Genomic DNA, 269,805 nt, shown 5'->3' on the forward strand with positions numbered 1-269,805 from the left:
AATGCAGGAGGTCCAGATGGAATAAATCTTTTGGATTACGTTTTCCATTTCCTCTGCCTTCTTTCGACAAGTCTGGTGGAAACAGCATCCGGTGATAAGGATCTGCCCATTAATGACCTCACTTGTTTATGTATTTATGATGCTGCCTGTGGTGTGCTATGCACTGTACAAACACGCGGGAAAACAGTCTCTGCCCCAAAGAGCTTAGTTTAAAAAAGCAAGACAAAAGGTGGTGGGAAGAGTTGTAATATACAAACAGTGGGATAGGTGGTGATTGGTAAGCTTATTTAATACATTTGTACAAATGTATCTTATATTTTGATCCCCAGCTACCCCCTTCCCTATCCCTTTAGTTCATTCCACACCCCCTGCCTCTCTCATTTCCCTTTTACCCAGCCCTCTTCTGCAGTTACCCCATCTGTAAAATGGAGATCATTATACTGACTGTTGAAAAGCGCTTTGAGATCTACCAAATGGAAATCTCTCTGAGTGTTATATGGCTGAGTTGCAGAAAAACTCAGCCAATCAGAGCAGCTAAACAGAAAACACCCTTTAAAGTCCACCTCATCTTTAATCCATACATTTTACCTTTTGTAAATTACACTTTCTCATTCCTTAACCTTAACCTTAGTGGAATTATCTCTGAGTTGTAAAAGGTTAACCGATAAGCTTGGTGCTTATCAGTTTCTGTTAACAATTTAACTCCACCCATGGTCCCTGGCTGCCACCGGCAGTCGAACCCCACCTAAAACGTGGGAGTGCTGCAGCACCCCTTGCACCCAGTTAAATGTTTAACCGTGTAACCAATAGAATTTTAATCAGGTACCTGGTTGTTTTTACATGCCTAATTTATTACCCCTTTCACTCTCCCTGCCCTCAGATGCCCCACGGTTCTCTCTCTCCTCATTAGGCCAGAAGCAGTTCAGAAACACGCTGGCGACATCAGAGCACCGTAAAACGTTGTGTTACTGCTTCTCTGCCAACCCCTGCTGCAACCCCTGACTTCTTCCAAGAGAGGTGCTGGAGCTTGTCACTGCTGCTGATGGAGTAGGTGCTGCAGCCACGTGCCCTAAGCAGCTCTGTCCACTGGTCCCAGTGCTTAAATGGGGAGTTTGGCTTGCAGCGTTGAGCAGAGAGGTGCCAAGGTCATGGTAGTGTTTTCTTAGCTAGTGGAACCTAGTTAGGGATGTTCACCCAACAACTGAGCCATATTTTGGGTGGCTTTACCAGGTATTCATGGCTGTGGGTTGCTAATTACGGCATGACCTGAAAGGGGAGGGTTAATTGTTCTGGCAACTAGCGATGGTGCTTAGTCTCTCTAGACTCTCATTGGCTGTCAGTTATTTACTAGGGAGATTGTCCAAAAAAATGCTTGTGTATTGAATGTCTTCTCTGAGCCCTGCTTGGACCAGTTTTCTTCCATTCATCTGGCAGCACTGGTTTACAAGAGGTTTGCAAGGAGATAAGTGAACAGTCACAAGGAGTTGGGATTGGAAACTAAACTGAGTTGCTGGTCTCCAGTTGTAGGGCTCTTCTTGGAAAATTAGGAGCTAGGCATCCAGGATGCAGGCTGCTACCTTAAAAGGTTCTCTCCAGGCTGTTCGTTTGTGGCTGGGATGTTTAAAGAAACCAGAGGGAATCCGGTGTCCCATTCTTACGAAAATTGAATAGGATTTAGGTGTCTAACTCAAGTTCCTTTGCAAATCCTAGCTTGTTTTAGCAACAAAGAGTAAAACCAGCTTGAATGATTTCTTGGGGGTTGTATTTTCCAAAGGGGAGCTGGCCCAGGTCACAGGGGAACTACCTTTTTAGAAAAGCTGATTTGTCTGTGCTTGGAGCAACCACAAACCTAGACAGGACACTTGAAATTAATTTACTAGTCGTTGGGTGTCAATCTTGCCCCATGTAAATGGATGCTATAGTGATGAGTATAGATACCTTAAGATTTACCACCAAAGGTTTCTGGGAAAGCAACCGGTTGTGGCAGTAGAAGTAGAATCCTTGAAGGTTCCTACTTAATTACACAACAAATTAGACCTCAAAGTTTATATCGAACTACCTAGTGAATTGCTGGTCATGCTACTTGGGTAAAGGGTTAAATCTTTCCAGGAACTGGCATCTACTGAAGATTTGAAACTGATTAGCAGCCACTTTGCTGTTAAAACAGGAGTCAGGACAAAATGTACCCCCCAGCTGCTAACCCTGTCAAAGCCTCTAATTGATGGTGAAAGATTCATTTAAACAGAACCAGCTGCCCTTGCGAGCCAGGGCCTATCTATTGGGAGCTGAAGACTGTCTTTTTTTTTTTTTCCTTTTACAGGCAGATGCCCTTTGATGAGGAAATCTTTGAGAAGAGAGAGAAATTATGGGAAGTCTGTCATGGTTACATTTACCCCACTTGTGCCAGGTTTCATCACGATTACATAAGATGATAGGAAGAAATTTAACACTTCCAAGATCCCCTTGTTGAATCTGTTTAGCCACTAATCTTCGCTTTTGTATGCTGAGAATAAGGGCTCAGCCCTACTGCTGTGTGCTGAGTGGGTGTGGTCTTCATTCCTTTTACCAGCTCCTCTCTAGGGGTCAAGTCCCAAGTGAGAGGGCTGAGCCTGGGTGTGGAGAAGACGCATGGCTGAAGCTACGTGTGAGGATAGGATTCCACTGAAATGAGATTATGCCTTCCAGCAAAATCAGGTGTGCCCGGGGATAGCATAGGGGCATTTTGATCACATGACTGAACAGATGGGGGAAGCAATTATTTAGGTGAACTTTCGGGATGGCCTGTAAAACTTGCCATCGAGTGAAAAGCTAAAGAAGTTGAATCTATTTAGAAAGATCAAGATTTATCAAAGAGAAAGTTAAGAAGGCAATTATCACAATCTGTAAGTACCTACATGGAGAAAAATTTCTGGTTGTCAACGGTTCTCTAATCTAGCATAACAAGATCCAGTGTCTGGAAGCTGAAGCCAGACAAATTCAGACTAGAAACGAGGTGCAGATTTTTAAGGAACGGGATTAACCATTGGAACAATTTACCTAGGGATTTGGTGGATTCTCCATCACTCAACATCTCTAAATCCAGGGTGTGTGTCTGCTCAACCAGAAGTTATGGGCTTGATACAGGGATCCCTGGGTTAAATTCTATGGCCTTTACTATGTAGCAGGTCAGACTAGATGATTACAATGGTACCTTTTGGCCTTAATTTCTGAAAATACCTGATCCAAAACTCCTAGAGCTAGCACTGATGTGTGTTATTGTTGGCTCCTGGTCAAGGCATGTTGGACTGAGATGCAGTTGAGCCACTCTGCATCAAACCTTGAGAAATGATGCAGGGCTTGGGGCGGGGAGAAAGCAAAGGAGAAAAGGATCTTTTTCTTCTCCACCGAACCAGAAAGATCTATCACTCACCCAGATGATGGAGATGGTACCACAAGCGTCTCCCAGGACCTTGCAGAGTAGATGAATCCCTGTGGTCAATTTCAAGTGCTCCTGCTCTTAGTTCTTTCCATCTTCCATCGATTCCTTCAGTGTTACTTTAACTCTTAATATGTCTGCTTAGTAACTCCCTGTGCACCGGCTCTTTGCCTCCAGCCTCAGTGATCCCTAGGAGGGCACTTCAGATAGAGCGTGTTAACATGTGTCTGAAAAACAGAAGCAGCTCTGTAAGAGGCCAAACTACACAAGCTAGGCCCTGTGTCCCTGGAAATGAAGGTTTCTGAAACCTTCTAGTGCTTGGCCGCCATCCTATTTGGCTCTGCTCACCTCCTGAAAGGGGTTATTAGGTTGGCTTAATGATTGCTGTGCTTTTGGCAATCAAAAATTGTCAGCCCACAACAATCTGCTGCTCTTGGCAGAGACTGCCACTGGTTGGCCCCCACTGCATACGAGCAGAGGTATGTATGTATGGGGAGAAATTATTTTCTGAACTTTCTGCTGCTTACAGAATAGAACCTATGGAGTGGGTGGGAGGGGACATGAAGGGGTCCCAGGGTGTGCTCAGGAGCTCAGCGGGTTTTGGGGGGGAGGGGTGCTGTGCGGAGAACGTGGACCTGCGCCGAACTTCATCATATTGAAGTATTTTGGCCTCTGTTTTCTTTTGTTTTGCAGCAGCATGATCACTCAAGGGGCCTTTGGTGCAAATGTTGACAGCACGTTTTCTGCAGGTCGTCGAGATGGGAGCCCCAGTCGTTAGTGTCAGGTCCATGCGGCACAGCGCAGTTCCTCCAGGCCTGAGGATGCTCGGATCTGGTTGCCAGGTTGGGAGGTGTTTGGATCCAGAGTGCAGGCGCACGCCCACTCATTACAGGAAAAGAACATGACTGTAGCAGCTGTGAGGTCTGAATGGTTCTTGACGGGATTCAAGTCTGCCCGAGGAAGAAGCCAACAGTCTTTATTCAACTCCAGTTACTGATTTATTTCCCCCTCTCTTGAAGGGCTGCCAAGGATTCAGCAAATTCTACTGCAGCAGTGTCAACCCGCTGACCCCAGTGTGACAGGCTCCTCCTGAGGACTAATTTATGACTTAATTGGCCATGATGTGAAGAAATGCCGTTAAATAACCGCTTTCAAGGGGACGATCTTCCTAATCATTACGTGTTGTTGTTCATTGAGAGTGTCGGTTTGATGCGCATCCATGTGGATTTTGCTGGGCCCGGTGCCTTTACAGTTAGCTTGTCCACTGAACTCAAGGTATGCTTTATGTGCTTCATCTTGAGGAGACATCAGGGCCAGAAAGTTTAGCAGAACTGTGCGGGAGGGGGACAGGGAGGGCCAATGTAAATTAGAGGGGATGGAGGATAAGAGGGAAGGGCAATGAGAAAGCAAGGGGGAAATGTGTAGCCATCATATGTGAGGGACATTGTGAAGGAAGGAAAAGGAGGCAGGAGTGTGCAGAAGACAGACTGGGGAAGGCCTAGGGGCGGGGCACTAGAATGCCTAGGAGAGCTATGTTTTTATTGCATGTGGAAACCAAGCAGCTCCTTTCCTTTCTGTGCTTAATGCCCCCGAGACTGGCCTAAGGTGGTAGCCCCTTGCCAGAGCAGGCAGTGTCGATGATGGGGAAGATGCAGAAGCGAAGCCATCCTGACGTCCAAGGTCCCAGGGGAGGAAGGGTGAGAGTGACTCTGGGCATGAGGATTCAAGAGGGAAACGGCAAAAAGTCAGGAATGCAATAGTAGAAGCCTACCCAGTGTGCCTAGTTCATCCCGTCTGCAAATTATGGTATTGTGGGCTAGTGGTTAGGGCAGGAGGCTGAGACAGGGGCAAACTGGCTCTGCCAATAATTTGCTGTATGGCATTGGGCAAGTGGTTTCACTTTTCTGTGCCTCAGTTTCCCCATCTGCAACAAGAGGATAACAGCCACCCTTACAAATCACTCTGACACATTCCAGTGGCCGTGCTCATAGGGCTCCCTTTCAGCACCCTGGACAGCATTTCCTCCCCCACCCCTTTTCCTTCGTTTTGACACCAGGCTATTTCTTCACCACCCGGGGCTCAAAAACCCAGCAATGCTACTCCTTGACAAGTGGACTCGCTGGATCTTCATTAGCCAGAGCCCCCTCCTTGCTGAGCCTTGATTGACACATCGCTCCCATTTTCCCCCTTGACTTCTTGTGCCGGTCCTGAAAGGAGGTTGGTGCTTCCCCAGGGGCACTACTGGACCTTCACGTTGGGAAGCTGTAATTCAGTCTTGTGTGCTCTCAATCAGAGATCTTCTCAGCAGTGCCCGTGGGTCCCTGCCTGTGCCCTACACATCCTCCAGCTCTAGTATGAGGGTATGTAGGGAGGGGCAGACCCACCACTACTCTAGGTCCTTCTCAACCACCTGCGGCTGGACACGACCATTGCAGTGTGGTTTTGTGGTTATACCCAGAGGTAAAAGTAAGTTGGTCCGGTCCAGCATACTGGACCGGCTTCCCTGGTGGGGATTTAAAGGGACCAGGGCCGCGGCCTCTGCGGGGAGCCCTGGGCCCTTTAAAGCACCGCCGGAGCTCCGGCAGCTCCCCGCAGCGGCCAGAGCCCCTGGCCCTTTAAATCACCTCTGGAACCCTGCTGCCGCTACCCCGGGGCTCCAGCAGCCAGGCTCGGGTGGTGATTTAAAGGGCCCAGAGCTCCACGGCGGCTGGAGCCCTGGGCCCTTTAATTCGCCCCAAGCCCCGGGGCTCTCAGCTGCCTGTGCAGCTGGTAGCTCCAGGGTGATTTAAAGGCCCTGGGGCTCCCAGCCAGAGCCCTGAGGCCTTTAAATCTTGATTTAAAGGCCCTGCCTCTTCTGGTTGAGGCCATGCCCCCTCAGGAAAGTACCTGTAAGTCCCTTAGGTTACTTTCAGCCCTGGTTATACCTCTTGACAAGAATGTTTGTATCTCATGCTGATCGTCAAAGCCTTCAGGAGGGAACTTTTTGACCCCAAACACAGCATTACAACACTGACCAGACACGGCCCTTTCTTTGGGCATGTGCAGGAGCAGAGTTGCCTTTCTCGGGAGCAATAGCTATTGGGTCCCTGCCAAAAGCAGGGTATGCCTACAAAAACCTCAAGAGTGGTTCAGCCAGTGGTGTGCTGGGGGCCTTTGTCCTGCGCCCCAGTATCCTCTTGTTCTTACCTTGTGCTTCCTGTCTGTCTGAATCCACCCATTGTCTCACCTTATGCTTAGATTGCAAGCTCTTCGGGGTATGGATGCTGTCTTTTCATGATGTGCTTGTATAGACGTTAGCACTGATCAGTGATTGGGTTCCTAGGCATTACTGGAGAACGCATCATAACAGACTTGGGGCACCAAGCGGCTGCTCTGGCCTGTCACGTCTTGTGTTCTAAAGGCCTGGCCCAAAGGCCCACTCCACATAAACCTAGCAAAGACAGCAAGGGACAAGTGAAATGGAGAGCCGACGAACTCCAAGAGATATTGGTTAGGATCAGCCCATTTTGTTAGCAGTGTCCTTCAGTCATTTAGGGCTCTCGTCTGGTGCTCAGGCTTCTTTTCTATGCCAAGAACTCATCCTGGGATAACGTCTCCATTTAGAGATGCCATTACGAGATTCACCATGCTGGAAAGGATCATTCAGCCACGATCCCTTCATCTTCCCTGGGGTGAGTGGAACATGTCGTTCTGGTACCGCGTGTCCTGGAATTGTCATGGCTGCAACGCCCCTCCTGGGGGTTCCACCCTTTGCCCAGGCAACTTTACCTCTGTGTTAGGAAATGATTTAAGGCCTCAGTGGGAGGGGAAAGACAGTAACAGCCCATTGCCCCACCAATTCAGGGAAGCGATGGGCAAGCGGCCATGCCCAAGGTGAGGCTAGCAGGAATTGCAGCCTGGCTTCTTTTTGTAAGGCTGCAGGATCCTGACCTGATTTGAATCAAGCCCCATCATCGCTGTCCATTAATTAATTGTGTAGCTGGTGGAGACTTGGAGGATGCAGCTGGTGGGAGCTTACACACAAGTTGTTGCTGAGGTCTCTCCTGATGCACTGCTCGCTTCTCCCTAGCAATCCTGTCCCCTCCAGGAGGTGGACTTTCCCCCCAAACTTTATGGATATGATTTATTCTCCCTCCCCCTCACCACCCCTGGGTGTTAGATTAATTGGAGATGGCTTTCACTTCCTGTCCTAAACTACTGGGCTGTGTTGCTTTGCATGTGTTACTGACTGCTGGCAATGTCTGTACTGACACCACAGGGATTGGTGAACACTGGACCTGTACCCGTTAGCACCAAAAACACAAGCACCCACCACTAGAGCTAAAGGAGTCCTCTCCTCCCCTTCTCTTCTACACAGGTTCTCCACTCCACTCTTCACTGTGGTATCAGCGTGAATTCAAAAAGGGCATTTCTAAGCAGCAGGCTTTTAGCCTTGCTTGAGCTGGCCACTAAAGGGAGACATGATGCTGCCTTCCTCACCAGAAGTGGTAACATTTAGGTAGTGGGGGCAGTGGTTCGTGTAGGGGCAGCTTGTGAAGCTCTTTGAGATCCTTCAGACTGAAAAGATACTCTAGAAATGTTGGATGATGTCATATCAACAGCTTCCCAAATGCCTAGGGTTTCTTTTGCTAAAGGTCAGGACGTACTTTGATACTTAATGCATCTAGGTGAGTGAAAGTGTTCTGAGTTTCCAAGCTTGGTAGCAATCCTGTGAGAGATTTTGGGCGGGATGGGCCCACAGGGCCTCTGTACTTGTGCTTGCAGCTACAGCCCAGTGGAGAGCTGATTGTGCGCAGTGTGAGGGCAACTGGCTTTCTGCTCCCCGCACAGGAATCAAAGGCCTGCTCCACAGAGTGCGAGGCCGCTGCAGCCGAGCAGGGAGGTAATAGGTGGATGTAAAAATGGAGCGTGGACGAACAAAGGTAAGAGAGGGGGAGGAAAAGTCACTATGGAAACAGGTGCCTAAAGAGGCACCACCAGGGGTTTAGAGAGAAGAAATCCAGCCAGACAAGCCTGACTGGTCTTTTTGTTCTGAAGGGTTACAAAATGCCGGGCCAAAGGGCCCGCAGGTGGTGCAGCAGATTGGGATCTCAGTAAAGCCTCAGATACAGTCTCACAGAATCGTATTTAAAGATCCAATCAGGGCTTGCACAGAAAAGTTGGCCTGTGGCCTCGGATCCGAAGCGCTAGGGTAGCTGTGGCTCGCAGCGCATCGAGCGGGGCAATTGCCTCCTGAGCACCGCAGGGACCAGCGTGGGGTCCGTTCTGATTGTACGTCTTCGTTACTGATCTGGAAGGTACATCTACCCAGCCTGTGGCAGCGAGGCTCAGAGCCCGGCTCGACAGACCCAGGCTCGCGCCACGGCACTAAAACCAGCAGTGTAGACGCTGTGATTCAGACTGGAGCTCACCCCCCTCTCTAGCCTGCACAGCTCTTCTTAGTGCTAGAGCGTGAACCCGAGTCTGCGGAGCGGGATCTGAAACTCATTGCCGCTTGCTGTGTGATGGACCTGAAGAGGGAGTAAAGAGCACCTCAATGAAACGCCTAGATATGAAATTGGGACAGTCCTCTGCAGCGTGGACTAATACCAGTGAGGAGGCTGATTTTGTGGCTTCCAAGCGTCACAGCAAATCTATGCAACCAGAGAGACTTTAGTTAAATGGATGGGCTGCTTCCTGCCCTTCGGGCACCAAGCTTGCAGCTGACTGAGTGGTGCTATGGAGGGGAAGGGTTGTCTTGTAGCTGGGAGTAAGGAGTCCTGGGTCCGGTTCCTGGCTCTGCTAAAGTTTTCCCTGCAAGGGCACTTAATCAGCCTGTGCCCTCATCTGTAAAATGGGGACAGTACTTCCCTGCTGTCACGCATGGGTGTGACACCTCCCCAGCGCAAAGGGGCCACTCTTTGTAAAGTGCTATAGGATCCTGGCATGGAAGAAGCCATTAGTCATGCTGTGTATTTGCTAACCTCTCTGGGCCCAGCGGGTGAGCGACTGGCAGCCATTCACTGAGCTGTAGTTTTCTGCATGGTGTCCTTCAGATAGCAATAAAGTGGTAGCAACTTTAGATCCCTGCTGACCTGGATTAGATCTGGGCCACTGACCCACTGGTGAAAGACTCCAGATCCACTCACCAATCTCCAAATCCCCCCACCAGCCTGTCCCTGCAGGACGGTGATCGTGTTCCCCGTTTGTCTGTGACTCACGGCCCCCCGGCATGGCAGTGACTCTGGGAATGTGTTCTTGTGTGAGGGGAGTGGGTCAGAGCCTCTGTGTGTGTGGAGAGGTGATGGCACTGGCAGTTTTGCCTGAGTGAGGACTGCGGGCCTGGGCCCACTGTGTTTTGTATACAGAGCCCATTAAATACGGTGACGAATTCCCACTCCCAGTGGCCCTAAGAACTCATGTCTCCAGTAGAACAATGGCTGGAGTATGGCTTCCAACCTAGGACCTCTGGGCCTGACCAGCCCTTGGGAGGGAGGGACTGGCGGATGTATATCTTGACTCGTAGGTTAAATTTCCCCGTTTCTAAAGTGGGACCAGTGGCGGATTACCACACGGGCCAATGGGGCCTGTGCTCAGGGACCCCAGCCAATTTGCGACCCCCGGAAAAACCTTTCCCCACCGTGGCCCTGGGGCTAGAGGAGCTCTTGCTTCCCACCGCGGCCCCGGGGTCGCAGCAGGGCACAGCATCTCTGGTGTCGGGGCAGAAAGCGGCAGGGCTGTGGATGGAACAGGGGTAGGGTCACAGGGGAAGGGGTGGAATGGGGTGGGGCCACGGGCAGGGCCCACAGGCAGAAGGGGTGGAATGGAGGTGGGACTGCAGGCGGAAGGGCTGGGGTGGGGCCACAGTTCTGATGCCAGGGCACCAGGAGATCTTAGTCCACCTCTGAGTGGGACCCTCCCTTTCCCATTTCCTGGCAGTGCCCACACGGCTTGGCCCACTCCCCCCCCCCCCGCGTCCCCCTCTGGGCCAAGCCTCGTAAACTGCTCCCACCCACACCATTTAAAGGGACCTGCTCTCAGCTCTGGCCCAACCGAGAGCTTCCCCTCTGTGCAGAGAAAACTGTCTCCTTCTCTTTCCACGAATTTTTATTTTACTGATGAAACCTTTGCACGCAATAATAAAAATGCAACGTCTGGCGCGGGGGGGAGGGGGGCTAGCAATCAATGGGCTTGAGTGCCCGCCTCGTGGTGCCCTGTGCGTGGTGAGAGAGGAATGCAGCAGAGCTGGGCGGGCTGGGCCACAGCCATTCCTCACTCTGATGTCGCAGGGGAGTGGAGCCCAGGGAGCCTGGTTGCGTCCGCACTGCAGCCGGTCACCCACCCGCCTCCTGGGCTTGTCCGGTGTTTTAACTTTGGCCCTTCTGTTGGGAGAATTGTTCCCTGGGGTCCACCGACAGCATCTGTGCCGTGCACAGCCCTTCGTCCACCACGTATTCTCCCCACGCGCCCTGTCACAGTGGTTACAACCTCCAGCGCTCTCCTGCTGTGAGGTCCCAGGGCTTAACCTTCTCTGCTGAGCTTGGTCACCTGTAGGGTACAGTTCACGATGCGCCATTGTCAGCCAGCTTCTCCTTCCTGGGGTGTTACCATTGGGTGCTGTCAGCCAGCCAGCAGGGATAACCTACAGCAGAGTCAGTTTGTTGCCTGCCTAGGGAAAATGTTAATTGTGTTCATTTTAATTTCATGATGGTGCCCAAGTAGCAGGCTGAGGGGGACCTAATAACAGAAGAAGCTCAGTTAGATGGCAACCATCACTGTTGGGGCAGGAACCAGTAGAACAGGGGCAGGTGCATAGGTGCAAGTGACAGCAGGAGGTTTGGCACCGTTGTTCCTCCCCCGCCTCTGTCTCCCAAGGAGAGCCCAGCGACAGAAGACCTTCTTGGGGGGTGAGTTGATAGGGATACAGCTCTTCCCCACGGACCCTAGAGAGAGGGAAGGGGACACGAGCACAGTGATACTCAGACTGAGGTTTGGGAGCTGCAAGTGGCTTTTTAATGCGTCTCCTGTGGCTCTTTGCAGCGGATGATACTAACACAACTTTTGACTTAATTATTAATCAATCAGGATGCTTTTTCACTAGCTTATTAACCACCTGTAGTTGATAACATAATAATACTTGGCCAGTCATTTTGCTGTGAGAATACTATATATGTATATAAACTAAATCTCTCCCCGCCAGACTGTTTAAATCTGAATCTATAGCACTGCAGTAAATGAGATAATGAATTCACACCACTGTGGCTCATTTGGGTCGCTAATTTGGCTCCTGAACCCCTGAGGTCTGAGCATCCCTGCAACAGAACAAGTGGCGAGGATCTTATGGGGAAATAACTGTTCAACTTGGGCCCGATTGTCTTGGGTCAGACCAGAACGGGCCTGGAAGGTGACTGTGAGGGAGTGCACACGAGGCTGGAGGTGTGTGGAGGGCGGTAGGGTCGCAGGAAGAGAGCGACCGGGTGGGCCAAGCGAGTGGATGTGCCTGTGTGGGTGGGCGGAAGTGGATATAACTCTGAGAGTGGGTGGGGGTGAAAGCTGGAGTGGGCACCTGTTGGGGGGAGGTTAGGGGCTGGGAGAGGAGGTGGGGGGGGGGCGAGACGAGCGGGAAGAGTCAGTGGATGTGTGAGGAGAGGGATGGGGGAGAGCATCCATGGCTGTGAGAGCACGAGCCAGTAAAGTGATGCAGTGCGAAGCTCAGGCCAGCAGCCTGTCCCCCTCCACACCTTACCTGGATCAGGACCATCTCTGCAGGTTGCAGCTATTTTTCCAGAGCTGGTTTTTAATTATCTTTACTGGCCTACAAAGAATTGCGTGCAGGGCAAGGAGGCATTCAGTAAGACAGAAGCCTGGTGGCCTCAGACACGGGTCAGGCCAAAAGCAGTTGCCCCAAAGGGCTCAGACATGGCGGTCTGGGAGCCCCGCTGCCTCGTTGAGGGCAGCAGCAAGCACCATCTGGCCAGCGCAGAGGGACTCCTCCAGGCCTCCAGAGGGGGCTGCCTCCAGAGAAGGACAATTGGTGGAACATGTTAATGAACGCACACTGGAGCCAGGGGAGTGTCTACATTAGGGCTCCCAGTAGGTGTTAGCAAGAGAAGCCATTTGTCACTAAAATTCCCTAATCTAGGCCAGGCCTTTCAAGGCCCCTTGTGGCCTAGGGAAACTGTTTCTGCTTGTGCAAACACCATGCCTATGTTAGACTGACTTCCCCCGAATTTCCCACCACTGCTACCCGCAGCGAAGTCCCACCAGTCATAGCGCTTGGGAGAGTGTCCGTGTAGACAGACTCCCAGCCGCCACTGTTGTGGAGAATTGCTCGGAGCAGGCTTAGTCACTGTGGTGGTTAAAATGCTGTCAGCCTGCCTAGACTAGAGCCCTTCCACTGGCAGACCCATACAGCGGTGGTAGCAATGGTGGGAAACGGTAAGCTGATGTAACATAGGCCAGGCCTTAGAACCACATCCAGCCTGTCAGATCCGCCAGGGCACTAAAATGCACAGTAGAATTGACTCTGTCCTTGAAAGTTAACTTCTGTTGTGTGGGTGTGACGAGGGAAGGTCACAGCCTTCTGGGTCTGGATTTAGCAGTCGTTCGATAGCTGTCAAAAGCAACGTGTCCAAAACAATCCCGAAAGCACGATGGCACAGAACTGAAAGGATCAATTCAGTTCAGAGCCCTGCGTTTTGCCTGTAGATCATTTAACTAGTAAATCTAAAATAATTTTCAATGGAACTTCAACGGTCACAGTGAGACTGGGTTTTAATGATAATCTGAGATACTCCCCAAAAAAGAGAAGCTGGGAACCTCGTTCTTCCAATGGTCAGAGATTCTGCCTCTCTTAGCTGGGAGCTATTGTTTTACCTCTTTATTGTGGTGACATCGTCATTGTTTATTAACATCCTATCAGCTCTAACACACTGGGCTCTTCAAGGGAAAGATGTTGATTAAAATGCAAACACAAATTAAATTAACTGGTTCTACGGGGCGGGGGGGAGCAGCATCTGTGTTTTCCATTCAATTACATTAGATTTAAAGGCTCTCTCTTAATGTGGAGAAGCAGTGACTGCCAAGTATTAAGCGATCCTTAAAGCCTTTATCTGGTGCTGGATGCCAGAAAACTGAGGCATAGTGCTTGTGCCATGTAGCCTTCTTTTCCTTGCCACACCGACTCAAAATGAGTGTTACATAAACATAATGTAGACCAGAGCTGCTACTGTAATGATCGTCTACATGTGTAATGACCTACCAGCACCATGTGCGGGCAACATGGCTAGAACTCAGGACTTTCAGCTCCAAAGCCTGGGCTTCTACCATGTTCCCAATAAGTAACTTGGTTAGCTGGTAGCTGTAGTAGGCTCTTATCCTCTATGTGGATCGGCCACCAGAGGGGAATATGTTGCTCATACCTAGTGTGTTACATTTGAATGTAATTTCTGGTGCAGCTGTGCCACACAGGTGGTACCAAACGTAAATAAAACCCATGAGCATGAACCATTAAATAATTCCCTTCCCCTTCACACCGACTCACCTTTCACAGAGTGCAGACATCCTCATTAGTGAGCCCTGTGATCTGAGCGATGGCTATGGATTCTGTGTATGCGTGGCTTCCAGAGACCATGGACCTCCTCGAGGAGTGCCTCTTGGGCTTTATCTTGGAGAGGTTGATGCAGTTCTTCTGGCGACTCCTCAGGTACTCTTTGTAATTCTTGGAGAGCAGCGTGTAAAGGAAAGGGTTAATGCAACTGTTGCTGTGGGCCAGGCAGGTCATGATGAAATTGATGTAGACCATGGTGGTGTTGGTGCGATTCGCTGGCTTGTAGTAGTAGATGCTGAGCAGCTGCCAGAGCCAGAAGGGTATGAAACAAGCCCAGCAGGTGAGGACGATGCTCAATATCATGTACAGGGTGCACCAGTTCATTTCCCTGGTGGTGAAAACAGCAGTCTGAGATCTCTAGTGTGTCCTGGCCAATTTAATGTATAAGTAGCCGATGACAAGCCCAGGGGCCAGGATGCAGGTGTTAAAAAGGATGGTGAGGTTCACTTTGTAGGTCTCCATCTGCCAAGTGGGGTGGCACATGCGCTTGGTCACCCCGCCCTGGTCGCTCAGCCTGAGGTCTATGAAGATCATGGTTGGGAAGGTAAGAAGAAAGGACATCAGGCAGGTGACAGCCCTCCGGTAGTCTCTGGATCTCCCAATAGTGTCTAATGGCTTGACTACAGCTACACCTTGACTACACCTTTCGGTGCTCATGATGGTGAGGATGAAGATGCTGGTGTGCATGGTGAGGAGGTCCAGGCAGAACAAGACCCTGCAACCCACATCTCCAAAGTACCAGTCCTTCACGAAATATGTGCAGACCACGAAGGGGATGGTCGACAGGTACAGGAGATCTGCCAGCACCAGGTTGACAATATAAATGTACATCGAGCCAGTGAACGTCATGGAGAGATTCACGACCACCACCGTGTAGATGCTGCCAACTGTGCCCACCAGGCGCATCACGGCCAGGATGCACCCCAGGAAGGAGGTGACCAAGACATCACTGGTGTCAGCGAGGACTTCAAACGTGGCATTGGCATGATCCATGGCGTTCTTAGGGTGGCAGGGCACAGAAGTGCATTGACCCAGCTCCATCTCTCTGCGATTATGGATTTTTCCAGCCCCAGAGCATAATAATAGATGCACTTAACTGTGAAGATGTCGTGTTGAGACGCTGTCGTCAGACGTGCAGACAGATTCCATACAGCTGAGCAGACAGGGCTGCGTTAGATACAAAGGTCCCTGTCACTATGACAGCATCATTCTGATTTTTTGCCGGTGCCCACAAATTTACAGCCTCTAAAAAAACAATTGCCACTCTCCCTCAGCGTTATGTTTCACCCTGCAGAAGACAGCCTTCAAGGACCACAGATGGAAGTGAAGATAGGAGTCCGTTATCTGCAGACAGCCGTCTTCAAGTCCAAAGGCTAAAACCCCTAATGTATATTAAAGCTGTAGCTGGCAGATAGATGGGGAAGCGATCGCTCTCCTGGAAATAATCCTGAAGCAGCTGCCTGTCCAAGCTGTTTTCCTTCCCCTGAAAATTCAGGCATTTATTTACTCTGATTGCCTTCTAAGTGGTCCTTGTGACCCTGGGGGCTTTTAAGTTGTCAGCAATTGAACTGAAGCTGCGAGCAAGAGTTGCTCTTCTCCTGACCTGTCCAAAGTTCCCTGGCATGTAAAATGACAGATAAACAGTGGCCCGAGTGCTGTGCAATAGGAGCTGATAGCCTCCCAGAGACAGAGAGGGAGAGAGAGATGTGAGGGTGATCTGCTCTCCTTGCAGATGCTAGAATGTAAATTGGAAGCAGTGTTGGTTTAATTCCAAGGCAGATCTTAGCTGCTGTTAACAAAGATAAGGCTGGACCACTGAGGGGTCCCTGCCAGTCCTCAATGAGGTGGGTATTAGGCTCTGGGCTGAGAGCAGAGCTGGGATGATCTGTTCCAGCAGACGCCTCTCTCTCCCCATGCTGGTAAATCCATGCATTTTCCAAGAGCTGGAGCTGGAGAGACGTGGGATCTGCTGCTCTGACAGCCCCCCAAGAGGTGGGATTTGTCCCTTTTCGGAACAGAGGAGAGGAGGTAAAACCAGCATTGACACATTCTTCCCACGCGGATGCATGCACACACCTGGCACCTCCTGCTCCCTTAGCAGCGCTGGGTGTTGGGCTCTGCCTCTTGAAATGTATTTCTACAGGGAGATCTTTGCTCCTTTCTTTCTAGGCTCTTGCACTGTAATTTTAATTTTGCACAGCTCTTCCTTTGTGCTTCAGGGGGGCGCTGAGAGGCTAATTCCGCTGTGCAAGATGCACATACCCTCATTTGATTTGGGCATGGTGGGGGGCTATTTTTAAATCTGCTGCCTCTCAGGATGGAGAGGTATTGAACCTGCAGCTGGAACATGTATTCCAGGAAAAGTGAGCAGAGAAGCATGAAAAGACCAAAAGGAAATGCTGTCTAATGCCTCATTCCTGTAATAGGAGGGCCATAAAAATCAGAAGAAAAGGAATGGCATAACCCTAGCTAACAGTGGCATGAACAAAGTGTGATCACTTACATTTCCACAGTGCATTTTATAACAAAAGATTGCCAGAACAGATTAGATGAAGATCCCCTTCCTTTGTGATGGAGTCACCTCTGGGGTGGAATGCATCAGCTGCTTAGCAGCACACAGCAACAGCATGTAATTGTTTAGGAGAGGAAGCGCAAAATAATAATGCTGGATCTAATTGCCGCGGCTGTTTAAGCACATGGTGTGTCGTTATCCCAGTTTGTATTTTGGCAGGATACTGGGGCTCCCAACTCTGGCGAGACGGTCTGGGGCATCCTGGGGGAGTCCGCCCGAAGGAAGAGAACCCCCTCCCCCTGCAGCAAGTCCCTGACACTGAAATAGTGCTGCTGTTGCTCCACATTAGCACTGGTAAGAAGTGCATTTCTCCCACGTGTATTGATTACGGCATGAAACTTTCAGCCACATCCTACATACAGGCTGAGGCCATCCGATACAACCATGCTTTGGCCATTGTCTCAGTGAGTGCCTTGCACTTCCTATATTATATCAGGGATCCCTAAAAGGTACGTTGCCCTCACTGAGTGTGGCATCTATGTAAGGATGGAAGAGAACCCCAGAAATTCCTTAGTCACTGGTCCGCTACGTAATAAATATTACAATTGTTAAAGCCACAGTGGCAGGTTGGGTTTACAAGACATCCTGGGTACTGATTTAAAGTGCAGCTCTGCTCTGAGGAGTGACAGTAAAAATGGCACCATTGCATCTCCATCGGGTGTGGGTAATTCCAGACCAAACAGTCACTTTAAAGGTAAAAAGATTTGTTTTTCCTTCGCTGCCAGTCTGAGATCTGACAGCCAAGCAAGACTGATTTTCTTTCTCTCTCTCTCTCTCTCTCTCTCTCTTTCTCTCTCTCTCTCATATACTACACCCATCTCTGTAGTATCCGAGCACCTTCCACTTAAAATCAATAGCAATAGCAAAGCCCTTAGTCGACTTCCTGGAGTCCGTAGCACTTTTCCCTTTTTGGAGACAAAACTGCTGGGGGCAGGATTTTCTTTTAGCTGGCCTTCAGAGGTAGAAGCTGTGTCCATGTTGTAACCTTCTCATACACTGTTGCCAGGGAAAGGTGGTGCAGACTGTATCAGGTCCTTGGTGGAATCTGTGCCAACTCCATTACAAAGCTGTAACTCACCAGAACTTAGCAAGCAAGTCTGCTGATGTTGCATGAGAAGGCACAGAACCCAGCTCCTCTCCTCTGGCTGTAGTGGCTCTAAACGGGTGTAAGGCTGCTGCGGTCTCTGGAGTTGATAGTTGTGACTCTGGCTAGGAGCTGGGGGAGAACCAGACTTTTTGTTCTGCAGGAAAATCTGCAACACTCAAACGAGATTTCCAGTCAGAACGAGGGGGGGGGGGGATGGAAATTTCCCATAAAACAAAATTCTGGAAAATAAAGTTAATCTTGGGTCGATTGAAACATTTTGTTCCAATTTCCAACGTTCTTGTCAAAGTGTCAGGCCACATTTACAAGATAATTTTTAAAAAAAAATTCTAAATCAAAAGTTGTTTTGAAATGAAAAATCAAAAACGTTCTGAAAATCTCAGAATGGAGAGCTTAGACCGTATCGATCATTTTTAAAACATTTCCCCCCCGATGAAATTTTGTTGACACCGACACATTTCCACAAAACGTTTTGCTTTCAGCCAATTGGCATTTTCTGACAGGATATCGTTGTCGTGAGCCCAGCTCTGCCAGGATTTGCACAGAGCTGCTGTGTTAGGAGGTCCCAGTTTTCGTCACTTCTCAGTGTTGGAGCTGAACTTCAAGGGGCCTGGTTTGAATCTGCAGCAGATGGATCTCAGCTTTTCCCCCAGGCGCTCCAAGCCACCCAGGGTTTCTTGTAGTTTCCGAGGATTGTGAGCGTGGGGTCATGGTGCAAAATCCCAGACTTTGCTTAGGTACTGCTCAGGGTATGGCTGGTGCTGGGAGAGGGCACTGCGGGTGGGAAGGGTGCCCAGGGCAGGTGCTGGGCAAGGCTTGTGCTTTTGGACAGGGGGTTGCTGCTGGTTGTTTCTCATCTCCAGCCCCACAGCAGGAGCAGCCTCGGGGGATGTCTACACTGCAGCTGCAAGCCCACCTGACTCCCTAGGTGTGAGAAGCCAAGCTGTGATGTCCAGTCGGATGGCTATCTTTAGTGTGCTAGCTTGGACCCCACTAGCCCAGGTTGGTCTATCCAGACTGCAGCATTGACTTATCCTGGTGCAACACTTGGTCTGCACACCAGGGAGGGGCAGGAAGGAGGGCTGGGGAGCTGGCTACTCTGGGAGTGCAGGAGAAGAGACCAGCAGCTGTAGGAAGTGGGGGATGGGGAGGGAGCTATTACTCCCCTGCCCCAACTCCCACAAGGTTTTGCTTTTCCTTCTCACTGGGTGAGGTGTAATCCAGCAGGCAGCCTCTGGTGACCCACCTGCAGGTCCCCCCCTCCCCACTCAGAATTCCTGACCAAGCCCAGGGCTACTGGATAGGAAATTGTTACTGGTTTGAGCGTATCACCCAGGAGCTCCAATCCCAGCCCAGGCCCCATTGCGCTAGGTGCTGTGCAAACGCTGAACAAAGAGACAGACAGTCCTCTGCCCCAAAGAGCTCGCAATCGAAGTCAAAGGTGGAATCATCTGCCAGCAGCTGGATTTTCCATGCATAGACTTTTCTGAACACTGTCTCCTTGCGGGCTCATCCCGTGCTTGGAAGCCAGCAAGAAGCACGTTGACACGTTCTGGCCAGTGGGCTCCACCCCAAAGTAGCAGCCGGGCTCCGTATCCGCAGCTGTAACCGACGGCAGGCCCAGGAGGAGAAGCTTTACATTCTTTCTAACAGCAAATGCCCTGCCCGGTCTCCCAAGTGGGTGGCCGGTCTGTGCATGAAGCGTATTGCAAAGTAACTTTGCCATGCACTGAGTGGAGGCCCTGCTTCTTCCGTAGAAAGGTCTGCAGCTTCTGCTGCTGCCAGGCTCCCTGAAGCAGAGGCATCTCAATAGCCCTGAGGCTCTTCCCTTCTCCTGGGATTTCACCGCTTCAGCCTGCAGGATGCGCTTGGACAAGGGGCTGTGGCCGGAGGGAATTTCTCCTGCGGTGAGTTAATAGGCTCAAGTTTCAGTTATTGTGCAGCAGTCAGAACGTGCCGCTGTCTGCAGTGCGCCGTTGTCGTGTGCTCTAGGCCAGTGGTTCTCAACTGTGGCCCGCTGGGTGCTTGCAGCCCAATCAGCACACAGCTGCGGCCCATGTGACCTCCTCAGGGCCATCCAGGCAGTATATCTATCGCGTGGATGCGGCCCACGTAATGCAGAGAACCGCATATGCGGCCCACAATGGTAAATTGGTGGAGAACCACTCTCCTAGGCAATTAACCTTCCCCGGGCTCAGGCGCTCTGGTGTTTGTTCATTACTGGAGGAGAGCCAGCTTTGTCCACCAACTGGGGCTCTTTGGGTCTGTTCCATCTGTCTGCCACAGGGCTGAACTGAACCCCCTGGCATGAGCTTGGGCTTGTTGTTTGATTTATTCTTTTGCCAGGCCTATCCATGGCTCTAGGTGCGCTAACCGGTGCTGAGCTCTCTGCTCGCTCCAGGGCCGACACCACGGTCACCACTGGCCCCCTTCTCGATGGACTCCGCAAAGGGCCATAAATGGGCCATGAAGAAGGACCTATCCTGCCCCCCAGAGCTGGTCCTGCCTGCTCAGGATTGAGGCACACACATGGGGGGAAGCTAGCACTGCTCACCCTGTCCCCCGATCAGTGGGGAAAGAGGGGATTTAGCTGCCAGTGCTATGAACCTGTTGTTTTTTATGGCTCTGGATGCTTACTGCTCTCCAGTCAAAGTGCAGCTGTCCCATGCTCTAGTCACCCTTGACGACCTTTAAAAATATACGAATAAATAGACCCCTCAGATCAAATCAAACCACATGACAAAACTCTACCTCTCTTAGGTATCTACATGGCCCCCTTATCCGAGTATCTGAGCACCACATAATTGTCAGTATATTTATCCTCGCAATACCCCTGTGAGACAGGGCAGTGCTATTATCCCATTGTACACATGGGGAAACTGAGGCACAGAGCAACTAAGTGACTTGCCCCATGTCTCACTCATGTCCAGATTAACCAACGTGCGCTCGGTGCCCTGGCATGGGGTCCCCACCTCAGGAGGGCCCCCTATCACCAGAAAAAGAAACAACAGTAGTGGCAACAAAGCCCTGAGTGGCACCAGGTCACAATGCCACTCACTCCAATCTCGCCCACACACATCCCCCTGCCGGGACGGAGGGGTGGCTGGGCCAAACCTGAATGAGTGGTGCTGTCATCTGGCACTTGGCCTGCACGCTTCTACCATAACCACTAAACCATCAGGCTCGCACTGAGCCCCATAGCGAAGAACATCTGTGCTTGGCGGGGAGGTGGGACGCTGAATTTTTGCCTCAGGTGGTTATTGTCTTTTATCTCACGTTGGCTATCCAATTGAAGGAAGATGAGGGGGGCCAATTTCCATAGTACACAGCACCTCAAAATTCTTTCATCTGGGCCTGGTCACACAGAGGCTGTAGCAGAGCCGGCAATTGAACCTGGCTTGCCTGTGGTGGGGGGCTAGCACCCTAACCCCTTCCCCACACCATTCTTCTTGTGGGCTATGCACTATGCTCTGAAAGTTAACAGCCGGGGAAGTTACGGACTCTGGAGGGGAAGGAAGTTCCAAAGGAAAGAAGGAAAAAAATAACTAATCCTTGTATAATTTATGAATCTGAGCCTCTTGGGGCAGGGGAAATCATCTGGTTGGCTGGACAGATTTGTTTCTGCAAAGAGGACAAGCCCTTTCCAGGATGAACTTGCCCTGTGAATAGGGTGGGGGAAGGCACACGGGACATGTTGGGTTTGTCAGCATTTGTGGCTCGTACCAGCTCTCGGCTGTCCCTCTCTGCCCTGCCTCAGTGGAATTCTAGCTCCATGTGCCCGCTTGCAGCTCTCACGAACACGCTCAAGGCTTTCTCTTTGAATGAGCGCGACACATCCAACCCTGTGCGGAAATACCCAGCTATAATTCACAGCGTGGCTGGGTGGCGAGAGAGAGGTGGAGCCTTCAGCGAGCGCTGCCCACCCCATTCTGCAGGCGTCCAAGGTGCACTGCCCTCTGCGGGGTTGACCTTCCGGCTGAGGGGTTGGCATTGATTTTTTTCCCCCCCAGTGCCATGGAACTGCATTCTTTGAAATCTTTCCGGGGCTTGACTCCCTAACCTGTCTCGTTGGCAGTGGCTCTGGCCTCAGCAGAAGGGGCTGCCTCTGCTGAATGAGGGATGAATCCTGGCATGTGGCTAGTGCTGGTGTAGCTTAGTTGGGCCTGATGGGGACAACATGGGCTGCTGGTCCCTGCTGCTAGGGAGGGCTGATGTTCAAAGCCGCATTTGTGAAACCCTTTTCCTCGTTTCGGCCCACATCCCCGTCAGCCAAAGGCTGGAGTATGAATCACTGAGCCCTGGCAAAGCTCCTGTAATCCTTCTCTGCTGCAACCGGGCAGCTTAAATCACAGGCTAAACCCTCGCGTTCCCGCAGGCAGAGCCATTGTTCCCAGGCCCCTCTGTTCTGCTGCATTGTTCCTGTAACAGCAGCCACTGGACTTGAGTGTGGCCCAGTCAGTGAAGCCCTGGCCTGTGTCATGTGACTGGGGCCAGGCCATAAAGAGCAGCCTCTCGGCAGACACCTGTATGCCCGGGCCTTGGTCCCAGCTCGATGTATGGCTGGCTGCAGAGCAGAACGGCGCGTATTCATGGGAGACTGGCACGTACAGCAAAGGGGCAAACTCCTGTGGGTCTTTGGCCAGGCACACGCCTGTCAGGCCTTCCCCACCAGCCCCAGCATGGCTGTTTTCCTACCCATGCCCCCTCTGCCATGGCATAAAGCCACCTAGGGGGAAGTATTGTCACTGCATAGTAGCTCACTGCCCAGAGCGGGGAGCTAGCCACATAAAATGAAGTGTAATGCTCATGTATAGGGGTTTCCACCTGCTCAGGGGAAGAGCCAGGAATGACCATGGCTCTTCCCCTGAACTGCCCCCACCAGGCCTGACTGTTGGCTCTCCTCCAGGGGCAGGGATGGGGTCTATCTGAGCAACCCCACCACACCAGTCAGCTGAGCCAAGGCTTTTTAGCAACAGCCCCTCCTAATAGCACCCAAGCAAATAAATATCCCTTGGAGCAAGCAATGGGCATGCTGAAGATGCAAGCTATGTTAGACCCCTGCAGCCACAGCTACAATGTAAGAGCAACCACTCTGTGTCCTCGGTGTTTGATCCAGCATGAGCTGTGTTCCCCAGCAGCAAGAGATATACAGGAGCCTCGACTCTCGGGATGGATGTTTAACGGAGGCATGAAAACGAGATGCCACCGAAAGATGACACCCCCAAAGATCCCGGATCCCTATTGCAGAAAGGAGCGCTCTCAGCCTTATATGGTCAGGTCTGCTCGCATTTTGTTGAGCAGACGGTGGTACAAAGTATGGATGGGGCGGATCGGAGGGGAAAACAGGAGAACCATAAAGAGAAACCCTCCTGGAACAGTCCCATTGAATTGAACAGGAATGAAACCACTGGGGAGATATAGAAATCACTCAAAAAAAAAAAAAAAACCCGAGAGAATTTAATAGACAATAGGACCTCAAGTGCTTTTCTACAGGGTTTTTGATGCAGCCTATAGAATTATGTAGCAGTGATAACATTCTCTATTACTATGTATAGGTTGCTTCAAAAGCCTTATAGAAAGGTGATAATCCTCACTTGAATCCTCTAGGCGCCTTCGCAAGGAGGGGAACAGGAAGTAAGGGTGAAAAGAATGCCCACTGAAAGGCGCCGATGTGATTATAATCTTCTGTGGACAGGCTCATTGAAGCTGAACTGCTGTGAGATGCTTAGGTACCATTGTGACAGGAGTCTTTGAAGTACCATTGAGAGATTCTGCAGGATGCGTCCTTCCCGCAGAGACAGGTAGGGGGCAGTCCAGAGCGGTCCATGCCAGAGCACCGGGCCTGCCTGCCCTGATTTTTGGGGTACATTTAGGTTTTATTCCTGCTCCAACTGGAGCATCTCGGCAGCTCTGATTAGCAGTGAACAGGGTTGCTTTGCCCTTCAGTGCTCATTTAGGGGAATTCTTCAAAGTGCTTTGTAACAAAGGAAGCCTTGCAACAGCCTGGCAAGGTGGGTAAGCACTCGATCCCTGTTTGTAAAATGGGGAAACTAACGCTCACAACCCTATCATAACAAAGAGAGCATCCGTGATCAGCACTAGGATGCAGATCTTGAAGCCAATGCAATAACTCTTTAGTTGCTGGGAAATTATCCAGATGAAGGCTTAAAAAAAAAAAAAATCCACCCTTAAGTGGACATCTTTGGTCCCTGCCCCTGGAGGAGCTACCCTGGGTTTCTAGTGTTTTTGATTCAGCCTGAAGTTCACCATGTACACTCACCTCTGCCCTTTGCCTGTAGGGAGATTATTCACAATGGCAAATTAACCATCGCAAACTGAAACTCCTCAGCTGTTAAACTGTTCCCCTGCTCCTGATGTCAGTGTAACATGGCACAACAAACGTGGCTAAGGAGGATTTTTTTTCTCTCTTGAGTCTATCCAGGGTTTCCCAGTGAAAAAGCAGCCCTGCAGTTTAAATCACTGGTTATGAAATCATGAAGCAGAAACAGGAGAGAAGTGGCCTGGATAGCGTGTCCTGCAGAGATGGATGGATAGATGGACGGACATGAGCATTGCAGAAGAGGCCTTCATTGGTGGGAATTCATTGTGTGGAACTGACCATGTTCTGCCACAGAACAACAGCCAGCACAGAGAGGAGAAGCCAGCATCTATTCCTTCTTGTGCATCATCAACAGGATACTCAGTGAGCTCTAGCGAGTTACCCTTTTGGCAAGCCCTTAGAGGTTGCACAGACATCAAAAAGGACACAGTCAAATGGCAGTGGAGTTGCTGAATTGAGGGCCCGAATTGTCCTGTGGAACTCTTATTACATGTGATGCTGGATGAGATGGAAAGAACCCAGCTTGACCCTCAGATCCCAGGCTGCATTAGCAAGGTTGGCTGTTAAGAGGGAGCAAATCTCTTCCTCCTTGTAAACAAATCACAGCTTGAGCTGGAGTCAATGAAGAATAATAAACACGGAGCCCCAGAATACCGGTCCGAGTTACTTTTTGGAGTGAAACCACAACTCTATAGCTCTAAAAGAGCTGAAGCCCATCCAAGGCAATGTTGCCTGCAAGTGTCACATCTGCCAGTCAGAGTGTGATGACATAAACCATGTCTTTCTCTCTGGAAGATTAAATGCCACTGTTGGATTAAACAGCTTTTGTGGATTAGTCTCCTCTGCTCAGCTCAGCTGACAGAGACAGTAGCTGGCTTTGGATTTCTTTTAATGTAAACTCTGTCAGACCCTCTTGGTGAGTCTTCAAATCCCCTTGCCTCCACCAGCACACACAGCAGTGTGGTGTGTGCATGTAGATGACTCTGGGGGGGCACAATCTAAAGGGGAGGACATGTGACTGCCCCATGTGTTTCCTCTGCCTAGCGGGCCCCGTCCTGAGCCCATCCCGGGGCTGCCACGTTCTGCCTCCCCACCAGAGTTACCTGCAGGGGGGGCTCTGTCCTTCTCCTCCTGCGCCTCCCACCCCCCGCAATGTTCAGCCCCTCTCCCTGGCAGCTGGGGTGGGAGCAGGACAGAGCCGCTTCTCATGTGGCTGAAGCTGGCCACTCCAGCAGCGCAGCGGCTGCCTGAGAGAGCCTGGCTGGGGGGGTGGCGGGCTGCACTCTACCTGCGCTGGCTGCCAGGGACAGGGGCTGAATTGGCTGGAAATGTGCTGCGGGGGAGGGGAGACTGTGGCTCACTCGGCCCCTGTGCCTGGCAGCCGGGCCTGGCCACCTCCCCAGCCAGGCTCTCTCAGGCAGCCACCGCGCTGCACAGAGCAGCGACCCGGAGTGGCTGGCGTGAGAAGCAGCTGGTCCTGCCCCCTCCACTCCCCGCTGGGCCCAGTACAGGGGCAGGAGTGCCAGGGGGCAGGCGCAGCGGGAGAAGGACTGAGCCCCTCTCCCTCCCTGCACTGCCCCTGGCAGGCCAAGCATAAATCTATGTGGCACTTGACCCGCACGCCCCCCCAGCCCCCCGTGTCGTCTATGCTTGGGCATGATTTATTGAGAATAGACTATTGCTCTGTCAATTGCCTTGGGCAGCATCTTGTTTTCTGAGCATTCTCCTGTGAAAAGCTCTTCTCCTGCTCTTTGCTGTTCTCTCCTTCCTCCGCTGGATTTGCAAGGGGGTGTGGAGAGGAGTGAAAATGCACAACCAGTGGCCCACGGGCTGGAAGCTTTTATGTCTCCCTTGGCACCAGCTGAGCACTTCCCTCCACTCTGGTATCTAATGGGATGTTTCACTGACAATCTGGCCCCTACGCTCTTCTGGTCTTGGGGAGGCACAGACAGGCCCCAGAGGGAGAAGAAGAGGGGCACCAATGCTTCTTCTCCTAATCCCCTCAATGATCCAAAGGTTCTGTGGCAAGGGCTCTTTGTTGGGCTAATGACCAATCAAGGCCCAGAGTGCAGACTGCTGGCCGCAGCAGACCCAAGGGAGTGGGAGACTAAACACTGTCAACCAGCACAGACCCTGGGCCAGAGCCAAGGGGAAAGAGGAAACCAAATACTGCAGGAGGGACCCAAAGGTGATGGGTACACTCTGCCCTGCAGCAGGCCCAGACCCAAAGGCCCACAAGGAAAGTGAGACAAAACCCTGATAGCCCAAGCCTCAGGGGTGGGGCGGGTCTAACCATGGTTGGCCACGTGATGTAGTGCAAGCTTACATTACAAGCGATCACTTTAATTGCATCCCTTCCAATATTTCAAGTGACCAGATATGGCCTGTCTGCCCCCTGGAGACCAACGGTGGGGCGGCTGGGCCAGACCTGAGTTGCGCTGGGACCCTGTGCACCAGGCTGCAAGGCCACTTAATTTGGGGGCCCCTCGCACTCTCTTTTTGGTTCTTGTGTGTTAGGGTTCTGGATTCCAAGAAATAAAGTCGTGTTATGTTGTGACCTTCCAGCAAGAGTATTTTCTGTTTTTATCTGACTTCTCTGTGAGCAGGCCATGAGCATAACAGGCCAAAGCAAAATGGGTTAGGAGGGATGTAAACACGGCTGGGACATGCCTATCTGCGGGGCTACTAAATACCTCCATTTCCTGCCTCCAGTGGGCTCTAGCCATCACGAGTCCAGGCACAAGGAATGCTTAAGGCAGCATTTCCAGGGGGGTGTCACAAAAAGATACCAGGAGGTTGCAAGATATGGACAAAAAGTGGGGGGGGAAAGCAAAATGCAAGAATGCCAGAATATGTCCTAGTTGAAGTGGCTTCTGTCCCTGGGGCTGGCTGGCCTTGGCCCCCCCACTCTGGGCATTGTGGGCTGGCCTCTGGCATATGGGATCACACCACCACTCACTCAAATTTAGCACGGTCACCCTCCTCCGTCAGGTGCTGCAGTGTGATCCTGTGTGCCAGGGGCCAGAGCTGCTGCTGTGGGGTGAGTGCGGGGCAGGCTCTCTCTGCAACTCCACCCCCTCTCTGGTAACATAAGTGAGCCGAAAGAGGGTCTTGGCATGAAATAATTTGGGACCCATTGTTCTAGGGCATTCCAGTTTCAAGAGGTACCTGTATGTTGGCTAACATGAATTGGTATAACCTGGTCTCTGGGGAGTTTGCTTCTGATGATACCCTTGGGCAGGTTGGGGGTTTGTTTGAAGGCCAGAAGAGGGGGTTTAGGAAAGATTTATTTCAGGATGTGATCCCCATCAAGTATGGATTGTAATTGCTTGATGATACCCGTATGGGTTCCGGTATGGTTTAGTAGGTGACAACTAGGGGTGTGTGATCAGTGTGTTTTTTCCCCTGTATTGAAGCAGGTTCTCTCAGGGCATTTGGGTGGCCTGTTGACTGATGCAGTGTCCCTGTTTAGCAATGGTCATTTTAGTGCCTTAAAGTGTGTATCCTGAACTTTCTCTTTGCATATTCTGTGGTACCTGAGTGCCTGGCTGTAGATAACAGATATCTTGGTGCGTTTGGGGTGGTTACTGGATCTGTGAAGGTAGGTGTGGTGATCTGTGGGTTTCTTGTATACAGTTGTCTGTAGGTTTCCATTGTTGAAGCTGTTCATGGTGTCCAGGAAATTGGTGCTGGCGTGAGAATGTGCTAGAAAGAATTGGATGGGTGGGTGGTAGTGGTTGAAAATGTTGTGGAAACTTCTGAGTGAGTTTAGGTTGTCTGTCCAGAGGATGAAAATATCATTGATGTATCTCATGTACAGCGTCGGTTTCATCTTGCATTTTTTCCAGAAATTCTTCCTCAAGCTGGCCCCTGGAGAGGTTGGGATATTGGGAAGTCAGCCTAATACCCATGGCTGTTCCCAAGGTTTGGACGAAGGGTTTGCTGTTGGATGTAAAGTTGTTCTGGGTGAGGATGAAACGGATGAGGTTGGTGATGTGCTTGGGGTGGATATGAGTGGTGTTCATTGTCTTGCAGATATCTGAGGCGGGCAGCAATGCTGTCACGGTGAGGGATGTTGGTGTGAAAATATTACCACACCCACCTTGTGTCTCTCATATCCTGGGACCATCATGTCTACAGCACCACTGCAAACAAAGAATTAAGCGTATGATTTTGTCATGGAGGTCACGGATTCTGTGGTTTTAACAGATGTCCAAGACTGCGTTAGATTCAACTTCAGCCCCGCTCGGGTTTTGGTTTCAGCCCAGCATGGTGGGGCTTGGGCTTCAGCCTTGCCGTGAGCATGTCCTGATGTTATACATTTTTACCATGACGGCTCTGTGAACTTTGCCTAACTTTACTGTGACAAAAATCATATCCATACAAACAGTCAATAGATGAGATGCCAGTACATGGTGCTTGAGATTATGTAACACAGTTCCTGGATTTTGTAGGGCCAATAAAACTCACTGTCGTGTGCTACAAATGGTTTCTTCCGTTCAGCTTTGTATATGGAGTTCTTTGCACAGAAAGCTGCTCTGCCTGTGTTTTCAGACCAGTTTTGCAGACCCAAAAGTTACGGATGCAGAGCCAGGCTTGGGGTGCTTATCCAAGCTGAACTTCCAAAGCTTTGAGGCGGGTGTCCTCTGGTTCCACCCCACTTCATCTCAGTGGAATCAGGTGTGGCTGATGATGGGGAGATGAGCACACAGATTGGATCAGCACAGAAACATGAACCCTAAAGAGGACACTTCAAGCTTTTTGTTTCTTTGCCCCTGCCAAATATTAGTCCAATATTTCAGAAAAGAAACTCTGAATCCAGCTCCAAGAACTATCTCATTTGTCGCCAGTAATTTCAGTTCCTTTGCTCCTGATCTTTTCTAATCAGGCTCATTTTTCTCAATTTGGATTGTTTTTCATCCCGCTGTACCAGGTGCAGAGTAAAAAATAAAGTCTCCGGGAGCCAAATATTAGGAAACACTCTAACAGGCCCATAGTTAATCCCTCACCTGCTTATCTTAGTATTGGGTATAAACACTCCATTTACCTGTCTGTGTCTCCATTTCATTGCAACAGCTAGGCATTCCGGTTTCTACCAAGGAAAATACAAGCAAATACTAAGGCTGATTGTGTATGTGTGTGTATATCTTTCATCCCGAAGCATCTTTGCAAACACAAGAAGCCGTACAGCATCACCATTCCTTCCTGCCCCGGGCTTGTTCCTCCTTGAAGCCCAGCCTGGTTATGTCCCTGCGTATGATGGCCTGCCATCTAGTTGGTGGCTGGCTTCTAGGTCGGACTGACCTTGGTAGTGTCTGCATTATTTTCTGTGGCATCCTATTAGCTGCTTGTCTTCTCTGGTGTCCCTACTGTCGTAATCTTTTTGATCGCAGCCAATCCCATACTCTGACTTCCCATCCTACTCTCCCTCTAACTTCTTCATTTGTCTGAAAATCATTCCACTCTACACCTGCCATCATTTGAAGAATGCTCATCTCCTCTGCCTCCAGCCTTCTGAAGTCTGTTTCCTTTCATGCAGCTGCTTCCAGACCACAGAGTAACACTGTTAGTATCCTAGAGTGGTAAATGTTCACGTTGGCACCAAATGCAATGTTTCTCTGTCCATAATTTCATCAATTTCTGAGCAGCCCATGGAGCTGCACATACCACTCCCTGTGCTGTCAGGTCTGCACCCTGCCCTGGCACCAAGGGCCGAGCCTTGCCGAGCCTTGTCCCAGTGCTTCCTTCCCTGGTCTTAGCCTTGTGGTGCCAAGGCAGGATGCAGCCCTGAGAGCACAGGGAGAGGTACCATGCAGCTCCGCGAGCACCCCATGCCCTGGTCTCCATGGAATGCCCCAGCATCCGGGCTGCTGCAGTCCCCTGCCTGCAATCTCCCCTCCCAGCTTCAGCATTGGGACTCCACCAGAGGTTCCCCCTTTAGGCAGGGACGCATGCGCCCCAGCTTATTAACTCCTGTGTGGGCAGCAGGTCCCTGGCCGCAGGCAGATTTGCGGGATTGCAACCAGGGAAGGCATGTCCCAGTGCTTCTTTCCCTGGCTGCAGCCCTACAAATCTGCCTTCCCCTTATTCCAGATGAGGGCAACTTTTTGCTGGGCACAAGAGGTAGCTAATAGGTAGAATCTACTGTATTGTGATCACTGCTATTGATTGATTACACTGGACTGTGCACACAGGCACTCTGTGCTAATACATCCTATGGGGGGAGGGATAGCTCAGTGGTTTGAGCATTGGCCTGCCAGACCCAGGGTTGTGAGTTCAATCCTTGAGGGGGCCATTTAGGGATCGGGGGCAAAAATTAGGGATTGGTCCTGCTTTGAGCAAGGGGATTGGACTAGATGACTTTCTGAGGTCCCTTCCAACCCTGATAGTCTATGATTGTATGATTTTTGTCATCCCAACCCCCCTCTACCCACTCGTTTGTTTCATTCACCTGTTTCTTATGTCTGTTAACTGATGAGCTTTTGGGGGCTGGAACTTTCATTCAGTGTGTTTGTACAGCACCTAATGCAATGGAGCCCTGAGCTTCAGCTGGGGCCTCTGGCTGCTAGCGTCTTACCAATAATATTTAATAAACGTGCTTTGTGACTGACAATGGGTCTTAAGGATCAAAGCCACACAACACATAATTGGACTTGGCTCATTCAGTAACAGGCATGTGTCAGATTGTGGGGAGAGATGAAGAATATCCATTTCCCAGCAACATGATCACTGGACCTTGATTTAATTCCTTCAGTGTATTTCTTGTGTTCTGCCTGCCTACCTCCTCTAGACCTATATAGCTGCTATCAGTCAGATCAAATTAATTGACTGTACCATAGTATTGTGACAGCATATGGTGTTAATAGATAAGAGTTTGTACTTCATGCAGCTTTCTCTATGGACCTGATTATCCTGGCTGTCCTTGTGTAACACCGACAGATGCTGGTCTTCGGTGGGTGGGATCGAACCTGGGGCCTTTGGAGCTTAGTGCATGAGCTAAAAGCCATATGCCTGTTAGCTAAGGCTGTAGAGCAGACTCATTCATTTCTCTCTCTAAGTGGTCTCGGTGTCATTAGATGGGACAGAACACCACACCCAGGAGGTGTGTGGGTTACATTTGTTTCTCTGGCCATAATAACCGGATCCAAACACCCCTGAACTTCGGGAAAGTTTGGATCCCACAACACACAAGATACTTCTGTGTTCCTCACTCCTCTGTGCACCAACATAGGGTGGAGGGGGGCGGGAATCTTGAAAGTAACTGGCAGTTGGAATAGGTGGGCTGGGAGGAAGCACATGGCTTTTATATTACTAGAGCTGTAGAGTTCAGATTCAGAAATCTGGGTGTGTTTGAAGCGGGGGTTTTAGTTCAGTTCATAACAGAGATTGATCCCAGCCACCAGATCCAGTTTGGATTCTGAGCTCCCCCTCATACAACCCGAAAAGGAAAGAGTGAGGAGTGTATACTGAGCTCATCCCTCCCACCAAACATTCAGGGCTTTGCATTTGTGGTCTGATTTCCTGGTTTCTGTTTGTTAGTTATCTACATTGCACTGCTGTGGGTTACCCCCATCCCTGCTTCTTCATACCCTTATTTATCTACCCAACTCACACCCCATCTGCTCGTGCTTCCAGACCCAGACCCCACACTCACCCATGCATGCCCACATACACAGACCTGACCCTTGCAGGGAAGAAGTGTTAGCATGTGGCTAAAGCACAGGGCTGGGAGTTAGGGGATCTTGGTTCTATTCTCGTCTGTGCTATTGTCCCCCTATGTGATCTGTGGCAAGTCATGTAACTTCTCTGGGCCTCGATTTCTCCATCTTTAAAACGGGAATAACAACATGTACGTACCTGTTGTGAGTTTAAATTCATTAATGTTGGTTGACTTCTTTGATCTTCTCAGATGAAATGTACGATTCAAATATTATAATACACATACCTCTATTCAGACCTCTATATCCCATATCTAGACTCCCATAACCATACTCTTGTACCCAGAGCCCCATTGTCACAACGAACCCCGAGCCCGTTCCAACACCCAGACCAACTTGCAAATGTGGATTTAAAGTGAAAAGGATAAACCTTCAATGTGCATCCTTGAAGGGAGGTTTGTCCAGCCCTATATGTTTACACAAGCATGTTGCTTTACCCTTGCCACTCTATCTCCATTTAGGGGCTTATCTTTTTTTTTTTTTTTTTTTGCAGTGAGGGGATTTATTGGCTGGCTATAATTTAGACGGGCTGAGAAGAGGGCACGGGGAGTACGTCTCTGGCTTCTGCCCCTGTTCTCTTTCACTCTGTCTCTGGACCTCGATTCGAAGCTCTTCATGCAGCCGCTCCTTGGCTCTCACCACCTTAGACTGCAGGTAAAACGATCCCCCCACTGACTTATCATTCATCTTGAATGAGTGATCATAGTTCTTCTGAATTTCCTCGGGGCTGAGCTTGGAGATGTTGAGGATCTGCTGGGCCTCCTGAAGGCTGATCCCTGGGATGCTGGTGGCTGCAGCAGAAGGGGCTTGTCTTTGGAAGGAAGGCAGAGAACACCAGGTAACACAGACATCCGTTCAACTGGAGACCTTGCCAACTGATTGATTTTCTTGATCCCAGAGCCCCACCTAGTGGATATACAGTAGTTTAGTTAGCGAAGCTGCCCTGAAATAGCATGTTGGAAAGGCAGCAGAGTAGAAATGAGAGGTAAGTGCTATAAAACCCCAGTCTGATGCAGTGAGTAATTGTAGCTACACTGTAGCCCTCTGGTGTAATCAGCACGTACTGCAGCAAAGAGTGATGTTAACAGCTGGGCCTAATTTCTCCAGTTAGAGATGGGCATGGTGTGTGCAGATCTTGTGATTGCTTGACCTGCAATATCCCTGCTATCTCCTGACCATTCACATTGCCCTGCCAGCACATCTAAGCCCTGACCTTCCATTCCGTTGCCTGGGCCCTCACACAGCTTTGCCAGTGAACATCAGCCCTCACCTGCAACACCTGCTGCTTGAAGCTCTGGGAAGAGCAGAAATAGTGCCGTGATTCTGTGCACACGGCCAATGCCCACGAGTGGCGAGGTTTGAAAACGCACTAGGATCATTTCATTAGAATCTTAAATTGGCTTTGAATTGCCTTCAGTTATTTACTGAATGACTTGCACTGAAAAAAACCCAAAAACCACAATCACAGAACTTTTCCTATTGCGCTGGCTGCATTTTTAAGAGGAGCCATAAAACAGTGAATTGGTTTCAAACGAGCCTCTGATAATGGGATGAGCTTTTAAGTACGCACAGCTATTTCCCAGTCTATTGTTCAAGGTGCAGCCTTTGCTACAGAATTACCTAATGAAAAGGGTCTGGTCTATGCTTAAAAATGAGGTTGGCATAGCTACGGTGCTCAGGCGTGTGAAAATCCACACCCCTGACAGGTGTAGCTATGCTAGTGTAGATGCAACTAGGTTGATGGAAGAATGCCTCCTTTGATGTAGCTACCATCGCTCGGGGAGGTGGTGGTTCCTACAATGACAGAAAACCCCTTCTGTTGCTGTAGGCTGTGTCTACACTACGGAGTTATGCGGGCATAATTACCACACCCACAGTTGTGCTACAATAGTCCCTGCAGTATAGGCATGGCCCGAGTGGTAGAGGGATATATTTCGTTGCTGATAATGCAAAAGTCTCGATGTATTTAAGAAAGGTTGATAAATTAGATTTCGAGTAGATTAGAGAGAAGTCTGTTCAAGGCGACTTCTCTGCGCACTCTGTGGGCGCTGCCATTTTCGACTGCATGGCCACCCCTCAAAATAGTTTCCTACATCACTTGCCAAAGCTATTAAGTTAGCTGACAGACTCATTTCCTTAAAACACCTATGACTCAGTCATGTGATACTTTATGTTGCTTGGATATTTAGACACTGTCCACTTGAAAATGAAATATACTGTGTGCATTTATTCATGAAAGTTGATTTAAATAAGGAGCTAGCTATTCGAGCTCGCCATGAAGCATTTTCCCATCCTGCAAGAATTTTCAAGAGGCTGAATGCTTTTCCCATCCCAAACTTCGATAAAAAGTTGAAATCTCAAATGTTCATGACTAAAAAATTTTAAAAAACCATATCCGGTCAATCAAAACATTTTGTTTCAATAGCCTTGAAATGGTTCATTTCAATTTTGACCTTTAATTTATTTTTTTACTTCAAGTTTGAAACAAAAAGTTGCTTCGACCCAAAACCGTGCATGTTTTCATTTTGAAAATGTGGAAACCGGATGTTTTCTTCAAAAACATTTTTTCCAAACATTTTTTGAAACCGCAACACGGGTCAAAACTGACTCTTTCCTGCAAACCGTTTGTTTAGATGAGCTGACATTTTTGGACCGAAAAAGTTATCTGCGGTCCCGCTATCGACTAACCTATACATTTATAATGCTCCCATTACTCTGGTATCTAAATACTAATAATGACTGTGCACTTGTATAGTACCTCCTATCCCAATGCACCTTACAAAGACTAATTAACCCTCAATGCCCATGTGTTCTGGCAAAAGCCAAAATCACAAAGAAAGTCTGACTCATAGGCAACTGCCTTATCTTTCTTCAGCAAGGCAGTCTTCCATTCACATCATAAGATACATTTAAAAATAGTGTTAGGGATCAGCGTGGAAATATGAATTGACCAGCAAAACGCAGAGCTGAGAGGTGAGGAAAAAATCCTCAGAATTGTATGCTCTGGTTCTTACTGAGCTACTTGACGTGTGGGTGTGAGTGAGAGAGACTACAATTAACAAAAAAAGCAAGAAAATTCTAACAATCTACCATCAACCCTCTTCTGCAGTTCATTAATCCACACGCATGTGAAAAAGAGAGAGTGAATTGTGGCATCTGAAAAAACCCAAATGTCTGTACTGCAATTTTAGCCCTGCAGCCTGGCCTGACCTGCCCCTGCAAGCCAGAATCAGCTGACTTGGGCCATGCCGGGGAGTGGAGGGGGTGTGTGTGTCTCTCTCTTGTATTGCAGTGTAGGAATATGGACTCTTGTTTCTCTCTCTAAGTTCTTATCATGTGTCCTTACCACACTATCCAGTTCTGAGAGCCCTATTCTCCTGCGGCAGAATATGAGTGGAACACCCATTAGAAAAAGGAGTGAGTAGAAAAGCATTGTGTGGGAAATTCATCTTGGGGGGGCCAAATGGGCTGAGTGTGAGATTCCATTGGAATGACTCCGTTTTGGCCATTGATTTAAAGGATCACTCTGTTTTGTCGTGCTCTGGCTGACATTCCAGCCAAAGCAGTGAAGATAGGTTGCTGTTTTGTTCATTTCATTTTAGAGGTTTTGTGAGACAAAGGAACTTTTCCAAATGTTCTAGAGTTCTTTAGTGCCCTAATGTTCATCCATTCCTCCTTTACACAAGGACTGTCAGCAAGGGAAGGGTTTTGTACTTATGGAAATGTATGTTAAGAAAGCAATAGCCCTGTTGAGTGAGAGCCCCTGATCTTCACCACGTCAAGCAAAGCATCAGATTGTGGAAATGAGCTCAACATCTTGCCTAAAATGTAAAGCAGAGGAAAGTCAGTCTGTTACAGCTCAGTGGAATGATGTGATCAGTGTTGCATGCTGTGCATTGGATGGATGGTTAATTACTAACAGCTAGCCATGGGGAAGGGGAAAGCAAGGAGATAGGACACATGGGGGCATATTCTGCTGTCATTCTCCATGAGGAAATCCCATTAGCATTAGCCAGAATCCCATGTGTTGAATGAAGGAAGAATATACCCCCAAGAAGAAAAATTGGACACTCGGGTGTGGTGGCTTCTAGATGCAGTGGGACCTGTCCAGTTTCAGTGCAGTGGGTGTGGAGGCAGGATTTGTAGAGGTGGTCCAGGGAGGTGCCCAGCCAGTGCATTCTGGAACCCAGCTCTGTAGGGTTCCCTGTGCGCTGCTGTACTGGGTGCAGTGGAACAGTTGGTGAATCTATCACTATGTGGATCCTTCAGCCAATGCTCCCTGCAGAGGAGAGGATTCAGGACCTGCAGGACTGCTGAGCAGCTCTGCAACCTCCGTGGTGAGTATTCCTGAGAACCCCAGTCAGGTGAGCTGCAAGCTGGGGCCAAGGATTTGGGCCCAAGGAAAGAGGAGGGGCAATCTTTGTGAAAGAGAAAAGAGAGACTAGAATTAAAGCGTAGAGGGGTGGGGGAAGGCGGAGACACAAAACAGGAAGGGAAGAGGGGGGGTGCTGCAGCCGGTAGTGAAGCCAAGCAAAAGAGACTTTCCCCTACAAGAGAAGGAATGACCCAGTTAGGAAGGAATTTTCAATGCTGATAAATGCAAAGTAATGCAGATTGGAAAACGTAACCCTAACTATACATATAAAATGATGGGGTCTAAATTAGCTGTGACCACTCCAGAAAGAGATCTTGGAGTCATTGTGGATAGTTCTCTGAAAACATCCACGCAATGCGCAGCGGTTCAAAAAAGTGAACAGAGTGTTGGGAACCGTTAGGAAAGGGATAGATGATAAGACAGAAAATATCATATTGCCTCTATATAAACCCATGGTACGCCCACATCTTGAATACTGCGTGCAGATGTGGTCTCCTCATCTCAAAAAAGATATATTGGAATTGGAAAAGGTTCAGGGAAGGGCAACAAAAATGATTAGGGGTATGGAACGGCTGCCATATGAGGAGAGATTAATAAGACTGGGACTTTTCAGCTTGGAAAAGAGACAACTGGGGGGGATATGAGAGAGGTCTATAAAATCATGACTGGTGTGGAGAAAATAAATAAGGAAGTGTTATTTACTCCTCATAACACAAGAACTAGGGGCCACCAAATAAAATTAATAGGCAGCAGGTTTAAAATAAACAAAAGGAAGTATTTTTTCACACAATGCACAGTCGATCTGTGGAACTCCTTGCCAGAGGATGTTGTGAAGGCCAAGACTATAAGAGGGTTCAAAAAAGAACTAGATAAATTCATGAAGGATAGGTCCATCCATGACTATTAGCTGGGATGGGCAGGGACGGTGTCCCTAGCCTCTGTTTGCCAGAAGTTGGGAATGGGTACTGGGGGATGGATCACTTGATGATAACCTGTTCTGTTCATTCTCTCTGGGGCATCTGGCACTGACCAGTCAGAAGACAGGATACTGGGCCAAGTGGACCTTTAGTCTGATCCAGTATGGCTGTTCTTATGTTGTTATGAATTAGAAAGGAAATGGAGAGGGAGTAATGGAGGGAAGGAATTTTTTTTTTTTATAATTTCCATTGCAGTAGCCCCCAGTCAGGGGTCAGGGCAGCATTGTGCACATGTAATGAAAGATGGCCCCTGCCCCAATCTGAGTGGAATGAGGAGGAGGAGACAAAGAACTGGAAAAGGAGATGGGAGAAGAGAGGCCACATTCAGCTGCAGATCTGCACCTAGAATGATGTGTGCGCAAATCCCATTGACGGACAGGCTGTGAGTGAGAATGAAGCCAAAAGGGGATACCCTGTAGATCTGAGAAAGTAACTTGGCCCAGAGCCTCTAGGGGCAGGGAAATTTTTTTTTTCTAGTTGTTGCTGCTTTTATTTTCCAGTACCATAAAAACCTAAAGGGCCAGACTGTGCCCAGCCACCAGTAGGTGCACAGAAGGGGGGAGAGGGTACAAGAAGCCTCCCCCTGCCACTTGCACCCCTGTGCAGGGACTAAGTATGGTTCCATTGGGCAGCATAGACCCTGCTAGCATGGCCACCTTTACTAGCTACCCAAAAGGTTGCAGGGAGAGGCAGGGGCAAGGGAGAGCCATGGCTGAGTCCCCCTACCCTCTTTACAAAAGCCAGCAGAGTTATCCAGGTATGGAGTGAACACCTTCTACTCCAGTTCCTTTAGGAGCCCCAGAAGGAATTTTCGCTGAGTCAATGAGGCTTTTTCCTGGGGGCTTCTTCTGCAGCACGGCCCATCTGCCCCTCTCCGGTGCACCTTTAGCTGGAAAAGCCAGCATGTAGCCCTCCCTAATTAATTAACCCACCAGTGCTGCTCTTTAATACTTGATTGACTGAAAAGAGAGTTTTACAGGATACTCCAGTTCAACCTAGCCTCCTGCCAGTCCTGCTTCAAGTTTAATCTCGGTGAAAACACTCTATTGTGAAAATCTTCCGGGAAACCGCTACCTAGTAATATCTGGTGCTACATAGGGATGGAGTGGAGCTGCACTGACGCTTCCATGTGCAAATGCAATAAATTCAGCTAATAAAACAACTAGTTCCTCAGATTGCAATACCTATACGTACGCTGCCTGGCATTGTAATATGTTTTTTAATCATCTAACTAAATGGCGTAGCCTGGTGCTAGCTGGGACAGGGACCTTCTCTCTGTACTACTCAGTAATACAAATAAATAATAATAAATTTTTGGAGACAAGAGTGTAGGGAAAGGGGTGGTCTTTTCAGCTGCATGTCCTACAGCAAAATAGTTTCCTCCTTTAGGGTTTCTAAACAGGGTTACCAAGGCTTACTGATCAAGTAACAAGGCTCCGTGAATTTCCGTTCAAGTGTCAATGAAAGAGTTCTTCAACCCTCAGTACAGTCAGATGTTTCTTTCCATCTGAGAATGTGTTTTACATCTGACAGGGTTCCACAGGACAGGCTTGGATAAGTCAGTGATCCACTGGATCCATTGTTAGTGGCACTGGCTATATTCAAGCAGGTTTCCTGATGGTTTTTGCCATACTAAATATAGTTTTGTGGCTGATCTACTCTGTCACTTTTATTTTGAATAAGCTCAGTCTGGATAGTGGCTTACAATTTCCATACTCGAAAATCTTTGTTATTTTTATTTATGTATTTGTTTGACACTAGTTTATTATTATCCTCCAGCTGGGCATAGCGTGGCCATCTACCAGATTTACAGCTGCCCCTAAATCAATCAGAAAGTTCATACTTGTGCCTGTCACACTGTTAGTTTAGGCAGTAACTTGCTCATATTACTGCTATCTGGTTTCCCTCCCAATCTTATCCATTTGTTTGCTGCATCCACCTGCTGCCTTGTCATTAACGTAAACTCTTTAGAGCAGGCGCTGTCTTTCTACTATTTGTTTGTACTGCATCTTGTATGATGGGCCCCCAATCCCTGACTGCAGCCCATGGGCATTGTGGGAATACAAATAATAAATTCCAGCCTGACAGTTTGTATACATAAACGTTTCCTCCTCTTTTCATCTGTGAGTCAGTCTCTATGTGGTGACCCTTTTTGAAACTGCATTTTCTGTTGCAATGTACCTTGTATGAATGTCTGATTGGAAGGTTTGGGCTCTGTCACCTGGCTCCTTGCCTCAACATACTGATCTTCATGAACTTTCTTTCCAGAAGGGCCACAGTGCCTGACTGTATTTACAGCAAGTCTTTTCTGACTTCAGACTAGTGGGTTGTGGACTATGTTGCTTTAACCAACTGTGCTGATTTTTACCTGGTTACTGCACATTTGAGATCTGGAACAGTGTGATCCAGAGGTGAAAAGCTTGTCAGTTAGATGTTAGTTTCAACTGGAGTGGAGACTGAACAAGGACTCCTTACTTGATCCATTTGTGGGTATGTTACATTCCAGGAGCCTGATTCTTCACTGCCTTGCACCTTGTATGGTCATGCAGACCTGGGCAAACTGAGTGCAAAACATTAGGATTCTGATTTTTATCCAGTTGAAACCATTTTTGTCTACTGGAGGCATGACTAACTTATAGGAAATCAGGAACCATGACATGCATGACTTGTCTTTTTGCTGGTTAGGAGTGCTTTGTTGCACATTTAGCAGTTCAGAGACCCCTTCAAATGTCTTGGGCATGTAGATCAGACTTTTCCAGCCTCCAAGAGTTGTAGGAAAGGCAGTAGAAAAAGAAAAGTCCATGAGGGTGCTGGCAATTTTATCATAGTCCTTTTATTAGAGCCCAGTAGATAGCAGTTTTTTATTTGATGGGAGTTGCACAGTGGTTGCCTTATAACCAGCATTTTTTATTTATACGGAAATACAAAATGCTTCTCTATAGCAGGGTTATGGGCTTAGGTTTATTTCTTCTACAGATAAGTGGGGGAAAAACACCTTGTTCTTTTTGTCTTCTTAATTGAGTCAGTTATTTATATTGAGTTCAATATGAGTCATTCAGATACTGTGGTGATGTGAGCAGCATAAATAGCTAGAGAACTAGAAAGCTAATTCAGAATCACCATGAGCCCATAGAGTCAAAAGTTACCTACTAGTTAGTGTTGCTTTTTTACTTCATTGTAGCAATGCCATTTGCTATGAATTTCTGTGGTTTCATGTAATAATGACTAGCCCCTATGTAGCGCTTTTCATCAGTAGATCACAAAGCATTTTATAGGTCAGTATTAGTCCCCTTTTACAGATGAAGAAACTGAGGCACTTAGCACTGGAGTGACTTGCTCAAGCTCACCCTGGGAAGGGAATGGGATGGGGAGGAGACAGAAAAGAGCTAAGGGAAAGGGATGGGATGGGATGGAGTGAGTGGGTGAGGAAGAATAGAGCCCAGGGCATGGAATGGAACAGAATTGTACTATTTCACTAGTGTACTGACCTCATAGAAACTGATTGTGCCTCTTTTATTAATTTAAATTTTATTTTCTTTGATGTTTACCTGATATAAGATCATCTTCAGTTGTTTTAAGGACATTGTGATTTATCCCTGTATTGTACTGTTTCAGTAAGCACACACTACTATAAGACAGTAGTTATATTGAAGTTTGTATTATCACTTCTAGCCAGTCCAGTGTCCCAAGGGGAATAGCTTGTAAAGTGCTTATGACAGGTCTGGGTGGTTGAGACAAAGGACTGGCACCCAGCAATAACCTGTGTTCAACCAGGAACTGAACCTCTGCTCCCTGGGGCTGAAACTCACCCTTGCCAAAGGGCTGGCAGGGCATGAGGGCTAGGTACCACCTTGGGGCTGAAATGAGTCATGGGTCTTGGGCACACCCCTGACCTTTACTGCAGGTCAGACATTTGCTCTCCTTGTATCTCGGGGGTGGATCTGGATCTTGCAGTCACCCTGTTACTAGGGGGAAATTTGGTATATATGAAGATCATTCAGTGGCCCATGTCGGCCTCTTCACTTTTAGGGGTCTGCTGGCCATCTTGAAGCCAGCCTACCTCTGCACCCCCTGGCCCTGTGGGCTCCACTATCCAGGCCAATGTTCCCTCTAATTTTTGACCGGCTCTGTGTGTAAAATATTTCTTCTGTGCAAATTAAATGTGTGGGGTTTAGGATCTGTGTGCATGTGCATAGCTTAGAGGGAACCGAGCTCTAGCCTCATGCTCCCACCCCACCACATGATGGCCCGTCAGCTGGGCCTCTGCCATCCCACCCCATCGGCTGGGGCTCTGCGCGGCCAGGGAGGGGGCAAAGCCCAGCCCGGACGGGCTCTGTTCTCCACCCCCAGTCCCCTTCATGCTGGGCCCCCAGGGCTGTACTGGGGTGGGTCCATCTGCCCCCCACCCCAGCTAGTGCTCTGCCCCCCTCCCCACCATGGCCCCGCCCCCAGGCTCTGATTCCCTCGCTCCCCCCCAGCCATCCCGGGCCCTAGGGTCCCGCTCCCTCCCGCGCAGGTAGGGGGCCGCAGGAGGACCAGCCTGGGCCCTCTCTATGGTGCGCTCCCGGAGACGGGCCCCTTCCGACCGCCCTTCCCTTCCCCGCGTCCTCGCCTCTCTCTGGTCGGAGGGGGCGCGGTCACGTGGCGGCCAGGCGGCGCAGGCGCGGCGCGGGCCGGAAGGAGGCAGGGAGCCTGGCTGGCCGCGGCGGCTCAATGAAGCGGGGGTCGCGGGAGGTGAGGGTCGGACGGAGCGGCCCAGGGGGAGGCGGAGCGGCCAAGCCGGGTGAGTACCCCACGCCGCTGGGCAGGGCCTGGCCCCGGCGGCTTGGCCGCGGCTCCCCTCCCCCCTCCCCCTCCGGGCGTCCGGCGGCCCCCTCCCGTCACCTCCTCCCCCAGCTCCCCCCCCCCCCCCCCCGCAAGCCGCGGGGAAGGCGCCAGGGCTGGGCCCAGAGCAAGGAAGGGAGCGAGGCGGGGGCCGGGGGTTCCGTGCCGGGCACTGCCCCTGGCTCGCCCTGTGACCTTGGGCAAGTCACAGACCCCCCGCCCCCAGGCGCGGCCGGGGTCCCCTCCGGGCAGGGGGAAGGAGGCGGGGCCGCTGTCCCTGGGGTGCGGCAGGGCAAAGTTACTGCGCTGGTGTTTCCTTCGGGCCCTGAGCTGCCTCTCGAGCCCGGCTGGGGGGGGGTTACTGCCTCTCGAGCCCGGCTGGGGGGGGGCGGGGGGGTTACTGCCTCTCGAGCCCGGCTGGGGGGGGCGGGGGGGTTACTGCCTCTCGAGCCCGGCTGGCGGGGGGGGTTACTGCCTCTCGAGCCCGGCTGGGGGGGACGGGAGGGGGGTTACTGCCTCTCGAGCCCGGCTTTGGGAGGGGCTCCCTAGTTGTGTAGCGCGTCTGTAATTGACGTGATGCCCCTCAGCAGGGACAGGACCTGCTCGTTCGCCTCAAAGCCCGGACTTCCAGCTTGGAAGGAGCCCGCGAGAGACGCTGCTCCGGCTACAATAGCCCAGGCGAATTTGCTTCAGTGCCTCTGATCTGGTAGCAGCTGTCGAGCGTGTGCATGTTGGCCGCCCCTGACCCTGCTGGCGGAACGAAGCGGGCTAAGAGCCCCTCTGGCCGTGGGCCGTTTTGCCCAGCCTCGCCTCGGCTAGGCCGTGCTGCGTGTTTACCTTCTGAACAACTAGAGCAGCACGCCGGGGCCTGGCCGGGAACAGCTCACAGAAGTACACGAAGTTCGCCTCCCCTTCTCGCCTCGTTTCCTGTTGTGGAACGCTTCGGGCTGAGTAGGAAGCTTGAGGGTTAAAGGAACCTCTCTTTTGAAAAACAAAACCTGACCGGCTCCTTGAGGTTCTCATTTAAAGGGGGGCATGGGTTCAGATGCTAGTGCCATGAGTGAGAGAGCAGCTGTGGAAGTGAAGTGCCAAGTTGTATGAGACACAAGCAGCTCTGCCACATGATAATAGACGATACAATGGTGAAAATGATTGTGTTTGGCCTGTGCTAGCTTTTCTGCAGTTGCTACCATTGGAGCTACACCTCTAGCAGACAAATGACTGTGCAAGGTCAAGGTTTCAAAAGAGAGTCACGTTCCCAAGGTAACTTGACGCTTTGTATTTTGAAGTCAGACCCTTCCTTAGTTAGAACCTAATGCAGTGAAAATTGGAACTAGATTCGTAACTGGTTTCCGGCAGGAATGAGGGAGAAAATTTTTCAGACATGTATCTACAATATGGTATATTTAATCTGGTATATTATAACAATGCCATTTTTAGAGAGTAAGCTTTTCAGGTTCATACCTCTAGTGCTGGACACTGTTGGTGTTCCTGGAAAGTAGTAATATAGGTTTGCAAGCTTTACTACTGTGAGCCATCTTTCTTAGGAGTTCTGCAGCAGCTTTTGCAAAAATGCTAATGACAGTTGGGCACTTACCTGTCATTTGTGCCTTTTGAAAACCTCCACCTTAATGACTGCATCCAATGAAGTGAGCTGTAGCTCATTTATGCTCAAATAAATTGGTTAGTCTCTAAGGTGCCACTAGTACTCCTTCTCTTCACTTGTATCCAGTAAATGTCTGAAAAGTGGCCTGTGCTTCAGTCTTGTTTTTTAATCTTAAAATAGCTCTATCTACAGTACAAAAAAGTAAACAGTCCATTTTTCTCTTCAGCTTTTTGTCAAAACTGGTTGAAATTTCAACTTTTTAAACAAAGTTTTGTGTCTTACTCCTCAATCTGATACCTTTTGGTGTTCTTTACATAAAATAAGAAGTATGCTCCATCCACACTCACATTCTTTACTAGAGGTAAGAGTGAAATACTACAGGGCTATGACTTAATTTATTGGTGTCTTTCACCAGCACTCTTTTAAGTAGGTGGTGGTCATGTTTCTGAATGTTTCAGCTCTGATCTAAATAGCTGCAATAGCTTGATAGCTGAAAAAAGCTGCTGATCTTCATGCCAAAATGAAGCAATTTGCATCTGTTTTCATGTCTGTCTTCACTCTTTCCCCCATCCTAGAGTCTTGGTTCTTTTTTAAGTGTCCTCTGTTCTGTGTTTCCTACCCTTCCTCAGACACTGCAGTGTGTAGAAGCTTACAGTCATAGCTAAGGCCCTGCCAAATTCACGGCCATGAAAAACACATCATGGACCGTGAAAGCTGATCTCCCCCCATGAAATCTGGTCTTGTGTGCTTTACCCTATACAATACAGATTTCACAGGGGAAACCAGAGTTTCTCAAATTGGGGGTCCTGCCCCAAAAGGGAATTGTGGGGGGAGGGGTCACAAGGTTATTTTAAGGGGGTATTTACACCCTTACTTTTGTGCTGCCTTCAGAGCTGGCTGGCTGGAGAGTGGCGGCTGTTGACCAGGCACCCAGCTCTGCAGGCAGCAGCGCAGAAGTAAGGGTGGCAACACCATACCAGGCCATCCTTACTCCTGTGCTGCTGCTGGCGGTGGCTCTGCCTTCAGAGCTGGGCTCCCAGCCCAGCCACCGCTCTCCAGGTGCCCAGCTCTGAAGGCAGCGCTGCCGCCTGCAGCAATACGGAAGTAAGGGTAGCAATACCGCAGTCCCCCCACAACTCCTTTTTGGGTCAGAACCCCTACAATTACAACATGCTGAAATTTCAGATTTAAATAACTGAAATAATGAAATTTACTATTTTTAAAAATTCTGTGACTGTGAAAATGACTAAAATGGACTGTGAATTTGGTAGGGTCCTAATCATAGCTCTCTGGGAGAAGATGGGCCTCGATGGCTAGAGAGATCAACAAGATATATCTTATGCCTCTGCCGAGAAGGCTCTTGTGCCTGAATGTACTCTTCCGTTTGTCCCCTGGAATCTTCAGTAGCTGTGTGGGAACAGAATGGATATCCACTGCTCCACTGACTCAAATCTTTAGCTGCTGAAACAGTTGTATAGTGCCATGTTGGGAGGGGAGGGGTACTAGCTGCAGGGTAGGATCCTTATTCTGTGGCAGTAGCAAAACGGCAGGGCCAACTTTAAAGATGTTACCCCTGCAATACTAATCAATGTAAAAATTCCATCTGTAGTACTGTTGCCTTGCAAAATCCTACTTACTTCAGTGGGCTTTTCCATATTACATAATCATCTTAATGGGTTTTATTTGCTGGGTGTCTGCATAATGAGTAAGGATATGATTTGGTCATGGATTCTGTGACTTTAACAGATCTCCATGACTTCTTTGGCTCTGGCTTTAGCCCTGCACATGCCAGGGTTCAGGCTGTCAGCCCCACGCATGGCGGGGTTCAGGCTTCCGTGATTTATTGTTTATTGTCCGCGTCCTGTCTGTGACTTTTACTAAAAATACCTGTGACAAAATCTTAGCCTTGATAATGAAACTAGATATTGACAAGCAGTTCTTCTCTACAGGAGGTTACAAACACTTGGCAAAAGATTCAGACTCATTTTCAGTGGAAGAACTGTCATGGCTTGGTTCAGTCCATACTGTGTAGTGATGCTGCCCTCCACGGTTGATGCAAAGCATTATTTAAAGTCTTTTTTGTGAGTGGTATATGATTTTTGGCCAAGCTGATCACTGTTATACAGCTAAATAAATGAGTGCAAGTGGGTGCTTTAAAAGTTTGGGGGGCGGGGGGTGTGAGGAAAGGTGGGATGTATATCGCTTACAACAGGGCAGTATTACTCCTTATTTATTTATTGTAGCACCTTGGTGGTCATCCATGACTAGGGCTCCTTTGTGCTAGGTGCTTTACAAACACAGAACAAAGAGCCTGTGGCTTGCTTTTCATCTTAGACATACATTTCAGAAATGCTTTTGGTGCTATAAATTCCACAGCAGGCAGATGCTGTGTCTTGTTTGGAAATGGGGTGGGTGTTAGTATGGTTATCTGACAGACATGGCCGATTAGTTGCGTGTTTAGCACTGTCTTGTAACTGGACACATACAGTGCATTCTAATAGTCTCTAAGTGGCAAAAGTAGATGACTCGTATTAGGGTTAAAATAACTGATATTGAAGGATGAGTTGAAGAAACAACTGAAAGGTGACAGGAAGTGTTGCAAAGTGGCCAGTAGCTGATTAATAAGAATAAAAACAAACAGCAAAGCAGTGAGGAAATGAGGCCCTATTGCTGTTTTCAGAGTCTGGAAGAAACTCCCATTCATTAGTTTGAAATGTGCATCTAGAAAAATACTCTGACATTTTGAGTAGCTTTCAGTGTAATAGTGCAGGCTAACTCCTATACACTAATGGGTTTCAGTGTGCAGATAAATCTCCGTATTAAGTATTTTTGCATAACTTTCCTGAAACTTGGTATTGAGCCTTGGTATATCATAGAATCATAGAATATCAGGGTTGGAAGGGATCTCAGGGATCTAGTCCAACCCCCTGCTCAAAGCAGGACCAATCCCCAATTAAATCATCCCAGCCAGGGCTTTGTCAAGCCTGACCTTAAAAACTTCTAAGGAAGGAGATTCTACCACCTCCCTAGGTAACGCATTCCAGTGTTTCACCACCCTCCTAGTGAAAAAGTTTTTCCTAATATCCAACCTAAACCTGCCCCGTATGGGAACTTTGTATCAAATCCTTATATAGAAACTTTGTATTGAACCTTGGTATGATGTTATATAGCCCCTAAGAATAGAATAAGAAGAAAAATCTTTTTGCTAGGAGTAGAATAAGATCTCCCCCCTTCGTAATCAATTGCCCTGTTGAATGAACGAGGTGTGAATGAGCAAGGCATGGAAGGCAACCACCTCCAGACAGCTGCGACCCACCTCAAGAACAATAAAACTTGTCAAGTGGGCTCACTAAAGAAGAGCAGACATGTTGATGGCCTTGTGGGTTAGAAGCAAGCATCTTCTTTTGAAAACACCCTCTTTGAACAGCATTGGGACAAAACCCAGAAGGAAGCAGCACAAAGGACCAGTGGACACAGATACAGATTTTGAATCTGGTATATATTTGCATGAGAGGGAAGCTGCTGTAAATGTGAGGTGTCTTGCAGAGGACTCCGGGTCTCGTCTTTCCAATATGGGAGCATCAATTCAAATCGGCAGAAGCCCGGCTCCACCCCTTCCCCATCTAACTCACTTGGCTAGTGAAGTTAAGGGGAGCAACTAGTTGGTAACAACAACAAGACAGAGTGTGTGTATGTGAGAGCATGAATGTAATATCTGTCATACGTATATGATACAGTGTTAATGGATACATGTATTACCAATAAATGTAGTGCTTGCCTTATTGCCCCTGAAAAGATCCTGTGCAGTATTTTAAGTACAACAAGTGCTTGCAGTAGGCTTCATTCTTTTCAGGGGACTTAAAACTGTGCTAATGTTTCTCCAGTCAGAAACGTGTTGCATGTGGACTCCATCTGGAAACCTTTTAAGTTTTGGCTTAAATGATATAAGTCAGAAAAGTGGACTTGTGTTCTGAAATCATGTTAGATTTTCTTTTCCAGGCAACTAACAAAGATGGGCCTTCACTGAACTAATGACCTTTTGATTGTGGGGGTGGGTGGTATTCTGAAGTTGCTACACATAACTTAAATTACTGTAAATGGGAGTTATACAGACTGATAGATCCCTTGCTATTTACAGTAAGTACATGGCCAGTAGAAGCCATGGAATATGCAACTTATTTGGGAAGCTATCTATTAGCCCATGTGATCAAGCTTTAGGTATGTATGGACATGATGGTTCTTATAGGCTTCAGTGCAGACACAATTCATTGGGTAAACTGTCTCCTCATGACAAGCGTCTGTCTGTAACACTAATTTGAAAAACCAAATCAACTGAGAACCACAGTAAAATGTTAAGCAGCTGTCTGAAACTGATGAGCAAAGAAATGTACAGTTAATATGTTCAGATCATCCATAGCTTGCCATGTTTCCTGAAGTATTGCAGCATAGAGAATATGGAATGCTTTACGCTGATCTGAGTCACAGATGTGGAGCTGAAATTACCTTGTTTTCAGTTGTTGGAACTCTTGCATTGCTCTTATAGAATTCTGGCTTCCATGCTGATTCATCTTGCAATATCTTAAGTGTGGAATTTTCAGACTGATCACTGGTCCCAGTCCAATATCAGTTTTCAGAACCAGTGCGCCTCTCTAGGTAGTGATCAGCCCAAGTTTCTAACCCATTCCAATTATGAAAGATTCAGTGTTTTTGCTGCGCTGAATGTTAACTATTTTTAAAGGACAGTTAATATTTGTACCTGTCAGGGTTCCCTCTTCTAGGCAGTTTTCTATGCTGTTGACACTCTAACAAGTCTTGTTTCCGCACGCAAGAGGCGTTATAAATGCCCATTTAAATAGAGAAAGTATTGAATTTAGGAAATAAGTAACAAATTACACTGAGGCAAATTACTATGTCTGTTTCTGTCTCCTGCCAAGATAACTAGCTTCAGACAGCTGGCATACTGGGTCAGTCTTCTGCGAAGAGGCACTTGAAGGTGGTTGTGAGAATGAGAGGTGGTTAATGGGGAGTGGCAAAGCTGGTAGTGCAAGGGTTCAGCTCGGTGTTTATTCTCTTTGAGTTCTCCAATGGCACTGCTCAGCCAGGGGAAATGTAAATCGAGTGTGGGTTCTGGCCTCTGTCTTCATGGAAATCTGACATTTCATTGTCCGTGATGCTTGTCAGTCATGTTAAGGCTGTTTTTAAGGTTTGTCATTGTCATTATTTATAACTCAAAATGTAACAAAGTTGATGAACCAAAAATGTAGCCAGCTGCTTGGGCTCTGAAGATTATTGTGATGTATGATACTTCAAGTTGATTTCTGAAGACAGGCACTGTATTTCTCATTCACACCAACTTTTCACCTCTGTAGGTTGGCTTGAGCAACTGTCAAAACAAGTTTTTGGTGAATTAACATTTGTTTTGATAAGCTTTTAACTAAGGTCTGTAGAAGTCTGACTTGCTGTTTCCCTGCACTATAATTCAGAAACATATCCACCTACTATAGATGCCATTCATTTTTTGAATTACATGTGGTAAGAAACTTTACAGCAAAGTGACTGCCAGTAAACCTCGTCTGTTTTAGTAGCACCTGCTATTCGAGGACCTGAAAGTGCTTTATAAACACTAACAACTTCTCAGTACTGGGAGGTGGCCAGTATTGTTCCCATTTCTCAGTCAGAGGCAAGTGAGAGGCAGGTTGTGACTTCCCAAAGGCATCGAAAAGCCATTGCAGAGCTGGAAATGGAACTTACCCACTAGGTAACATTCCTAAGAAGAGCCGATTCACTTTTGGTTTTGATGTGAGAAAATAACAGCTCTCCAGTGCTTCTTGCAGGTCACTTTTGCTTAATAAGGTACATAAAGACTAACACCAAACCAGGATTTGAAAACATGCATTTATCCAGGCTCTAGTACAAAACTTTCCCTAATGGAGAAGTGGGTTAAGATGGCTACCTGAGTTAAACTGACAGACTCCAATGTTCACAACTACATGCAGCAGAACAGGGAAGCTGACCAGAGAGTTGTCAACCTCAGTCCGCTGTTGTTTCAGAGGACTCTTGTAATATTTTTGGGGAGAGGAGGCAGCTGCAGCAGTGCAACTGAAAGGGAGAAAAATAAATATTCCTTTCCCCTTTTTCCCCTACACAGAGAACTTGCAGCTGCATATGATTTTCTATTCTGCCGCTGCTTGTAGGGTTTTCAGCAGCAGATGAGGGAAACTGGCAAGATTCATAGGTTTTTAGCTCTGCTACAGAACATGGTTAAAGTCCCATCTACAGCAAACATTGGAATTGTATTGTAGTGGATCAGGCTAACCTGTGTAGTAACTGGTATCCCTTTGGAACAGTTGTAGTATAAGTAGGCTTGTAATTATTAGAATATAGTCTTAATTTTAATACCACATCAACAGAGCACTCAACAGGTTTTGTTTTTTATTTGTGGCTCTGCTCACTGGTCTATACAGTCTATACAATTAATAGGCTGCTTGATGAAGTACAATTTTATAAATTCCCTTGCAGGATTTTTGGACTTTTCTAGATGAAAACATACTGCATTTGGCATTTCAGATGTGTGAGAGACTGAGAGGTGTGGGGTTCAAAAACAAAGGCAAAAGGGAAATAATTTTTCCAAACCAAGTTTGCACAGGCTACAGCCAAACCTTCTTAGCTTCATCCGTAGTGACCCTTATGTTTGGAGAGCATTTATTTTTGACTAGATGAAACTGATGGATTCTAACTGGTGGTCTGATGTCACCTGTAGAACTGAAACATAGATGTGCAGTGCCTGCCTTCAAAGCATTTTAGCTGGTCAGCAGAGAATTTATTTTGTTTGTATGGACTTTTTAATTAGTGGTAGAGTACATAAAGTAGAGAGACCTCAGAAAAGCGTAATGTAAAATACAGAACGCTTCTGAGACTGGCCACTGGCTAGTTATCCTTGTTTCAGTTCTGAGTAAAGATGCTAAATCCTATGTCTTTCATATATGAATACTTGTGCTTTCAGGTGTCTTGACACATACTAATTAAAAAACAATCAGATAAAAAAAGTCAAACCCTAAACTGGCCATTCTCATGTGACAGGGCTGAAGCTGGTCCAGGGGCTGCCGGAATCCTGCCTGCCAGCCATGCTCTGCTTATGAGAACATGCAATCATGGCTTCTCCTGAGCAGAGATGAGTTGAAGGCAGAGAATAGAAGGACCATTTCACAATAAAACAAAACATACTTGCCAAAAAGAGGCCTCACAGTCTGTTCTTGTGAATATCTAATAATTGGGAATCGTTAGCCCTTGAATGAACACTAATACATTCAGATTTCTATTCCAACAAGATTACCTCTGACCAACTTTTTAGGTACAGCACATTGTTTGTGTGCACTTCTCCAAATTATGGAGAAGTAGTTCTGCATCCATGCTAGCAGAAGAGTTTATGAATGCACTGTGGTAGATACTAGGGTAGCAAACAACTCTTGCAACAATTAACTAACTACAACTTTGGTTTGCATGTTTTAGAAAAGAGTACTGTATGGGTAATTGACACGCTTCTGGGTAACCATAGTAGCAAGCAACTGATTTTTAAAGGGACACTGCCAACTTAAATCATATGTTGTTAATCACACAGTAGAGGTTAGTTTGCATTTCTTAAGTTATTAAATCATTTAAAATCCTGTTTACGTACCTGCGCTCCTTTTCTGTTGGCTGTAAGAAATGCAAGACATAAACAATAAAAATCAGTTGTTGTTTTCACTCAGAGGTCCTTAATACTGGAATGTTTGGGTCTCAAATGCTTCAGGGGAACATCTGCTTGTTCTAAAAACAGCTTTCACTGAACCCTCTTTTTTTTTAAAAAAAAAAAGGCCTCTGTACAAATTGACCCCTGAAACTCTCCTTTCTCCCCAAGATAAGCAGGCTAGCTGCTGCAATAAAAGATATTGTTACTGTTCCACCCAGTCGTACCTTCTACCTCATTTCAAACTGTCCCTGTTAGTGAAGAGTGGGTTATGCTCACCGACTCCAGCTCTTTTGAAAGTGAAACTGTGGTAACTCCAGTCAGAACACAACATGCACTCCCCTTTTCTGTTTGTCCTTAGTGACGCTCCCTGGTTAGTGCATTATGGATGGATCCACATCTAAATCAGATCTTCCTGAGTGCTGCTCAGTATTCTCTCTCCTGGATTCTTCAGTCCACTGGGTTCATTCTCTGCTCAGCTGCTCTACATTTGGAGTACCATGAGAAGCCCTTATGCTCACTGTGTTACAACTAGTTTCCCTGCCTCCCTTGTCTCCAATGCTGTCTGCTGCTGTCAACTTAAGGTGGCTCTGAGATTCTGGCCTGCATCTGTTGGTTTTGAGCTGATCTCTCCCTTGCAGCTTCCATGAGCTGCTTCTTTTAGCCCTGATTCTTGACAGCAGTTTGCCAGCTGCCTGCATCACTTCATGCTCTTGCTCCCAGCTGCAGCATGTTGGGGTTAGTCCAGCCAGCAGTCCTATCTCTCTCGCTCCCCGTTAAGAGCCTAGGCTGGAAGCTGGAGAAGCAGCCTTAAGGGCTCTTGAAGATGTGCATCCAAGGTGTTAAACAGCAGTTTAAAAATCACATTTATGGCTGGATTTTTGTATCTATTCTTGTTACAAGTAACACTGAAGATTCCTGAAACTGTCGAGACAAATAAGAGGAAAGACTCTGCACTATTTTTACTTTATGTATTTTAGTACTTTATATACTAGTAGTTTCATTGTGTCCCTTCTGCAGGCAGCCAGTCAGTTTCTCCTGCTCTGTGTGTGCCTTTTGCACAATGAGGAAAAGAGAAATGTATTAAAAGTAAGAAAGCAAAGTCAAATAGGTTGTCAGTGGCACTGACAGGCAGGTGCAGCACCCGAAGCCTCCTCAAGTTTCAAAGAATGGTTTTAAAGTAACTTCAAGTTAATTGTGTTCCTCTGAATCAGGAAGAGAGGCTGTCTGCCTATCTTCATTTCAGTAGAAGTCACAGCTAATCTACAAGAGTGAAAACTAGAAGAAAAACGGATGGCTGTTGTAATGGAGTGTGTTGAAAAGCAGATCACATGGTTTTACATGACATTCCTTTGGTCCCCACCCTCAGGACAAAATAGCTTCTTAAAACAACTGTTTGTTTGAAAGATGAGTTGTGAGCTGTTTCGGAAGCCATTTGTACCACCGTGTGTGTGTTACTTCAAAATTTCAGTACAGTTGTATTTCTAATAACTGAACCATCCCTCTAGTGAACTGCCAGCATGACTTTTGATTATCCCAGCATATTTGCTGTGGTCCAAAGGGTTTGAATGGTTGAGGTTCTGTTGCTCTATCTCAGGCAAGGAAGTTGCAAGTTAAAATTCTCTTTTGGAGTGTACAGGGCAGTGATTCTCAGTCTCTTTACCATTGTGAGCCGCATATGCAGTTCTCTGTGGTGGTTTGTTTTTTTGTTTGGGGTTGTTTTTTTTTTTGGTGGGCAGCATCCACACTATATATACATACACATACGCTACCTGTATGGCCCTGAGGATCTCACATGTGTTGCAGCTGTGTGCTGCTTGGGCCACGGCTTGAGAACTGCTGTTCAGATTAATGTTCTGAACAGTATCTTAGTGCTGAGTTATCCCTTCACTTGCAAAACTTCGGGGTTCTTCACTTCACTCTTGTTGCCGGCACCCAGTGCCAAGAGGCTAAACAACAGCTGAAGTTGGTTCGTTACCCGGTGTGCTACACCCAATAATCACAACGGGGTGGAGAAGCAGAAAAGTTTATTTGAAGCTTCAAAAAGGTACAGGAAGATTTGAATCTCAAATCCTCTACACAAAGCAGGAAGTTACACAGGCTTTTATACATCCTTTTTCCCAGCATACTTATCCAATAGCAAGCTGCCCCAAGTATCCATATAGCTAGCCAATCCAGTTCCCAGCTAGTTCCCTGGTTCTCTGTATCATTTGTTAAACTATACATAAAGCTGCTTTATTCAGCATTGTTCTTCCATATCTCCCCTGTTTGGCCTTGCTTAGTTTCAGGCAGTCTGACTCTGCAACATATTGTTGCAGATTCTCAGCATAAGTGCTGTGTGCGCCTCCAGGCGGTGGGGCCAAGGACACTTGGGCCTAGTACGCAGAGCTGCTGCGAGTGCCTCCAGGCGGGCGGGGGGGCCAAGGACACCTGGGCCTAGTGCGAGGGGGCTTCATCGACACTCGTGGTCTTCCATCCCCTCGAGTTACCTAGTGGCCATGCCCCAGTGTCCCCAACAACTCCCCCCTTTGAGAACACTCAACAACCTTGGCTCTGAGTTTTCTCACTTGGGCTACTTATTTCTTTACAATAGGACTTTGCATAAGCACTTTGTGATAGCCCTGAAGAGAATGACTTTTGCGAAAGGGCCCTAACACATGATACTGCACAGCATAATACCAGTAATACAAGCAATACAGGAAAGAGAATTTTCAATAGCAGGCTAAATAAACCACCAAGCCAAGACGACAAACCCCAGCCTGAAAACAAGGTTTGCAACCAATCGTTCTCTGGGGCAGTATAGGCAACCTGTGCTCCGGCTCGGGCATGGGCCTCAGCCTGTACCACCTTTTCATAGATCTCATAACTGCTATAATTTACATATACACAACATCGGGGCCCGACGAGGCACAAACCCCTCCTTGGGATGCCAAGAGATAGTCCAAAGCCAGCCTGTTTTGGAGGGAAAACGTCCTGAGCTGCTGCACCTCTTTATTTAATGTTTTTACTGCTGACCCTAAATCACTAACCGAGTCCTCTAACTCTAAGGCCACCTTCTCAAATACCATCTGCAGCCTTATAGTATAGCAGCCTATGCATGCCATGGCTGGCCCGGTAAACAGTGGCGCTATTCCCAGTACAGAGCACCCTACAAGCTTCTTGGTTGTGAGGGGATTCTTCATATTCCAATGCCATAGTCAGTTGCTGCAGGGTCTTTTCTCGTGACTCAACAGAGGTGTCTCGGGCATTTCTAATCTTTCCTTTGGGCAGTGTGGCAGTTATGGAAAGATGAGGAACTCCATGAGCTATATAACAGCTACCTGTCCAGTTGGCTGGCAGCACCTTGTAAGCCTTTCGGCCACATACAAAATAGTGACCCTGTAGGGCCCAGTAACGACTGTTTCTTAAGGGGATTCCTGGGATATTTAAGGCTGCTTTGGCTGCTTTTTTAAACAATTTATATGCCCCTAAGGGGGCATCTTATTTTTTTGATTGGGTACAAGTGGGGGCGTTTCTAATTGTGCCGTTCAAATTACACTCGCCATAGGGACCACTACAAACCCACCATTGGCTTGCTACATTGGAGATATTAACTGAACGGCAAGTTATATTTCCAAACCTTTCTTTTGTGGTAAGAGTATTTGTAAGAGTTTCCCTAAAAGGGGAGGAACGATTACACCCACACTGTTGGCCTCCCCTTTTGGTCTTTATCCAGTACCCATCAGCCCACTGTGTAATAACACAGGAGCTTTTTCCCACAGGACGCCCATAGTGATCAGATTGGTTTCAGGTAAAACATAACACTCCCTCAGTGAGTACTGCAACTGAATACTCCTGGTCCTGATAGGTGGCTTGCTGTAAAGAGGTCTTATTCCAGAATGGCGAGTCTGTTCTTTCCTGCTCTTTGGTGGTGGCTAATTCTGCTAGGGTCAAGGGCAGCATGTCAAGAGGCATTCCCGTTTTGGGGGGACAGTGGAATTGGAGCACATACCCAGCAATCAGTCTGGTTTGTTAAATTAGCAACATGGTGCGCAAGCGAAACAAAGGAGTTATGCTCCCAATATGCACAATTTGGAAATACCAATACAGAGAGTAACAGTGTTACCCAATTAATTATCACCAGAGTCTTTCCAACCCAGGGTCTCCAGTACCTGGGTGGGCCCATTTTAGCATTAAGGTGCCCACTATTTGTGTCTTTTAAACAGTAGCTTTAGCCCGAGATCGTCACTAGATGAGGAGTCAGCAGGTTGGACGGTCCACTGTTCTGCTGATGAGGGGACGGGTACTGCCTTCAGACGAGAGTGATGGATTCAGTTCTTGTGTCCCTCGATCTTTGCCGCTGTATGGGAGATCAGCAGGACGGTATAGGGTCCTTTCCACTTTTCCTGGAGAGGCTCATCTTTCCAGGTGTGAAGAAGCACAGAGTCACTGGGCTGTAAGGAGTGGACGGGAGAGTCCAAGGGGAGAGGCTGGGAATCCTTGGTATACCTGTGAAGAGACAAGAGAACAGCAGACAGGGAACACATATACTGTGACAAAAAAACATTACCCAACTCCCATTCCCCTGACAGAACCGGGGTGCCATTCATAGGCCATGCTCTTCCAAACATAATTTCAAAGGGACTGAGCCCTAATCTACCCTTTAAGAGAACGCGGATACGGAGTAGGACGAGGGGCAAAGCATCAGGCCATCGCAGTGAGGCTTCTTGGCACACTTTTGAGAGATGCCGTTTAAGGGTCTGATTGGTCCGCTCCACTACCCCACTGGCTTGCGGCCTCCAGGGCGTATGGAGTTTCCAGGGGATCTGTAAGGCATGTGAGATGCTTTGAATTATTTTTGATGTGAAGTGTGTCCCGTTGTCAAATTCCATCCACAGGGGGAGTCCAAAGCGAGGAATGATCTCCTTAACAAACTTGAGGGCCACTGTTCTGGCAGTGCAGTTACGGCATGGGAAGGCTTCTGGCCATCCGCTGAACCGATCCACTATGACAAGGAGATATTTGAACTCTTGGGTCCGGGGAAACTCAGTAAAGTCTATTTGCCACGCTTGTCCAGGGCCCGGAGTGGGTTCTAGGGCAGCTGATGGCACAGGATGTCCCGGTCGGGGGTTATTCTTTTGGCAGACTAAGCAGTCCGCTTGTACCTGGGCAGCCAGGGGTCGGAGTCCGGAAGTGATAAAATATTTTCCCATTAGTTGGATAAGTGCTTCCCTGCCAGCATGAGTGGTTTGATGTAGTTTCTGCAGCATTGGCTGGATTAGGCCCTTTGGTAAGAGGACCTTCCCTTCTGGGGAATGGAGCCATCCCTTCTTTTCCCTGAGACTGAGTTTGTCAGTTAGCTGTCTCTCCTCCCCAGAGTACTGAGGGGTTGGAAGCTCCCCTACTGATGGGATAAGGGCATGCATATGGGCGTTCTCAGTCTGAGGGGATGGCAGGGTGGCAGCATGCTTAGCCTCTCTATCTGCTCGGGCATTACCTCTGGCCACATCTTGATCCTCCCTTTGATGGGCTTTACAATGTACCACCGCCACTTCCGAGGGGAGTTGTACAGCTTCTAGGAGCCGGAGGATTTGGGGCCCGTACTTGACTGGGGAGCCTTGGGCTGTCAGCATTCCCCTTTGCTTCTATAGGCCAGCATGAGCATGCAGCACACCAAAAGCATACTTTGAATCAGTAAAAATGTTGACCCGCTTTCCTTTTGACAGTTCAAGCACACGGGTCAGGGCTATTAGTTCGGCAAGCTGGGCAGAGGTCCCAGCAGCAAACCTTCAGCTTCCACAGTGTCATGGAGCGTCACAACAGCATAACCCGCCCTCCTTTGCCCATCTATTACGGTACTGCTACCATCAGTGTACCACTCATAATCTGTATTTGGGAGGGGTACATCCTTTAAATCCGGACGGCTGGAGTACTGGACATCTATGATCTCTGAACAGTCATGTTTCTGTTCCTCTGTTTCTGACAAGAGAGTGGCTGGGTTAAGGGAGGGGCAAGGCTGTAGGGTGACTTCAGAGTTCTCTAACAGCTTAGCCTGGTACCGAGCAATCGGAGCCTGGGTGAGCCAAAGCCCTCCCTTTGCAGCCAGTAAGGCTCCGACCGTATGGGGAGTATAGATTTGCATAACCCCTCCCAATGTTAGCTTCTCCGCTTCCTCAAGCACTAGGGCAGTAGCTGCAACCGCCCGTAAACATGCCGGCCAACCCTTTGCAACCTGATCCAATTGCTTAGAAAAATAAGCCACGGGTTGTCTCCATGCTCATAACAGCTGTGTGAGCACTCCGAGGGCCACCCCCCTTCGTTCATGTACATACAACTGAAACGGCTTAGAGAGATCCGGCAGGTCCAGAGCTGGGGCTTCCATCAATTTTCTTTTCAGGATTTTAAATGCCCTATCAGCCTCTGGGGTCCAATAGAAGGGGTCATGATCCGCTCCTTTTACACAGTCGTACAGGGGTTTAGCCCACAGTCCAAACTCTGGGATCCATATCCTGCAAAAGCCTGCCATACCCAGAAATGCCCTGAGCCGCTTACAATTATTTGGAGAGGAACTTGACAGATTCCTTTTTTTTTTTTTTTTCGCTTGAACGCTGACGCTCCCCTTGCCTTAGCTGTAACCTGATTCCTCTCCACCTCAGACAACTGGGTTCTCAGGAGGATATTACAGTCGTCGGCTTGTGACTACTGAGGCACCCCTCAAAGACTGAAATAAACCTGCTTGCGTTCGTTGAGAATTCCCCAGCCTGTGTTTTAAAAGCTGCTAAGTCTATTGGATTGAATGGCACATGGGTGTAAACTTGCATAGTGGTAGCCTGACGTCCGTCTGCCCCTGGGCAATCCACAACAGTCTCGGTAAGCAAAGGATAGAGTCCCACCGAGGGGGCAATCTCTGTAACCCGAGGCATCCTACCCTTATACGGTGGGGGTGTGGGGGCCGAAGGGGACACCAGCTCTGCCATTACAGTGGGGGTGGGGGTCTGGGGACTAACATTAGCTACTACCGAACCAGTCGGAGTCAAATTACAACTTTGCAGAATTACAGCTCTGTTTTATTTTTTAAAGCCATAAACGGTTGTGCGTACAAATATTCATTCCATTTACCCATTCACTGACAAAACAAAACTAATTGGAGGATCGTGTTGTAATTAATTGACCCTCCTGGTGGCCACCACTCCTGGTCCTCTAGTTGATATTGAGGCCAGTCACCTGTACAGAATCGTTTTAATTGGCTCTTAGTCATTGGATCCGCACCAAATACCTTCCAGTTTGCTAGAATGCACTCTAGGGGCGTACACCATGCCCTAACCCCTGAGCTCTGTCCCTGTCCCATACCTACACGGTAACTCTGGGCGTCCCCAGGTTCCAACAGAGCATACAATCCGGATTTTAAAAGGTTCCTACCTTATCCAAGGGACCGGTTCTTCATCGTGGCCTGCAGCTGCTCCTCCCCCATGTCTAAGGGACCGGTTCTTCACCGCCGTCCACAACTGCTTCTCCACTATATGAATGCGTTGCACAGTTGTGCCCTCCGGGGTCGATCAAATCGCGTCTCCTCCGAGGCCACCGATGAACTCACCAGTGCGTGCTGGGCGTCGGTTCTCACCGCAATCCTCGACCTCCAGGAGGGGTCCGGGCAAGGCTAAATTGCAGCCTCGTCGCCCACCCAGGGACGCCAAAAGCTGTTGCCGGCACCCAGTGCCAAGAGGCTAAACAACAGCTGAAGTTGGTTCGTTACCCGGTGTGCTACACCCAATAATCACAACGGGGTGGAGAAGCAGAAAAGTTTATTTGAAGCTTCAAAAAGGTACAGGGAGATTTGAATCTCAAATCCTCTACACAAAGCAGGAAGTTACACAGGCTTTTATACATCCTTTTTCCCAGCATACTTATCCAATAGCAAGCTGCCCCAAGTATCCATATAGCTAGCCAATCCAGTTCCCAGCTAGTTCCCTGGTTCTCTGTATCATTTGTTAAACTATACATAAAGCTGCTTTATTCAGCATTGTTCTTCCATATCTCCCGTTTGGCTTTGCTTAGTTTCAGGCAGTCTGACTCTGCAACATATTGTTGCAGATTCTCAGCATAAGTGCTGTGTGTGCCTCCAGGCGGGGGGGCCAAGGACACTTGGGCCTAGTACGCAGAGCTGCTGCGAGTGCCTCCAGGCGGGTGGGGGGGCCAAGGACACCTGGGCCTAGTGCGAGGGGGCTTCATCGACACTCGTGGTCTTCCACCCCCTCGAGTTACCTAGTGGCCATGCCCCAGTGTCCCCAACACTCTCAAACAAAAACAAGGCCTCAAATTGCAGTAACCATGTCAAGGTTCCTCCCCCACTCTGAACTCTAGGGTACAGATGTGGGGACCTGCATGAAAAACCTCCTAAGCTTATCTTTACCAGCTTAGGTCAAAATTTCCCCAAGGTACAAAATATTCCACCCGTTGTCCTTGGATTGGCCGCTACCACCACCAAACTAATACTGGTTACTGGGGAAGAGCTGTTTGGACGCGTCTTTCCCCCCAAAGTGCTTCCCAAAACCTTGCACCCCACTTCCTGGACAAGGTTTGGTAAAAAGCCTTACCAGTTTGCCTAGGTGACTACAGACCCAGACCCTTGGATCTTAAGAACAATGAACAATCCTCCCAACACTTGCACCCCTCCTTCCCTGGGAAATGTTGGATAAAAAGCCTCACCAATTTGCATAGGTGACCACAGACCCAAACCCTTGGATCTGAGAACAATGAAAAAGCATTCAGTTTTCTTACAAGAAGACTTTTAATAAAAATAGAAGTAAATAGAAATAAAGAAATCCCCCCTGTAAAATCAGGATGGTAGATATCTTACAGGGTAATTAGATTCAAAAACATAGAGAACCCCTCTAGGCAAAAACTTAAGTTACAAAAAAGATACACAGACAGAAATAGTTATTCTATTCAGCACAATTCTTTTCTCAGCCATTTAAAGAAATCATAATCTAACACATACCTAGCTAGATTACTTACTAAAAGTTCTAAGTTTCAGAGTAACAGCCGTGTTAGTCTGTATTCGCAAAAAGAAAAGGAGTACTTGTGGCACCTTAGAGACTAACCAATTTATTTGAGCATGAGCTTTCGTGAGCTACAGCTCACTTCCATTCCTGGTCTATCCCTGGCAGAAACCAGCATATAGACAGACACACAGACCCTTTGTTTCTCTCCCTCCTCCCAGCTTTTGAAAGTATCTTGTCTCCTCATTGGTCATTTTGGTCAGGTGCCAGCGAGGTTACCTTTAGCTTCTTAACCCTTTACAGGTGAGAGGAGCTTTCCCCTGGTCAGGAGGGATTTCAAAGGGGTTTACTCTTCCCTTTATATTTATGACACCATTCCTCTAGCCAGTCATCTTTCAGGGCTCACTTTGGCATTATAGGCTGAGTGACCAAGGTTCCCTCATCCTTGGAGCTGAGCATACTGCTTTTCCAACATAGGACTCTCCTCTTCAGCTGTCCAGAGTAACTAGACAATACAAAACCTCACCACAAGGGCATTAGTCTGATTTGACTCACCTTGTTTGGAAAGCCTTTGTTTGAGGATAGGTCCATCAGGGACGCAACCCCATGCTCCAGGTGTCCCTAATAGCTAGAAGCTAGGACCGGATGATGGGATTGATCCCTTTATAATTGCCCTCTTCTGTTCGTTCCTTCTGAAGCAGCTAGCACTGGCCACTGTCAGATGACAGGATATGGGCTAGCTGGACCATTGGTCTGACCCAGTTTGGCCCTTCTTATGAACCTTCTAGTACTTGAATTTGACAAGTGGTAACAGAGGAAGTAACTTTAAAGGCACAGTCAACTTTGAAATGTAGATGGTTTCAAAATGAGTTAAAAGTAGTATTAGATACACCTGCCTCTGAGTCCTCTTGCCAATATTTGTGACTTGATAATTACTTTCCAACTTTTTAAAATGTCGCTCTTCTTTACCCCCCCACCCCACCCCAGTTGATATGTGGAAAACCCCACACAAATAGCAAAAACTGTCCCTCCAGGAAAATTGGCTATTCATAGTGCTCTCTGAGGAACATTCAGTTTACTTTTTTGCTAATCTTTAAACTATAGTGGTCATAGATGTTACTAGTAACAAAAGTGAATGGAGAGAACACCCTGGAGAAATATGGTTAAATGATGGTGGTCATAAAAGAGGCATTGTTTTAGTGGTAAAAAGGGTATAAACTATGATAGCACTATCTATTATTATTATTTTAAATGCAGTAAGCTATGCTGCAGCTGGAAACAAAGTGGCCTCGCCAGCGAAAGTCTTTGTCCACACATTCATAACTTCTAGAGCCATGGTTCTCAACCAGGGGTACGTAGAGGTCTTCCATGGGGTACATCAACTTAGCTAGATATTTTCCTAGTTTTACAACAGACTACATAAAAAGCACTAGCGAAGTCAGTACAAACTAAAATTTCATACAATGGCTTGTTTATACGGCTCTATAAACACTACACTGAAAAGTAAGTACAATATTTATATTCCAATTGATTTATTTTATAATTTTATGGTAAAAATGAGAAAGTGAGCAATTTTTCAGTAATAGTGTGCTGAGACACTTCTTTTTTGTATTTTTATGTCTGATTTTGTAAGCAAGTAATTTTTAAGTGAGGTGAAACTTGGGGTTACACAAGACAAACCAGACTCCTGAAAGGGGTACAGTAGTCTGGAAAGGTTGAGAGGCACTGTTCTAGAGCAGTGGTCTCCAAACTTTTTTGATCGCGCACCCCCAGGGAAAAAATGATGGAAGGACTGCCACCGGCGTGCTGCCAGCGCTTCTCCTGCCACGCACTCCCAGGGGTCGTCTTGCACACCCCACTTTGGAGACCACTCTTCTAGAGGACAGGACAGTGTTTACTCAACTGGAGCCAGTGTTCTCATCGTATTTCCCCCCACCCCCCCAGTGCGTCTGCTGTCCTTTGACCTTGGCGCAAGTGTAATACATAAATACAGAACATTAAATGACACTTTTAAAGACAACTATTATAAAAAATAACTAAGCAGAGTTCCCCTCTAAATTCTTGTGCCATCTGAACATATCCATCCCAACACAAACAAGGAGAGGCTGAGAAGTACTTGGGGAGGGCACTTTGCGTTCTGTCCCTTGCACGCAGAATTTCTTTGGGTTGTTGTTCTTGGAATTTCCTTTTTTTTTTTTTTAATTCAACTTAAGTCACCACTGCACATTCCTGGTATTTTTCATAAGGGTTTTTGATAGTCCTCGGAAGTTCCAGTACATCAATGATCTCAACATATTCAGTACACTAGAGTAGCTTCTTCAGCTTTTCGCTGCAATTGGGACAGCAGGAGGCTTTGCAAATCATGATGTCCTTAGGCATGGGCCATGACTGGAAAGTACACCTATGAGTCTAGAAGTAAGTAGAGGGATACTGCCAACTTGAAGTCTAGTAGGTATAAAAAATTAAAAGTAGTTTTAGGTACTACACCTGTTAAAGTGCCCTACCAGTCTTTGTGGTTTTACAATCACACTGTTCTATGAATTTTTCTCCCTTATTGCAGTGTGAAAGACCCACACACAGAGTAGTGGATGCTGACTATACATTTCTGTCAAATAGGCAGAGTAAAGAAGCAGAAATAGAGAGAAATAACTCTTTAATCTCATCTTGGTTAAGTAAGAAGGGTAGGGGAGCTTCAATGTGATTCCATTTTTTTGTTTATGGTGTTCCTTTAATATACTGTAAGCTGCTCACAGAGGCTACAAAATCGTGGTACAAACTGTGTATCATCCTCCCAAAGATTGTTAGCCTAAAGGGAGTGAAATATAAATCCCAGTTCAATCTTCTCCTGTGTTGGTGGAAGTACAGGGACAGAATAGCTTGTCTGCCATATTTCTGTGTATTTCTTCTCCATTTTTTGGACAGGTTTAATCCTTTTGTTAGTATCCTTTGAATGGACCGTATTGGAATTGTGGTGGTGATTAGTCTGGTTATAAGTAGGTTTATACTTCCCTTGTAACTAAAGTCCTACAAATGAGGATGTAGTGTAACTTTTTTTTTCATCTTTTTTGCTCATTTTCTTTACTATTCATGCAGTGAAAGACCATGTTAATTCAGTGTAAAACTGTAGGGTTCTTTGATCTTTGTTGCCTATCGAATTGTTTCCAGCCTGGCACTACAAACTCATATCAATTTCTTATTCATGCCACTTGGTGGAACTTGTCCATGCTTATAGGTTCTTGAAACAAACCCTTATTAGGATATTAATGAATGTCTTGTTCTGGGTGAAAGTCTGTTTTTACCTTTTTTAGAGTGATTCATCTTTGGCTTTTTGATCACTGCCCTTCAGGAAAAGAAAAGTGGTAAGATGGAAGGAGTTGGCACTGCACTGAGTCTGGCCTTTACTCATGAAGTTGTTTCGATGGTACATGGCAGTCAAATTCAGAATGCCATCCATTACTTTTTTTTTTTTTTCAAAGCTCCTTCATTTTCTGGGTATATGTGCACATGTCATTCTACTGTAGGGGAGGGCAGGTTTGTCTCCTTTAAATTTGTTTGAGATACGATCTGTCTATGTATCTGCTTGCCATTACTCCTCAGGATGTTAAAAACTTGTCCACTCTAAGTGGTTTTTTTTCTTGTGAAGTAATTGGAAGAGTTTTCCCTCTGGGTGAAACAGCTGGTTATGGAGAATAAAATCCTGGTTTCTTAGTTTTTTGCCTTGAGCAGTAATTTTCTGATGTGGACACCAATGTTTTAGTTCCCAGCATGACGAGTCATGTTGCGGAGGAGGGAACAGGACTAGCTAAATTGTTATGGACCAATTTGGATGGGGTTTGGAAGGAGAAGTTCTCTGAAAGTTCTTCTGCACTAAAGCATATTGCCAATATTGTTGCAACCCCTAGCATACCTGTAAAACACCACACATGCACACACAGGCGCTTGCAGTTGTTTGGCCTTCCTCTGAGCAAAACTGATTACTGTGACATGCATTACTCAGTGCAGTGTCACTGGGGGCTTTTTTGCAGTGATTGTGTAGATAGCAAATGCTAATGGCGCAATGACAATGGTGCAATTAGTCCTCCCTATGCAGTCCCAAAATTCTCCTGCCTACCTTTTGGTGAGAGTTTTGACAGCTTGTGCATGGCTTGTCACCTGACAAGCCACTTTCCTGTTAGCTGCATGCAGGCTCTGAAAGCAGCCAAGGTTGGGTAATTGCAAAAATCCACGGGTCCTGCATTGCTATCAGAGAATACTGTGCAGGGCCTTCTTACACTGTGTGCCTCTCTAGCTAAAATAGATGCACTACATTATTGCAATTTGCTTTAATCAGTTGCATCGGTGCAAGGTGAAATGAAGCAACTTGTAATGTAATGCTGACAATGGCTCATCTTAATTAATTAGCCTCTTACAGTTTGTATGGCAACTTCCACCTTCTCTGTATATATATGTGACTTCTTACTATATGTTCCATTCTATATGAATGTATATATATGACTTCTTACTATATGTTCCATTCTATGCAGCCGATGAAGTGGGTTGTAGCCCACGAAAGCTTATGCTCTAAGAAATGTGTTCGTCTCTAAGGTGCCACAAGTACTCTTGTTCTTTTTGTAATGTAGACAAGACCTTAAACACAAGAATATTTATATTAAATATTGACAACTGGCAGCCTAGGGGCTGGTTAATTTTAGGTCCTGTCTACAGAAAATGACACAATGCTGTCTTTGTTAAAAAGATAATCGTCACAGTAAGGGCTATTTTCCTCAGTAGTGCCAGCAGTTAATGTCAGAGGAGTCCTCAGTAGGTTATTAATTATGCCCTGTGTGCAACATTAACTCTTGCATGTTGCAAAGAGAACTATTAACTTTCTTTATTTGATATTGGGTTCAGTTTCTTAAACTGGGGTGTTCTGCCTGGTGTAGTGGGTCTGGGTGTGGTTGACTGTGCCAGTAAGGAAAAACTGCTCTATTTTCCTAGAGCATTGACTCTCACTGCTGGTGCTGTAAATTTGTATTGAGCAACATCCTTGCTCTACTGATCTGAAAACACTTCTTTCAACACTCAATCATGCTTATTTGTCTACAGTCATGGGCTTTGCAGCCGTGTATTTGCACACTGCCCTGTAGCTAAGGCTTGTTTTCCTAGCTGGGAGTTAGCAGAGTCTCTAGTGCTGAGATTCAATATGTGCTTTAGACTTTGTGAAGTTCATTCTTCGTTTTGCCTCTGTATTTCTTATGCAGATGATAAAGGTGACTAGTTGTTTGGATATACTTTAACTGTTTCCTTCCTCTTTCTGTAGCTGCTGCCGTTACTGCAGTTTGTCTACAGTAGTAAAGTAGAATCCTAGGGACTGAAATGTACCACTTTTCAAATGACTGGCAGATAGGGTCTTTGTATAGCAAGTTCTCAGCTGTGTTCCTTCTGCCCTGCATAAGAATGCATACTTCATGTCTGTAATATAGATCACTTTTCCATCCTCACAGTGGGCAATTAACTCTTACATCAAAAAGGAACCCTTTTTACCTACAGGACAACTTTGGGCTCCGAGCTCCTATTAAAATATACGTATTTGAAGTTGGGAGTTTGGGGAACTGGGAGTGGGAAGGACAGGAGTTGTTAGGTGGTGTGATAACCCCGCTATTGTCTAGTATGTAAAATACAAACTTGCAGTGTGCCATCTTCTGTTCATTCTGGTGATGGGGTTTTGAGGTGTGGGGGGAGCATCTGTTTGTACTGGTGCATGATGGGAGTAGACACATAGCACATGTGACTTTCAAAGCATCTAGAGACCTAGAGTGTCTTGGGTGGTTCCTGTGCAGAAGAGCTGTTCTAATTTATACTCTTACAGGCCCTGTTTAACTTCTGTGTCAGCTTAATTAAATGTGTCTAAACGTCATAAACTTCTCCTATGACAAGTTTGAACTCCTCAAAGCAAGGTGTTTCAGACTTGTGGTTTTTAAAAAAAAAAAAAAAAAAAGCACCAGCCTACCACCACCTCCTTGCCCCACTGTGTATAGTCACCTAACTTAGACTCTAAGGCAGTGGTTCTCAGCTAGGGTACATGTACCCCTTGAGGTACACAGAGGTCTTCCAGGGGGTACACCAACTCATCTAGATATTTGCCTAGTTTTACAACAGGCTACATAAAAAGCACTAGCAAAGTCAGTACAAACTAAAATTTCCTACAGACAATGACTTGTTTATACAGCACTATATGCTGAAATGTAAATACAATACTTATATTCCAATTGATTTATTCTATAAATATGACAAAAATGACAGTGAACAATTTTTCAGTACTAGTGTGCTGTGACACTTTTTTTTTGTATTTTTATGTCTGATTTTGTAAGCAAGGAATTAAGTGAGGTGCAACTTGAGGGTACGCAAGACAAATCAGACTCCTGAAAGGGGTACAGTAGTCTGGAAAGGTTGAGTGCCATTGCTCTCAGGTAATTTGGTTTGCTTCCCTGCCACTTTGTCTTCGACATTTCCTCTCCCTCCTGCAACTGAAATAGCCATGGACTGTCACAAAAAGCAAGATGGAAATCTCTTTGTCATGGTGTTGTAGCGTCGTTGGTCCCAGGATATTAGAGAGGCTGTATGGGTGAGGCAATCTTGTATTGAACCAACTTCTGTTGAGCTAACCAGATCTCTTCTTTAGTTGATTCAGTAAAAATTACCACCGTATCCATCTTGTTTCTCTAAGATGAAAATCTGTTGTTTATGCTGGAATGGCTTCTGGAATCTTCCTTTGAGTTCATAGTCCAGATTCTCTTTTGTGCTGGAATAGTCAGTTGGGTGCCATCTTGCACATTTCTCACATTCAGATGTGAGAAACTTCATCAGGGTGAGAAACTAATCCAAGCCAAAATCCTCTGCCTTATAAAGGAATCTAATCTCTTGTAGAGAGTAAAGCATGATCTGAGGGCATTTGCCAGGTGTTAAGAACAAAGTCTGTGAAAGACAACGAGTTCCCGGGATTCCTTCACTTGCCTGTTTGCAGTGTTGGTGTGGGTGTGCCATGGACGGGGGAATAATACGTATTTGCATTCTGTATGTTCACTGCCAGGGAAAGTGTAGTGCACAGTACCGTGATACATACCTGAAAGCTCCAGCTAGATGAATGAAGTGTCAATTTGGGATTTCATTGTGTGTTCTCAAACAGTTTAAAGATTCATAGAAAATCAAGATGAAAAACTGTTCTACCAGTAGATAAAATTGCTCCTGAGTTCAACTTCTGCATAATTCTAGTTCACTGCTTTCTTCATAGTACAGATACCATCTCTTATTGGCTCTAGAAAAAAACTGTGATATGGCTTGCTTCATAAAGTACGGATAGTGGTGATGGGGTTTATCAACTGATAACAGTGCCATTATTTCAATTGCTACAGTTTTGTCCAGTTACCAGCCTACACAAATAGTTAGTGTCTTCTACCAGCAGATGGCAGCAGAAAACCCCACCTGATAGTCTGTGTCATTCTTTGGTTTACCTCTGAAGACTGAGAATGGCATTTCTGGTAGTGTAAGTCTAGAGTTTTTCCTTTAGGGATCCTAAAATGAGCTACCCATCTCTCCCACCAGGCTCTGGTAGTTTAAAGCCAGTTTGTCACTTTCTCCATAGCATCTCATGCCTCCTTGATCTCATCTGCTTTCAGTCACTTTAGCCTGTTCCTCAGAATAAAAGAAAACTGGACCATGTCCTGTTTTGAGGAGCATTGAGAATTTTCTGCCAAAGACTGGGTGTGGGTGTGCACGTGGGAGGGTTGGCCAAGCAGCGCCTGGAGGACCCCAGAGATGCTTAGTCTGTATCAGGAAGAGCTATTCAGATAAGTGTATGAAGACTTTGTCCTCTACGTCTGAGTCCTTCTCTGTGAAGCATGTGTGCGCTTCTACTCTGCATCTATAATTAAGGCTAAGACTTTGTTTCGGTTACTTTTAGTAAAAGTCACAGACAGGTCACAGTCAACAAACAAAAATTCACGGAAGACGTGACCTGTTAGTGACTCTTGCTGTTCTGTGATTTCCTCTGTCACCGTGGTGGCTGGCAGATGTGCCCCCCCCCCCCCCGCCCAGGGCAGCTAGGAGCTGTGGGGTACCCATATTTCCCAAAGAGAAAAAGGGAGACCCCAGCCACTCCTTGAGGAGTCCCCCTCTATTCCCCCCCCCCATGCGAGGCTGTCTCCCATCCCTGGAACCCTGAGGGGGAGCCCCTTCAGGAGACTGTCACCTGTTAGTGGAACCCTGCCAGGGCCCCGCTGCCTGCCAGCTTGAGTCCCACAGTTCCTGGGGCTGAAGCAGAGAATTTCACGGAGGTCTCGAAGTCACGGATTCAGTGATTTCCATGACATAAACGTAGCCTTATCTGTAATGCACCCATGTGAGCATCTTTACAAACTCCTAGAACAGATTCAGTGGTGTAACACAGTCTCTCCCTAGAGAGGCTCTGCGGAAGCTATTTTCTGTGGTTTCTCCTGTCCTTTGTTTTGCCGATGGGTGGTGGTGTTTGAAATCCTACTTCCCCATTGTTCTTTTCCAGGTCAGAAGAGTGGCAGCTTCTTACTCGTCTAGTTTTCTTTCCTATCAAGTCTTTCTATACTGGAATAGGCATTCCATCTGTTGAATGACTTGTGATCTTGGCTGAAAACTAGGAATAAAGGAGAGATTTAATTGTTATCTGAGTTTCCTGGCTTGTTTGCCAGAACACTAAAATTAAACCAAGTTTAAATGATTCCTTTCTTTGGATGACATTTAAAATAACTAGGCCTTTGGCTTCAAGAATGGCCCTCTCAGTGCAGTGGTAGAAACAATAAATCTGAGAAGCAGATCCCATCAGTGAATTAAAGACTGTAGATGAGGCTGTTTCAAAATTAGGTGAAGTGTAATGGTGAGGTCTGCCTTTAAAATGGCCAGAGATACTACCTGTCTTAGTTCTGACTAGTACAGTAAATATCAAACACTGATTCTCTCCAGTGAAGGGCCACCTTTACCTTTTGCTTGACTCTAGTAGCTTCCAAAAAAATCACCTTTGCACCTCAAGTGGCTTGTTTTTTCTTTGCTTAATATGATCACCGTGTCACAGGCTTAGCTCCCTTAAAATGTGTGTGCTTGGCTTTTCCTGAAGTAATTTTGCATTTCTAGAACCTGCAATGGAAAAAATCCAACTGAGCACAGTTGCAGTAGGGTCTTGGAACACAATTGTTCCTGAACTGAAATTAGTCCGTGTGTGGTGTGGGCTCTGAAGAGAGAACAAGATGGGACCATCTGTGTGTTCACTCCCATTTCTGTCTTGTTTTTCAGGTCCTGAGGTTGTGATTGCCATGCTCAGGTATTGATGCTCATATGCACAACTGTTTAAAATGGCAGAGGGAGGTGGCAACGAAGAGGTAATTCACTTGAACAGTTTCCGTAGCCACAGTGGGAAAGGTAAGTAACTTCACATGCACTTGCAAAGTCCCTAGATCGAACACTAGTGCTTGCAAGCAGTAAACCTCTGAAAGCTGTGAGAGTAATACCTAAGATGTTAGCATGCTTTGCTGCACCAAATCACATACTCAATTGGTTGCCAAGAAGTGTGAATTTCTCCTTCTCCCGTTCCACTTTCTTCAGGCAGTTTGCTAAACTCCTGGAAATAGCCGCTCAGAATAGAGCTACTTTCACAAATCTTTGAGAGGCTAGTAGCGCAGCCTACCTTTTAAGGGTCTCCTGGCATGGAGGCTGGCTTTGCATTCATGTCCTAATAGACTATGTAAGTTGGCATTTGTTCCTTCACAGGTGGAGTTTAAAATACTGGTGTCTTTGTGTATTTGGAGATAAAGGGATAAATCTGTTCTCTGTAGGCAAGTGATGGGCTGTCATGGCAGTTTTTTGTTGTACTGGATTACTGAAGGTTGAACCAAAATCTTGAGTATCAAATCCATGCTTTGCCTCTGGGATAAGAGAAACCATAAATCTCTGGATGAAAAGTTTGTTCAAGGTTCCAGTAACTCTGTTTATTTTCTGTGTTCTTATTTCATTCTTGGAAAGAGCCTTTTAAGATAGGGACACCACTTCCTGGCAGAATACACTTTTGTCTGGAGTAGTAGATTTCCTAAAGCCGGTGATCCTACCTCATTCACTCAGACTCCTGCTAGGTCATTCTTTGCTTTCATAAGCAAATGAATGACACTTGGATCCCTTTCCCTCCTCCAGCACCTGCTCAAATGATCAATCAAATGAACAGCCTTTAAGATGTTGACCGTGCTGGAGCCTCCTGTATGCAGTGCCTCCTATCCCATTCCTTGTGGAAATGAATTGAAGAAGCTGAGCACTGAGACTAGAGTATCTATTAGCACTTGCAGCAGCCTGTGCTGCTATACCATTCCTAAACCAACTCCTGCTGGAATCTGAGATGAGGATTTGCGCAGCACTAAAGAATAAACTTATTTTTTACATATGCTTCTGTTTGAGGTGTCTTCTGCTGTTGTCTGCACTTGTATAGATTTCCTTACGTTAGTATGCTGACTGGTAAGGATTCTAACAATGAATTTGAGATCCTTTCCCCATTATAGCATTGCAAACTTTAGGACTTCTATTTTTATTTTAAGATTGAAATTGTAGGATCTAAATGTTTGAGCTGTTGCAAACCTTTAGCAAATAGATAATGTTATCTGCCTTACTGCAGAGTGGATAAACAGGAGAGATGAAGGACTTATCACCATATCGGACTCCTCAGATGAAGAATTGCCTTTGTTGCTAGATACGCCAGTTCAGCAGCGGCAGGAGGAAGACGACGACGATGTAGTCATCCTGGTGGAGGTGATTTTCATATGTTGTACACATTACCACATTATTCTTTGCCTCTCTGAATAATCTATTGTGCAGGTGAATAACATGCTCCTTCAGAGCTCACAGTGACCACTGTGGTAGCTTATTCAGCAGGAGCACCTGAGCTTAGTGTTAGCTGATGGCTGCATTGGCAACTTTTTGGGATCTCAGCTCCTCCATCTTATTTGGGTAAAGTGAGGTTAACAAAACCATGCTGCTTAAGACAGGTGGTGTAGCCAACAAAGATTACAGCTCCCAGCATATAATGATTTTTCTCTTAATCCAAGAAGATGGAGTACTGTATACTGGGATGTGTAGGGCTGCTCCATATTTAAAATGAGGGTGGTCGTGGACTTTGCTTGATTTATGGGCATGTCAGCCACTTCTGCAGTCAAGAGCACAAAATTCTTGCCCACTGCTTTCAGTAAACTTCTGGACTTGCATTTAGCCATCTGGCATGTCTCAGTAATCAAATCTGAGCGTTAAGAACCAGAATGTCCTGACCGCTGACACATAAGGGAACCTGTGGTAAACTGACTCTGTGTTTCCAGCCTTCTTAAGAGAAAAGCAGTGTAAGGTAAGTGTGCAATGACTGTTTTTGGCTTTAATCTTTAACATGAAAAGGATCAAGCAATGCCATATGGTCTTAAATTTAACCATTTCCGTGTAGTATACCAGTGCCCTGGTTTGATGCCTACATATTATACTTTGGGGGCATATGCTCCTGGCACAATGTTGAATGCATTGCATTCTTGACTTCAGTTTTGTATGCAATAAGCTTTTGCCAAGGCATGCAATTGTGGGGCTATTGACTACTGCTTTCCTCTAACACCTTTCTTCTCCTCTCCATATGCACTGCTTTGGGTCTTGGGCCGGCACCTCTTTCTTGGGATGGAAAGGAGCATTTTTTTCACTCTGACTGCATTTGGGATGCAGTCGCCAGTGTGTTAACCATAATTGCTTTAGCAGGTCTCATCTAGACTCAGACTCTGCAATTCTAGTCCCTCTGGGGCAACAACAGTGGTGATTAGTGATCAAGGTATATTTTTTTATTTAGAACAAAAACATTTAAGAGAAACATCTTAAAAATAGTAAATCAGCCTAAACATAATGCTTGCTTACCACTCCCTGGATCTGGGAAGGCCCAATTCCTTAGATTCCTCCATGGAGCCTGTCTCCCTAGACGACTCCTGACAAGTGCCCTTACCTTCTCAGGAATCCACTTTTAAATGTTTGAATCCCTTTGAGCTGGTAGGTTCCAGCATTACAAAACAAGGTTTACAGTTGGAGACAAGATACAACATCTCTGAAGTTAACAGTTGGTGCCACATTGTCTTTCTAGTATGTGCCTAGGTGTTCTGATCTGGGAAGGCATTGTTTTTCTTTCCTCTTTTGTTCTTCCCCCACAGCTCCAATATAAGTTAAAGGAGTGCATTCACATAGGAAAGCCTCGTAACCCAGAACACACAATCTTCCCTTGCTGACCTGGTCTCACACAGTGTTAATAAAATTATTATAGTTCATTGCTTCCCAGCTCCACTTTTGCCACACCACCTTGCCAACATTTTCTCTCTAGTTTCTTGGAGGTGGTTATCTTTCCTTGGGGGCGACGGTCAATACAAAAATATCTCCGAGGTTGCTCTCAGTACTGTTGCTGTGGAGAGGTGAAGTCCAAGAGCATTGTCACCCTGAATTCTCCTGACTAAGCAACCCAAGGGTTTGGTACAGTTTAGGGACACAGGTTGTCAGGTGTACTACAAAAGGGATCCATGCTTTCTCCATGTCAGAGGGGACAACTAAGTTGTAAGTGGATCTCTTGAGATGAGTGGATACTTAGTGTATCATGGTATGTTCATTGTTTTTCTCTAAATAAGCAGAAGCATAGTACTTGAAGACAATGTAAACAGAGTTTTACAGTTAACCAAAGCAGCTCTGTGGCCAAACTTTTTACCTTGTTGTACTCTTAACTTGGATCCTGAATTCTGGATTTTAAGTGAACTAAAATGACTTAAATACCTTACTCTCAACTCCTTAACAGAATATGTATAGATCTCTTTCAGTATCACTCCTCCTACTCTTCTGTTTCTCTTTCCTCCAATCCTTGTCAATTTACTCTGCCCAGGGTGCAAAATTAACCACTTCCTGCCTCCTCCCACTTGCATCTGAGTACATTCCTCCACTGGCCCCTAACACATGCATCTGGCTCTTGGTGTCACACAAACCCTGTTCTTCAAATTTCTTAAAAGTCTCTTCTGTGACAGGCTTATGAACTGTACTTTTCCACTGAATGTAATGTTAGTGTAGGAAAAAGTATAACCACTGAGTGGGCATTAACACCACCACCACATTACCCTGTTGCTGTAACTCTTGTCTGTCTGTCACCTTCCCTCGTAATGTCTTGTATCCTAAATATGCACAAGTTCCCTGTGATATGGAGCTTGTCTCATATCTCTAAAATGCAAGACACACTTATGGCACATGGTGCCATAACCTGATTTTTGGAGTTCTATCCCTGCAAGACTTAATGAGTCCTCAGAGGCAGACATCAGCTCCCTACACTTTTTTGACAGTTAATGTTGCAAGAAAACACAGGACTTGAACCAGACTGCCAGACTGGGTTCTAATGGGTTACAAAACCTTTTGGTTTATCTAAAAATACTTCTAAATATGCTTTTTGATGATCTGGTGCATAATACATTCTCAGATTTTAGTTACATTTTTCTAAAGCTGCAGAAATACACATGTGATATTCAGGCAAAGCATATTCTACCTTATAACATTATTTCTCACCTGCACTTGTCGTCATACAGAACAAGTTCAAAAACTGCAACTTACTTAGATTGTTCTAAAAAGCATATTTCACCTTCAAGCTATTTTAAAAAATCCTATAAGTTGTCCAGTTTTTTTCCCATTAAAGCAACTACAGGTGTCTAGCAAAACCGATTTCTTAACAGAGTGCCCATTACATTCCAGTGTTTGAAAAACATAGGAATGGCTCTTCAGCCTCGATTCATGGGTTACAAACCTCAGTCTGCCAGAAGCAGAAACAGTGGCTGGGACTAGCGCATGAATTCTGGTTCCTGCTGCCTGTTAAGTGAATTGGTGAACTGAGGTGTGGTTATCAAACTGGTCAGAGTTCCCACTTCTTATTTTAATGGTGGGCGGCGCAGAGTGATAGGAGTCCATTCAAATCATGTGTACTTAGTTTGCCCAGACATCTTTTACTATTAGTTTTGGTCAGAGTTAAAATACAGTTGAACTATGTTACGAGAAAATCATGAAATATAGGGTAGGGCAAGTTGCCTGTAATGAGTATTTGAGCTCTTATCCTACTGCTTGCTAAACATCTTACTTCCCCTGCCTCAGGCCAGAGTTTTAGTTGGATGCACAGGTCATCTAGACAGACTTCTCCATGACATATGCAAAATGGAGTGCTCCCACTATTCAGTTTTCTTTTCTTTTTAGACCCCAAAACAGCAGGTTCTGCGTCCCAATGTCATCAGATCCGCTGCGAAGTGGCAAGGTGTGAACCAGCTGGGAGAAGTATCTAAGGGTGACATGGCATTGAAGAGCTTACATCTGCAAGAGGGGATTCGGCCTTTTGTGGTGTGCCAGAGAACCCATTGTAACCACATGGGGGAGAATGGTGCAGGGCCAAGCAGAGACAAGAATGGAAACCATGCCTCACAGCTGCCTGGACCCTCTGAACACTGTAGGCACAGGGTTGAAAGAGGGGGTGATTCAGAGCCTGGGCCAAGTGTGGTTCAAGCAATAAAGACAAGTCCAAGTCCCAGTGGTGAAAGGGAAATAATCAACCTGGAGGAAGCTGGCTTCCTACCTAAATGGGAGGAAAATCTGGAAGTACAGGACCAGGAGGATGAAGACCTGGATCAACACCTCTTACAAAACCTCAGAGGAGCAATTGCTGCTGCAGCAGCTGCAAGCAGACAGGCCACCAGAGACAACAGTCGGTTGGATCATCCTTATTTCCAGCCTGTAGACAATGAGCCACGTACTGTAGCAAGCTGTTGTGCTCCGCAGCAAGGGCAGCCTGAAGCAGAACTGGGATCTTTGCTAAGGGCATACCGGGAGGAGAACCCTGGGCCAGCCTTTCCCAGACCTGAACCACAACAGGATGGGATTCCAGGCCCAGCTTCTCCTCAACCAGCTCATCCACCAGAGGAAATGAGAGGCCAGTGGGCAGCAATAGACAATGAACAGCCAGGCCCAGCCTTCCCTGCACAGGGATCACATGAGCCTGGCTCTGGTAACGTTCCAGAGCAAGGAGCTGCTGGGCAGGATGAAGACCTCACTTCCCTGCTCATCAAAGAAACAGTAAGTATTCTGTGTGCTGTGTTAGCTGAGGAAGTCACCACATTCACTTGCCCACACTGTGCATTTATAGCCTTTAAAAATGATTGGGATTTTTGACAGAACAAGTCCTGATACAGCACTTCACGAGTTCAAAGCACAGCTCCCATTGATTTCAGTTGCAACTGTGAGTGCCTGTTACCTTGTCAAATCAGACCCCAGGGTCTCAAGTTGGACACCCAGAAAATGAACACACAATTAGTGACCACTTGTGAAAAGTTAGGCAAAAGTCATTTAAACTGAATATATCTCAAGGAACTCTGTGGCAGTGGCAGGGATTGAATTCAGTTCTCCAGGGTAGCATTCATCTATCCTTACCATGAGACCCTCCTGCCTCGTTCACTACATGTTTTTTGACTTCAGCAACAAATGAATCTAGGGTCCTACAGACATGTCTCCTTTACTACACAGCCCTGATTCATCTTCAGAGCAGTTTCATTCTGTGCACTGAATGAAGCAGAGGACCTGTGGAAATAATAGTATGTGATCCTGCAATTATAGACTGCATTATAATGCATAAAACAAAGGGGCTGAATTAAGGTTGCCTGAGCAACCTTAATTATAGCATTTCCTAACGTCTGAGTGCCTGAGTTGGCATCCTTAATACTGTTCTTTTTAATATAGAGTTGTTGAGTGTAACTTCCTAAATTTTTTAAAAAGCCATCTGAAAAACAAATTCCATCATGTGGCATCATATTGACATTCACATGGGTCATCAGCAGGATTGACACCTTTAGATCCATCTCACTTGAGCCAAAAGAGTAAATGATAGCAGTAGAAGGTTGTCATCCTCTATGTGGACTAGCACTAGAAGTGGATGAGACTCTTTGCCAGTAGCTTTCACAGATGTCTGACAGCAGAGGAATGGTGAGACTTGGGAATCTTGGGTTCTGTTCCCAGTTCTGAAGGAGTGTGTTCTCTAGTGGGCACAGATTCTCCTGCTCATTTCCCTCAAGTTTGACTCCCTTCCTTCTCCCCCATCCTCTTTGCCCTGTCCCAGTCCTGCCTTCTTGTCCCAATCTCCTTGCCCAGCCAATCCTAGTCTCACCTCTCCAGACTTCCCATCCCACTCCCAGTCTCCTTGCACAGCTGTTTCCAGATTTCCCTCCCCATCCCCTGCCACATCCAGCTCCTGTCTCCTCTGCATTCAAATTAGGCAACTTTCTCCTCCATCCTGCCTAGGCTAAGCTGGAGGGGTGAGGGTGTCATTCAGAGCACAGGAGATACAGGCTTCCTGTGCTCATTTCTGATGCCTCATTCTGGTCCAGCCTGCAGCCCCCCAGATCTGCAATTGCAGGGGAAGTCCTGCCCACATGCAAACTGGAGCATGCCTAGTGCAGACAGATTATTTGGGAATTTTACCTGTGAAGCTCTAGCAAGTGCCTAATGAGCATGTGCAAACTGACTCCTCCTCCTAATTCTCCCAACCCCCCCAAAAACTTATTATTTGGCCAAATTTGGATGGATTTTCATGGGGATGGAAAAAGGCGCAAAGGTCACCCCCTGCCAGATTTCAGTTTCCTGCTCCAAAGCATGGAGGTTCCAGGGGTTTTGAAACAAAATGTCACCAGAAATCTTTTAACATGGGCAAAATGTATTTTTCCCTAGCGTCATTTTGGGGATGCTGAGCCATTCTGGCTGAAATTTTCCAAAACACTTAGCCAGAGGCAGACGCTTGGCATGTAAATTTCATTGCAAACAGTTTTACAAAGTTTCATAAGCAACTGAAAACAGGGTCATACAATGGGGAAGGAGTGTCAGGTAACTTTAGGAAAAGGTGGGGCTGGTAAGACTGCCTATAATAAGAACATAAAATCATGACCCTAACTTGATAGTGGAAAACCATCCTTTGTTTATAGCTTTATATTCCTTACCCCACCCTTTTTCTGTGTTGTCTTCTCTGATTGTAAGCCCTTCAGGACAGTTATGGTCTTCTACTTCATGTGTACAATGCCTAGTGGAATGGAGCGGTCATCTAAGCTGTGCAACAATAACAGATTGTGCTACAATCTGGAGGCAGAAATACTCCTTATCCCCTGGCATATTTTAATCTCTCCTCATATGGAGGCTGTTCTGTAACCGTAATCACTTTTGTTGCCCTTCTCTGTACCGTTTCCAATTCTAATATATCTTTTTTGAGATGAGGTGAACATAAGAACCGCCACACTGGGTCAGACAGAAGCTCCATCTAGCCCAATATTCTGTCTTCCGACAGTGGCCGATGCCAGGTGCCCTAGAGGGAATGAACAGAACAGGGAATCATCAAGAAATCCATCCCCTGTTGCCCATTCCCAGCTTCCAGCAAACCAGAACTGCATGCATTACTCAGGGTCTGAGCGTACCATGGATTTATATAGTGGCATTATGATATTATCTGTCTTATCTATCCATTTCCTAATAGTTTCTAACATTGTTAGCTTTTTTTGACTGCTGCTTCACATTGAGTTTCAGAGAACTATTCACAATGACCTCAAGATCTATCTTGAGTGGTAACAGCTAATTTAAACCCCATCATTTTGTATATATAGTTGGGATTCTGTTTTTCCATGTGCATTACTTTACATTTATCAACACTGAATTTCTTCTTCCATTTTGTTGCCCAGTCAGTCACACGGTTTTGTGAGATCCCTTTGTGCTTCTTCACAGTTCCCTTTGGGCTTAACTTTGGATATGACATAAAGTTGACTTTTGTTCTTGAACTACTATGGTTTTTTACAGTCTTGCAAGTCAAAATGCTGTACATGATCAGGTTTACTCTCCCTATCCCTTCAGGGATAGGGTGGTGCCTTTTGTAAGGAGAATGCTGGAAAAACTTTGTACAAAAACTATAAGAAATGTTCGGTCTTCTCAGTTCTGGTTTATCTTAGCACTGACAGACACCTGGGTGCTTGGAGTGCACTCCTTTTACTGATTGTGTTTCAGGGCGTTGCGTGTCTTAGCAGAAAAGATTAAACTACTTAGGACAGGAAACTGTTAAACAATAGCTACACTTGCTTCATAGAGCCTTCCTTCAGTACCACCCTCCAGTGTGTCCAAGGGTAGCTGGCCTAACTTCTTGTGAAAAGGGATGGGTGGGTGTGGTGAGTAGATAGTGAATGCGGGAACCTAAACTCTATAGTTGCCACTCTCCAGGCTGGTTAAGCTTAAATTTTCTCATAGAAGATGCTCTGGCACCTGAAGGAGGGGACAAGCTAGCTAAGTTATATATGTTCTGTTCCTACTGATATTGATGCTATGTTTTTTCTATTACTTTAATTTCCAATATAACAAACCTCTTGCTTTTCCCACCATAGGAAGCAAGATTCCCAGATGTGAGGAAAGAGTATGTTGAGGAATTAATTCACATCAAGACCTGTTATGACCTAAATGTGTAAGTACAGAGCGGAGAGTCCGAGCTTCTCACATAGCAGTAAATTGGTTAATGGAACTGTTTGTTCATGAAATAACAAATAAGTTGGCTACAGTCATACATTTGTTGTCCTGACCCTAGTCATATTGCTTCAAAATGTGCCGGGGAGGAAGTCTGCATTGCCATGAGTGTCTAGAAGCACAGATCCTTCCTTAATCGTAACAGAACCCTTCTTGAAAACAAAGCCTCCCCCACTCCTGGCATTGTCCCTGCTCAGCAAAACCGGCTGCCATTACGTTCTAGCTCCACCAACCTTATTCTTGGTAATATGAAAAATATTCTGCCTTCAGCTTTTCTATTCATTCAAGTCTTTCTGTGTCACAGCTAGAGTTGTTTAATTGCTAACAAACTTCTAGAAAAATGCAGGTAGGTATCTCGGCTGCAGTAAAGCACAGAGATGACTTTTTTTGTAAAGCATTGCTCAAAGGAGGCTGAATTATTCCAGAACGCCTAAAGCTCTCTCGCTACGGTAGAAATACCCCTTCAGGTACAAGTAGCGCTTAAAATAATACTTTTCTGGGTTCTTGGCAAAATTGAGTAGTATGTTGGTACCTTGTATCATCTCACTTTTGGAATGTTCTTAGTATCACAAAGTTAAAAAGTCTTATTAGGTCATGCAGGGTTGTGCTCTGCAAAATGTTTTTCTAGGACATTATTCAGCCTGGTTTTGAATGTCCTGGCACAGAGGCTTCCATTCCTTCCCTTGGGAAATACTCCGCAGCCTACAGGATCTCATGTTCAGGAAGATGTTTCGTTACGTTCCCTCAAGCTGGTAGTTCCTTAAATATATTCCATTGCTTCTAAATAGACATTTAGATAGTTTCTTTCCATCCTTCATGTTTACACCCTTAATATTTACAGACTGTCCTGATGTATTACTAGCATTCCTCCCCCTGTTGCTTTAAAAACGCCAGTGGATGGGCTTGGCTTTCCTTTGCCTATCTGATTTGAAAAGAGTTTCCTGTTTGTTCCTGCGCTCCAGCTTGTGACAAACTGGACGTGTACTCCTTATAAAGCTGACACTATGTCCTGGACTCGCCACCTGATGCTTTGATGCGGTTTTCCGTAACGCTGCAGTGGCATGTCCTATTAGATTTTTCTCTAAATATTTTCTATATACATGACACAACTAACATGTCCTGGGTTGATAGCGTTAACTTCATAAATATCAGTTGCTGGTAGCCTAGAACTTGAGCAAAACTTTGGCAAGTAAAACCAGTCCGAGGATTGTTAAATTATTTTGCCAGTTGCGTTGGTGGCTCCAGAAAAATTATTCTATGTTAAACACTGTATTTGAGATCTCTCTTGATCACCGTAGGATCAAAATGCCACTGAACACTGAGTAAAGAACAATGTACTTCATTAACGCAGCACCACCCTCTTCCTCGTTTCCTTGCTGAAATCTTGACAACTAGGCAGTTGAGGAGTCTAATGTCTTGGTATCAGCAGAACTGGATAAGTTGCAGGATTTTGAAAGAAGAGAAAGTGGCTCCAAGTATTTTCCTTCATCAGCATGGGTCTGTAGCGTAGAGCCTATCAGTATGGCCTGAAGATGCCCTTTCACAGTCTAAAACATGTTAAAACTGATTAGTAAGCAAAGCAAAAATTGAAAATAATGGTCAGTAGCTGGAGTGTTCACAATCTTTTATATGAGGATAGTTCTTGCCTGGCTAAACAAGACAATTAATTGAACAATATCAGGATGCATGAATCTACAAGTTATGTGGAACCATAATTAGGACAGTCAGCAATGAACCTAGGATGTTCAATACATAATGGTCCTAGAATTCCAAGTCTGCCACAATAGCTGTGCTTTAAGATCTCTCCACCAGAGACAAGAGTTTGGGACTTTGGCTTCCCTAATAGAAGCCACTAATTTCTCACTTTCCTATCCATGCTTTGAAGCATCCTTTCCCCATCAGTCTCCTATCATTGAGTCAAATTACCCATATTATCCTGCAAGGGTTCAATAGAGTTAAACTCCAATTTTAGCTTATAGGACCCTATTGATCTAGGACAAATGAGGTGAGTGGGTGTTTATCCAGTAAGCACTCAAAAATATCTGCTCTGTAGTGCATGGGTGACTGACGGGTCAAGAAAGGCTTCTTGCCTGTATTTTTATTCCTTTTAATAAGCTATCTTTTGGGTTGTCATCACATCTTTTGTGTTGGAATAAGTAGGTCAGAGCACTGATCAGCCTTACTTGCAAGAGCACTTTCATCTCAATGGCATGTCAAGCTGAAATGTAATAAATAAGAGGGGCCAGATTTGGGCTGTGACAAGGCTCTTCATGGGCTTGATGTCCTTTGGTGCAGGTACACTACAGCATGCTCACTGCATAGAGGGGCCCATTTAGCTAATTGTTAGGCATATTGAAGGTTAACTTCCCTGAAAATTCTAGGCACCCAAATGACAGACTAATTAAAATGTAAACTGATTGTTCCACAATTAAAATTGTTACATTTCAGCTGCTCTGGCTTGAGCTCCGTGAAATTTCCATTTCACTGGACATCAGCAGTTTTTAAAAAAATGGCAAGTGCTGTCAAATGTATACAATGCCGTGGCATGAAGCTGTTTTCTAAGACGGACATATTAAAAAATGTCCTCTGACATACAAAATAAAATGTAAACATCCCACTTAGCAGGGTACCATATATCGTAAATTTTCATTTGCGGACACTTTTGATTGACTGAGCTTATTTTCTGGTCAATATGTCGGTGCCTAATATAACTCTTCGCTTTGAGTGTGAGAGTTGGACTAAAATAACAGTGTTGTGAGGGTGGGAAAGTGTTGCATTTGAACTGGCTTTTTTTAAAAAAGCCCCTCTTTTGATCGCAAACGTGAGTTGTTAGCATTGGCTGGCTCTAGGAAGAATGCTATGGCTGTTATCTAGCACCTTTCATTCAAAGATTTCTGTGCTTTACAAACATTAACTGTTCCTCTGAGCACCTCTGAGATAGGTTTTATCCCATTGTGTGGATGGAGAGACTAAGGAACTGTTTGTGTGACTCTGACTGGCCATGCTAGTTTTGGCATGTGTGTCTACACTGCGATAAACTTGCGGCACCGAGTCTCAGAGCCCAGGTCAGCTGGCTCTGGCTGCGGGAGTATAAATTGCAGCACCGATGATTGAGCTTGGCCTGGAGCCTGAGCTCCGAGACCCCGTGAGGGGTGGGAGCATCTCAGATAGGGTGACCTGATGTCCTGATTTTATAGGGACGGTCCCAGTATTTGGGGTTTTGTCTTATATAGGCTCCTGTTATACCCCACCCCGTCCCGTTTTTTTCACGCTTGCTGTCTGGTTACCCTAATCTCAGAGCCAGGCTCCAGTCTGAGCCTGAACATCTACACTGCAGTTTTATAGCCCTGCAGCCTCAGTCTTGCAAGCCCAAGTCAGCTGGCCTGGGCCAGCCACAGCCACGCTATGCATCTTTTGCCACAGTATAGTCATAACCTCAGTAACCGACCTGGCAATATGTCATTGAGTTCTGATTCACCGTTCTTTACTCTGACCACTACAACCCATTTCCTCTGTAGGTATAGGTTCTGAAATCTTCTCCTCACAGCTCTGGCAACGTATATGCCCTGATGACTGTTTGCCAGGGCCTTTTCTGAGCAAAAGCTTTTCGTTAAGCTAAACTGAAACTCTCTCATCTGCCAAATTCGTGACCACTAGTAGTAGAACCCCTGCTGCATTGGACCTTGGAGTGAAGGATGTGGTTTATTTTTAAAACAAACAAATTTTAAATATGCCTTAACCAGTTGTAGCTAAACCAGTTCCTAGCGTGGTCTAGACGGTGCCTGTGTGACTTAAACCTTATTGCAGTGAAACCCATATTCAGAGCGTGTGCCCTACATTCAAACCAAGTTTAAACATAGTTAAATCCTCCAACCTCCATCTATCCTCGCACAGAAACAGAGAAGAAACAAAGAATTTGAAACAGCTCTCCGGCTTGGAAAGGCTGGTGCGGGGCTGGTGCAACACCTTGTGCTCTTGGATTTCTTTAATCTTAAAACCAAAACTTTCAGAAGGTGTTTTTGCACTAGCTGAAACAGCAGCCACTGGGTTTGCGCTTGTGCTGCACGCGTGATGACTGTTACTCTTCCCCATTCAATCTCTGCGCTGTCAGTTCCGCAATGAAGCGCAAATTAAAAAGTAGTAAGTGTTTTTTATTTGAAATCCAAAAGTGATTTGAAAGAAGGTGCCTAATTTAACGTGGCCACTTTTCTGGCCGTAGCTGCCCTTAAATGTAGTGACGTAAGTCATATTTGCCATCTCCTTTCTGGTATGGAAATAATTATGATGTTAACTCCTCTGTGTGAACTGAACTTCAGGGTCAAGTAAAAGAATGTTCAAATGTTTGAACAACAAATAAAAGCGAGTGGATTTGTCTTTCAAATCATCCTGGCGGTAGTTTATTCTAACCTGAAATGCCGTCTTTTAGCCTGTGGTGCCCAGCTGTAGCATATCCATAGAACTTCTTAATTTGAAGAAGCTAAATTTGAAAATCGGGGTAGCCGTGTTAGTCTGTATGCACAAAAACAACGAGGAGTCCGGTGGCACCATAAAGACTGACTAAGATTTATTTGGGCATAAGCTTTCGTGGGTAAAAAACCCACTTCATTCTAAAATTTAAGAATGTATGCAGGGATGTGGGCTCACAAACCCACAAGTAACTACACTTATCTTTGCAGACTTTGTAATTTTCTTCTGGAAAATCCAGATTATCCAAAGAAGGAAGGCAGAGTGGTTTTAAATCCCAATAGCAGCCTGCTCGCCAGCCAAGATGAGACAAAGGCAAGTGAGAAGTATCTTCATATCTAATATGCATCCCAGCAAACATATTTGATTTGGGCTGCTTTCAGTAAAAGCTTTTCCTTTCGGTACGTTTGTGCAATGAAGCCCTGATCCCTGATTGGGGGTCATTTGGTATATCTGTAATATAAGTAATTCTATCCAAAGCATGCTTGTAAAATGACTTCCAAAGGGCTTTCTTCCATTGGGTATTGTGCATTCCTAGTTCTTGCCAGTTTATCCCTTCAAATGTACTGTACAAGACTGCACCACACGCAATCTCCTTCCATCAAGGAGAAATGGAAAGTACCCTAACTCCTTCAATCCTCGTCAGTAGGGGATTGATATTAATATGGAGTGCTTCTGCATACCTAGCTCCTTTGAGTATGAAGTAGACTGAAATTCTAATCTTCTTCTCGTGTGGCATTGGAGCACTGCCATTCAGCCACTAGACTGGCTAGCTGCTTCAGTGTATTTCCCCACTTTATTTCCATCAAAAATAACTGGAAAGGTTCCTTGTCTCCCCATTGGCTGCTTTCCTTTTATTTAAGTAGATCTCAAATGGTTATACATGGGCTAGTCGGCATAGAGATTAAGTCTCATGCTTCTGAGAACAGAGCAAATCTTAATCCTACTCAGATGAACCCACTGATCATTAGAATAATCTAATTCTACACAAACTGTGCACACACTCAGAACAGTCAGTTTAGTTCTGTGTGATCTTGCCAGTGTTCGCTCATCACTGCTGAAAGAGGAAAACCTTTTTATTTTTAAAAGGTCAGGCTTGCATTAACTCCTGTTTTAATGTTCTCTCCAGGTGCCTAAAGTGGATTACTTTGACTTTTCCAAACTCGCCCCACTTGATCAACGATGCTTTATCCAAGCAGCTGACCTCCTTATGGCCGACTTCAAAATGCTAAGCAGTCAGGACATCAAGTGGGCACTACATGAACTCAAGGGACACTATGCAATCACACGAAAGGTTCTTCAGTCAGATTCTGTTTTTCTTTCCAAGGCTGCCTATCCCTGGCACTGGAAGGGGGAAGCATGGTGCCTTTGTTTGCACCATCGGCTAGTATTAAAAATGCTCCTTTATTTGGAGTGCAATTGATCTTCAGATCAGTGGCTGGTAGGAAATGGCTGATTTTGTGAAATTTCTGAAGTATCCCATCCTGCTGCTGATGCTGTTATGCTTCTCCCAGAATACAGAGTTATTGGGGGTGCTGTCTAATTAGTGGTGATACAACATAGCCTGTCCCGAGGAATATTCCAGGCTTCATGGCCAAAAGGAGGTGTAATTGCCAGTAGAGCCTATGCTAACCAAATCTTAAGACAAACGTGTCAGTTGTATACAAACACAACTTAAACATAACGGAGTGTCACCTCCTAAATTAGATGAGTAACAATCAGATGCGATCAGACCCTTGTGTAACTTACAGCTGATGTGTGAGATCCCTCTCTCCTCACTCATTCTTTTTCTAATAACTTGGGTTATAAAGAATTGGTTGAGGCTGCTGAGCCATTCTGGCCCCCTCAGATTTAGCTTGCATGGTAGTTTCCTTTTAGAAGAATATCCATGTAGCAGAACTGCAGAACAACTCAAAGAAAGTGAGTTCAATGGGCAATACATTTATCTTAGACTAGTCTAAATTGTTGCTGGCTAGTGACCAGTTTTGTCTGAAACTGTTAGACCCCCCCCCCCCCATCTAATACCACAACATTGAAATAAGACTAAACACCTCACCCCTTAGACTAGCTTAATGCTTAAGTAGAAAAGTTTTGCTCCTAGTTGAGTTCAGAGAGAGCATGATATGGCCCTAAAACCTTCACAGATTACCCGCAAAAACATTCTTCAGAATGTGTTACAGACCTCACCCACTACGTTCTGGGCACTGGCATTGCAGCATTATAGATAGCACTGTAGGGGCGGTTGTATATCGTTCCTCTGCGCCTGAACAATACAGCACTCTGTTTCCCACACAGTGTGATCGCCCCATGTCTCTACGGTGGTAGGATGAGTGAAGGAAGGAGAAGCAGACTTATTTCTGAGGCTTTTGCTGCCCTGTCTTCAAGTCAGACTTGAAGGCCCTGTGAATTTTTAGCGCTGTAATGGACGCACACAGTTCTTGTTTTCTTGCAGAGAGTAGTAGAGACTTATCTGGAGCGATTGTGTTAACAACCCTCTTTCCTTGTTTCCTCTTTTCTTTTTTTTTTTAGGCCTTTTCTGATGCCCTCAAAAAATGGCAGGAGCTGTCTCCGGAAAACAGTGGGAAGCGAAAAAGGAGGAAAGAAATGAACCAGTTTTCCTACATTGATTTCAAATTTGAGCAAGGTAAGCAGCAGCTGGTGTTTATGGTAGTCTGTGTGCATCTTGCAAGCAGAGCTTACCCACCACAGAAAGTACCATTGTTAGGTGCTCTGACCCTGAAACCTCTGTTTTCTGCCATTGTCTAGTATAGATGTGAAGATATGATGGTATTCATGAATAAATAATATGTCTTTTTGATACAGTACTGCTTCTGAACTCTGAAGTTGTATAATGAGTAGTGGTCTGTCGTGTCACAGGTATAGATAAGGAAACACCCTGAGCTTTGATCTCACTGCCCAGTCCATTCTCATCCTGCTTCTTATCCTGCTTTAGGTGACGTGAAAATTGAGAAGCGGATGTTCTTCTTGGAGAACAAGAGACGGCACTACAGGTCCTACGACAGGCTCTCGCTTCTCCCACCCGTGCAACTGGAGCAGGAGTTCTATGAACAGAAAATTAAAGAGATGGCAGAGGTGAGACTGTCATGAATTGCCCTCATTGTCTGTCTGTCTCCTGCATAAATACACACACCTGAACAAAACACTGAATATCAATTCTCCCTCCTCCCAGTTCCCATTCATGACTTTTTAGAAATGAGCTGTGGTTTGGCACCTTGGGACTAGCCAAGCTAGCAACCTATTCAGAGCTTATTACATGCGTAGGCAGCTAACTACCATTTCTGCCTAGAGTAATCTCCTTACAGCTCACATTTTCACTTGATTTGGGATGCTGAGCTGAAGTTAAAATGTCATTCTGGACCCTCCTTAATCCAGGGGAGAAGTGTGGTTGGATTTTGCTCCTTGAGTTCTAGGACTGCTCATTCTCTGCCCTAGTAAGCTTTAAACCTCCTCCATTTGGCAGTAACATGCCTTCTTTCATCACAATACCAATGGTAAGACTTCCTTTGGAGTTCGTGAATACAGCTCTATAATTAGCAAGCATGGTCCCTGTTGTGCCTACAAGGCAATCTGTCTACACACTTCACCTTCTGGAGGCTAGGCAAGCTATCTGTAGAATTCCTCTGTCTACCTACATTGAAACTAAAAGCAGAACTCAAACCCAAGTCTGCCAAAGCGGAAACCTGCCACCCGTTACTACAAACTGCCTCTGCTGCTCATATTCTAGGAAAGGACTGAGTTTATATCTTCACACTGACTTGTTGGGGAAAGAATTGCTTTAAAAACTTTATATAAATTGATGGTGTTCCTTTAAAAACAAGGCAGATGCTCTCAATCATCTCTGTAAAAGCCCTTCACTCTGGTATCTGCTCTGCCCATTGGGTCTGCAAGAGCCTGAATTTGCTGACTGTCTGGAATCTGGTTCATAGCAGTGGTGGGTTTAAGAGCAGAGTCTTAAATAGCTTGATAGGTAACTGGAATTGGAATGGTAGGTTGAGCAGTTTGTGGGCAGCCTGTCAAGTGTAACATACTTCTGATGCTTTAAATCTTAAGATTACATAAAAGTGTTTAGTGTCTGGAATGGAGCGTTATTAGTTCAATAATTACAAATGCACATGTCTTTGTCAGCATGCAGACTTCCTTCTTGCCCTGCAGATGAACGAGGAGCAGTATCAGAAGGTCAGTAGCTCTGTCACCTGATTTTTGTAATAAGTATTTGCATTTACTCCCTTATTTCTAAGCTGACTTGTCTGGCATCTCACATACTCCATTCATTTGCTGTAGGATTGTTTTTGCTGAGCTGGCAAAACCCCTAGTGTGTGTGTGTGTGTGTGTGTTTGGCCTGGCTTTTAGAAAAGGGTACCAACAGCTGAGTTCAGGAAGGCAGTATTGATGCATGTAATGAATTGTAGTAACTCATTTGGTTGCTGCTAATAACCTGATTAGCCATGCCAGCACTGCAGTAGATTAGTAATCAGGGTTGCCATTGCTACTCACATTATGACAATTTAAAACAGATGTGCTATTCTTGGAGAGGCTTCTCTTCCATTCGCTATGGGGGGCTTATTAGAAATCTAAAAACTTAAGCCTTTCCATTTCAATTAAGAGAGATGATGGTTGGACTTCTATTCAGCTGCTATGAATTACCTTTTTCCTTTCAATATCCATTACCTTTAAGCTTTGGAGTGCATATTGGCCTTTACAAGGAAGGGACCATGCCTAGTTATCAGTGCCATCGTATCACAGACAGGAACTGTGCAAGCTTCCCTTCTTCTAAAACACTGCTGCCAATGCACCATATTCCTGACCTGTGATATGGATAAATATCCTTTGGGGTAGTTGCAGGCCACTAAACTTGAATCCTAGTCTTCAAATGTGAACGGTGCATTCTGTTCCCTTCCTCCCCTCTAGTGATACTTTTATTCTTCTGTCATTCAAATCCCCTCATTCTTAGCACTTAGGCATACTAGCAAATACACCAAAGTGTGCATGGGTTTGGTAATTGGCTACAGCGATGGCTTGTCCTACATTGCAGTCTGTTAGAGAGTAGTTAGAACTTCCGTTTTTTAACTTTCTTGGGGAGTTTAAACTCTAAACAAAGCAACTATTTGACTGTTACAAACTGTAGCTATTCTTGTTAGAAATGCTCATGCCACTTTCAGCTTAATTGGGAGTCTCAGACAGGGTGGTAAGGTTGTGTCTCAACCGCACATGCTAATTTTATGGGTGTCTCATTTATATATTTGCAATAGCCTATTGCTGTTGCTATTTGGGTTGGATGGTGGGGGAATTAATCTTTCTAATGGTTGCAGGATGGTCAGATGATCGAGTGTCGTTGTTGCTATGGGGAATTCGCATTTGAGGAACTGACACAGTGTGCAGATGGTCACTTGTTCTGCAAGGAGTGCCTAATCAAATATGCTCAGGAGGCAGTCTTTGGCTCTGGGAAGGTAAGCGTGTCCCAACGAGAGAATGAAAAGTGGATGGAGGCATGTGTAGGTTCATGTAATCAATAGTGTGAAGTATGTAGGTATGCTGGAGGAATTTGTGAACTTGGTATAACTGCACGTCTTATGAAGTGTTCTATCGTGTGGAACACACTTAGACTTTAGTAGCAAAAAACCAAATTGGTCTTGCCCTCCTGCAGATAGCGAACAACTGCGTACAGGGATCTTTGTCATTGAATTGAATTGAAACTCTCCTTAGCAGTGCTAAATGCACAAAAATTGTTAATGCATGGTTAAGGTTACATAGTTAAGCAAGCGGAATTAAGGTTCTCAAGCAACATTTTTCCCAAAAGTGTGCAGTTGCCCGTATCAGTAGCCAGGCTCAATGGGGTGAGTAAAAGAAAAACAGTGTTTTCACTTTCTTCCTATGTCTTTGCTTCCAAACCAGAGCCGTAACCCAGTTTTGCACAGTGGGGTAGGTTGGTGGCTGGGACTCAAGATTTGAACTCTGAGGCAGAGGATTTCAAACTGTGGGGTTCGCTCTCCTAAGGGGGCATGGAGGAACCTTTGTGGGAGGGAGAGGGGGCGAGCTGCAATGCCAGGTGGCTCAGACTTCGGCCCCTGCAGCGGGGCTCAGGCTTCAGTGCTTGGGCAGGAAGTGCTGCCTCCACCCCCGACTCACCTCTTTTTTTGCTCTGTGTTGGGGGGGTGCAACCAAAAATTGTAATTCAAAGTGGGGATCAGCTCAAAAAGTTTGAAAACCGCTGCTCTGAGGCATGCAGGGAGTGAAGACTCAGGGGATTCTCCTTTGTAGTGTTCCAATTCCATTTTTTTGTTTAGCTTTTAAATATCTCTACATTCATAGATATTAGTATGTACCATGTCTCGTGATGCAGCTTGAAGTGGAGGAACTGCAGTGTAGTGGTATAGCAACACTAGTGCATAGTTGAATGTCTGTGACTTTTAAAATAAGTCCACACGGGGGTTGTGATTTGGATGCGACAACAGAAGTATACACTTAGCAGGCTTTATCTTATAAAACCATGTCACTGTTCTGTTCATAAGGGAGAAATATTTCAAAATATTGGAAAAGGGTGAATTCTGCCATTAATGATCTACCTTCTGTGGGAAAATTGCCACTGCGCAAAGTGTTTGACCATGTTTGATAGCTGAGTGTTTACACGGTATATGGCACTTGTCTGATATATTATTATCTGTTCCCCTTCCACCTCTGCACTTATGCAGTCATCTGCTGTGGTCACATCTGGAAATGTCAGTTTCAATACAAACATTTTCGTTGTCTTAGACCCCTCGGTTCTGTTGAATCAATCTTGATTCAGTAGAATTGAGTGATGCCTTTATGTTTTATGAACTTTCCTTGTCTCTTCTTCTCTTCCTTCACCAATGTAGTCAGAGCTCAGCTGCATGGAAGGGAGCTGCACATGTTCATTCCCAACCAGTGAGCTGGAGAAGGTACTCCCAGAGAACATCCTGTGTAAATACTATGAGCGGAAAGCTGAGGAAGAGGTGGCTGCTGCCTGTGCGGATGAGCTAGTCAGGTAGGTTCCCAGCGTGTCAAAGTGGGTTAATGCTGTGAAATGGATGAACAAGTGGTAGTTTGACACCTAGTGTTGCAGTAGATTCTGGTTCTATAGCCCAAAACATTAGCTGGCTTGGTAACACAAGGCAGCTGGGTTTTTTTAAAGGCTGTCTGTAACTAAGATATCTGACTTTTACCCCTAAATATTTTTATTAATAGACGCTAGCTTTCTTTGGTCGGTAGAAACAGATCAGAATCAACAGAGCATTGCATCTCTTATGGTTTGTCAGCTCTGCACTAATCCTCTGTGTGAAATAGTCTAGAAGCAGCACTGAGCACGTGATCTTTGGGACACAAAGAGGGGCTGCAATCAGAGAACTGTAGGAAGAAAAGAGGCAGTGCTGAGGTCACTGAATTTTTTTTTGACAGACAGGCCATAGCTGACTACCTTGTTAAGGGGCGTGTGGAGTTGTTACAACAGAGTTACTCAATATAGGATGTTAATGTTGTCTTCTCTTGTGCTGTAGGTGTCCTTTCTGTAACTTCCCGGCGCTCCTGGACAACGATGTGAAGCGGTTCAGCTGTCCCAACCCTCGCTGCAGGAAGGTAAAGGGCTGATATTTACCTGGTCATCTCTTTCAGAGTTTTGAGGTATACCGCTTGAGGGCTGCTCTGTTTTGCTAGCGGTATGAAATGTGCATGTGACATGGGTGTGGTGGAGGGAGAGAATCCTTGCCAAGGTGGCTGTTGGTCTTCTGGTAAGGCATGTGACTAAAGGCAGGGCTGCATTTCAGGGTATTGTTAATACAGACTTGGTTAAATCCTGCTCTGTACGCTCCGCTTAGGAGATGGTTGCACAGTAATGTCTCTCAAGATACTTAAGCATGAGTTTAAAATGGACTGGTAATAGGGTCTTTTTAAAATGTCATTTGGTTTTTATGACCATTCTAACTGTAATGAAACTTTAAGAGAACTGGGGAAACCAAAATCAAATTCCCTCATAGAATGACACTTCTTATTGTTGCTGGATGTCACCACTCTGGATCCAGACTTCGTTAGTGCCAGAAAGTCACCATCTGCATATATTTCACCATATATGAAATCTGTCCACTCAAAGGACTGGAAATTTACATACTCTTCACAAAACCCGTTAATCAGCACCCTTGTTGCCATCTCGGCAAAGGGCTTAGCCACTGAATGGGTGATGGAGAATGAGCCATGGAGGTAGTCTCGCCAGGTCAGAGGAGAGGTACGCTGGCAGAGCAGAATGGGCAAACCCTGAACTGCCACAGCTTGTGCTGCATCTGCTCTGTAGAGAAATAGGATTTAGTTTCTTCCAGAGACTTTCTGAGTGCTAAATGCCTGTAGAAATCTTGATGGTAGGACTTAATTTTTTCTCAGTGTGCCTCCTAACTCACTGATGCCAGTGAATTAAGACCTACGTAGTGTCTGTATCCAAGCTCTGATACCTAATGAGCCTTGCTTACCCTAAGCCACGATATCAGGGACTCTTATGGGATGGTCTGTATCACAGAAGCTCCTATCTTAAATGAGTTGCACTCATGCTTGTAGCTACTGTAGCCACTGAGAGTTCTTATTCTAAATTTCATGTGGCCATTTGCCTACTATGATGGTTAGTCTCTAAGGTGCCACAAGTACTCCTTTTCATCTTGTACTGGAAGTCTAATTTTGTTTTTTTTTTTGGAGAAACTTGTATTGCTAAGAATAGTTATTACATTATTGTCAGCGTTGTGAAGCTGAGAGCAAGACTAGCCTGATGAAGGATCAGCAGTTGCTTTTTGGATTCTGGAGCTACAGACCCACTGAACTAATGTCAACCGGTTAACATTTGAGAAATTGTACTGCTAGCCCAAGTGAAAACTACAGCATCCTTGCATGTGGTCTAAGGAAGGCTGAGAACCACTAGATGGCACCAATGACTTGCACAATCAACCAGTTTTTAAAACTGCATGATAAAATAATAGAACTCTCCTCTTTTTTTTTTTTTTTTTTTAAAGTGAACCATACAGGTCCACCCCACTGGTTACAGCAAGTAAGCAGAATTCAGAGTTTGAAGAATATTACAGTTTTTTAAAAGTACAGGTATTCTTTTCAGAATGTAAAGTTATGGCATGAAGGTCTGGCAGAGTGTTCAGGTTGATCAGTGCTCCAAATGCACTATCCTTTTGATTGGCTGGTTCTTCTGATATCACGGTATTTCAGGCTAACTTGCCAGTACTTGAAACAGGGACTGGATTTCCACGATATCAACAGGTTGTATTGGTGCATTAGCCAGAGGTCTGTGGGGGCGATCAGGATTTTTAGAAGATTACTTCCAAAAGAAACAATTTGGGGCCTTATAGGAAGAATAATAGGAAGAATTCTTGAAATGGGAGGACTTGTCCTTGTTTTGTAGCTGTGCTTCCAATGGTTTCCCCAAGTTCCATTTATCTTGAGTCTTTCCATGATGGGGATTTTACCCGTTAACATCCCCATTTGCAGGAAGCTTTTTTTTTTTTTAGTGAGGCGCATAAAGGGTTAGCGTGGGAATGTGGGGTGATGCAGGAGTGCAGTGGATGTTCGATATCGGAAGGGCTGCAGAGACTCAACAGTGGTGCCTCCAGCAAGTTACGACAGTTGGCTCTGGAAGGAACCCTTCCTTGGCTGGAAGGACTTTGGCTGCATTGCAGAACATAAAGTGAGGAGAAGTATAAAGTGAAGTGGTAGGGATGAAAGGAGAGTCTTGTGGTTTCAGCAGAGGGGACACAAGATCCTTGTGAGGGGGTGGGGAGTGGAGTACCAGTGGTCTCATACCATTTTCATTCTCTCTCTCTCTCAGCCTCTCTGGTCTCAATTCCAGGGTTCACACTGATGTTGTTTGGCTTCTCCCAAAACTTCCCCTAAGATTTTGTAGAGTGGTGGTTGGTTCAAGTCTGGGCCAAAAGTAAATCTGCACTCCTTGAAGAGTTGAAAGCATTAGCCCATGTGCTTCATCCAGCCTGAGGCATGCAGGCATCATGCCAGACACTCTGCTGGGCTACTGCTTGTGCATCTCTCACACATGATCAGTCCTCTTAGTGGCTGAGACGTAACCAGTCTTAACATCAGCAATGGGCAGAATTGCCAGTAAGAGGGAGGCATTGCCGGTTGCCTACAGTAACTACTGAATAGGCATGTGAAGAGCATGTAATGAGCAGGGATCCTAGTTTTCTGTGATGACAAAATTCTGTGATTTTAAAAAAACATAAAAATCAGCGTTTTCCCTTTAATTTCCATGGCCACAATATATAGGTATCAGTTAAACACAATGTTTTCTTGATATCTTTTTAAAATGTTTGAAGCCTACCGATGCCATCAATCATTATAATAAAATAAAATTAATAGAATGATCCAGTCACAATGCGTTGTCTCTTTACTGTTGTCAGTGACTCTGCTGTTTCAGCCTCGTTTTCATTTCTTTTCATTCAGTTTGTGTAGCGCTTTCCACGTGTTGTACAATTGTCTGCCTTTGAACGTAATCTACAGCCTTCCTGCGTACAGTACAGAATAGCATATTGCTTATCAATATGAAATTTGTCCTTGCTAAACTCAGTGACATGGTCTTTAGGGGTGATTTTTAAAGTTTTTTGGCATCTTTACATAACTTTAATTACGCATATCCGGAGGCTGAAATTAAATTTGAGATGCATTAAAACACGACCCCCTATACGCCACTGAGTAACCGCTGTATGCCAGAAGCGGTTTACTGGAGTATATTTAGCTATGTATATTTAAAGCGCATTCAAAAATCAACCACAAGAGGGGGAGCTTGTGTGCATTGAATAAGTAACACTGGCACTTTCGGTAAAATTTAGTAAATAGTTATTTTTTCACAAAATGTAAAAAGTAAAGGTTCTCTGTTAACACCCATCATACAGTTCTCTGCTGGCCGAAGCTAAACCACCTCGACTTCAAGGCATTTGATCCGTCCTGTAGTGAGCCACATACACGATGTGTGTAGGAAGAGGCTGTACACAGTGGTGTCTGGTTTGCAGCAGCGCTCTGACTTGCCGAATGTGAGTGGGACTAGCCCGTGCTGGTGATGCATTACACCACCTTTGTGCTGCCTCACATCAAAGCAGACTTCTGTGCAGCCGCAGCATTTGAACCTTCCAGCCCTCTAATGACGCATGTTACTTTCCCATGCGTTTTGGCATGCTGAGGTCTTTGCAGTTTTCCAAACTGAAGCTGCCAAGCCCCTTGATGAAATTACCAAGCAACATTTCTCTCATGACTTCAAAAACTAAAAGGGCAGGCACTCATCCACAAGAGAAATACTCTTCCTCTCCGAAAAGAGAACCTCTTCTCCCCCAGTGTGGCCCCTATGATCAGCTTGCATACACCCCCGAGTGTGCAGGCAGTGCAGTCTGTTGTGTTACATGGTGTGCTTGCAGGTATCACAGACCCTTTGTGTGGTGGGCGGGCGAGATTGTCACCCCTCTTTGCAGTCTCAGCACAAAGCAGTGCAGGGCTTCCAGCCAGCTGAAAGATGAGAAGGTGAGAGATGTTGCCATGGTAGTAACACATGCATGAAGCAGCACTGTCCCCCTGGGTGTTGGGGAGCTCAGAACACCAAGCGGAATATTTTCAAAGCCACAGTGGAACCTTCCACTGCATGGTAGCCTCTTGCATTTCCTAGATTCACTTTCTGAACTCCCCTGTGTCACTGAGGAGCCTCTCTCTCCCCCGACAGACTGGGTTGCCTTCCTCGTTTAGAGGGTGGTGCCTCCTAGGGTGCAGAAACTCTCACTGTGTCTGAGCTGAATGGCCCTCTGACTAGATAGCTTCCAGGCTCTTGTTCTTCACAGGGTAGTGTCTCCTTGAAATGAGGCTGTGATTAGGAAATGAATGTGCCCGCTGAGTACTCTCTGCTGTCCTGCTGGAAAAAAGGATGATTCTGAAATACCTGCATTAGTGGGAAACCCTTCTACAACTTTGCCTTTAGATCTTCAGTATTGTTCCGTTGGCTACAGCAAGGCAACTATTGGATGTTCTTTTATTATGAAGGGCTAAGTTTTCAAAGCTGCTGTTGGAGCTGACTTCCCAGGACTGAGTTGAAGGTGGTGACTATGAACAAGCTCACCCAGTTGCTTTGAACCTTCATTTCCTGTTGAACTCAAACTCTGACTAAGCTTGTACAGAGCTTTTGCTAGCAAACTCTATTTGAGCATGGCCCTTTCTAGCGGGGTGCGAACCGTGCATCCCTGGTCTGTGTTAATAGGTGTGAACCGCATTGTACAGAGGGTGTTACATGATCAGCAAGCTTTAAAGTTACAAAGGCAGTCAGTGGGGCTTTGCTCCTCAAATTGGGGTCTGTACAGAGGTATGCTGGACTACTGTAGGAAACAGCTCTATCTGCTACAGAGCGGTTATGCCACCCAAGCCACATATGTCTTGGTTGCACCCTACAACAGAAGGTTTCTATACTGAAGGAAAATATTTGTGTAAACAAAGGACCCACCAGCAGAGAGTAAACATAAGGTGAAATTCCATAGTAGACTTTTTCCCCCCTCTGAGCATGTAATTTTGGAAACAAATACATGCCACCCAACAATATTCTTCATTTGCTTTTCGTAGGTTTGGGCAGCTAAGCTTTAAATGCCTATACGGCCCTAAGACTTAAACTGCATCAGGGACTCTGTCACTATCTTCACAAACAATGCGGAAAGAAATTCTTCCTGTTAAAGAAATTAAGCTTGTCCAAAATGCCTCTGAGTTGGATGTGCATATAGAGAATTGCTTAATTCTCCTTGTTTTGCAACATGTTTTTCCCAGCTGCTGAGTCTGCTATGTCTCATTCAGCTTCCTGACAGCAGTGCAAACATTTTGAAGGTCCCATGCTCTTAAGTGTCACTCCCTATTCATCAGTTCATATGCCTGGGCTCTGTGTATTTCACAGAGTATTTATTTGGATTTAGTTGCTACTTTTATTTTGCCTCTCTGCTTTTCGGGGAGTGGGGGCAAGGCTGGAGATGGATATTGCCACTTCCTACCTGGTGGTGGTGGTGACCTCCAGTCCCAGTTTAATTTTTTTAATTCCCTCACCCTGTTTGAATAGTATTTGCTGGGGTGGGGGAAGGAATGGAAATGCGATGCAGCAGATCTTGCTCCTTTCCATACTGATGGGGTTTAGTATGAATGTGTTCTGTAGTCTAGAATTTGAGTCCGCTTGCACATGCATCTGCGCATTTTCATGGGGAAACCCGCTGCTCACTTGTGCCTTGTCCAGTAGAACCATTTTAAGGCTATCTATTCTATTTGCTAATGACCCTGCCCACCCTCTGTTGCAGTTCCCTGGGGTTCAGTGGATGTATGTCTCTGTACTCCAGGGATTTGCTTTTTTTACCTTCAGGTGAATGCCTTTTGTGCACCCTTCTAGCTGAGTGGTGTAGATGGGAACACGCTCCATTATATTGCTGCCAAAACCACAACAAATGGCAAGTTTCCGTCTGTCGTCTACGCTCAGCTCTAAGGCACTCTGCTGCTGGGCAGGCGATTCATTTTTCTACCATAAAAGGGCAATGAAACTTGTCTGTAGCCTTGGTGCTCTCCGCAGTGCAGTCAGAAGGCAGGGCAAGGGGAGATGCTATCGACACTGGCAGCAGCAGTATTTCAGCAAGAGCTTTGGAATTTCAGTATCTGCTCCTCAAAGGGACTGTGGGAGGGAGGGATCAAGGCCGGACGGGGGTGGGGAGGGGGGGGAGAATGTGAGTGTATTCTCTGCAGATAATGTCCCTTTAGACTTTGTGATGAAGTGCCAAAGCAAGGTAGATAACAGGGTGGGAAGAAAGCACTCATGGAATAGCAAAGTCTATTTAAAGAAATAGATTTGACCTATGAATACAGTGTGTGCACCAGACCACGTGACCTATCCTCCAAGGTCCTTAATGTCCAACTCCAGGGAAATTGCTGAGAGTCGAGTTTGCTCAGCACCTTGCAAGATCAAGGCCCTTCATACGTACTTGTATGAAATGCTTTTAAAGGAAAGGTGTACGCTCGAGATGTGCGGGAAAGTAAAACGTAGTTTTAAAAACTGACCTGATGACAGAGATCAGTGAAATAGTGAGTCTCTGTTGTGTATCTAACCCAAAGCCTCCTAAAACAGGAACTTTCAACCAGGCTGTATAAAAATAGCCCATGTAAGTCAATGCAATTTAGTGCAACACAATTTATTCCTGTACTTGGTTTCTACCATATATAGCAATATCCATTCAGTGAAAAGATGATTGTAACACTCTTCTACCATTCACCAAAGGATACCTCTTTTCAGGTCCATAAGAGGTAGTGCTGTCTTCCCTTTATTGCTCAGTCCTTTGGGCCTCTACTGAGCAGAGGCAATAAGTTGGATCTGACTTCATGTGGGATGGAAACTTGGTATGCGAGTAATAGAGTTGAGGCAATCCATTCCTTCCACTTAAATTGTGGCTAGATTGAGCCCAGAATCATGTGGTGGTGGTGAAGATAGTCTGGCTATCTTGAGAATTACTCTGATTCTACATGTCTTGTTGGTGTCTCAGTGCAAAATTGCCCTGAACACTAGTTATTGATCAGCTGGTGGATTCCCAGGATCACTATTTTATGTTGCAAGAGTGTTCTGGTCAGGTGACGCCGGACCGGAAAAGCTGGGTGGTTGCTTCTGTCTGGCAAGCTATGGAAAGTGCATTCCATGCATCTTTTAACTGGACTATAACTACTGCCACTGACAGAGGTGGGGTGTGTGATTGTTTTGACTCACTGGGTGGGGGAAGGATTGCCCAGAGGCAAGTCTGGGGATCTTCTGCAGCCTAAGATTTGTCTTAAATTCAGCCCACCTTCTCTGAGACATCCTCACAAAGATAAAGGGGGATTGCCATGCTTGGTTTCTTCTGTTCTGTTCTTCTGTTCTGAGAAGGAACAAAGGGAGGGGGTAGTTTAATGTGATCACTGTGATGTTTTAGAAGGGTCATGGAGGCAACCCTGAACCTCTGTACAAACCAAAGTTATTTAGTCATTGAATTTATTAAATTTTCTCCTCAATGTTGCAGATTCCGTATTTACAGTTTGCATTTGTCCTGGGAGCAGACAGTGAGGCGAACAGGCATTTAATGTTTGCTCAGAGACCTGAGAACCACTCCCCACTTCAGACATTAAAATCCGATGACTTCTGAAAAGGAAAGGCCATGAGTCACTCTCTTGAACCAGTGAGTAAAGATTAGAAATAGGCCAGTGAGTAAGAGTGAGTGAGTGAGTGATTAAATCCCAGACCTGCCCCAGCACACTTCTCTGGTGCTCTGCTGATGGGAGTGTTCTTAGGCTTGGTCCTGAGGTGGAAAAGACTATAAGTGTTCCCAGGCCAATTTTAAAACATTATTCTGACCTTATGCAAGAACTAAATCTCCTCTTTCCCTCTCCCACACTGAGATCCCTATCACAACCACCACTGCTGTGTTACCTCAGTTTTGCCCACTAAAGAACCATAAAACTTATGGGAGGACAGAATGGCTTTCAGGGCACACCTTGTTTTGCACTAACTAGTCATGCTCTTGAAAAGAAAAGGAGTACTTGTGGCACCTTAGAGACTAACCAATTTATTTGAGCATAAGCTTTCGTGAGCTACATCCGATGAAGTGAGCTCTAGCTCACGAAAGCTTATGCTCAAATAAATTGGTTAGTCTCTAAGGTGCCACAAGTACTCCTTTTCTTTTTGCGAATACAGACTAACAGGGCTGTTACTCTGAAAAGGCTCTTGAAAAGGTAATTCTGAATATTGGGGGGGGGGGAGGAGAGATTTGGGTGGAGTCTTACTATCATGGTAGCTCATTTACCTCCTTCAGAAAAGTGCATCAGGATGGCATGTCCTTGGATATGCAGCACAAAGTTGTGTTTAGCTTCCCCATTTTGTACTAGTGTAAACAGGTTTCTGCATACAGAGACAGTCATCAGGCTTCCTGGGCTAATTCAAAGCCACTGTGTCTAATGTCTGTCTCTGAGGCTGACGGTGGAGTTTGTTTCCTAATTTGGTCACAGCATGCTTGGGGCTGGCTTGCTTAACTTTTTTTTTTTTTTAAAGCACTTGTCCTTTTTATATCATTGTAGTGGAGGGGAAACTGTTCATATGAGAGAACCTACCGTTCATCTCACTTTCTCTCCATAGAGGAAGTGGCACTTACTAAGATCTCTGCAGCTTTTTAAAAAAAAAAAAAAAAAAAGCTAACCAAGAATCTATGCTAATGACCCCCATCATCTTTCCCCCTACCCATTCCTTTACTGTCCTTTCTGAATGCTCAGGAGCTAATCTTAATGATCTTATTGATTGAGAATCCCATATGGATAGTCATTTGAACTTTTAATGCCAGAAGAGTTTTGAAAATTATCACTCTTCTCTAGAAAAGGGAGAAGGTTATAAAAGAAAGATTTAAAAAAAGCCAAGCACATTCACCTGCATTTTGACTGTTTCGTAGGTACTTTTATAAACAGTTTTGAGCATTTGCATTTCTTTGTGTGTGTATGGCAAAGAAGGGGGGTTAGTGACTTACCTGATCTCCTTATGAGATGTTGGATTTTTGTATTTCATACAGCATCAAAAGCGAAGCAGTGTGACTGGCAAGGGATAATGTGTGAGCTGAAGGGCCTATAAAAATAAGTAAGCAAGTAAGTAGTGAGAATGGGCACCTGTTACCCTCTATAAAAGAGCTAATCTTCCATCTCACCCCCCCATCCCCCAATAAATAAATAAATCCCAGCCAAATTGCCATTGATTGCTGGAATGCAGGAGGAAAAACTTACTAACAGTCCAACAGTCATTTGGAGTTCTGTTAAACTCTCCACGTTTTTGGGTTTTTGAAGTGGGCAGCCAGAGCTGCTACATCACTCAAACTAACAATCCTATATTAGAAATGTAACAATAAAATGTGTACGGGTGATCATTGTCTCACCTGGAAGCAAATGTGGAGACAAACAGCTGAAGAATCAATAACTAGCCTGTAGCTTCGTTTTTGATTCATAGGCTGTACTTCTCAGGAAAAAAGATGGGTTTTCCAGGTGAATCTGACCTAGGTTGTACCACAGTCAACTCTCTTGTGCAGGGAGAGACAATGCTCTTGCAATCCTAGCTGTGAGGAGGAGGCCTTACATTTGAGACCCTGCAGGGGAGAAGATCTCTCACCTTTCAGAGGTTTGAGATGCAGGAGTGCACACCCAAATCTCTGAACTCCTCTGCTTCTATTGTGGGTGCAGAGTGCACATCATTTATACCATGTGGTTTACCCGTGCAGCACTGCTTTAGGGTGCACCATTAAGAGATTATGAATGCGGGCGTGAAACAGATGCCAGATATAGCCTGTCTCTGTAGAAATCTTTGTGATGTGAAAGGGGGGGAGGGATAGCTCAGTGGTTTGAGCATTGGCCTGCTAAACCCAGGGTTGTGAGTTCAATCCTTGAGGGTGCCATTTAGGGATCTGGGGCAAAAATTGGGGATTGATCCTGCTTTGAGCAGGGGGTTGGACTAGATGACCTCCTGAGGTCCCTTCCAACCCTGATGTTCTATGATTCTATGAAAGCTAATGTACTAATAGTGTGCCGACTGAATAGCTACAATTGCCCTCCCTTTCATATGCTATAACTTTTAAATGCAAAATAGTCAGTACTGACCCCCAACAGGCAGTAACAGTAGTCTCCACATTGAAAGTGGAATTGTGCTTTTCAGTTTAGAAAAAACCACGGAGGGGTGGGTTGGGGGTGTATGGTAGCCCTGAAAGTGAGTCACCCACCGGAAAAAAGAACAGGAGTTCTTGTGGCACCTTAGAGACGAACAAATTTATTTGAGCATAAGCTTTCGTGAGCTACAGCTCACTTCATCGGATGCATTGCTTTGACGTTCACAGCTTAAAATCTCTGCATCCCAGTAAACTTTCTCTATTACTGCTTTTACCCTTCAAGGCTCTGCATTCGTATGCATTCATCCTGTTACTGTTGTTGCATTATTAATGGGGCTGTAGCAATCCATCCAGAATGCTGACATGACTGATTACTACTTGTAACAGAGGCATGAAGAGCAAGGTAGAAACTGGGTCAGGAAGCAGTCTCATGGTAAAGTATTGCTACCAGAACTGCCCAGCAGAACCACTTGTGTGAGATTTTTTGTTGCAGTGGGGTGTGTTTATGGGTGTGCAGGTCAGATGGCAACGCTGCACAGCCAGAATGGCTAACAGCATATTAATCCCCTGGGCTTTGTCTCTAGTGAGAGACTGAACAATTGAATAGTGTGCTGTTCTTTATAATAATACTAAGAGCATCCTAAAACTTGTGCTCTTTGAACCTTCATATTGCAGAATGAAGCCCCTTCTCTGAATGTCAGTGAAAGGAGGGGGAGTATAGATGGCTGGGTTAGTTCTGTGTTCAGAGCTTGCCACACTTAATGCACTCAAACTGTCATTGCTCGCGTAAGAGCACGCTATAGCAGAAAGCAGCTGCCCATGTGCAATTCTCTGCTTGACATTAGTGAAAGAGAGGAGTAATTTTTCTGTGCAGCTCATTTCACAGTAAATTTAGAATACAGTTAGGGCTGCTATAAACACAGCTTTGTCCTCCAAACCATCATCGAAACAGCCAGATGGGCGCAGAGGCAGTGCACGGTAGCATGGCTCGACCTGGCTAACGCCTTTGGGTCCATGCCCCACCACCACATCTTTGCCATGCTCCAGGAGTTTGGGATGCCAGAGAACTTCCTCCATGTGATCCGAGAGGCGTACAAGGGATACAGCACCACCATTCGCTCGGTCGACGGGGAGACCGCCGAGATCCCGATCTGGAGCAGAGTTAAGCAGGGTTGTCCCCTCAGCCCCATCATCTTTAACATCGCCATGGAGCCATTGCTGTGCGCGATCTCCAGTGGCGCAGGTGGCTTCAACCTCCACAGTGAGAGGGTGAGCGTCCTGGCTTATGCGGATGACCTGGTCCTGACCGCGGACAACCCAGAGAACCTCCAATGTATGCTAGATGCCACCAGTCGAGCTGCCGATTGGATGGGGCTCCGCTTCAGTGCAAAGAAGTGCGCATCTCTCCACATCAATGGCAGCAAAAGGGACTCAGTGCAGACGACAGGGTTCCAGATCCAGGGCGAGCCCGTCATCTCCCTAGCAGAGGGGCAGGCCTACCGGCACCTCGGCACGCTGACAGGTTTCCTTGTCCGGCAGACACCCGAGGACACCATCCAGGAAATCTTGCAGGATGCCGCCAAGATCGACGCCTCACTGCTAGCACTGTGGCAAAAGATAAACGCCCTAAACACCTTCCTGATCCACCGCATCTCGTTCGTCTTAAGGGGATCCACCGTGGCGAAGATACCCCTCAACAAGGCAGACAAGATCATCCGGCAGCTGGTGAAGAAGTGGCTGTTCCTTCCCCAGAGAGCCAGCAACGAACTGGTCTATATTGCCCACAGGCATGGCGGTGCCAATGTCCCCAGCATGGGTGACCTGTGTGACATCGCGGTGATCACCCACACCTTCCGCCTGCTGACGTGTCCCAACGCCATGGTAAGGAACATCGCAGCAAACGCCCTCCATGATGCAACAAAGAAGTGGATCGGCAGGGCCCCCTCCAACGAAGACACCGCCAGCTTCCTGAGTGGTTCCCTGGATGGTGAATTCGGACAGGACGGGTGCGACATCGCTTCACTGTGGTCCTGCGCTCGCAATGCCACGCGTCGCCTGGGGAAACGCATCGGCTGCCGCTGGGAGTGGTGCGAGGAGCGCCAGGAGCTGGGAGTCCTGGTGCCACAGATCAGGTCTGAGGACAACACTATCGTCACCCCGAGAGCCAGGGGCATGCTGGAGAGGACCCTGAAGGCAGCCATCCACTCGCTATACATGGAAGCCCTGAAGCGAAAACCAGACCAGGGTAAAGCCTTCGAACTGACCAGCAAGTGGGACGCCAGCAACCACTTCCTCGCCGGCGGCGGCTTCACCCATTTCGCTGACCGGCGGTTCATCCACCATGCCCGGCTCAACTGCGTCCCGCTCAACGGAGCCATCCGCCTCGGGAACCGAGACAAGCATTGCAGGAAGTGCGGCTACTCCAACGAGACCCTGCCCCACGTCCTGTGCAGCTGCAAGCCCCACTCCAGAGCCTGGCAGCTGCACCACAACGCCATCCAGAACCGCCTGGTGAAAGCCATCGCACCGCGCCTGGGGGAGGTCACCGTGAACTGCGCCATCCCCGGTACTGACAGCCAGTTGCGACCTGACGTGGTAGTCACTGACGAGGCACAGAAAAAGATCATCCTTGTCCACGTCACGCTCTGCTTTGAGAACAGGACCCCGACCTTCCGAGAAGCCCGAGCTTGTAAGCTGGAAAAATACGCCCCTCTGGCCGACACCCTGAGAGCCAAGGGCTACAAGGTGCAGATGGATGCCCTCATAGTCGGAGCCCTGGGCGCTTGGGATCCCTGCAACGAGTATGTGCTGTGGACCTGTGGGATCAGTCGACGCTACGCACGGCTCATGCGGCCCCTCATGGTCTCGGATGCCGTCCGATGGTCCAGAGACATCTACATCGAACGCATCACCGGCCACCGACAGTACCAGGAGGTGTGAGCCGGAACGACATCGTGCACCCACTGTGGGAAAGGGACAGAGAGACTTTTCCCATTGGACCATAGAAACTGGAACCATAAACTCACTGAACATTAAATCCCACTAAATGAGGGTAGATCCATCCCCCATCATCGTATCCGCTCATTATACTCCACACCTGAACATAGCCATTATATGGATAACTTACCCCCATAGCTCAATGTCTGTACTTTGACCTATTAAACTTTTACCCCCTATCGGGGAGACTGCAGATTATGTATTCCTTACGCCACCCGTTCCTAAACCGAATTTCGCACCCCTTGATAATCTGTACCTTATTCCCTGATAACCAGAAACTTCTGTGCTTGAACTCTGTACCATTTTCTTTTTATCTCAACATTATCTTAATAAAATTATTAACCTGTGAATGCTGGGCTATTGTGAGTATAAGGCAGTCTGTCTCCCCTACTCTTTTAATGTAGCTGCTCCTTTTCGCTCAATTGGCAAAGCATTCCCTCAGGAGTCTGGCATCCCTCTGGGCCCTTACTGTGAACAGTTAGACTGTTATGCGTGCTTGTTTCTTGAATGCGATGCAAGTGTGAACAGGGAAATGTCACTCATTGTAAAATGTATTGACTGTTACGATAAGTGACAGTTAACAGAAAGCAATCACTTCCACAGCAGCAAGGGCATTTGTCTGTCTTCTGAAGAGAGGCCATCTGGAATGGTTAAAATACCTAGGTTAGTAGAAAAAAATATGCAAATATAGAAAATGGCAAATACGTAGTAATAAAGGACTAAATAAAAAAAGTGCCTTTCCCAAAAAGCTTAGAAGGTGAACTGCTAGCATGACTTTCTGGATCTCTTCCCTTAAGTATCCCAGTAGAGTTATTCTGAAGCTCCTTCCACTTCATTGTAAGTCTTGTGTCTTCACTTGGAAGAAGGGTGTGTTCTTTACAGGATAGCTAAGTTTAAAAATCCTAGCAGAAGAAAGGCACAGGGTAGATCTGCCTCGATCTAGCTGATCAGGGTAAACCTCAAGTTCTCTCACTTGGAAAAAAAAACAAAAAAACACACACACACACACACTTCCCCCCGCTCCCCCTTCATGGTAGAGAAAGCACTGTGGGTGCAAGTAGGAACAGAACTAAATCCATCCTCATAATCGTATCCACTCATTATACTCCACACCTGAACATAGCCATTATATGAACAACATACCCCCATATCTCAATGTCTGTACTTTGACCCATTAAACTTTTACCCCCAGTCGGGGAGATTGCAGATTATGTATTCCTTACACCACCTGTTCCTAAACCGAATTTCGCACCCCTTGATGATCTGTATCTTATTCCCTGATAACCAGAAACTTCTATGCTTAAACTCTGTACCGTTTTCTTTTTACTTCAACATCATCTTAATAAAATTATTAAATCCCTATGTTGTGACCATGTCTACGCTAGGAAGAAGGCTATTGGTAATGTGTTACAACATGCTTTGTCCACTCTAGAATTTTAATTTAACATATTAATAGAGCAGAAGGATGGGGGCAGGAGCTGGCTGGTTAAAGCACGCTGGAATGTGAGAGTCAGAAGAAGCCATGTGAATACGTGGCTTCGTCCTGACCCCATGTGGCTGTCTAGACTAGCTTCCCTCCCCCCCCCCCACCCCAAAGGAAATCTTCAACTGGTAGAAAGAAAAGGAGGACTTGTGGCACCTTAGAGACTAACCAATTTATTTGAGCATAAGCTTTCGTGAGTTACAGCTCACTTCATCGGATGCATCCGATGAAGTGAGCTGTAGCTCACGAAAGCTTATGCTCAAATAAATTGGTTAGTCTCTTAGGTGCCATAAGTCCTCCTTTTCTTTTTGCGAATTCAGACTAACACGGCTGCTACTCTGAAACCTGTCAACTGGTAGAAGGTCTAGTAAGACCGCGCACAGGCCTGTCTGGCCACTATGTGATCTAATCCTGTTCAGAGCAAGTCTAGACAACAGTCGTGTGAAGGCTGGTACATGCTCTGTGCTAATTCTGCCATCGGTGGAGTTGCACTCGTGGGAAATTAGCCTCCTTCATATTAGACTTTCTGTAGCAAAGTGGCTGCATGTGTGCAACAGCTAGATGGCATTGTTGCTGGAGGCCCACAGGAATGTATCAAAATAATTGTGGGTATCTAATCTCCTTACCTGACTGGTTGAAGAACATTAGCTCTCTATCAAGACAAACGTTTCACTTGTATTCTTAACAAGGCAGATAGGTCTAAAACTTGAGCAGCAAGATTCAATCAGGAGTTGGAAGGATAGTCTCCAAATATTTTCACATGCAGGTGGATTTTAGGCCAGCCAGCCGTGACAATGTCCTGTGAAACATTTCAGAGTAACAGCCGTGTTAGTCTGTATTCGCAAAAAGAAAAGGAGTACTTGTGACACCTTAGAGACTAACCAATTTATTTGAGCATGCTCGGGGGTCGACCCCCGAGCATGCTCAAATAAATTGGTTAGTCTCTAAGGTGTCACAAGTACTCCTTTCCTTGAAACATTACAATCCTCTGTAAACCTAACTCAGTCCTCAGTTGTCTTGGGCCCCTACCTTTATCTCTCTCTTCTTGGATCTTTTGTTATGATGAGCAAGCCTTCAAAGGAAGGACTCATTAGTCTAATCTGTTGCCCTCTTCCCTGAGTTGTTTATCCAGGGTAAAGTCCGTCAAGTTTAACTCTCTGGCTCAACTGATTTTCAAGTCAGTCTTAGGGCTTGTCTACATTTACAGCACTGCAGCGGTGCCGCTGTAGTGTTTTGTTAAAGATGCTACGTGCACCGACAGCAGAAGCTTCTTCCCCCCTCCAAGAGGCGGTAGGTGTGGTGGGCTTGTCCCATCGACATAGCACTGTCTACATGAGGAGTTAGGTCAGTATAACTGCATTGCTCAGATGTAGATTTTCCACGTCTCTGAGCAATGCAGTTATACCAATGTAAGTTTGTAGTGTAGACCAGGTCTTAGTCTGCATTTGTGTTTAGATCAATGAGGCTCTTAAAGTTGAGCCCAGCTCCCACATTAACTACAGGGTGGCAGGGCTGCCCCATTATTCATAAAAGTAATCCTAAAACAGAACATTTCTATCATGTAGCCAAAGTTCTTGAGGGATGGTAAGATTGTCCATTTGACCAGGCATGCATTCTTCAAATGGAAGCTGGGCAGTAATTGCTTTTTATTTTTTTGGTTGAGTATTTGTAAATGTGGAGTTAAAGGGTCTAAACAGTTTACAACTTCATATTCTAAAAAAGTACTGATGTGCAACTGAAGTCAAGTGTCTGTGCTCAGGAAAATGCTTCCTGTACGTCAAAAAGGTTACATGTGCATTTTTAATGAAAGGCATCAGGATTAATGGAGCTTTGACTGTTCAAGGCTTCTTTCCTTGAAATTAATTTTATTTAAATGTTCCTGAGAATAAAATTGCCAGCCGTAGCTGTATTATTATATGGATTCAGAAACTGGAAAGGGTCTTTCTAAATTATAACACCAAGTGCCAGCTTTCTCTCTCTACTAATTTTTCATCTTGAAGCTTTTCGGTGGAAAGAGGATTAGGTGAAAACACATTTTAAGGGACAATTTTTAGCCTTTTATTTTGAGGAAATTAGCTAATCTGTGAACTGTTCAGCAGGCAGAAAGCACTGGAAAAGGTGAAAGTAAGATGGAGCACAGTTAAATCCTTCACTGTCTGAATGTCACTTGTCCATTGCTTCCTACGGACCATCAAGTTGGAGTAGGTGTCTTTGGGATTCAACACTGAGTAAGTTAAACTGTAAAAAGACAAAGGTCCAAATCAAGACATCTTCATATTTAGCAAGTTTCAGAGTAGCAGCCATGTTAGTTTGCATCTGCAAAAAGAACAGGAGTACTTGTGGCACCTTAGAGACTAACAGATTTATTAGAGCATAAGCTTTCTTGGGCTACAGCCCACTTCATCGGATGCATTGAATGGAACATATGGTAAGAAGATGTAGATATATAGATATATCGATACAGAGAAGGTGGAAGTTGCCATACAAACTGTAAGAGGCTAATTAGTTTAAATATTTAGCAGTGGTCTGAAGCATGCGCCATACAAGAAACAGACTCTCTACTTACATGGGTTTTTAGGTAGCTAGTGTATCACCAAAGGCCTCAGTCAGGATCAGGGCACTGTTGTGCTAGCCACTGCATAAGCTCATGGAAGAAGATAGCTCCTGACCTGACGAGCATTCTCTAGAAAGACAAAATGTATGAAAGGAGGAAGGGAAGCTATGTACCAGCAAAGCAGTGAGACCAGAGTGATGGAAACAAGACTGTTTTTAATTTCATTATAATAAAACTAATGACCCATGCTGAATTCCTCTGTTTGGTACGAGCCCCCATTATCTAGCTCTTTCTCTCTTTTATATTAACCCTAACCTTGTGTTCCTTGTTTAGCCTTCCCCATTTTCTAGCTAACCTTTGCCTAACTACATAAAACATTAACCTACCTCTTTAAACTTTACCCTCTTCTATTTCCTTTTTGTAACATATTTAACCCTTGCCTTCTATTTTTGGTTGTTTAGACGAATCTCTTGCTTATTTCTACTTTTTTTTTTTTTTTAAGTGGCATTGACTGGACACCTTTTATGCCATCCCATGCTTCAAGTGACACCTCCTCTGCGCTGCCAGGCATTGAACCCTTAGGTCCTAGTGCTGAGGATAGTGAGGGACAGAGGCTGGCACATGTATGGACAGGATGTGTGGCTCAAGGTGGTTTCTGTCTTATCCACAGATAGTGGAGCAGAGGTAATTGTTAAGTGGCCTCTATGTTGCTATTAGTGTAAACAAAGCAGATGTTTCCAGGAGTCAAGAGGAACATTTAATGGAATGTGTTGGCCTAGGCTGATGTAAAACGTTGCTACAAGTTTTCAGAATGAGCTCAGCAGTACTAAAATCTGCTGGGAGTTTAATGTTGAGTCTGCCTTTTCAAACCGAGGGGTCATCTGGGAAAGCCTCAGCTAATGGAAACACAAGTACACTTGTCATAAATCAGTGCCAAAATACTGAACAGACATAGCTGATTTTATATCTTCCAGCCACCAGCATATCTGGCCATTAGCTTTTCAGTGGCTGCTTTTTTCACTATGTATTTATTTTTCATGTTGGTGTTTGACTTTAATGGGGAAAGTGTAGGCTGTAATGGAGGGCTTAGGAAACAGTTCACCTCCATTTGACCAAGGCAGGGTTCTTCCCTTAGATTCACTGAGTGCTTGTGGTGTCTCTTTGACTGTCAGTCAGTCTTTGTGGGGTATGGTAGATGAGAAAAGCATCACATTTTTCTATTAAACAAGTTGTCTTCATGGCAAAATAAAATCAGTGGCATTTCTACAGTGACTTTGCTATGGAGCTATCATGAAATCCAGGAATGGTGTGGGAGGCAGGAAATGAAGCAAACTCAGCGCTGTTTAGAGATCATATAGCTTAAAAACAAAGAAGCTCATTCTCTAAAATTAAAGAGCAGTATTTTGGAGATAAGTCAGCCATCCAAACCTAGCTTACCTCCCACACGTTTCTTTGAAAGTTTGAGCATATATTTACCATTGCCCACAAGATAAAGATGGCATCCGATGAAGTGAGCTGTAGCTCACGAAAGCTCATGCTCAAATAAATTGGTTAGTCTCTAAGGTGCCACAAGTCCTCCTTTTCTTTTTGCGAATACAGACTAACACGGCTGTTACTCTGAAACCCACATTTATTCAACGATTCATCTCTTATGAAGTTGACCGGAAAGGGTTGACTTTTAATGGCTCTTGCATTTTTTTCAGCAGAGACTTCTGTTTGACTTCCCCTTTTCTGTGTCACTGTGGATCAGTCAGGAGGACATGCGCCTCTGTGCTAGGTCTTGAGGTACAGTCCCAACATTGGCTTAGCTTCATACTGCTTAAACTGCAATACTCGTGTGCTTTTAGACTGGTGCAGGTGCCACCCCCCAAATGAGACAATAGCCAAGGACCTGGGTCACAGAGGCATTGTCTATGTGGAAAAGTTGCGTGTGGACACACTTCTTCTGCTACAAACATGGCTTTTTGGGTTGTTTTTCTGCTTAAACCTTCCCAGGTGACACAGGCTAAACCAAAAAAACAAACAAACCAGTCTTATTGGCTTTGCCGCTGGCCTGCTGGGGGGACCACGGCAAGTCGCTTCACCCCCTGTGTCTCAGTTTCCCCATTTGTAAAATGGGTATAACGATGCCTCCCTTTTGTAAAGCACTTAAAGATCTACTGATAAAAAGCTGTGTAAAAACTAGACATTCTGTGCAAACAAGGTTATGCTAGTATGACTGTTGGCTCAAATTCACACCTTAGTTTATACTGGTGTAATCTCATGCAGATATGTCCTGCGTGTGGCCTGTTACTAACCCCCTCTTTAGACCAGGGAGGTGATTGGCAACTGGCAGGGTATCACACTAGGAGAAAAGTGATCTATCAGTTAGCCAGGACCCAAACCATATTCACTTCAGTGGTTACAAGGCTGCTGTTACTAAACTGAGTAACTTCCTTTCTGTCTTCTGGAATTAAGACTGTTAAATCTACCTCGATATTGGCATTGTGCCATTCACAATGAGCATTAAATAACATTGCTGACTCTCTCCCTCCCTCTACCTGCACTGTCCGGTGGGTGAATGTAAAGGTGACAGAAGAACCTAGTTTTATGTAGCATCTGATTCTGCCAAACTGAACCCTGGTATGCATGGGAGACTGATAGTGAGTTGTTCAAGGACAGCTCAGTGGTGTCCAGGATGCAGTGTCTCCTTCTGCCATAGTTACTTTAAGTAAGGAAGTATTATTTTAAGTTCATCACTTATCTCGGCACAAGCATGGGATGAGTTCATTGCATGAAAATGGGGGTAAATAAAGGTGATATTGGAGGCATAATACACTAAGCCCAATCCTTGAACGCCACTTGAGAACTGAGGACTGAATGGGAGCTCCGGGTACTCAACAGCATGCAGGTCAGACCCACTGTCTGTAGCTTGGACTCTTTACTGTATTGCTGTAACTATTACTATCCCCTTTCTCATGCCATAAGAATGGCCGTACTGGGTCAGACCAAAGGTCCATCTAGCCCAGTATCCTGTCTTCCAACAGTGGCCAATGCCAGGTGCCCCAGAGGGAATGAACAGGACTGGTAATCATCCAGTGATCCATCTCCTGTTGCCTGTTCCCAGCTTCGGGCAAACAGAGGCTAGGGACACTATCCCAGCCCATCCTGGCTAGTAACCATTGATGGACCTTCCTCCATGCATGTATCTCATTCTTTTTTGAACCCTGTTATAGTCTTGTTCTTCACAACATAGTAAAGAGTTCCACAGGTTGACTGTGTGATGTGTGAAGAAATACTTCCTCTTGTTTTAAACCTGCTGCCTATTCCTTTTAATTTGGTGACCCATAGTTCTTGTGTAATGAGTAAATAACACTTCCTTATTTCCACCAGTCATGATTTTATAGACCACTATCATATCCCCCCTTAGTCGTCTCTTTTCCAAGCTGAAAGGTCCCAATCTTATCAATCTCTCTTCAGATGGAAGCTGTTCCATGCTTCTAATCATTTTTGTTGCCATTTTCTATACCTTTTCCAGTTCCAATTTTTTTTTTTTTTGAGATGAGGCAACCACATCTGCACGCAGTATCCAAGATGTGGGCATACCATGGATTTATATGGAGGCAATATGGTATTCTCTATCTTATCTCTCCCTTTCCTAATGGTTCCCAATACCCAGACAAAAGCTGTGGTAAAACTGCTCTACTTGGGGTCGGTGCTTCAGTCCCTTTGTGTATGCAGCACACGCTTTGAAAGGCAGTCTAGTGGGGGGTCGCATTGCCCTTCCTTGATGTACACCCCATCCTATAGGACTAGCAGGTGTCTATTCAACACACAGCGATTAACATCAGCTATGTTAAACTTGTCCCTGGTGGTTGTGTGCTTACCTCAAGAACATAGCTGTGGCTATACCAGAAAAGATCTAGGGCCATCTAACCTGTTTCCAATGTGGGTTCATTCCAGATGCTTCAGAGGAACGTATAAAATCCATAGAATATACTTGGTTGCCCAGTACTTTTTCCTGCTTGTGCCTCTCTACATGAGCGCTAATGGCCCCCTATTACTTCTCTTTAATAGTTTAATTGTGGATGCTACTCTTACACAAGTGTCTAATGCTATTTTAAACCTTGCTGTTTGCTTCAACAATCTCGTGCAGCAGAATTCTATGGATTGAAGGAGCACTGTGTCAAATGCAAGGTCGTACCGCCTAGGTCACGGTTATAAAACGGGGGAGCGTATTCTGGATTGGACAGTTCTGTGAAAGGGACGTAGTGTCATTGTGGATAACCAATGGAACATGAGCTCCCAGTGCAATGCAGAGGCTGAAAAAGATAACCCAATCCTTGGGTTTTATAAACCAGGGAATATTAGAGTAGGATTAGGGATGACATATTACCAATGTACCTTGGCATTAGCGATATCCTGTGCTCAGTTAAAGAATGATGTCAAAAAAGATTCAGAAAAGAGCTACAAGATTTGAGGTCTGGAAAACTTGCCTTTACAATGAGAGGCTAAAGCTAGTGTTTCCAATAAAAGGTAGAGAAGTGATTTCAACAATCTATAATACCCGCATTTAGAGACGACTTCTGATGTTACAGGACTCTACGATGTAGCAGACAAAGACACAACAGGATGCAATGGCTGGAAGCTGAAGCTAGACAAACTCGGACTAGAAATAAGAAGCAGATCTTTTGCAGTGAGGTTGGTTTAACCATTGGAACAATTTATCAAAGGTTTTGGTGGATTCTCCATCACTTGAAGCATTTAAATCAAAACTGGATGTTTCAGAGTGGTAGCCATGTTAGTCTGTATCAGTAAAAACAATGAGGAGTCCTTGTGGCACCTTAGAGACTGACAAATGTATTTGGGCATAAGATTTGGTGGGCTAGAACCAAATAAATTTGTTGGTCTCTACGGTGCGACAAGGACTCCTCGTTGTTAAAACTGGGTGTGTTTCTAAAGGAGATGCTGTAGCTCAACTGGAAGTCATGGGCTTGATGCAGGAATTACCTAGTTCCATTCTATGGCCTGTGTTACTCAGGAGATCAGGATAGAGGACCCTACTGGTTCCTCTTGGCTTTGAAAATCTATTAAATGTATTTCCTCCTACCCATTTGAAATCTGCTGCCTTGTAACTTCATTATGGTCTATGGCCATATCACTTCAAGCTGTGATCCTGCTAAAACTCACAAGGTAAGTAAGGTTGGGTCTGAATAGACTTGGATGGGAGACTGCAAAGGAATCTAGGAACTGTAGGAAGTGATAGTGTTGATTCGGTAGGTAGTGCTCTTCCCTGGCAGTACACAGCACGTTAACAGGCACTGCTGCTGGACGTGGTGTGTTGGCAAGGAAACACAAACTTGATATCCTGGCTCGAAAGATTGTGTGTCTCACCAACAGAAGTTGGTCCAATAACAGGTATTACCTCACCCTCCTTGTCTCTCTGATATCCTGGCGTCAGTTGTGGTCTCTAAAGATCCATATGGTAAGTGCTGTAGGCACTAGCTAGATTGCAATTTGGGTAATTGCCTTACCTGAATTTCCCACTGTGGATTTAATTTTATAAGTTATTCTTCACTTAGGCGTGGTGTATGTTCTGTTTACGCTACACAGCTGCTGTTTTGTGCCAGAAGTGGCTGCGTTTCAGTAGTGTGTGACATGATCCCTATTTTTTAAATGTTTTGGGAGCTTTCTGTGAAAAGGCACAACACAAACTTGAACTACGGTGAGTTAATTCCTGCTAATAAACTCTTACCTGTATCATGCAAAGTGGACCTAGAGAGCTATGTTAGTCGAAGCCTTTAACTGTTGTATTGGCTGTGTGCTTCCATTCATGGTTATTCTTAGAGCCCTGCGCAGTTACAAAATTTATATCCATGAATATAAAGCAGATATCTGCAGGGCTCTACCAGGAACCACAGCAGCCGAACCAAAACTCGCAGGAGCCAGCACCTAGCCAAGGCAGCTTCTCCCGCGTGGCTGTACTGCCCCCAGCCCTGCCCACTGGTGCGGGCACCAGGCTCGCCCACAGCTGTCCCTGGTCTCGTTAGTGTGTGCAAGCGGCTCGCGCATTTGCAGACAGGAAGCGCCTGGGACAGCTGCTGGTGAACCTGGTGCCTGACCCAGTGGGCAGGGCTGGGAGTGGTACAGCCACGCCGGAGGAGCTGCCTGGGCTGAGCGATTGCTCCTGCTTGTGGCTGCCTGACATGCTGCTGCTTTGGTCACTGTGGTTTCTGATAAAGCCCTGCAGCTCCACAGAGATCCGCTTTATATCCGTGGATATCCGCAGATATAAATGTTGTATCCGCGCAGGGCTCTAGTTGTTCTTTCCACTTAAGATATTAAGGCAAATGGACAATAGAGTCTGGTACCAAAATGAGCTGGGACTTCCTCACAGTGGCCCACCCCCTGCTTCATACGTTAAGAAGCTTTGCTTCCTTGTAGCTATTTTTCATGTGGATTAGTGCAATGCACCAAAGCAGCTGCATCAATAAAATACCAAGAAAAAGCTGTCGTATTTCAGAAACAGTCAGGCATTCCAATCCCTCGAATCTAAAACCAAAGCAAACATAAATTTTAATAATCCTCAGAAATATGTAATACCACCGTAATGATCCTGGCAAACATTTATAACCTAGTCCCTTCAAGCCTTGTATTAAGCCAAGGGTGTGTCTATGTTACAAGCACTCCAGCAGCACAACTGTGGTGCAGTAGCGTAGGGGCTTGTTACAGCAATGGAAGCAGTTTTTCCATCACCGTGGTAAATCCACCTCCTGGAGAGCCAGTAGCTAGATTGGCAGAAGAATTCTGCCATCGACCTAGTGGTGTTTACACTGGGGCTTAGGTCAGCTTAACCACAGCTCTCTGGAGTGTGACTTTTTCACATTCCCAGTGACACAGCTGGGTCAACCTATGTTTTAGCTGTAGACCACACCTTAGATTGTAAAGTGGGGTAGAGACGCTGCTTAAACAGGGCCTGGAAATTCCGGGCACTCAGAGCAAATCGGAATTCTGCAGGCTGAGTAGGATCAGTGAACTGCTGCTGTCCAGTCCAGAGGGAAGTAGGGGAGAGTAACAGACTGGCTCGTGTACAGCTGTTCTTTTAACAAGTGGGAAAGTGACTGCAGGGACAGAACACTCTGAGCCCTGGGGGAACAGGGCAGCTCCCGCAGATACCTTTCTCAAGGGGAGAAGGAGGGAGCAAAATCGCCTCTGAGCTGGTGCTATTTTAAGAGTAGTGATGGGGGAGCAGAGAACAGAGCCTGGTGGAAGATGATGCGCTGGATACTAGAGGCCCTTCAGCATGCAGTACAGGAGCCTTGCAAAGAGGTAATGTCCAGCATTTAGCTATTGGAAGGGCAGTATTGATTTGAGGGGTTCCCCAGCTTTAACTGGGATGCAGCCTTTTTTGTTTAAGGGGGATAGAACTGGTTGCAGACAGAGTTGATTGAGACTGGGGGAGGAGGGAGTGAAGATGTGACCAAGTGAGTTGAATAGGCGCAGGTTTGGTGGGAGGGATGTGGCGGGGTGGGTGTCTTTCACTCAGATTAGCATGGTTACTGCCTTGGTGAGTAAGAGTCCAACTCTCCAAACCCAGTTTTAAGAGGCTGGAGCAGACGGACTAAACTCCTTACTCTCATTGAAGCAGATTTGAGCCACAGGAGATACTTGGCCCCTGAATTAAACACTGCAAAACTGGAAGTCTCACTGGAGAGAAGCCCCAGTGTAGAAAACAGTGGATGTTCCAATTCATGGGTGAAGTGAATTAGCAAGACCTGGTTGGGGTTGGGGTTGGGGGAAGGAAAGGAGACTTATGCCTGGCTGTAGCCAGTTCCATTAGTCCTCATTTTAATAATTGTTAGTGATTATAGCAGTCTCATTTCAGAGCACTTAACGTGCACTAATACTTACCCTACCCTTGTGGGTAGGTAGGTATTGTCCCCTTTTTTACAAAATGGGGAAATGGAGTCAGTATGGTGCATGAATTCCCAGAGCCACAGCAGTGGAATCTGGCATTAGAAATTGGCAGATCCTAGCTTCCCGTGCTGTGCTTAAACCATGCTCTTCTCCGGAATCAAACTTTGTGTAAGAGAAAAGGAAATGAGACGTACTGCCAAACTCTTGACAACTTCTCTTCTCCAGCCTTTCTCACTGGCTTCCTGAAGCATCCAATTCTGATCCACAGTAGACCTAAGATGCCAAAGGGAACAAATGAGGCTGGGATAGCTGTTCTCAGCATAATTCAACTGCACATAATAGCTAAGTCAGTGCATGAGTCTTTGCAACAGAGAAATGGAAATCACTGACTTTGGACTGGGAAATATACACAGCTAGCATTTTTGCCTTCATAAGTATTTTTGTTTCCCTGTGGAATCTTCTAAATTCCTATAGGAGCCATCCTTCCCTACCTACACACGGTGCCTGCCTCTTGCCTTACTACCATAACGACGAATGCCTTCTTTGGGGCCAGTCAGCACTGCTAGCGAACTGGTTGCAGGGTTTGACCCATTTAAACCCAAAGTATATAGCTCTGTATGCCAAACCTTTCCTGGCGTGCGGAAGACACAAGGGCGTAGACAAAATTAGATTAGATCTCCAGGATGGCCCTGCAGAGGACTGACCATTGGGCGGTGTAAATGCCTTTTGACTGTCTATTAGGTGTACGTTAAACTTCAGGAAGTCCCTTAGTGCTAGGAGATGTGCAAGAGTGACATTATAGTAGCATAACACAAGTTCTGGAGGGGAGTAGCCCCACTACATCGTTCTTCCTTGCCTTCATAATGTGGACCTCTCCACGCACAGCTATGAACGATGAAGTAGCTGTAGCTTAAGTTCACTCTGTTAAAGCCAGAACTCAGCCAAATAAAGTTTCAAAGAGCCCTTCCCCCTCTTTGTTATCTTAGCAGTGCTCCTTCCTTTTTAGCTGAAGGCGCCATTGTATAGACGAGAGCGTCTTCGGTTTTTACACTTTGTGAGGCTTAGATAGCAAACAGCCATAAGAGGGCCCCAGAGTCCCACTCTTGAATGCTTTCCCCTTTGTCCAGTGGTCCCTATGCTTCCTCCTCCATTATAAATCTCACCCAGGCTGTCTCCGGAGACGGCTGGTTTGGGACTGGTCTCAACCGTTCTTGTACCGGTATGACTAAGGAGGGGGGACAATATAGTTATACCAGTATAAAGTTGCCTTATCAGTATAAAATTGGCTATACTGGTATAGCTTATTTCTAAACAGGAAGCAGAATAAGCAATAGTGGTATAACTGCATCCATGCCTGTGGGGGGGGGAAGGCACCGCTTTAACTATACTGTAGTACTCAAGACTTTAGATAAGCTTGTGAGGAGCCATTCATCTGCATGCAAAGTGCAAGTATGTGTATTTGTATCGTGCCTAGCACAGTGGAGCCTGCTTCTGACTGGGGGCTTCTAAGTTTCTACACAAACATAAATAATTAATACGGCTCACAGTAGATTACTCTTCTTTAGAACAAAATCACTGTGTAAAATACTGGAGTACCACCAAGTAACTGATAAAGTAGAAGTCGTATCAAAACTTTGCTATGTAGCAAGCAGGGACTTGAGTAAAACATGGCCAAAATGGTGTGAACACAGTAGATAGTTTAACCCAAAACACGTTTCTCCCAGGAGAGAGGTGGCGATGGAGGGGAAAGTGTGTCCTGATGCTGGCTAGGAGTCGGGCATCCTGTACAGGAGCACCTTTGCAAGCTTCCCAGGCAATGCTCTGTGCATCCCCCAGCCATTGCAGTGTTGAATTCCCGCACAGCTTGTTAGTCAATGCTAACCGCCAGCAGCCCACCAAAATTCCAGTTCATAGATCCTATTAACTGTGCTGCTCATTGCTGCAGTATCAAAAGTAGCTAACAACAATGAATAGATACAGCTGCACAGTTTACCAGTAGGGTAGTGAAGTATTAGCTCAGATTTACAAGTGTCGGGAAAGAAGGTGTAGTGACTAGGTGGGGAATCATAGAATCATAGAATGTCAGGGCTGGAAATGACCTCAGGAGGTCATCTAGTCCAACCCCCTGCTCAAAACAGGACCAATCCCCAATTTTTGCCCCAGATCCCTAAATGGCCCCGTCAAGGATTGAACTCACAACCCTGGGTTTAGCAGGCCAATGCTCAAACCACTGAGCTATCCCTCCCCCCCGTCAAATAACCCCCAACTTCCTGATTGCTTGTCTGATGCCTTCACCGTAAGGACATCCTTGTGACCCCTGTTCCCTACATCCAATTTGACATCATTTGGAGAGAGGTAAATGTCGGGGATGGGGGGGCTAGAAATATGAAGAGCTTGTCTTACTATAAACATAACATTCAAGCCTTATGGATTGGTGGAATCCCATTTTTAGGAACTACTTACATTGCATTTGAACTGAAGAACTCCTATTCTAATTTGGTATATGAATCATCTACAGAGACTGACTAACTTTACTTTAAGTGTAGTCAGTATTTTCAATTGTGCACTTCTCTGTCTGTCTGAAACCTTATTAAAACTTAACCCTTTACAAAACAGACTACCTAGAATGCAGTAAAGCAATCCTAGGGCCTTTATTCTCCTACATTTGCTCGCTAGGGGAGATTAAATTTACTGATTAGGCTCATAATTGAGATTCATGACTTTTGTATAGTAAAGACATCCCTGTCATGTCTTTTTTTACAAGTGCTAATAGAAATATCAGAAAAGGACGAGGATAATTAGAAGCAATCCTAAAATTCCTCCTAGTTGTTTATATTCACAGAACATTACGGGTGATTTATTTAGTACCCACTTGTCAGAATAATGACATGCCTTCATCTGAGTCTGAAAATAATAGAATGAGGTGTTGGTTTCTGTCTGCCCCTCTTTTTGAGGGATGGAATGCAGGGAGTGTCCTAAATCCCCAAAGTACCGTGCCTATTCTTTTCCCCACTGGAAACTGGGGATTACAGAGGCGAATACAGCTGATCTTTTGGAGGATGCATAGCACTTGGCTCAATAGCTGAGCATACGCTAATGGAAGTGCAGGTGGTCAGAAATATACGTACAGCTCATGGCTATTGAAGGTCAACCTTAAAAATAACACACTGAACAATACAGCCAGGGGGTTTTGCAACCTGAAGTCATGTGGCAGAAAGCTGTTCTATATTTAATAACTCTGATATTGTACTGTGCGCTAGTGAGGCTTATTTTTTCCTTTTTGACAGCTCTGTGATGAGAATCTACAATAAGGGTGAGTGTTTGTTTGCCCTGTTCATGCCGAAGGTTGCACTTTGAAATTGGTGCGTCCAGACAGGTTGACAATAACCGGAAATTAATTTTTGTGGGGCTTTTATATAGCACATCCTCTCTGCACTCTTGGGAAGTCAAATATTGTTTATCATAAATGGCTCTTCTATAATAGCCTCTACAGCTGCTCAGTACTGCCACCATAGAGAATCTAAACCACTGCCCCAAACTGTATAATGCAGTGTGTGTTTGTAAAGATTAGATTATCCTCGTCAGGTGGCACAAGCAGCATTCAACTTATCTTGGGGAAATGCTGGTGGTGAAAGACACGCTTCCAGCAGCTCTTCATGAGTCACAAGCTCAGCCATGCATGCTTCAAAGTAAATTTGTAAGGGCTGGAGTGGAAGGGAGAAGTACTTGATTCTGTTCCTGTTGACAGTATATTGCAAAAAGGGCACTGTCCATTTCGTGCTCCTGGCTTCTTCCTCTTTAGGAAATTTAGTTTAATTAGACAAGTTGCTGTTATCCATGAGAACGACCATACTGGGTGAGACCAGTGGTCTGTCTATCCCAGTATCCTGTCTTCTGACAGTGGCTAGTGCCAGATGCTTTGGAGGGAATAAACAGAACAGGGCAATTTTGAATGATCCATTCGCCATCATTCAATTGGAGGTTTCGAGGCACCCAGAGCATAGGGTAGCATCCCTGACATCTGGGCTAATAGCTATTGATGGAACTATCCTCCATGAACTTATCTAATTCTTTTTTGAACCAAATTATGCTCTCGGCCTTCACAACAATCCATGGCAACGAGTTCCACAGATTGACTGTGTGTTTTGTGAAGAAGTAGTTTTTGTTTGTTTTTAAACCTGTCGCCTATTCATTTAATCAGGTGACTCCTGCTGTTACGTGTTAGGGACAGTTCTGATGTATTGTGCAAATATGCATGTGGGGACAACATAAGAGACTTGTATGCTCTGAACTATGAAATTGATGTGATGTTGCTTTTAAATTAAAAATACCATTTCAGAGGAATCAAAGTTTCAGGTTCATTATTGCTTTTGTCCCGCTGTTGTATTGACAAAGATGCAGCCTTTGTGTAATGGGACTGGGAAATAGACAGGGAAAACTCTGTCAGGAACCTCTCAAGTTTTGAGTTGGACAGTTAACTTTTTTTAAGTGCAACTTTCCTTGAAGAGAAAGGAACGCTAACAATGGCAGGTGTACCCATTCTGACACCCACAGCTGAGTTTTGGATCTGGATCAAGGAACCACGTATTCTTTAATTAAAGTATCCATTCTTAGGTGATTCTCTGCCACAGTCTCACAAAGGAGGCTGCCAGTCTTCTATGCAAGGAAAAGAGGTGTTTTCTGTGGATGCTTTCCGCCTCCACAAGGACAAATATTGGTGTGTATCTATTCTCAGTCACAGCCAAGCTTGAGTGGCAAAATGACTCTGCTGACCTGAGGAAACTTTTTTTTTTGGTTAGCACAAGTTCTAATAAATCGAATCAGACAGTCACACAGCTGTATAAGCTTCCAGGGATGGTATTCCATCATCTGACAGAAAAATAAGTTGCTATTAACTTCATAGTTAGTGCAATGTGCATGTTTGTATAACTGTTTTTTGATTCCTGTCATACTTTGTCCTTGGTGGAGGATAATCTTGCACTGTACAAAAGAGAAGATTCTATACTAGGTAGACTTATTTGCACTGTTTGAGTGGTCCATTTTAAATATGTTAGGTTTTGTAAAATCTTGGTTTTACAAAACTAAAGATCAATGTAACTTTTACTTTTGGAATATTTTAACATTCCCAAGCAGTATTTGCTCTCCAAGCATTGTGTCCTTGCCCTACTGCATGATCCGGAAAATGAATACCACTCTAAACAAACTGAAATTGGCTAGGCAGTTTTCACTGTTGAAAATGAGTAAAATGCAAAAATTAAACTGCACTAATGGTGATCAGTAAACTGTTTTAATTCATTTAGTTTTAATATTCTGCAGTAACATGGACACATCTGGTTTAAGCTATATGCTTTTAAAAAAGCCCCATCTAACAACTCTTTAAAAAGTGTCACCACCCCGAGTATACAAAGAAGGAATCTGAAGATTAAGTAAACATAAATGTGTCCATACATAGAGTATGTAGGAGGTGACTAAGTGGGGAGTATTTACATATTTTTTTCAGATTTTTAAAAAAACCTGCCCACTTAGCAGCAGTCGAAGGAGCTTCTGTTTGTATCTCACCTAGCAGAGCAGCTGCTGCTATTGAAGCTGGAGGGCTCTGGTTCAAATCTGTGCTATGGAAATGTTTGGGACGCTACATACAGCGAGTGTAGCTGCCCAGAAAGAAGGTAACTGTGTAAAAACGCAGTCTGCTTTTGACCACCAGTTTGCTGCTGTCTCTTTAATAAAAAAACAATAAAACCCCACAAGACATCTGTATTATTCTGCAGACCGACAGCTTCACTGTAGCACATCTGCCTCCCTTAATAAAATTGGACAGTGTCCCGGTGAGGGTGGTGACTGGTCTGTGTTGCTTCCTGCATTTTAAGGAAGTCACTGAAGTTCCTTGTTCTTGACACCACTTGTCTCCCCTCTGTAGAAATGCGGCAGATGGCTTCTTTTCCTTTTATGGCGAGCAGTGCTGATTTCCCCTTACACTCAAAGCACAGGTTGGAAGTGAAACTGAGACTTGCTCAGTTGGGAGGAAGAAGCTTGTTCACACAGAAGGCTGGAAGGGGTGGGGAGGTACTTTGCAACATAGTAAATTCCAGTTTAAAAAAGCAGAATTGCAACATCTACCTAAAGGTGCTGATTATTGTTGGGTTTTGAGGTTGTTTTTTAAGCCTATTGCTTAAAATAGCCAGTAGCAGCTTCGGCCATCCATATTTTCCAAGGGTGAAAAGAAAACTTAAACTGGAACAGGTCTGGGAAAGGATGGCTTTCATCTGAACCAACGCTGCTGAATTTATAAAACACATGAAGACACCGCCCCCTCTTTAAAAATTAATTTGACATGATAACAGTGTGTCAGACACATCCACAAAAGGTTGCTATCTCATCCAAAATAGTTTCCTTCATCAATCCCTATGAGTCCTTTCATATACTAGGTAAGGGGATGCTTATGTTTCTGAGCTGGCACCGGTTTCACTCAAGGACTACTGAACAGGTGATGCTCACCTAGGTAACTAGCAGCAGATAGTGTTAATTAAAGCAGAGGGTAACTCTCAATTTAGGAGAACCTTTGATGTGATTTGTCTCTTCCTAACCCAAAAAACCCTGTAGCCCCTGTTACTTGCTTCAGATCGTATTTCATTAATTCAGTGCAGTTGTAGGTTGGCAAGCTGTTTAAATCACTAGATGTTTAAGGTTTCAGAGTAGCAGCCGTGTTAGTCTGTATCCGCAAAAAGAAAAGGAGGACTTCTGGCAGACTAACAAATTTATTTGAGCATAAGCTTTCGTGAGCTACAGCTCACTTCTCACTGTGAAACCTGTTGGCAGCTATTGTGTTACAGGTATGATTCAGCCTTTCTAAACCTTAATGAAAGGTAAAATTAGTCCATTTGGTATGTCACTTGCTATTGTGCTCCCCATGTGGTTCATGAGCTGTCCCTGCCTCATACAACTACTGACCTAAACAAAAAACAGGTCACTATTTCTCCCTCATTGGGGGAAAGTAAGGAGGCAAAATGTAATGGTTCATTATGGGCTCCCATCCACTCTTTTCCCTCAATGGGTAATTGCAACACCGTTCATTCTTATAGTAGAGTCAAACTAGCTGAACTTTTCATACTTCTGTCACCTGAACAAATGAAACAAAACATTCAACATGAAAATAGTGTGTAAATTCAATACATTTTAGGCACCATGGACTTAATTCCTTCAGCCAGTTACTATTTGATTTTTGATTATTTTTTATTTTAATTTCTCAGCCTTGCTTAATAATAAAAAGACATTTTAACACCTTTATTTCCTCACTTTTGACTGTTGAATGTCCCAAAAGCTGTCAGTATCTGATGGTGGAAACCTCCTATCTTCATGAATGCTGATAAGCGATCAGTAGTAGTGGTCTCGCCCAAGTGCTGGGAAAACATTTTGAAAATAATTCACAATAGCAGTTACACATCCTTTATCAGTGATTTAATGAGTCTGTCGTGCTACATTCTCTGTTTTGCTATTCCCCTTAAATCTTTGTAGTTGAGTGGTACCTTTGTTATAAAGACATCTCGAAAACTTACTGGAATTGGCAAAGGTGCACACAGTCTGTAAGCTAAGAAGCAAACTATTCCTATGGTGTTGAGGAGGACTGGGTTGTCAAAATAGCATCCCAATAGGCTTGTTGCATTTATCCACTTGACTGTCAGTCCTGTTCATGCATTTTTGCTGCCTTACTTTCCCCAGTTATGATATCCTACGCCTTATGTCTTCCTGAATGTAAATACCTACCACCTGTGGGCTTGCTGCCTGACTAATCCTGGAGACTAGACCACACAAGGGATGTCAACTGAGATACTAAAACCAGCCAGTTGGTATTTTGAGCGCAGCCCTGACTTGACTCCTCCCTTACCTGCAAGCTGAAAACTATTAAAGCACATGCTGCTTGAAGTGCATTTAAAAAAAAAAGTCTTCACGAGAAACATCACAATTTTTTGAGGTCCTGTGCCTCAGCTTGAATTGTAACCTATCAAACAGTTGACAAATGCAAAGGGTTTTTCACAGGAAAACACTGGAAAGGGCTGGCTGAAGCATCGCACTGGCGTGCTATAGTGAGGATTTAAACAAAAGTTTTGCTGTTACATAAGTTTCTAGTGTGTGCTTTCCTAACCCATAATAAATAATACACAACTTGGCATGACTGGCGGCCTCTGATGAAGAGGCTTTGGACTAGAATAGCTGCAGGACAACTTTATTCCCCCAGCAATCATTTCACATCTTTGTGTGTAACCCATTCTATTTCTATTTGAGAAAAGATTATTAAAATTAGGTGTGATGGTGTCTGGGGCTCCATTGTGCTGGTTACTGTGAAAACAGTCCCTGCCCCCAAGGGACTTATACTCTAAATAGGTATCTTCTTATTATACTTGGAGGTAAGATGCTCTTATCTAAAATAGGCTTTACCAGGCTAGAATGTCCCTGCAGGCTGGAAGTTGGAGCTCTTTGCAAGCCAAAGACCACTTTTAAGTGGTAAAGTATAAATTGACTGTTGTGCTTGGATGCTTAGCCCAGTGCTAGGAGAATGCTGAAAATGTGAATTGAAGTTGGGGCTGCGTGCATCCGTGTCCATCCCTGCTGTTGCAAGAGGAATTTGGGGCTGGTAAATGTTTGACACAGGAAGAATGAGTAAATCCTAACATGATTTCTGATTGTAATAAACTTCCTGATACTGGTGCCAAATGAGTAAAGCAGTTCTCAATCTGCAATGATGTCAAAACAAGCACCAGTCCTTGCAACAGTAAAAATCTCCATGTCTCTCTCTCTCTCTGACCAATTTTTGGAAGATGCTGGCTATTTTCCCCATTCCCTGAGAAGACAAGAGGTCTTCAGATCCCTTCTGCTGCATGAACCAAAGCTCTTAACCCTGAACTACCTTAAAATAAGTGGTATAATTTTAAAATGTTCTGGTTTGTTTCCTTGCTGTGGTTGGGCATTACCTGAAATTACTACTGCCACTTAGAAATTACTGCTACCTTCTCAAACGAATTTTCTGGAGTCTAGGTGTTCTGGTTTATTTGGGGGTTTCTAATGAAAGGCGGAAGAACATTAACACAGGAAGCAGTCCTTACACCAGTAACAATATAAACGATCTATCAGTGAGCATAATGAAAGCTCTTTGGGGCTACTGCTCAGCAAAGGGGACGGGGGAAGCGTTTGGGGGTTTTGTTTTTGTTTTTTTTTAGCAGTGGAATGTGTTGCAACAAAAAGGAAACACTTTTTCTATGGATTTCACAATACTGTAAAAGGCATTGCAGATTTCTCTTCCTGTCTAACTTATGTTGAGATGAGCCCTTCCCCACCATATTGATGCTGAGACTGTACTAATCATAGGATGGGATGAAGTGTGAAATACATGTGGTCTTTTTCCTTTCTCTTTTTACTCTTAACTGGCTTGTGGCAAATCACAGTTGGACCATTTTATTCCAGAATGAGTTTCCACGCACAGACATGCTCTGAAACCGTTGAAGGTATTAATTAAAACTGATTTAACCACTCTGGGGCAAGATGGTGTGTAGACAAGCCCTTATTAGGCAGGATATTGTCATGCTAACATGTCTCACTAGTGTTTAGCTTCTACACCTTCACTGCAGAGTGACTTTGATCGGTTAGCCTAGCTCGGGAGTATGTCGACTCTGCAAAGTCCTCGCTGGTGGTGTATTCCTGTGTGTATGTGTGTCACTAGGACATCTGCAGTAAGCTGAGCCACTCTGATTCTTTCATGGTGATTTCTGGGAGAGTTTGTCTTCCTGTGCATACTGGAGGAATTGTGGGAAGGCAGAGGAGAACGACTGGCACTCAAACGCCTGCCTAGCCTGTGTCCTCACTGCTAATAGGGCAGGTTACCTGCCTGAATGTAAACCTCACTCAGGCTTGAATTATACCTCCAGCAGGCCAGCTAGCCCAGGTTGAAGGCACCACCAAACTTGGGTGAGAGGTTTTTGTTTGTGAATGGGAGGACGGTTGGGGCAACACCTGAGAGAGAGCCTGGGTTAACTGTGATGAAAACAGACCCTAAAAGTATGCACCACCCTGCTTCAAGAGCTGAGGAATTTGTGTTAAAGTGGGGCTGGAGATTCCTACATTTGTGTATTTTTCCTGGGAGGTAGGGGTGATTTCTCTACTGCTTCAAAGCTTTTAAGTCTATAGGGATTTACGTCCTCTCTGTTGCTGGCTGGAAAATACCATTATTTGTTCGCTTGGTACTGCTCGTTCAATCAGAATGATAGTGTGTACACCTGACAGAACTAATACATCATGTAAGTTACTAAATGCGCTCTCCCATCTCCTACTTCATATTTTGCCAAAGAGTCTGACTGGAATCCTGAAATCTCCACCTTCCCTCTCGTTCTGGGAGTGACTTTTTTTAACCATCTCTCTGCTTTTTCCACCAAAATAGCTGTCTGTGCTCTAAGCCTGCTCCCTCCAATTCCAAAGACCTATGTCTCTCAAAGCTGCAACGTTAAAATAACAAAGTGTTGTTAGAGCTTAAAAGTGGAATGAGTGCCTTTACTCCCCACCTTTACACCTTTACTCCCCAAATGAACTTTGCACTGCCTACATGTCTGGAGAGGCTGTCTTCTCTCCCCTGATGAAAGGATAGAATGTTGCATGGTCTCTTCCAAACCTCTTCATGTATTAACACAATGGATAGCACTCTGTTCTGTGAGGAAAAATTCTGTGTGCGTGTGCTTATATTAAAACCCAGGGACTAACCTCCCCTTCATAATACTCCATTTCTTGATGGTTTTGATTTTCTTGAATCTTTCTAGTGCAGCACTGTTTCCACCTGGGAACATCTCACCAGGCACCTACTGTAGGACATTGGTTTTAGATTTACAGATACATTTCTTATTGTTCTTCCATGTTAGTAAATGAGTTACAGATGACTCACCTTCATGTTAAGGTGAAATTTTTGAGGCTGAGGTTGGCCCTTCACAGAGCTGCTAAGAGTTTTATAAGTCTGCCATAAATATTTCATTTGCAAAATCCATCAATAATTAACCAAACACACATCTTGTGTTATCTATCCGTAATTAAGTGGTTCTCAAAGAAAAGTCTGGTTAGTTGCACTCTGCCCTGTGGCTAGCAGTAAAGTTTACCATATATAATGGCAAAGGAGCTCTTTTATCAATATAGCTTATTACAGCCATGCAGTGCCTGCCCCAAATGAAATATGCTACACTGGATAAAGCATAGTTTTGCTGGTACAACTGCATCAAGACTACGGGCTTTTGCTTGCAAAGCTGTCAGGGATCACACTTCATCACTGCTTTGCTGGCAAAAGTTTGTAATGCAGCCCTGGCCTGTGTCTAAACTTTTACTTTACCCAGGGCTTCTGATTTTCAGCTCTGACCCTTTTGTTAACCACAAATCACCAAATCAGTTACCATCAAAGTTGTCACTTTGCAGAGAACATTTGGAAGGGTATGCCAACCTGAAACTCCAGTCTTGTTTCGAGAAATGAGTTAAAGTATTTCCTAGGTGTATTATGTGAACCTGAGTGTTCCTGAGACTATTGTTACTTTAAAGTCCTTTTCCTGTGTATATGGTTCTCTTCCCTGTTGCTGTGTGAAAGACTTGTGGGAGCAGGAGAACTGACTAGAGAAGGGAAAGAGAAAAATAATTATGCAAAATGTGGTCAAAAAGTGCAAATTAAACCAACTTGGGGTTTGGAGGGAAAGAACCGAAATGAACTCCACCAATCTCTTTCAATTAGAGTAACTAGAGGTATTGATTGTAGGGGAAAAGATGGTGGTGCACACAGCATTGATGTAAATAGCTGTTGTCCCTTTAATGTAACTTTCAGTGTATGTTACAGCCTTCTAGTGGAACCTTTGCTGTAAGGCTGCATCATTTTTGTTTTACACTTTTCTATACCACAGTGCAATCTGGATGTGACCACTTAAGGGACGGATGCCAACTTGTTGCATGGTAGAGTTGCCCTTCAAATAAAAGTGAAACAGAATTGTACTTCGTACCTTTTGGAAGCAATTTCAGTGTGGTCTCAAAGTCTCTGAAGCTACTTCAGTGTGGTCTATAATGGCGAGCTCTGTTGATTTCACTGTATTTTTCCCGCAATGTCATGTCTACTGTTACTTGGTATGTCTGGAGCAGGAGATGATCTGGAGCTCAAGCTATTGGAAGTGGCATCTGCCTTCATAAAACTATTGCATGTAGGATTTAAGTGGATACCACTGAGAGGCCCACTCTGTTAAATGGAATAAGGTAATCAGTCCTCAGCGTTTAGTGTAGCTGTGGGAGGGCTGGGCCGTGAGGGCTTTGAACTAGCCTGCTTGTGTTTAATTATTTACTTTGGCTGGGAAGATTGTACCCATTATCTTGTACCAACTTAGCAAATCTAAAAACTGTGGTCAACTGCATGTGTGACTCTGGTAGCAAATGACTGAACTTGATACGACTTCCTGCCCCAGCAAAGAGCTAAATGGCTCCACGTATGCTAATTTAAATCTTATCGTCAGCATGAGGTCACAGGCTATATTTAACCTGCCTATATAAAGCTAACTGAATGGCACAGTTTCTGACTGCCTGAGAGTGCAGGTTGAAGCAGGTTGGTCCCTGGAGGCCTTTGAAAAGCTCACAAAGAGAGAGGCCTTTCTCACTATGTATAAGCAGAACAACTTCCTGAGCAAATTGGAAGTAGCTTTTTTTTTCTCCCCCCAGTGCTTATTAGCTCAACGGAGTAGGGCTGACTGTAGAATTAGATTGTGTTACTTTGGAGAGAAAAGCTGGTCCGAACTGAAAAGTTTGTTGTTCAGCTCTTCATCTAGTTAGGGGGAAAGGACAAGATTCTGATGTAATGAAGATTGCTGCATCTGATGCAAATAGTTCTAATCCCATTTAGTGTTCACATCTCCATGTCTGCAGCCTTAGATTCCCATTTCTCCTGTCTTCGTCTATCAAACTCAGTTCAGAAATTGCATTGAAATACAACTTTAAATAAATCACAAAACATTTCAAATGGTGAAATCTTTTAGGCTGGCAAGCAGCCAGGTTAAACCAGTGTTCTTTTCTACAAGTTTTTGTGTCTTAGATTCTAAATACAGACCCTCCACTTCTCAGTACAGTAAGTATGCAGTAGATTGATGGCCCACTCTGATAAAGCTAATGCAATTTCCAGACTTGGCTAACAGTACCTCAGTACTGTTGGCTGACAGTGTTTTTTTTGCATGGAACTGCTGACATTCTTGCTGCATAGGTCTGACTGCTGCAATCAAATGACCATTAGCCTAGTCTTTCTGAATCAGACCTCCGAAAAACATTGTTTTCTCTGAAACACATTTCTGGAATTTCTGATCAAAAGAATGCAATTGATTATTGCAGAGTACTCCAGCAGGTTACCAGTAACTTGGTAGCTCACCTCTAAAACCTAACCTGGTCACGTAGGATGGGAATTCACTAGACTGCTTTCTACAGCAGTTCAAATTATGAGTGGCTAGCTGAGGGGGATCCAATAGTTTTCTAATAGTGATCCACGGCCCATATCCTAGACATGTGGAGTACACTTTATCAGTCACTTTTGCTAGAAGGAAGGTTAAATTTCACCTTTCTGATTTCTTGATGATTGGTTGAGTTAAATTTCTTATATGGGAGGAAGAAGGCCATACAAGCCTTTTTACCAACATTAAATATAGGGCTTGTCGAAAAACAGAAAAGCCATTTCACAAAAAAGTTTGAAGCTATTAATTTTGCAAGGCGTTAAAAGAGAACAGTTTCCCCCCTTTTCTCTTCTCCTCTTTGCCACTGAGTGCAGTAAAACTAACAATGGCCAGGGTGGCACGCTTGCATTTTTCTTTTTCTTTTCTGCTGTAACATATCCAGTATTTGAAAAGATAGAGTTGTAAGGTTGCTTTTGTTTCCTCCTGCCACTTTAACTTTTCAAAACAACCTTGATTTTTGGAAAAGTTAAATTAGCAAAAGAAAACTGAAAGTGTGAGTGATGCCAGGTCACCCCCAGGCATCATTCAGTCTGTTGCATTGATAAAATGTCAACACTTTCAGTTCTGATGAACAAGCAACTTTGAAAAAACAGCTCTTCACTAGAACTTTTTGTTTAAAAATCAATTTTTCATCAAACATGCAAACAAAGTTTGACTAGCTCTAATTTACAGTATGAAATTAAACAAACCTCTCTTCACCCATGTTTTAACTTTCAATCATTTGCACAACATAAACTTGCGTAGGTAATAATCTTGCTTAGCATAATCTTGAAAGCCAGCCCAAGCTGGTTCAGGATTCCTGTCAGCACCATACACTCCTAAAGAAACCTAGCTATGCTAAAAAGAGTGGAGGCTTCCCTCTTCCTAGGCTTCACAGCTGTTGACAACATGTTTGATCCTTTTAGCACCTAGGTTCTGTTTTGTCGCATGGCAACAAGTACTGCCAGTCAAGTGTTCTTGTTAAAAAGACAAGCAGCTGTGATTACAGTGCTGGGTCTCTAGGGGGCAGCATTAACTGTGAAACAGATGAAACTTTCAGGAGGCAAATACAAAGCAAATTATCAGGGGAAGGAAGAAAACAGGCTTCATTTTAATCCTTCCAGCTAGTAATTATATTTGAACATTGCCCCCTTTGTGTACACAGGGTGTTATGTGCATTCTGCCATACTGCGTGTATACAGTGCATTTGGTGTTGGCACCTGCTGCCAGTGTTACGCGTCTCCTGTATCTGAATCAACAGTGTTAATCCTCTTCTGGACTAAATAGTGGATGTAGCAATCCACCCTAGGAAGAGGCTGTTTCCGTATTGGCAAGTCTGGATGCCCAGAATGCTATTGCCAAGTTTCCATGCAACGCACAGATAAGTACATATCCTTGTACATCTCTGCTGCTCGGATATCCGTTTCTCTAGCTAAACTGGATTTTAGTTCAGGTTCTTTAACTTGACTGTTCTAGCTCTACTTGAGAGACCCTAGAAACGGTCCCAAATGCTGAGTGTTGTGGGTTTGTCTACATACAGAGGTTACACCCCATTTAATTATTTTATAATGAGTTTAGCTAATCCAGTGCAATTTTGTCTGGACATTTTTAATATCCGTTTAAAACTAGTGATCTGTGTCTCGCTTGCACTTCTCAATTCACTGCTTTAAAAATCATACCCTTCATTCAATGAGTGAGTTCAGCTTTGTGTAGACCAGCCTTAAAATGCTACTCTGAGAGCGCTCTGGTCATCACTGCCTGTAAATAAAACTCTCAAAATCCAATCACCATTCAGGATGCATGAGGCAGCAGAGATTCTGTCCCCGGAGCACTCAATACATTCAAAATCCAGTTTACCTTTACCCCAATTCTGTACTCTGTTTACTGCCGATAATCTAACCCTCTTCGATGTAAGGGCCACACAGGAGTAGCTGCTAGGGTATCCCAAGCTGTCCTTCACATTTTTTGGGAAACGTGGCGGACTCCCAGAGCAGCAGCATTAAGACGTCATTGAATAGCCACAGTACAGCACTTGAATTAACCAGCATACAGAGAGCTACGGCAAGTTACAGGGCCCCTCTTACAATTGCCACTGAGAGTGGGAGGGTGGTGATGACAGACTAGTGATGGAGTCTGCAGTTGATTTCTTCTGCATTTTGCTTGATCAGTAAGTGGCCTTGTGTAAATTCTTATGCAGTGAGAGGGAGCAAGCATGCAGGAATGCTGTGGGCTGTGAGTCAGCCATCTCGGTCTTTGTCTTCTTACATTTCACTCCATGCACCATTTGTCTGGCCTCAATCTGACAGTCAGTGTTGATCAGATAATGACAGTGTGAACAACACTGGCTAGCCAAGCAGGGATGGAGGCTGATTGGTAGAAGTGTTGAATTTTTAGCTTTGCCTGATCATCTAGAAATTGGATCTTGAAGAGCTTTTTGTGTGGGTTGCGGGAAGGGGTAAGCAGGCTAATTTAATCACTGCTGTTTTGTTTAAATGCATTCTAAACAAACTTTACAGCCCAAGGCCTTGTCCACAGTGCCACTTTACAGTGCTGCAACTTTCTCGCTCAGGGGTGTGGAAACCCGCCCCCCCCAGCGCAGCAAGTTACAGTGCTGTAAAGCCCAGTGTAAACAGTGCCCCAGCGCTGGGAGCTCCCCTCCTGGAGGTGGAGTACCAGGAGTGCTGGGAGAGTTCTCGCTCCCTCGCACTTCAAAGCACTCCAGGGACAGCGCTTTGAAGTTTGAGTGTAGCCCTGCCCTAAGTGTTCATTCTGGCACAAGTGTTGAGCCATTTAGAGGGCTACAATTAGACTTTTGCATCTGCAGCATCTTGGAGTAACTGGCAAGGGATTGTCTGTTTTTGATCTCTCTGCTGAATGCTAACGTGCTCTCCTTACCTCTGGCCCCAAATATGGAGAGCTGTGTAACCATTTCTCTGCTCCTGGAAACAAAGGATCATCCTGAGCCCCAACATGTTTGCTCTAATCACCGCAGCTTCCTGTCAGCCTGCAGGAAACGGGAGCCACTACCTTCAATAGATGTACAGTGAAAGAATTACATTACGTGATTGAATGGTTCTCCAGCACATCCTCCTTTCTCTTCTCCTTGCTCAATGTTTTAGTGAATTGTCCCACCCTACATGGCAAGCTTGGGCAGATGCAACCAAGTAATCAGTACTTAATGTCCCGCTTATCCATAGTCATTTTGGAACTGTTCAGTAACGCAATGGCCTTTGAGAGGACAGTGTGTTTATTGGCTAATTTAGGCAAGCTGATTGTTACACTGAAAGCTCGGTGCTGTTAACACAGAGAGCCTAAACTGCTAAAATAGCAGGTGAATGGATGAGTTAAAGGAATGCAGAAAACCAGGTAAAATAAATACAAAACAAAAATAAACTTACTATATTGGAAACATAATGCTAAATTAACTTTCCCAGGTTAGGCTCCAGGATGAACAGAACAGTAAGTAGGCAGCATTTTCCTCTGGCCTAGGAGTCAGGAAACTGGGTTCTGTTCCTGGTGTGACACTGGGCAAGTCACATTGCCTCTGTTTTATCCTCACACTTTTTGCCCTTATCCTTTTAAAGTGTAAGCGGTTTGGGGCAGAGGGTAGGGTGACCAGATGTCCTGATTTTATAGGGACAGTCCTGATTTTTGGGCCTTTCTTATATAGGCTCCGATTTTTCATGTTTGCTCTCTGGTCACCCTAGCAGGGGGTGTCTTTTCGTGTGTTTGTACATTGGGCCGCACAGATTAGGCAATCTTGGTTTGGACGTGTAGGTGCTGTTGTAATACAAATAAATAATTCAGACTGGCTGTAACATTCAGCCTGAGTGCTGCATATAAGAAAACAGACATAGTAAAGAAATGCACTTTCTCTTTATGAAACAGGGCTGCTTTGTAAAGCAAAAAAGGCTTCTTAATAATGGGCTAGACTTTATCACTGTTCAAACTGAGCAATGATCAGAGACCTATGGTTACTTAGTATTAAAGCTAAGATTTTATCACAGATATTTTTAGTAAAAGTCATGGACAGGTCATGGGCAATAAAGAAAAATTCATGGAGGCCTGTGACCTGTACCTGACTTTTACTAAAAAAATATCCGTGACACAGTGGGGAGCTGCAGGGCAGCTGCAGAGACTGACTGGGAGCTCTGGGGCCCCACCACCACTCATGGGAGCTCAGAGCTCCAGGGATCCCCCTCCACCCGTGGCTCTGAACTGCGGGGTACTTGCCACCGGGGGAAACCAGGAGCTGCAGGATACCCCGGCCACCCACAGTGTCTCGGAGCTGGGGGAGCCCCCTCAGCTTCTGGCTGCCGTGGGGGGCAAGAGGGACTGAAGTCAGGGAGGTCTTTGGAAGTCATGGATTCCGTGACAAAATTGTAGCCTTAATACATGTAAAATGCTCAATAGCTGAGATAGTTAATTCAATTCATATAATGGAGCTCAAAGCAAAATCCCCAGGCCTCTGATCTTGGCAAAACACCATGAGGCTATTAGGTAGCCCATCAGGCCAGATTCATAGTGGTAGAAACAATATGGAATGCTTGCAAAAGCTATGCAAAGTATCTCTGGGGGAGAACTCATTAGAATTCCATTTCAGCTGCACTTAACCTACCTTTTGTATTGGCTAACAGCTCACTTGTGCAAATATTGATTGTGAAGGACTCCAGAAGTATATAAGGCAATAATTGCCATTTCTTTAGGCATGGTGGAGGCTAAAGGGAGAAACTGGACACATTTTAACTCCCTTTACTGGGTGTGCAGCATCATCTCTCACTCCTCAGTTGTGGAGGAACAAGTCCTCCTGGGAGCAGAAGATGAGAATTCTATTTGGAAGTATATTGAAGATGCTGTGGTCTAAGGGAGACAGAAACAGCAGAAGGTTCCTAACGGTTCACCAGCACCTGAACCATGGCCCTGTCCTCCCACACCATCCCTTCTCTCTGAGGCCCTGTCCCCTGTTTGCTCCTCTCTACCCCCCAACCCCTCATTGCTCATCCTTATGGCTGGTAAAAAGTGTGGTGACCATGGTCCCCTGGCCCCTCCCCATTCCAGTGCCCCTGAAGGGAGATGGGGGGGTTAGGTATGTACAGTGTTTGAGGCAAGGATGGGAGCAATATTAGCAAAACACCAATGTTGAGAAACAAGTGGAATGATTTGGCATGAGACTGAGTCGTACCTGATTCTTCAGAAAAGTATTATCTATAATATAGCGAGACCCCTGGAGTTGTTAAACAATCAGTAATAATTGAATCCTAATTGGAAAGACATGGGGTGTCAAGAGGAAATGGGTTGTATTTTGAGTCGCAGTGGACTTGAATATCTTCTCTTAAAGTTCCCAGCTACTGCTTCTACCCCATATATGGAAACTGTGGTAATTTATCAGGTTAGTCAGCCAGGAAATGAGCATAGAGAGAGAGAGAAAAAAAAATATTTTATATGTAACTGTTTGCTGATCAAAGGATGCTAATGGCTCACTTTTCATCCCTCAAATAGAAATATATTAGTTAGTGTCAAAATTCCTTCACCTTACCCTGTTTTGACATCTTTTGTGATCCTGCATGAGAGAGAATCTACAGGGAAGAGGATGGGTTTATTCCAAACTTCTGGTTAAATTTTTCACTTCTGCTCTGGTTAAGGATTCGTAATAATTGGCTCAGATACCTTCTCAGTTCTCCAATTGTCCGCCCACATGCTGCCTTTAAGCATCAGGCCACTGGTGTATTTAAAGTTTTCGGCTCTCTTAATTTTGTGAGGACTTGCTAAGCAGGACCTCGATTTGCTTTGTGGGCAGGGTGACAGGGAGATTCCAGTGCACCTGAGAAGTGGTGATAGGCTTTTCATTATTACCATGCTATGGAAACCCTCCATTTCTAATTATGAGCATCCTCTAAAGTTGGGGAGGGTTAGCACCATTTTGGAGTTCCCCTCACATTGACTAAGACAGCTGCAGTTAGCACCACATGTACATCTTAGTCCCTCAAAACTTCTCCTTGGCTTCACCTGTTAAAAACGGCAGGTGGCCACTCACCCCAAAACTTGTTCAGCTAGGAGTTCCTGGCCACGTCTTACATAGCTAGTGGTGACGGCTTCATACCTAGAGCCCATTGTTAAGCGATTATTGTAACAGCAGAAATCTTCCAAATTCCTGTTGCACGTCCCCGTCGTTGGGAGTCTCTAGCTGAGTGCTGATGGTTTGCCAAACTCGGCTGCTGCTGGTGAATCTCTACTCTATGTTCAAAAAGAAAAGGAGGACTTGTGGCACCTTAGAGACTAACAAATATATTTGAGCATAAGCATACTGTATGTTGTAGGCCTGATATTTCAGCACAGATCTACGCGGTTTGGGGAACACCTCACAAGTTGTAGCTTTGCTATTCGATGACGTGTCTGGGGTTGTCTCTTCCCATTAACACATGTTGTTCTCCTCAGGAAACCTGTAGGAAGTGCCAGGGGCTATGGAAGGAGCACATGAATCTAACCTGTGAACAGCTGGCTGAGAAGGATGACATAAAATATAGAACGTCTATGTAAGTAACTTCCTGACTCTGGAAAAACTGGAAACTTATTCCAGTTTCTAATGTGGGTTAGGCAAGAAACCATCTGTGTCGCTAAATTCAGTAATAAGTATTGTGTGTAGGAATACATAAAGAAAGCCCTTGTTTGTGTATTAATAAGGCCCTTGACTTTGTGTGGGTATAATTACATTCCACTGAGAGGGTTCTGGGGACATGAAAAATGAACAGGTACCCGGCTTCCGTGATAGAATATCCATGAATGATTTTCAGCAATGTAGTCCACGAGGTAAATCAAGATGATGGGAGTTTCTATACCAGAACACTGTTGATTCATTTAATCTGGCATCTTGCAGCAGTTAGTACCTGTTCATTCAGAGGAAATACTTAATACTGCATCTGGCTGGTTATGTTGTGTCATACACACAGAGGAGGGGTGCACAGAGACACTGAATAATCCTTAGTTTGTCACCAGGTCACTCATTAATGTTCAGTGCTAATTTAAACTGATAATGCAGTGCTGTTTGCCCAGGTGTCACACAAAACTCTCTCCCCTCTGGCTTCCTCTTCTGCATAAATGGAGATGTGGACGTACATTTACACACACACCTATTTTACATGCTATTACAAGCTAGGGATTATTTTGTGAAGATTTTTTCAGATCTTCATTTGAAACGCAGATGCTGAAATGTAAGGAGTTTCATAAAATCTCTTTTGTGTCTGAACTTTCTCCATACAGTAGCAACAGCCAAAATATTCTGGCATCTCTGTCATTGGAGATTTTTCAGGAGCAGGTTAGACAAACACCTGTCAGGGATGGTCTAGATAATACGTACTCCTGCCTTGAGTGCAGAGGACTGGACTAGATGACCTCTTGAGGGCCCTTCCAGTCCTGTGATGCTCATTGTAGAAAGGAAGTGGGGGTTGCGATACCAAACTGCTGGTCTGGCATACTGGAAATAAAATAGTCTGCTGCTGTTAATTTGGTGTGTCTTCTCTTGGGTGTATCCCAGTCTCTAGTAATATTGTATTTTGTCATCTCTGATCTGGTATTTACTGTGCTTGGGGCAGGCAGAAATTGAGTTTCAATACTAGAATCGAACTGTGGAGGTTTTAGCATTGAGAGTTCAAGTGAAGCATCTCCATTCATCCCTTGGTACATAAATTTTCAGCAAAATATTAACTTTCATGGACATCATTCAGTATCTTTCTGCCACTCCTTTCCCAGTAGAAAAGGGGAAGTAGGAGTATTGTGACTGTCATGTCCCAAATAAGAAGGGAAAACATAGCTTTAAATCCTTTAACAGAGTTTTGCCTTCGGTAGTTGTCCAGAGGAGATTTCACATGTGAAGACAATAAAGCTTCCTGTTGAATATAAGGAAAAGGAAGCACAGCTGGAGTTCAGGCCTAGCTTCCTGCCTTGTTCGGAGTTTCCAAAAATGTACAAACAGCATCCTGTTAAGAGGACGAGGGAGGAGCAGCAATCAGAGCAGATTCAGTTCCATGGACTGCTTTTTCTGTTTCTTCCTAATACAGATCCAAGTATCTGGATGAAATTCAGAGAGGTTGTGGATACTAGTTCATTAGCCACTAAACTATAAAATTTACGCTAGGTCTGAAGTTGATGTTCATTGAATTGTGAGAAATTAATGATGCTGGCGAGAGCAAGGTATATTATGGGCTGTTGCTGTAAAGCCTGTCTCCACACTGCTCTGTGAGCGCACCTCAGTACAACATAGCCTCTGCTGATGAGTTCCAGACTGCTTTGATCAGGCTGATTGTGTGCTGAACTTGTGTCCACATCACAAGTCCACTAGGATAACTAGATTGAGACACACATGCCCACTCACCCACTCGCCCCATGGAAATGTGTTCCATACACAGCGTGTTCCATACACAGCCTAGCCAGCAGAGGCAAAGGAATCCATCTCTTTCAATTTCAGTGCAGCACCTCCACTCAGCTACCGTGACAGTTTCTACAGTCTCCAACCTACTGGTTTGGACTTTGCTAGCCTCTCTTTCTCCTAGGTGGCAAGTTCAAGGGTTTAGCCTGGCCTAAAGCTCAGTAAGATGGATCTCATAATCAGAAATAGATTTCTCAGCCCTTGTGGTGACAGGAACTAATTGCCAAGACTTTTCCTTCCAAGTCCCACACTAAGATAATATAGTTAATGGAGCCTTTCCAGTGGATTATACCCCAAGAATTATAATCCTAGAATTATGTCCATTGTCCGCAAGCCGTCTCCCAGAGGGATGGGTTGTGCAGTGCCATTGTTAGAACTAAACACTTCCAGATAATGTTCTGGATTCCAGCTTGTATTCCATGCTATAATAAAACCTATGTGCATATCTTTGAACAGTAACATCTAGAAAGTCTGTGTGGGAATGGGGGCAGACTTGAGGGATAAAATGCCCATTTTCCATAGGAAAGACTTGATTTTTCTTTAATTTCTGGTGAATAAAAAAAGTAATGTCAAAAAAATCTCATGCCTAGCCGACTAAAAATTGAAAAATATGTTCATGGCAACTTGGTAACCAAAGCAACAGCCAGACACAAGAGCTGTAGTTCGTGAATGACATTACACAGTTTGCTTTCCCTGCACCTTTATCTCCTTGACTATATTTCTGTGCAGCCCAAGTCAAGAATCATGTGCCCTTTGACTTTGGTTTGAAATTCTTTCCAAGCCAGAGCTTAGCCCTGCTGCATTTTGGCTCACTTGGAAACCAGATTTAAGCCTGTAGAATGTGACCAGTGATTAAATTCCTTTCACTCAATTTGTTTTCTACTCATCAAGGGTCGACTCCAAATGGAGTTCAGCCCAGACCTCCTTGGAACAACACAAGGCTTTAGAGACGAAGTAGGGAGAAACAGGACTGTCTAAGAAGTGAGGGGGAAATTAGGAAAAGTGCTATTGAGAGAGGTGGGTTCTCGTTACTCACGCTGAGAATAGGCAAAGCAAACATAGCAATTCCGACTTCTTCCCTTTTACCCCTCTTATGTTGCAGAGAAGAAAAAATGACTGCAGCCCGAATTAGAAAATGCCATAAGTGTGGGACTGGCCTAATTAAATCTGAGGGTTGCAACCGCATGTCCTGTCGTTGTGGTGCCCAAATGTGCTACCTCTGCCGAGCCTCCATTAATGGGTATGACCACTTCTGCCAACACCCTCGATCACCAGGGGCCCCTTGCCAGGATTGTGCAAAATGCTCTCTCTGGACTGACCCCACGGTAAGTGATTAACAAATCATGGAATATTGCAATCACTGTTGAGTGTTAATGCCTTGTGTTAGGAGCTCTCCACTGTATGAGCTCTGTTTACAGATCAGCATAGGTGCAGGTTTAAGACAGCACAACAGTTTCCTTTCATCAGGGCCAGCCAAATTGCTTTGCTAAAGGACCCCAGCACTCCCTTTAACAAAGAAAAAACTGAAAGACTTCTTGTAAAGATGGTTCTCCAGTCGGGAATGCTAAGAAAAATGATCATGGCATCTGGGTAGCGGGACAGGCATGCAGCAAGAAGGAGTGAGAAGTATATGTAGTAGTTAGAGCAGAGGATGGGAGTTTGGATTCCAGGGATTTATTCCCAGTTCTGTGTCCGACTCATTGTTTGTTTGACTTTTGGGGAAATCATTTGTTCTCTGTGCTTGATTACCAATCAGATGTGGGTATTGTGACTCTGGGTGGGGATGGATGAATGAATGTTTGTTTGTAAAGTGCCTGAAAGTCAAAGGTACAAAGTTACTGGTATAATGTATCAGTTATGTCCCCTCTTGCTGCTTTTGGCAGTGCTTAGACTGAGAAGGACTGAAGCGTAGCTTTAACCTGTGGAGAAGGCTGTAATAGGTATAATAATTAGGGAAGTCACGTTCCTGAAGATTTTCAGTTGTACAAAGCCAGAAAATGGGATGGGGGCAGAAGAAGGGAGTTGAGAGCTTCCTGCTACCAGGAAGCAGCCTTCAAACAGCAAAGCTGCAAGCTGGTTTTCCCCAGTACTTGCTTGAGCTTGACTGGTTCAGACTCTTCACCCTTGAAGGAGTAGCCACACTAGGTGCACAGTGGGTTACCAGAGCTTCACTGGTTCATCTTTACGCAGGGAATGCATGCACCTCTTTGACTTCCTTACTCTGTGAACTGCCCTGAGTTGCTGCCATCCTTTAGGTGAACACTAGACTGGCATCCCCACAGTCCCTCCCCTCGCCCTGCAGGCTCTCAAGAGTTTCTAAAGAATTCTGAACCCAGCTAGGTTCAATCGCTGGTTTAAACTGCCATCCCCCCCAAGAGTTGCCTTTTCCCTGATTTCTCCCAGCACTGAATAGTTGTTGCCCAGAACAAAGCCAGACCGTGAGCTAACTACACCTTTTCCCCATGCCACAGCCAAAGTACTTCTGATGCCCATTCCTTCGGTGTCCAAACAGTCTAATTCCACTGTTCCGTTCCCCAGCGGGACCTGATTCCGCAAGTCAGGAACAGTAGCGCTTCCTCGTTCCAACAAGGCTGCTGATTGTATTCAGCAATGACATCTCTGCAGAGTTGGGGAGAACACGAGGGCATTCAAAAAGCTCATACTGTACTTAAAATAAAACAAAGACTATACTGTCATCTAGCCCTCTTCCTCTGGTTAATTAACCAATGTGGCAAAGCAAAATTTCCCACTCTCAGCTGGGAGGTGGCACTGCCAACTTCCTTGGATGAAAAAGCGTTGGCTAGCCGAGGAGCTGAAGCTGGCTGAGTTCTCTGTTCCGTGTGTACAGGGGTGCCATGAAACACGTGGGACAGTGTAGGCTTTTAAGCTGAAATTGTAAATGGATCTTTGGTGTATTAACTCTTTTTTTTAAAAAAAAAAGTTTCAAACAGAATAGGTGAAAGGGTTTAGGGCAGCTAATTCAGCCGTGCCCCAGCTCTGTTCTAGTATGGGGAGTTTGGTGGAGGGGAAAGAACAATACAGAGAAAGTAACCCAAGGTCAAGAAATGCAAGATGCAAAGTGAGTTGTGTATCTCATAAGGGGAAATCGAGAGAGGCAGAAGAACATCAGGAACCCTATCCGGCTTCTATCCTCTGTCTTGGTGGAGACATCATTTCAGTGAATTGGTACCCTGCTCAGCACTGTGCCCCCTTGCTCCATGTCTGGGCACCATTGTCATTTGTGTGTCCCTTTCACCCCTTTTCTGTGTAATCCTTTTTATTTTTTTTCTTTCCTTTCTAACCCTCTTTATTCCTTAATCAACAGAAGGCTCCATGCTGCTTGGTATGGAGTTGGGGTGTCCATGATTGGATCTGTAGGACTGGATCATGTGCCCTTGTTAGCAAACTTTGTGCTAAGGCTACAGAGAAGAAATGCTTGAGCCACTCAGCTGCTTCCTGAATCTGCAGCCCTGTACATGCGAGCAGCTCCTGCCTAGCTGTCAGTATTAGGGAGTGCTGCAATCATGAAATGGACGTGTGCATTCAAGTGTGGCTTTTATTAGAGGCAGGGCAGATCTAGAAGCAAGCTGCTTTCTCCACCTTCACTGCTCCTTTTTTGTCTATAAATGTACACCCTGGACTAGTTCAGCATCTCCCTTTCCCCCACTACTTAGGTTGGGGAAACAGAGTTACCACATTCTGGTTGTCTTATTAACAGAGCAAGAAATGGTAGCTATGGTGCAGGAGTCCACCTTGCTCATTTTTATTTCATGAATATGCATTTTAACTTGCTGTTACATTTTGGGATGATGGATAGCCTTGGTGAAGAATCCATTATGGAAGCGTTGGTAGAGACCCTATAGTTAAGACCAATTTCTGTTTTGCCCTTAGAGCCAGGCATGTAACCTCTGTTTTGCATGAAAAATACCATGTATCCTTCCCCAAACTTTGAACACTCACTCTGAGTCTAGAATGAGTCTTCTGAGACTATACAAATGAATCTGTTAATCAGTTTGTTAAAAATTAATTAAAAACTGAGTCCTTTAAAACATTTAGCATTTTCATTCTTTGTCCCAAATGATCTTACCAGAATAATGCAGGCACTTAAATCTTTCTATATAATACAACTAATTTAAATCTGGTCCATAGGCAATATTTTAAAAGATTAAGTTGTAACTAAGCTAAGTTATTAGTGATTGTATCTAATGGTTATGGTTATATAAGCTACAGACAAGCTCAGGCAACTACTAAGTGGGGCCATTGTGACATATGGGATAATTTAACCAATTATCACCTCTGCAGCTAATTTGCATTCAATAATTCTGTTGGTTGTCATGAGTTAAGGATATGAGGGAGACTGGACTCACATGCTGACAGCTCTCATTGGTAAACTGCTTGGCCCAGCTGTCACTTCAGATGTTCTGTGGCCACATGCTAGCTTGAAAGGCTTTCCATGACACTGCAGCCCCAATTCCATTGCACACTTAGGCAGTGCTGCTGGGGGAGTCCTTTAAAGCATAGAGACTTTGGGACTCTCGTTCCCTGTCCCCCGTCACACATTGCTGGTCTCACTAAGGCCACCTTCTAAGCCCATAAATCAGTTGCAGATTAAGGGTCAGATTTTACCAGTATGCTCAGCTGGTCTGTGCTGAACTGGTGATGCGACACAGCTGTAAACCCTAATGACTCAGGCAGTTTGACTGTTTTGGTGAACCAGTGAATCTGCCCTTAGAAGTTTAAAAATTTAAAAATATTTGTTTAATATTACCTGTCTTCAAATTATTGGAAATATTGCATGGTAGCCTTCATGTTGAGTTTCTTGTTTAGGGTTTATGACATTGTAAAACACTTAGGAAATTCCCAAACAAACTAAGTTAAGCTGAAGTTAAATTTGAGAGTATGCTTGAGTAACTTAAGGCAAAAATCATTCCACAGATGTTACAATTATCCCAAAATCAAGCATTGTAAACAGAGGAAATTCAGAGTTAAGCTTATACATAAAAGAACTCCAGACATGTTAAGGTAAGAAATGTACAATTAAGGCACTCAAACAACTTTAACTCTGCTCGTGGGGGTGGGCGTGACGACTCACTCTAGAAACCAGTTTAGTCTAATGTGGGACCACAAACTCTAAAATGCCTTAGTCATAATACTGTGGTTATTACATATAATCCACTCAGGCCCCTTAAAACTGAATGGTTGTTATTTTAATAACTCTGCATCTCTTTGTGACAAATCTGAGGAACTGTTGGAGGTTTTGGAACAAATTGATAAACCAAACAGTAGTAAGTCACCAGGACCAGATGGTATTCACCCAAGAGGTCTGAAGAAACTCAAATATGAAATTCCAGAACTACTAACTGTGGTATGTAACCTGTTGCTTAAATCAGCCTCTGTACCAGATGACTGGTGGATAGCTAATGTGATGCCAGTTTTTTCAAAAGGGCTGTAGAGGTGATCCTGGCAATTACAGACTGGTAAATCTGACTTCAGTGCCCGGCAAATTGTTTGAAACTGTAGTAAAGAACAGAATTATCAGACACATAGATGAACGTGGTATGTTGGGGAAGGGTCAACACGGCTTCTGTAAAAGGAAATCATGCCTCTCCAATCTATGAAAATTCTTGGAGGGTGTCTCTCAATGCACTGTCCACCTGTGGAACTTGTTGCAAGGAGATGTTAGGAAGGCTAAAAGTATAACTGGGTTCAAAAAAGAATTAGATAAGTTCATGGAGGATAGGTCCGTCCATGACTATTAGTCAAGATAGTCAGAGACACAACCCCATGTTCTGGGTATCCCTAAACACCTGACTGCTAGAAGCTGGGCCTGGATGATAGGGGGTGGATCACTTGATAAAGTGCCTTGTTCTGTTCACTCCTTCTGAAGCATCTGGCAGTGGTCACTGTCCGAAGACTGCATACTGGGCTAGATGGACCATGGATCTGATACACTATGGCTGTTACGTTCTTATGCCAATGTGTTCTCTAGCAGCACCCCCCTCTTCCTGCAGTACTGTGTCTCCCCTACCCCATTTATGACACAGAGCTGCCTTTATCCCCCTTTCCTGTTGCATGAAGGAACACACAAGAAATAGTCTGCGTCTGGTGCTCCTCAGGCTCTCCACAGCTGATCTGGGAATGATTTGAAACAAAACCTTTAATCCTGTGGCAGTCTCTTTCATGAAATCATTTCAAGTTTATTAATAACGGCTGTGGCCACACATACATGGAAAAAAGAGAGCATTAAACAGCCCAGAAAGGGAGGCCCTCGTGGATAAACCCATTCAGAGTTATTTTTCTAAAGCAAAAAAACTCAACCCAGAAACAATTAGTGGGTCTGTCCTTTCTCCTTTCGCATGAGGCTGGCAGACATTTTTCAGTGACGTTCGGTAATTAAAGATGGTACAAAAAACCCTGTAGATAAAACAGTATTTTGAAAAGCTTCATTGATAGCATAAAATAGATTCTATTTTGGGAGCTGCGGTTGGGATTTAGCCTCTGTCTGTGACTTGTGAATCTTTCCTTTCTCCTTTGACACTGCGGTTTCTCTTCCCTGGTGTTTTTGACTTCACTGTGTGCATGCACAATGCTGCTGAGGCAGTAGATGCGCCTCCTTAAAAGCATTGTCAGAATTTGCTTTCCATTTGTTGCAATGAAGAGGTACTTTCCCTAGCAACTGAACCCAGCTCTTTATTTAATCTCTCCACGAATCTGCCACGAGCGCTAAATCAGAGCCATCCTTTTCCTCCGTGCTTGGCATAATGCTTTGTGCATTCCTCTGAACTCAAAGGGGAAGCAGCTGAAAGGAAGAGCGGTCTTTCTCTAAGATGTAACCAGAGCCTTCCCTTGTTTTTGGAACCCCTCAAAGTAGAAAACCGGTCAGCTGACAGTCCAGCACTCTTCTTGGTTCTACTCTGTGTCACGACTTTCATTTGACTGGTAGAACTTGCTGAGACACTGTTTGCATACCCACGTACTGGATTCGGGGCCAGATCTAAGGGCTAGTCTATACTGGCAACATTAAAGCACTTTAATGTGGCTTGTGTAGTCGTGGCAGAGCGCTGGGAAAGAGCTCTCCCAGCGCTCTTAAAAAAACAAAACAAAAAACCACCTCCGCGAGAAGTGCGGCTCCCAGCACTGGTGCACTGTCTACACTGGAACTTTACAGCGCTGAAACGTGCAGTGCTCATGGGGGTGTTTTTTTCACACCCCTGAGCGAGAAAATTGCAGCAGGATAAAGTGCCAGTGTAAACAAGCCCTTAGTCTTGTGTTGCCATTTAAAATGCAGAATATTTTAATAGGTCTTGGGCAACTTTGTGATGTGGTGTCTGCGGTCATTGATGTAAATGAATCCCTGCAGGGCCTAATTGCTTTTCGCTTGGCACCTCCTTATACTTCATATATAAGAGACTTGTATATAAGGACCAAGATAAGCAAAGTCGTCTGCCCCCCCACCCCCCTGCGCTACCATCATCACAGAAATGGATCCTGTGCCTATGTGATCTTAATGTGTGAACCCTGCTTGGTGCTGTAGAGGAGGCTAAGAGAACCATAGATTTCCTACTGTTAACAAGCCAGAGGGGACCGGTACCAACTTGGTGTGATTAGCTTGAATTTGTGCAGCCGGTGAACAGACCGACTGGAATTATTGGCTGATGATTCTTTTTTTTTTTTCTCATTAAATCTGTTGGGATGCATAACACTGATAAACACTATAGATTGTGCTTGCTGCTTTACTTGGAGGCACATTGTGTAACATGGTTTTGTTGGCACCCAAGGATTAGTCCTTCCTAACCTCTTCCCTGGTCTTGCCTACTAGTCTGGTAAACTCTGCCAACACAGTAAGGGTGCATAATCTTAACCCTCTGGTTACTTTCTTGGAGAAAGGGAGGGTGCCTTGTCCTTGATTGTAAATAGTTTTTATCGTGTCTGGAAACATCGAGTTCATCTTTTGGCTTCACCTGCTTAACACTAGCAATTATAGGCTCACAAAAATTGCCAGATCAGATTAACGGTTCATATAGTTCAGTATCCTGTCTCAAACAATGGCCAGTACCAGATGCTGTAGAAGAAGCTGCAAGAGATGCTACAGTAAGCAGTTATGGAATGACTTGCCCAGAAGGAATTTCTCTTATTAATTCCCTTCAGTTAGAGGTTGATTTATGCCCAGAAGCAGGGGAGTTTATATCCTTTCTAGAACTCTAATTCTTTTAATCCTTCCAGTTAGAACTCTGGATGTTCTTGTTATCCATGTAGATGTCCAGTACTGTTTTCATGCCGCAAACTGTTGCTCTCAATTATTGTTGCAGTGAGTTCCACACAAGTCTGTAATGTGGAAAATTGTTTGATCATGTCTGCAAAATGATGCTCAGAAACTGCCTACTCCTCACAGAAGCCCTGTGTGACAGATTTACTGTATGTCTGGATATGTCTCCATCATTCTGCAAACTCCATTTTGTTTTATGAGCATCATTTTGATTCTAAAATGCACCATGCCTGCCTTTTTGCCTTTTTTTAACCTCCATGTTGGACTGGGTTATCCAGTAGATGTTATCAGGGTCTCTCTCTGTCCACTAGGAGACCAATCAGGAGTCATTACATTCAATGGATGGTCTTCCATTCAAATGGAAGCACCTTAAAACAGTCAGTTGGCTGCAGCCAAGGGGCACCAGTTTTCCCAGTGTGGACTTCAAGTGGGCTGTAACAAAGCAACAAATCACCTGATAGTGAATTTGAAGCTCCTTGGAGAGGGGTGTCACCTGACAAGGGAGGGACTGGAACTTTTATAAAAGGGAGATGCTCTCAATTACAGGAACAAGAAGGCAAGACTTTCTGAGCAGTGAGGACACTGAAGGGAGAGATTGCAATGCATATTTTTTATTCTTCCATAGATGTATGTATCTCATGTGCTTAGTCTATGTAAAGAGTGTTTGATTGAGAAATTTCTTTGCAAAGTCTGTGCATGCATTTCTTTAATTGTCACAGTGTCTCTGAAGGATGAAATAGTAATTCGGAGGGTCTAGCCCTGGGGAGCATGCTGTTGCTACTGGAAAGGTTTGGGGATGACCTAGGCAATTGGACTGTGGAGTCCAATTTCCCAGGAAGGAGTGCTAGATAGAGGTTCTGCACCCCGAGAGTGTGCTTAGAGGCCTAGAGACAGTGTTGCTGCTTTATGGGGGATCCAAGGTTTGGATCTATCACAGCAGGCTGGTGAGCACAAAGGGAAGCTCATCCAGGATTGTAACCTCCTATGGCAAGTTTAGTGCCATACATCTTTCATGTGGCCGCCTTTTTTAATAGACCAGTATTGGGACCTGAATTGTTACTGCTTCATGCACGGCTTCTATCAATACTCGTTCTGAGTGCCAGTCAGTGTAGCTTATGTTTGCTGTTTCCGTGAAGTGCTGAAGTTCAAGTACAAGCAGAATGGCTAAATTTCCAACCCCGTGTTGTGCTGCGTACCTTACTAGTATTTATATCACTCCTTTTAAGAACTAAAGAGGACTGATAAATCTGTGTATAATCTACAAATGGGAAAAGGGGGGAAATCTACAGAATGCCTGCTGTCCCAGTAACAACAATAGATCTTTGGTCAATAAATGCCCAAAGGAAGTATGTCCACTGCAGAAGGAATCAGTAAACCACGCTGGAACATCACACCTGGAGCTGCACCGGAAGTCTTTTCAGAGCAAAGAGCAGCTGCAGGTGAAGCACTAGTGAAAACTGTTCTTGGGGTTTTTTGGGAGATAGGAGTTGGGGTGGGGGGAATAGCTTGGCCTACAGATGAGTTTACAGATGAGTTTGCCTACTTTATTCTGTTGATTATCAGGGGATCATGGAATAGCTTCTGCTGTAGGGGCATAGCAGTAACATGTGAGAGCATTCCTATTATAAGTGGTGATCATTTACAGCACTAGGATCTCTGGAGTAAGAATTGTTTTGTCAGATTTTAATTCTGACCTGTAACTGTGTACATATAACAGTCGGCGCTTTTGGTGTTAACTTTTCCTCCACAAGAATGTCCTAAAGTCTCTCTTATTGCTCACACATTGCATCAGTTTTTGTGCCTCAGTGTTCCAGCTGGTATGCACTTTTCTTAACTACTGATAGTAATTAAACCCTATTAAGCACTTGCCAAAGTTTTAATGCAGGGTTTGATTTTAAGTGGGAAAGTGTGTTTTATTGGCTTTTTTTTTGTACGCTTACATTTGTAGACATCGCTCTTCTCGAAGGTGGGTGGAAAATGGTTCTAGGCTGTGGCTTTGCAGTGCACAAAATGTGGAATTAATTATAAATATTCCTGAAAATTGGATTTCACAATGGAAAAGTTGACTGCTTCATTGCTGCCTGACTGCATCAGAATTCAGCGGCTAACTTGTTAAGCAGTGTCGTTTTCTGGGAGCATATTAAACCTGAGCTCTATGACCTGCACTTGACTGCCTTTGGGTTTCTGCATTGATCTTCAGACGTTACTTTTGATCTATAAAACCCTAGGTGGGCTGGGGCCTGCCTACCTACCTAAGAGATTCCATCTTTCCCTGTGCTATGTTGCCACAGTTGTGGTCAGCTGAGGCATCTGAACAGAAGCCCCCTCAATATAAGAGAGGGTGTGGCTGGCAGAGTGTTCTTCATTAGGGCCTCAAGCTTCTGGAACTCACTTCTTCCCCCTGGTCTGTAACAGTCAGAGTTTTAGTCTCCAGGGTGTGCTGTAAGGCCTACCTTTTCTCTCTGGCTCCTGAGGAAGTGGGTTGTAGAGAGAGCTGCTGTGGGACCCTGGGGATTGTGTGCGAGATTATGTATCTGTTGATGTATCCGCTTCAGACGTCATCCATGGAATTGAGCTACTGTGACAAGTGTGTCTGCAGAATCCACAATGTACACAGAAATTATACAAGTCAGCAGGGCTTTGGGATTGTCACTGAGTGACACAAAAAGCATTCTCTTTGCTCAGGAGGTAGGAATCTCCTAAAGATGAATCTTTCCTTGCTGAGTGGTGGTAAAACCGCATCATGTACATCGGCGGTTCTCAACCAGGGGTCTGTGAGCTCTTTCAAGAGGGCCGCAGGGCCCCGTGGCTGAAACCCAGAGATCCCCGGCACCCACTGCAGGGTTGAAGCTGGGAGGCGTGGGGCTGAAGCCCTGATCCCTGGCACCCCCTGTGAGGCAGAAACCCTGAGTCCATGGGAAGAGTTGGGGACATGGAGGGCATTGGCGCCCTTTTCTCCTCTCCCCCTCCTCCCCCCCGCCCCAAACTGCAGCACAAGAATATGGCAGTCCCTGGGGCAGCCCCATCTCCTCTCCCCAGCCAGGTCGGAGATAGGAAGCCGGAGCCGGGCAGTGCGGGGCAACTGGTGCTCTGGCTGGTGCCATGGAGCAGGCAGCGGCAGCGTTCCCTCCTCTCCTGCTGGTGCCCCGGGTTGAAGCTGCTCCTTCAGCTCCCAGCCCCCTTTGCTCCCGCAGAGGCAGCTGGTAAGAGCTGCCTGGGTGGGGGGGACCTGGCTTCATGGCTGGCAACCACTCTGGGAACAGGGACCGCAGGGGAGCCCTGCCAGCACACAGCCCCTAATACCCCTCTCCCTGCACCCTGAGCTACCCCCTGCCCGCACACGGCCCCACCTACCCTGCTGCCCGCACACAGCCCCTCGCCACCCCCTCGCTGCACCCTGAGCTACCCCCTGCCCGCAGACAGCCCCTCGCCACCCCCTCGCTGCACCCTGAGCTACCCCCTGCTCTCACACAGCCCCACTGACCCTGCTGCCCGCACACAGCCCCTTGCCACCCCCTCGCTGCACCCTGAGCTACCACTGCCCTCACACAGCCCCTCGCCACTCCCTCCCTCAGCCCACAGCCACCCCCTGTGTGCATACAGCCCCAGCTACCCCTTCCTTACACCTTGAGCTACCCCTCCTGCCTGCACACAGCCCCTAGCTATCCCCTCCCTGCACCCTAAGCTGGTTTCAAACTTTTTGAGCTAAGCCCCCCACCTTTGAGTTATATTTTTGGTTGCCCCCTGCCCCCCCTCCCCCCTTCCAAACTCAGACTGGCTGGGTGGCCTGCTGAGGTGAGTCAGGGGGTGGAGGTAGTGTTCCCTCCCTGGACCCAACCATGCGGAGGTGGCTTGAGCCCCACTGGCCCCTGCCCACCCCCACCACCGCAATGGAAGTCAAACTATGTCTATGTCCGAGCCCCCCCCCCCCCGCCACCTGCTGGGCCCTGGAGTTTTTATAGCATGTTGAGGGGGGCTTCAGAGAGGAAAAGGTTGAGAACCCCCGACGTACGTGGCAGGAGCAAGCTATTCCAGGGGGAGCACTCCATGGCTTTATCCCCAAACTCTTACGAGAGAGCTGGTATGCAGAAGAATGGCTCCTGGCTAGGGCCTAGCAATTGCATGTTGTTGGGGTGGGGGTGTTGCTTAGGATAAAACAAGCTGCAGGCTATACCCTTTCTGTGGAGGAGGAGGGCAGGGTAAGGTTAGCAGAAGTAGTGACCTGTTCCTTTATATACAGATTTTCAGATGCAGCTGGTCCAAGAAGTGGAAATACGGGGGTGGTGAAACTGCAATTTCAATAGTATTTTAAACCAGCTGAAAATGGAAAATACTGGTAGCCTGAGAATTCTAGGCCAGAGATGAAGATAAAAACTCAACACTGGATATGCCTCTGAACTCCGTTTGCCTCTTCCTAACTATATGCTGTGTTCTGTGACTCTCCCAGTCAGGGAAAATAGCAATCTGGAATCTGTAGTTTGGACTCAGAGGGTAATTAAAAGCTTGTGCATGATTTATGGTACGCTTATTCCATAAAATAGATGTACTTCAGCACTTTCATGGCAATATGTAGACTGTCCTTAACAATCCATGAAGAAGTGTTTCGGAAAGACTTAAATTTAACCACTGACTCAGAAGAATAATCAAAGACAGGGAAGGAATCCTGAAGAAAGCCATCAAGCCGATTAGGATAAGGTTTCCCAGAGACAATTAGGATATCTTCCCTCCCCCCCATGAACACACCCTGAAAAAGCTTAGCCACCAATACTGCCTGACACGTACTGGAGGACTAGCTCTGAATCAGGAATCTGGCAAAACTTACAATCACTTTTATATGTGCACACTCATAACATCTTTCACAGGAGTGTCCCAGAGCACTTTCCAAAATACAAGATATTTTCCACATTAAAAAATTGCAAGAAGAAATGTATGGGTTTTGCAGTAATGGAAATAAGATGGATAGAATTAACTAGAGCCATACATATTGTGAGCAATGTACTGTTTAAATTCCCCATATATCCAGCTGCACTCTCCAACAGTTGAATAGAACATAACTTTTATTTCTTACACAAATGACCCCCAAGTGCTTCTGACTAATGCAGATATTCTGTGTCCTGCAATAGTTCCCACGCCTTAGGTTTTAGAAACTATCGCTGAGGAAAGAGGTGCTGGTCAGAATGCTTATTTCCTGCTCTTCTCAAAATATGACAGGGCGTCAGTGTTTCATCTCGGTAGCCTCCAATGGCTGGCAGAAAGTAACCTTAATGTAACATTGCAAAGAATGGTTAAGAGACTCACGGCCATAAATACAAACATAGGTTCTACAACCAAACATCCCAAATGTTCTTTTGTTAGGCACAAATAGGAAGCCATCTCACTGGCCCTTTGATGACATGATCTGATTTGCCTTGACAGTTCTTGCTTGCCGTTCTGTAATGGAAAAGCCATTATCAGAGTGATATGGAGCAGGCAGAACTGGATAGTTGATATCAAAAGAAACAAACAAAATGATTCCTGGCTTTCACACTAAAATTAGAATGATTTGTATTAAGTTTAATGATATCAACTTGATTGGGATCATCTGGGTATCAGAATCAGTTCCCCTCACTTAGGCACTTTTCTCATCTATCTGGGTACTTACGGCCCCCATCACTTCACCTCCCTCGAGGGCCACTCATACAGACCTTTGTAAAGTGTTTTGATCATTTTACGAAAAGGGCCATCTATCTAAATGCCAGCTATTAGCCACCACAACTGTCTAAATGTATAGGATTCACAAGGCTATCGCAAATCCAGGAGGTGCAGAAGGGTAATGCAAGTGATTCAGGAGGAGGCTGAAGAGGAGGAAAAAGAAGTGAAGAAGTTATTGGAGGACCCAGGGTGTACATGCTTGCTGGATGTGGAGGGATCTTTCAGTCCCGAGTTTGATCTCACAAACCCTTTTATATTAGAGGAATAAGATGGGTGAGGTAATCTCTCCTATTGGACCAACTTCTGTTGGTGAAAGAGACACGCTTCTGAGCTACACAGAGCTCTTCTTCAGACCATCTTGTCTCTCTAATATCCTGGAACCAACACAGTTACAACAATACTGCAAATCCCTTTATATAATATAACTGAACATTCTTACTGTAACTTCTAGATGGCTTTAAAAAACACGCTAGAATTCATGTCCTCAGAATCCAAGATAAGATCTAAATGACTCATTAGTGCAGCATTCAGCTACTAGAGCCAGGATTTAAGTTGTGTTAATCCAGTTGTTGGGCCCACCACTCTGGAGCTGTTGTGGTAGCGTAAATATTTAATAGACTATTGCCATTTTAAAAGATTAATAGCACTCCAACAACTCTTCCGGACACGAGAGAGTGTTTCGCTGCTGCACTCTGGTTTGTCAAGCTGGTGAATTTTAACACTGATCCAGCTGAAAAGTAATCCGAGGGCTCTTAATTATTCTCCGTGGAGTAGGCTTGGATTCTGTACAGAATCGGTTCTGCAGTACTGCTATTGTTGATGATGCTATTCTGACAAAATGTAGAGTGGTTGCAAGAGGACCACTCTGCCAGTTTCACTTTTAACACTCACACAAAACTGCATTAGCCCTGGTCAGAATGCAGAGATCTGTTTGCAGCAGTAACTGGTTTATTAACCTGTTCGTTTGTTTATTTCCTTGTAATTTAGGAAGATGATGAGAAGATAATCCAGGAGATTCAGAAGGAGGCTGAAGAGGAGCAAAAGAAGAAAAATGGAGGTAGGTCATGTAATTGCCCTCATACAAAACTGAGGATCCAGGGTGGATTTTAGAGGCACCAGGAGAGAGCAAGCGCTTCTAAGCTGCTGGTGAGTCTCTGGTCCCTAGTTGCATCTTCAAAGGCCAGGCTCTTTGCAAATTCCCTTGTAATAACAGCACTCTAGTAAGTCTCATTTGGAGTATTGCTACAGAAGTTTGTTGGTTTCATATTGTACAAAAACTTCTGACTGCCTTAGCTGTGTCCATAGTAGGTAATGGCTCTGATCTGCCAGGCAGGAACTAGTTTGTTTTCTGGTCCTCTTGTCTTGTAGATATTGGGATTGCCTCAGAAGGGTGTGCTTTGTCTCTCAAGTGACCACTTTAGCTTAAGGAGTTTTCAGTTGTTTCTAAAGGAAATGTTTTCTGGTCCTTCGCCAAAAGGGGGGTGGCTACAATATATGACCCCAGAGGCCATCTCTGGCAATGCAAGGATGAAAAGCCTTGCACAGTGGTGGGAATGCTAGTAGAGACAGGGCATAGGGATCTTTGCTGGGGTGTCTTCTAGAGCTGAAGCCGTTAACCCTGGGGGTGGTCAGAAAAGGCCTAAATGACACTGGTTGAAAATTCCTGTGCCTCACTGTTGCTCCAGCTTGTGGGCTACTCAGGGCAGGAGACTATGCCACTCACCTGTTCTTGGACAGTGTGGGAGAGAAAACGGAGGCTCCTCCCGGCTCCAAGAGCTCCCCCTGAGGAAGAGGGAGAGGAAAGTCAGACTTCTCGGTCCAAAAATCTGTTGTCTTTTAACTAAATTATCTGAATTGTGACGGATTCTGGTCTTCGAAATTAAATGAAAACAAAGACAGGAAGCTGTGGAGGAAGTTCATAAGACCTAAATGAAGATGAATCAGGAACCAAATTGAGGGAAAGCCACAAAACTAGTCTCTCCCAACTAGGGCCTCCCCTTGTACTCCTCATTGTCCAAACCTAAAAGAGCGGGGCCTGGACAGTTCTGTGGGGTGAGGGATTCCCTGCACTGGAGCCAAGGGGGATTCTACCCATACAGGTGTGGTCTGGAAGGGGAGAGGAGTCCACAGTCCCGTGTATTTAGATATTCTATGAGTGCAGCTGGGAGGGGATTCTGGAAGAGCAGGAAACTCCTTAGGTATCTGACAGCTACAGATTCAAAACTAGTGTAATGCTGATGTGCCATGCTCTTCCCTGCAAAGCTCTGCTAGGCATGCCAGTGCTGCTCAGCACCTCTGAAAACCAGAGCAGTTCTCTGAGAATTGTTGCCATCCAGCAAAGGATGTAATTAGAAATCAGTGTTCTTCGCGGAGTATCTGTCTGTCGATCCCACTTTAGGGTTGCGTGTGCCTCATGCTTGCAAGACCAGAAATTTGAGGAGCAGTGTCAGCAGAGCTGCACATGTGCATTCCTTGTGCCTCCTCTTGCTCCCATATGAGGGCATACAGGGCGGGGTGGATACTACCCCTCTCCCATTTCCCTCTTACAGCCCTTGGCAGTGAGACAGAGCCTGGCAAGTGCCTGACCTGCTAGTTGGTAGCTTTGACTAAATTTTCTTTAAACCTGAACTATTCAGAACTTTTATTATCACCTTCATCCACTGTAATCTTATCGACGTGTCTGGACTACATATTGATGGCTAGACCCTCTGTACACCCACACATCTTCCACAGGGCTCCTTAGCATGGCAAACTTGAAATTGTAGGCTTCAAGTCCTGCCCATCCTATGATGGGCTACTCCAGGGTTTCTCAAACTTCATTTCACTGCAACCCACCTCTGACCCCCCCCCCCCAAAAAAATTTACTACATGACCCTGGGAAGGGGGACCGAAGACCGAGCCCCTCTACCCCAGGCAGAGGGAGTGGGGGGTAAAAGCCTGAGCCCTGCCCCCCTGGGGGGGGGGAAGCCAAAGTTTGAGAGCTTCAGCCCTGGGTGGTGGGACTCAGACTTCTGGCTTCAGATCCAGGCCCCAGCAAGTCTAACGCCAGCCCTGGTGATCCCATTAAAACGGGGTCGTGACCCACATTGGGGTCCCCACCCACAGTTTGCAAACTGCTGGATTCCTTTAAAAGATAGTCATGGTGAGCATACCTTCTGTCTAGAGTCACCATACCAGCAGATGCTCCCTGTGCCTTTCACTTTCCCCGAGGGTGTGTGAGCTGCATGGCTCAGACTCCAGCTTCTGGAACAATCCATGAAGGTCTCTTCAGACATGGGAGAGACTTGTCCACTAGCAAGATCTGAGAGACAAGCCAGAATCCCGCAGCAGACGGGCTATGCCCAAGACTGGCGGAGAGAAGATGACATCAAGAGAGGAACCAACACAGTTGCCTCCTGCACCCAAAACAGACGACAGCATCAAACAGCCACCAACACCTCTGACACTGAAGTCCGGCACCGGACTTGGTTTGAACTTGCAGGCAGAGACTCTAGGCAGAGCTTGGTGTCCTCGGATAAGGATAGACAACACAAAGCCTCTTGAGACAAATCCACAATCCTGAGCAGCTCAAGGCTCCCCCTTGTTAATAATTAGTATGTGTTGAAGTGTGGGGAAGGAAGGATTGGAAAGCCCCCTTAAACAGAAGGTCCTGCCCCTTTGCTGGATCAGAAAACAGGCCCTGAGTCAGTTTAAACTCAAGCGGTTTATTAAGAAGTCTTTTCTCTGTTGGTCTCTGGAGAATCCAATTTGAACCAGTATATGCGAACCTCTCCAGGTGGTGGCATATCTCTGGTGGTGTTACAACCTAAGTGAATTTGCATAATCACCCCCCACTGGTCCTAGCTCATGGAGGAGCTGTGCTCACCCTCCCCCATGGAATTGCATACCATCCCTGGCCCACAATGATACATAAACTTAATACTGTAAGATCTCCCTAAGATATTGCAGGAAATCGCACCCTCCATCCCTGCTATTCAGTCCTCCGAGCCCTTGCAGTTCAAAGCCAGTGCTACTGAGTTAGGGCTGTGGCCACTCCACCCTTTATGCCCTGGTGAAGAGGCCCAGGGTGCATGCCGAGCCCTGACAGAGAGTGCTACTCAAACGTCCATTCTCACGTGGCACATGGGCGCCAACCGTGGGATCAACGCCGACTAAATCTTGGAGAATCACAGTTACTGTAGGTCTGTAACCATTCTCTCTAGAGCCAGGGTTACTCCCTGCTACCATCAGAATTGACAGAGCTGGAAGCCTCTGCCCATAACCTCAGTGCTAGAAGGATAGAAGTGCTGCAAGCCGAGGATCCAAATGCAGTGGTAGAGCTGCACCTGTCCGCCCCATGCCTGCTTCTTGCTAGAGCTCCTAGTTGCTCCGTACATGAACAGCGCACGCTCCCGCAGCTGGAACTGAAGAACCTCCCTGTGAGCAGAGGAGGGAGTTTCTGCTCCGGCCTAGGGTGTTTCTAAAGTTCTGTTTTTAATTTCTTTGCAGAAAGCAGTTTCAAGAGGATCGGCCCTCCTGTGGAAAAGCCTGTGGAGAAAATCCAGAGAGTTGAAGTCATCCCAAGACCAGTCCCTCAGAACCTCCATCAGCCCCGAATGCCCCCTTATCCCTTCGTGCATCCACCCTTCCCACTGCCTCCTGTCCGCCCACTGTACAACAACATACCCCTGAACATCGGACCCATCCCTGCCCCATACGTGCCCCCACTGCCTAACATGCGGGTGAACTACGATTTCCCCCAGATCAATGTTCAGCTGGAGCACAACTTGCCTATGCACTTTGGTCCGCAGCCTCGGCATCGGTTCTGATCCAGTTCAAACAGCACTAGTAATGGAGTCTGCAAGGAGAAGCCACGCTGGCCCCACCACCACCCTCCCCTCTGTCCCCCATCATTTCAGCCTGCTGCAAGAGGTACAGATCTAGATTCCCCTCCCCCCATGCACAGTATTTAAGGCTTCTATGGTGGTTAAATCTTCGTAGTTCAACATTTGGTTCTCTCGAATCTTCTAACCGTGCTGCCCACCCTTTGGGCAGTAAGAGGGTGCATAGTTCAGGCCAGGGGAACTCTGAGGGTCTTTCTGTTTCACAAAGGCTGTTCAGTCAACCATTGAGAGGGAAGTGATGCTACATGGGAATGTAGCCATTCGGCCCACCCCTTGTGCCAAAAACTTACCTTCCTATCTGCAAAAGCAGTGCCCCTCTATTTAATGCAAAGGCTAGCTGGAAGGGAAGGTGATGTGGGGCAGCTTGAAATTATTCAGATGCTGGTAATAAGATTCAGCTGTGTCCTCCCCAGTATTATCCAGGCGTGAAGAAAAAGGGGTGAATCTGAGCATCAGGACTGATTATCCCTCGGAGAATAGTCCCAGGTTTTTACTGCAACCTGCGATTGCCCTGACAACAGGAGTCTGTACAAGCAAATCTACAACCATTTTGCTTAGCCCGGAAGCGCCTGTCATGGTGAGAGTCCAGTGCTAGGATGCAGAAGCCATCTGGCTGCAAAGTACCACTCATGCCACAGCACAGCAACTCAAAGAAAGAGGCTACAAACCACTTTGCAACCTGGCTTAGTATTGTAAGGCCACGACTTTCAGAAATGATGCTTGATTTGGAGTGTCTAACCTGAGACCACTTAAAGGGGGCATGATTTTTCAAAGGATGAGTAGCCAATACTGCCTGGAACACAGGGTCCTTTTCAGTGTCTCAAGTTGGGCACACATAATCACTAGTCATTTATGAAAATCTTGGTTGTAACAGTTGGTAGAAACATACAAATTGTTCAGAAGATAAACATGAAGGCCCGGATTCAGAGTTGCATAGGGGCTAAACTTCATGCCCCCCGGTGCAGTAACCGATTGTGTACATTTAGTGCTGTTGTGCATGCAAGCCTGGTAACTGTATACATACACTCTGCACATATCCAGCTCTGAAAATCTGGGCCCACGGCTTTCCGTGCATGTTTAGATCACTTTAAAATGGGCTGGAAACTGATCAGAGGTGCTGTCCTCGTTAGGGTACCGCTGCTCTGGATCTGGAGGCATACTTTCCGGTTGGTGTAGACGTACCTCCACTAGCGTGATGCCGCTAGTGTGCGAAAAATAGCAATGTAGCCGCAGCAGCATGAGCAACGGGCTGGGCGAGCTGCCCAAGCGCATATCTAGAGTCTCAGAGCAGCTCGCCCATCCTGCTGCTCATGCCACCGCAGCTACAGCACCTCAATCCGAGGCGATGCGGGTATGTCTAACCGAGCCGGAAATTACACCTCCGGTTCTAGTGTAGGCATACGTACTCTGAGCAGCAAAATACCCCTTTCGACACATTTAATAAGCTTCTGAAAAAAATCAGTTTAATCAACTTCAAACTGTAATACTGCTGAGCTTAGCAAAAGGGATGCTTAGGAGGACCAGTTTTCCTTTAAGAAGCAGTGTGGCAAACTCCTTCAGGCAATCGGGCTCACTCCTGCTTTACCTGTGACCTGAGTTGAGCAGGCTCTGGCTGGCTTGAACTGGGAGCCATGTTTGACTCTGGGGCAGTATTGTGGTTTGGCTGCAGACTGCATGTGAATAAGCCAAGTGAGGGATGAGGTAGACTAGAAGGATGGGGTGGAAGGCTTGAAGCTGCCTTGTGTCAAATGGGTACATTTTATGCTAGAGCTGCAGCTTTGCAGGCACAAGCCTTCCCCCTGCACCCTTGCTGTAGTGACTGGAAGGAAGAGAGTGGAAGATGAAACTATCAGAATATCCTTCCGCAACTGTGGTTGTCTAGTTAAAAAAAACCAACCAACCACTTCATCACACAGCTGTCTCCCAAACTGTTTGGTATTTGTTGTTGTTGCTGTTAGGAACCAGATCAAATTAATCTCCCCTCTTTTGATTTCCCTCCCTGGAAGTTAACACCCAAGATTTCTTTGCAGGTGTCTGCCTTGCCTCACTAATCTGTCCGATTTGCCCTCTCTGCAAGCAGCGTCTCTTTGGGCATTGAGCAGGCAGTGAACCAGGGTGCTGGGAAGTCTGCGACTGGCAGCTGCAGGAGGCACCAGGAGGAGGGCAAACAAGAGTGGCTGGCTGTGCTGTCATGGGCAGGGTGTACTCTCATAAGGAATATGGCAGCGAGCAATCCCTGGCTGGGCTGTGAGGAGGACATTGCTATCAGTAGTGGGATAGTCTCCCCGAGGACCTTGCACAGTGGATGTTTTCATCCTTTTTGGAGCTGATACAATTTCTCCACTCCCAGATGTTATGTATAGGCTGAGAGATGCCCTGTTAACTATTTGTTTCAGGTTGTAGAGTGCTGTTGCCAATGTAGAGTTGTTCACCACACCGTTAACTATTTGTTGACATTGCTGCTAAGACTTTTTAATTTAAAAAATAGTCTAGGGGACGTAGTGGCTTACCGAATGCTGCTCAGCTGTTTTTTATTCAGGTTTAAATCTGCACCTTATACTGAATGATCCCCTCAGTAGCCATGGGCAGCCATGTTGACAGACTGTGTTTGGGACGGGGATGGAGGGCAGATTGGATGTGCGCACTTCCTAGCCACTTTTGCAGTTTCTCAGTAGTTCGGTTGAAAGGGCTCCGCCATATGCCTTCCCCTCCGCACGGCGGCAGCTGTGTATGCAGAACGAGTCCTACCGCTTCGTACCCTGCTTCAAGAACGTGCCTGGAACGTGCTATCCCTCGTGCACAGAGCGGAGCTCCTGCTGTCCCTCTAGCTGGTCAGTGCCCGCACTGGAGATGGAGCTTAGCTTTGTGTCTTGTCTAATTGAATCGAGGAGTAGTGTCCCGGGCTGCCAGTCCACCTCGGCTCTTGCTGCGGAGGTGGTGCTCCGCATGCTATACTGTGACCTGTCTAGCCAATTAAGGAATAAGGCTAATGTATTTCAGAAGGAGTCTTTTCTTGTTTTCCTCGCTCAGCTGGGAGACTAGAGGCATGAAGTTGGGTCTTAAGGAAGTAGTTCAATCAGGGATCCAAGAGTGCCAAGGTAGGGTGAATTTTACCTTTGTCAGCTGGCCCTTCGTTTCATCCTGAGAGACATGAGCAGAAAAGCCCTGACCCCCTGTTACTGGTTTTACAAATTGTAAAGAAAAAAGGGGCCAAGTCCCTTGGGAGGGTTGTTTTTAAAAAAAGTAATAGAAACAAAGCAGCATGCACATGGGTACAGGGGAGCCCAGTTGGTGTCTCCTGTATGATGCTTCAGACATGTATTTCTAACAACTACATCTCTAAGCAGCATGGAGCATCTCCTGACCAAGGGCTGCTGCCTTTGCAGAATGCTCATCTCACGGACCTCCTCAGTCTGATAAGTTTATCTGGAATCTCATTGTGGGAGGGGAGGGCACCATAGCTGAAACAGCTTGTTGGCTTAGGAACTGGCTTCAGCTGACGTCCTAAAGAAAGTACTTCCCCTGGCAGGACGCCGGTGGTCACCTTAGCATGCTGGCAGTGGTGCTGGTACAGCTAATAGGAGTATTTGAGAAATAGGAGCATGGGAAATCTTGATCGCTGAGCTGGCTTTCCAAACCATGGCCGGGGCCTTCATCCAAAACAAACCTGGCCCACTGGAGTGAGTCTGCTGCCTCCTCGCCGCCATTCAAATACTTCCTAAATAAATCAATTGTTCTTTGAAAGCCTCAGATGAAGCAGGTACTAATTCTAATACCCAGTGCCTTTGGGGAGTCTGTGTCCTTCATTCTTCAAGTGTGTTGCACAGGGACTCTCGAATACTCTGCTTATCAAGCACAATTACTGTTCTTTCAAATCCAGTTAAATATCAATTGCTTTTCCCTACACTTCCCTTCCCCCCCATTCCTGCATGTGCAGTTACAGTAGAAGAGACTATTTGGGGATGGTTTCATAGCTGGAAGCACTCTCCAGTTAAAAATTTGAGGTTATGAATCTTTGGCCATATGTGCGCGTCTCTCTCCATATCTACAATAGACTCCTGTAGTGAACGTCTATCACCACAATAAAGAGCTGGAAACAACCAGACCCACCACTCACAACTGAGCCATATCTTTGAAGTGGGTGGTGGTACCAACTCTCTGTAATTTTTGTTAGGTTTAATTTTTGGGTGGAAAGATTCAATTTTATACGGTAGTTACTACGTTGTTTTTTTTTAGTTCCCCTCTGTCAGTCTGAGTTCAGCAAAACTGCTTGGACAGCATGAGTGTTGGGATTCTACTGTACTGTACCAATCACTCAAGCGAATTTCAGCCTCAGTGCTTGACCAATAGTATAGCAAATGCCTATCACCATGCAAAAATAGAAGTGGTGTGGCCACTTGCACACAGCCATATTGAAACCCTAGAATATAGACCATTAACAAAAATAATGGCCTGGCTCAAACTCCTGGCTTTTGTGTGTTTTTAAAATATATATAAAATATATATAAAGGCCTGTGCAGGGAAAGGCTGGAAATGGGAAGAGAGGCACTTGGCAAAGTAGCCAAGGAAGGTCTAGTGTCTGTACTTGACCAGTTTTTAGTCTTCTGTGTTAACGGTAAGCACTGGTTCCCACTACATGAGCAAACTTTGTACCCTCTGGATTTGATGGCGCACGGCAAGCCTCCTGACTTTCCCATCTTCACATCAAAGGAGGCAGGATCCCCCCTCGGTAGTGTTTGGGGACATTGTGGTGATGAGGAGCCTTCGCTGAGATGTTCCTGAAGCATGTGTATGCCTGATGTCTCTCCATGGGCGGTCCTAGCGCAGCCCTGCTGAAGAGAAGGAGAGAATTCTTTCTCCCATCACAATGGTGAAGGCCCGTTTTGTGTCTGCTAGGAGAGAAATCAGGGCCCATTGTATGAAACCAACATCAAGTCCTGTGGGCAGCTACAGGCAGTCCAGAGAGATCAGATCAGCTCTTCACACAGCATCGCCCCTGCATTTCACCTTTCGGTCCTTTCTGGGTCTGTGGTGGGGCTCCTGTCACAGAGAAAGCTCTGGACTAGGAATTGCCCTGCAGAGAAATGTGGGACCTCTCCTTCTCTGTCATCCTAACTGGCGAATTTAGAGCCCTCCATTGTCTTCTAGCAACAGTTGGGTTAATGGGGATGTTTCTCCGCTTAAAGAACAAACCATTTCCTGCACAATTAAAACCAGAAAATTCCATGTTTTGGACTTACCTGGTGTTTTTATGGGTACATCTCCCCTGCAAAATAAGACCCACCACAGCGAGTCTCAGAGCCTGGGTCAACTGACATGGGCTCTCGGGGCTCAGAATAGCAGTGTAACTGTTCGGGCATGGGCTGGAGGCTAGGATCTGAGACCCTCCTCCCTCACTGAGTTTCTGAGCCCAGGCTCCAGCCTGCGTCTACGCTGCTGTTTTGAGCCCCAGAGAGCCCCAGCTGAGTTGTGAAACTCGCTGCTGCAGGCTTTTTTTTTTTTTTTAAACAGTTTAGACATAACCTTTGCCCCCTTTAAAACCTCAATGTTCTTCAATGGGAGATGTCTTGTGGGCCCAGATCGATGTTATGACTGGTATTTTTTATGATTAATTGCAGTGTCCCATTTTACTTGCCTTAAAGGTGGAGAGAGAAATTTGGTATTTGCACATAGCAAAACATTATATTAAAAAAAAACAAAAAAAACCCAACCTTGTAAAAACAAATTGTGCATGTTCTGCAACTTTGTATAGCAATAGCTGAAAATGAATAGGTGGTTTATTAAAAAAAAATATTTTTCTTTACCCTCTGGTAGAAAACTGTTCTAATTCTGTGTGTAAAAAGTCCCTGTATAATATTGTAATTTGAATTTTTTGTAAATAAATTTTTGTGCACTCTGGCTTTCACTTCCGTGCTTTTCATTGCTCCATCAATGTCCATGAGAAGCTGGTTGGTTGGAGTTTGAGGATAATTATAGGCGACAGCTGGTAGAAAGCAGAGACCAACCATAATTCTCGTACCAGGTTTCAGTCAGAATGGTTAAAAACTGTTTTGCTGAAAGTTAGTCAGCAAAACATTCGAGCCTCCTGTAAAAGCTTGATGTGTTCCAAAAGCCTAAAAGGAAAACGAGAACGGGATATAAAATGGCTTCCATTCTCTCATTGCTGTGTGAAGCAGGACTAATCCTGTAAAGTAGTCCTTTAAAAGCACTGCATGAACATGTGTACACACACTCTAGCCCAGGGGTTCTCAAACTTTTGTACTGGTGACCCCTTTCACATAGCAAGCCTCTGAGTGAGACACCCCCCCCTTATAAATTAAAAACACTTTATATATTTAACACCATTATAAATGCTGGAGGTGAAGCGGGGTTTGGGGTGGAGGCTGGCTGCTCACGACCCCCCCATGCAATAACCTCACAACCCCCTGAGGGGTCCTGACCCCCAGTGTGAGAACCCCCGCTCTAGCCTATCTGGATTTTCAGGGCCATATTCACCTGTATGCTCTGGCTGCTTTGTGGTGTGAATGTTTAAAATAGAAATAGGAAATGAAAGAGGAAATGTCCATACTGGCAGCCTAGCAACGGACTGGGACAGGAAGAGTGGGGAGACGGTTGGAGGCAGGGGACTGTGGGAGACTTAGAATCATAGAATATCAGGGTTGGAAGGGACCCCTGAAGGTCATCTATTCCAACCCCCTGCTCGAAGCAGGACCAATTCCCAGTTAAATCATCCCAGCCAGGGCTTTGTCAAGCCTGACCTTAAAAACCTCTAAGGACGGAGATTCTACCACCTCCCTAGGTAACGCATTCCAGTGTTTCACCACCCTCTTAGTGAAAAAGTTTTTCCTAATATCCAATCTAAACCTCCCCCACTGCAACTTGAGACCATTACTCCTCGTTCTGTCATCTGCTACCATTGAGAACAGTCTAGAGCCATCCTCTTTGGAACCCCCTTTCAGGTAGTTGAAAGCAGCTATCAAATCCCCCCTCATTCTTCTCTTCTGCAGGCTAAACAATCCCAGCTCCCTCAGCCTCTCCTCATAAGTCATGTGTTCTAGACCCCTAATCATTTTTGTTGCCCTTCGCTGGACTCTCTCCAATTTATCCACATCCTTCTTGTAGTGCGGGGCCCAAAACTGGACACAGTACTCCAGATGAGGCCTCACCAATGTCGAATAGAGGGGAACGATCACGTCCCTCGATCTGCTCGCTATGCCCCTACTTATACATCCCAAAATGCCATTGGCCTTCTTGGCAACAAGGGCACACTGCTGACTCATATCCAGCTTCTCGTCCACTGTCACCCCTAGGTCCTTTTCCGCAGAACTGCTGCCTAGCCATTCGGTCCCTAGTCTGTAGCGGTGCATTGGATTCTTCCATCCTAAGTGCAGGACCCTGCACTTATCCTTATTGAACCTCATCAGATTTCTTTTGGCCCAATCCTCCAATTTGTCTAGGTCCTTCTGTATCCTATCCCTCCCCTCCAGCGTATCTACCACTCCTCCCAGTTTAGTATCATCCGCAAATTTGCTGAGAGTGCAATCCACACCATCCTCCAGATCATTTATGAAGATATTGAACAAAACCGGCCCCAGGACCGACCCTTGGGGCACTCCACTTGATACCGGCTGCCAACTAGACATGGAGCCATTGATCACTACCCGTTGAGCCCGACAATCTAGCCAGCTTTCTACCCACCTTATAGTGCATTCATCCAGCCCATACTTCCTTAACTTGCTGACAAGAATACTGTGGGAGACCGTGTCAAAAACTTTGCTAAAGTCAACAAACAATACATCCACTGCTTTCCCTTCATCCACAGAACCAGTAATCTCATCATAGAAGGCGATTAGATTAGTCAGGCATGACCTTCCCTTGGTGAATCCATGCTGGCTGTTCCTGATCACTTTCCTCTCATGCAAGTGCTTCAGGATTGATTCTTTGAGGACCTGCTCCATGATTTTTCCAGGGACTGAGGTGAGGCTGACTGGCCTGTAGTTCCCAGGATCCTCCTCCTTCCCTTTTTTAAAGATTGGCACTACATTAGCCTTTTTCCAGTCATCCGGGACTTCCCCGGTTCGCCATGAGTTTTCAAAGATAATGGCCAGTGGCTCTGCAATCACAGCCGCCAATTCCTTCAGCACTCTCGGATGCAACTCATCCGGCCCCATGGACTTGTGCACGTCCAGCTTTTCTAAATAGTCCCTAACCACCTCTTTCTCCACAGAGGGCTGACCATCTACTCCCCATGTTGTGATGCCCAGCGCAGCAGTCTGGGAGCTGACCTTGTTAGTGAAAACAGAGGCAAAAAAAGCATTGAGTACATTAGCTTTTTCCACATCCTCTGTCACTAGGTTGCCTCCCTCATTCAGTAAGGGGCCCACACTTTCCTTGGCTTTCTTCTTGTTGCCAACATACCTGAAAAAACCCTTCTTGTTACTCTTGACATCTCTCGCTAGCTGCAGCTCCAGGTGCGATTTGGCCCTCCTGATTTCATTCCTACATGCCCGAGCAATATTTTTATACTCTTCCCTGGTCATATGTCCAACCTTCCACTTCTTGTAAGCTTCTTTTTTATGTTTAAGATCCACTAGGATTTCACCATTAAGCCAAGCTGGTCGCCTGCCATATTTACTATTCTTTCGACTCATTGGGATGGTTTGTCCCTGTAACCTCAACAGGGATTCCTTGAAATTCAGCCAGCTCTCCTGGACTCCTTTCCCCTTCAAGTTAGTCCCCCAGGGGATCCTGGCCATCCGTTTCCTGAGGGAGTCGAAGTCTGCTTTCCTGAAGTCCAGGGTCCGTATCCCTGACTCTCTTCTTTGTCATTTATCTGGGCGTTTTTCATTTGGCTTCAGCCCCATAAATGTGCGGGGGAAGGGTCCCTGAGCCCCAAAAAGCAAGTAAAAATAGGGAAGTGTGAACTCATACTATGGGGCAGGGGCAGTGTTACAAAAAACCACAGCCAGCTTCATGCGCAGAGCAAGACTTGGCTCTAAAATCAGGGAAGGAACAGGCAAAAATGGCTGTGACATACGGGATGAGGGGAGCAGGCATCAGAAAGCATTTACGTTGGGACTCCATGCTCTTGTCAAGTCCTGGCTTTCCAGACCCTCTGTTCTGCAATTCTTGGCGCAGACCATGGGCAGAGGGGAGATATAAGTCATATAATCCCTGTACAGACAAGGCCAGTGCTGTCATAGCTCAATGTAGCTGTCCTCCCCCTTCTCTCCCACCCACGGTTTTTACCTCTACGGGCCACACTGAGATAAAACTGTCGCTTGCCTTGATTTGGCAGGGATTTTACTTCATAGCTATAGGGGGGCTGTGGTGCGGTGTGCGGGCGCATACATTAAAAAGAAATCAACCCCCTCTTTTCCCTAGTTGAGATGTGGCCTCAGTGACTAGCTTCAGTAACTCCCTCCCTGGTGTCTGGTCTAAGCTACACAATGATCTTATCTTCTCTGGCTCAAACCAAAACAATAGGGCCCAGTTGCGCTCTCCTTGTACTGTTTTGGGGATGGGAGCGGGAAGGGTTATGCATCCGATGAAGTGAGCTGTAGCTCACGAAAGCTCATGCTCAAATAAATTGGTTAGTCTCTAAGGTGCCACAAGTACTCCTTTTCTTTTTGCGAATACAGACTAACACGGCTGTTACTCTGAAAAGGGTTAAACTGACTTTCTGAGTTGTGGCGTTGTCACTGCCCATCCCATCTCCCTACTGAGGGGCTTGCTCCTAATGCCAGGTAAGTAGCTTTGTTTGGGTGGGGAGGTTACATTTATTTTTCCCTCCCCTTTCTCCTAGGGAGTGAATTTTTTTCCCCTCCCCAGGAGAACAGAACCGTCCCCAGTCCCATTAAGCAGCCGGGCAGCTTTGTGTGGATAATTAACAGGCAAATCCAGAAAGATTAGCCAGGCATTTCAAAGGCTCTGTGCCTCCCGCATCCCCCGCTCTCCAGCTGCGCGGCTGGCTCTGTGGAAGCTGCAGGTTCACTGTACTTTAGCGTGCAGGCCCTCACACTGAGAGGCTCCACAGTAATGCAGTAGACAGCTTGCTGTGCTGCTTCGGCATAGATTGTGCACTCTCCCCTGTCTTGTTAGTACATTTAATTCCTCCCTCTCAGCTCAGCTCGTTTTCTAGGAGGTCGAATTACACACACACACACACACATCTACAAACGTAGGTTAAAAAACAAGGTTGCAAAATCAAGTGCTTGCAAGTTAGGCAAGGACAGATTAAAGGTGCCTTTGCAGCCTTAATTCAGCACCCTTGAGTGTAGATGCATGACAAGTTTTTTAATTACGTGATCCGCTACCCGTTTTTTTCCCCGGAGGACCCCTGACTCATTCAGCGCACAGGACTGATGGGTCTCAGCCAGTAAGCAGCTAGTCAGTATTTGGTTTTCTCCTTGCACGCTATTCAAACCCTGCTCTGAAGACAGAATTATTAATTTCCTCATGGGCTCTTCTCTGCCACACATCACTAGTATCTGAGTGCTTCACCAACATTCATTTATTAATCTTTACAACGCTCCCATGAGATGGCGGTGTTGGGCTAGCCCCATTTTACGGGTGGGGAGCTGAGCCAGAGTTTAAGGTGAAAAGTATCCACTAATTTTAGGTACCCAGTTTGAGACGGCTAGGACCTGGGTTTTCAGAGTACTTAGCATTCTATAGCACTGGGTAGCACAGCTCCCATTGACTTCAGTTGCTCCTCTGAGGACTCTGCACTTCTACAAATCAGGCCAACAGATCTCAAGCCAGGCCTCCAGAAAATGAGGCACGCACAAGCCGTGGAAAAGTTTGTTTTAAGGGACTTGTGTAGCCATGCATAGAAACTCTGGCAGAGACCAGGATACAATCCAGTTCTCCCGTGCAACTTTCAACCGTCTTAACCATGAGACTTTCCTTTTTCTTCCTGCAATGGCCTGCCTCATCCATTGCTTCCCTGCCAACTTCTGCAGCAAATGAGGCAGGGATCCTATGGTCATCCTGCAGCCTGGGTCATCCACAGAGCAGGTCCATCTTGGGCACTGAATGAGGCAGGGGTCCTGTGGGAAAACTAGGATGATATTCCGTAATTGAAAACTTGTCATGCATATGCACAAGGGGGCTGAATTAAGGTTGCACAGACAACCGTTATACTGGTATTACCGAATTTTTGAGTGCTTGACTTTGCAACCTGGATGTTCTTTTAAGATCAGGTTTGTGTGCGTTTGTGAGAGACTTGAAAAAAAGCAAGCTGAAAAAAATTCCAGCACATGCCATCACGTTGGGACCTGCATGGGTCTTCAGCAGGATTGAAACTTCTAGCTCCGCTGCTCCAACCTCTGCGACTTGAGCTAACAGTGTAACCTGATAGCAATAGTAGGTTGTCATTCTCCATGTGGACCGGAGCAAGAAAGGGATGGGAGACACTGTGCCAGTGGGCTTCACAGATATTTGCTGACAGCAGAGGGAGGGTGAGGCTCAGGAGTGTGGGCTTCCATGCCAGGCTCTGGAGGGGAGTGTGCTGTAAAAGGCACAGGCATTGCTGAGTTTCCCCCTTTCCAACCTGTCCTTGTCCTTTTGCTCCTGGCTTCCCATCCCAGGCCCATTCTCCACTCCGCAGGCTTTGGCAAAGTTACAAGCAACAGAAAGGAAGGTCTTATAATAAGGATTGTGCTACCAGCCCCATCTAGAACTAAGTAAATTCTAGCTTACCTATTGAAGCATCTTCTCTATGAATGGTGCTGGCACTAAGGAAGCTGGGCTCTTTGGTGCTTCTAGAGTACCGGTCACTGTAGTATTTAAGTGCATACTCAAGGGTCCCTATTACATAAAAGACGCAGCCATGTCATTGGCACTCTCTGGGATTGTGCTTAAATACTGAGGCCTGATTATTTTCAGAGAAGCCGAGCAATTGCAACTCCTGGCCTTAGGGGGGGGTTGTGGGCACCTGGGTGTGCTGGGAATCGCTCCCATGAAACAAACATTGAGACTCTGGCCCAAAGCCGTCTGAAATGCTAGTTGAGTCAGTGGTATAAGTCAGCCCCATCAGAAGTAGAAGAGAGGTTTACGGTAGCCGCTTTCTAGTGCTGGAGAGCAGAATTCCAGTTGTGGGTTTGTACAGTACCTTGCACATCGAGGCTCTGATCTGTCAGGGTTTCCAGGAACTGCTGTACTACCAGTAATAGTAAGGGGAGTGTTCAGATAGTATGAATGGCCGCCATAGACTTGGCTGCAACAACCCCACCGACTCTTTGGAAGGGCAGGCAGACTGTATTTGAGACTTTCACATGCAAAGAGCAGTGGCTGCTTTAGCTAAGGCGGAGCTGAGTGGGGACCCAGGTCTGGAATGGAAGGAGATGCTTAGCAGAGTTGCTGAGGAAGCTTGTCTGGCTTGAGCACAGAGGGAGCAATCGTACTGCTTACCCATGACTCTTCGGGGTGGGGAGGTGGCTAATGAAAGATTGCAGCAGATGCACACAGTAGGGAAGCTGACCTTCAGGGAACGCAGCCTCGCAAGACACAACAACAAAGCTCGCCTTTTTTCAAAACAGCTGAGCAAACGCCTCAGAAAACACCATCAGGCCTTGGCTCCCAAGCTCAGAGAAAAGCCTGCCCCAGATGAAAGGGAATCTGTGGTGTGAACCACGCCTGCCTCTTCAACTGCTCCCTTGGGGGCAATGGAGCGTGGCCAGGAGCGGGATGAGGCCTTCTCCAGGAGCCTTACGCGTGGGCCAGTTGCTGCTTTTACTCTAGGGTGCGCTGTGAGATGCAGCCCTAGTGCTAGTGATCTTAATGCACCAGGGAGCACCCTTGACCCCAGAGCTGGAGAGCACAAGGGATTGCTGGCTAGCTCCTCTCTGTAACTGTGTGTGTTTAGCAGCAGGGAGCAGGAGCTGGGATTTTCCAAGATCATTTATAGCACAAACGCAGCCCCCTCCTTTCACTCTGCAATCTGCTCTTCACACCACTGCTGTCCACATCCACTTTCCTTACTGGCTGCCCCCTCTTGCTGGTTTAATTACACCAGGGAGAATTAGGGGTCAAGTGAAAGCAGCTGGGCTGGGGCGCAAAGCCCTGAGAAATCTGATGCTGCAGCTAATTACTGTTTAAAGCAATTATTTTTAAAAAAAAGTTGCTTCCAAGGGCTGCTTCTCTGGGCCCCTGAGGGTGCAAAATACAATAGCTGCCTCGAACAAGGCCTTCCGCTTCTGATCAGTGCAATTCTGCCGCTGCTTTGCTACAATTGTCTCAGCGCTGATGGTGCAGCAGATGTCAAAGCTTCCACCCTTCTTCCCCTTCTAGTAGCAGCGACTGGGCGTAAGGATGCAACCACAGAATAGTTGCATCTAATGCAGTAGTGCTGCTGAGCCCCCGAGAACAGGACCCCATTGTGTCAGGTGCTGTATAAACGTTAGAGACAACCCCTGCCTGGGGGAGTGTACAGTCTAAATAGATGATATGGTGATAGGGGCTCAGAAGGCAGAGGGAAGTTGCTGCTTATTGGGACCCCAATGTGTGGGGAGGGGCAGCTGGAAGCTTGTCCCAGGCATGCAGCTGATCACTGAACAAACAAGGGGGCTGGGGGGAGCATAGAGTGAATGCCTCGGAGAGGTGCTGGGTGAGTAGAAGCAGGGCTGGGTGATTGGCAAAGGACAAAGCTTGGGAATGAAGGAAGGGGCCAATGGGCAGTTCTGGGGAACGAGAGGGGGTGCAGGCTATTGCACTGCATGCGGCGTGCTCCGGATATTGATGGTGTTCGGCCAACTGCCGACGCGGTCAGAGGTGGGGCTCGGAGACGTGCCACCCTCCTGCCTAGAACAAACTTCAGCAAGTCGACACCACGCAACCCCCCCGAATTCCTCTAGGACGGCAGGTTCAGCGTGTGCTTAAGCAAAGCCAAAGGAGCTACAGGCCATGACAGGTGGGAGACACCAGGGCCATGAATTTGGGGTCACCTTTCTGCCTGGGCTCCCCTCTGCTCTTATGCTAAGCCCAGAAAGCTCATCAGTGCTCTGAGAGGTGCTCACGCCGTCCCCACTCCAGAGCAGCCCAGCTCCGCACCCCTGGGGCCTTGCAGCCCATGCTGGATTCCTCACCACTGTCACCAAGTCTCTGAACTCCAGGGCACTGAGTGGCACAATGGGGGCCGGCCCAGCCTCCCTGCCCTGCATTCCCAGCTAGCTGCCCTGCAGGCCTGGGGCTACCAGCGTGTTGCTCTGGATCCCGGGCTCTCCCCCTCCCTCTTTCCATCCCTCCAGGGAGCAGAGAAATGCCCATGGCCAGGAACCTACAGGGGATTTCAGATAGGGGAGGGGCAAGGAGCGAGGAAGCTGGGCTGACACATTATTTCCAGGGCATGGGGAAGTTGGGGGGGGGGAGGAGGGGGGAGTGTGAGACCTGAGTGGCTGGGCTGTGCTCCCCTCTGGTCAAAATGGTACAGCTCCCTCACCTGAAAGCTCCTGCCTGGCTCCTGTCCCAGGTGCCTTCCTGAGAAGGGGGAGCAAGGAAGCCTAGAGCTGCAGCAGGCGTGGGGCGTGCCTAGGCCCCAGGAGGACAGCAGCAAGGTAGGGAGGGGCCCGCCAGCAGTCACTGGGGTAGTGGAGGGCAGGTGCTTTCATTGTGTGTGTGTATGTGGGGAGAGGTGCACTACTTGAATTGCTCCCCTGTGGCCCGATTACGTCACACCTGAATGTTCGCAAAAAGAAAAGGAGGACTTGTGGCACCTTAGAGACAAGTCCTCCTTTTCTTTTTGCGAATACAGACTAACACGGCTGTTACTCTGACACCTGAATGTTGTTGCATGTGATGCCATAATTGGTTGTAATGGTGTCAAACCTGTTTCTAGGGCCATTTTCTCACCCCAGGAAACAAACAGCCGTTTTGCAACCTGTACTGGGTTAACGGGGGAGGGGGAGCTGTTATTTTGATGGCACAGTGTCCCAGCTTGGCAGGTTTGGAGGCTGAGAGGTGAGATCAGGGCACAGGCAGTTGCCAGCCAACCAGCTGTAGTAGCCGATGGCCCTGGGCGTGGCAGGGATGGTGATCTCTGCTGTGTTTGTGGCATGGAGCCTCTCCTTGTCCAAGGAAGTTAAGCCCACCTGGCTTTGTGGTTGTGTCATACTCTAGTTAACGCTGCCTCTTATTTTGCATTGAGCGCGACTATTGGCCAGTAAGCACCTGCTGAAGTGAAAGGTGTTTGACGGACCTGGTGGTTTAAGGGACTGGGACCTAGATATGGAGCCTTGCACCTCAGACTCACTGAATGTGATATACCCCACAATGGGCGTTGCCCATTATATCTTCATCATGGCCTCAGCCAAGTTCCCAGTTGGCATCACATGTGGTATCATGTTTGCACCCTTACAACAGAGAGGCCAACCGTGAAATGGACCATTGACAACGAGCTCATGCCCAGCTCTGGCCCCTCCAGGTCAAAATGAAGGTTGCTGGTAGGACAGCTCGGGGAAGCTTAACGGAGCCACTGATGGAAAAATCAAGCCTGCAAGGCACCAGGGCTACAGCTCCAGCACTAAATTCCCCTTAAAGTGTTTCCAAAACCAGAGCCAAAGGAGTGGTACCAGCCAGAGTAAAGGTGCTCCATAAGCAGCTGGGGCAAGGTGGGGAAACCTCACAGCCCCTGAAGGTGCAGTGGGGTGAACTCTAGAACGTTTTCAGGGCATTTGCCTGGTCCATCCATTCCTAAACCCTCTTACATCCTTCTTCCCTTACTCTTTGCCTTCCAGCTATGGTCAGTTTTCTGGCTGCCTGCACCTACTGATTCTTTTACCTTTTCTTCCCTTGCCCTCTTTCCTCTCTTACCTGAGTCTCTGCTGCCCCAGAGATGCCCTGCCGTGTGCTGAAACCTTACAACATATATAACTGGGACTCAGGAGACCTTGGTCCTGTTCCTGGCTTTGCTACCTGTCTGTTGTGCTAGCAAGTCACTTCCCCACTGCGTGTCTCAGATTATACGTCCCTCCTTTGGATGGCACTTGGAGACAGATGAGTGAAACGTGCTATGTAAGATCTAGGTGTTATTACTCTCTCTGTTCCTCCAGTGCTTGCTCAGAATGGGGGCAGAGCAGGGTTTATGGACAGCAGCTGAGCAGTGCTGATGGCTTTAGTTTATTCACAGAACAGCTCCAAACTTTCTTTTTAAAGGTGGGGCTGATCCCAAGGCTTGGGCTGAGATTGGGGCCTGTCCTTACGGTGCCTGAATCAGGTCACTGGGCAAACTGGTACCTCAGCCCAGCTGTTCCTTTCAGCACAAACACAGCAAATGGAAGGAGGGGAGGGCAAGAGAGGAGAGGAGGAGGAAACTGTGTTCTTTGGGCATTGCCTGGCTTCCTGGCCATGGCAGCCAGGTCTGTCGAGTGATCTAGCTGAGCCTATGCTGCTGGAATTGTGTTTTATTAAAGATGGTGTGGCAAAGCAAGAGGCCAGGAAGGAAATGGCCCAGTGAAATGAAGTGTGCGTGTTGGCCAGCTGGCTGGATCTTCTTTGCAACCCTATCCTCTGAGCTGCTTGAGTGCTGGCAGGAGGGAGGCGAGGGAGGAGGGCCTCTTCCCGATGGGTGGCAACTATTCATAGCCAGGGAGCATTCAGAAACCTTTCCAAGCGCTCTGAGGGGCAGCATCAAAGAGCCGGGTGACCCTTGGAGGCCAGGCGAAGTCCCATTCGCTGTTCAGGGCAGGGCAGCGAGGTCAGTGGTCTCCATTCACCCATGAGTTCAGCTTGGCTGCTCTCAGGAAAAGACAGATGACCCTGGTGCGGGGGAGTGCAACTGAAGAGCGCAGGAGTGTCCCTCCCCCTGCATCCCAGCAGGGTCATCTCCAGGGGAAAACCCCTCCAGGCTCCAAGCATCCTGAGAAGCGCTGGCCAGGAGGGCACAATGCGGCTAGGAGGAAGGAAAGTGGGGCTGGGGAAAGGGGGGACTGGGTTTGAGCGAGTGTGTATCTCCTCTGGCAAGGGGAGGCAGGGAGGCTGTTTGTGATCCTGCCCCAGGGTGGGGAGGCAGGGAAGCAGAGGTGCACAGAGCCAGCTGGGGAGAGGTTGGCTCCTGATGCTGGCAGTGCTGAAGTGAGCCCCCCAGCCCGGCAGGGAGCTTTGCGCAGGGGAAGAGTGTGGGATGGGGAACCCAGTGCTGCTCCTGAGGCAGAGCTGCCCTGTCTGTGTGCGTGGTAACTCGCTCCCCAGCGTACCTGGGAGGAGGGCTGGATGTGGTCCAGAGGGTGAGGGGCATCAGGTCTCACAATCCCCCCTCCCCAGAAATAGCAGAGTTGGCACCCTGCGGGGGGTGGGTCATGTTAACAGAGGTAATACTTTGGTTTTGTAATGATAACAGCCAGTGCTGGCCTGGAACCTAGGGTTGGTTGGTGCCTTTCACTACTCTCTGTAACTGGGCAGGGTTGATTTAATATTAGACTAAAAGCAGGTGATGGGGGAGGGGCAATATTTGCCGTGAGGTTTATTTAGCGTCCCCTAAAATGGGAGGGGGGGGGGCTGAACTGCATTAGGGAGCACTAATGTGATCATGCTGTGTGACCTTTCACTGGCTTCTACTCTAGAAGATGCTTGCTCCTCTTACTACTTTGCACTACTCCAGCACATGTCAGCTTGCCTCTGTGCGCTGATCAGCCCTGCTTTACAGGTGGGGAAATGGAGGGGCAGAGTTTAAGTGCACTGAAAACTCTGTGGTGGAGCCAGAAACTGAGCCGTGCCCATAGCTGATTGGTGGTTTATTGGCCATGCTGGAAAAAAAAAATTATTTTGGATCAACACTGACTGAATTTTTTTCAAATTTTCTGGCAAAAAGTTAAAGGCAAAACAAACCTCCTGAGTCAAAGTCAGGAGTTCAAAGGTTTTGTTTTTAAAAAAAAAAAAAGGAAAGAAATTTGAACCTGAAAAGTGGCTTCAAACTGAAATATTCTGGAAAGGTTGAGTGATTCCCCCCCATGCCCACCCACCCGCCCGCCCAGTATTTTGTTGTTTTGGTTGCTATGAATTTGCATTTTTCAGTGGGGAAAAAAAGGTTGGCTGAAATATTTCATCCAGCTCTCCCCAGGAGTCCTGAGGCTGTGTCCCCCTGCTCTAACCATGAATCCAAACTCCCTGCGCAGATGCACTTAAAAAAAAAAAATCGCATTTGGCTGATCTGGTCGTGTCCCATCCCAAAATGCTGAGGCTGCCTGATTGCTCTGTAACTGCAGAACAGCCTTTGACCTGCTGTCCAGCAAGGACCCTATTGACCCTCCTCAAAGGAAACCTAGCCACCTGCTTCTCCACATCCCCCATCACCATAGAGACAGAAGGCAACTGTCCAGGCCTGGCCTCAGTGGATGGCTGCACTGTTAACTGCTGGCTAATTGCTGTGAGTGGGACACGCTCAAACCCAGGCCTCTGAAAGATGGCCCCTGAGCAGAGGCTGCATTCCCTTTGCATGCTGCATGACCTGCTGCATGGCTGGCATGAGCCCTCCTCTTTCTGCCTGGCCTCAGTGGCTCCCCCGGTGCTAACATCCTTACCTTGGAGAGCCCTTGGCCTTAGACCTGTTTCCATGGCAGCAGGACCTGCTGTGTAGAGCAGCTGGGATCAGCTCTTTGCATCCTCCTGATGGCCAAGGGACTTCCTTCTGCCCTTATCCCGGAGCTGAGGACTGTCCCAACCTGCCTCCCCAGCTGAGGTGTTTAAAAGTAAGAAACTATCCACCCAGTTCACATGTGCTCATTCCCATTGGGTGTTTATCCCACTCCCCTCTGCGCAGAATCCTCTTCCCAGGTGCATTGGGGGATCCTGGAACTTATCACTGCAGCTCAAAGGAACAGCTGCTTCTCGATCTGGCTGAGCACATCCTCAGCCCAGTCCCAGGGTGGGTGGCATCTATGGTACTGGAACAGGATCCTCTTGTGCAGAACGCTCCAGTGAGCAGGGCCACGTGGGTGGCTGATGCCCTGCATGGGGCAGCCCAGGGAGCTGTGGCATGACTGACTGAGCTTCTAGCAGGAGCCAGCTACTCTGGTAAGGTTATTGCTGCTTAGGACAAACCTAAGGCTCTGCTGCAAGTTGCCTGTATCTTAGTGGCAGAAAGAGTCAAAGGCTGCAAGTTGTAGGGGAAGGTGTGTGTGTGAATGCAGGTTAGAAGCCATTTCAGTTGAGGCTTTTCCCATGAGAACTAGCCCTGACAGACAGGGGACTAAGAGTACCAGGCCTAAGTAACAGCCCGAGGCAACTTGCTCTAGTCCCCCAGCTCTGCATAGGCTAACAGGCATGGGCAGGACAGTAAGGTGTTTGAACTCAGGCCCTCATTTGAATGGTGCTTTGCAGAGGTGAATAGCAGCAGCAGGATGCTCTGCTCTGGCAAAGCACCTGCCTCTGCAGCTGCTCTAACAAGGGATTAGTCCCTCCAAGCTGCCAGCAGACACAGGATACTGCAGGCTGAGTGTGGAATGAAACCCCACCCCTGTTGGGTCACTCTTTCCCACTCCTCCCCCCCCCCCCCCGACACCTGCCCTTACTGTAGTCTTGGTTCTTCACTTGACCTGGTGCCAAAAAGAGAAACAGCCCCAGCAAGCAGCAGGCTCCCCAGCTTAAGGGGAAGCCAGTGCACTAACCTCAAAAGGAGTCCCACAAACAGCCCTGCAACAGTAGGTAGAGATGGGCCCTGGGTGTTAAGGCCTTGAGATGACATGCTCCCTTCTCTTTCCTGCAAAGGGAGATCATGGCTTGAATGGAGTAGAGCTGAATCAAGCCTCTCCACCCTCAAGCTACAAAAGAACCTTTAACATTAGCATTCTGTACCAGCTGGGAGCAGGGTAAGAGCTGGGTGTGCCCCCTCACCTCCTTAGCATGCACTGGCTCATGAGCTGATAAGTCATTCAGAACTGCAGGGCCAGGAACTCACTGGATGTGAGCCAAGCTTCAGTCAAGGGAAGCTTCCTTTAAATCCCCTTTGCAGAGCTGCCAGAACCAGCTATTGGTGTGGGGTGAAGATGTGGTTCTTCATTATGGACTGAAGCTGGCCTCCAGCTTGTGACCTTAGAGCATTTCTCTCCCCCAAATTAGGCATTAAGAGCAGGAAACATAGCTGCAGGAATGGGAGCTGGCAGGCACCACCTGTCCATGCTGGGTAGAATGGTGGCCTTCCTGATGCTTAGAAAGGGGAGTAGTGTCAACTCAGCCACATGTAAGCTTTGACCAGGTTTGACTTGACAGGATGCACCTTGTCTAGTGTCAACAGTAGTAGGAGCATTTCTCTTCAAGTGACTTACATAGTGGCCTTCCTGCTCCTCTCCAGCCCCTAATCTGCTTGCACAGAGCCCAATCCAACAGCACAATGCAGAGAAACTACCACAGAATTGCAGACACAAACAAACGAGTTTCCTTGTTTCCAAATGCAGGTTTTTATTGGTCTGTCTCCACTTGAAGCTATTTAAGTTATACAAATGGCACTTACAAAACATAAAAAAACTCAAAACTGTTAACAAAATTTCAGAGTGAGATGTTTTCAAAGCCATGACACCCGATAAAGGAGACTGAAAAATTCTTGACCTATTGTCACATGGAAGAAGCCAGAGCAGGAGTTACATGGTTCGAACTGCAGCTAGGAGTGGGGAGAAAAGGGCCACAGTGGATGAGAAAGCCAGCAAGCGTTATGTGCCAAGTCACAGGATCGTTCAGGATTTCAGCAGGCCACCTGTTTCTTTAGAGGCATCTTTGTCCCTAGAGCAGATTGTGGTTCAAACACTGACAGATCACCCCTGAATTTGAAAGAAGGTAGATGAACCCAGAGGTAAAACCCTGGCATCACAACAGGAGCGGAGATGATGGTAGGGAGCCCATCTCATCCCCACTCAGATTAGGGGTGCCAGCTGCTCTCTGAATAGAGAGTTTAGCACCAAGCTCCTATAGGAAGGACCCATATAATGGCAATGTGGCTTTAAGGCTTATGAACCCCTTCCCCCTACCTTGCCGCCGACCACTAGTAGTGGCCCTTTGTTTTGGCACAGATGTGAAGCCACAAGCACCATGCATGGTTTATAGCTTAGCAAGGCATGGAGATGTGGACTGACCCATGGGAGCCAGCCACTGGAACACAACCTGTGGCTGTGATGCAGCACCTTATATCTGGAATACATCCACCTGTTTTCTCCCCCCGCCCCAAAAATCGGTCCAGGCTCAAACTGGGACATCTGGTTGGCCAAGTACAAAAAGGTAGGCTATTTAGGTGGTCACAGGGAGTAGACCACCACCCTTGGAAAAGCCTCAAAGGGCAAAGTGCCTTCTGATACCCTAAAGAGAGGTTTAGCATTACCTATTACAAATGCACACATTGTTAGAACTCTAATGCAGAGAACAGCTGATAATAGTGCTATGGAGAGCATATATAAATAGACATTAAAAATACTGTTTTGGTCCTTTCTGCTTCCAGTAATGTTGCTAAGTTTTCATGCCATCAATGCAGAGTTGGCACTTGGGTCAGAGACACTGACTAGTCCTCCCCCCTGGGGTGGCAGAGAGGAGATAGCTTTATCAGACCTATACACTAGAAATGGGCATTTTACACTTTGCCACCACACTGTTCTGTGGTGAGAATTAAGATTCCAGTAGGGTATGAGATAAGAAGTGAACAAATACCACTGTGCAAAAGTTGCTAACGAGTTTTCTATTCTAAACTGAGATCTGCAATTTTTGCTTCCAGCCACTGTCCAGGGAATGAGAAATATCAGCCAGTTTACACTGCTCCTCTCCTCCCACTGCTCCTGTAGCCCAGGAGACTTGGTTGTTGGGTAAAAACCCCAGAGATATGGCAGCTGGTGGGGCAGTCCCGCTGTGTGCCAGACTCACTTGACTCCTCCTGAAGGCATGGAGAGGAGGCGGGTCAGAACCCTTGTAAGGCCTAACCCTTGCTAATCAATAGGCAAGTATGCCCACCCTGTTCAAGTTCTACTACCCCTTTTAAACAGCCACAGGGAAATCAAATTCCCAGCCTGGCTGGCAGAAGTTTTTGTAGAGGAAGTCTTCCCCAGTTGCACACAGGTGAGCCAGAGGGTTGCTACCAATTTCACTCAATGTGTCCAACTACAGTATCTGTATCAATTCAGAGAGCCTGTCCCCTTCCAAAAAAGTCTAGGATTAGCACTAAGGCAGCTTCATTAGCCTCTCAGGTGCACATCTCAGTGAGATGTGCTAGAACCTGCTGAGACAGGCTCCAAGATGCTCCTTGGACACTTAGAAGCACACGTGGGGCACAAGGGGAATTGATGGAGCTGGGAGTCCGAAGCCTTCTATACTGATTGGCCTTAGGAGAGTTTCTAGATGAACCCCCTGCATGTCTTTCCAGTTTTGAGAGTTAAGCTTGCTAGTCCTGCAGCTGGGTATGATCTGCTAGATCACCTCTTCTGCCCCCACTAGGGACTGAAAATATTTATCCTTCATAAACCAAGTGGGAAGAAAGTTTCTTCCCATGCTGGGAACTATGGAGAGCACATTTAATCATAGAGACAGAGATTAACATAACCCATCTCACCTCCCTTGGTCTGAGCAAATACCAGGAGCGTGGGATGCTGGCACTCAGATTCTCCAGCTTTGTGCAAGCTAGCCCTTGCTCAACAGCAGCATAGGCATTGGCAGTAGAGATTGAGATATGGTGCCAGCACTCCAATATGGCACAAGAGAGCAGAGGTGATCTTATTCCCTTTAGTTTTAGGGGAAGAGGACAACAGAGGTGATGCTCAGAGCCAGGGTAGAGGATGGCAACTACAATTTTGAAGCCCAACACAAACCCAAGGAAAGACCCCACTAGCTCTATAGACAAGTTGCATTTTCCCTAGGTCACTATCCAGTTAAGAGATAAAGAAGACCAACCTCCAACAAATTGGATTGGCTTCTATGGCAGGAGGGAGCAGCAAGCCAGTCTGAAAATCTTTTTACAGAGAAAAAAGAAACCAAAAAAAACAAAAACAAAAAAATATTGGCAAGGGGGAAGCTAAAGTGCATTTAATATTCCCAGAGGGTGGAGGGGTCGATTGCATCGGTGGAAGCCTTGAGGACACCAGCATGGTCACCCTTCAGGTATTTGCCGTTGGTTTTGATAGCCACTTTGTTATAGTCGCAGAACTCGAAGAAGAAGTCCACGGGTGTATCGCTGCTGCTGGTGACAGAGGACTCGCTTCCCACCATCCAGTATTTCCCAGTGGAATCTGCAGATAGGGTGCGGGGGGAGGGGAGAAAAGCAGCATCCTGAATGAAAGATATCTGGGATGGACGCCAGAGGCTAGAGAACACTGCCAAGCTACTAAGCTGAACTGAAGACGACAAAAAGAAGTGTTGTGAAATTACAGATAGGAGGAGAGGTGGTGCCATTACAATCCACACGAGTTGTGATCCACAGTATTGGACTGTTCTTTAGAGAGATCAGCTCAACATCCAAAGACTTTTAGGACATTTGAAAGGAGAGCCAGTTTTGCAGCCTGAGCTGTTCAGTTTGCCCATGGGAAGACTGGAGAAGGCCACTCAAGGCCAGCCTGCTTGTTTCAAAGTTTCTTGTGCTTCTTAACTGAACCTGAGTTCTTGACAGCTTAGGGGAGCCATGAGACCCCATGGGTCACTGAAATCACAGGGGGACAGAGTAGCACCTATGCTACCCAACACTCAGTCTTGCTCCTAGTGACTCCAGCCCAAGTTCAATGGCAGTGACAGGCTCACCCCCAGCCAGCGACAAATGTCACCTTATTATAGTCCAAGATGTCTGGTTGTTGGCAGTCTCCAAGACACCAAGGGCTGAAGAGCTAGAGAGCTGTCCCTCTGCAACAAGGCTGAGGATTCACAGTACAATAGCAAGGGGGTTTAGGTTTCACTGACATGCCAGAATTGCCTTGGATTAGGTTGGTTAGGCAGAGGCTTAACAAGGGGAACCTGAACAAGGCAGAGATCAGAAAGGAGTCTCCTAGACTCAGGCCACCCCAGCAAAGTGGTAAGCCAATGGTCACTCTAGAACAGTGACTCAACCTTTCCAAACTACTGTACCTCTTTCAGGAGCCTGATTTGTCTTGTGTATCCCCAAGTTACACCTCAAACTACTTGCTTACAAGACAAAAATACAAAAAAAAGTGGCACAGCTGAAAAGTTACTCATTTTTACCATACAATTATAAAATTGACTGGGATATAGATATTGTATTTACATTGTGTATATAGAGCAATATAAACAAGTCATTGTCTTTATGAAATTTTAGTCTATATTAAAAAGAAAAGGAGTACTTGTGGCACCTTAGAGACTAACCAATTTGAGCAAATAAATTGGTTAGTCTCTAAGGTGCCACAAGTCCTCCTTTTCTTTTTGCGAATACAGACTAACACGGCTGCTACTCTGAAATTAGTCTATATTGATTTTGCTAGTGCATTTTATGTAGCCTGTTATAAAACTAGGCAAATATTTAGATGAGTTGATGTACCCCCTGGAAGACCTCTGTATCTCCAGGGGTACCGGGTACCCTGGTTGAGAACCACTGCTCTAAAGGCAGCCTAGATCAGACCTCTAAACCTCCTTTAAGTCCACAGAAGAGAGTCATCCAGCAATGCAAAGAGCCTCCTGGTCATTCTACTCTATGAAAGGGTGCCACACAGCATTGGTCTGTGGTGTAGGAGATTAAAGCTGTATAGCCCTTAGGATAGTAGCACTGCTAATGGCCAAATGATCTCCTTCATGCATCACGTCGTTACTGTATGAACAGCTGGGCTATTCATACAAATACAGCCACAGGGGACAATGTGGGTAGGTGGAACCCCCAAGGCTGCATACCAGCAGGACTGACCTTTGATATTGTATGCACCATCATTGAACTCCAGTTGAAAGACATCATAGGAGGAACGATTGCAGTCCAGGGTTCCAGTCACCTTGCGGCAGCCAATGAAACCGTGTTCCCCACGAAGGACAATGATTGGCCTGTTAATCAGCTTCATCAGGAAGTGTTCTGTCTCACCTACCCCAGCCAAAAAGGTCAGGGGAAGAGATGGAGGAGAGAAGGGCAGTTAGGTACCCGGCTTGTTAAACAGATCCAGATTCCCTGGGGGAGAGTACGAGAGATGTGCCATGGAGATTCCCCTCCGCAAGGCATCCCAAGCTATCCTCTCAAGGTTCTAGATTTGACTTGGGGTGGGTGAAAAAACAGCCAAGGTGATTAGAGTCAAACCCATTGACCACCTCCAGTCTGGTGGATCAGAACCTGGGAGAGGAGACAGCCACCCTGCTCTTTGCCACCTTCACTCTGACAGGCCAGGGGTGGCAGAACAGTAGCCCAATCAGTGAGGTCAGAGGTCTCTAGCTTTCCCAGTGTCACCCCAAGCTCTTCCCCACCATTACTTTCCCAGAAATCACTAGCCTACAGAGGCCAAGGCATCCCCTCACCTGCTGCCTCAACAGTGGCTGCGAGCTGCCCGTTCTTCTTGGCTGTGACATACTTGCCATTCGCAGCCTTCAGGGTGATGCGCTTGTCGCACCATTCGATGTCAAAGTAGCAGCTGGCGTTCCTGCCACAGCAAAGACAAACAGCAGACAAGCCATTGGGAAGGGAAGAGCTGTACTGGGGACCATTCTCCTCCAACAGAGGGGCATCACAGCTTGGGGCCCATGGAGAATAGCAAAGCCCTATCCAGCCAGGCAGGGCAGCTGATGTTTGAGATCCTGCATAGGAGGGTCTGGTGGACTTATCCCAGCATCTTTTCTAAGGAGTTTTAGGGTTAAAAGAAATTCACTATCTACTGTGCAATTTTAGGCTACAATTTAGGTCTGAACGGCCAGCAGTTAGTGTAGCAGACTATACTCTTGGCAGTAATCTTTGGGCTAAGTTCCCCTTTGTTCACCTGATAGTTTAGCCCTAGGAGTTTGCTTCCATGGTCTCCTTTGTGACATGTCAAGGCTTTTGCCCTGTGTAAAGAGAAGATATAGGTTTTACCTGAGACGGGCTCAAGGAAGACATTCTGGGGTGGTGGAGAGGGAAGTCAGACACCTTCTGAGATCTACTTTAGGACTCCAGTCTAGATTTGAGAATCTGGAGTCTTGTTTCTCTATCAGGCCTGACTTGGGGAAATTCCCTCATTTTGAGTTCCACAAGGACTATCCCCATATGCAGTTAAAGATTATGAGATCCAAGGGGATTCTTTGAGGCAGTGCCTAAGGACAAACTGGAAGTGGCAAACCTCAGGCCCAGGTTTCCTTGCTAGGAGGGGGTTTGGAGAGTGTTCAGTTACAGAAACTCAGGCTCACTTGCCCAGAGGTTTTGGGCAGAGGGACTGAAGAGTCACCTGGAGTCAAACTGACCCTCTTGCTAGGCTTTGCTTTGGGTGTGCAAGTTCCACAGTGCAGGGGAACCACATCCATCTGGTACTGGTTACAGAAGGCAAGGACGCTCTTAGGTATGAATTCCATTGAGGAGGAAGGCACTCTAGACCACATGCTTTCAGGACAGCTGCTGTAATTCCTAAGTGATCAGTGTCCCCCCAGCTTTGTGCAGTGTTTTAACCAGTCTGGTTTGACTGGATGAAATAGTGAGAAGTCTCACTTGGTGTACCACCACTCAGTTTAGGTGAGGGAGGATCATAAAGGGTCTCTTATTTTGCCTTGCCAGGCCTGCTGTCCCAAGGACACCAAGACAGACAGCAGAAAGTACAAGATTCTGCTGCACCTTCAGATATGGATGAAGCTTGCTGCATCTACTGTACTCTGGAGAAGCTGATGGAGTCTTGGGGCAAAAGGGAAACTTGGTGTTGGGGTATCTGCTTGGAAGGATGGAGTGCCTGATCTTGGAGGGCAATACTCAAGACACTGGACCAGGGCCCATGCAGATAGGACAGCTATTATAAGGACCTAATATTATAGTTCTCTTGTGTAGATGGGTGGGTTCTAATCAAGGCTTTATTTTCACAAGGAAGGTATTAGACCCATTTCTGGCACACAGCCTAATTTACATCTAAGGGTTCAGATAGGAACTGCAAAGGATTATTCCTACTTGCCTCTAAAGGGCCTTATTACAGCCTTCTGTAAAGTTTGGCAAGTTGACTGCTCCAGATACCCAGTTGTCCTTGTGTCAAACAGGCCCAAGTGAGGCAGTGTAACAATTCACAACAGCTACTGTTTGCCCCCTCCACTCTAAGGGGAGGGATGCTTGCAGAGGATTGGGGCCTTATCAGGCATGGCATCACTACCCTACTAGGGCCATGCGTAGGAATGCTGCACACCTTCACCGAGCAGCATCTCTTGCCTGCATATCCACTAAGTGCATTTGTAGTTGGAAGTGAAGACATTAGTGTTTCAGCCTCCTGTGGAGAGGGACAACCTTGGGGGTGGACCAGTTGCTTTCAGTCAGACCCTGGACTCAGGCATTTCTACCCCAGTGCTGGGGTATCAGGGCCACCTTAGAACAGATGGCATTCAGAGGGTAGAACAATTTTGTTTCTACATGCAGATGAGACCCCTGGATTCTTTGGCTCCAAAGACAGCGACCAAGCAGAATGCCCTGCCCGCTACAAGCACTGGACAGAAGACACTCTAGAGACTTACTTCGCTGAGGCAGTGGACTGTATCCCTCCATTGGAGGTGAGGGTCCAGTATTTCCCAGTATAGGTCCTGAAGGCACACTTCTTGGTGTCCTTGTTAATCTCCAGTTGGAAGGTTTCTTGGTCACTTTCCTCATCCTGATTGGCTGAAAGGTCCATCCCTATAGGAGAAAGTCAGGAAACTTATCTTGTGGCAAGAAGCCCCCTCCCCATGAGACTGACCCCTCCACTCCCCCACCAACCCAGTCCAGCTCAGACTGGACAGAGCAAGGACTATTAGAGAACAGCCCCTAATGCAGCCAATTTTCAACATGTTTGTTAGGGACTCAATGAGTTAACTGAATCAGCAGCACAAGAATATCAACCACAAGAAAGTGGGGCAAGTTTCGCAGAAAGGTTCTGCGACAGTTTGCTTACTCTTAGCGAATCCCCCTTAGCTGCACTAGTACCCCATGCATAGGCTTTCTGCAAAAAAAACAAAACAAACAAACAAAAAACAAAAAAAACACCATCCATGGAACAGTTTTCCTTACATTAAGATTTTAATCTGGATGCTCAAGTAGTTGGAACAGAACATTTCAGCTAAGTCTGCAAACAGCTGAGCGTGCTACTCTTGGCCCTAGGGCTGATCAGCCCATCAAATGAAAACGAGAACAAGGGGAAGTTACAATTGGCTACTAGATGTTTTCATGTGTAAGAGATGCTAAACTAGTCAATCCATACTAGTAAATCTTGCTTCAGCTACGTGACTTTCCACCACATCTGTAGACTTTACAGCATGCTTAAAACCAGGGCAGGGGCTTCCGTGTGTTAATTGTCAAAGCACTTCCATGTTTCCTAGTCATGCTGCAGCACTGGAAATCAGAGGCTGCAATATGGCTGAAACAATTTGGACCCTATTGGCTGTACAAAGGAGGACAGAATTCAGGGTGTCATATTGTGGTCAGGTCCCTCCATCCCAGAACGACAGAAGTTAGTGTCCCATCTAAACTCCTCTCTACTCTTCCAGGTCAGCTGGAAGAGATTAACAAGGATGTCAACTGGCCTAGACTAGCATCCTGTACAGTTGAAAGGCACTCCATATTAAAACTGGAATCATAGGACATCTGCACTGGGCCACTTTCACCCTAGATCCAACTCTTGAGCCTGCTTCTCTCCCATCCCAACACACTGCCCTGCTCTGCCTGGCTTGTGCATGCTGGCAGTTCCTTGTTGTTCTAACTGTACTGTCTGGCCTATCATTAACTCAGGCTAGTCCTCTTGCTGCTGCTCTGTGCAAAACTGCACTGCTTTATCCTCCTGTACACTGCTACCCAAACAGCTGCCATGGCACCCTGAGCCAGTCTGGCCCGGTGAGATACTGAGAGGCCTCACTTGCATCTGACCACAGGCATTTATCCTCAAGAAAATATGCTTAGTCAATACATGCTTGGGCCAAGTATCCCTGCATAGAAAGGGAAACTCACCAAGCTTGGCAGCTTTTTCCTAAAAATACTTCTGGGATGTGAGTCACAAGCAAGCACTTTGGAGCCAAGAAAAGCCCAGAGTAAGATTCCAGTGTCAGACTTCAGAGAATCTTAGCAACCTACTGCTTTTGCTTCTATTCCTGGAGCCTGCCATTCTCCACTGGGCTTTGGAATCAGAACTGTGTGGGTAACTCTGCTGAAATGAATGCTAGCAACTGAGGGAACAATCAGGCTGCCCTAGATGGACAGGGTTTTTCCAGGAAAAATATGGAAATGGCTGGTTATTGAGAACAAGTTGCTCGCCCATTAGCAAGAATGAAGTGCTGAACTTGACAAGGATTCCGGAGCTGAATTAAAGTGGGAGCATTCAACATAATTGCTCTGCAGTGTGTGTTTTAAAGGGCCATGGTCTACCACCAAAATTAAGTTGCCATTAAATTGTGTTCACAGCATCCTTCAGTGGGATAAGGTAGAATATTTTGTGAAGGGCTTTTTCCACTCTGATGTTTGAGGGTCCTCCTCCAGTATAAAGCCTGCCTGTCACCTCTTCATTAATAAGAGTGGTAGCAAAGCTGGAACTGAAGACTTGCAGAGCTGGAAGGGAGAGAACAAAACTGCCTATATCAAGTGCCTTCAAATGCACAGGACAACTGACTAGTTTTCCTCTAATCTTTCATCTCTTACAATCTTGAGGGTTACACATAGTAGTTGGCATAGAATTTTCAGAGTCAGATTGTTTAAATTAAAGGGATGTGGTGGCCAAACTGCAAAAGCCATGAGATTAGATAGGCCCAAAGCTGCACTTCCATAGAAGGGAACAGGCCTAGACAGAGGCAGGCTAGTTAGACAACTGTTATCTAGTCAGACATCAGGGTGAAGAGTGCCTCCTTTGTGAGAAGTTGATAGGGGCAGTGTTAAGAGATAGCTAGGGAAGGGTCGGGCACAGCTTCAAAGGGTTAGCGATCCCTCCCTAAACCTTCACATGCATTTAATAGCCAATACTGAGGCCAGCTAGGTCTGGTTTATAAACTGATTAACTGGAATGATGAGCAAAGCACTTTGCTTTCAGCTTTTTGTTTACCGAGCTTGGTTAGCCATAATCTCATGATTATGAGCCATGTCTCAATTGGCTTCTTGTCGGTATCTTTTCATCCAGGCCCGTCCCTCTCAGTTGAACTAGTGTGACTAGTCAGTGCAAGAATACTGCTGGTGCGCATCTGCACGTGTGTCAAGCATTTGGGGGGCAGTCTGAGCCGGCCTTCTTTCCCAAGGAGAGATCCTGCTTACCTCTTGTCCTCTCGCCCTGTTTCTGAGCTCTGTTCTTCACAGCTCAACAAGTTGTGGGCGTCAGTGCCACCTTTGAAGGTCCCTGGATTCTGGAGCCAGCCAAGAACCAGTCCAGTCCCTGGCTTTAGCCTTGAGGCGCACTTTTTGCTGTTCAGAATAGCCAGAGCACAGCAGTGCTCCAGCCGCGCCTCCTTTGCCAGGGTTTAGAGTGGTTTTCAGCAGAAATATGCTGCCAGAGAAGCCTCTAATGCTGGGGAAATCCTGGGGGGTTAGATCCAGCTGATTTATAATGCCTTTAACCTGGCTGAGGTGACTAAAGGGGCCAAAATCAGGGCCTTTGCCTCTGCTCAGGTCAGCCCTGTTGGTGAGCCTGCTATCTGAACCAGTCTGCCCCCCCCAGGAGAATTCTCTCTTTTGCCTGAGCCTCTCCTCCAATATGACCTTAACTGAACAATTTGCTCATTCACCATGATTTTGACATAGCCACGACCAGTCCCATGTGCTGCAGAACTCAATGCAAGCCAAGCAGACAGCATGCCAGGCATTCAGCATTAGTGTGTAGGAACGCAATGGTTTCAAAAGGAAGCTGTGTGGCATGTTTGGGACTGATGTAAGTTATTTATGGTGCTGGCAGCAGTGACTATGCAATGATCAGGTGACAAAACATGGATCAGAGGGAGGGATAGCTCAGTGGTTTGAGCATTGGCCTGCTAAACCCAGGGTTGAGAGTTCAATCCTTGAGGGGGCCATTTGGGATCTGGGGCAAAAATTGGGGATTGGTCTTGCTTTGAGCAGGAGGTTGGACTAAATGACCTCCTGAGGTCCCTTCCAACCCTGATATTCTATGATTAGCTGAGACAGGTTTGAGCCAGATGGGAACATCTCAGGTGTGTCAGCTACAGAGAATGAAGAGCTCTACCAGGTTATGGGATAGTGTCTTCTGCTAGAGCCACCAAGGCCCAGTCTACAAGAATGGTTTTAGGAAAGTCTCTGATCTGCAGCTCAATAGGCTGATGTGTGGAGGGAAGAGGGGGGGAATTTTTACAAGTTCTCTGTGCAGACACAGCCAGGAGGTCTCAGTGCAGCCCACTTGATCAGATAGCTTATGGGAGGAGAGGGGTAGGGTCCTGACAGGACAAGAGTTTTGGGTAAGGACCTTCAATCCCCAGCTGTAGGTCTAACTTTGGAAGGGGCACAGCTCTTGCTACCCACTATGCTGCTACCCCCCCTTTGCCTGCAATTTTCCATGCCTGCCATTTGGGGTTTGCTCCTCTGTGCTCAGCTGTAGTAGAAGCAGCTAAGGCTCACTCACATCTGGAAGTCTATTTGAATAAGCCTTTACACAATGGCCATACACTGAGGAATGCAGTGAGTCAGAGGCTGGCTCTGGCTGGTCTCCCCCCTTGTAGGGAAGGAGGGGCAGAAAATAAGGCCTCACAGAACCAATGAATGAATGTGACCGCACCAAGACCTGAGTAACAGGAAGAGTTTGTCTTAAAGGACTATGCAATGGCCAATTCTCTTAGTTCTGACAGCTTGCAGGTTGGGGGTGCTGCCCTCACCCTGAAATCCCCCCCCAGCAAAGTGGGAAGGAAGTATAGAATATTTCTTGGATCTTGGGTAAACAGGCAGAGGTGAAGGACATTAAGGTGGCAGCTGGCAGGAAGAGCCACAGAAAAAGGAGTTTTGGTTTCCTGCTAAGTTCCATGGAATTTCTCAGTTCCATTTGATAAAAACAAACATTTAGGGTTTTAGTTTCTTTCACCTCTGCTCTCCCCTCTAGAAGGGGATGTTTTCTCTCCCAAACTCAGTGTTCCGTTAGGAATAGAATGGTTTGGAATTTAAATGGTTTACATGAGACGGAATACAATTACTGGGGAATTTTTCATTCAAAGCTGTTTTGACCAAAACTCTTTGGCTGGCTCTACTGGCAGGGATGATCCTACTCCAGCAATGATTTTGGGCCACTGCTTCTGTTTGACAAGCACAATCAGGCCAGCCCTAGGGCAGCAATGAGCAGCCTTCCCACAGATGGAGTAGTCAGAGGAAACTGCACAGAGAAGCCTGCTCTCTCACTAGGTAGAGTCCTATGTTCTAGCACTTGAAATTTGACCAGTTCTTCCTAGTCTAACAAGGTTCTAGTAGAACCACATGCTCCCAAACAAGGTGTCAACCTTGCTTAATTGGGGGAAGGGGAGGAGGTCAGGTATATATAGTACTCCCCCATCATGGGGCGGGGGGGGGGGGGGGGGAAGCCAGCAGTAATTCTCTCCCCTACTCCTTTTCCTTATGGAACACACTAAGTAGAACGCTGTAGACCAGGGGGTTCTCAGCCTTTTCTTTCTGAGCCCCACCCTGCAACCCAACTCCACAGCCCACCTGTACCACAGCTGGTTTTCTGCATATAAAAGCGGGGCAATTGCCTGGGGCCCTGTGCAACAGGAGCCCCTGGGAAGCAACACTGCTCAAGCTTCAGCTCTGGGTGCCGGGGCTCAAGGCCCTGGGCTTCAGCCCCATGCAGTGGGGCTTTGACTTTCTGCCCTGGGCCCCAGTGAGTCTGATGCTGGCCCTGCTTGGCCGACTGGACCCCTTGAAACCTGCTTGCGCACACACCCCCTCCAGGAGGCCCCAGACCCCTGGTTAAGAACCACTGCTGTAGACTATTCTATAGTTGGGAGTGGAACAGGAAGTGAATCTGATAGTTTGCAAGTTATGCAGCTTCTAGAAGACTCACTGTCTGAACTGCCAGTAGAAAAGCCCACTTGACTATTGACAAAGGTGATTTAGGAATTCCTTGTAATTGGTTTTCTGGACCAGAACTATAAAATACTGCAGGGTTTTATGCAATTGCAGAGAGGGTTAACTGCAATTTTTGTAAAACCCCAAGACTGGATTAAATGTCACCTGCAGCACCTTGTATTCCAGCTTGGGTACATTTTGCAGAGCCTCTCAGACCTGCTGAATCAAAGCTCTTTGGGGTTAAGTTATGCATGTTCCATTAACTGTGGATTTCACCTATACACTGCATCTCCCCAGAACCAGCCTTGAGGTTTTAAGAGGATGCTTTCCATGGTGAAAGCTAAGCACGCCAAGTTTGCTCAGATTGAAATTTGGCTTGTCTAGCTATCTGTAGAGTCTTATGGATACACAATACAATGCATATGCTAAATTAAGGGCTCCAAGCACTAAGCACCAGCGTTTAGGGGATATGCTGGTCCATTAACCAAATTCCCAGTCACTCACTTGCTCCATGACCTTTGCGCCATCTTTTGCCCCTCTAGAAGCAGGCAGCATACCTCACGTGGTGTTTTGTGGAAGCATGGAGTAATGCTACACTGAGAGCAAAGGTCATTAAAACACATGAGCAATGGCTTCACCACCCCCACAATAGGAGCTCAAAAAACCCCAGCAAGCTGAGTTTGTTCAGTGCAGCTGGGTTAGTCACCAGTCGCACCAATTTACCAGGTAATTGGTGGTGCTCTGTAAATGTTAAGTGGTCCATAAATAAGATGGTCACTGATGTCTCTTGAAGGTGGTTAGAGGCGATATTGATCTGGATAATCGAAGTGTTAGGAGTGTGCCATGGCTCAGTGCTTTGAGCCTCTAACCCACTTCTCTCCCCCTCCCTGCTCCAACTTGACAGGGTTAGTCTGTGGCTTCCATCATGTAAGCTAAAGAGAAAAAGGAGTACTTGTGGCACCTTAGAGACTAACCAATTTATTTGAGCATAAGCTTTTGTGAGCTACAGCTCACTTCATTGGATGCAAGCTAGTTTCCCCACCTAGATAGTGGAGTATCACCTATGCATTTCCAAACAGACATGGAGTACAAGTGCCAGGCTCCTCTCTCTCTCTCATGCTGAATTCAGTTTGACTGGCTAGTGAGCTGTGGGAACAAGGAGGGCAGCAGGAAGTAGTGTCCCAACTCCTAAACTAGACATGGAAATCTAACTCAAGCCCCACTTCTTGCACCTGCAGCAAGGTCAGCATCAGTGGACAACTACTAAGACATCTCTAGCCTTTCAAATGCAAGAACAAGGGCACCTTCTCTCCACCACCCTCCCATCTGGAATTTAGCAAGCACCCAGCATGACCATTTACAGCTGCTAAACAGGCACAGGCTTGCCTCCGAGCAGTGGAGTGGAGTACCTGGGGACAGAGCACAGTTGTGGGATCACCAGAGCCCCTCATTCTCTTCTGCTCCCCAATGCTAGGTACATTTATACTGCAGCTGGAGGGGTCATTCCCAGCTCAGGCAGGCACTCCCATTAGCGTCGATCCAGCTAGCCTGCTGAGGATCGCTCAGCCACTGCCGGTGGCACCATGGCAAGTACAATCCCACCTGAGATCCAGGAGAGTCGGGCAGCTTTTAAAAGCTTGTCAGCTCAGAGCTACCACGGGGATATCTACACCAGTTGGAAGTTACATCTCCAGTAGGGAGGTCCCCTTGCACTCTGCATGCTCTGACCTTGCTGCTGGGGTTCTAGGCTTTGAAGGAGGCTATTGCCAGCTGGGGCAGAGAAAGAAGGGGAGCTGGTAAGAGCTGCCAGTGCAGAACAGACAGAATATGGCTGCCCACAAGCCTCTCTCACATTATTTTAGCAAGAAGCTGAAGGGGACAGCGTTCTGTGCACTGCATCTCCAGGTGCAGACATCTCCTTGAACTGCGATTGTAGCCTTGGTTTTGGATATGAAATGTTAATGTACATCACTGTACTCCCAGGAAGATCTGTTCTTGGCTTCCCTTAATCCAAAATAAGTCATCTGGAGGGATGCTTTGCTCTGTATGGGGAACAGTGCTGGGTTGCAGAGGGCAAAAAGCAAGACATGCCAGGAGCTAGATTCTGCCTTCCTGGGGTTCCTCCTTCTCCCTTCAGCCCACAAAAGGGCTGAGACTAGTACTCTAGTCACTCAAGTCTGGAGGGGGGTTCCAGATGCCACTTATTTAGATCTCTTTCCTGTCAGAAAAATAGGCCATGCCTGTCCTGCTCCAGCTGCATTACACCCATTGACAGGGGGTTTGCAGAACATGGTCTCCATGCAACTGGAGAACTTGAAGTCTCCCAGCCTTCCACATCAGGGTTTTAGTTTTAAATTATGAGCCACTGTTTCCCCCCCACCACCACCACATCCCTGCCTTCTATCTAAGCAGATACTGCATCTGCATCACGAACTGGAATGTAGGAAAAAGAGCCAACAGCTAGATAGCTACCATGAAATCGTACTGAACAGAGACCAGCTTCCCATACACTATGGCTCAGCAGGAACCACCTGCTGAGGTACTTGGAATGTATCAAGAGTTAGCCAAGAAACAAAAAGAAAAGGAATGCTTGTGGCACCTTCGAGACTAACCAATTTGAGCATGAGCTTTTGTGAGCTACAGCTCACTTCATCGGATGCATACCGCATCCGATGAAGTGAGCTGTAGCTCACGAAAGCTCATGCTCAAATTGGTTAGTCTCGAAGGTGCCACAAATACTCCTTTTCTTTTTGTGAATACAGACTAACACGGCTGTTACTCTGAAGCCAAGAAACAGTCTCCCACCTGGGGGCAGGAGATGAAGTGGGAGTGATAAAGCAAATCTAGATAGACAATGGTGCGTTTCTTTTTTCATTTACAGACCTCTAAAAAATTTCAAATGGAGGTATAGATCCCATTGGAAATCTTAGCCTGTGGATCACTGGGAGCTGCAGACCACAGGTTGAGAACAATCAATTTAGTGCTAGACAAAGCACTGGCTGCCCAGAACCCACCCTCTTCCCCACCACCATTCAAGGGTCAGCTGTCCATCTGATAGTCCCTTGAGACAATCCAAGTATCAGATGTAACACACTGGATTGTAGGCCCATAGGTGGTCTTACTCACAGGGAATAGATCAGGTTGTGGGAGGAGAGAAGGTTCTTGGAAGCCCTCTCCCCAAATGCCAGGCCGGAGTTGGGTTACATAGACTCAGCAGAAAGGAATGCAATTACACTCCAGCAGAACAATGCTTCAGAGGGCTGTAATGGAGACGGAACAGGAGGTTTGGAGGGTCACAGCCATGCAAAATTAGGGAAATGTTGCATGGTAAAGTATCTTGAGTACCAAACAGGCTTTTGTACCCACAGCTTAGCAGCTGACGAGGGGGAAGAAAAAAAAACAAAGAAAAAGCCTCCTTTCCTGCATCAAGGATTAGCTAACTCTAGGGATACAGAGCAGGACTACTTGTGGCATCTTCGAGAGTAACAAATTTGAGCAAAAGCTTTCCTGAGCTACAGCTCACTTGGCTGCTATTCTGAAACCTGTTTAGGGATGAAATTGTTCACTTTGGCCAGCTGGACCTTCTCCTCCACTGGTCAAGGCTAGATTGGTTCATCCCCACCTTCCAGAGGATCTGGAGTGTAAGGAGAAGCCAAGGTCTCACCCACAGCAGCTTCTCCCCCACAGCGAGTGATTCCAGGGACATGTGGCTGAGTCAGTGTTACTAGTCAGAGGCTTTTACCATCATCCCAGGCTGTGCTGCAGGCAATTATAGTAATATTAGAAGCCTTAGGGCTCCCATTCTGGTAATTCCTATATCCCTGTCCCTTGCTCTGGATAACGTATGCAGACAGCTTATAAGTACTCCAGCCCCCCATGCACCATACACCACTTGGTGTCTCGCCTGTTGCTTTTGACTTTTCACACCAATCAGCAAGTCTTACGTTGCTTTCTGTGTAAGAGCTTTGTGCACTCATTAAGCATTGTGGGAGGAAGACAGTGATCAAGAGAGCAAGGCAATTGTTGCTTTCTGACCTAGGTGCATTTAGGGGTGATGTGTGAAAGATCAGAACCCCAACTACTAGGTTGTGTTGCCTAGTCGCCTCTCAACCTCCCTCCCCCCCCCCCAGAGGGTCTATGCTCGATAAGATTAAAAGGCAGATGTCCAAGCTGAGAGGTGGGCATGCTGCTCACACCTTGAATTTGGCACTCTGCCTGATTCTAAAGCCAGAAGCAATATTATATTGAAAGAGTTTTCAGTTGTTATCCCAGAGCGCTCTGCAAATACCATTACCGTCAAACTTTAATTACTGCTCTTTGTAGATTTCCAGTCTGAAATCAGCATGACTCCTCCTGACCTTTACAGAGCTGCTAATTAAAGTTAGAGACAAGAGGGAAATGAATAGGGAAAGGACCAAGAACTAATCTTCAGGGAACTCCAAAGTGGATAGAAAGCCACTTCAGGAGAAAGTCTGATTGGTTGGAGAGGCTCTTGCTTTTGGCCAGATGGATGCAGTAGTCCTGTGGTAGAGGCTGCACTAGGTGTAAAGGAGAAGCCTTTATCAACAGAAACGATGTAACTGACTATTGAATAAGGTCAGACAAACCTAGAGAAAAATCCACCCAGGATATGGAATGAGGAGAGTGGAGGCAAGGGAAAGTTATGCATCTCTGGTGATTTTTTTTTTTTTTTTTTTTTAAATTAAGTTGGACTGTGGCAGGTTTCATAATTAAGAATCTGGGGGAGGAAGTTGTCCAAAGCAATAGGAGGAGCAGTGGCAAGGAAACAGGAACAAGAGGTCTCGGAAAGTCACTTCCTAGGGCAGTCTTTACATGGAGAAGACTCCTCCTCACATTTGGCAAAGAAAAGTCGGGGAGGGCAGGAGAACTTGGGGTATTAAAGAGGGCAAGGGGATTGCCAGCATCTTTGGAAGCCAGGTGATAGGAGGAATTAGTCTTTGCAGCTCTGGTGAGAGCTCCCAGTCTTACCTTGGTGCAGGGGGATTAACGACATTGTTTTGAGACATTTTGGAGCTAGAGGGAGAAGAGTGGTCTGTATTTTGTTGTGCTATTAAAATAGTTTTAGATGAGGAGAATTCATGCCATTAGGGAGCGTATCTCAATTACAGCACTTCTACCAGGAGTGGACATCACCACCAAGGCATCTTGGTACAAGCATTCTTAGGCGTTAGTACCATTAACAATGAGCCATATGTACATCCCCAATTGTTCCCTGCATCAGGAACATTACACAACAAAAGAATTCTCTCAGCCCCAACCCCTCTTTGCTTAAGCTCCCCCAAGGGAAGACAGCTGTGGAAACGGACAGGAAGAAAAGCCAGAGTTGGATCAGGAGAGGGATTCCTAATTCCCTAGCTGCCAAGCTTTCCCACTGCTGCCAGCACAACAGGCTGAGAGATTAACCTCTCAGTACCCCAGGGAGGCACAGACTCTGAATGAAATACGCTTGTACATTCACAGAGTCAAACAGGTCTTCCAACATCATTACTCAGTGGTGAAGTATTCTAGCAGCACCACCCTTCCCTCTGCCCTGAGCCTACTACACACGGGGTGGTAAGTGATGGATACACTCTGTAGCTGCTGGAAAAATTCAGGACCCCTAAACAAGGCCATTTCTAGACAGAAATGAGGTAGATTACCTCTGAGAGAGGGGACCCATTTCACTGCTCTGGAAGTAGTTTCTAGATGTAGATCCTTATAGTGAGGTGCACAAGCTAAGCAGCATTCAGACAGTCCCCTATATATAGACTGAAGCAACCTCTGAATTTCTGTAGCTTGTATTAGTGCAAGTTATTACAGGATGGCAACAAGTAGAAAGCTGAAAAGCGTGCAAGGAGACCTCACGCAGAACAAAGGGACGGAATTACAAGTGCACACCTGCCTTTTCCGTTAGCTCCCATGGCTCAGACTCCAGCAACATAGGCAGAAGCTTAAGTATTCTGGGAATTGGTACACAGCAGGCAGAATTAGTTGCTGCCCAGTGCTTGGAGACTTGAAGTAAATGATGCAGCTTAGCATTTGCATCTATAGCTTTAAAATTCTTATGTATGTACTGAAATTAGAGCTCTATGGTGTAAGTAACAATTCAAGTGACATTAACCCACTACAGAATCTGCAAACGCTTGTTATCTATAGCACAACAGACCTCTAAGCCCAACTAAGATGGAGACCTCTGAACTAGGTACCATGTTCCAGAAGAGCTTGAGGCTTGCCTACACAGAGTTGCAAGGATTTAAACTAATGGGGTTATTTTAAGCCAGTGCAAAAAGAGATGTTACTGATTTATAAACCAGGCTTGGTTAATTAGATTAGGAACGGGTTTAAATTCAAATAAGTCATAACTAAAATGAGGGTATCCAAACAGGGTTTTTTTTGCCTAAACCACTTTGTGTTTCGGCTGCCCTGACAAGTAAAGTAAAGGGTTGTCTAAACACAAACTGGGCAAGACAGAGGGCACATTCTCAGTGTTACTAGTGAGGGATTGAGGCAGAGAGATTAAGTGACTAAGATCTCAGGAACGCTGTATAGCAGAGCCAGGAACTGCATTCACGTCTCCCAAATCCCAGTCCAATGTCTTAACCACAAGGCCATCAACCCTCCCTGAAGGGTTATTCATAGATCAAGCCTCTTCAGCATGTTAACCCCATCGGAGAAAGCAGCATGTCTTTCTTTGTGGGGCTATATGGTTACAAGCTGGTTTTCAGATTTGCAGGTTCTTCAGTTCCAACTGGAGAATAAGCCACCTAAATAATGTTACAGGGCTCTGCAGGTCTGAGGCCTCCTGACCCACTGAGTTAGGCTTCAGGTGACCATCCTGGGGCCAAATCTGGCTAAAATTAGAACTACTTCATTAATGGCCTGAAAGTCTTGAGGTGGAATTCTGGGTCACACGTGCACTGCAGGACCAGCAGCAGATCCAGCAGCATGACGTGGGTCCTTCTAGTAGGGTAGGCAACACATTCCATTCAAATTCACCACTCAAAGGGTCAAGCCCCTTGAGTATTGGCACATGGGGGCTGACATTAAGCCAGATGTACATTCATGCTACCAATGCAGATAATATATGCATAGTTCCAATTTCCTGGTCTGCAAATAGAACACGAACAACTAGGCTAGTCTAACCTTGAGGAGACCAAAACCACTTCCAGCATGAACACACTTGCTAGACAACAGTGGCTAGACAACATACATGGCATTTATGCAGTGCTTTCCATATGAAAATTTCAGGGCACTTATGAACCCAAAGTAAGCTTCAGAAGGCATCAGTGAGGCTTAACCTCTCTATCAGTAAGAAGGGTTATTCAATTGACTCTGGTTAGGATATGTCTACACTGAAACCACACGCGTGCACACACGTCTAAAAGCCCAGGTCAATTGACTCAGACTCATACTAGGGATTAAAAATAGCAGTGTAGACATTCCCATTCGGGCTGGAGCCCAGGCTCTGAAGCCCAACAAAAGGGTTAGGCCTCCAAGCCTGGGCCCAAATGTCTACACTGCTATTTTTATCCCCATAGCACAAACCCAGTCAGCTGACCCAGGGTCTGAGATGCTCTGCCATGGGCTTTGTTTTCTGTGCAGTGAAGATCCACCTTAGTGACAGAGCAGCAGATTGAACCTAGGTTTCTTGATTCCTATGCTACAGCAATGAAGGGATGCCCTTAAGGAGGTAGCCAGCAAGTCAGTCACATAACTGAAACAGTATGGAGATAGACAATTAGAGGCCAACTCAAAAGAAATCCAGCACTCCAGCAAGGCACGGTTACAGCTGAAAGATGCATCCAAACCTGCCACCCAACACTCAAGTAGAAGGGCCTCATTTGTGGCCAAAGGACTCCTCCTTGAACAACATGCTATGCTGAAGATTCTAGAGAGCTCCAGTGTTGTGGCATTTTACCCAGCAACAGTGTCCGTGTGGAGGTCAGCATGACAGACCTTGTGTCTTACTACCTGAAGGGACCTGCATGCTTGGGTAGGACTCCGTGCTCCAGTGCTAATTTAGCCCAGATACACCACTTACTTCCCACCCATGCCCAACTGCTTTAAGCAGTCATTGCTGTGGGTCTGCCAGCAAAACTAGAAGCATACAGGAAAGAGCTGCCAATGCTGATGGAGGGAATTTGGCAAGCCATGAACTCAGGAGCCTAGAAATAGAACCACAGTCTCACCTGGGCCAAGATCCAGGGCACTTGTGGGTTTGAAGGCATTTTAAGTTGGTTTCAACTTCCCTTTCATCTGAACTTCATTCCCCAACTCTTGAGGCTACACTCCTCACTTTCTGGCAGTAGGTACAGAAGCTCAGTTCAGAGGACTGGCCTGTACCCCTCATTGCTTAGCTTGGATGCATGGAATCTGGTTGCTTAGTCATTCTTGCCAGGAGACCATCCCCCCACCATACCTGCAGCCCTGCCCAGACTAGTTTACAATAAAGCTGCTCTGGGTATCGTACCTCAAGTCTTACACTTGAATGGCGACTCCTAGTTAAGGAGAAGAGACAGTTTGTTGGGGCCAAGTCTGGACACAACCACTGGTAAATAGACTGAAGCCTACGCAGGCTTTGAAGAAATGAGGTCTGCAGAGCAGTGGCTAACGCAGCACCCAAAGAGGGACTTCTCCTAGAACTATGCTCTGGTTAGAGTCCTGGATGCAGCGGCAATAAGGAGTTCTACTACTGCATTGATTTCCAACCCCTTCCTAGCCCCCCCATTAGGTAGGTTTGGATCCCCATATTAACAGCATAGCAGGTCATTTAACCTCTGTCAGGGCAGAGCTGGGAACATATCAAGAGTCACCCCCCTATTCCGAGTATTAAGACAGCGTTGCCTCTGGCTCTCTAGCCAGGTGACTGCCAGAAGTAGGTGAAGACTAAGAGGGAAGGACAATAGGAGCCCCACTTACAATTGGCATTTAGCTACCAGAGATCAGGCACTAACCCACACCTCTCTCTGCAATCACCTGTCCCCAGTGTACTGTGAAGGCCAGGAGTCAGAAACCTCTCCAGAATTCAAATTCCCCTTCCCCACAAGCAGCAGAGCTATGGAGATCACTTAAAACGGATTGCTTATGCAGGCTAGCTTTGATCACTTTGCTCAGTTCCTTCCTAACCTCCCCCCCCCCCAGCCCCTCATGCTTCCTGCTTCTGGCACACAGCCTGTAAATTCACTTGATGTTCCATCAGGTCAAGCCATGGTAGAAAGTATCTTGCTCTGACAACATATGGAGGGGATAGGGGTGACCAGATTACAAAAAGTGGCTGATTTTTCACACCTGCTTTTTTTTTTTGGGGGGGGGGGGGATTGTTGCATATATAAGACCCTAATATCAAGGAATCTGGTCACCCTAGAAGAGGGTGATCACCCACTCCATCACTCCTGTGTCCAATAATTAAACAGGGAAGGGGAGTCCTGTCTGAAGGAGCCTCCCACCAACAGAAGAAAAGACATCTAGTAAAAGCTCAGCAGCCGTGGGGGGTGCTCTCACCCCAGGGAACCTAACTCCCACACAGGAGGCTTTGTTACAGCAGACCCAACATCCCCAATCCCAGAAAGAGGTGGTTTGTTTTTCTTTATCTTCCAAACCACATCTTATTTCTAACCTGAGATTAGAGGCTGACCTTGATATTTGCATATGTGAGCACCCTGTTAACATAACCCCACTCTCCTATTCCCTAGAAAGGGTAGTCTGTCTCCTAGATAAACCAGCTCCTTCTGTGCTCTTGGCAGGCTTCCCAGGTAACTGGGCATTTCTTTCCAAGTAGTCTAGTTGATTACACCTTTGTCTGATCTCACCTGCTCCCCAGGCAGACTGGGTTTCTAAAATAGCCTGCAAGCAGTTACCTGGGCATAATCTCTCTGGAGGCTTTGTAAATCAGAAAAGGAAGCAGACAAATCTAGATCATCCTCAAAAGAATTATACAGTCACTTCTTTTCCATGCTGCCTGCCTGATAGACCTGTTTGATTTAGGTTTCTGGCTGATCCAGCCAGGACAGCTTCAGAGTCTAGGGTACATTCCTAAATCCTGACTGGGAAGAGGCGATTAGTTCTGTGGCTCTTCAGGCAAGCCCTGAGGGAGCTTTAAATTCATCTCCAGGAAGGATCTGAAGCACCCAAAGAAGTGGTGAATCAGAGCTGCCTCCCAGTCATCAGGCTGAACTCCCACCATCCCCCCACTTCCTGTCACGAATCCCCAACCCTAGCAGACTTTTCCTTAGGTTAGTGAGGAATGAATCCCTGATGTTCAGGGCTTAATTCCAGGAGGGACTGACAGTGTGGTGGTGTGGGGGAAGGGGTGTGTGTTGTGAAAGAGCTTTTCCCATTTCCAAGTGTTCTCTACCTGAGTAGAGTGGCAACAAAAGCCAAGTGATCTCTGCTAACTCAGCACTTGTTGGGCCTGTGTTCACTGATTTCAGCTATCCCTGGGGCTGCATATGCTCCAACTTCAGGAAAACCGACAAGCCTAGGCAGTAGCTATTATAGCTCTAGCTGTAAAAGCTATCTGAACCCAGGAGCTCCTCTGGGCTTCCTGTGGGAGAGTCTTTCCTTCCCTCCAGATACCCAGACACAAGGATCCTTTCTCAGAGGCCCTTTAAGTCTATCCACTATGTGTCTAACTTCTAGTTAGGCCAGGCAGAGCCCAATTAGTGGAGAGGTAGCACTAACAAGGGGCAGATGCTAGCTAGGCCTATGCTCCACACCAAACTCAGTATTTTGGAGGGAGAGGGGGGAAACTAGTTGAGGTTGCAAAGAACATAGGGAGAAAACCCTTTGGTTTGCTACCTCATGTTCTTTGCAACCTCACCAATGGTGGTGGGAGACAAGTCACACCAAGGTACTGCTGCCCTCCCCCAGTGCAAGGGGTGAGGGGAAGAAGAGCATGACCCCCAATGAATCAGTTCAAAATACAGATCTTTCAGGGCCAGTATCAAGTGTTCATTTAGGATGAGACTCCCTTAGTCTTTTAGCCAGGTCACTCAGAGCGTCAGTCTCCAGAGCATCCTCTCCTCTGCAGTATCAGACAATAAGGACAAGCTTATCAGTCTAGTAGGGGAAAGGGCTGTCTAGGAAAAGCCTCCCCTTGACATGTGTTTTTAGCTTTGTTTCTAATTAACCTTGGAACAGAGGGAGAAACCAGCAAGGGACTGAAAGAACAAGCAAGTTGTGCCCCAGCTGAGCTCCACAACTGTTCATTGCTGCTGCTGGCTAGGATTAACCAAGCGGAAACTGGTTCCCTGCCTGAAACATACTTAAAGGAGAGATCATATTGCAGCTAATCATTCCACTGCTACCCATGACAGTCTTGAGAGGTATGAGATGTCTTTCCCCTTTATGAGACGTCTTTCCCCTTTAAGGGGGAGACTGAATGAAGCTAATGCAAGAATCCAAACTGGGATCCATCTGGACCCATGAACCAAATCCCTTTCTCCCCCATCCCAAAGGTTTGCACTTTGGGCTTTTAACATGTGCCAGAAAACTTATGGGAAAAGTCAGGGGAACAAGGGACCCAAATTAACAGGGATATAGCCAATGTTTGGTCTTCTTGCTCCTGGTTCTTCCTACCCCCCCCCCGCCCTCTTCAAATTAAGGATCAGGCCCAGAAGAGAGATTCAACAGGGAAGCAGAATGCCACATAGACTCACTAGTCTGGGTCATTTGACCCGTTTCCGCCATAGGTGATGGAGCCCACAGCCCCTTTCACTCCTTCCAAAGTGAACAGAGATTTCCCTGCTCTGGGAAGACTCCCCAAGACCTTCAGGCAGCCCAGCCACATTGTTTGGGCTTCTCCACTCATAGCCACATACCACACCCTGAAAATGAGCAGTGTTATTTCCACCAGTGCTGCAAGAGCCTTCCTCCACTTCCTTGGCTTGTAGAGAGGCATTCCCTCTGCAGCCTGCTGTAAAATGCGCCTATCTGACCACTGCTGAATGCCTCCCCACCCCCACCATACCACCCCTCCTGACATCTGCTTTTCCAATCCCAAATACTCCAGCGTGACAAAAGACTGGAGCAGCAGCTCCCCCTCCCCCCAATGAGCTCAGCAATAGCCATTCTTTCTGAACCACAAGCCCGCCCTTGTTCTCCTACCAGCCTCCCCATCCCCCTTACCCCCCCCCCCCGTTTGACTGGGCAAATATTAACTATCAGCCAAAGGAACAGTTGATATTTTTTGGAGTTGGGTTGGACATGGTTAAGTCAGTGAATTCCCTGTAGCAGTCTGCGGAGTAAAGACAGAACAGGCAGTCATCCAACCATTACAGACACTTGAAGTGAGGGGAGGTAGGAATCCTTGTGGTTGCACATCCATTTTGGGGATTTTTCACAGAAGGGCTTAGACCGAATTCATTCCTCAGCCTTCACACACATATGGAAAGCCAAGCTGTTACCATGTTTATCTGACCTGTACCACAAAGCCAGGCAGTTTGTAATGTACTGGCTCTCACCTACACAGCTGACGTATCTAAGATAGCTTTGATCAATACCCTCTCACCCTGCAGGAGGGGAACCATTTTACAGTTCCCCCTCTATGTTGTTACCAGCCTTAAGCAACTGGTGGTTAAGCTTGTGGGTGCAGAAGGTGCAAGATGGGACCTGCATTAAATGCTTAACCGCACCGCTTTGTGCAGTCTCTCTAAACTCCCAGTTAAGAGCGTGCACACATGGAGCGCTATGGTCAAAAATACCGCACAGGGTTCTTTACCCTTCATACACAAAGCTGATCACTTCTGCACTCTATTAAAGAAAAATCTGGCTTCCAAAGGGAGGGGAGGAAAACCTCAGCAGGCCCGGCCAAAGCGGCAGCAGGCAAAGGCAATGCTCCCTTTGTGTGAGCTGAATGTAGGTCATGTTTTCGCTGCACAACCAAAATCAGCCGCTAGACACCGAGTTTCAGTTAAAGCCCTTACATAACCCTGCCAAATTCTGCCCTGCAGCGAGCAGGCAAGGGAGAAGCCTGTCTGCACAAGCCAACACGCACTGAAGGGCCATTGCCGTGGCCCGGCGTAAGCAGCCAAGCGGGACTAGGAGGCCAGCATGCACACGCGTCCAGGGGAGTAGCTAGCCCCCGAACTGTAGGTCTGGGGCTGCCCAGCACGGCTTCCCCCTGCACACAGCCCCGGGGGAGGGGCTGCCGGGCAGTTCTGCAGAGCTCCAGGAGTAAGTGGGGGGGGGGGAGACGAGGTCTGAAGCAGCCCACTAGGTCATGTTAATCACAGCCCCTTCTCTGGAAAGGGGGGGCAAGCGGGAGATTTGGCGAGGGGCCGTTCTGTCGGGGGTTGAAAGTAGCTGCTGCCGTGGAGGGCTGAGATCCCCTGGCCGCAGCTGGTCGGGCCGGCGGCTCCCGGCGCACGATGAAGGCAGCGAGGACTTGGATGAAGCACCGGGGCCAGCCCCTGCCGCCAGCCCCGAGGCGCACGCAAGGCGCTGGAACGAGGTGGATCCCGGGGAGGCGGAGAGCCACGGATCCCAATAAGGCCAACCCTGTACGCGATGGGAACCGCTTTCCGAGCCAGGGGGTGGGGCAGCCCCGATGGGCACAGGCCCATCGCAAGCGAGGTGTCCCCCCGCCCCCGTACAAAGGCCTGGGAGCTCGCCCGAGGATGCTGCTGGCAGGGAGGGCGGGCAGCGGGGGGGGGGGGGGGTCCTTACCTTGCCTGGTGGACACGTTCCTCTCGTTGCCGGCTCTCAGGACCACCTGGGGGCAGCTCTGCTCCAGCACGAAGAGCTCGTCCTTGCCCACCTTGGTGCTCTTGCCGGCCTTGAGGGTGCCGCTGGGCCCGGAGGGGGCCAGGTAGCGTCCCTCGCCGTCCCGGAAGGCCACCTTGCCGGACCTGAACTCCAGCGTGTAGCCGGTGCCCTTCTCGGGCTTCTCCACCAGCCGGCCGTCGTGGCGGAGGAAGCGGTGGTCGCAGGTCTGGACGCTGTAGCGCTGGTCCTGGAAGACCAGGGTGATGAGGGAGTCCACCCCCCAGGGCACGTCGCGGTCCACAGCCATCTCCTCCTGCTTGGCGCTCAGGTGGGCGTAGCGCTTCCTGGTGAGGCTGTAGATGTTCACCTGCGGGTGCATGGCGATGTGCACGCTCCACTTCTCGGCCGCCGACACGGCCTGGGCGAAGCAGGAGATGCGGTCCTCGGTGCCGCCGAAGTAGCGCTTGTGGGGCTCGGACTGCAGCGACCAGCGCCCGTCGTCGTGGGCCAGGATGACAAAGCGGCAGTCAGCGGCCGTCTGCTCCCGATCGCAGCTCACGTTGCCGTCCTTGTCGGCCGCCAGGTAGCGGCCCAGGTGGCTCTTCAGGAAGACCACGTTGGAGTCGTCGCCGTCCTGCTCCAGCGTCCAGATCTGCTTCTTCTTCATGCTGGGCGCCGAGGCGTTCACCTTGAAGCCGAAGGCCTCGGCCGTCAGGTACTTGTTGCCGCAGTTGATGAGCCCGAACTGGATCTGGAGCGGCGCCGAGGTCCCGTTGGCGGTCATGCTGGCGCAGCGACGCGGGGGGGGAAGCGGAGCCGCTGGGGCTGCAGGAGCCGGCTGGGCTGCAGCGAGAGAGAGCGAACGCGCGACAACAGGGGGTGGCGGCGGCTGCTGCTGGCCTGGGTTTTCTCCACGCCTCCCGCTTCCTGCCTCCCCCCGGCCTTTGTTCGCCTGGACCGCGCGTCCCCCCCGGCCCCCCTCTGCCGCCGCACAAAGCCCGATTCACAGGGAGCGCTCCCCAGCTGCAGCCTATATAGAGGGGAGGATGTCGGGGCTGTGCTTGCAGCCACGCCTCCAATTGAGACTCTGGGGAGAGGGGTGGGGGAGCGAGGCTTCTGCAGCCACTAAAAAGAGGGGGGAGGTATGTTCGTTTCAGCACCCTAAATAAACGCACTGCAGGGAACGACACCCCCCCACCCCCCGGGAAACTAACCTCCCTTCCCCCCAGGCGTTTTTCTCCAAACAAGCTCTTTAATTGACAAACATCCCAAATCTGCTATGTGCCTGGGTTGGGTTTTTTTTAATTGCAGAGCGAGGATTAGTGGCTTGATGCAAATGGGTATAAAATAGTAAAAATAGCCAAGCGGAAGGCAAAGCAGATCTATTGGCTGGAAATAGGCAGCCAAGGAAAATAAGCAATGGATTTAACAGAGCTTCAGGTCTCTTCGGGAGTCTTCTAATATTTCTAGTATTGCATTGAAACTGTAATCAAACCCAAGCACTTGTTCATTTCTTCGATGTATGGGTCTTCTCTTGCGTTTCCCTTGGGGGTGGGGGAGTTGGTGGGTGGTTGTTAATAAAGTGTCACCTCCCACTAAGCACTATTTAAGGTGCACTGATCCTTAGCATATGAATGATCTGTGCTGCCTGCACCCAGAAGGCCCAATTCTGATCTCACTTACACCAACTTTAAACCAGGGCCATTCCAGTGGTTCAGTGGAATTTCTTTGGGTTCTGAGCCCAGCATAATTCAGCACTCTATTTTCCATCAGTGCCTGGGCTCTGGGGATGCTGATGTTTGTAATTACTTCAAGAGGTATTTCTGGGGTCCATAGTTTGGAAACAAATAAATACCACTGTGCCCAAGGGTGAAGTTTCACTGGGATACCACAAATCCAAGCAAAAACTATGAGCCTCGAAGAGTTTCAGCTTGTGGAGTTCCCTTGAATTTTTCCTTTAGGAGTGGAGGGTCGGAGTTGCCTCTCCTGCCTTTGGATTTGGCCTGCAGAACCAACCATCTTTCCAGACCAGCTTGGATCTTGGAGGATGCACCAGAGATCAATGGCTCTACACCAGCTCTGAACTCCCCAGTTTTGCCAATCCAAGTGCCATGGATTCTCTGGGATCCTTCACTGGGGAGGTTCTACAGTATGGAAGGAAAGGTTCAGGCAATATTAACTTCCACTGTTTCTGCCCACAGTTTTGGGAGGGGGAAAAGTTTGCATGAGCCAGTTCTGCCCTGCCCCCTATCACTGCCTCTGTGCTGAACCCCCCCGGGAGAACTGAGGGGACAGAGAAAGCATGCTAAAAGCAGGCAAAACTTCCCCTTCCGTAGGAGTAGGCTCACATCTGCCTCCTGAGGGGGCCTTGGGAGAGTCATCAGAAGCCAGAGTTCCCCAAATCTGAATGAACATTTCCAGGGAATGGGGGGAATTGAGTGGGAGGGTGTTGTGATTTTCCTGGCATCAGGAGTCCCTTGCTAGAATCCCCTGAGTTCTCTGGTGGCTCAGTGACACCTCAAAGCCCTCCTCCCTCCATGAATATATGTTCCATGGAGGGGTCTATAGCTCCACTGGGGGCATTCTGCTTATCACAGCCTCAGATCTAACCTGGGTCTGATTGTGGCCTTAATCCTCAAAATGCTCGCTCAGGCCAATAGTCCCACTTACCTACCTTTTCCCCCCAACCCGAGCTATATGTCCTCACATGTGCTTCCGGGGGCTGATGCTCAGCTATAGTAAAGCCCCTTTGTGCTGCTCTGGCAGTGTAAAAGGACCACACAATGGGCATATGTGGCCCCCTGAGAATATTCCTGTGCAGGGGGACTTCCTGGCTGGATTGGAGCTGGCATAGGGACTCTTTCCTGGCCCTCCTTCTAGCCCCTGGGGTGGGGCATGTCCAGGATGCACTGCACTATGGCTTTCCTCTGTTTCCTGGGCCCTGTAGGGGACCTTAAGGCTGTTATAGCACACAGTGGGGGGCTGAACAGACCCTATGTCACCCCAGAATACAAGAGGTTCAAAGGTCGCTTAAAGACACCTAACCACTCCCTTCTCTCCCCTCCCCCAACTGTTACTGCCCCAAGTGAAGAAGCTGAATAACTGAGCATCAACCTCCCTGAGGGGCACAGCTCCAAGGGCCACTGGGTCAAATTCTGCTCTTGGGTGGGCTGCCCTCGGGGCACAGATCCTGCCAGTCAGTGCAGCGACCCCAGCGAGTTCTGTTGGGGCAGGATGGTGTCAATTTACTAGTTATTCCAGATTTACCCTCCAAGTATTTCCAAGCAGAGTCTGTCCTAAAATATAGATATATTTTTAATTTGGGTTGAAATAAGTGTTCTGAACCCATTAAAAAAATCCACCTACTGGGTAATAGCCAGTTTCATTTTATTTAATGAACACCCTCCCCCCTTGTCTTAAAGTGATAAAAATCTACGTCTTCTCACCAATCTGTTGTTTCACATTGACATTTGGGCCTAATGCTGGTCTATCAGTACCATGCTGGCTTTAGGACTCTGCCAGCATCTAGCAGGGTTTAGGCACGTAGCTGTTGGGAGCTGAGCTCTGAATGGCTCGGCTCAGCTTGGCTCGGCATGGACTGCTGGCTCCACTCGGAGTGCAGCAAAGCAAGGCCTTGCAGCCCCCGCAGGCTAGTGTAGCACAGTGCTAAAACTGAAAGCGACAGTGTCCAGTTAAAAATCATGGACCAGACCATCCCATCTGCCCTTTGATGACGGGAGAGGAAAACCCATTCCTTTGGCCCAAACAATGGCGGAGGCCCCTCTCTCTGACACTGAGGAAACTGCCATGTGTGTGTTGGCCCTCATCCTCCAAGGTACTTAGGCTCCTAACTTCTATTGATTTCAGGCAAAGTTAGGAGCTTATATACCTTTGAGAATCTGGGCTTCAGTGGCTTGTGGGGCAGGGGAATGCAAGGTAGGTTTGAGGAGTTCTGGGCCAAGGGAAAGCTGCTCATTATCCTTCTCTAAACCTGCCAGAATCTGGTAGGGGCTCCTGCTCTGTGCTCTCAACCCCCTTGGCACAGTCAAGGAACCAATGAGAGCGTGTCTTCTGAGGGGAAGTGTGCTGCCAGGGTGGACTCAGGGGGGCACTAAGGGGGCACACAAAGCCACTGGGCCTCTATGTGTATATTGGATGTACTCCCTCAGCTGAAGACATTGGCAGGTTGGTGGGGGGGGGGACCGAGCTGCCCACTACACAGGAGGCAATACCCTACCCCTCATGAGGAGATGATTCTGAGGTAGCTCTCTTTTCCCAGCCCTCCCATGGGTTTTCCTGCAAGAGTCTGGGCTTTAGAAGGAATTCCCTACAGGTGTCATTAATTGCTAGAGCTTTTCAAAGCATGGCTGGGTCACTTTAGAAGGGTTTGCTTAAAGCTGCTGTGTGAATCATGCTCTCAGAGTTTCCAGTGTGAATAACCCTAGACCCAAAGAGAAAATCAAACCAGAGGGTGTTTCACAAGTATTATGCAAAAACATTTGTTTTGCTTGGGGTCAGTGTAGGAAACTCCAAGTTGTCTCATGTTTGCATGACTAAGAATTGTTGTTAATTACTGGTCCCCAATTCATTCAGAAAGTTCAGGAACTGTAGCCAATCCTGCAGTGAGCCTGGGATGGACTCTGAGGTAGTAACATCACCAGAAATCAGGTGAGTTTTGTATGGGGTGTGTTTTTTCTGCAACATTGTGCATACTTGGTTATTAACTCCAGGCATTATTTATGTAGCTAGAATTATAAAAGTCTAATGTACTATCCACTGAATATGCATATTGTTTATTTTTTGTGTGTCGCTCAGCTTGGACAATGAAACTAGACTAATCAATTTAATTTTCTAGTTTCTGATCAGTGACATGGTTCTCAGTGGGTATCGAACTCATGAGCTTTGGCACCAAAAACTACAGGCCTTTCGCTGTAGCTAAAGGAGAACTCTTTTTTAACTGTAAATTGCAGGCTTTTGTCCTCACCAGGGCCAGCCAGTAGAGGGAGACATGGTCAGATTCACTAAGACAGTCTGTTATCTATGCTGATGTCCCAATCCTTGTCAACCATTTGTATTACTCATTCAACCCATCTGATTTAAATATATTTATATTACGTTATCACATAGTAATGTTCCCCCAGGAGGGGGCAAGCTCTGGGATGTGCACACAGTAGGGGACTGGAAGGGCCTTTTCCCGGAGGAAGCAGCTGGCCCTCTTCTCCCATCCATGCTCTAGACAGAAGTCACCAGAGCACAATCTCTTCTATTGTCAGCACTCCAGCATGGTGCCATGGTGCCACTGTGGGTTTGGAGTTAACTCAGCAGATACAAACCCAGGGCCTGCTCCTGTTCCCATTGAAGTCACTGACAAGACTGCAGGACCAGGCAACCGAGCAGTTTTCCCATCCTTATAAAACGTCCCTTCTACTGATCACTTCAGGCATGCGCTGTGGTCACTATAAGAGTTATACTGTACCCAGTGTCAGCACTTTGCCGATCGGCCGCGCAGGGCACTGAGAAAGCAAGAACCAGCCCAGTCCTCTTCAGGCTGTAGTGAGCCATAAGGTTAAAAGCATTTGAAGCCCAATTTTGTCACCCTTCCTCCTTTAACTGTCCCAGAAAATCTCTTTTCCCCCCTGGAATTTCCAAGGTGTAGTCTCTGTCCAGAGAAGGTTTGGGGAACTTTCTCTATATCTGGATCAGTCTGGAATATATTTTGCTGTCTATAAAATGGCAGACATCAGCAGTGTTAATGGCTTGTCATTCAAGCTAATACCGTTGCCCCACAATTGTACTCTTGTGAGCGTTCTGTTCCTTTAACACCGATCTGTGTCGTAGGGCTCTGCTGCTCTGTGAAATGAAAGCTAGAGGGCTAAGTGCAATCGAAAAGCCTGCAGCACCAGGTATAAAGGGTCTTTTCCTGCTCACAAGGACAGTTTTGCATCCGATGAAGTGAGCTGTAGCTCACGAAAGCTCATGCTCAAATAAATTGGTTAGTCTCTAAGGTGCCACAAGTACTCCTTTTCTTTTTGCGAATACAGACTAACACGGCTGTTACTCTGAAACCTGTCAGTTTTGCTACTGGCCTCCATGGATATGTCTACACGGCAATTAACAGCCCCTTAGCCTGAGCCCAATGAGCCAGAGTCAGCTGGCACAGGCCAGCCACAGGTATCTAACTGCAGTGTAGACATATCCCATTGGGCCAGTACTGGGCTCAATATGCCTTCACTTTACAATTTAGGGGCCAGATCCTGAGAGATGCTGAGCACCTCATGCAGTGCTAAGCACTTTCAGTTCCCAGCAAAGCCGGTGGTAGCAATTAACAGTGCTTCTCACCTTGCAGGATCTGGCCTGTCATCACTTCCCTATTCCATTTTACCTTCTGATGTGGCTCTGCTAGGTTTTTCTTTAATAAATGCGTTCCTGTCTCAGGCGCTCCTGTTAACGTCTCCCATGTCTTCATGTCCGTATTTCAGTGTAATGCATGGGAACCAGCTTCCTTGAGGTAGCCCAGGTGTTCCAGGTGCAGGACTAGCGGGCTCCTCTATTGCATTTCAACATTTTTTGGATTTCCTGTGGACTTCCACAATAACGTCTGGACAGTGAGTGCTGTGGGCCTTTGGGCCTCATCCTGGAGCCCCCAGATCCAATAACTCTGCAGGAGCAAACCGCTCCCAAATGCTTTTCCTGTAGCTTCCACTCAAAAAGTGACGTGTTGCCAACCTTCTAACAAGGGCTCCCTCGAAAATGATCTGCCCCTGTCAGTGTCACGGGTTATATGCCTGGGGTGAAATACTCTCCCTGCTTCTGGGAACCCCCGCATCATCTCCATACTCCCTCCCCCTACTCCCCAAAATCTATTTACTCTATATTCCTCCCCCCAAAAATAATCCCTTCCACATGCGTCCTTCCAACTCCTCATGCATCTCCCTCCCTAGCTGAGGCTCCTACAGGTTGCTTCCCTACAAGGATTAAAATAAGGGGAAGAGGAGAGAGTATGGGGGAGCATCATTTTTCCTCTTCTTTCCTCCTTTGTGGCTGTTACAGTGAGATCTCCCCCCACTACACATCCCCCAACCTTCTCTTGGCAATGGTAGGGGGGTTGCCCTATGGTCTTTGGCTATGGGGAAGGCAGTAGGTCTCCTCTAAGGCAGGGTGGTGAGCTGGTGAATGGAGCCCATTAGGCTCTTGAGGTGGGTGAGTCTCCTCTGCCTGCTGCAGTCTCCCCTCGCTATACGGGGGGTGGGGAGTGGACCTCCCGGGCTGGCTAAGGAATCTTTGGGGCCTGAGTCTCCTTTGGTTGGTGGGAGGGGGAACATAGCCCCAGCTCCTTTCCAGATCCTAATCTGGGGCTGGGGAGTGCAAGGTGGCTACAGGATTCCCACTCAATGCAGTGCTCAGCTCAGCTCCTCACTTCCTCTTCCTCCTGCTTCGCTGGAACAGCTGGCAGGGGAGCGGGGTTGTGAGAACTCTGTGGCATGTCCCACAGGTGCCCCTCCAGGCCCTAGTGCCCAAGAACAGAGGTCCCCTTGCTTGCTGCCAGGCTCCCAGCAATAGCGTGCTTGCTCAGACAACGGCTCGGCATTTGGGCAAGCAGAACTGACCCAGTGTTTCAGGGAGGGTTGGAAGAGGTTTGTGCCACCTCCCCATCTAGATGTTGCCAGTTCCTCTCCCTGATTTGGAGCCCACTGTGCCCAGGGCCGGCCTAAGGATTGTGGGGGGTGTATGTGTGTATGTGGGGGGGGAGTGTCAGTGAGATGATTCCTTAGCGGTACGCTGACCCATTTGATGTTCAGAGCATGTGTCCAGGGAGATCTTTAGCCTCCCACACTCCCCGTCTGTGAGTGGGAGCGGGGGTGGGGGGAGCCCAGTTTTAGCTATTGGTCTGTTTAGATCAGTTGCATTTTCAAGGCTCTTTGCAAGGACCCCAAAAAAGCTGCTGTTACCAGGTGTTACCAACCCCATCCAGCTCATTGCTAGCTGCTGCATTTCCTCCATCTCATATAGTATTTCTGCCTTTCTGCTGCAGAGCAAGGGTTTCCTGTCATGCTAAATTCCTGTGTCGCTGCTCGCACGCTGGCATGAGGTTGCTTTGAAAGCTGACAGGTTTGCAGGGTGGCTGGGGGGGGGGGGGAGCTGCAAGGTGTGAAGCTAATGCGATTTGAAACTCACAAAACTGCTGATTGCAAAGTCAGGGCCAGGGAGAGGGCAGCAGGAGCCCTAGATTCTTTGTCCAGTCCAGCACTAATGCTTCCCCCTGCTTGGGGAGCAAAATGAGGCTCCCCTCCCAGCCAGCCCGAGAACTGGGGGATGCTGGGACCGAGTCTGACCAGGACTCCAGGGGCCGGGTGCTGGCTGCCGCTGCAGCCTCTCTGCACTGGGCCAGTGGCACAAAGGAGCTGTAGCCAGCTTAACCAGCCAGCTGAGGATTCCTTAGCATGGAGGAGTACCTGGGTGGCACAGAACCGGAATAGTAGCTCTAGCCCAGATCACCTGCAGCCAGCCCCCCACCCCCACCCCCCAAGTGTATGGCCAGGAGAAAGGGGCAAGGCCACAGTGCTTTGCAATGCAGCCATCCTTGGCTGCTGTAATGGCACCTTGGGAGTCACAGCAGCGAGCACAACTTAAAGAAGCCCTGAGGCTGCTCTACATTGTGTGGGAATGAACCATCACCCAGCATCAGGGGGACATAAACGGGCTCTTAGCCCCACAGCTTAGAGCCACCTTGCAACCTACCCACATCTACACCAGACAGAACTCAGCCACAGCTAGGGACTGAGGCCCCTCTTTCTTATACTATGAAAAGTGAATGATAAAGGGCATGATCCTGTTCCCATGAAGGGAATGGGAGTTTTGCCCTTGACTTCATGGGAGCAAAACCAGGGACTCAATTCTAAGAACATTTCATTGCTCATTGGTAGCTCATTTTATCTATAGCTCTCAGAGCACTTACCTTTGTTGCTAAGGTATCACTATCGTTACCTGAGTTGAGGAGATCAGCTATGCAGGCAGCCCGCTGCACTGCAGTAGGGGTAAAGTGAAGTTTTGGGTGACACCAGGGTAAACCTTTACTCTTCTGAAAAGCGCCATGGGAACATCAAGGCCCATGCAGAGCAGATAGGACCTTAATGTTTAAGAAAATTCCCACACAGCAAACTGTATGGTAACCCAAAGAAACCTTAGTTGGCTGTATACTATGGAATATGTCTCAGAGAAGAATTTAAGGATATCATCAAATCCTTTCCCAAACAACTCCAAGAGAAGGTCTACAACCTCATCTTCCACTAACCCACCCCAGGGACCTTCTACATGCTTCCTGAGATGCACAACCAAGGGAACCCCAGCAAACCCCTCATATCTGGCCATGGCACTCTGACAGAAGGAATATCAGGACTCTTAGAAACTATCCTCAAACCACGCACCACACCAAGGGCCAGCTTCTTCCGGGACGGAACCGACTTACTCCACTGCCCAGCTCAGGGAGCGAGAGAGTGGCTGGGGGACTGGTGCCTGTGTAGTGGCTGGCATTCCTATTAGACCTCTAGCTTTTTGCATTGGTTCTCCACCTCCCCAGCCAGCTGGCTGTTTACACAGCTCCTGTCTTTGCGGCACATTCGATACTGTCTCCATTGCGAAGGCAGCTAGCAGATCAGAGCCCGTCCTGCAGCACTGGGCTAACACAGCTGCTCAGCTCTACTGCACCTGGGGGATGAACAAAAGGGGGAACCAGAGCTATAAAAAATGCATGAATTTTAGAAAGGGCTGTGCAGAAGGAAAAGGCAGCAGGTGGCTGAGATGAGAGAGCAACCAGCACTTCTGCAGAGCAGTGTGCTTCGGCTCGCTTCACTCCCACCCGCCGCCTACCACACCGTGTCCCAAATATACCACACTCCCCTCAGAAGAACAGGGGATAATAATCTTAGCTATCAGCCAAAAGCAGAAGCTAGAATCCCAACCCTTCACATTCCAGATGGATTCAGATTCTAGTCTCAGGCTTTGAACTGGTACTGGTGCCCTTGGTTCTGGGTCAGAACTAATACTGGGTGGGAACTGTTTCCTTCTTTCTTTTGGCGTGGGCCTGAAATATTCCCAGAACTGGTGCAGTGTTGACCCAAAGTGTCAGAAATCTCCCCCGAACAGCTAATCTAATGAGATTTCTGCATTCTTGAAACCAAAACCCCCTCCGGAACCCTATCCCCAGTTCCCCCTTGAACCCAAACCCTGACATAAATCTAATAGGGAGCAAAACCTCACCATCTTGTCCTCTCGATATAGCTAACATGTGGGAGTGTGTGTGGCACCCAAGGCAGCCAACGTTTCCATCATAAACCCTGGTATCTGGGAGTGACCCATCCTTAGAACTTCAGTCTGAGCTAAAAGTTGGCGTGTGAAGTCTGAACAAGGAAGGAATAAGTTACTTAAAAATGACTGATCCAATTCAAACATATACAAAGGCCAAATAAAACCCCAGCCTTAGAAAATGCTGTCGTTTCACTGCTCTGTGTTCTTATAACCCAAAAATAGCTTTGATTTAAAACATGACATTTCCAGGACAGCGTAAGACAAGCAAAGCACTCCTTCCAGCTGAGAAAGTTTATCAATGCTCCTACTGGCTCGGGAAAGGTGGAGCTGCTGTATAGCTCCTGGCAGTGTAGTTGCTTGGGCCCAGGAGGGTCCTGGTTCTGTCACAGGGATGCAGGATGCACACAGAATATACCATATTCTGTCCTTATTCACCTCAGTGTAACCCTGGAGTTCTTCTGCACAGATGTGTATAGAGTTTCTAGGGCGTCACACCAATGTACTGAGAACAGAGTTTGGTCCAGAGAATCCAGCTGTTGGTTGGTGGAATATGCGGTAGTGTCTGGCAGATGCAGCAGGCATCATATGGACCAGTTGATCTGACGTGCTGCCCTGCGTTTACAGATGGTCCAAGGAGATGTACTTAAGGCGTATGACTTCCCAGTACTCCAGGGGAGTGGTGTATACTATAAATGTGTCCCAGTAGTCAAGGATTACACCGCTAACTTCCCACTTTGCTCATTGTACTATAGGACTATCCAAGAGGTTGGTGTCACAGTTCAGGGCAACCGCCCCTGTATTCCCCCTCGTAGTCCTGTACGGGCACCCATTGTTAGGATCCTGGCTCCCAAGCCGTCACCTCTCTTGGGTGGAGACCCGCATCTCTCTCCCCCACTGACGAGGGTATTTCCAGGCTGCTTGGCTCCCTACCTATACTGTGCATTCCGCAGCAAGTCAAACTGCCTCCCCACTCCTGCTGGGCCTTCCTTCCTCAGAGGCTATAAGCCGTGCAATTGCTCACAGTTGAAAGTGACCACACGGCTCTTTCCAAGCAAGCACATCTTTTCTTAAGGTGAAAGCATTACAGAGAACACATGAAACCCAACGAAAGCACCCACATGCATGCTAATAAGCTTACCGGAGATCGCCCCAACTCCAGCAAGAGGCCCTGGCAGGTGATCAATCCTTTACACCCCACCTAGGTGTTTTCCTAGGTTATGAGTTCATAATACCACGTTTGGCTGAGAACAGGAACCCCCCCAGGAAGCTGTGAGGTGCTCCTTTCTACGGTTTGGGCCTTTGATCCTGGGAACAGGATAATTAATAGACAAAGGCACCTTCTCAGGGCGAAGCTTCAAGGCTGAGTTCTTGCATAACTGGAGCGGTTACTTCTGCTTACACCCGCCTTAGAGAGTTCCTGAGAGATCCACTTACCTTCAGAAGTTCACATTGTTTCAAGTAGTCCTTTGATGCTCATAACACTTCCCAGGGTTTACATTAGCCATGTCTCCCCCGCCCCCCTCCCCAGAGCCATTAAATACAATCCCACAACAATGCCATAGCTGTCACGGTAGGAACAAAGGGTCAGATTTTCAGTAACATTCTTGTAAATCTGGAGCCACTCCACTAACTTTGGAGGATGAACTCCAGCTTTACACTGGCACCAATTAGATGAGAATCTGACTCAAAGCCCCTTAAGGAACCTGGCTCATTGATCTCACCTTCCAGTACATAGGTGTAAGGATGGGTGCTTAGAATAAGGTAGTGCTGGTAAAAGACCAAGCAGTTTTTTGTGTGTGGGGGGGGCGGAGGGTGAGAAAACCTGGATTTGTGCTGGAAATGGCCCAACTTGATGATCACTTTAGATAAGCTATTACCAGCAGGAGAGTGAGTTTGTGTGTGTACGGGGGTGGGGGGGGGGGTGAGAAAACCTGGATTTGTGCTGGAAATGGCCCACCTTGATTATCATGCACATTGTAGGGAGAGTGGTCACTTTTGATAAGCTATTACCAGCAGGAGAGTGAGTCTGTGTGTGTGGTTTTGGAGGGGGGTGAGGGAGTGAGAGAACCTGGATTTGTGCTGGAAATGACCCACCTTGATTATCATACACATTGTGAAGAGAGTGGTCACTTTGGATGGGCTATTACCAGCAGGAGAGTGAGTTGGGGGGGTGGGGCAGAGGGTGAGAAAACCTGGATTTGTGCTGGAAATGGCCCAACTTGATGATCACTTTAGATAAGCTATTACCAGCAGGACAGTGGGGTGGGAGGGGGTATTGTTTCATGGTCTCTGTGTGTATATAATGTCTACTGCAGTTTCCACGGCATGCATCCGATGAAGTGAGCTGTAGCTCACGAAAGCTCATGCTCAAATAAATTGGTTAGTCTCTAAGGTGCCACAAGTCCTCCTTTTCTTTTTGCAAAGACAGACTAACACGGCTGTTACTCTGAAACATTTCTGTTTGCAGTGGCTCATGTGACAGTCTGATTAGAACTGTCACATCATGCCAGCCAGGCTGTCTCTCCCGTCAAACGGACAAATCCGCAAGGTGAGCAGCTCAGAAGATGATTGCCTTGCAATAACTTCAGAGAGAAACATTCTCCAAGGTCACCGGTCAATGTCAAATCCTAACTGCAGGGCCTGCTTTCAGTGCAGGCTTCAGCTCAGGCTTCATCAAACCCCTCCTGGTACCAGCGGTGCAGTACAGCCGGAACAATGGCCACAGCTTCAAATGGAAATGCCCAGTGCTTGCAGTTTCTTCCAGGCATGGGAGCAAAATATGGCTGTGAAAAGCAAACTAAAGGAATCCACCCGTCAGCCAGTGAGGATGTGCTGCTCAAATGACAGCATCAGGGAAGAGTGGGCCCTGCAGTGTATCCACGCTGTCCGGTTAGGAGCTGTAATGAATATGCTAGTGCTTAGCTCAAGACTCACGGGTGAGGTAGCCTGGTTACAAATTAAGGTCCCATCAGTATTCAATACATTGGAAACTCTTTTCTTGGCCCGAGATGAGGATTCTGGCATTAAGCTAACACTGCTGCCTACCTAGGAAATGTGTCTGTTCCCAATGGGCAAAAACCTGAAGATGATAAACCATCAAAATTCTCACCAGGCCAGATGCCAAACCCATTTAGGTCAGCTGGAGCTTTGCATGAGGATTTGGTCCCATATAGTTAATGTACATTCCATAAGAGGCATTGCACCTATATGTAAAGTATAGGGGCCAAAGAGAATATTTCAAAAGTAGCCATGACAGGGGTTCAGTTGCGGATCTACCCTGTGTGCTTTGCACAGGTGTCACTAACAAGGTAGTAGGGAATCAGGCCCAGAGAGACAAGCAGTGAAGAGAAAGAAATCGTATTGGCAGCTGTCTCCCCACACACACCTCTCAAACTAACATGGCCCATGCAAGTTGGCAGTGACAGACAGAGTTGGTGATGTGGCATTCGACAGCATCACCTTTCAGATCCGAATCTTGGATTAAATGGTGCCCAGTTTTATCTGCCTGGAGTTTCATTTCCCTCTGCCACCTATGAGCTGCAGCTGGGCCAAATGCATGTAACTGAGTCTGTGATCCCTCAGGATTATGCATGAACAGGAGCACACGGGGCATGTAGCTATGCAGAAGCTGAGTGAAGCACGCTTAGCACCGACCCTGCTGGCTCAGCAGGAGGGAGTCTGCCTTTCTGGCACATCTGGTCCGTGTGCTGGCTGTGAACCATGAGCGTCCCCGCTCACGTCTCCGCTAGGAACACAAACTGAGCGGGTCCAGCCATTGCGTGGGAGACTCCACTTATTGGTTATGTATGCGCTCGCGTCTGGCCACCTGCTGGCAGACACAACCATATGTTCTGGTGACACTGCTGACTGCGAGAGCTAAACTGGAGCATTGACTCGCCTCTGAGATCTGGAGACATGCAGATCCACCCAGGGCACACTGGATGTGGTGCAAAAATCAGAGGAAGGCACTTACTGCTGTAGGCTACCTGTCCCCATCTGCCTGCTAGCACAGTGCCAGGCTACCAAGCACAGGTGTGCTGGAGCAAATCCTAATTGTGATATGAAATCCTATGACCATAGGAACTCCTTTCCCAGACTGGGCCAGACATCCAGTATCCTGTCTGATAGTGGCCAGAACCAGATGCTTCAGAGGAATGTGCAAGGCGGCCTGTAGCGAACAGTTACAGAATAACCTGCCTATACAGCTAGATTCTTCCTATCCCCCTTAGGTAGTGGTCAGCTTATACCATAAAGGGGATCTATCTCTTAAACTACATTGTGGCTGTGGATAGTCTCACTCTCATTATTACTTCCAATCCCTTTTTGAATTCTCAGTGATATCATGTGGCAGTGAGTCCCGCAGGTTAATGGTGTGTGTTTCTTTTTACTGGTTTTCACTCTGGTGAAATGTCCCCTTCTTCTTGTGTTCTGGTACAGGCTGGCCAGCCCTTGAAGGGAGGGCTCAGCCTCGCCCTGTGATGGATGAGCTACCCCTGCCTAATCCTGATCAGCTGGGGCTCACCTGTCCAATTCAGTTATCGGACCGAGCTGGGGAGGGGTTGGATGATTTCAGAAAGGGCTGGCAGAGCTCAGGTGGGAAAAATCATGCTAGGAGAGGGCTGTAAATGCTCTTGTGGCAGGTGTGGGAGAAGGCTAATTTCCCCCTTTTCTCCCCCATGGCAGGTGGGCTGTACACTAGACCTAAGGAGACAATGTGGGGGATGGACTCCAGGAAAGAAGTCCTGGTGGTCAGTGACTTGGCAGGAGCTGGGCCTTGAGGAAGAAAGTCCAGGTCAGTGCTCTATGAGTGAGGGGGAAGCCCAACCCAGCCCAGCCAGGATACAATACCCTTTTGGTTAATGCTCTTTTGACTAGAGAGTGCTACTCAATGGGGCCTCCCTGAGGGAAGGTCGGCCTGTTGCAGGACTAGCCTCACGCCTAAGATGGAAACTGAGGTGGAGCAACTGTTGCACCAGGTTGCAGGAGGGCAGGGGGGCATGCAGCCATGCCATGCGTTGTTTTATAATGCTATCATGTCGCCTCTCTAAACTAAAAGGTCCTGATCCTTTCAGGCTCTAGCTCCATACAGGCTCCTAGAGCTACCTGGAAAAATTCTGATCCAAACAAACCTGCACAATTTGCTGCTCTGTCAACCTGGATGGTGCTGGTTTCACTTTGAAGTTCCAACACAACCCAGACAGGGTTTGGAAACCTGCCTGGTCTCTTGCCCTCCTGGCTCCTTGGTAGCGCACCTGCCAGACCGCCTTGGAGTTGCGGGGAAGCTTCCAGGGTATGTGACTCAGAACAGCCTGCCAGGTGGATTGCCCCAGTCCTGGTGTTCCATTTCCTCTTGGGGAGAACTTCAATATTTTTGGGGGAGGAGGAGGGTGTTTCAAAAGAGGCTGAAACCAAACTTAGAAATATCAAAGTCCTCTGCAAAATGGAACTCCCTTTCTCAGCCCAGCTCTGCAGGCTAGCTTTGAAAATGGCTCTTCTGACTTCTTCTTCAAGTGACGGTCCCTAGTGTGTTCCACTGAGGGTTTCCACATGCGCACCATGCGTCAGGAGCCGGAGAATGTGACAGTAGTGTCTGTTGGTCTGTGCATGTGCCCTGACTTGCCTTGTCTGAGGTGATAAAGGGCGGGTCGGGCGTTTCCCATTCCTTCTCACCGCCACACGGTCCAGGTCAGAACTTTCAGCATCCTCGTCTCTGACACCCCTTTAAATTCATCGTTGTAAATAGCTTTAGAATTTTAGAGGGTCTTTAGCTGTTTTATCGTAGTTTCAGTGATTAGCATATTTCGTTTGGGTTTTTTTTTTCCTCTTTGAAAATGCCCCTCACATAGTGTCTGTGTGTATATGACTTCATGAGGAAACAGCAAGGTTCAAATCCTGCCCTAAACTCTGTGGCTGTGGAGGGGTCCCTGGCTGCAGAATGGATGCTGTTCTTCTGTATTGGGGAATGGCAGGGAGAAGTTGAAGGGACTTGTGCAGGGTGCATAATCCCCATTCACCTCTGTGTGATGGAGAACTCAGTTCTGTGGTGGCTTCCTGCTCCCCAGCATGCAGAGGAGAGGGGCAGGGCCAGAGCCCCAAGGCTACAGATTCCCTTCTCTTCCCCCCAGCCGAGAAAGTAAACTAGGGGCAAAGGGCAGCCTCCCTGGGATGGCTTCATGGTGTGTGGTGGGGGAACGACTGCTCCCCTCCACACCTTCTCTGTGCCCAGGCTCAAGCTGGACACTAGGGGGTGGATTTGACCCATGGCGCTGCAGCATGGACCGATATCCATCTTATTGATTACATCCTGCTCTAGCCCCGGAGACCAGCACTAGGTGCAGAATGGGCAACATCTGAGTAGATGATCCGGTTTGTCCTGCTTGGGGCAGAGCGGGGACATGGAGCACTGGGCAGGATGCAGGTGCAGTGCTGACCCCAGCAGTCCCCAGGGCACAGACTAGGGAACCTGACTGCACTCTGTAGCTCCAAAGAGACCTGGCTAACACCCTCCCCATGCAGCCCAGCTAGCACAAGGCAGCAGGGGCTGGAGAAGCATCTGTCAGCAGGTGGAAGGAGGGCTAGACCGCACACTCCCCACTGGGCTCTGCATCCTTCTGTCCTGCCCAGGAGAATGCCTACGCACCTCTGCTTGGCCAATGGAGCAGGAGATGAGCTCTAGGGAAGATCAAGGACACAGTTTGGCCCTGTAATTACTCAGGGCAGGTGAGAGAGGATGAAGATGGAGGGAGCCATGTTTGCCGATGGCAAAAAATCTCTTTGCTTAGGCTAGAGCAGGGAGGATTGTGAGGAAGCCCAGAAGGCTAGAACAGACCCATGGGCTGAATTCCACCCTCAGGAACTCCCAGGCAATCCCTTGTTCATTTCATGGGATGCTGCATGAGAGCAGGAGGAGAGGGCAATGGAAACGAGGGATGGGGAGGAGGGACTCGGCTGCTGCTTTACACAGAGACATTAAAGTCTAGGGCTAGTGAGTAGGGAAAAGAGGAGTGAGAAGAGATTAATAGGGCCTGGGAAACCAGGAGAAGGCCATCTGGTGCCTTCTGTTTACCCTTCCCAATGATACATAGTCAGGGGAGGAGTGCTTGTTCAAATTACAAGGCACCACATTTTAGCACCATGTATAATTAACCTGTGAAACTCACTGCTGCAGGATATAATGAAAACAAGTGCCTCAGAAAGGTTGGAGAGTGGATAGATGTTAATAAGACTAAAAATAATTAGTTAGGATACAGTTAAAAAGGCTATTAACCCTCATGCTGCAGGGCATCTAGCAATTACTAGCTGGGGTTGGGAAGAAATGCTCCTCCATGGTAGAGAGCTGTATAGCCAAATTCAGGAGCATTATGGGTTTTGCTGCTGCTTTTGAAGCCCCTGGTATTGGCCCATGCCCGATGTGGGTTACTTGACCAGAAAGATCAGTGGTGTATTCTAGGGATGGGTTGGTAACTAGACTTTGATTTGCCTGTAATCCAGCCCTGGTCTGTTCTGGTAAGGCAGTGACATGGTGAGCCTGATTCTAACGGGAGATTGTCAGAGCAGAGAGGTTTGTTTGCTTTGCTGCTGAAAGGCGCCTCAGCGAGAACACAAGTTGGAGTGTCTTCCCCAAACAATGCCCTATTCAGCTCTTCTCCAGATGCATGGCAGCAGCCTTGCAAGCTAAGTAAACAGCGCCGCTGCTCCAGCCACCACAGGGCCTTCCAGATGCCGCATCCTCAGAGCACAGACAACCGCACATGTGGGCCTAGGAGCTTGTGGCTGCTGCACCTGCCAAGTCCCACCACCACTTCAGGGCCCCTCCCCTCCATAATAATCATGCAGCTCTAACGCCCTCCTCAGTCACACTGCTGGTGTCTGATCCCAGGAGCTGGCCTGGGTAACGGGGGCAGGTGCTCCTGGGCGGAAAGCGCCTTCATGTGTATTTGATTGCAGTATCTGTCAGTGCGCCAAAGTCCTTGCTCAGTCCCCCTGGCCCAGGCAAAGTGCCCGCTGATGTTTGAGCCTGGCTGAGCTGCTCTTGGACCCCAAATGGGACAAGGAGACAGGCCTGGCTGAGTGGGACAAACGGAGCAGACATCTGAAGGGAAAGCATGGCTAAGCCCCAGCCACTACGAGATTGGAAGGGGTAGTAACTAGGGAGTGGATTTCAGTATGACCAGCAGCTTCTCCGCCCATTTGAAAAATGTCCCTTTAAGAGCTAACTAGCTGGACTCTGCCCTGGAGAGGGAAAAGGCCCTTTGCTCCAAAGCTGCTCTAGCAGTTGGTATAGCCCCCGAGGCTGCACCATGCTTTCTCCACAAGCCGCAGAAAGGATGGGGGAATCCATGATGGATCCACCGATGCCTCCCCAGCCTGCCTGGCCCAGGCAATCCCCCTGCATGCAGGCCCAGCAGAGTCCTGGGAACTCACAAAGATCACTGCTGTAGGGCATGTGCAAGCCTCGGGAAGACACGTGGAATCCTGCTCCCATCCTGTGTCTGGCACCCCTGCATTAGTTCCTCTGCCTGGGGGAAGGGTAGACAGGATTGGGCCAAAAGGAGAGGAGCCAGAGACTCCATGAAGTCCGGTAGAGTCTTCACTGTTGCTGATCTAGTTTAGATGGGAGGTAGCCAGATACTAAGGTGATGGAAGGCAGGAGAAATCAAGCTCCGTGCCTATTAGTTCCTGGGCTGTTATTTTATGAGCGCCTTAGAGCTGAAAGTTGACTTGCTTCATCAAAAGGGGAACGTCAGGGGCTGCAGCTCCTAATTTATCCAGACGCTGGGGAAGGCATTCTCTCTGCAACCCACAGCAACTTCCTGATCCCAGCAGGTGGGCCCACTATGCCATGCACTGTGCAGCCAGCTAGAGAAACACAGCCAGGTGTTACTAGGAGTGTGGAAGAGCCCTGTCCTCCATAACCTAGACCCCACACCCCATGGCTGCAGAGGGTGTGTCCATCTGTCACCATGAACCCTGCCCGCCCCCCCCAAACTCTGCCCAAGGGGCCGGCACCCATTATTTTTATGCCTGTGTCTGATTCCAGAATGCTGGCAACGAAGGGAGATTTCCCCCTTCATTGGCATGCAGATCCCTGCAGTACCTGGCTCCCCCTTATCTCAGGTTCCACATGGATGGCTCCATTGTCGCCAGTGAAAAGAGTCCATTTGTCAGAATTCAAAACAGGTCCTCTCCGGTTACTGTCCCCCCTCCCCACCTCTCTCTCCCCTTCCTTATTCCCAACCAGCCCTCTGGACTCGCTTCCAGCACAGAATCACAACTCTGCTAAGCCATGTCAATAGCCAGGCTGGGCGGGACAGATGAGACTCTGGTTCATTTCTCTTTCCTTTTTGATTTTGTCTCCCCGGAGCTTTGTTGCAGTGGCATGTTTCTGGATGTGAAAGCGTGTATGCATCCGGCACATACCAGAGAACACACACACACACGTACATAGACACAGACCCCCTACAGAGAACGTGTGTACACACACGTGCCACATACACAGATCTTGCTTATACTCTACTGGTTGGATACTGAGGCTAAAGAGAGAGAGAGTTGTCACTCTTTTTTAGATAGGTACTTCCAAACCAAAACGGTGCGCGTACTTCTTTGGGGATAAAAGTGGGCAGACAGATCAAAATACATATCCAGGTATACACAGGTGCACACGCCTGCTCAGACACAGATGTGGTTATTTATTTCTATTGAAAATGCAGCCAGCCGAGGCAGAGACTCCTGCCATATGCACACAGGCTGCTGTACAAGTGCACACAGAGATAAACACCCACCAAGAGGTGCTTTTGGGGAGAGGAAGGTTGGTCTCACAGTCCAAGCACAGGACTCGGAGCCAGGAGCTCTTGGTTCTGTTCCTGGCTCTGCTGTAGATAGTCCTGCTCAATCGCTGAATGACTCTGTGTCTCGTCTTCCCTAGCTGGACTAGAGCCAGTGTGTTATGAGAATTCTGTCCATAAGCAGATAGGATGGGCTGGATGCTGGGAGAGGATTTCTATGATAAATACAGTGTTCACTGCAATGCAAGCCCAGCTGCTGCCATATAACAAAGGGCTTTTATAGTCAAACACGAAGAGAGGTGAATTATGTCCTGAAGTGACTTGATATCCCCCAAAGAATTTCTGGCTGTTACTGTGCAGTGATATTTTCTTGTAAGCCTGTAAAACTCACTGGCAGCAGAAACAGCCTTTCCAAGGACCAGCTGTGTCACGACTGCTCTTGGTTGCCTCAGGCCATGCTGGGAACGCAGCACATCTTTAGAGAGTGGTGTCAAAGGAAATGGGGCTGCCTCTCCCACAGGATGCTCCCGTGCTTCCACTAACACTGCATTTCCTCTGCACGCACAGCCCCCGCCTTGCTTCAGGGCCTAGCCGGCAGACAGACCTTTCAGTGCAGTCACTGATGTGCTGCTCCGTCACATGCAAAAACAGCCATGTGCATGTCCTAAGACCCTAGCTGGAGGGTCTGGTCTGAGCATCAATCAGTTGCTTGTAGAACTGTTGTGTAAGTAATGTGGCAATCTACATTTCTACAGGGTTTTTTCTCCACTAGGATCTCAGAAATACATGGGGGCAACGTGGTCTGGTGGCTAGGAGTTAGGAGAGTTGAGTTCTGGTCTCGGCTCTCTCACTGCATCACTGTGTAACCTTAGGTAAGTGATTTAACCTCTCCGGGACTCAGTTTTGCCCTCTGTCAAAAGGGCTGAGGCTGCATGCTCTCATGAAGCCTGATGAAGTCTATGGATGGAAGCACAAAGAAGGAAAGAGAGCAGATAGGAGTCATCACTTGAATATCAGGGAGTTTATTGGGTTTGGGTCTTTTGGATGAACCTTAAAATCCAAGGCCAAAATTTTCCAAAGTGGGTGTCTACAGTTAGGCGGTGCTAGGCTTCCCAGGTACCCAGCGCTGGGAGGCACCTCGCTACCAGCTGCCCTTAGTGGGAAGAGGTCTTGTCTGTGCCTGCGTGGGGCCAGCTCCCTGGCTCCACCAACCACGGGCCCCGCAAGCGCTCCCCTCTCAGTCTGAGGCCCTGCTGTGTGTCTGCAGGTAAGCAACAGGCTCCCATCCGAGCGTCCAGCCAGGGCATGTCCAGCCCCTGTTTCACCATTCCCAGCTCTGCCATTCCCAAAAGAACCGTGCGCCACAGCTTACCAGTTACTCCTCAGGCTCCCTGCTCCGCGCAGCACTCCTCACTTAGATTTGGTTAGAGTGAAAACAAGAGCAGAGATTCAAATAAGAGCAAGTAGGCGGAACCAATGAGTTATGTCTGCCACAAAATCATAACATGGCTTCTAGAGTCTAGGCTTAACTGGCAAGATGCTCCTTGTCCTATAAAGATTAGCTCACCCAACGTCTTTCTCCTAGAGTTTAACAAGCAGACTGGCATTGCTCCTCCAGTCATAAGACAAGCATGCCGGTTGCCTGTCCCCTAGGTCAGTAGTTCTCAACCAGGGGTCTGGGGCCCCCTGGGGAGCTGCGAGCAGGTTCGGGGAGGCTGCCAAGCAGGGCTGGCATTAGACTTGCTGGGGCCCAGGGCAGGAAGCTGAAGCCCCACCACATGGGACTGAAGCCCAGGGCTCCGGGCCCCTCCACACAGGGTTGAAGCTGAAGCCTGAGCAACTTAACTTCACGGGGCCCCTGTGGTGTGGGGCCCAGGCACTTGCCCTGCTTGCTTCCCCCACCAACGCTGACCCTGGCTTTTATATGCAGAAAACCAGTGGTTGCAGCACAGACGGGCCGTGGGATTTTTATAGCCTGTTGGGGGTGGTGGAAAGGGGGGTCTCAGGAAGGAAAAGGTTGAGAACCCCCTGCCCTAGGTGAAGGAGGCATGCTCCTGCTATACCAGACTAATTCTTTGATCCTAGTCGTAAACGATACATCCCCTCCCCCCTGCTGTGGATTCCTTCCTGTAGATTTTTGTGATCTCTTGTGGACTTCGTCATCTTGATTAGCTGGTGGCTCCCTGTGCAAACAGATTTGATGGTAAGACTCACAATACACAATGGTTAGCCAGGGAGATAAGTGTCTCCTACCCCCTGCCTGAACAGAACCTGTCGATCCCCTTCTGGTGACCCGTCTTAACTTACCTACCTTAAGAACATAGTTTTTAGCGGGGATGGGGATACATAACTCCTTAGATATCATCTGTACATACACTTCGCGATGATTAGGATGAGGAGTGCATTATTGGCTGTTGGTAGAGACCTCACACCCACCCTTTAGCACGCCGTTATGGAGACATCAGAACCAGGGGATGCCTGTAAATCCCCATGCACCTCTGCCGGTTGGCACCAACATGTCCCTGGGTCACAGGTATCTAAAGCCGGATTTAGTCACTAAGCATGCCACGTTTGCTTTTTTCAAAGGGCAGTGACAGCTGCCCTGGCCTGGAGCTGTGCCACACAGGGGTCTCCCCAGGTCCCACTGGGCTGACAGCTTCTGAACAACTCACCTCTAGCACCGAACCGGCCCGTGGGCAGTGGGTACCAAGAAAAACAGCCCTGCTGCAGCACTCTTGCTTTGCCCGGCCTCCACCTGAACACAGTAGTTTCCCAGCACTGTTCTCTGTTACCCGTTAGTCAGTTAGATGACTGTTAATGAGTTTGAGGGGCGGATGCTCCTTAACCCACAGGCAGGAATATGAGGTGAGCAGAGCTCTAGGCTGAGTCACACCCCCCCTTTGCTGCACCTTTCTTTGCAGAGGTGGCAGTCTTCACATGTAGGAAGGAACTGGGCTGTAGAATGTCTCTGTTGGTTGAGGATGATTCATGCGGTGTACTGCAAGATCTAGGAAATATGTGTGTCTGTAGCTATCGGTATCTTGATCTCTGTATCTACGGAGCACTTAGAAAAATCAGCCATAAAACAGTCAACGAATCTCAATCTGAAGACGGTGGCGCTATCGTTCCCATGGAATATCCTCTCCCTCATCAGCTGGGGACCCAGAGAGCTACAGCTCAAGAGTCGCTCTCCTTAGCTGTCCCATTCCCACCTCCAGGGACTGCCAAAGTCTCTGAGGCAAGACAGAGTCATCAGGACCTGCTATTTCTAATGTAAAGATCAAGGAGGAAAAACCGTGTGAAATGACTGCAGGAGGCTTTCTTAGTGTGATGTGTAAAGGGTGTGTGTGTATTTATTAGCTTTGCTGTTCACCTTTATGACCAGGGATCCAGAACATATTGGAGAGTGAAAGGGAATTAGTTATTAGATCAGGAAAATACAGAGTAAACCTATTTCCTTCTATGTAATCTGGCACTCCGAAGGGTGTTTTATTTCCTCTTTGCTGAGGCTTGTGAATTACCTAAGATCTTCTTTTATTTGCCCCTGAGATGCTGGGTGTAAGGCAGCAGGTAAAAGTAACCGTAGTGGAAAATCTGTTGGAAATAGCCAGGATATCAACAGTCCACCTTTCCTTGCCTTGGAGAAGATCTGGAAGTCCAAGAAGTGGGTCTCCTAACTACAGCTCCAGCATTTGGATCCAGACCCAAACTTTCCAGAGCTCTAGGTGTTTGTTTAGGCCTTTCTCTGCCATGGAGTGAGCAACCCAGGTTAGACAGAACCATACTTGTAAGCAAGGATGGGCAATGTGTCCCCACCCCTGTGGTAGGAGGTCTAGGCCTGAGCCTTCCTACCTAATCCGATCTCAGGGGAGAGAGATCAAAGCTGGGCAGCTCACAGGGGAGGAAGGTGGTTTGCCAGGCTGCAGAATTCCATGATAAACAGTAAGGTGCTGTAATTGTCCTCCAAGGGTCGGTGGCAGCACGACACAAAACGCTCTCCGGGCTGGCCAGCTCAAAGCAGCACTGGTGGCCGGTGGGGAATTCACCCAGCAGGAGGAGAAGCATCAAACTCAGCTCTGCCACGGGGGCTGGGCAAAGGAGGATGGGCATGGCAGCCCAGAAGGAAGGGGGATGCTACCACTCCTGCTTGGGCCGGACTTGTTTTTTGTGTCCTTGTCCCAGGCAGGAGTGGGGCACCGTTGGAACCAGAAGATGACCAGAAGATTCCCCACCAGCTGCTCCCCCAAAGAAACCAGAGACACCAGCGTCTACTTCGTGCTTCCAGATCGTGACTGACTCACAAACCATGAACAGTGAACATCATTTGAGTGAGGCTCGTGACCCTGCTAACCTCCTCTTCCCCCATCCGCTTTGCCTTCTGGGCTAGGGTGACATATGGTCCATTACCAGCCGCTGGGTTATTTAGGATAATCCATCACTTTCTGCCACCCACCCGGGATCCTTTGTGGACATTCCTGATGGGCCTTGCTCACATCAACCTTAAAACCAGGAGTCACCGCAGGGTCTAGCCCATCTGCCTGTTCTGCTCCCCTGGCTGCATTAAGTAGCTAGCTGGTGATCCTGAGGGACAGCCCCAGTGTGTGAAAATAGCCTCTTTGGGGGCTGATTAAAAAAGCATGTTCTCCTGCCCTGGGGCAGCTAGAGATATTGATTGGGATGGAGCCAGGGACATTCAGGGCCTGATCCACAAAGGTATTTAGGCTCCAAACTTCCACTGGAATCAATCTGGGCCTTCGGGCTGGATCCAAAGCTCTTGGAAGTCAATGGAAAGAGTCCTATTGACTTCAGTGGAGATCAGATCAAGTGCTTAGTAGTGGGCACCCCATTACCTCATATCTGCTGCTTCTCCTACCTTCCTCCTTTCCTCCCTTGGCTTGTAAGCCAATGGCGGTCAACAGGACTCTACTCCCAGGCCTAGCGCAGGATCCTCTGTTGCTCCATGCAAAAGGGTAGTCCTACTCGACACCTGATACTGTTTCACCATGGAAGTACCTCTGGGGTGTAGCTGTTCTGCTAGGAACTGTGAGGATCAGAACAGGGTGTTACATGAGATGCCCTGGGCACAACATCAATAGCATCTGTCTCAATCCAGGCTTTTGGGTGAAAGGTTCAGTATGGCCAAGAGACCATTTGTGCATATTTGAACAGACCGATCCATGGTTCATGAGGTTGGTCTGGTCCTGCATCAAAAGCATTGTCCATCCTACTCTGCATCGTAGAACAGGTTCTGTGAAGCAGGTGCCCTGACTCCCATTTAACATGTGGAGAAACTGAAGCACGGATTGTTTCAGTGACTTGCTCAAGGTCAAATAGGAAGCTTATGCCAGAGGTGCAGGATCAGAACCTGTGAGTCCTGACTCCCAGGCTGCTCTCACCACTAGACAGCCCTTCCTCCTGTTAAAGCAATCCCATTTAGAGAAGAGAACATGCGACCGACGCATACCTGTCTTTCCCCCTTTGCTTCCCATGCCAGGATCTTGCCTCCCTTCTCCCAGGACGACCCACTCATGCCGCAGGAAACAAGTTGACATTCACTGTTAGGCACTGGTGATTTGCTTTGTGGTGTCTCATCTCCTCCAAAGACAGGAAAGGAGTCAGCATTCCTCATGCCAAAACTAAGAGGTAGGGGTCATGGCCCACCCTCTCCTGAGCTTCAGGGAAGGAATGGCTGATAGAAGGAAACTCCAAAGGCAGACAGACACACTGAGGGCCTGATTCTGCACCCCAGAAACGGACTGAATGACTAGACAGCCCCCATTTCGCTCATGCAAACGGATCCCAGACACAAGCACTTGAAGAATTAACTTTGGCAACACATTCTTCGCTTGTCAGGCCAATAACGTTATTGAAACGGACGGTGAATAGAGAGAAAGAGAGGGAGGCCGAGAGTGTGATGGCTCCATTTTCCACTGCGCTCAGCAGGGGGAAATTCCTCCAACCCACCCGCTCGCCACAGAGGCTTTCGTGCCCAGAACACCACGTGGTGGGACCAAAGTGCTTGTTCTGTGGCTGAATTGCCCTGACTTCTCCTGCTTTCTTTCGCTGACTCCTTCTCATGCGGGGCATGAATGGCCTGTGCTCATAACGCACCAAATCCTGTGAGCCTGAAGCGGCTGCTTAGACACTCAAGCCAGGTGGGGCAGTAAATCTTCAATGAGGATTCATACCTCCTGTCCGAAGAGTGGCACCCACAGCCATGTGCACGGTGCGTCCCATTGGCGGGACAGAGCTCAAGAGGGCAGCGCTGCAGGGGACGCTGGGCTGGAAGGCTGGGGCTGAGCACGGCACAGACTTGGTGGGTGAGGCACTGGGCCAGCGGCTGCAGATGGGATGGCTCCACAGGGAGTGGCGGTGACCCCAGGGATCTCCCCGGCAGCGTGCTGGGCTCAGTGGATGCCGAGCCTGGGAAGCACTCCACTCTGGGAGTGTGACTCCGTTTTGTTCCCTTGCTCCAGGCAGGAGTTTTGTTGGAGAAGAAACTTTGGGCTGGAGCCCGCAATGGCACCATGCATTGTGCGTACCATGTCAAAAATGTCCAGGGCCAAGGCATGCAAACGGAGCCAGACGTCTAGCACCGACTGTGGGCAACAAAAGGTCTATCTGGTGTGTCTGTGCACGCGTGTGTGTGTAATGGGTGCCTTTTCTAGGTGTCCGCTTGGGTTTGTGTGTGCAAGTGTGAAGTCTTGCTTGTCTGCCCGTCTCTGTGTGCACATGTCAAATCACCATGTGCATGTCTTTGTGTCTTCCGTGGCTGGGTACGTTTCTCGGTGATGTGTGCATGGCTGGCTGTGGGTTCGCATGTTAGCCGGGGGTGGCGGGGGGAAGAACAATGTGCTTGGGCTCCTCTTGGTTACAAACAATGTGGATCCTTCTGAAGAGACAGACACCCCTCTCCACCAACCAAAGCCCGAGCTCTGGACCCTGGGACCAATGAACGCTGCAGCGACGGCCCCCCCACCTTGTGAAGGGGAGGGCAGGAGAAGCCTCCAGCAGGAGCTGCATCATTTTGGGGAGAGCTGTGGTAATCAGCGACGTCTGGTGGAAGGGAACGCAGCTGGGTTCTGTTCCCCCCTTCTCATGCTAGTGGCCTAGTGGGGACTGCACTGCTCAGAGCAGGGTCTAAATTCAGGGCCCGCACTCCTCCCCCACCTCTTGCGAGATGCCGGGCAATTAAGAAGCCTGGAGAAACGCTAAGACCGGCCAATTTCATGCTCCACCGCCTGGCTGCTGCTTGTCAAAGAGAATCTCTCCCCCTCCAGTCTGACAGCATCTGGCATTCATTATCCAAATCAACCCCAGGCTGTCAGCAGGGGATGGAGACCTCCGCAGCATCTCAGCCTCTCCCAGCCCCTGCAAGCAGAGGGAGGGGGGCATACCAGGGCCGATCTCAGCTCTCTGAAGCAGTCGCTCATATATTGGGGGGGCATGAGGATGGGATTCAGCACCCACCCCTTCCATTCGGGGTCATTGTCCCACCTCATCTGGCTCTGCTCCCGCTCTTTTTAGCTTTGGCGCACCCAAGTATGATCTCCAAGAGCGGCAGTCCTTCCCTTCCAGCCCCTAAGGAGGACAGCATCATTCACATGAGGACCAGAGTTGGGTTGCATGACACCTGAGGGCTAATTCTCTGGTATGCTGAGCATCCTCCCTGCCCATTGCCATCAATAGCTCTCAGCACCTCCCAGGAGCATGCCTTCTACAGGAGTCCTATACAGCAGGGGTTTTTTGTTACATGAGTCAGTGGGGGATGGAAGAGCAATAGAAAAAAACCACCTGAACACCCTGTCTCTTCCCTAGATGCTCACACTTAACCCATCCCTAGTTGGAGTAGCTGGCCTGTGGCATAGCCAGCAGGTCACCTGTGCAGCTGTGAAACTCCGGCAGCCAGACAGCTGGGACTCCCTGGAGTCCAGGTTCTCGCAGCTGGTGTTTGCAAGCCAGCAGTGGCTGAATTACAGAGAGGAGAGGCAGGAAAACACCCATCGTTGTGGGGTTTTGTAATCATTTTATGATATTCAATGGTTGTCCTAAAGAACAAAAGCAAACCAGCTCCGTGGTCCCACGAGACTAACCACCTGTGATAGGGCACTAGGCTGGGAAGCGCAGGTGTGGCTCATCACAGCTGGTATAGGGCTTCAGTCCTTTAAAGCTGGCACTTCTAGGGTCTGTGGTCATACGACTGATCATGTGAGCAAGAAGAAAAGGAGTTCTTGTGGCACCTTAGAGACTAACCAATTTATTTGAGCATGAGCTTTCGTGAGCTACAGCTCACTTCATCAGATGCATATCGTGGAAACTGCAGCAGACGTTATATATACACAGAGAATATGAACCAATACCTCCTCCCACCCCACTGTCCTGCTGGTAATAGCTTATCTAAAGTGATCATCAGGTGGGCCATTTCCAGCACAAATCCAGGTTTTCTCACCCTCCGCCCCCCCCCCACAAATTCACTCTCCTGCTGGTGATAGCCCATCCAAAGTGACAACTCTTTACACAATGTGCATGACAATCAAGTTGGGCTATTTCCTGCACAAATCCAGGTTTTCTCACCCCCCACCCCCCCCCACAAATTCACTCTCCTGCTGGTGATAGCCCATCCAAAGTGACAACTCTTTACACAATGTGCATGACAATCAAGTTGGGCTATTTCCTGCACAAATCCAGGTTTTCTCACATCCCCCCCACCCCCATACACACACAAACTCACTCTCCTGCTGGTAATAGCTCATCCAAACTGACCACTCTTCAAGTTTAAATCAATCAACAACAATAATAATAATTAATAAATCAATAATAAATAATAATAATAATAATAAATCAAGTTTAAAAATGTGAGCAAGGTTGGCCATAAAAGGTAGGGCCTGGTGGTTGCTCTCCCAGTGACCAGGAGGCAAACGGGGAATTGTTTTGCTAGGGGTACTGGATGGGGTTGTTTCTGTGGGAGGCAGCTCAGTGGGACTGTCCTGGTGCTCTGGGCTCTCACTGGCTCCTGAGGGATGGTACGTTGCACTCCTGCATGTTGCTGCTGAATGAACTGTGGGAAGCTGGAAGAGAAAAATGTAAACAAAGGATGAACAGGCTGGGTCTGTCAGCTCCTCTGAGTCATGCAGCTCTCCCTGCCTGACACCCCCTTGTGTAACAGGGCGCAGCCCGTGACTCGGTAGCACCACTTGTTTTGAAAGCTTCTCCGAAGAATTATGTTTAGAAGAACAGTTTTTTCTTGTCCCCTCTTCTCCAGTTCCAGCAGAGCCATGTGAAGTGGGGCTTTTAGTACCATCTGGCAGAATCTGGTGATGTGCAGTGGTGGTGTACCTGTGTCGGTCCCAGGATAGTAGAGAGACCAGGTGCGTGAGGTAATATCTTTTATTGGACCAACTTCTTTTGGTGAGAGAGAGACAAGCTTTCAGGAAGAGCAGCTCTGTGCAGGCTCCAAAGGTTCTCTCTCTCTCCACAAAAATTGGCCCAGTCAAAAATATTACCTCACCCACCTTATCTCTCTAAGAACCAGCTGAGGCAGAATTCCTGGCACGTTCTCATGTTGGCCAATGTTTTGGTGAACCTGAGCCAGGACTAGAGGAAACCCAGATTCCAGCAAACCTCAGGCTGACAAATCCCCATTGACGGGCTTCGTGTCTTGCGAAAGCCATTGCTGCAGTATGTCTGGGGAACGTGTGTATTGTCTTAGCTTGCTAACAAAACCTGCTTGTGACATGAGGGCCTCTGTTTTTGTGCCTGCTGTTTTGGGGACACACAAAAATTGCCTGGCTCAATCCAGGCCACTTCGATAACTTTTTACACCTGCCAATCAGGTGTTTGTACTTAAAAACTTAAGTGGTTTAAAAGCTGTCCACAGACAATCGTAGGTGTAAAATTGTATCTGCAAATTTCAAGGGCAAAACGGAGGCCAGCATTTGACTACCTGGGCCTAAAATTTTCTCTCACGGCCACTCTTCCATTTTCTATCCATGACCTTACGGCCATAGACTGAGGTTGGTGTGGGACCAAATTGGCCATAAAATAAGGGATGGTGTTGAACCAGAATTGCCTGGGAGAGGCCAGGCTGACAGAGAGCAGCAAGGAGGGGAGGGAAGGATGGTCCGTCGTCACAAACAGCCAGCTTTCTTCCTCTGAAGGATCCTCTGTCTCAGGATAGAACCAGTCACTTCTACATGGCTGGCTCAAATCTGAGCCAGACTGGTAGGGAGCAGAAGCCATTGCAGCTATTTGGTAGCCTACATGGAATGACATGGAATGAGGTCTCAATTCTTAGAGGGTGAATACCCGTATCATAGAAAGGACAGCCGGCACTAATTATCACAGTTACTGGCACTCTCAGCAGGACTGCCCGGGCACTTAGAGGAAGGCTTGTCAGCTCAGGCCTGAGGCACAGTGGCAGTTTGGGGTTGGGAAAGCTTGTTGTTCTCTGGCCAGTTTGATGGGGAGATAGTCGAAGTCTTTAAGATGCTCAAACCCGCACTTAAATTCACCCTCCTGGCCCAAATTCTGCTGATATGCACTAAAGCCAATCTGGTGGAACTCCAGTAAAGTTGGGAGTTACTCCAGACTCGCCCCATTGCAAAGGAGAGGAGACGCTGCTCTCCCTAGATGTGGAATCCTACCCTGGCTGTACCCTGGGGCTGAGCTCTATTGAATCCTGTTGCAGGCTCTTCTGAGTTGGTGCTACACTGGGATGAACTGGCCCCTACACGGGAGACCCAGCAATGCCTGGCAGTGGTATCAGGGGATAGCACCAGCCCCAAAATCAACTGGCGTGCATCGGTTAAAGTCCAGGGGAAGCCTGAAAGCTGGTGGGGTAGGAAAGAAATGGGGAGAGGGGAGGAGGGACCATGGCCAGGGAGAGGGAAAGAGGAGCTGTAGCACCCTGTGGGAGGGGAGGGACTCTGAGGCCAGGCCTGAATGGAAAGGGGAGTTTCCCTTGCTCCACATTCTCAGTTCAAGCCCTGGGCGAGGCTTGGCACAAGCCTCCAGCACATAAAAGCGGAGTTACAGGCGCTGTGAAATCAGCCATAACTGGAGCTGGGGGGTGCCTCTCCCCTCCCCCAGCCCCTCTGTGCTGGTTTGGCTTTTCACTATAGGGGCTGGCAACCAGGCTGTACCTCTGGGCAACCAGCTATTGAAAGAAACAATGGCCGGGGCCTGTTTCTCTGCCAGCGTATGCGGCATAATTTGGGGGCAGTGCAGCCGGGGTTGGGACCGAGGTGGGCCCCCGGGATAGAAAGAATGTGTGAAAGGTGGGGTGGCTGCTGAAACCGAAACCCAGCCTGGAGAAGCCCTGAGTCTCGGCATCCGGCTCAGGAGTCTGCTGCAGCTGTGGGAGCCCCTAGCACATGCTCTGCACCAGGCTGAGTGTCCAAAAAGACCAGCTTGGTGTTTTGAAGGGGGGAGGAAGGAGGCGGGGGCTTGTTCCCCTTAGTAGCTGATGGCTGGACCAGGGGCACCTAGGTTGGGAATTTCAGCCCTTTGGCAAGGGCAGCCAACCCTGACTTCCATTCTTCAGCACATTGGGCACCAGGCCTGGCTCTCCTGATTCCAGTGAGGTGCAATGAGCATCCTGGAGCAAATACCGGCCTGCCCCTTCCCAAGAGCCCTGCTGTGAGGCCTGCAGGCTCATAGGCAGGGAATGAACTGGGCATATACTCTCCAGGTGAATCCTGGCTCCAATCACTGGAGCTGAGGGGGACTGAGGCAGCTCTAACCCCATTGCTCCTGTTCATCTCACCTGAGGACTCCGGCTTGACACGTGGCCCCTGGAATAGGGCATCCCTGTAGGAGCTCGCCATGGCGGAGCTTGTGGCAGGCCCAAGGGGAATGCAGCAGGGAGTGGCCAGTTGTGTTGTCTCCCTCACCCTAGCTGCTGTGGTGCACCCATCTCCTTCCCTCTCGTCTCTATGCTCCATGGTGCCTCCTGCAGTTCCGGGTACTTGAGGGCTGGCACCCTATAAAGCCCTGCCAGGCTGTGTGTGTCCCTGGGCTGCAGCTCGCTGCGGATGTTTCCGTTGGCCTGTCGCATGGGATGGATGGCTGCCTACGGGCTGGCCAGGCGACAACCTAACAGCAGCTGCTGAGCTGCCCCCTGGAGATGTTCTCTTTGGACCAGGCAAAGTGAGGAGATGGCACCAAACATCCATGCAGGGCTGAGCCCCATCCACTCTGAGCAAACAACATGTAGCATCAGGAACCTGCTGCGCCGTGGTAGGAGGGCAAACGCAGCTCGTAACCACTGAGCCCAGCTCTCCTCTCTTCTCTACTCAGCGTATTGATCTAGGGCCCTTTAGCCGTTGGTAGATAACCTTCCGCTCCAGAGCTCTGAACCCTCCCCCTACAAGCTTAACAGTCCCCGCTGGTGAGCCTTTAAAGCAGTGCTTCTCAAACTTTTGTTTTGGTGACCTCTTTCACATAGCACACCTCTGAGTGCGACCCCCCCTTATAAATTAAAAACACTTTTAAATATATTTAACACCATTATAAATGTTGGCTGCAAAGTGGGGTTTGGGTGGAGGCTGACAGCTCACGACCCCCCATGTAATAGCCTTGCGACCCCCTGAGGGGTCCTGACCCCCAGTTTGAGAACCCCTGCTTTAAAGCTTGGTTTAAATGTCCCTGCTCTGCTGCTCACTCTGCTATGCTGTTGGCCCACCTCTTCCCGCCCTCTGGTTTACCAGCTGAGCTCAGTGGGCTGTGCAGATACCAAGGGCTTAGTTCTCTGCTGGCACAACTCCACTGAAGTCACTGGCCAGCAGAGAATTTGGCCCCTGTGGTTTTGCTGTGTGCTTATTTCTTCCCCTGTTACACTGCTGGGATTCCCAGGTTGTAATACCGGGGAATATTTTACACTCCAGGGGAAAACGTGGTCTTTTTTTCCGTCGTTTGCTGCTCTGGCTCTCCGGGCGTGTCACAGATGCTTGGCTTCAGCCCCACCGTAGTTCAGGCATGGTCAATGCCTGCCGTTTGTTTCAGGTCTGCCTCTAAAAATGCCGGCCTTGGCTCACCCAGGTGCCTTTTCACGGGAGAGGCCCGGCAATGATAGTGCCACCCTCTCGCTGGTATTCCCCAAGAGGGGAGCAGCTATAAAAGCCAGCCTGCAGCGCGCCTTGCGAGTCCCTGGGCCCCACGCCCCAGCCAACTCCAGGCCCCTTGGTGGATCAAGGGTAGCACCATCCCCTCTGGGCTTCATTGCAGCCAGGGAGCCTGGTTTCCCCCTACAGGACCCAGAGGATGAACTGGATGCGTAGCTTATCTGGCAACACACCTGCTCCCCTGGGCAAAAAAATAACCCCTCAGGATCCCACTGGTCTCCCTTCCCAGCTCCGTGGCCCGTGCATTTCGCAGGACTGTGTTGTCTGCAGTGTGCATCTCAACACTGCCACCTAGCAGCGTGATTCTGCATTGCAGCTAATCGGTGGGGGCATTTTCTCTGCAGAGTGAAGGCTGCAAGTTGACCGATAGCTGCCCCAGTAGCCCAGCACCCGTTTGGGGCCCCATCCTCTGCCCACTGAAGTCAGCAAAGCTCCCAGTGACTTGAACAGTGCAAGGCCGGGGCCGTCCCGAGAATCTTGGGGATGTTCCAGGCTGTGTAAGGCGTGTGACTGACTGCCCAGCTTGCAGGGCTGACCCTTAGGCAGCTTTGCAGACCTCACCCTTTGTGTGCATTGATCCAGATGAAGTCTCCTTAGATGCAGGCTGTGCACTGTAATACAGCACTTTACCTTGCTGCTGTGGCGTGCCGGGGCTGTGCTCAGTCTGCAAACAGTCAAGGCAGGATTCCTTGGATGCAGGCATGTGCCAATGCAGGCAACCCTGCATTGCCCACCCTGCCACCCCTGGTGCAGTTAGCACACAAGGAATGGGTGGGACCCACTGCACAGGGCACCATGGGAATTCTGGGCTTCTGCAAGCTGGGGAGCAGCCTGAGACGAGGGTTCTAATTTACACCGGGGCCATTTCAGCCCTTAGAGCAGCCCAGAACAGAAGTGGCTTAAAAAACCCTTTGCTATCCCCTCCCCCAAGGCTGCCCTGGTTGGGCTACATCTCTAGCAGAATCCCCGCCTGTGTGTGTTAGTAACGCTAGAGAGGACGGTGTGGTACTCACACCAGCACAACTCAGAGGGCCTGATTGCAACCTCACAATGTACAAGTGAACAGGAAGCTGCTTTGATCCTGCCCCTTTCCCCCACCTTTGCTTAGCGGCAGCTCCTCTTAGACTGTACATTCACAGAGGAAGGGACCGTGTCTTTCTGTGTGTGTTTGTACAGCACCAGACACAACAGGGCCCCAAGGCCGAGCTGGGTGTCTGGGTGCTGTCACAATGTAGATGATGATAATCCCTCACTGCTGTCAATGAAGAGAGTTTCCATCACTGGTTATTCCCCCCTATAACTGCAGTGACTTTAGAATATGGAAAACGAAAAATGATTCCTCCCTAACCATTGTTTTCTTCCATTGCGCAGGGTTGCTGTTGTCGGGTGGCCCCATAGGGGTGGCTGTGCACCAGGGTTTGTTCTCAGGTGCCCCATGAGGGCTATGTTGCTATAGATCATCAGATCATTCACTTGCCTCCCTTCACTGCTGGAATCTGCTGCTGCAATGCGGACATCACCGTGGAGTGGCAGGAAGCGCCCTCAGCTGGGCTAATCTTTGGCACTCCAGAAGCAATATACCTGGCGCTGGAGGGAGTGGGTTTGACCCCATGGCCTGGGTATAGCAGGCAGCACTACATTGGGAGTCTCCAAGGGCTGAGGGCAGATGCCCTCCCTGACTTGCACAGCAGCAGTTCAATGAAGGAGTCTCTTGACTAGCAGGATACAGAACATTATCAAATTCCTTCAGGCTACGGCACAGAATCCCATTCACCCCGGCTGATTTGTTTTGTTGATGGCCAAGCAAATGCATTGATTCTATCCTTGGCATCGTCCTGGCGGGAAGGGTGGGCAAGCAGATCTTGCGCATCAGCTAATGAATTTTCATGGCGCTCTTGCAGGGCTCCAATGGGGGATGTGAAGTCGCAGGGAACAGGACAGATAAGGCAGGCCCTACTTGCTTTCCAGCCTTGCCCTCCAAAAGGGCTAGATGAAGGAAGTGTCCACTGGATCAGGGAGCAGAGAGAACAAAGGGGATGAGGCCTTGCTCTGGATAGCCAGGCTTGGCAAGCAGGGGATTCAGGAAAAGAACGAGGCAGTCGGACTCTCCTGGTTTTTGCAGCCAGGCATTTTCCAGGCTCTGGAGGAAGCAGGGTGCTCTGCTCCGCTTCCTCACCCCAGCGACCACCGGACATGCTTGCTCAGGAGTTCCTGTTACCTTGGGACTGTAAGTCAGATCCCAGCTAAGGGTGAAATCCTACCCTTACTGCCAGCAGCTGCATAGGGGTAATGGGGAAAAGGGAACACTGCGAGGCTGACATTAGTGACAGCTCAGCCTGGGCAGCTGCAGTGTGGGGCAGGGTGCAGCTCTTCAAAGGAGCAGCCACAGCTTAGCATGCCCAGCAGAGCGGGGAGGAAGCAGGGGTCTACAGCTGCATTCAGGAGACACCCAGGGGCGAGTGCAAAGCTAGGTGAGGCATGGTACCTTCCCTTCCCCCCAGCACAGTGGTTGCCCCTTTGGCTCTAAGTGCCTGGGCCCTCGGCCAGGCCTCTAGCAGGAGGGGGCATCTCCTTTGTGCCATTGTGCACTGGCTGACGCAGTAGCAGTCACCTCACCCAGGTCCCTGGAGCACTAGGTAGGAATGGGCAGAATCCTGCCCTGCTGTTGCACAGGGAGAGAAGAGAGTCCCCGTGCCCCCTCTCGCCAGCAGAGCTGCTCAGAGCAAGATCGATGTGATCTGCAGCTCTCTGCTCCTGCACCACAGCATTGTCACCTTGGGCAATAATCCTCCCCCTCCAATCTCCAGCTGTCTCTGATAAGCTTTGTTGGGTAGCCCTGATGAATAATATTAGCATTTAAATGACTTACACATTAGTGCCTCAATCAGCAAATGGGGCAAGGAGGTTGCACCTTTATGGTTCTTATTGTTTTCCAGGAGATAGTTTCCCCATGGGGTTCTCTTAAGATGACAATGGCAAATTGGCTTACATGCCCCTTTGTCTCCCCAAAAGCTAGAATGGGGTGGGGAGCCAATGTCGGGAATGCAAAATGTCTGAAGATGGGACCATTTCCTTCACCACCAAAAAAAAAAAAAATCAATCAAAACAGAAACGCCCTGAGGTTTCTATTCAGCCTGCAATAAACAGACTAATACCAGAGCTTCTCAGCCAGAGATCTCTAAGTGCTTTATAAATGGGCTGGTTTCCTGATCCCTGTTTCACAGACGGGAAACGGGAACATTGAGACTTGCCCAAGGTCACCCAGCCAGTCATTGGCAGAGTCAAGAGTAGAATCCAGACCACTTGATTTGCAGTCCAGTGCTCTACCCACTGGACAACACTGCCCCTTGGTGAATTGGATCTCTCTCTAGCTTCTGGGAGGGGAAGCTCCTCTCTCCCCCGCTTCCCTTCCATGTCAGGAGAATGCTCCTCTTTGATGTCTGTTGTCCCCCAGAAGGGGTAGGGAGAGGGGGTTCATGTAGGTGTCTGCCTGCACAGGGGCTCAGCAAAGGCTCTGCTAGCTCTGGTTCGCTCAAGGTTCCTTGCACTGGGGAAGGAGCCGGGAGCACCCACCCCTGTGATCTGTGCCCTGTTCACTCATCCTGAGCCCCAGTCATGGTGATCAGATGCCCAAATCGCATGGTTCTGGACTCGTTTCTGACCATCTGACAGACAGCCTGTGTGTAACCGGTTGCTCATCCCCTGTCCAATTTCCACTGCCCAAGTTCCATCAAAAAATCGGTCACTACAAGTAGTATTCTCTGGCCCCGAGCTGCCAAGCCTCAGCAGAAGTCCCATCACCCAAGTCTTGGGCAAAGTCCTTTTGTGTCATCAGCTGTGAGGAAACTTGCAGCAACAGGGCGCGGCTGCCCCATCACAGGGTTGCCAAGAAACCCAAAGGCACCTGGTTTATTTATTAGGTTTCCTCGCCCACTCCCCCACCCCCCACCCCAGGTCCTGGCAACAACACACAGGCTGGGCCGGGCCCTTTTCCGACTCATTCCTGCTGCAACGTGTCATCAGAAGTGGCTGGCTGGCTGCCTGACTGGGAGGACTCGCCTGGTGCCGGGGCGGCTGCTGCATGGCAGCACTGGGTGCGTGTGTGCAGTGTTTTTACAGCTGCGTGGACGTAAGGGCAGACATCGGGCGAGTCGACACCACCACGCTCCGGGCTGTCCGGCTTCCTTCCAGCGCTGCCCTGTGCGCACGGGAGCAGAGTCCCCATCTCAGCTAGAGATCTCTTGTCCAAGGGTCACAGGATCTCCCTGGAGCGTACCTCAGCGTCCCTCTGCCCCTGCCTCGCTGAAGCAGATGTTTGCTGGGATGCCCGTTAGGGCTGGCCCTGGCTGGAGCTGGGCCCCTCTGAACTTTGGGGTGGTTCACATCCACACTTGGAGAAGCCAGATCCAAACAAGTCTCTGTCTTAATGATCCACTGAATCGAACCCCTTGAGCTGGGGCTGGGTGGGCGGGGGTCAGGCTGGAGTAATTGATTCAAAAATCTCTATCCCTGTGTCTGTCTTGTCCGTCCAGAGCGGGATGCTGTTGGCTGTCCATCTGGAAGTGACCACTGAGTTCAGCGTAGCAGCCTGCGGCTTGAGAAACGGTACAAGTATTTGGGGGCAAGGGGGTCAGAAGCAATGTGAGGATACTTGGGAACACCCAGCTACAACCACACAGCCCCAGTGAGGTGACAGGGCTATAAACAAGGGCAGCATCTTGAAAGATATCAGCTGTGGCCCCAGCCCGCTAGCTGCTCCTCTCGCTGGCAAGTTGAGGTATAGAACTAGAGATCTCTCTTCATCTCACTGTCCTTGCTCTCTCCTTCCCCCCCAAGCTGGCTCTGGGACCACCCCCTGCCCCCATGAAGGGGGATGGTCTCCCGCTGGGCAGCTTGTGGGACAAAGTAGGTTTGCCTGTGATCATTCAGCGCTTTAGAAAATGTACTGAGGACAATTAACGGCCACAATAGATTTGGATAAAGTGGGGGGCTGGCTTGACCCCCCCCCACTTCCCATAAGCATCCGGGCCTTTGATGCTGTGAGACGCAATCAGAGCAATTTCCTAGGTCTTTTATCGCTCTGTTTAGTCATTTATTGAGGCTGGGCAGCCTTTTTACAAAACCAACCCCAATAAAATGCAGTGATTGCGAAATCCAACTAAATACTGCACGGTGCCTAGGGTTACGCAGTTTGCAGTGGTTGAACAGTCTCTCCCCAGAGCTGTGTGTTGCACAAGGGGGGCTGAGGATACAGGGTGAGTCTAATCAGGGAGCCCCTACCTATAACGTAGGCCTGTTCCTGAAATGGGATCTGTCAATGTAAAGATGGGACTGGGCCAAAAGGCTTAGACTGGAAGAGTTGTTTGCTAAGGGAAGTGGTCTGAGCTAGTGAATAGGGCACTGGACTCGGTCTGGAGACCTGGGGTGAAATCCTGGCTCACGGCAAAACTCCCATTGACTTCAGCGGGGCCAGGATGTCCCCCCTAAATTCTATTCCCGACCTGCTGGCTATCACTTCACACCTCTCTGCCTCCGTTTTCCCTCCCACCCTTCGCCTTGCTAGGTCTATTTCGACTGGAAGCTCTTACTGTGTGTGCAACGCCTAGCTCAAGGGTCCCCAACTTCAGTAGGTGCCTGTGAGTGCTATTGTAATAGAAAGAGAAGAAGATATCCCCCATGGCCCTCCATTCCCCTGGTGAGCGGGGCTGGGGACTCTAAGGCAAGGGAATGATTTGGGTGTAAGGAGAAAGGCACAGGAATTTTACCTCCCTCTTTAAGCCAACTGGAGCCCAGCGATCCGCTCTGTGGCTCTAACCAGACAGCGATTCCTCGAGCGCAGAATGCGCTTCCCCCGCGCTCTCTCTGGAGGTTTTCTCGTCGCTTCCATAGTCCCGGGGTGGCGAAATCTGCTCCTCCTTGCCCCTCCCTCGCAGGAAGAATTCCACAAAGAAGTCACTGCCGGTAGGTAACGTACGGGGAGAGAGGGGGTTTACACAGCAGATACTGTGCAGCGATGGAGGATTTATGGCTGCTCGTGTTCTCTCAACTGCCAAGGCCTGCCTCTGAGCCTGTAACCTGTACTCAGCTGGTCCCGTCCCTCCCTGGGATTAGACAGCAAAAGACAAGACCTCAAATGGATAGCGAGCATGCTGGGTACAATTGAGGAGCACTAAGGCATAGGGCCCCTTGATTTCCCCAGCTGCAGAGTTATAGGTCCCAGGCCCAGTGCTCCAGAAAGCTGCCATGACACAGGACCCTGCTCCACTCACTCCTGATGCAGTTAAAACATGCTGCCCTCTGAGCCTGGTAGAGTGGCTGGGTCTATGTTTCCTGTTCCAGGGCAACCCTCCCTCTCTCACACGCTCCATCTCCATCATTTCTCTCTCCTGTCTAAGCAAATGGGCTGCCCAGAGACAGTCTGCAGAAGAGGGAAAGTCCCAGATTCCTGGCTGACTTCAAAGGGCCCCAGGGGCTAGATCATGCAGAATCATGGAGTTACAGCCCTGGGTTCACGCCAGTGTTAATTGCCAAGTAATCAGCAGGAGCAGGACCCAGGGAAGCATTACTGGCAGGGCTGAGTGCAGATGGCTGGTGCCTGTGGTTGCCCATCTGCTGGTGTTACAGGATTATCAGTCACTGTCGGCAGCCTGGGGCCTCAGGGCCTGTGCCTTGTTTGGAAGATGCGAGCCCAGGCTGGGCTGTGGGCAGCGTGGGGCCTCCAGGCTTCTCCTCCTCCAGCCTGTTGCAGATTCAGACCAATAGCAGCAGCAGATGTGGTTGCCGGGCTTTGTTTTTCTGCCTCTCTCTATCCCAGTGTCTCACGTCATACCCCGGCGACATCTGTCTAGGGAGCTTGTGCTTTTGTCAGTACCTGTGACAAAGCAGGGGATACACACACTGCAGGCTCTCTGCTTGGCTTGAGCGAAGGAAGCAGTCCTGACGCCATGCCAAAGTTCATGAGGAAGCCACGGCTGTTCCTGGAGTGGATGGCACCTCCACCTCCCTCCTCCTGGCTTTCCCAACTAGTTTCCACGCTTTAGGAAGTCCTGTTAGCAGTGACGTCTCGGGCCTTTGTGCCTGTAACGTAATCCCGGGCAAGGTGGTTCACATGGGAATGATCACACACTAAATCTAGTGAGGAGCGGTACTCTGACCTAGCAAAATGCATTTTCAGAGTGCTTTCCGAACGTTCTCTAATTAGTCCTGGGAGGTAGCTAACTATTATCCCCATTGTACTAACGGGGAAATTGAGGCACGGAGGTATGAGGGACTTGCCCAAGGTCATTGAGAGCCAGGCTCAGCTCTGGTGGCGCTGTAGTGTAGACAAGGCTCGGTTGTCATGACCGCTGGGTCATCTAGTGGGAATTAGACAACGGGCCCATGAAACTGCCTGAGCTCAGCTGAGTCTGGTCGACTGTGAACGGGCTGTGCAGGGTCTGGAGAGCGGCCCAGCTTGAACGACCCCTGCTTCAGGCTGGTAGCATGCCCCATCCCCTCTCTGCTACAGCTTCCATCCCTTGGGCCTGATTCCCACTGGTGCAGATGGGGCGTTTGTCCTTTTCCTGGTCAGGTGCTGTGGTGGCTAATTTGGCCTCTCTTGCAATTGCCACTATGGGACACTTTACCGGTGCAGAATTGCTGGTGCACAGCTCCCCTCCTACTCCTGCCCAGCTGTGGCATACTCCCTGTGCAGAGACAATCGTACCAGGGGGATATTCCCCTGGCGTGGGGTTTAAACCTGCCCTGCAGCCCTGTTGGGCCAGCCTAGCTCAAACTCGCCATAAGGCAATGATGAATCAGGCCCTAGGCACCAGAAAAACCCTAGTGTAGACCAGAGCCGGCGCCAGGCATAAGCAGACTAAGGAATTGTTTAGGGCCCTGAGCAGCTTAAAGGGAGCCCCTATTAATTATTAGTATGTGTTGTGTCTGGGTGGGGGCAAAATATTCCTGCTTAGGGCCCTCAGTGGGCTAGCACCGACCCTAGTGTAGACAAGGTCCTGGAATGAGGTACCTGGTGACACATCCTGCTCAGTCACTAGAAACTCACGAGAAGATATTTGCATGTTCTGGGAGGAGTTAAGTAAGCCCAGGACCCGTATAAGGAAGCAGTATGTCAGTACTCCTGGTTTCCACACCCAGCTCCAACACTGACTCATGGTGTGACCTTGGGGGAGTCACTTGCCTTAACCCCTGCATCCCTGCCTTCCCTCACAGGGGCAGTGTGAGGATTCAGTCAGTCATATTTGTTTAAAAAAACAAAAAAGAAGGCTTTGAAGACAGAAAGTGCTATGTAAGCGCAAAGTGTTATCAGCCTAGGGGAGTCATCCCTATCTGATCTCCCAGGGCTGAAGCAATTGTGTAGCACTTGGCTGGAAAGAGCTGCAAACGCACACTGCATTTGGATGGTGACATGTGGGTTGGCTTAAGTCAGCCTCTGTGCTTTTTGTTTGTGTCAAGAATGACTACTAATTCCCTCCCACCCCCGCCCAGCATCCTTCGGCAATACAGGGCCTGATCCTTCAGTGCTCAGCACCGTGTGCCGTTGGTTACTCCCCTGCAAAGTGTAAATGCCACCAGCTATGTAAGTGAGCAATGGATTCGGAGCTGGCAGAGCATTTTATGACCCCTTGGCACAGCTGTAAATGCCCATGCAAGGCAATGAGGAATCAAGCTTTCCAGCGCTTGCTCGGTAAAGAGCTGTACAGTGATGGGAACAGTGACTGCTCTATGCAAGTGCTAAGTGTGAATTGTTATCAGTTTATTAGAAATGCCCCCAAGCTGCAGTGCTTCCCTCTGGATCAGGCCCTGAGCTTCCCCAGAGCCTGTGTGCATCTGGGGCACTGGTTTGAGCCCGTCTCTAACTATCACACATGCTTCTCCAGAACCATGCAAAGCAGCAAGCGTGTAGCTGAAGCTGGACTCATAACAGCAGGCACCTCACCCCTCCTTGCAATAATTCTCATGCTCCCCGAGATCGCTGGCTGCTGCTGCATCCCAAGCAAAGAGAGGCGATGAACTGGCCATAAACACTGAGAGGCGAGGACAGAGGCTTTCGAAAGAGGCAGGGCCACTCCTCTCCATCCTTCGCCCTCCCGCCCAGCCGCCCTCGAAAGGGGAAGTTCGGGGAGGAAATTGCTGCTGACTGAGCTGTGAGAGCTCTGGTGGACTTTGGATGACTAAGTTTGGCAGTGCTACCTGCAGGCTGCTTTTCCTTTTATGGAGGATTTGAGAGACCCAGTGGAGAGAGGCTCCTAGAGAATCAGTAGGGATCCACCCTGCCTTTGCGATACAGGAACTGGCCTTCATGGGCTCCTGTGCTCAAGGCATAGGGTGGAGTGTGTGTGTGTGGGGGGGAATCAAGGAGGGGTGTGGTTCTCCCTTTGCATGAATCGCCATGTGTGTAGGCTAGACGGCTGTGTGTGTGAGGACTTGTCATCGTACAGCACGTGTGAGTGGGTATGTGTGCACCCGGTCTGAGTGTCCCTGTTTGCTTGTGGGGGTGGGGGTTTGAAGCACGCGTACGTGTCTTGAGTGAGTGTGGATCTGGTGTGTGAACGTAAATGGGTGTGGGTGTGCGAGGGCATGTCCCTGGGGCGGTGTGGGGGTGTACATGTTTGAAGTGGCTTTTGTGTGCCTGCATTTCGGGATGAGTGTGGGGTGGAGTGTGTGTGTTTCTGGGTGCAAATGGTGCACTTTGGAATGAGCATGTGTTTGTGGGGGTGTCCCTAGCACACTGGGTGTACCCGTGGGGGGAGGGTCCCAGAGTCCAGGCTCCAGCCCTAGCCTGCACGTCTACAGCAGTGGTTCTCAACCAAGGGTATGTGTACCCCTGGGGGTACGCAGAGGTCTTCGAGGGGTCCATCAACTCATCTAGATATTTGCCTAGTTGTACAACAGGCTACATAAAAAGCACTAGCGAAGTCAGTACAAACTAAAATTTCATACTGACAATGACTTGTTTATACTGCTCTATGTACTGTACACTGAAATGTAAGTAAATATTTATATTCCAATTGATTTATTTTGTAATGATATGGTAAAAATGAGAACGTCAGCCATTTTTCAGGAACAGCGGCCAGTGACACTTTTGTATTCTTATGTCTGATTTTCTAAGCAAGTAGTTTTTAAGTGAGTTGAAACTTGGGGATACACAAAACAAATCAGACTCCTGACAGGGGTGGACTAACCTGGGAAGCTTGAGAGCCTCTGCTGTACACTGCATTTCACCAGCCCCACAGCCTGAGTCCCAGGAGCCCGAGTCAGCTGACACAGGCCAGCTGCAGGTATTTAATTGCAGTGTAGACCTACTCATGTGCTTGTGTGCACCTTTTGTCCCTGAGCAGATGTGTATTCCATGGGAAGAAATGCTACAGGTAACACGTCTCACCTACCTTGACCATGCACGCTGCATTTATAAAAGCTGGATACTGTGGGATGCTGAGTGGCCTCAAACCCCATTGATTTCTGGATCAAGTCTTAAATGAAAAAGGCAAGTGGGACTGGACTTTAAAAGTTCCTCTGAAATATTTTCTGAATGATGTGTCTTTTCACTGAGGTTTTCATTGCTGTGTACAAAAATCACTAGTGTCCTGCAGTGCCTCAGTTTCCCCTTCTCTAAAAGGAGTGTCACACCATAGTAACCTAACTCACCTGGGTGCTTGGGAGACTTTGGTGGCAAAGTCATTGTCTGCTCTAGAGCCTCATTGTTTGTTTGCAATGGTGTTGTAGCTGTGTTGATCCCAGAATATTAGAGAGACAAGGTGGGTGAGGTAATGTCTTTTAGTCATTGATGTTAGTGGCGGGTTTAGACACAATGTGCGAGAAGAGGAGATCCCTGGCCCAAAAACCTTTTACTCTGAGACGGGCCTGACCCAGATCCCCAGATTCGACCACCCTGACCTTTGGGGAGGTTTGGACCCATATCTGACCGCTGCGGTCCAAGCCCAGTGCTCACGTCATTCCTTCTCTAGGCCGCGATGAAGATTTGTCCTGATCTAAAGGTGGCAGCCCTGGAGAGGAGGTAGAATGAACGGAACCAGAGGAGTGAGGGGCTAGGAACGATGAAACTGCCTTCTCCTAGTGTTGGGCCTGAGCGTGGGGTGGGGAACGGGGATTTCACCCCCTGGCTCCTTCACGCTGGATCTCAGTGCCCCCAGCTTTCCTCCTTCCGGAGACAGGCTCTTTTCTTTGTTGGCTTTTCACCCCGTCTCTCAAACCTAGCAGGAGGGAGTGAACGTTCCCCAGTCTCTCCGGTTGCCCTGGCCCGGTTCACGGGTCCCCGTGAGAGTGGACAGGGGAGGGGGGAGAAAAAAAGAAAACATTCCAGAAATGGAGAGGGGGGGCTAGAGCCAGGCAGAGCCAGGGGGAGAGCGAGCGTGAGCTGAATGTGTTGGCAGGGGGAGATAGCGCCGCAGGGAGAGCACAGGAGAGAGAGCAGCCCGGCTCTGGAAAGTCCCAGGGAGATCAGAAAGGAAAGAGAAAGAGAAATTAAAGGTGCACGGTTTCACTGGGCCTCGCGGGGCACCTGAAACCCTCCCCACCCCCAGCCCAGGATGCTGCTCTCCCTTGCCTGCCTCTGGGGTGGTGCGTGGACTTTTCCCTCCCTATCTTTCCCCCCTGCAGGCTTGTGAGTTGGGACCATGCTCCTCATGTTGTGTCCTGCATTCCTCGCATTCCCCTCCCCTCCTCCTCCCCCCCCACCCCGGGAAGCTCTCACAAATGTATCCATTTATGGCCAGGAGGTTAGGTCAAGTGGGCAGGGTTAAAGGAGAGCAGGGATCCTAGGGGAGTTGGGAGCCAGGAGGGGGGTAGGGAGCTGCTTTACTGGGGAAGACAGAGAAACTGGAGGGATACTGGTAGAAGAGGGAGGAAAACAATTAGCTACTGAAGGGCAGACAAGAAACGCCCCCCCACCTCGCACCCCAGGTGATTTGAATACAAGGCATGTCAAGGGGATGACCCAGAGCCAGGACTTGCCAGCCAGTTTATCACCAGCAATAAAAGCCCAGATTAGCTATCGAACCAAAGGCCAGCTCAAAGTCCCCCTCCCCGCCTGCAGGTCATGTGAATATGCCACATGCAAATCTACAGGCACCACCCAAAACTGGGCCAGCTCAGGCCTTGCCTGCGCTGTGATCCCAGCCGCTGGGGTAGCTGCACCTTGTGTAGACATGAGTTACACCTGCGCTGTGTGTCTTGCCCTGGTGAGCTACCCCCGTGCACAGGGTGGCTACACTAGGTGCAGCTAACACGCCGGCTGAGGTCCAGATCCTCAAAGGTGTTTAGGCACCTATCTCCCATTGCTATCAATAAAAGCCTCGTGTAGACAAAACCTGGCAGGCAGTAGCTTGCGGGAGGGGAGGGGGCACCTTAATGCCTCTGTCTTAACGCCTTAGGGAAGGCTGTCACTGTGGCTTCTGCCTTCCTATTCCTTGAATGATGGAGGCTAAGCTGGCTGTGGACTGTGCTAGACAGTCTGCCCCTGACAGAGAGCATGACCCGCCTCCTCTGGGACCCTGTTTGTGCCTGGAGAAGCACGGGGTTAATGACTAGTAACAGAACAGTGCTAAAAGACAATCAAATACCCGTGCCTGCTGGAAGGGCCCATGCTAGCTGGCCTAGCCCAAAGTGGTGTTTGAGCTAATGCTGGGGAACCAGCCACTCAGGAAATGGATTCTGGATTTTATTCAGTTTAATCCCACCCATTCCAAGCCAGTTCCTCTAACGCTCAAGTAGGGTCAGTGCTCCAAAGCCACAGAGAAGCAGTAGCTTCCTGCCCACATGGTTTGCAATCTGCGGGAGCGCAGACACCCAGCAGTGACCATTTTCCAGCGGCTCCCATTAACTTGGGGGTGGGTGGGGAGAGACGGTGCACTGGTGTAAGGGAGGGTCACATTTGACCCCACGGCTCTGGCATGGGCACAGGGAAGATATGCACAGGATAAGATGAATCAAAGGTGGCTTCCCATGATGAAAGGTCCTGATTAATTTGAATCATTATAAAAATGATTCACCCAGTAGTACCCAGCCCTTGTGAGGATTCAGCCGTTGCTCAGGGTGCCTGATTTTGGCTTGACTTATACATATCCTGGGGTATCGCTAAAGGAAGCTGGCCTGAAATAATCCCAGTAATGTAGACCATGGGCAGATAAAAAGGGTTCAGAAATGACTTCAATGGGCTGAATTTGGCCCCTGATTCTTATCCTCGTTGCTCTCTGCAGTTTGTTTAATTATCTATGGATGCTCGAATACATGGTGTGTGAGGAGGGGAGCCGAAATGGGCTAGCCGAGGCCTTGTCCACGTTGCAGCTGCCCCAGTGCAAACCCTCATGTAGACACGACTGACAGCAGGGCTCCAAACTGTGCTGCAAGCGATGGCTATATAAGGGTGTTGGGCTAGTGGTGAAAGTCCCAGGGCCTGGTTCTCCTGTCCCTCACATGGCTGTACTATGGGAGCACAAGCCCAGGAGCTGCTTGGCCAGAGCATTCACTTCAGCCATGGCCTTTCAGTCCCCTTCAGTGCTTCAGTTTCATTAGCCCTTTTTGCCAGTGTTGCACTGAGCGCTCATGTTAAAGTGACCTATGCCCCCCCCGCCCCCACCCCGGATCCTTCCACAGTGTGACCAGGTGGTTCACATCATTCTGTAACAATAACCTGTCTCTTCATTATTCACTACTCCACCAGCCTTTCCGTCATCTACAAATTTTACCAGCAAAGAAGTGGTGGTTCTCAACCTGGGCAAGCGGCCCAATCAGCACATAGCACATGCAGCCCATGTGACATCCTCAGGGCCATACAGGTAGTATTGGATGTAGCCAACAATGGTAAATAGGTTGAGAACCACTGGTAGATCACTGATAAAAGTATTAATTAGTGTTGGACCAAGAACCAATCCCTGGGGGACCCCATTAGAAACCACCTCACTCGTTGATACCTCCCTGTAAACAACTTCATTTTGAGATCTATCAGTGAGCCATCTTTAATCCAGATAACATGTGTTTTTGAATTAAACCATCACTGGTAGTAAGTCAGATGCCTTGGAGAAATCCAGATGAACAATATCAACACAGGTTTCAGAGTAGCAGCCGTGGTAGTCTGTATCCGCAAAAAGAAAAGGAGTACTTGTGGCACCTTGGAGACTAACAAATTTATTTGAGTGTAAGCTTTCGTGAGCTACAGCTCACTTCATCGGATGCATCTGATGAAGTGAGCTGTAGCTCATGAAAGCTTATGCTCAAATAAATTTGTTAGGCTCTAAGGTGCCACAAGTACTCCTTAATATCAACACAGTTGTCTTTATCAACCGGACGTGTTAAAAACAGACAACCAGGTTTTTCTGACAAAACCATGAGGACCAGGGGGGTCTTCAAGCTATCACTTGATCCCTCATTTCACTCCATCATCTGGGAGGCAGCTGGTCAGTCACAGATGAGCGCTCTGCCCAGCTCCCACCCTGTGACGGGGGTAACTCCATTGAAGTCAATGACATTACACTGGGGTGAGTGAGAGAAGAATCAGACTACCAGAGGAGATAAAACCTGAGCCACAGACTTTGGTCCTTAACTTTCACACGGTTTGGGGGTGCTTCGATCTGGGGTTCTGATTCAGGCCCCTCCCTCGCTAAATCATGCTCAACTCAAAGTCCTCTTAATAAACACCTGCTACAGAAGCAACCTCTGCACTAGATTCTCATAGCTGGACTGTGCTGAGTGACTCTGATGTTTTGGATTCCCAAGGCTTCCCTAGACACCATAGGTCAAGATACTGAAATAAATAAGGAAAAGGTTCAATAATCCCAGTAATTAGTGTGTGCTAATTACAGACCAGCCTCATGAGAATCAATTATTCACTGGGTGTCCTTAATCAGGGTATATCCCTTTCATAAGACACTGCACTGCTCCTCTTTCAAGAAGGTGAAGGTTTCCAATACAGGGGATTATGGGCAAGGCATGACCGTGTTTACAGAAAGGGCACCAAGCAATCACTAGGCACCTTCATTAGCACATGGCTTTGTACAGCTGCTGATGTGAGTGTTTTGCTTGAGGGCAGGGCTTGGTTATCCATAGGTAAAGAAAGAGGGAGTCAGGGAAAGACTGAACCTGAGCAAATGATGCTCTTATGAAACTGACAGAGGAATAATACGACCCAGTCTTCTAAACCTCAGAGCGGCTCCTGGGAGCCGCCAATTGAAAAATAAAACTAAGGCAGAGTAGCTATTAGTTATTTTCGATTATATGATTGCATTCCTCAGGCGGGGAAAAGGATCTCTTTTGTTCTTGCACATGAAACTTGCCCATTAGTGGCTCCTTGCATTTCCATTGCTCCATCATAACTGATAGTCTGTGGACCACATCCTCAGCCCTGGTCTTTCACGTGCCATTGGTTTGTCTTCAAAAACGCATGCTCATTTTGCAGGTGCAAAGATTTATCTGCCTATGTGCATCAGCTGCCCGCTTTACAAGTGCAAACACAGGGTCACGCCCACTTTTGTGGGCATGATCAAATGTCAGTGCTAAACTGGAAAATGTGGTTCTAGAACCTCCCAGTAGGAGGAGTGGGGGCAAACAGCCTCGTTAGTTTTAAGATGCAGGTTAATGAGTCTATAAATGGGATTGTATGACAGGGTAGCCTGCGATAGCAGGGGAGTGGAATTGATGACCCTGTAGGTCCTGTCCAGTCCTCTAAGTCCAGCTTTCCCGAGCATTTCTTGCTAGTGAAAACTAGACAAGAAAAGTGCCAGGCACACTGTGTCCCTAGAAAACTAACACAACACTTACAAGTCACAAGAATGGCCCGTCGTCATTAAGGACTTTGGCAAGAGTCCAAGCCTTTGGTTTCATGTCACCAAGATTGGCTGTTGCACCCTTTTTGTAATGGAAAGATCACTGCAGTCCTGATACTGTTGATGTCAGGTTGATCAAAGATCTGTTTTTCAGTATATATGGTCCCTCGCTGTGCCTGATCCACAGAGGAGATTTGTCTCCCAGAGCTGTCAATGAGGGGAGTTAGTCGTTTGGCTCAAGCTGTAAAAGTTCATGCCTTTAACTCTGGAGGTCCTGAGTTCAGTTCCCACTGATGGGCAGGATGATGGTGGTTACACTCATTCCAATGTGCTGGCACACAGCTCTGGTGTATTAATAGTAGTGCAATGATCTGTTCAGGACTATTGCTAGTCCTCATTCTGGTGTCTCCATGGCCATCACTCTGGTGTATAAATGGAGCTAACACCAGCATATCAATTCTCTCAGATGTATCAATGGAGCCAAGTCTGGTGTATTAACCAAAGCACCGATGATGCTCATTTGGGTCTATCAACGGCGATCTCATCTGTCCCATTGTGTGAAATATCTTGCTGAGAAAAATAGGTCCTGGAAAAGAATGTTGAGAGAATGGTTCAGTTCCTTTGGCTGGAGATGTATTGTAATTGAAAGCCATGGTACAGTAATTTTTCATACAAATGGGTGAAACAGTTCAGATGAAATAAGAAGTGGTCTGAACCTTCACCCGAAGCTCAAACTGAACCTGGGTTGAACTTTTTTTTTTTTTTGATGGTGGAAAAAGTTTGTGCAATGTTTATTTCATGCTTACTTTTCAGTTTTCTGCCTCACTGAACTGGAGGTGCCCAAATACCTCCAGAAAGACTGGCATGGGCGGGAGCATTTCTTGATGGGAGAGAGAGCACGGTCTAGTAGCTAGAAATAAGATAGAGTGGGGAGGAGAGCTGAGTCATTGTTGTATTGATCTTCAGTGATAAAATGCTTCCACTTCCATGCAATGAGATGTTCCATTTAAGATTCACCTTTCATTTCCTACACCAGGTAGGGTCCCCAGAATACAGAATGAAGTTGACTGGAAAGTCCTCTTCCCGGGGCTGCTGTTTGGAGTACAGTCATTTTCATGTCCATTATCATGACAGATTTAATTAGTGCTAAAGGGAGGCATCTGTCTGCCACAGGCCGTTTAGTTGAGTGTTTTAAAAATAATCTCAGCTTTATTGTGATTTTTCATCTCTTGTTTCCTTTTTTATCCTGGTTTTCCTTTTCTCCCTCTAGCAAGGGGAATAATTGTATTCGTAGCCCTAAGTAGGCAGATCCTGTCCAATCAATTTTCAGTCACTTCCTTCAATACCTGTCTATCCTACCCCAGCATTTGATCCAGTACAGTGCAAAAACTAACTAAATCCAAAAATCCAAAAATATTTGGCAAAGAGGTTGACTTTGATCATTTTCATGCTCCCTTGTATGTTTGCTTTACTCATGTGTCCCAGAGAATGAGTTTACTGCAAGAATGTCCACAGAAACGACACATTTTAAGACAATATTGGAGAATGGTCACAAAATGCAAATTTCAACTTTGGGATCACAGGTATTCGCACTGGACAGCTGATTCTAAGAGTTATATTAATCCAATCAGGCACCAGAAGAAATACAGTCTGATCTATGTATCCAGTCAGAAGAGATTAATTTCTGAATAACCAATACTTGTAGTGAACAGCTTGCGAACCATCTATTGACCAATAATTATTCGGTGACACTATCCACTTAGTTTTGAATAATGAGGAAGTGCAAGAAATTTGTGTACAGAAAAAGAGACCGAAGATGACAAGGAAATGACCCTTTGTGATTAGTTCACCCACCCCTAGTTTGGATCCTCAACTTATCGCTATAAGAGCTCCATTATGGCTGGATGCTAAGGCCTCTGGGAAATCCAGATCTAGGTCTTCTGCTTCCATGGAGTCCTCTCTTTCAGCTTCTCCTTATTCCAGCTGAGTATCAGACTGCGGGAGCCCTATGCTTCTCAGACACTGTTATAAGCAGAATCCTTTTTGTGCCCATATGAACTGGGCTCAGGCTAGAAAAACTGAGCATCCTGTCCCCTCCTAAAAGACCCTACCACACCTGGCTCCTCCCTACCTCTGAGTAGTTATTACTGGTTATTGGTAACAATTCATGAAGACAGGGGATTAGGCTATATTGGTGTGGGGGATGCAAAATGGCGGACATTGGTTTTACTGGCTGGCTGTTTCCCAGCCTTTAGATTTTCATGCTCTCACATTTGGACTGTTGTTGTGGTTTTGGATTACATCAGGCGATTCTCAACCTGAGGGCAGGGAGTTGTGAACAGGTTTAAGGAACTCACAATCACTTTCTTTATGGGAGAGGCACCCGGGAACCTATTGGAGAGGGATGGTCCCAAACCTGTTCTCAGTTGTAACGTAGGGTCACAATACGGAAAAGACTGGGGAGCACTGAATTGTGCTAATTATTGAGTAGATAACGTTACTCTGAAAATGAAAACTGGCCTGACAACCAGTCACCCAAGCCAATAGCACCCAATATTTTCCTGTTGTCCCCTTCCTCCTCCACCAAACTTAGAGTTTATCCACTGAGTAACCTAGGAGAGAAATTGCCCCAGCCCCCTGCTCCGCCATCTCCCCCGGAGTCATGGTAAAACCATGAGGGCAGAAGGAACGAGCTCATATTGTGCAGTTCATGCAACAAAGTGAGGGGCGGGGGGAATCCACCAGCCAATTCTGAGAGGGGAAAAGGAGGAAGAGGTGTATTTTTAATGTCGATTCTTGGCAAATGTACAGACTTGTCAAGCAAGAAAGGGAGGGGAAGCTTCAGCCGCTCTCTGGTTTCCGGTTTCCGTTAACCCATTCGCTGAGAGAAGCTCAACGTCAGAACCTATTGGCCAAGCAGGGCTGTAACCAGGTTTTGCCATTTAAGGCTTATTTCCCGGACCAGTTAGGAAACAGGCTCCTGGCTGTGCTGACAGAGCTGCTGGTTTGGTTTGTCAACTGGTGGCAGCTCGCATCAATTTAGACTCATGCTCATAATGATGCAACTGTAGGTCAAAGCAAAGGGACCCCTGATCTCTGTTAAACACTCCTGAATGCTGTCCGCAATACATTAAAATGGAGGAATTGCTACCTGATTCCTCTGGCGACAGCCATGGTTTTAAAAAAGCGGGGGAGGGGTGGAATTTATTTTCTCTTGTGATGGGCTGCCCACCCGTGGTGGAATGGACCTGAGACACTTTTCCACAGCCTGCCAAAACACAACAGAACAAAGCTTTGCTCTGCCTAAACATTCCCGAATCCAGGCACGGAGCTGTGATACAAGCTGGGGGTGGCAGAGTCGAGCCACCGGCCCAAAGAGGCGAAGCTCTGACACTCTTCCTGTAGCTCTTGTCAGTTGCCTTTGCACTTAATCCCTGGCAAATATTAAGTAGCTGGGTCTGAATTAGGCCTGGGTAATTGGCTGCTGCTGAGGTAGGCATGGCTAAGGTTGGGAAGGAGGAGGGAGAGGAAGCAGCAGGATTATCTCTGGGAACCACCATCAAAGTAAGGCCAAGGCACGTGCTGTGGCTCTATTCCCTGCCCTTCTGATGGGACTGGGCCAGGTCTTGTTACACTAATATTCCAGGCACCAACTAGGCTGCTGTGGCCCATTGAGAATAAGGAACTGGGCTGGACTTTAAAAATAGACAGACAAGAACCAGCTTGTCTTGTTTACCCCTTGGTCACACCCTGTGTTGCCTTTACAAACCGTTGGGAAGCCTCAGAGGCACCAGAACCTCTGGGTGGGTGGTCCTGTAGCCCAGTGCTTCTCTTCACGCCCTCCAGCTGAGGGGATCTGGCCTCTCTCTTGCTCCTTCTCCTATCTGTCGTTTTCTAGAGCTGTTTCTCTGTCTTGGCCTTAATACTGGCTGAGGCCATCACAGTGACCTGTGGCCACCTCTTTCTGTTAGATACCGCCTCTAACATGGGGTTAGCTAACCAACCCATGGAAGTTGTGGCTCAGGGCCCTCATCTGTAGGGAGGACATACCGAGCGTGGGAGCCCTAATGCACAAGGTGGAACGGAGGAGGGTTAACAGCTGCCGCAAAAGCCACTGCAGGTATGTGGGATAACTGGAATGCAGGTGAAGCTATACAGGGACCACAGAGTGTGCACCTGGGGGTTGTGAATGTGCTACCCCAAGTCACCTTGAACCTTCATCCATCAGCAATGCAGTGTTTGTTCCACAGAACAGGCAGGATGTGTGAGAGCCAGAGTCCATTGTAGAGACATGGGGCATGACCGCCCCAGCTCGCAGCAGACTCCCTAGGGCAATAGCTTAGGAACTCCCTAGCCGCAGCCTCCAAGGACCTGCTTACTCACAGCACCATCGAGTATGACTGCTTTGTGTTTTCCTCCTCCTCAGTCCTGCTGAGAACTAGGTAGGTTTTTTTCCCTTCATATTGAACAAGTCAAGGGAAAAGCATTTACAGTGAGTGCGCGTACTGTCCTCAGCAGTGGATGGTACACTGGGACCACACCATGCAAACAACAGCTGCCGGTTTTGCCAAGGGCTTTGTTGAACTTGGCTGGGCAGACACACAAGCACGCAGGTGCCCAGTAGCTGGAATCACTGGCTGTTACTACCCTAGGATGGCGACTGTAATGCCAATGGGACTGAAGGATTCTGACCAGTAGGTTTCCCTTCTGTGCTCAGATCCTGCCCAATTATTATCTACATGATGTTTGGCCTTCTGGAGCTGCACAGCTTTCTCAACTACCGGGGCTGTGTTGCTGACTTCAGCAATACGGACCCTAGCTGCAGAACAAAGGAAGAGGCCTGGAGCGCCGATAAGGCGCCAAGGGGAGGGAGTATCATCTGAGCACACAAATGCCTCCTCTTCACTTTCTCTGGGTCTCTGAGTCCTGCTGGGGAAGTGGCTGCATTAGCCATCCAGACACTCAATACTCCGCACTGTGATGTGTACACGCCAGCGTGAAATAACTAGAAAACAGCACCCATCCTTGGAGAATCACAGCCCCGGCCACTGGAGAGGAGGGACTGCAAAGGGGAGGAGAAAGAACTGGCACTTTTAGACAGGAGGAGCAATGGGCGGGGGCGGGGAGATGAGGGCAGAGCCGGGAGGCAGGTGCAGGACAGTATGCCAGCCTGGACAGGTTCACGCCGTCGTGCAGTTAATCTCGGAGCGTGCCCAATGGGGCTGGGTTCTTTTGTCGCTGACATTCAACATGAAAATCAAAGGTGCAACCCCACCAGGCACATATAAGGTGCATTTCTCCCCTCCCCAGCTCCCCTGGCTCCAGGGTATTAGTTCAGCTCTAGCCCAGGTCTGAAAGGAGAGCGTCTCCGAGAGCTGTGCAGAGGCCTGTGGGGAAGGAGCTGGTGATCTCAGTCCCATTCTGAGTGGCTATTGACACTCACAAGTCCCTCTTGCTGGTGGTCTGGGCAGAAAGGGTCGAGGGCTAAATGCCCGGGGGTGACTGAACTCTCCTTTCCAGGTCAGGACTGAGTCCCATTAGCAGGGCAGCACGGGGGAAGCTTGCACAGCTGCTGTCCATGCTGTGCATAAGGGGGCCTCTCTCTCCACTGCTGTCAAGCTGGCAGTTTGGGGCTCTCCCCAAGGAGCCCTCCCTGTGCAGAAAGCCAGCACAAGGTCAATGCCCAGAGGGTTACCTAGCTCCACATTGAAAGCAGCGTCTGCCAGATGCGAAAGCAAGCCGCTCTGATACCATGGAGGTGCTCCCATGCCTCTCTGGGTATATCTACATGGCAGTAAGCTACAGTGAGATGGTGTTTTACTGCAGTGTAGAGACACCCTCAGATGAGTTTCGGCAAACAGCTCTGGAGATTGAAGCCCCCCGGGCTTAAGTAGAACTTAACTGCTGCTGGCCCTCTCCCCTGTGGTAAAGTTCACACTGTGTACACACACAAGGCATATCTTTGGATCATTCTCTCCTGGCCCACAAATGATGGGATTTATCACACATGTGTGCAGGGGGCATAATTGACACACAGGGACCTCATCCCCTGTGTGTACAGATTATAGCATCTGTGCACGCAGGTATTGGTGCAGAAAACTGTGCACCGTAGTGTGGTTGTGCAAAGTTGCCTTTGCACAAATGGAGGCTGGGTCAAGGCCCTGTCTTAGGGCAGAGTGACTCTAAAACTCACTAGATACATTTATCTGAACCTCTACAATTTAAAATCAAGTGGTGAATTTGTTGGGAAAGCTTGTGCTTTCTCCTTCTGTGTGTGTGTGCGTGTGTGTGTGTATATATAAAGACTCTTATTTATAACTGTTTGTTATCTGAGTATGAGGGCCTCTTTACTAATCCCAAAATGAAAAAATTAGACTCATATCTGGTGGAGAACAGGACATAATATGCTAATGGATCAAGGGAGTGTTGATTAACTCAAGATGTTAACTGGTTTTGTTTAGCTTTCTACTAAGATCTTATCTTCTGCCAGAAAGAATGCATGGAATAAGCCAAAGTGGGGTCTAAACAAAGTGGAAGATAGGAACTTCTGGGGACATGATCTGGGATGAATGATAATAAAATGCAGTTGTTTTGGTTTAGCAACCCAATATTGATGTCTAGACACACACAATCTGTAATAGGACAGATTTATTTAATCCCAGAATTTGTTTGCTAAATGGACCATTAGATTATCTTGGATGGCATTCAAATACACAGCAGGCCCACCATGCTCCCATTGAAGTCCATGGGAGTTTTGCAGTTGACTTCAATTGGAGCAACATTGGGCTCTTCTTTGGTGCAGTGTTGCCTAGAGAGAGATCAGGCCTGATTCTCTTCTCACTAGTAAAAAGAAAAGGAGGACTTGTGGCACCTTAGAGACTAACCAATTTATTTGAGCATGAGCTTTCGTGAGCTACAGCTCACTTCATCGGATGCATCCGATGCTTATGCTCAAATAAATTGGTTAGTCTCTGAGGTGCCACAAGTCCTCCTTTTCTTTTTGCCAATACAGACTAACACGGCTGCTACTCTGAAATCTTCTCTCTAGTGTAGCTCCACTGATTTCAGTGAGTTACACCTGATGTACACTGGTTTAAGAAAAATGCCCCCATACCTGGCATTGGGTGAAGGTCCCACTGCTCTCCTAGATTTCAGAGTAACAGAGTAACTTCATCCGATGAAGTGAGCTGTAGCTCACGAAGGCTCATGCTCAAATAAATTGGTTAGTCTCTAAGGTGCCACAAGTCCTCCTTTTCTTTTTGCTCTCCTAGAGTGAGTCATAGTGTGTGTACTGCTTATAGGAAACAAGTTACTGGCATTAAAGGGTGTTAGGTGGAGTTCAGTGTCATTGGTTCCAGTAAAGAGACGAGTTGGTGCACACTGAATTGTCCCAAAGGATTTCTTTCAATAGGGGACTGAATGCAGGACTGGGACACAACACTTCCATTCCATTCCTCTGCCACTGACTCTGTGGCCTCAGGCAAGTCACTTAGGGGGGAATTTTCAAAGGTACAAAGAGAGTTAGGCACTTAACTCCCATTGACTGTTAAGTGCGAGTTGGGAACCTGCCTGCCCTTTGTACCTTTGTTATCCTCCCCTCTTTAACCCCTCTGTGCCTTGATTTCCCCATCTGTAAAATGGGGATAACAACAATGCTCTGCTCCACAGGGCTGTGACTAAGTGAATAGGTTTTCATGGCAGTCGAGTACTTGCAGCTCCACTGTGTTCAGCACCTCTGGAAATCACACCGCGTAGTCAGGCGCCTCAGTATAGATTGAGATGCGTAGCTGTGGGCACTCAGATTTGAAAAGGTGGGTAGTAGTCACTTGCCCAAAGACAATGGCAGGGCCAGGAAGAGAGCCAAGCTATCCCAAGTCCCTGTCTTTTGTACAAACCACTAAGCCATCCTTCCCTCCCCTAGCCTGAGTTAATTTGAGATTAAAACCACCACATCAAAATCACAATAGGGCTTAGCAGTTATACAGCCTTGTGTATTTTCAGGGCACTTCACAACTCTCAGAACACCTGGAGATGTACGTTTTCAAATGCTGGCTTCAACCCCTCTGCACCTCCATTTCCCCATCTGTAAAATGAAGATAATGCTCTGTCCCTAAGCCTGCCAACAGTCCTGTGAGGTCATCCTGTCATCTTTGCAAGGGGCTTTAAGATCCTTGGAGGGAAAGTGCTAAAACCCTGGTTATTGTCAGCAAGTTGAGAGGAGATTAGACTGAATCCCATTTTGAATATTCCAATATCTGTTTCATTTCCCATGTACACTGATAGCCAGCAGAGAATTCCATAGAGCATTATAATGCTTTTTACAACACAATTTGCAAAGTAATTAGAAAAAAAAAGATGTAAAAGATACTGTATGGGATGAAAGAATCAATTTTCACTGTTTCAGAGTAACAGCCGTCTTAGTCTGTATTCGCAAAAAGAAAAGGAGGACTTGTGGCACCTTAGAGACTAACCAATTTATTTGAGCATAAGCTTTCGTGAGCTACAGCTCACTTCATCGGATGCATACTGTGGAAAGTGTAGAAGATCTTTTATACACACAAAGCATGAAAAAATGGGTGTTTACCACTACAAAAGGTTTTCTCTCCCCCCACCCCACTCTCCTGCTGGTAATAGCTTGTCTAAAGTGATCACTCTCCTTACAATGTGTATGATAATCAAGGTGGGCCACTTTCACTGTGACAGGTTGGATCACAGAAACGCCCTGGGAGCTGCCACCTGATGTGCCAAGACCACTTCTGCTCCTGCTTTCCTGCCCTGGCAGCTTAGGACATCAGTGTCCTGCCTGGTTTGAGCCAGACCCCCTAGCCTACTGCAAAACCAGACCCAGGTCTGAACCATGTCCCCTAACAGCTGTAGGCTTAACTGAAAGCAGCTTACAGAAGTGTTCCTGTCTTTAACACTCAGATGCCCAACTCCCAATGGAGTCAAAACCCTAAATAAATCAGTTTTACCCTGTATAAAGCTTATACAGGGTAAACTCATAAATTGTTCACCCTCTATAACACTGATAGAGAGATATGCACAGCTGTTTGTTCCCTCCCCCCCCCCCCAGGTATTAATACATACTCTGGGTTAATTACTAAGTAAAAAGTGATTTTATTAAATACAGAAAGTAGGATTTAAGTGGTTCCAAGTAGTAACAGACAGAACAAAGTGAATTACCAAACAAAATAAAACACGCAAGTCTAAGTCTAGTACAGTAATAAAACTGAATACAGATAAAATCTCACCATTAGAGATGTTTCAATAAGTTTCTTTCACAGACTGGACACCTTCCTAGTCTGGGCACAATCCTTTCCCCTGGTACAGCCCTTGTTCCAGCTCAGGTGGTAGCTAGGGGATTCCTCATGACGGCTCCCTCCCTTGTTCTGTTCCACCCCCTTATATGGCTTTGGCACAAGGCGGGAATCTTTTGTCTCTCTGGGTCCCCCCCCAAATGGAAAAGCACCAGGTTTAAGATGGATTTCAGTACCCGGTGACATGGTCACATTTCCTGTGAGACCCCAAGCCTTCATTCTTCCCAGCCTGACTCACAGGAAGGCCTGCGTGCAAACAGAGCCATCCACAGCCAATTGTCCTGGTTAGTGGGAACCATCAAGATTCCAAAGCACCATTAGTGGCCCACACTTTGCATAATTACAATAGGCCCTCAGAGTTATATATCATATTTCTAGTTTCAGATACAAGAGTGATACATTTATACAAATAGGATGACCACGCTCAGTAGATTATAAGCTTTGTAATGATACCTTACAAGAGGCCTTTTGCATGAAGCATATTTTAGTTACATTATATTCACACTCATCAACATACTTTTATAAAATCATATAGAGTGCGTCACATTCACATCTTTGTGATACGTTTTATGGGCCACGTAACAAATCCATGGAGAACATACTGTGTGAGAAAGTTTCCAAGCAACTACGACACTGCTGTGGCAGATTGTTGTTTAATCCTGACTGGGGAGATGCAGGGTTTGAGTTTCAGGCTGAATCACTGGGGTGATGAATGGTTCCAGGGAGCTGACACATTTCAAAAGAAGCCGGGGTGCCTGCTATTTAGTATTACCCTCTTGTTCTCTCATTCCCCCTATTTCTAGATGGAGGGATGTCCCCTGAAACTTGGACTCAGGCTAGTGTGAGGGGAAATTTATCAGCATAATTATACTGGACTAGGAGGGCCTTTTTCTGATCTAGCTCAGTGGTTCTCAACCAGAGGTCCGGGGCCCCCTGGAGGGCTGTGAGCAGGTTTCAGGGGGTTCGCCAAGCATGGCCGGCATTAGACTCACTAGGGCCCAAGGCATAAAGCCAAATCCCCGCCGTGCAGGACTTCAGCCTGGGGCCCTGAGCTACAGAACCCGGGGCTGAAGCTGAAGCCTGAGCACTTAGCTTTGCGGTGCCTCTTGTGGCATGGGGCCCTGGGCAATTGCCCTGCTTCCGACCCCTTAACACCAGCCCTTGCTTTTATATTGGTTGGAATGAGAGGGAAAGAGCAAATAATGGTATCCCCAAGTTCTAACTGTGTTAGGAGGAGAAAGTCTGTAAGCAAAACATACATACATACAAAACCCTTCCTTTTTTCTAAAAAGGGATACAGATAAAAAACATGTATGCGACGGGGACTCCTCTCCTGTGAGAATGCTGCTCTCCTGAATTGAGTGAATGGCTGTCACACTTGACCAAACATTTGTTGTTCCCCCGTCTTTATTAATGAGCTGGAAATAAGGGGTAAACAGCGCAGTGATGAAATTCACAGATGGAACTAACCTGAGAGGAGCTACAAACCCCAGACGGGACAGAGAAGCTGTGTAAAGGGGCCTAGAGAGATTTGAAATGGGGGCAGCAAGAGACAAAATGAGTCTTAGCTCGGGAATATACAAGCTATTACATCTAGGGGGGGTTAACACAAATGCAGAGGATCTGCTCTCATATTGGTGCAAATCAGGAGTGACTCCACTGGAGTCAAGAGTATTTCACTGGTGTGAAACCGATTTAAGTGAAAGAAGAGTCAGGCCCATCTCTTCTTTGGGAAAAAGAAACCAATGATGCCTTACTGCTGAAAGAAACACGGGATGGAGGATAGTGAGTTAGACATGAGCTTTCAAATGCAGTATTGAAGCCAAAAGGCCAAACAATTTTGGGCTGTAGATGGAGTATACGCCTGTTGCAATTTTAAACCTACCCATGCAGAAGCATCAGGTCACAGAGGGGATGGCCCCCGCTGCATACAGCTCTGCAAGGGTAGCTGCATACAACTCATTACCACAAAGGCACTGATCAATTGGAGCGGCTTCTCAGAGGATCATACTGAGGCACTGATGTTTGAATATATAAAGCTCAAGGCAAAGATAATAGTCTACAAATACTAGAAGGGGAGGAGTTGTCTGTGGTGGCACAGGGGAGACACTTAAATTAATAAGGAAAAATGTGACTGTCCCTACAAAGCTTCAAGCTAGAGAGACTTCTTAACACCTGCGGGTGCGATGGAAGCCCCACTGCCTGGGATATTTCAAATAGGTGGGACGACCCTGTCAGAGATACACTGTCGGGAACAATCCCATGCTGGCTTGACAAGAGGAAGGACTAGCTGGAGTGACCAAATCTCTCCCATCTCTAATGCCTATGGACCAAACCCGGAGGTCCTTGCTGAGATGCCCATTGAAGATGATGGAAGTTTTGCGGGACTGAGGACTACTAAAAGTGAAGTAAGGAACTCAGGATCTGGGCCTGCAAATCTATGAACTAAGATGTCATGGGCTGGGCCTTCCCTTCCGCCCCACGAGCACAAGAGGAGGGAAAAGCCAATGCTAGAAAAAAAGCTCTTTGAGGGGATTTTATTAAAAACCCCACTTGTTCATTTCAAAAGTTTCCAGGGGTTTCTTAGCATCTTTTGGCTCAGTGTCACCATCTCTCTTCCTCATTGTGGCTAGAGGGTGGAAAGTGAGAGAGCGAATGAGCGTCCATGTAGGGAAGGGGCGGAGGAGAGGACTCCAGAATGCATCTCCTCAGAAGGGGCAGGGGTGGGCTAGAACAAGTCCATCTCATGTCACCCCCTGTCAGGAACCCCCTGCAACAGTTTGGGAAAGGAAGAGTCTGAAGGAATCCTTGCATGGGACACAGCTTCGTTTGGGTTCTTGCTCCGAGTTTCTTCTATTGGGCATGGGGGGAGGGGTCGGAGCTCGCCCTCAGGGGTCTTTCTCTCACATAATAAACTGGAAAGTTCCATGGAGGCACTGCCTGGCGGGGAGGAGGGAGAGAGTGCGATCTGGACGTTTTGAGAAGGCTAATGGCCAGAGCACATGATGAGGGAAAGCAAGCTCCAATTATGGGAATGGAAGGGACAAGCTGAAAACAAAGTGGATGCAGTGTCCTATGAGTGAGGCTGCCCGGGTGTGACATTTCTTTTAAAAAGAGCAAGAGATGGAGATGAAGGCAGAGCCGTAGAATATAGTTCCTGAGAACTAGGCCCCAGCTGTATCAACCACTGCAGGGCACAGAGCATCCTCCTACGGATGAGTTCACCATGAGCCAGGGAGATCAAGGAAAAGTGAACTGAAACAAAGAAAACTCCTAAAGCCTACATTGATGGTTTCACAATGCCTGCTCATGGGAGGAACTTGTGCTTTCAACTGCCATTGGCTTTGACAGACCTCATTGTAAAGCCTGTTCTGGTATTTAACCTGTATCTTTCTTGGCTTCTCACAGCAGCACATCTCAGATGTCAAGGGCCTGGCTGGACATAGACAGGTTGGTCCCCTATCCCGAAGAATAACAAAATCCCAAAGTGAATGTGAGTAGGAAACTGACCCTCCATTGCATTTTCAGGACAAGATCCAGCCTTTTCTGTTGCTCCACGTCCAATTTCAAATTGTGGCTCGCTCTCTGCTATATCCCTAAACTCGCCCTTGAAAACGTTCCCACCTCGCCCCTCTTTGTGTTACTTCCTTGCAGGTGCACATAGGGATGGGCAATCTAGTCCAGGTGCAATCCGAACCATCCATGGAGCTTTGCCTCAAGCCAGCATGGAGGTGGGTGTGAGGTTCAGATCAGAATGGGAGCCTTTGACACCCACTATCTACTCGCCTGGCCCACGTGTAAATGATGATGCAATGGAGACCCAGGCCCTACAACTCTGCTCTGACCTGCTGCAGAATGTGCCCATCGCATTCCGTTTGCCTGGTCTCTTCCGTCTAGGTTCCTGTGCCACCCTCATTGCCATGGTAGATGAGCCCCTTACACACGCCACCAAAAGCTATTGGGTTCGTTTATGTGCTAGCTGATATTAACCTGGAGTCTCTCGCCAGTCCCTTCCTTGGCAGTACACGTGGTACTAGTCAGTCTGGTGTGGAGAGGACCTTGCTATCTGTCTGTGATCAGCAGCCTCAGTAAAGAATCCACTTTGTATTCAGGAGACTTGAACCCTGGCTTTTCTCTACCTCAAAGGAAATGACCGAAGCCATGCTGCTAACTACTTATTATGGGCCCACTCCTTGTGCAGGCAAAATTCCCATTGCATGAAAAGGATTTAAGGTTCAGGGGTTTTGTTATTGTTTTTCCAGTGTTTCCAAATTGCTTTATGATTTGCTCCAATATTCCTGGATGTTAGGTGATTCTATCTGGCAGGTATTTCCCCTTCCTTCTAAATGATCCAACCTACATCTGCCATCCCCCATCACACCTCGCCCTCTCAGCATGACTCCCCAAATACAGGGGAGCTTGGTGACTCCTCTGCTCAATCCCTCTGCAGGGCTGATGAATTGCATCTGGCCTGCTGACTGATACACTTCTTATCTCAGGAGTCTTTCACTTGCCTCTTATGAATCCTGATGTTTCTAGTGCCTCATTAACATTTATCTGCCTGAGCCCCCTGCTCCTTTCATCCTTTGTTGCTGAGAACAGCAACAAAGCAGATGTTGACCATGTCAGCCTCCTTCACAGTCCCTACTATGGGAGTTCTCTGTTCCCTTCCCCCAACAAATGGTAGTGCTTTTTCTGGTCCCTTATCAACTCTCCCATGTAACCTTTCCCCTTGCCTCATTTACTCCTTGGCAGCCATCATTCATCCAGGCCGTGGAATATCTCCTATTTGACAGATAGTACTCACCAAGCAGTCTTTTCAAAGCAGTGCATTAATTATTCCCTTAGGAGGTAGGGAATTAACCAATTAGCCCCATTTTACTGATGAGGAAGCTGAGACACAGACAGATTAAGGGACTTGCCTAAGGTCACAGAGAAAGTCAATGGCAGAGTCAGGATTTGAGCTCAGGAGTGCCTGGTCCTTAAATTCCTATGCTCAGCCCCCTCTTTCCCCTCTCCACCCCTCCTTAAGGAAAACCCTGAGGTTTTTAAGTAACCTTTATTTCATTCCTTATAGCTGGACATTTTTGGCAAGGTGCTTTTGCACTTACCAGGCTGTATTCTGTACGTTCATAAGAGGAGATCTAGAGTAGGTTTGTAAGAACATTATCAGTGTAAGCGGAGTGCCTCTTTGCACGTGTATATGATCACAGTATCATTTAAGAGCCCATCCACAGTGCATACACCAGTGGTCTATTGTGGCTTATGGGTTTCCCTGCATAGCATAATTAACAGAGCACATTCATGGTGCAATATGCATGGAATGTGGTTGTCAGGTTCATGTGGCATACTCATGTTCCTTTAGGCAGGTTCTTGATACCATATGGGTTCTCCTGGATAGGGTGCACATTGTGTGTATCTTCAGAGCCTAACAAAGCTAGTACGGACCCAGGGGAAGCCCCTCATAGCTAAGAGCACAGTAATAACACAAAGGGCCACATTCTGCTCTCAATGACACCCGCGTAAATCTGGAGGCGCTCCATTGATTGCCCTGGAATTACTCTGGATTTGCACCAGCGAAGCCGAGGGCAGAGTCTGGTCCAACCTTTCTACATGGCAATGTGACCCAAGCCAGCACAGAGTTTGGAACAGAGCATCCGCCGTGTGGTGGAGCAGGATGGTCCTTTCACAGCTATGAGACAAAGATACCCTCCTCTCAGCCCCCACCTTCCTCCTACCCACGATGGCTGTTGGTGGCAGCAGCAGCAGTTCTCCTGGTGCTACCTGGGGCGGACGCAGCCCTTTCCACCCCTGTCTTAAGAAAAGAGCTCCCTCAAAACAAGGGGCTCCATGCACTGTGAGTCTGGGGGGCACACTGCCCATTTACCAGGAACCTGAGCTTGCTTAATATTTTCTCCTGGCTATCATGCCCTTGACACATGACTAGAAATCGCTTGTGGCTTGAGTTCACCAGCAATACAATCCTGCAGTGGATCAGTGTGTCTTCCCCCCTCTTAGGAAGCCATTGGCCCCACAGGCTGTTCTCTGGGCACCTCAGCACTAAGCCACAGGAAGAAGAAAGGAACCAAGGCCTGATGCCACCAGCCCTTCCCAACTCCTCTGAGAATCCTGCAGGATTCTGGATTCTGGCCCCATACAGGGCTACTGCTGGGCACAGACCCTCTGCACAGGGGTGAATTCAAAGAAATAGAACATAGGAAAGCAACATAGGAAATGATAGGATGGGAACAAGATCCTGGCCCAATCCATAAATGGGTTGATACAGTTGTTATATCCCATGGTATCACCCTCCCCAGGCAACTACAGAGCTCTGTTTTGAAGCTGTTTACACAGCTTTCCCTGCTGCTTTCTTCCCTTGTTTGTTCCACATAGCACAGATGCCATGATACATCTTACCTGGGGAGATAATGTACTTACCCCTCCCCCACCAAAAAAAACCAAAACAAAACCCTCAGCCTGCAGGATCAACATTAAATGGCCGGAACAGCAATTCCCTTCAGGCATCCTGTTAATTGAATGAAGGCCCAGTCCTGCACACCTCTACTCAGGTAGTCTTTATTCACCTGAGTAATCTCCTTGACTTTCCTGTGACAAAGGGCTTTCAAGGAACAGGCTGTAAAACTTTCCCAGCAGCCCTTCCCATGACGTGGTACCCCATCACCCCGTTGTCCCTCTGCACCTGAGCCTCACCTAACCATATGATCAGGGCCACGCTCCTTTGGGGCATCCCGTCTTAAAGGTACCAGTTGGAGGTGTCTGATAAATAGCACACATTGTTAGCATTTTCCAGGGGATTTTGTGTTTTAAACCACTGGGATTAAATCTGAAAGGACCTACATTTAAGTAACAGTAAGTCTGTGCTGCCAACTGCAACAGATTGTGAGTTGAGGCTGACACTTTACTTACGCTACTGTTTAATTAACTTGATTAATTACTTAAAGTTTGTACAGTGCTTTGAAGATGCAAAGTGCTATGTAATTGCTGGGTATTGTTAATGTTATGATGGCCTAACCTGTATTTTGAAATGATGTTTTATTATAATAATGAAACCCAGAACTGCAGAAATACAACGCAGTGAGGAACGGTTCACACAAAGACACGTTTAGCTCGGCACCAAACAGCTAAATGGAAAAGGAACAAGAACTCCCAAGATCCAGCTAAGTCTGATCCTACACTGACCTGGGTGCAAATGAGTGGCTGCAGGCCCCCATCTGCAGAGAGCTCAGGCCAGGATCAAGGCCTAAGACAACAATCACTAAGCACTACTCAGGCCAGGCCTGCACTATACACGCCCTGAGCGACAATCATACCAACCTATCCCCAGTGTAGACACTGCTATGCCGATGGGGGGGCTTCTCCCGTTGACATAAGCGACTGTCTCTCGCGGAGGTGGATTCATTACACAGACTGGAGAAGCTCTCTTGTTGACATAGTATCATATTCACTGAAGCACTCCAATGGCATAGCCTCACCGGTGCAGATTTTTAAGTGTAGACCTGCCCCCAGTGGGTGGGATTCACAAAGGTATTTAGAAAAAAGAAAAGGAGTACTTGTGGCATCCGATGAAGTGAGCTGTAGCTCACGAAAGCTTGTGCTCAAATAAATTTGTTAGTCGCTAAGGTGCCACAAGTCCTCCTTTTCTTTTTGCAAATACAGACTAACACGGCTGCTACTCTGAAAGATATTTAGGTGCCTAACTCCCACTGTGACACAGGGAGCAAGCAGATCAGGTGCTGGTACCATATCGCACATTTACAGCAAATTCAATCTTAATACAAAGACCTTTCACAGTTTTTGTAAGTTACCGTAATACTCCTTGGGTGGGTGAGTTAAAGGGCCACCTTTACCAATGATGGCAGCAAGAGCAGCTCCATAATGTCCACTGCCTTGTGGGGGTGAATTTGCCCCTTAAATTCAATTTTAAATTGGAATCTGTTCTGGATGATTATTACTTGCCTGGTGCCAAAGGCACGTTAACAGTCCAGCATATGGACAATAGGGTTCAATTTTCCTTTGCCCTATGACCTCTTGGTGCTACTTTCCCAGCATAAATGGGCCATAAAGTCAGCAGCTCTGCCCACTAGGAGTACCACTAGTATAAGCGGATAT

General features: G+C 47.4%; 2 protein-coding genes and 1 pseudogene across 3 annotated transcripts; 1 reads left to right on the plus strand and 2 right to left on the minus strand.

The window, feature by feature from the left end:
• Positions 1-13,940: 13,940 nt before the first annotated feature.
• On the minus strand, positions 13,941-14,996 carry LOC140917991 (urotensin-2 receptor-like; annotated as a pseudogene).
• Positions 14,997-41,723: 26,727 nt separating this feature from the next.
• RNF216 (ring finger protein 216) lies at positions 41,724-162,525 on the plus strand. Of its 2 annotated transcripts, XM_073361904.2 has the most exons (17): positions 41,724-41,873; positions 69,522-69,647; positions 70,885-71,018; positions 74,493-75,362; positions 78,692-78,768; positions 83,504-83,606; positions 84,421-84,585; positions 85,821-85,935; positions 86,245-86,384; positions 87,438-87,488; positions 88,622-88,759; positions 90,167-90,315; positions 90,824-90,902; positions 135,801-135,898; positions 138,890-139,112; positions 152,732-152,801; positions 156,233-162,525. In XM_073361904.2, the coding sequence occupies exons 2-17, from the start codon at positions 69,581-69,583 to the stop codon at positions 156,550-156,552; spliced, it is 2,799 nt and encodes a 932-aa protein (XP_073218005.2). In that variant the 5' UTR covers positions 41,724-41,873; positions 69,522-69,580; the 3' UTR covers positions 156,553-162,525. The 2 variants fall into 2 exon arrangements, with proteins under 2 accessions (XP_073218005.2, XP_073218006.2); XM_073361905.2 differs by lacking the exon at positions 74,493-75,362 and having other exon boundaries at positions 41,725-41,873.
• Positions 162,526-176,993: 14,468 nt separating this feature from the next.
• Positions 176,994-204,339, minus strand: FSCN1 (fascin actin-bundling protein 1). The gene is made up of 5 exons (XM_073361913.2): positions 203,327-204,339; positions 184,174-184,330; positions 182,023-182,144; positions 181,430-181,597; positions 176,994-179,816 (listed from the first exon to the last, which is right to left on the minus strand). Exons 1-5 carry the CDS (start codon positions 204,147-204,149, stop codon positions 179,614-179,616), a joined length of 1,473 nt encoding a protein of 490 aa, XP_073218014.1. The 5' UTR covers positions 204,150-204,339; the 3' UTR covers positions 176,994-179,613.
• Positions 204,340-269,805: the final 65,466 nt, after the last annotated feature.

This window comes from Lepidochelys kempii, chromosome 10 (assembly GCF_965140285.1).
Source record: "Lepidochelys kempii isolate rLepKem1 chromosome 10, rLepKem1.hap1, whole genome shotgun sequence".
Taxonomy (NCBI): Eukaryota; Metazoa; Chordata; order Testudines; family Cheloniidae; genus Lepidochelys; species Lepidochelys kempii.

What these genes read in the sequence shown, in the direction of transcription:
- RNF216 (XM_073361904.2), top strand. Translation starts at nt 69,581, where the DNA reads ATGGCAGAGGGAGGTGGCAACGAAGAGGTAATTCACTTGAACAGTTTC. An exon ending in CCAGCCAAGATGAGACAAAG is followed by an intron (nt 83,607 to 84,420) that starts GCAAGTGAGAAG and finishes TGTTCTCTCCAG; the next exon opens with GTGCCTAAAGTGGATTACTT. An exon ending in AAATTAAAGAGATGGCAGAG is followed by an intron (nt 86,385 to 87,437) that starts GTGAGACTGTCA and finishes TGTCTTTGTCAG; the next exon opens with CATGCAGACTTCCTTCTTGC.
- FSCN1 (XM_073361913.2), bottom strand. Translation starts at nt 204,149, where the DNA reads ATGACCGCCAACGGGACCTCGGCGCCGCTCCAGATCCAGTTCGGGCTC. An exon ending in CAGTCCACTGCCTCAGCGAA is followed by an intron (nt 182,145 to 184,173) that starts GTAAGTCTCTAG and finishes TTGCTGTGGCAG; the next exon opens with GAACGCCAGCTGCTACTTTG. An exon ending in TGGTGCATACAATATCAAAG is followed by an intron (nt 179,817 to 181,429) that starts GTCAGTCCTGCT and finishes CCCTATCTGCAG; the next exon opens with ATTCCACTGGGAAATACTGG.